This window comes from Pantherophis guttatus, chromosome 1, assembly GCF_059756535.1.
Source record: "Pantherophis guttatus breed Tessera chromosome 1, ASM5975653v1, whole genome shotgun sequence".
Taxonomy (NCBI): domain Eukaryota; kingdom Metazoa; phylum Chordata; class Lepidosauria; order Squamata; family Colubridae; genus Pantherophis; species Pantherophis guttatus.
The window spans coordinates 16,599,720-16,860,441 of NC_142063.1; the positions used below are offsets into that span (position 1 = coordinate 16,599,720).

Here is a 260,722-nt window from a genome sequence, read left to right on the forward strand (position 1 = left end):
TTCTAGTCCCGCCTTAGGAATGAAAGACTTTGGCCAGTCCAATCGACAAGGTTGTTGTGGAGGAAATAGGAAGTGCAGCCTTGATGCGTATAAAAATAAAGGTGGGGTTATAAACGTAATACAGGTAGTCCTTGACTTACGACTACACATTTCCATTGTTAAGCAAAACAGTTGTTAAGTGAGTTTTGTCCCTTTTATGACTTCTCTTGCCGCAGTTGTTAAGTGAATCTGGCTTCCCTATTGACTTTGCTTGTCAGTAGGTCTCAGAAGGTGATCCCGTGACTGCAACCGTCATAAATATGAATCAGTTGCCAAGCTTCTGAATTTTAATCACATGATATGGGGATGCGGCAGTGGGTCATAAGTTTGTAAAACGGTCGCAAGTCACTTTTTTTCAGTGCCATTGCAATTTTGAACGGTCACTAAATGAACTGTTACAAATCGAGGATTGCCTAAATTAAAATAAATAAATAAACATTTTTCAAAGAAAGACCATTTCTCTGTGGGTTTCCTGAAGATGAGCAAGGAGGGAGTTTTTCTTGTGCCTTCCGTCATCCATTGTGGAAGATAGTCCTCGACTTGCAACCATTCATTTAGCAACCATCCAAAGCTACAACAGACAGTCCTCACACATCTGTCTGTTGCAGCGTCCCTGCAGTGACACGACCCACAATCCAGGTGCTTGCCAACCAGCTCGCAATTATGACAGTTGCAGCATTCCATGTTTTTCAACCTTCCCAACTGGCTTTCAACAAACAAACTCAATGGGGGAAGCCAGCAGGGAAGATCACAAGACACAGTCACATGATGTTTCACTTAACGACATCATGGTGGCGATTCGCTTAATGACCACAGCTACAAAGGTTGACAAATCAGGTACCATCACAGGATGCCGCATTTAACGGGTTAACAATGATATTTTCCGATCCTGATTGTGGATATAAATCAAGGAGTACCGTGTTTCCCTGAAAATAAGACCCTATCTTATATTTTTTTGAACCCCAAAATAAGCGCTTGGCCTTATTTTCGGGGAGGTCTTATTATTTTGGGGTGCGTGGAGCAAGACAGGGCTCCTCTTGCCATCTTACCTGATTTCCAGCTCTGTCTCCCTAACCCTAACCACAGGAAATGGCAGGGATCGGCTGCACATGCATTTAAATATTTTCGGGGAGGGCTTATTTTTGGTGGGGGCTTATTTTCAGGTGGAGCTTATTTTAGCGCATGTGCTCAAAAGCCCGATTGGGCTTATTATCAGGGGAGGTCTTATTTTTGGGGAAACAGAGTAGTACATTAACCATTACACCAAATTCTAGGTTTTTCCTAGAATTTACGGGACTAGAACTCACAGCCTCCCAGCTTCTAGCCTTGTGCATTAACCACTGGATCTAACTGGCTGTGTAGTAACTTCTTCCAGCATCGCACACAGTTGTGGAAATCCAGTGGGGAAAAAATTCATTTTAGTTAAATGTCTCCCTAATCCTAATCAGAGGAAATGGCGGAGACCAGCTGCGCGTGCATTTAAATATTTTTGAGGAGGGCTTATTTTCGGGGAAACACAGTACCTGTATTAACACAATTGCACTCGGGTGTTACCTGGTTTGCATACGGTGCTTTCAAACTCTGCACACAAACAGCTAAGCTCAGAGAGCATCAAGGATTCCACATCTTAAGTTTGCCAGAGCTGAGAAACACCGATCTGGATCTTTGCAGTCCATATTGGTAGCCGTGAACCTGGCTCAGCCCTCCCAGTTTTCTCCCTCTGCTCCAAACCACAGTTGGATTACTATCTTTCAGTGTGAGAAAAATAAGAATTATTCCTGTAAAAGCATAACCTGAGTTACACCATTTTAAAATCATGTGAAGGCTTTGTTTTACCTTGTATAACCTGATTATATAATTTAGCTGACATTTAAGAACATGAGAAAGGAAGTGTGTAATTCCTGTGTTTTTGAGAGGATGTTTATCTTGCAGGAAATATGCTCTTGGGTTAACTTGCCCTCATTAATTAAAGGAAGTACGCAATTGATGTTTTTGAGGGGTATTTTTGTTGGGAATTGGGGAATTTCCAGGGTGGATTATGTACTGCATATGTTATATAAGATGTTATGTAAGATCTGAAACTGATTCCCAAGGTACTTTATTGACGTGTATTCTGATGTTCCTGAAGACTATAAAAACTCGTGTAAATTGTTTTATTTCCGTCTTTCTCTATTCCAGAGAGAGAAAGGCCCTTTGCAAAGTAAATAAAAACTCTGTCCCAGGATTATTTTAGTCTCTGTCTCTTTAAAACGGTAATGGGATTTACCTGTCGACCACATTCAGCTAATTTTTTTTTTTTTTGCCACTGTTTGCAAACCCTGAGTGAGGAGTGCCATTTGGGTCTGAAATCCATCCTCATCCCAACATATTGCACATAGGTTTTATTCAGAGCATCAGCTGAGTACAGGATGACTTACAGAGTCAATGCAAGCAAAGCAGACATCGGTATGATGGACGGGACCAAGTCTTTACTGTCCAGTTCCCACAACCACTGGCTGATGGGAGAGTTGGCTCACCCGCGAGATTTCAGCTTTGTGGCTCAAAACAGGACAGGCAGGGAGGGGGTCTTTCCACCAAGAGCCGGTGGTTGCGACATGAGAAAGCAAGACAACGGAAAACTTGGAGGAGAGCAAAGGAGAGAGATCTGGCTTCTCTGCTGTAGTCAATGCCTTCAGGATGAAAACTTACAGATAGATTTAACAGAGTTGGAAGGGACCTTGTAGTCCAGGGCTCTGCAACCTTAAACACTCAAAGAGCCATTTGGACCCATTTCCCACAGAAAAAAAACCACCGGGAGCCACAAAGCCCTTCCTGTGCCTGACTATTTCTTGAGCGCCCACAAAACTAGCATATGTAGTTGAATTAAACGTTCTGTTTTCTTCTGAAACTTTTCTTTTTTTGGATTTATCCATGGTTAGCCTACCGGGAGTTGAAAAGCTCAATAAATCGCGTGCTGGCGGAAGTTGCACATTGGTGGTTGGGATGCATATTTTGAGTGACAGGGAGCCGCAGCAGAGGGGTGAAAAAGCCACCTGCGGCTCCAGAGCCGCAGGTTGCTGACCCCTGATCTTGTCCAACCCCCTGTCTAAATAGACCCTACACCATTTTTGACAGATGGCAGTCCAGTCTCTTCTTGAAAGCTTCCAGTGATGAAGCTTCCATCCTGATGAAGCTCAGGATGAAGTTGCTGGAGAGGAGAAGGGGGTCCTTCTTTTCTGGATTTTTCAACTCACTTTTGGGACACTTTTGGCAGCTCTCCAGATCGTGCAAGAAAACAGAGAATCCTCAGTCTCTTCCAAAGACGTGGCTCAGGGTACGGCAGACGAGTTGCAAAATGCAGCCCTTCGCCAGTCCCCTCTGCTCCAAGGAACCCAGGGTCTCCTCCTCTACCCCACCCATGACAATCCCCCAAAGTAGCATCATCGGCAATGTAGCAGCAAATGCGAAAGGCTAAAGCAGCGCTTTTCTTCTTCTGAGATGCTGAAGAAGATTCAGATGAGCAGGCAAGGATCAGCAGGATCAGCTCCAGCGGGCAGTGATGCAGCACATGCCAAGACCTTCCAAGGTTTCCTAAAATTCTGGACGTTCCAGCTGAATTGCTGGGGAAGAGGACTCCTTCCCTTTCAGTGGAGGACTATGCAACCAAACTGCCACCCCCTCCTTTTTTTTTTGGACACAAATAACAATTCCCCTAAAAGAGGAGATGGAGACAAATCTCCGTGGCTCGAACAACAAATGAAACGGAGGCGGTGAGCTTTTGGCTCCCCTCGTTTCTATTTATACATGGAAAGCTTTCCATCTTCCTGGAGCATCCTTGTCCTTTTTCGGGGGCTTCTCCCCGCCAGCCTCTTTGAAGCAATAGACCCCAAAGAGTTTGTATTTCTTGTCGGGGAAGCCCAGGTTGCGAACGCCGGGTTCCCGGCCCCCACAGCGAGACCTGGGGTTGACGATGGGGTAGCGGACGCTTCCGTCCCCGACCCAGCCGGCCTCGCACTTGTCCAAGAGCTGGATCTTCCAGGCGGCATAGAGTTGGCCCACTTTGGCCACCATAGCTCCGTTTCGCTTGCAGGCCAGAACGGCTTCGGGGAAGCTGAGTTTGCGGTAGGTTTTGAGGAAGAAGACTTTGCCTGGAAGAGATAGAATAGAATAGAATAGAATAACAGAGTTGGAAGGGGCCTTGGAGGTCTTCTAGTCCAGCCCCCTGCTTAGGCAGAAAACCCTACACCACTTCACACAAATGGTTAGCCAGCATCTTCTTAAAAACTTCCAGTGTTGGAGCATTCACAACTTCTGCAGGCAAGTTTTTCCACTGATTAATTGTTCTAATTGTCAGGAAATTTCTCCTTAATTCTAGATTGCTTCTCTCCTTGATTAGCTTCCACCCATTGCTTCTTGTTCTATCCTCAGGTGCTTTGGAGAATAACTTGACTCCCTCTTCTTTGTGGCAGCCCCTGAGATACTGGAACATTGCTATCATGTCTCCCCTAGTCCTTCTTTTCATTAAACTAGCCATGCCCAGTTCCTGCAACCGTTCTACATATGTTTTAGCCTCCAGTCCCCTAATCATCTTTGTTGCTCTTCTCTGCACTCTTTCTAGAGTCTCCACATCTTTTTTACATCGTGGTGACCAAAACTGAATGCATTATTCCAAATGTGGCCTTACCAAGGCATTATAAAATGGTATTAACACTTCACATGATCTTGATTCTATGCCTCTGTTTATGCAGGAGGAGAAGCAGGGTAGAGCATCAGGAAAGGGGCAAACAGTTAGGCTTTTCCTGTCCTATGATCTGCAGCATATATGTGGACCTTTTAAGGCAGTGGTTCTCAACCTGTGGGTCACGACCCCTTTGGGGGGGTCGAACGACCCTTTCACAGGGGTCGCCTAAGACCATCGGAAAACACATATTTTCAATGGTCTTAGGAATAATTTTATGGTTGGGGATCACCACAACATGAGGAACTGTATTAAAGGGTTGCGGCATTAGGAAGGTTGAGAACCACTGTTTTAAGGTAATTCTCGATTTACAACCATTCGTTTACTGTCGAAGTTACGACAGTACTGAAAAAAGTAATTTATGACCGTTTTTCATATTTCTTAGACCGTTACAGCGTCCCATGGTTACATGATCAAAATTTGGACGCTTGTCAACTGGCATATATTTACAATATGATGTTTCCAATGTCTCGGGGTCACGCCAGTGGTGGGTTCCTCCCGGTTCGGTCCGGTTCGGCCGAGCCAGTAGCGGTGACGATATGACGTCACCGAACCGGTTCTCCCCCCCGCCCTCCCACCCCCCCACCCCCTCACATTATTCTTACCTTTTATTTGGTCCCACCCCCAATCTATTGCTGCCTCCTGAGTCCCAGCTGATGACTAGAGGGAAAAAAACTGTTTAAACTCTTGCCGGGCGGCTTCAAAGGGCCGTCCTACAGCTGATCGGTGTTAAAAGCAAACAAATGAGTCGGGTCGTAAGTGTGAGGACTGGTCGTAAGTGTGAGGACCTTCCAGAAATGACTCTGACCAGCTAGCCACGCCCACCTAATCACCTGACCTCCAAGCCACACCCACAAAATAAGCCACGCCCACAGAACCGGTAGTAAAAAAATTTAGAACCCACCCCTGGGTCACGCGATCCCCTTTTGTGACCTTCCGATAAGCAAAGTCAAGCGGGAAGCCAGATTTATTAACCATCTTGCTAACTTAACAACTGCATTGATTCACTTAGCAACTGCGGCGAGAAAGGTCGTAAAATGGGGCAAAACTCACTTAACCATTGTCTCCCTTAGCAGTGAAAATGTTGGGCTCTGTTGTAGTCGTAAATTGAGGGCTACCTGTAATTGGATCCCGAAGTCCCTCCCCCACGTAGGACTCTGGTTGGTAAAACTTCACCCAAATTTCTTTAAGATACCCAACCTCAACAATGACCATAAAGAGTCGGAAATGTCAATCAACCCTTGGTGACTGAGCCCCTGCCGTTCTCCCAGCGTTCATCACCAAGGTTAGCAACCTAGTTATAGGTGATCCTCAACTTATGACTGGTTACTTAGCAAGCACTCAAAGTTCCAATGGCCCCACTAAAAGGTACTTTATTCTGAAGTTCCAATGGCCCCACCCCCCCCATGGTCACATGACTGCATTTTGGGCACTCGTCAACCAGATTTAACAGATTAACAGAGTTGGAAGGGACCTTGTAGGTCATCTAGTCTAGCCCCCCGACCAAGCAGGAGACCCTACACCCGTGACGGCGAACCTATGGCATGGGTTCCACAGGTGGCACGTGGAGCCATATCGGTGGGCACGCGAGCTCAGCTCCGGCACTCATGCGTGTGCTTGCCAGCTGATTTTCGGGCCTTCTGGGCCCACCAGAAGTCAGGAAACACACTGTTTCCAGCCTCCAGAGGGCCTCTGGGCAGGTGGGGAAGGCTGCTTTTGCCCTCCCCAGGCTCCTAGAAAGGCTCTGGAGCTTGGGGAGAGCAAAAAATGGGCCTACTGGGCCCACTGTGCCATCATGTGCCAAAATTGGGGGGAGCATGGGGGGGCGGGGCACATAGAATTATGGATGTGGGCACGCGTGCGTGGGACCCCACTGCGCTCCCACCGCTTTTGGCACACGATGGCAAAAAGGTTAGCCATCCCTGCCCTACACCATTTCTGACAAATGGCAGTCCAATCTCTTCTTGAAAGCCTCCAGTGATGAAGCTCCCACAACTTCGGAAGGCAACTTCTGTTCCATGGGTTGATTGTTCTCACTGTCAGAAAGTTTCTCCTTATTTCCAGGCTGAATCTCTCCTTGATACGATTCCATCCATTATTCCTTGTCTGGCCTTCGGGTGCTTTGGAAAATAGCTTGACCCCTTTCTCTCTGAGGCAGCCCCTCAAGTATTGGAAGACTGCTATCATGTCTCCCCTGGTCCTTCTCTTCACTAGACTAGCCATGCCCAGTTCTTGCAACCGTTCATCGTATGTTTTAGTCTCCAATCCCCTAACATGCATTTACGACCATGTAACCACAATTTATTATTTTTGCCTAAACCCAGAATTTTTTCCTGATTTTTGGCAAAAATGCCGCTAGCGAACAATGGGTTCTTTTTAACAACTGCTTCAAAACAGGTCATAATATCAAGTTGGTCATGTCGGTGACCCATTTTAAGGCCATCATGACTTGCGACCATAACAAGAAGGCTCCATTACAGCCGTAAGTCGAGGACTACCTCTATCCGGAGGACAGTCAAGCGAAGATTCCCAGAAACAAAGAACAGTCCAAGGTGAGAAGCTGTTGAGGGGCAAAGTTATCAGGGGCAGTGACCAAAAACAAACACCTTTGGAGCTGTTCTAATTTTTGTTTTTCGAAGAGAATCTGTCCTATTTGCTTGGAGAAAAGTTTACATTTGTCAAAGCAGCAATAACGAGCGAAAACAACGCAGCAGGCGGAAAGTGAACCTAGCCTGGGCATGCATCCAACGCACAGGGGAAGATCTCAGCCGTTAAGCCTTGCTGGCGTGATCCAAATGGGCAAGTTGCGATATGAGCCTGCAGCACCTCCAGGGATCTAGCGTGAAGCTGTGAGCTGGATCAGGAGTGGCATGAAAGGTGAAAATTGGAATTCCACACCCTTAAAGAGCTGCAGCTGTTTCTCAGAAACCCCCACCCCCCACCCCTATTGCAGTGTTTCTCCTTCCATTCAGTGGTGGGTTGCTTCTGGTTCACACCGGTTTGCAAGAACCGGTAGTAAAAATTTGTAGTAGTCCGGAGAACCGGTAATAACATTGGCTGGCCACGCCCCCGAACTGGTCCCCGGCCCGGTCGCCGCTCGCTTACCCCGCCCACTTCATCAGAGGCTTTTTTTTTTTTTACTTTTAAAAGCATTTTTTCTACAACCTCTTTGGCCAAAAAAATGCTTTTAAAAGTAAAAAAAAAACAGCCTCTGATGATCGCGCAGCTCAGCTGGGATCGTCAGAGGCTCCTGAAACCATTTTTTCTGCAACCTCTTAAGGTGTTTTTAAAAGTAAAAAAAAAAAAGAAAAAGAAAAAGTTGACCACGCCCATCCAGTCACATTACCCCCACCAAGCCACACCCATAAAATAAGCCATGCCCACAGAACCGGTAGTAAAAAATTTTAGAACCCACCCTTGCTTCCATTAGACCAATTAGACCAATTTTCGGCACCAAGTGCCAAAATGGGAATGTGCACGCATGCGCATGGGTGCCAGAAACCGGAAGAGCAGCTTCCCAGCGTGCGTGCGCAGGAGCACCAAAAACCGAAAGCTCAGCTTCCCGGCGCACACATGCATGCCAGCCACCTGGTCTTCCGGTTTCTAACATCCATGCACGTGTGAAGACCAGCTGGCCGGCACGCGCATGCGCACCAGGGAGCTGCTCTTCCAGTTTCGGCACCCCCATCAGTGGTGGGTTGCTACCAGTTCTCCCCGGTTCTTGCGAACCGGTAGTGGAAATTTTGAGTAGTTCGGAGAACCGGTAAATACCACCTCTGACTGGCCCTGCCCCCAATCTATTCACTGCCTCCCGAGTCCCAGCTGATCGGCTAGAAGGAAAATCGGCATTTTCACTTCAAAGGGCCGCCCTACAGCTGATCAGCGGTAAAAGGCAGTGTGGTGGTAGACTGGAATGCTCCAAAAACAAATGGGTAGACCGGTACGGCTCTGCAAGCAGTTAAAAGCCTGGTAGACCAGTACCTCTGCTAAATCCTAAAGAATTGTCACATGACCATCAAACCACGCCCACAAAATAAGCCACACCCACAGAACCGGTAGTACAAAAATTTAGAACCCACCCTTGGCCCCTGTGGGTACGAAGACCAGTTGGTCGGCGTGCATGTGCATGCCAGTGCCCAGAAGAGCAATAGGCGATGGCTGGCGTGCCCAGAGAGATGGCTCTGCGTGCCACTTCCGGCACGCATGCCATAGGTCCGCCATCACGGCATTAGACTATTGTTTCTCAACTTTAGCAACTTTAAGACGGGAGGACTTCAACTCCCAGAATTCCCCAGCCAGCATGGGTGAAGTCCACCCATCTTAAAGTTGCTAAAGTTGAGAAACAATAGTCTAATAATGGAAGGAGCTTGGAAATTATAAAAAATTGTAGGATGCTTTTGTCACCCTCTTGGGCCACTGGTTCCTGAAATATAAAGATGCTGCGCACTGGGGCCATTACAGTCCTCGAATTATGGCTGCAATCAAGCCACACGGTGGTCAAATGACCAAGCCTATTCTATGGCATTTTTGGTGGTGGTCATTAAGTGAATATCCTGGTCATAAAGTGGCTGCCATGGGCATTAAACAAACACTATAGCTGTTAAGTAAACTCATTGTTTGCTGTGGAATGGTTTTGCCAAAACTCAGAAATAAATACCAGTTCTTGGCAAAACCATCATAACACGTGGTCATGTAATTGTGGGATGCTGCAATTGTCCATCCATCCATCCATCTTGCCGAGTGCCTGACGTTCGGTCAGGGGACCATAGAGATGCCCTGGCCACAAGAACTTCAAATCAGAGTCATTAGTAGCCCAAAATATCTTAATTTTGAATGGCCCTTAAGCGACTAGTCGTAAGTCAAGGACAACTTGTATTTTCTTCCCCTGCTAATCTCACACACACATATGCACACATGCACAGACGCACACGCACACACACACAGGGGTGGGATTCAGCCGGTTTGGGCCGGATGTTAACCAGATGTTAATTTTAATCTGGTTTACCAAACCGGTTGTTCCAAGGACTGGCTGATCCCACCCAACCCGTCCCTCCCCTCCTAGGAGTCTCCACGCGGCCCGTTTTGGATGCCAGGTAAGTGCAGGGCATTCATGGAGGCTCTGGGAGGGCGAAAAATGGGCGTACCGGAAGTCCGGAAACAGGCCTGTTTCTGGCCTCTGGAGGGCCTCCGGTGCCTGGGGAGGCTATTTTTGCCCTCCTGGAGGCTCCAGGAAAGCCTCTGGAGCCTGGGGAGGACGAAAACACCTCCCCCCATCATGGTGCAGGAGGCCGAGTAGGCCACGCCCCCATGGCCACGTCCACCCAGCAACCGGGCAGCGAACCGGTTGGTGAAATTTTTCAATCTCACCCCTGCACACACACGCATGCACACACACACACACACACACACACACACACACACACACACAGAGTTTTCTTCACATAATCAAAGCGAACAACAGGAGATTAAATGCCTCCCATGCAAAGATGGATTGAGTTGATGAAAGCAGTTTATTTCAAGGCTGATCTGCTGCTACTTAGCCGGCCTCTGATTACACAAATGAAACCTCCGTTGCCCCCTGCTCAGATCCCCCTAAGAAAAAGTAATTTACACTCTTCGGGACAAATCCCATCAGAGTCTTCCATCATCTTGCCAGCTCCAAGCATAATTATCACCTCTTTTTTTCTTTTTTTGCGTCCCTCCTGGGACACGAAGCCCAAAGGAGCGAGCTCATAAACGGCCAGAAATGGCCCAAGCTTTCTCTTAAATCTGTTGCTATGATTTGTGGGAACTGGCTGTTTCATTTTCTTGCATTGACTAATAAATTAACTTTCCCCTGTGCTGTGTCGTCTGGACCACTAAAAATGGACCATCCGTTAAAAGCTCTGGGAAACATAAACCAGCCAGAATGGTAGAAAACTGTGGTTTTCGGCACATTGATTAATTATCTCCATCAAGTCAATCTTGATTCTTTGAGAACCACAATAGATAGATTCTCTCCGTGATGATCTGTCCCTAAGTGGTCCTTCAGCTGTTCTAAGAGTGGCTGCAGCCATCACTACTGTAACTGAGTCCATCCGCTTTACTGCGGTTGTCCTCGTCTTCTCTTCCCTTCCAACCTTCCCAGTGTTGTGACAGGATTTGGGGTGGGATGAGGTGGCCCAATATTACCATCTGTTAAACACACCTACACACAATGAGATAATAACTTCAGTTTATACTAAGATTCTTTCTGTGCACTTATTAGGGGGCCCGTATGCTTTTGGATATCAGCAAAACACTAACACCAAATCTTGATGCGACAATACACACTGAGCTCTTTTTTTGTTTTTGCATTATTTTTAGTGTATGCTAATTAGTGTGTTATTTTAGTGTTAATTTAGTGTGCTAATTAGCGATCTAGTACAGGTCACAGAAATCTCTCTCTCTCTCTTTCTCTCTCTCCCATCTATTTCTATCTACCACCTCTTTATCTTTCATCTATCATCATTATATCTCTCTATCTACCTCTCTCTCTCTCTCTCTCTTTCTATCTATCTATCTATCTATCTATCTATCTATCTATCTATCCATCCATCTATCATCTATTTATTTATCTATCAATCAATCTATCATCTATCTGTCTATCAATCTATCTAATTATCTATCTATCATTTATCTATCTATCTATCATCTATTTATCTATCAATCTATCTATCTATCTATCATCTATTTATTTATCTATCTATCTATCTATCATCTATCTATCTATTTATTTATCTATCTATCTATCATCTATCTATCTATCATCTTTGTATCTATCATCTATCTATCTATCTATCTATCTATCTATCTATCTATCTATCATCTATCATCTATCATTTATCTATCAATCAATCTATCTATCTATCTATTTATCATCTATCTATTTATCTATCTATCAATCATCTATCTATCTATCATCTATCTATCATCTATCTATCTATCTATCTATCTATCTATCATCTATCTATCTATCTATCTATCTATCTATCTATCTATCATCTATCATCTATCATTTATCTATCAATCAATCAATCTATCTATTTATCATCTATCTATTTATCTATCTATCAATCATCTATCTATCATCTATCTATCATCTATCTATCTATCTATCTATCTATCTATCTATCTATCTATCTATCATCTATCCATTATCTAACTATATCTCATATGATGTGATTTTTTGCCGTTCACATGTGCTATATTTGACTGAAGAATGTTTGTGTTCCTGAACACTGGTAAAACAGGACACCTGAAATAGGCATGACATAATATGTGTAATCACAAGGGAAAAAAGTGCTTCATTGCAGCACTTTACCAGTATAAGAAATTACTACAATGGAACTCTAAAGAGCAAAATCTTCAGTTGGACCTTTGTTCTACCTACTGTACTTCAATCCCTAATCTCTTTGGAAGTCTGCTGGAGAGGATGGCTTTAATAAATTTAATGAAATAAATAAATGGCTGTTTCCCATGTTTTTCAGAGGGTCTTCCACCCTTCACTAGCTCCCAGGTAAGTAGGAGAACATGGCTACAAAAAGATGATGATCCACCTTAGAGCAGTGTTTCTTAAACTTGGCAACTTGAAGATGTCTCTGGGCTTCAACTCCCAGAATTCCCAACCATGCCTATGCCGACTGGGGGATTCTGGGAATTGAAGTCCAGATATTTTCAAGTTGCCACAGTTGAGAAACACTGCCTTAAAGGAACAGAGATACTTTCTCCAAGCACCAAACCATCATTAAAACAGCCCCATCTATTATAGATTATAGGCATACAGAGACCACATCCTGTTTTCTTATGAACTAGTGCAGACAAGCTGTGGCTCGCTGCTTTTCCACGGCTAAGATCAAGAATGCATTCCCTGGCCCTCTTTCCCCCCTCCTCTAATTACGGTTTTTATGGCTCAGACAGCATGATTCATGGCTGCTCAAATACTGCTTGCTCTAAAAATCGGACCGGCCTTATGGTTCCACGGGCGAGAACAGCTGCCCACAAACGATCCAAGATTCCCACAGTACAGTGCAAGGATCAGGGCAGGGAGCAATAAACGTCCAAACCAGAAGGGTGAAAACATTTATCCATGTGGCGAAGTGGTTTTGCTCCGTGGCAGAAGCCAGAGGCATCTCTTCATGATCCATTTGGCAAGTCAAGAGGGGTTTCATGACCTGTATCAATTATGCAAAGGGAGCACAGCATACAATCTTCCCTTGCATAACTTATTTTATTATATATATATAATATATATATATACATATATATTTTATATTTAATATATATATATACACATATATACATATTTATTATATATATATAATATATATATATATATAATATATATATATACATATATACAGTATATATATATATATATATACTGTATATATGTGTGTGTGTGTGTGTGTGTATTTGCAGCTTTTCCTCTTAAAGCCTCTCCTAATTATGTGAGTCACAATCTGCTGAACCTTCAAAGCAGTGGTGAAATGTAAAATTTGTTACTACCGGTTCTGTGGATGTGGCTTGGTGGGTGGCGGGGTAATATGACTGAGTGGGTGTGGCCAACTTTTTTTTTTTTACTTTTAAAACCATTTTTTCTACAACCTCTTCAGCTGGAGAGGTTGCAAACAAAATGTTTTTAAGGCCTCTGATTATCCCAACTGAGCCGTGCAATCATCAGAGGCTTTTTTTTTTACTTTTAAAAGCATTTTTTTGGCCAAAGAGGTTGTAGAAAAAATGCTTTTAAAAATTAAAAAAAAGCCTCTGATGATTGCGCAGCTCAGCTGGGCAATGAGGGGGGCAGGGATTTTTACTACCGGGTCTCCGAACCACCCGCCTCCATCACTACTGGATCGGGCAATCCGGTCCGAACCGGGAGCATTTCATCCCTGCTTCAAAGCCTAAGCTACGTTGGCTGGGAAAATTATCCATCCACATTTGTGTGTGCTTCTTGGTTTCCTTCAAAAACAAAAAATTAACAAGAAGAGGCTTTTGTTAATTCTCCTCAAAGGGAGATTCAACCAGGAAATATAGGTATTTCATTTAGTGACCGTTCTAAGTTACAACAGTACTGGAAAAAGGGACTTATACTGTTTATCACACTTAGAACCCTTGCAGCATCCCCATGGTCACGAGATCAAAATTCAGATGCTAGGCAACCGGCTCGTATTTATGACGGTCACAATGTCCCAGGGACGTGAGATCAACTTTTGCGACCTTCTAACAAGCAAAGTCAACGGAGAAGCCAGAGTCACTTTACAACTATGTTGCTAACTTAACAACTGCACTGATTCACTTAACTACTGTGAGCAAGAAAGGTCATAAAATGGAGCGAAACTCCCTCAACAATGGTCTCATTTAGCGACAGGAATGTTGGGCTGAACTGTGGTCGTAAGTCGAGGACTGCCTGTAAGGAGGAATTTCCTGACAGGGAGAACGATGAATCGGCGGAACAGTTTGCTTCCCAGAGTTGTGGGGACTCTGGGATCTTTTCTTGAAAATCACTGAAGATTTTCAAGAAAAGACTAGATAATCGTTTGTCCAGAATTGTATAAGGACTCCTGCCTTGGACAAGGGGCTGGACTGGAAGACCTCCAAGGTCCCTTCTAGCCCTATGACTCTATGACGGGGTGGGCAACTGTGGCCCTTTTACAACCTGTGGACTTCATCTCCCAGAATTCCTGGAATTCTGGGAGTTGAAGTCCACAGGTTGTAAAAGGGCCACAGTTGCCCACCCCTGCTCTATGATATCCACCAAAATGGCTCTCCAGTGGGAGAGAATGCAACCAAGAAAAGGCATGTTTGCACAAGGCACACACACAGGGCACAAAAGCTGGCCTTACCGTTCAGATTTGAAGTAAAGCAGAAGGCATCGTAACGCTCGCGGTCTTTGTGCCGGTAGCCATAGTTCCTCACTCCAACTGGGGTGTCTTTTCGTCCACATTCATCCCGGGCCTTGGAGATGGGATACTGGACGGAGCCATCTTCCAGCCACCCAGCGTTGCACCAATCCAGTCCATCCAGCCAGGCTTCGTGCAACTGGTCGTAGGAGGCCAGGATGCCGTCCTGCTCTAGGCAGGCCTTCTGCGCTTCATGGAAATTCAGCGAGTAGCGCCCCAAGCGAGGGTGGTAGGGGAAGATCACCCCTAAAAGAGAGGGAGAGGAAGCTCAGGAGTTCAGGTCAAAGGCCAACCTTACCCAGGCTTACCACACGTGATGCCTTCCCAAAGGATTGGATTTCCAAGAGGACAAAATACACTGAAGATGTTACCTAGCTGGGTAATAAGATGTCTGTAAGAGAACAATCAGGTTCAGAGAGCACCAAGGACTTCTCATTTCAACTATGAGCTACAAATATTCTATTGGGACAAAACTAATGCCTTACAGAGGGATGCCCACATGGAAATTGAGGGTTACATCATACTCTGGAAAGTTTGAAAACATGTCAATAGGATCAGACAATCCTAGATTTTAAAGGACCATAAATCCTCAAATCCCAACTGTCATCATTGTTGTCATCTTCTTCATCATCATCATCATCACCACCACCATTACAATTTGTATGCTGCCTGACTCCCAATGCCTCTGGGCACCTCAAAAGTACAACCATTAAAAAAAAAAATACAATAAGGAACAAAATAAAACATAGTAAGATCTCCCAGATGAGGGAAGGAAGAAGGGAGGGAGGGAGGGAGGGAAGGGAGGGAGGAAGGAAGGGAAGGGAAGGGAAGGGAAGGGAGGGAGGGAGGGAGGGAGGGAGGGAGGAAGGAAGGAAGGAAGGAAGGAAGGAAGGAAGGAAGGAAGGAAGGAAGGAAGGAAGGAAGGAAGGAAGGAGAGAGAAACAATCCCATATAGGGAGATAACTTTGAACCAGGCCAGGAGCCATTGAAAGAGGAAAAAAACAATGAGTCTATCCTGGGAAACTGGAGGGTGTGAGAAAAAAATCTCAAAATAACTCTGGCTTGATTCTCCTTGGTATAAAGGTAGGGGTGGGATTCTACCGGTTCGGACCGGTTCAGGCGAACAGGTAGCTCCGACGATCAGCTGGGAGCAAACCGGTTCGCTCTGACGATCAGGTGGGCCCGCATGCTGACCTATATCTTCTCAGCTGATTCACGTGGCAGGGCAGATTGACGTGCCTCAACTGTGTTACTCCCCAGCAGTAACGCAGAAGATAAGTTTTCATAAAACTGCGCAAATACGCATAGCGTGCATCAGGCGTGTGCATGCGCAAAGCGAGCGATCACCGAACCGGTTGTTAAACCGGCAGGATCCCACCACTGTATAAAGGGGATAGAAAGAAACGTTGTTAGGTTTTCAAGATGGTCTTATATTCAGCAGCAAACCCCTTCCTTCCTTCCTTCCTTCCTTCCTTCCTTCCTTCCTTCCTTCCTTCCTTCCTTCCTTCCTTCCTTCCTTCCTTCCTCCCTCCCTTCCTTCCTCCCTCCCTCCCTCCCTCCCTCCCTCCCTCCCTCCCTAGGTATAAATCTAATTTTCACCAAGAAACTTCCCTGTGCAGAATCCCTCCTTGCATACATGATGCATCCTACATAGATATAAATCCATCAAACGAAACAGATGGGCAATGCTACAGTTGTGAGGCTAGGCCGGGCCCACAACTGATGCCGAGAAGCAATGGAAACTCCCTGATGGGGGTCTTGTCTGAATGAATTGAGCAATCCAACTAGGCTCCGGGGAGCCAGATCTCAGAAACACCTGCACCCATGGCAGAAAGCGAGAACTGGAGAGGGGGGACAATTAATTTGAGATTGCAATGCTAAATAGGCACCTTCCTTAGTAGATGTGCTTTCCTTAATTCAGGGGTCTCCAAACCCCCAGGCCGCAGCCCACTATTGGGCCTTGAGCAGGGGTGGGTTCTAAATTTTTTTACTACCGGTTCTGTGGGCGTGGCTTATTTTGTGGGCGTGGTTTGATGGTCATGTGACAATTCTTTAGGATTTAGCAGAGGTACTGGTCTACCCAGAGGCTTTTAACTGCTTGCAGAGCTGTACCGGTCTACCCATTTGTTCTTGGAGGGTTCCAGTCTACCCACTTGTTTTTGGAGGCACCGGTCTACCCATTTGTTTTTCGAGCGCACTGGTCTACCACCACCATGCCTTTTAACACTGATCAGCTGTAGGGCGGTCCTTTGAAGCCCAAGGCAAGAGTTTAAACAGTTTTTTTCCTTCTAGCCGACTCGGGACGCAGAGAATAGATTGGGGGCGGGGCCAAATAAAATGTAAGAATAACACAGGGCTGGCGGGAGGGCCCAGCACCCAAACAAAGAGAACCAGTTCGGTGACATCATGTCGTCACTGCTACCAGCTCGGCTGAACCGGGCCGAACCAGGAGGAACCCACCACTGGCCTTGAGCTATTCAAAACCGGGCCATGGAAGTGGTGGGTGAGCACATGCATGTGTCTCTACATCCATAAGCAGCAGGTAAATGCGGGCAAACACGCATGCCCTAGAGATGGGATTCACTTACCTTCCCTACTGGTTCCTAAATGTGAGTGCGTGTGGGCACGCACACTCGCTTCTCTCCCTCGCGCCACCTCTGCACATGCACATGGCCTTCTGCGCATGTGCAGTAGTCACACATTATGTGTGGACGGGGCTACCGGTTCGCGCAATCTGGAGAGAACCGGCTGAATCCCACCACTGGCGTGCCCGCCACTCGTATGGAATCATCCCCTCTACCCCCCCTGACCAGTCCGTAAAGCTGGAAAGATTGAGGAATTCTGCCTTAGCTGAACTATTTTTTTAAAAGCAAAGTTCGTACTTCCAACAGAATCCTATTTGATTGCATCAAGCCGCTTCTCTTCTCCATCATCATCCCACCCTAACTCAATCTCATCAGACTTCAGCTGAACATATATTTTCAGCGAAATGAGATATTGATTTAATGCAGCAGCAAAAGTCAGAGAAAGTGTTGGCAGGTGAAGGGATTCTCTGAGCCTCTAAGGTTACGTCTGAAACATTTCATAGGTCACTAAAGCTTATGCCTTCTAATAAAATTAGTCAGCAAAGGTGCTGCCAGACTCCGAAGGTTTGGCTGCCATAAAATAATATCTGTAATGACGATGATGACGATGAGGTTATCCATTCAGTCATGTCCGACTCTTGGTGATTCTAGGGGGCCTCTCCACATCTTCCAATCTTGCACTGCTTCTTTGATTTGTTCTATGCTATGGCTGCTGTCAGCTTTGATGGTGTCCAGCCAGGGCAGGGGTGAAATCCAATTTTTTTTTACTACCGGTTCTGTGGGCATGGCTTGGTGGGCATGGCAGGGGAAGGATACTGCAAAATCTCCATTCCCACCCCGCTCCAGGGGAAGGATACTGCAAAATCCCCACTCCTTCCCCACTACTGGGGCCAGCCAGAGGTGGTATTTGCCGGTTCTCCTAACTACTCAAAATTTCCGCTACCGGTTCTCCAGAAACTGTCAGAACCTGCTGGATTTCATCCCTGAGCCAGGGTTCCTGTTTGCTAGCATGTCTTTGGGTGATTTTTGTTCTGCTGGGTATCGAGTTGCCTGAGGTGACTTTTCTGTGCCCACCAGGCCATGCCCACCTAGTGCCCCCTACCCGGCCACACCCACCCAGCCGCCCCAAGTCAGCTGCCGAGAGTCATCCGTGCCGAGCCAGCTGCACCTAATCCTTTGTGTCGACCTGGCCACTCCCACCCACCCATGCCCACCTGGCAGAACTCAGATGTCCACTCCCAGCAAGTCACATTGAAAACAGAAGAAGGCTGTTGGGAATGAATCTGTGTTGTCTGCATCTCCAACTGACGTGCAAATGGTTCTTGTAGTCTGCAATCTTTCTGGAAATCTGTTCGTAGTCCCACACAGGGGTGGGATTCAGCCGGTTTGGACCAGTTCAGGTGAACCGGATGTTAATTTTAATCTGGTTCGCCAAACTGGTAGTTGCAAGGACTGACTGACCCCGCCCACCCTGCTCCTCCCCTCCCAGGAGTCTCCACGTGGCCTGTTTTGAATGCCAGGTAAGTGCAGGGCCTGCACGGAGGCCCTGGGACGGCGAAAAATGGGCCCACTGGAAGTACCGGAAGTCCGGAAACAGGCTCATTTCTGGCCTTCAGAGCCCAGGGGAGGCTGTTTTCGCCCTCCCAAAGCTCGAGGAAAGCCTCTGGAGCCTGGGGATGGCAAAAACGCCCCCCCCCTGTGGTGCAGGAAGCCAACTAGGCCACACCCCCGTGGCCACGCCCACCCAGCAACCGGGCAGAGAACCAGTTGCTAAAATTTTTCAATCCCATCCCTATCCCACGCCATTCAAAGGGTATTTATCTCAAAGTGCATAGCTAAAAGTTTATGGAGAAGCGAAATTCGTCTTCAAAGAAAAATCAAGGAAGTCCAGTTCCCTCCTGAAAAAGCACCTTTGGGACAACCATGACCTGGATGACGGAGAATCTGCATAGACTTATTGGCTGCCACCGTGGCCCATGGGTTTCAAGCAGTGGTGTCCACAGGGAATGGTTAAACAAGGCAAGATGGTGGCCACAACAGTGCGATTGAAGCTCCCCCTGCTTTTTCATGAGCATCACATGGGGGCACCATCAGTACCTCCATCTTGGCTTTTTGGACACACTCTGCAGACACTCCTATAGGTATGTTCCTCAGGCGCAAAGGTAGCATTAAGCAATAGATCCTTGTTTCTCTGTGCTGTTCATTTGCTACGGATATTGCCTTCATTTGGTTTTAGATGAGTTTTAAAAGTCATTTAAATTACGGTGTCCAATCTATTATTACGGGAAATAATGAGCTGGCCCTTTTCTAAATTGGCCATTGATAAATGTTGTAAATTTTTGTTGACACTGATTTAACTTAGACATCGCCGGTTGTTGCTTTTTTATATTTTAAGGCTTGACAGTTTTTGGGTTTAAATATTCTTATTGCTGTCTTCCCAAACTGATCTTTATATATATATATTTCTTTTTCGTAGGCTTTTATGTGCATATTCTTTCTAGCCAGGTTTTACCTACACTTTTTATTTCTAGCTGACAAGCAGCAACTCTGTGTTGCTCTCTGGGAGACTCAGAAATAGCTATCTGAGTCTCCCAGAGAGCAACACAGAGTTGCTGCTTGTCAGCTAGAAATAAAAAGCCCAGAAACTTGTGAATGAGATTTCACAGAACCAGGGCTGTAGAACATCTTAGCTTACGTAGGTAAAACCTGGCTTTACATGAAGACTGTATATCAGGGGTATCAAACTCAAGGCCCACGGGGCAGATCTGACACGTGGGATGCTTAAATCTGGCCCGCGAGGCCGGCCTGGAAATATCAAAGGCCCACGGTGCCTCTACCGGCCAAAACGGGCCACAGGAGGGCCGCATGCCTCCCCCCCCACATGGCCTGTTTTCAGCCTCCACGGCCTCCAGCAGCATTCTGTGCGGAGGCCCGGCGAGGTCCCTGTGTGGCCCATTTTTAGCCGGCAGAGTGCTGCAGAGGCACCCGTCCTGTCTCTCCCCCGCTCCCCCACACCCCGCTGGGCTGCGGAGGAGAACTACAATGCTGATCCGGCCCTCGAAGAAATCCAGTTTGACACCCCTGTTGTATATTGATATTTTCTAATGGATTTCTCTTCCATATGCCTGGATTCATGCTGGAAACTCGCTTTGTACCCTTGCGATGTCTACCAGTCATCCTCACTTAACAACTGGTCATTTAGTGACCGTTTGACATTACAACAGATTCCCCCCAAAGCTACATATGACCTGGTTCCAGAGTTCCGATGGCTTCACACATCCTCATGATCATATGACCGCATTTCTTTTGGGTCAAAAAACAAACAGAGGAATAAATGGATTCGGTTCCTCACTGTGGTATTCACTTAACAACTGTCACAAATAAAAGCAGTATCAGTCGCCTCGGTACACAAACGTCATGATGTACAATGGCAATTCCAGGCTCTATTAATGTTGTAAGATAAGAACTCTCTGTAATGCCTGTTTTTTGGGAAAGAACAATTGCAGCTGCCTCCATTATAATCTCACTCCTGGTGAAGAATTCCTTTCTTTTTAATATCCTGATTTTCTTACGAATTAGTTTCGTTGTGCAACTTCGAGTTTTATCCCTCTCTTCCCCTCCCCTGTTGCACATTCATATTTTCATATGTCTCTGACATATTGATTTAATTCTCACCTCATATCTCTGATTGACTTAAATTTATGTTTTCAATTATCTGGTTCCTGGTGAGCCGAGGACCTTCTGTTTCCAGAGAAAAATAACCAAAGAAACACTGCACACTGTTATATTAACCCAACATCTTCAATTGACTTGGTGCTAAAACCTTTGGCTTCCCAGGCAGAATAGCCAAAAGGAAATGGTTAGAACCACTACATCTGGGCTGCAAAATCCAGATGTCTGCTGGATCTGGTGGCCAAAAGATTTTCTACATCCACTTGCTGCCATCTCGTAGTGATCCAGATATTTGCAGCCAAGATGTGGGAGCTCCAGAGGTTGTGCAGGTAGTCCTCGAGTTACGATCACAATTGAGCCCAAAATTTCTATTGCTAAGTGAGACACTTGTTAAGTGAGCTCTGCCCCATTTTACAACTTTTCTTGCCACAGTTGTTAAGTGAATCTTAAGTTGCTAACTTAGAAACATGGTTGCTAAGAGAATCTGGCTTCCCCATTGACTTTGCTTATCAGAAGGTTGCAAAAGGGGATCACATCAGTGATGGGTCTCAAATTTTTTTACTACCGGTTATTAAAATCTCCATTCCCACCCCACTCCAGGGGAAGGATACTGCAAAATCCCCATTCCCTCCCCACTACTGGGGCCAGCCAGAGGTGGTATTTGCCGGTTCTCCTAACTACTCAAAATTTCCGCTACCGGTTCTCCAGAAACTGTCAGAACTTGCTGGATTTCACCCCTGAGCCAGGGTTCCTGTTTGCTAGCATGTCTTCGGGTGATTTTTGTTCTGCTTGGTACCGAGTTGCCTGAGGTGACTTTTCTGTGCCCACCAGGCCATGCCCACCTAGCGCCCCCTACCTGGCCATACCCACCCAGCCGGCCCAAGTCAGCTGCCGAGAGTCATCCATGCTGAGCCGGCTGCACCTAATCCTTTGCGTCGACCTGGCCACGCCCACTCACCCATGCCCACCTGGCAGAACTCAGATATCCACTCCCAGAAAGTCACATTGAAAACAGATGCAGGCTGGGAGGCAGAGAATAGATGGGGGCGGGGCCAGTCAGAATTTTTACTACCGATTCTCAGAACTACTCAAAATTTCCGCTACCGGTTGTCCAGAACTGGTCAGAACCTGCTGAAACCCACCTCTGGATCACATGATCCCAAGACACTGAAACCATCATAAATACATGGCGGTTGCCAAACATCCAAACTTTGATCACATGACCATGAGGATGCTGCAACAGACGTAAGTGTGAAAAACAGTCATAAATCACTTTTTTCAGTGTCATTGTAACTTTGAATGGTCACTAAACAAATGGTGGTAAACCGAGAACTTCTACCTGTAATCTCAACACAGCTGGACAGCTTCTGTTCAGGAAAGATTGGAATAGTCCATTTAAAAGATTTCAATAAGGCAGAGTAAATAAAATTCACTCACAAATAAAACAATGTCGCCATCTTAGGGGGGAAGTTCCCCATTCCTTTTCATAAGAAATAAAAAGGCATAATCTGCCACACATTCACTTTTGTACTGAAAAATTAAAAAAATAATACCATTTTTTTCCTCAGAAGAAAACTAATAAAGACTTCATCCATTTTAGACATCAATGAAAGTCATCTGCTTTCATTTAAATTAGTCTGAATGTCAATACAGGTAGTCAATTTACAACAGCATGTTTAGTTCGAAGCAGGTGTGAAATGTAAAATTTGTTACTACCGGTTCTGTGGGTGTGGCTTGGTGGTGGGGGGTAATGTGACTGGGTGGGCGTGGCCAACTTTTTTTTTTTTTAATTTTTCAAAGCATTTTTTCTAATGCTTTGAAAAGCCTCTGCCGATCAGGAAACTCAGCTGGGATTGTCAGAGACTTTTCAAAGCATTTTTTTTTACCACCTCTTTGGCCAAGAGGTTGCAGAAAAAAATGCTTTGAAAAGCCTCTGATGATCCCAGCTGAGCCACACGATCATCAGAGGCTTTTATTTTTTTACTTTTAAAAGCATTTTTTCGTCGGAAGAGGTTGTAGAAAAAATGCTTTTAAAAGTTAAAAAAAAAAAAAGCCTCTGATGATCGTGCAGCTCAGCTGGGCATGGTGGGTGGGGTGCAGGGATTTTTGCTACCGGTTCTCTGAACCACCCGCCGCCATTGCTACCGGATCAGTAGCGATCCGGTCCAAATCGGGAGCATTTCACCCCTGGTTCGAAGTTACAATGGCATTGAAAAAGAAACTTATAGTAACATGATCAAAATTCAGATACGTGGCAACTGGTTCATATTTACAGCAATATAGCCATAGTAATAGCACATAGACTTATATACTACTCCGTAGTGCTTCACAGCACTCTCGGTGTACAAGTGTCAGCATATTGCCCCCCAAAAACTGGGTCCTCATTTTACCCACCCCAGACTCAGCCTTCCATCCTTCCAAGGTGGGTCAAATGAGGACCCAGACTGTTGGGGGCAATAGGCTGACTCTATAAAGAGCTTAGGAAGGGCTGTAAAAGCACTGCGAAGCGGTATATGAGTCTAAGTGCTATTGCTATTGCTAACCACTGTGGCAAGAAAGGCTGTAAAATGGGGCAAAACCAGTGGTGAAATCTAAAATTTGTTACTACCGGTTCTGTGGGCGTGGCTTGGTGGGGGGGGGTAATGTGACTGGGTGGGCATGGCCAATTTTTTTTTTTAACTTTTAAAACCATTTTTTCTACAACCTCTTCGGCGAAAAAGTGTAAAAAAATGCTTTCAAAAGGCTCTGACGATCCCAGCTGAGTTGCCTGATCGGCAGAGGCTTTTTTTCTTTTAAATGCCTCTGATGATCCTGCAACTCAGCTTGGATCGTCAGAGGCTTTTAAAAGAAAAAATGTCTCTGATGATCACGCGGCTCAGCTGGGCATGGGGGTGGGGGAGTGGGCAGGAATTTTTGCTACCGGTTCTCAGAACCACCCTCCTCCATCACTACCAGATTGGGCGATCCGGTCCAAACCGGGAGCATTTCACCCCTGGGCAAAACTCATTTAACAACTGTCTTGCTTAGCAACAGAAATGTTGGGCTGAGTTGTGGTCATAAGTTTTGGACTACCTGCAGATCTACTCTTCATTCCCCAGGCCCTCCCCAGGGAGGTGACCTGCCAGATACCCATCACCCTCCACCAACCTTCCAGGTCCAGTTTCACCATTCCAACATCATCTTCTAGCTCGTTGGTCACCTCACACTCGTAGCGCCCATAATCCTGAAGAGTGACATTCCGGATAATGAGGGAGGCGTCACTGGACCCGTCTTCCTGCAGGGTGGTTCGACCCCGGTAGTTTCCAAAGGCTCGGCGCTCCTTCCCCATGGCTACAAAGACGTCCTCAAAGGACATGGGCTCCACCATCTTGGTCCACTTCAAGCGGATCTCATCGGGATCATGGGCCAACACATCGTAGTGGAAGCAGCAAGGCAAGATGATGGTGCCCCCACGGTGGGTGACCACTTTCCCAGGTGCTGTCTGAACCACAACGGCCCCGCTGTCGTCCTCTGCAAAGAAGAACAGAGACCTTGAACATAATTTCAAATCTAGAACGGGGATATCAGATATATATTGATGGTCGTGCTCATTTGGTTCTATGAGGAAGTTATTTGGTCAATACAGCTTCAGGTTCAAAAGGTTGTTTTATTATTTACAAAATATATACATGCGTACAATAATGAACAGGGTGTCCTGTTGCATTTTTCCCCTAACTGTATGACTCAGATGTTGAGAGGAGAGAGAAGTTCATGTGTTGTCTCGCTGAGAGATAGATGAGAGAGAGAGAAAAAAAGGAAGATATCCAAGTGGTTTCTAGGTAAGAGTCCAATAAGAGAGTTCATTGGCTGATATAGTCACATGTGATGTCTGTAAAGACTTAACCCCTTCTAGTCTCTGGTGCATCATATGCAGGCAATATCTGACAGGGGAAATAGCAATAGCACTGATTCTTATATACCACTTCACAGTGCTTTTACAGTCCTCTCTAAGTGGTTTACAGAGTCAGCATATTTGCCCCCAACAATCTCGATCCTTATATCCTGATCCTGATTCCATGTTGGTTTTAACGTTTGATATTGATTTTTTATCATTTATCATTATTGATATATTTTAAATTATGGGCCAAATTTCATTTAATTAGTTTTATTAATTATTTTAACTTTTGCGTACAAATGTTTTTATTTTGGCTGTTCACTGCTCTGAGTCCGAAAGGAGAAGGGCGGTATACAAATTTAATAAATAAATAAACAAATAAACAAACAAACAAATAAATAAATAAATAATTACCGACCTTGGAAGGATGGAAGGCTGAGTCAACCTTGAGCTGATGAGGATCAAACTACTGGCAGTTGGCACAATTAGCCTTGCAATACTGTATTCTAACCACTGCACCACTACAGCTTTTGTCCCCCTAATCCTTTTCTTAGCAATAGCAATAGCACTTAGACTTACATACCGCTTCACAGTGCTTTTACAGCCCTCTCTAAGCGGTTTACAGAGTCAGCCTATTGCCCCCAACAATCTGGGTCCACATTTGACCACACTTTGGAAGGATGGAAGGCTGAGTCAACCTTGAGCCTGCTGAGATTTAAACTGCCAAATTACAGGCAGCCGGCAGTCAGCAGAAGTAGCCGCAGTACTGCACTCTAACCACTGTGCCACCGTGGCTCTCAAAAAGTCTGAGCTCGGGAAGTCAAGTGGTGCAGATGTAGAAGCAGTCCTTGACGTATGGCCACAATTTCTGTTGCTCAATGAGATAGTTGTTAAGTGAGCTTGGCTTCATTTTACGACCTCTCTTCCCACAGTGGTTAAGGGAATCACTGCCTTTGTTAAGTTAGTAACACAGCTGTTAAGGGTATCTGATTTCCTCATTGATTTTGCTTATCAGAAAGCAAAAGGGATCTTGTGACTCCAAGATGCTGCAACTGTCATAAAAACATGACGGTGTAAGTCACTTTTTTTCAGTGCCATTGTAACTTCAAAGTCCAGTGGTGGGATTCAAATTTTTTTACTACCGGTTCTGTGGCCGTGGCTTGGTGGGCATGGCAGGGGAAGGATACTGTAAAATCTCCATTCCCACCCCACTCCAGGGGAAGGTTACTACAAAATCCCCATTTCCTCCCGATCAGCTGGGATTTGGGAGGCAGAGAATAGATGGGGGCGGGGCCAGTCAGAGGTGGTATTTACCGGTTCTCTGAACTACTCAAAATTTCCACTACCGGTTCTCCAGAACTGGTCAGAACCTGCCGAAACCCACCTCTGCAAAACAGCCATTAAATGAAGGGTTGTAATTCAAGGACTACCTGTATCTGGGATTTGACAGATATGAACAGCGATGACCAGATTCAGATCAGATTCCCACCCAGATCAGGCCTCAAGAGATGCCAAAGGGGCTTGTCACGTACCAGACACATGTACCACTTTCTTCCGGTCTTTCTGGGCCAACGCAGACTTGTGGGAAAGCATCAGGAGATGGAAAAGACAAGACAGCAAGCATCGTCCCAGGAGCATCTAGCAGAGACACAAAAAGAGAGTAAATAGAACACCACAGACAGAAAGAGCAGATGGACATAGGACTGTATGTCCATGCCTATGGAAGGTTATATTCTGTATTATGACCAGTTAAAATTGAAGTATCCAATTGCCTTGGGCTTATTAAAAAAAAAAAATCTAAATCGGGTTTATTTTGGTTAGTACTTGAATGAAAGATTACCAGAGCTGTAGGCTAAACAGGGACATTTAAAGAAAAATGTCATAGAAATCAGCAAGCAGCAATTTCAGGAGGGTGAAATCCAGCATGTTCTGAGAGGTTCTGGAGAACCGGTAGCAGAAATTTTGAGTAGTTTGGAGAACTGGTAAATACCATCTCTGGCTGGCCCCAGAGTGAGGTGGGAATGGAGATTTTGTAGTATCCTTCCCCTGGAGTGGGGTGGGAATGGAAATTTTGCAGTATCCTTCCCCTGGAGTGGGGTAGGAATGGAGATTTTGCAATATCCTTCCCCCGGAGTGGGGAGGGAATGGAGATTTTGCAATATCCTTTCCCCGGAGTGGGGTGGGAATGGAGATTTTGCAATATCCTTTCCCTGGAGTGGGGTGGGAATGGAGATTTTGCAATATCCTTCACCCAGAGTGGGTTGGGAATGGAGATTTTGCAATATCCTTTGCCTGGAGTGGGGTGGGAATGGAGATTTTGCAGTATCCTTCCCCCCGGAGTGGGGTGGGAATGGAGATTTTGCAGTATCCTTCCCCTGCCACGCTCACCAAGCCACACCACACTCACCATGCCACGCTCACAGAACCGGTAGTAAAAAAATTTGGATTTTACCATTTGAGCCACTTCCTACTGTTGCTAAGAAAATGGCATGGATGTGCACCACTGAGAATCGGTTCAGGAGTTGGAATAGAGGTTGGCTCCCAATACCATTATATAGGTATAATCTTGAAATCCACATGATTATCCACATGACATTTGAGTCATCAGCAGTGCTGTTTTGGTCAACTCCAACCCACTGCTCAAGTAGGACACCCTATACCAGTGATGGCTAACCTTTTTTGCCATCGTGTGCCAAAAGCGGGGGGGTCGAGCGTGCACATGCCCACACCCATAATTTGCACCCTGTCCTGTACGACCCCGCTTTTGGTACATGATGGCACGGTGGGCCTGGTAGGCCCATTTTTTGCCCTCCCCAGGCTCCTAGAAAGCCTCTGGAGCCTGGGGAGGGCGAAAACAGTCTTCCCCACTTCCCCGGAGGCCCGCTGGAGGCCAGAAACAGCCCGTTTCCAGACTTCCAGTGGGCCCGAAAGGCCCAAAAATCAGCTGGCCAGTGCACACATGCGGGCTGGAGCTGAGCTAGGGCAATGCTCGCTCTGTGTGCCACCTGTGGCACGCATGCCATAGGTTTGCCATCACGGCCCTATACCATTTCAGACAAACAGTTGTCCAATCATGTCTTAAAAGCTTCGATTGATGGAGCACCCACAACTTCTGGAGGAAAGCCGTTCCAGTGATTAATTGGTAAAATTCCTTCCCTATTTCAGTTATGTTTTAAAATAAAGAAGTCCATTCCTTAGAATAAAAGAATTGAATGGACTGGCTATTATTGGAATTTTTGTTTTCAAAAATATCAGAATCCATTTTCAAAATGTTTATTAGTTCATCAGAATACAAAATGCAAAAAGAAGAATAACGGAGTTGGAAGGGACCTTGGAGATCTTCTAGTCCATCCCTCTGCTCAGGCAGGAAACCCTACGCCATTTCAGACAAATAGTTGTTCAATCTGTTCCAGTATTAGAGCAACCGCAACTTCTGGAGGCAAGTCGTTCCACTGATTAATTGTTCCAACTCAAGGAAATTTATCCTTAGTTCTAGGTTGCTTCTCTCCTTGATTAATTTCCAATCATTGCTTCTTGTCCTGCCTTCAGGTGCCTTGGAGAATAGGTTGATTCCCTCTTCTTTGTGGCAGCCCTTTAAATATTGGAACACTGCTGTCATGTCACCCCGTAGTCCAGGAGTTTGCAACCTTAAATACTCAAAGAGCCATTTGGACCCGTTTCCCACAGAAAAGAAAACACCGGGAGCCACAAAACCTGGGTGGGCGTGGCCAATTCAATGTCACTCATTTCCACCAGTCACATGACCCTCCCTTAGCCACACCTACCCAGCCAGTCATTAGGGCAGAGAACCAGTTGCTAAAAAACACCGGGAACCACAAAATCCTTTTGACATATCTCTCTCTCCCCTCCCTCCCTCTCTCCCCCCTTTCTCTCTTTATCTCTCTCTGTCTCTCTCTCTCCCCCTCTCTCTGTATCTGTCTCTGCCCTGGCTGCTTCTCCATCCCCCGCCATCGCCCTTACCGTCTCAGGCCAGGCAAGGAGTGACTGGGAGGGGAGGGCGAGGGGCGGGGCCAGCCAGTGGTGGGATCACCTGATAGGGAGCCACAGCAGAGAGCCCAAAGAGCCACATGCGGCTCCGGAGCCACAGGTTGCTGACCCCTGCCCTAGTCCTTCTTTACATTAAACTAGACATACCCAATTCCATAGTTGCCCATCTCACATAGTGACTCAGCACAGTTTACACAATAATAATAATAATCAAAATATGTAAAAATGACTAAAACAACCCATTTGAATTTAAAAAGAAAAGCAAGATAAAAACAAATTTTAAAAAAACAACACAAAATGGTGGCCAAACCCACAGAGTAATGCTCCCTGGAGTCTCTATGCTTTATTCCTAGCGGTAGCTTTCTCAATCTGGGAGAGTTGAGTATTTATTTATTCATTTATTCGGCTTAGCTCAAAGGTGAGCAACTATTAACCTCTTTTACAACCTGTCAACTTCAATTCCCAGAATGCCTGAGCCAGGAATTCTGGGAGTTGAAGTCCACAGGTCATAAAGGGGCCGTAGTTGCCCATTCCTGTCGTAAATAGTGTCCTCCAATTCTGGCTAGCTCCAAGCATAAACACCAAACAACAAAATGCAATCAAGAGAATAAAATATATAGAACGAGCAAGAAGATGGTGAATTGCAGTAGCAACAAAAGACCCATCACCCTGGCCTGGGAGAAGAGCTTTAAGACTCTGCGGAAGAGAATTGTAGAGATGGTAAAATGCTTGGTAGGCAGGGGGCAGCCCTGGCAGTACCAATGAACGCTGAAGACAAGAGATTGACAACATGGCCATCAGTCAATTGTAAAAGGCAGCTTTACTTGGAACAGCTTACTTCCTGCAATGATACTTTTAATTAACATTTTCACTTATCCTGTTAGCATCTCATTACTTCAGGAGCCACTGTGAATCCCAGGTGCCTTTTTGCTGAGTTTACAGCAGGGCCTGTTAAATCTTTGCTTATTAAAAAATATATAATTGAGGTTGACTTTAAATCACCTCCCCCCAATTTCCCCTCCATTAAGCTATAGGATCTGAAGGGTAGTTTTATGCTGCCCTACTTCCATTCTATTAGAGTAGAAATAGAAATAGAATAACAGAATTGGAAGGGACCTTGGAGGTCTTCTAGTTCAACCCCCTGCCCAGGCAGGAAACCCTACACCGCTTCAGACAAATGGTTATCCAACATCATCTTAAAAACTTCCAGTGTTGGAGCATTCACAACTTCTGGAGGCAAGTTGTTCCACTGATTAATTGTTCTAAATGTCAAGAAATTTCTCCTTCGTTCTAGGTTGCTTCTCTCCTTGATTAGTTTCCATCCGTTGCTTCTTGTTCTGCCCTCAGGTACTTTGGGGAATAGATTGACTCCCTCTTCTTTGTGGCAGCCCCTGAGATATTGGAACACTGCTATCATGTCTCCCCTAATCCTTCTTTTCATTAAACTAGACATAACCAGTTCCTGAAACCGTTCTTTCAGTGGTGGGTTGCTCCTGGTTCTCACCGGTTCGCAAGAACCAGTGGTAAAAATTTGTAGTAGTTCGGAGAACCGGTAATAGCATTGACTGGCCACGCTCCTGAACCGGTCCCCGGCCCGGTCGCCGCTCGCTTACCCTGCCCACCTCATCAGAGGCTTTTTTTAAAAAAAAACTTTTAAAAGCATTTTTTCTACAACCTCTTCAGCCGAAAAAATGCTTTTAAAAGTTAAAAAATAAAAAGCCTCTGATGATGGTGTGGCTCAGCTGGGATCGTCAGAGGCTTTTAAAAGCATTTTTTTCTGCAACCACTCCGGTTGAAGAGGTTCTAGGAAAAAAAATGCCTTTAAAAGCCTCTGGCGATCCCAGCTGAGTTGCCTGATCGTCAGAGGCTTCTAAAAGCATTTTTTTCTGCAACCTCTTAAGGTTGTAGAAAAAATGCTTTTAAAAGTAAAAAAAAAAGTTGGCCACGCCCACCCAGTCACATCCCCCCCCCACCAAGCCACGGCCACAAAATAAGCCACCCCCACAGAACGGGTAGTAAAAAATTTTAGAACCCACCCTGGCGTTCTTCATATGTTTTAGCCTCCAGTCCCCTAATCCAGTAATTAAAACCCTCCCTCTCTCGACTCTATAAATGTAGTCCTCAACTTACAACAGTTCATTTAGTGACCGTTCATGTTACAATGGCACTGAAAAAAAGTGACTTATGTCCATTTTTCATACTTACAACCTTTGCAGCATCCCCATAGTGCACAAATCTGTTGGATTCATGTCCAACTAAAGTGGAGCCAACTCACAGTTTGCAACCTACATTCATCAATTGTCTTCACATCTACGTGGTTGATGGATGGGCTGTTGTCAAAATGATCTAGATGAAAACCACAACTGTGCCATCAAAATCCACCTTTTTTTACATGTATCAGCATGTGTAAAAAAAAAGGGGGTGGTGCTTTGACTGCATTGTCAGGGCTACCAAATTGAAATTTTTCATCAAAACAGTCAAGGTTGTTCAAACCTTAAGGACTAGAAACCTATTTTATTTTATTTATTTGTTGGCGGCAATATGGTGACTGTAAACCGCTTAGAGAGGGCATGGTAAAGCACTGTGAAGCGGTATATAAGTTAGTGCTATTGCTATTGCTATTTATCCTTGAGGGACTCTTCCCACACCACCCTATTCCATAAGATCCTATTATATTATATTATATTATATTATATTATATTATGTTATGTTATGTTATGTTATGTTATGTTATGTTATGTTATGTTATGTTATGTTATGTTATGTTATATTATATTATATTATATTATATTATATTATATTATATTATTATTAGATTATCTTATATCATATATCATATATCATATCTATTTTATTATATGTTATATTACATTATATTACGTTACAATATATATTAATTTTTTATGCTGCCCATCTTCCCTGTAAAGTTTCTGCAAGACTCATATCTAACAGTTTCTGCCATCCCATCTAAACTGCTCTGATTTGGGGATGTTCGCTGATTTGCAAGAAGCAGCGTTTTTATTTCCTTTTGACTTTTTAGTCCTGAGGTCTGCAGATGGAGAAGCATTAATCACAGCCATAACCTTTCTTTTGCAACCAACGAGTTAGGCGGCCACGCTATAATTTGGCAGATTATGCATATCGCATATGTATGTACAACCATGCTGAAGTTCTCAAGGTCAAGCTCCAGCTTTGTATCTCATTCAATTTGGAAGTAAAGAATTTTCTCTGCTGAGGCTCTGAAGCATCCTTGCCTATCCAAGCAGAAGACACCGGCTAAAAACCCCAAACAGTTGAGAAGTACAAAGATTCACTTCCTTTGTCTTTTACCAGATTTAGTTCAGTGGCATGGCACATGCATTAGATTACAGGCTCAAATCTGGGCTATTTCCACTAAAAAAAAAAAGAAGAAGAAGAATCAGCAAGTGATGGGGAAGTCCTCCCCCCCCCACAAAGCCATTATAAATCAGAATATATATCATCAGTGCTAGAGAAACGAATGACTTCAACCAGCCTTTTCTCCAGAATCATGAGGACTAGGATCTTGCTTTATTCTAAGGGGTAGAAACACAGCACCATAACTGAATCTCCCTTTCCCCTCAAAGGAAATAGACGATGGAAAAGAGATTTCTCTGCCTGGTATGGTGGACAATAAGTAATGTGGGGCTAAAATGAATAGGGCATGAATTGAGCTTCCTCTTTACAAGTCAGACAACAGGGAGTTAAAAAAACAAACCCCAAGCATTTCCTTTTGCAAAGAAGAGATTTGCAAAGTTCTCCAGCTCTCTGGAGATTATGGATATCATCTCTCCTCCCCTCCAAAGCCCCCCCCTCAAACAACCGAAAGATAAATGCTCTATCTTTGTCCCCCCACCCCCACCCCCGTTCCTCCTCCCCCACCACATTTTCACAGATTTAACATCTAACCTCAGGGCTGCTGCAGAATTGGGAACTTAGAGGAACGTTGAAATCAGACTCGCTGTCCCATATCCCTCCCCCCCACGTAACATTTCATGCAGAGAATTCAAAATCAATCAAAATCCTTGATAGAACATTTCCCAAGCAGAAAATGCCCCCCCCCCACTTTTTTGGTAAACCCACTGCAACTGAGAGTTGCAAGTGGGTTGCCAGCTGTTTCCCTCCTATTCTGCTTAGCCCAACAAGAAAAGTGGTACCCAAGTTAAGGTGCCAAAGGATGCTCTCGAGACATCCGACTTATTACATCAACTCCGGATCAGCCAACGCTGCATTATCAAGGTGAAACCAAAAACTGTAACTCTGCCTTGCACCAAAGAAGACTCACCATTTCTCCTTGAGGTGGTAGGGGGAACAGGAGATGTCCCGGGCCAAAAATCTCAGCCGGTGACTGAAGTTGAGATGACTGCAGAAGAGGCAATGCTGAAGAAACAGGGCAGAAGTGGAGGAGAGAAGAGAACAGAAGAGAAATCTGTCGGTCTTAGTTTGCTTGGGGAGGGTTTGAAGTCTCCTTTTTCTTCTTTCTTTCTTTTTCTTCCTTCTTTTCTTTCTTCCTTCCTTTCTTTATTTCTCTCTTCTTCTTCTTTTCTTTCTTTCTTTTTTAATTTAGCAGCATGATGCTGACGGCTTCTTTTCAGAGTCTTAGTCAGCAAACTCCAAGAAGTAGGGAGGGAGGGAGGGAGAGAGAGAGAGAGAGAAAGAAAAAGGAAAGGGGGAGAGAGCGAGAGAGAGCACTGCTGCCTGGGAATGAAAAAAAAAAAAAAATGAGCACAAAGTTGTACGAAAATGACCGAGGAGCAATAACTGCATTAGAGCAGCCTGCACAGACCAGCAGAAGGGAGGGTTTGGCAGCAAAAATGTGGGGAGGGTGAAGAGAAAAGGGATGCGAGAAGGAGAACCTGCAAATCCTTTGGCTGAGTTCCTGGACAGCAGTAAAGTAGGTCGGAAGCGAGGCAAAGCCAGGCCCAAAATCCTGGATTTCAATTTTGGAGTTCGGAGCCTCATCATTACAGAAACTGGCATTCGATGTTCTACACAAGGTGGCTGAGTGGGAAAAGCCAGGCGAATTTCATCTTTTCCAGCCACGTTACAGGCAGTCCTCAACTTACAACCACCATTAAGCCCAATGTTTCTGTTGCTAAGTGTGACAGTTGTTAAGGGAATTATGCCACCATTTTACCACCTTTCTTGCCACGGTTGTTAAGTGAGTCGCACGATGCCATTGTTAATAAGACAGTTGTTAGATTAAACTGGCTTCCCCATTGACTTTGCTTGTCAGAAGGTCGCTAAACGTGACCCCGGGACACTGCAACCGTCATAAATATGAGTCAGTTGCCAAGCATCTGAATTTTGATCACGTGACTATGGGGATGCTTGCAAGGGTTGTAAGTATGAAAAATGGTCATAAGTCACTTTTTTTCCAGTGCCATTAAAACTTTGAACAATTACTAAACGAATGGTTGCTAAAATCAAGAACTGCCTGTAGAGATAGACCTCAGTTTATGACCATTTGTTTAATCACCGTTTGAAGTTACGATGGTGCTGAAAAAATGTGACTGACAACTGGTCTTCACACTTGTGACTTCTGCAGCATTCCTGAGGTCGCAACGAACAAAATTTGGGCACATGGCAACCTGCATGTATTTACAAGGGGTTGCAGCGATCAGTGATTGGTGACCTTCCCAGCCAGCTTCCAACGAAGTTGATGGGGGAAAGCCTGATTTTGCTTAACAACCTTGTGATTCATTTAACGACTGTGGTGATTTGCTTAATGGCTATGGCAAAAAATGGTAGTCAGATCAGGTACAACTTAAAGACTGCTTCACTTAGCAAGGTCCCAATTGTGGTCGTAAGTTGAGGATTATCTGTATTAATAAGAAGAGCCCGCATATGTTCTAGGCCAGGTGTCTCTAACCTTGGCAACTTTAAGACTTGTGGACTTCAACTCCCAGAATTCCTCAGCCAGCAAAGTTGGCTGAGGAATTCTGGGAGTTGAAGTCCACAAGTCTTAAAGTTGCCAAGGTTGGAGACCCCTGTTCTGGGCAAAGCTGCTGGATGGGAGAATGCAGGATTGAAGCTTATTCTTGGGTGTGAGTGTGACCAAATAGGGGTGCACAAAAGAGGGCCCTGCCCTCTCCTTTTTCTTTGATTACACAATGGACATCCACTTCCAACACGCACGTTTCTGGTGACCCCTGTGTGACAGCAGCACAATTGGGGTTGAGGTTGTATCAACAAAAACAAAAACAACAAAAAGAGCAAAATACAGGTAGTCAACTTACGACCGCCATTAAGCCCAACATTTCTGATGTTAAGTGAGACATTTAAGTGAGCTTTGCCCCATTTTATGACTTTTCTGGCCACTGTTGTTAAGTGAATCACCGCAGTTCGTAAATTAATAACCTGGTTGTTAAGTGAATCTGGTTTCCCTGTTGACTTTGCTTGTCGCAAAATGGGATCATGTGACCCTGGGACAGCGCAACCATTGTAAATATGAGCCAGTGGCCAAGCGTCTGAATTTTGGTCACATGACAATGGGGTTGTAACTATGAAAGGTTGTTAACTATGAAAAATGGACGTAAGTCACTTTTTTCAGTGCAGTTGTAACTTTGAATGGTCACTAAACGAACTTGTAAATCAAGGACTACCTGTAGGGCAGGTGGGGGTGGGGGTGAATTAATGCAGCACATTAGGCCTTGTTTTATTGAATGATGGTTTGTTGATAAGTAACCAACTCTGATTTTATGTATCAGGCTCAGTCATACATTGGTTTGAAATCCATAGTTGCTGCATACTGTGCCTTGCAGATCTTAACTAACTGTGACCTATTTCCTATGCCAGGAATGTCAGTGGTGAAGGATGCTGGGAAGTATAGTCCCAATTATGATGCATATAAAAAATAATAGTAATAATAATTTATTAAATTTGTACAGTATGCAGTCTGGCTCCCTGACACCCAGCAACTTCAAAAATGGGCAGGGCTTAGATGACCACCATTTTGATTTTTCTGAGCCACTCCAGTGGTGAAATCCAAATTTTTTTACTACCGGTTCTGTGGACGTGGCTTGGTGGGCATGGCAGGGGAAGGATACTGCAAAATCTCCATTCCCTCCTCACTCCTGGGGGAAGGATATTGCAAAATCTTCATTCCCACCTCACTCTAGGGCCAGCCAGAGGTGGTATTTGCCGATTCTCTGAACGACTCATAATTTCCGCTACCAGTTCTCCAGAACCTGTCAGAACCTGCTGGATTTCAGTCAGCACTCTGACCATAGACCATGGTTTACAAAGCAAACTAACTGGGTTCACATAAGCACACTAAACTACACATTAGCAAGTTTTCCTTGCACGTAACGTTAAACCAACATCGGTCTCCCAACAGCCTTTCTATCATGGTCATTTAGCAATAAGAACGGCCAACTTTTCAGGCAGAAAAAGTCATCGGTCTTGTGATGAACCAGGTTATAATCCTCACGTCGTATGACTGTAACAGGAAGGCTTCATTACAGCTGTAAGTCAAGGACCACCTGTACCTTTTCAAACACGTCGGCTGCATCATGGAAAGCAAAATTTTCAGATGAAGTTGATTTTTGGGCTCTGCAGAGGTCTAATATTATTGTTCTAGGAGCAAAAGAACAAAAGAGCCGTGGTGACACTGTGGTTAGAATGCGGTATTGCAGGCTAATTCTGCTGGCTGCCAGCAGTTCGATTCTGACCAGCTCAAGGTTGACTCCATTTTTCCATGGTCGGTAAAATGATGATTCAGATTGTTGGGGGCAAGATGCTGACTCTGTAAAACCGCTTAGAGAGGGCTTAGAGAGGTATATAAGTCTAAGTGCTATTGCTATTGCTAAAAAGAAACCTCCATGTGTAAGGGCAGTTACCCAAATATATGGGATGCAACAAAAGGAGGATTGTTGGTTTCTGCCCAGCTTGGATGCTTCCCAGAACAGGTGCTTGGCTGGCCGCTAGAAGAAACAGGACACTTACTAGATGGTGAATTTGAACGTGCACTGCATTATTAATCCTGTCTGTTGTGGCCCATCAGCGGCCTATGCAGCTAGTAGCTGATTCCGACAGCGAGGAGGCTGGTGTGGTGATGCACCAGCAGCCTGTGCAGCTGGCACTCGAGTCAGACAATGAGGAGGCTGGAGAAGATGTGGTGCCAGAGGCGGGGATTCAGCCCGGGGCCTTCAGAACCTCCAGAAGCTCCCATAAGTGAAGAAGAGGAGGAGGAGCCTCTTCTCGATGCACGGGCGCGGAGCTGCCAAAAGGCAGGAGTGGCTCCTCAAGAGGAGGTCTCCTCGAGAGTAATGCTTGGGGCTAATTGGCCACTCCCTTAGCCTATTTAAGGAAGGATGACGACTGAAGCAATTTGCAGGGAACAACTTCGTTCACTCTTCTTCATGTCTGGATCTTAGTTCTTTTATCAGTTTCCTGCAAATTGCTTCTGGGCTTTCTGCCAACCATAGTAAGATTATGATTATTTATTCTTTAGATTTTTGTAGGCTGTTAAGAAAGTTAATTACCAGCCTCTGTTTGAAAAAGACTGATTTAATTTAGTAAACTAAGGTTTGTACAGACTTTGTGTGTGCTGCGTTCTTTGGGGTCCGTAGCTGGGGCAGAACACTGTCACTGGAACCGACAACATACACTGCTCTGTATTTGATAGCTTTGGTGAAAGTAAAAGCCATTTTTAAAAATTTTACATTCTTTTAACCTGCCTTCATTATTATTTTTTTTTTAAAACAACTCAAACCCCAGTGGTTACATTCCCACAATGCACTAAGCCAAATCAACCAAACTTCCCAGGGTGCTCTTGTGGACACAGCCAGTATGAACCTAGATAACATCAATCAGTTTGGCCAAGCACAGACAAAAGACACAAGAGCCAAGCTCTTTAAAAGTCATATATTAATCTGGGTTTTTTTCCCCCCACATTATAATTCTGTAAACAGTGACTTCATGGCGCTGTCCCAGGTCCCTGTTTCTGCGTTATGAACAGGTTCCTTTTGTTCACCAATCCTCCTTTTCCTGGTGAAAAATAGGAAAACGTATAACAAGATAGCCAGCTTCTTCAAATCGCATCCTCGAAGGCTTTCAAATCTCTCTTGTTCTTCTTCTGTATTCTCACATGATCTCCCAGGAACCTTCCCACCCCAAAATCTCAAGTGTAGTTTTTAAAGACCTAAAACCATCATGCTTTTGGGTTAACTTTGTTCGCCACATCAAAAGGATCTGCTATAGACCAATGAACGTTTTTGATTTCACTGTTTCAAATCAGCTTCAAGTGCATCATACAGACGAGGCAAAGGTCGGCTGTGGCTATACAAGGAATGGTTTAGACCACCTATCCCCCCCAAGTTATTTAAAACACTGTCAGAACTGGGGTTCTCCCAAGGAAGCACCTGTGTGTAACACCATTGGATTTGTGAGCAACAGCGAGCACAAGATTTCCTCTTTTTTTTTTCTTCACTGGTTCTTCTTGTCTTTGGACTGGGAAACGGGGCTACAGAAAAAGGCAGGTCTGTAGAGACAGCGGTAAGCTAAGAGCTGTGGGCCTACCGCATAGGCTACGTTGCATAGGACCACAAACCACCAATCTCTTTCTGGGATGCGGTATGGAAAAGGAGTGCGATGGTGAATGGAGGCAGCTACGTGGGAAAACTGAGCCTGAAAAAATGGAAGAGACAGAAAGCATTTTGAGCAAGGGGGGTTGGACTAGAAGACTTCCAAGATCCCTTCCAACTCTGATTTTATTCTGATTTTAAGTCCCCCGATAAGCGGAAAATATACATTTAGGAATTGTATGGTCTGGTTTTGGGTTTTTTTTTTTGTAAAAGGAAATAAAGTACGTAAAATATTTTGTATAGTGTTCTAATTTTGCATATGCATTTGTGCCTTTTTCTCTTTCATTCATGTTTGGCACAGATAAGCAACAAAATACAGCTTTTTGGTATATTGCAACACAATGATGTTTAGATGCACAAACGTGCCTTAATAAAGCCTCTTCTGAAAAGAATCACAACATCCTTTTATGTATAGCAGTGTTTCACAATCTCAGCAACCTTAAATTGTCTGGACTTCAATTCACAGAATTCTGGGAGTTGAAGTCCACATTTCTTAAGGTTTCAGAGGTTAAGAAACACTGGTGCAGACTCACATCAGAAATTATTCTCTTTATTTCGGGCAGTCTCATTCAGGCAGGTGTGCCAATTGGCAAACACTTCAATAATTCCAGGAATAATTTTGGAAATTCTGCTGGCTAAACTGAAGGTAGAGGAGTGGAACAGAGCACAAATGCAGTAGGGGACGAGAAAGAAATGCCACAGGAGGAAGTGATGCATTTTTCTACATCTTCTCAGTGCCGTACTCAAAATTATTGACCCGAAAAGTACCTCTGCGGTCATCTAACCAACCCCCATGGAAAAGTATATTTCAGCAGTTGGCAAAAACTAAAAACAAAGAGGTTACTGAGATTTCAACAGTCTCAGCCTTTGAATCTTGCCTGAAACACTGAGATTTTGTGAAATCTAATTGCAATGTTACCAGAATCTCTCCAAAGTTTATTGCCTTCCCGAAGTCTCACAAAATGCAGGTAGTTTTCAACTTACAGTAGTGGCCAAAATTGTGGAAACCTTTTGGGAAAAGTTCTAAAACTAGCTAATAACACCACTTTTTTTTGGAGTAGTACCATAAAATTATATATCAATGGAAAGATAATTTAATCAAGAAATGTAATTCAATTAATTTTTATGAAGGATTTGCTATTAGAATAGCAGTTACAGTATAAAGAAGAAAAGTGAAACACAGAAAAACGAGATATATAAAAATTATCACCATAGAAAAAATGAGATATGCAAAAATTATCACGTTAGTTAATACTTAGTTGGGTAACTTGTAGCATGAATTACGGCCTTACGACGTCTTCCCATGGTGAACCAGGTCTTTTACTTCTGCAACTGTTATAATGTGAAACCAAGATTGAATGATTGCTTCTATTACCTGGGTTTTATTGCTGAGTTGCTTCTGACTAACAAGTTTCTTTAGTTGGCTTCATAGATTTTCAATTGGGTTAAGGTCTGGGCTATTCCCAGGCCATTCCAGCAGTGGAATAGGATTATCTTGAAACTCCCCCCCCAAAAGTGGTGTGATTACGGGACATTGCAACTGTCATTCTTAGCAACAGAAATTCTAGTCCCAATTGTGGTCATAAATTGAGGATTACTTGTAATGATTCTTTTCAATAAAGTTTTGCTATATTTATTTATTTATTTATTTATTTATTTATTTATTTATTTATTTATTTATTTATTTATTTATTTATTTATTTATTTATTTCTATACCGCCTTTCTCCTGTAGGACTCAAGGCGGTTGCTAATTAATTATATGACTTTTGTAAAAATTTAAAGTGTCCATACTGCACTATTCTAACCACTGAGCCATGGTGGTGGTGGTGCAGTGGTTAGAATGCAGTATTGCAAGGCTAACTCTGCCCAATGCCAGGAGTTTGATCCTGACAAGCTCAAGGTTGACTCAACCTTCCATCCTTCCGAGGTTGGTAAAATGAGGACCCAGATTGTTGGGGGCAACATGCTGACTCTGCAAAACTGCTTAGAGAGGGCTGTAAAGCATTGTGAGGCGGTATTTAAGTCTAAGTGCTACTGCTATTGCTAACTCATTGTTCACTGCCAGGAGTTCGATCCTGACCGTCTCAAGGTTGACTCAGCCTTCCATCCTTCTGAGGTCAGTAAAATGAGGACCCAGATTGTTGGGGGCAATAGGCTGACTCTGTAAAACCGCTTAGAGAGGGCTGTAAAGAACTGTGAAGCAAAATAAACTGTAAGTCTAAGTGCAGTTGCTATCACTATCCTTTGGTATTGAAAGTCAAAGAATATGAGAGCTGTGACTGTGAGGATATCTCTTGACCTGGAATTGAGCAGTATCCTGCAGGCTCTGCTACATACCTGTCCAATAGCACCAGCAAAAACCAAGGCCCAGTCTCCCATCCATGTGCATCCAGGAACGAGTAATCCATAGATGCAGATGCAGAAATATGGCAGGACATAAAATAGATACACCAACATCTGGAAACAAAACCCCCCACAGAACATTAGATTCCAGCACAGATCAAGAATAGAAGATCTCTTGAATGACAATGTCTATAAAAATTCTCAGTCATCCAGATCAGGGGTCTCCAACCTTGGCAACTTTAAGCCTGGTGGACTTCCAACTCCCAGAATTCCCCAGCCAGCAAAGCTGGCTGGGGAATTCTGGGAGTTGAAGTCCGCCAGGCTTAAAATTTATTTATTTATTTATTTATTTTATTTTAAATTTATATACCGCCCTTCTCCCTGAGGACTCAGGGCGGTGTACAGCCAGAATTAAAAAACATGGAATACAAATATTAAAAACAATTAAAATATATATAAATTTGGCCCAAAATTAAAAATACAAACCAATTAAAACATTTAAAATTTCTTCTTAAAATTGCCAAGGTTGGAGACCCCTGATCCAGATCATGGTTGTCTCAAAGTTGCTTTTCCAGAAGGCAACTGGATTTTTTTTTTCCCCCTTGAAACCGTTTTGCTTCTCATCCAGGAAGGCTTCTTTAGTTCTGAGACCTGAAGAAGCTTCTTAGATGAGAAATGTTTTCAAGCAAAAAAACAAACAAGTAAGTCCAGTTATCTTTTGGAAAAGCACCTTTGTGATTTGAAATGACAACCCTCTTGCAACGAAATCTGGATTCAGAGGCAACCCCCCATCAATCCAGATGTTATGAACGTGCTATGAAAAATACTGCTCTAACGGGTCCTCTCATTATAATGAAAGGAAGAAGAAGCGGTCAAGAGCTGCAGATTAAAAAATCAGAAGGGCATCAGGTTGGGAGAAGTTGGCAAAGATATTCAGCAAGAAATTCTCCTTTCCCAGACAGTTTGGATGCACCTGAATCTTGGGGTAGGCCACTAGATCTCGCAGGTAAGGTTCTTGCAGGTAAATGTAATCAAAGCAGGAATTAGCTGGGCAGTCCAGAACAACCTGTAATTGCATAGAGACACAAACATACACACACTTGTAAATGTATTTCCTTTGCCCCTCCCAAAATCACGACCGACTCTTAATACTCTATTATATTTTTTCCAAAATGGGATGATTACCACTCTTGGCATCCTATTTCACACTGTATGCATCTTTTGTATGACACTTTGCAGAAGACACTTTGCAAAATGCTTCATTCGGTTTTGCTACTTTTTAATGGGCAGAGATTCAAGCAGGAATGAGTAATGGATCAGAGTACAGACAGTCTTCATTTCCTGACTGCCATTTTCTTCATTTAGTGACCATTTGCAATTATAAAAGTGACGAAAAAAATAACTTTATGACTAATCCTCGCATTTATAACTTTTTTAGGTCTGCAAAGCAAAGAAACATTGAGGTAAAATTGTAAGCTCAGTCGTTGCCGGTCCCGCTTGTGGTTGCTAAACGAGGACTACCTACTTAATAACTGTCTAAAGTTACAAAGGATGCCCCAAAAGTTACTTACTACCTATCCTCAAAGGTACAACTGCTGCACCCCCGTCATGTGATAACATTTCAGGCACTTGGCAACCACCTCTCATTTACGATTGGTTGCAGCATCCTGCAGTCACATGACCATGATTCTAGCGAAAAACTCGCCTTCAGGAGAATGGATTCGCTTAACAATTATGTGATTTACTTACTCACCATAGTGATTCACTTTACAACCATTGTAAAACAGTTGTAAAATTGAGTCAAGTTATGTGGTGATTTGCCTAACAACCGCAACAGCCCTAACCCTAACCCTAACCCTAACCCCTGGTCATGAAGTGAGGACTGAATAGCTGAATTGGACATCTAGTTATGAGGCCAATGCCATACCACCCAGTATACATTTTGTAGAGGCAGTCCTTGACTCACAACTGTTCGTTTAATGGCCGTTCAAAGTGACAATGAAACAGAAAAAAATGATTGATGATCGTATTTCACACTTATGACCACTGCAGCATCACTATAGTCATGTGATCAAAATTCAGACGCTTAGCAACTGATTCATATTTATAATAATTGTAGCATCCCAGTGTCATGTGAGCAGCTTTTGAGCCCTTCTGACAAGCAAAATAATGGGGAAGACAGGTTCACTTCACAACTGTGTTAGTAACTTAACAACTGCTGTGATTCACTTAACAGCTGTGGCAAGAAAGGTTGCAAAATGGGGCAAAACTCACTTAACAACTGTCTCACTTAGCAACAGAAAATTTGGGCTCAAGTGGTCGTAAACTGAGGACTAGCTGTATATAATTATGTGGATTGTCCTGTTTACTTCCTTTTGTCAGGTTCTCATCATACACTAAACACAGTAATAATAATGTGAATGTAGGGTTGCTGTGATGTTCATAAGTTCATAATATAAATTTTATTAATAAATAAATAATAATAAATAATAATAAATAATAATAAATAAATAAGTGTGAGGATGAGTTGTAAATTACTTTTATTCTGTGTTGTTGTAACTTCAAATGGTCACTAAATGAATGGTTGTAAGTTGAGGACTACCTTATACAAAACATCTAAGGTTTAAATACTGGTCTAACTGGAAAAAAGTATTCCAGGGCTGTTTTAAGAGCAAGCTGGCCCAACTTAAGGCATCAGGTCTCATTCTATGTGCAGAAAACAGTACCTTCAAAGCAGGGGTGAAATGCTACCGGTTCGCACCAGTTTAGGCAAACCGGTAGCGGCAGCGGCACATGGTTTGGCGAACTGGTAGCGGCGGCAAACAAAGCTCCACCCATCCGCCTGGACATAACCTGTTTTTGACCCTCTGCGCATACACAGAAAGCTTTGCGCATGCGCAGAGGGTCCAAAATCATACGTGATGCATATGAAGTGCACACTTCCGAACCAGTAGGGAAGGTAAAGTAGATTTCACCCCTGCTTGAAAGGAAAAGCAAAGATAGATAGATGGATAGATAGGGGTGACCCTGGGCATCAGCAGGGTTGGCAAGAGCCTCCTGACCATGCAACTCATCAGTCATTTTTCCCCCAGGAGATCGTGACCCCTCCATTAAGGATGCTTACAAAATGCGGATCGGGATTGAAAATGAATCTGCTGATCTCAACATTTTGGACACACTGCAGTCTTGGCAGAATTTATTGCCACAAGAGATCAGTACTTGCAGTCCAGCATTGATGGATTACCTGCTGTTCAATCATGGGTCGAGAAAGTCCCCATTAATTGCATAAGCTGGACCAGGTCATCAACCTCATCTGATGTTATAGTAGGAAATAAAAGTCTGTCTAGATCAGTATTTCTGAACCCTGGACACTTTAAGAGACGTGGACTTCAACTCCCAGAATTCCCCAGCCACCATGGCTGCCTAGGGAATTCTGGGAGTTGAAGTCCACACTTCTTGAAAGTAGCCAAGGTTCAGAAATACTGATCTAGACAGACAGCTAGACAGACAGAGAGACAGTTATCCTTACCAGTCCTCGGAAGAGTGTGTAGACCACAGCCAAAAGGAGAAATCCTATCAACCCCAAATCCATAGGGCGCTGGAGCAGATTCTTGTTTTGCTCTTCTGCAACCTTTCCCAAAGTAGAAAGAAAAGTAGAAGGTAGGATTAAGGAGTCTTGCTTTCAAAAAAGGAATTGGGGGCTGGGGTCAGGGGTCAGGGGTCAGGGGTGGGCTGCTGGGGGTTCGCAGGGGTTCGGGAGAGCCTCTGGCTAAGATTCTGTACAGTTCGGAGAACCCCCAAATCCTACTTCTGGCTGGCCCCACCCACCTCACCCTGCCCCTCCCAGGAGTCCCCACACGGAACATTTTGGATGCAGGTAAGTGCAGGGTGCATGCGGAGGCTCGGGGACGTCGAAAAACGGGCCTACCGGAAGTTCGGGAAACGGGGCCATTTCCAGCCTCCAGAGGGCCGCCGGAGCCTGGGGGGGGCTCTTTTTGCCCTCCCGGAGGCTCGAGGAAAGCCTCTGGAGCCCAGAGAAGGGCAAAAATGTGTCCCCCCCGCTGTGGTGCAGGAGGCCACGCCCACCATGGCCACGCCCACCCAGCAACTGGGCAGAGAACCCTTGTTAAAATTTTTGAAGCCCACCTCTAGTTGGGGTTGATTCAAAACTGGGGCCTGACAAGAGAAGATCATCCGTATCAACTTGTTTTGAAAGTGCAGCAAGATTGTGAGCTGGCAGGAAGTGACAACGCAGCCATACGGTTGCAGCGTTGTGATGTACAACACAGCCTGTGATGTATTGACACCCAACAAGTGACTGACTAGTCCAGTGTTGGCTAACCTTTTTGCCATCGCGTGCCAGGAGCGGGGAGAGCGCGGGAGGGTTGCGCGTGTGTGTTCCCACACCCATAATTCTATGTGCCCCGACCCGCACATGGGCTCGTGACACCACCCCCACCCCCACGCTCCTGGCATGTGATGGCCCGCTGGGCCCGTTTTTCTCTCTCCCCAGGCTCCAGAGCCTTTCTAGGAGTCTGGGGAGGGCAAAAACAGCCTTCCCCACCACCCCGGAGGCTGGAAATGGCCCGTTTGCTAACTTCCGGTAGGACCGGAAGGCCCGAAAATCAGTTGGCTGGCGCATTCATACGCGCCAGAGCTGAGCTCGCGTGCCCACCGATATGGCTACGCGTGCCATCTGTGGCACGCGTGCCATAGGTTCGCCATCACAGGACTAGTCCAACGTTTCTCAATCTTGGCAGCTTTATAGTTTGTGGACTTCAACTCCCAGAATTTACTAGCCATTAAGGGAAACGTTAATTTACTAGTCAAACTGATACAGTTGCTCATTTATCCAAGTCAGTGCTTCTCAACCTTGGCAACTTTAAGATGTGTGGACTTCAATTCCCAGAATTCCCCAGCCAGCTCTGCTGGCTGGGGAATTCTGGGAGTTGAAGTCCACACATCTTAAAGTTGTCAAGGTTGAGAATCCTCTAGTTTGATAAATTGTTTTCTGGATGGTCTGTCAAATATCAATCTGACATTTACTGTCTACTGTATAATTAAGCAGAAACTATACCTCTATCCTTCTTCCACCCCACCAAGACTCTTTCCACAAAGACTTTTATACTTCTGCTTAAAAAAAAAAAGCTGATCCCTCACTTTTTGTGCTGTTTTGGCTACGTAAGCAAGAATACTGGTCTCTGAGCATTGGAAATAGAAGGAATGAATTAAAAACTGCACTGAATGCTCCTGGAGAGGTAGATAGGAAAAGCCAGGGACAAATCAATGGAAAGAATGATGATTTGGGTTTAATAATAAAAAGCACTATTATACAAGTCAACCCAACACAGTAGCCAGATTAAAAATCCAATACCTTAGAGGTCAGAGATATGTGTATGGTAACAGCCATCTTGAGTTATTAAAGGTGGAGATAAAGGTGGAATAAAAAGCCGGTTTGGTCTAGTGATTAAGCACCAGGCTAGAAACTGGAAAGCTGTGAGTTCTAATTCTGCCCTAGGCATGAAAAGCTGGATGGGTGACTTTGGGCCAATCACCAGGAGACTGTGAGTTCTAGTCCTGCCCTAGGCATGAAAAGCCAGAGGGGTGACTTTGGGCCAATCACCAGGAGGCTGTGAGTTCTAGGCCAATCATCAGGAGACTGTGAGCTCTAGTCCCGCCCTAGGCATGAAAAGCCGGATGGGTGACTTTGGGCCAATCACCAGGAGACTGTAAGTTCTAGGCCAATCATCAGGAAACTGTGAGCTCTAGTCCCGCCCTAGCCATGAAAAGCCAGATGGGTGACTTTGGGCCAATCACCAGGAGACTGTGAGTTCTAGGCCAATCATCAGGAGACTGTGAGCTCTAGTCCCGCCCTAGGCATGAAAAGCCAGATGGGTGACTTTGGGCCAGTCACCAGGAGACTGTTAGTTCTAGGCCAATCATCAGGAGACTGTGAGCTCTAGTCCCGCCCTAGGCATGAAAAGCCGGATGGGTGACTTTGGGCCAATCATCAGGAGACTGTGAGCTCTAGTCCCGCCCTAGGCATGAAAAGCCGGATGGGTGACTTTGGGCCAATCATCAGGAGACTGTGAGCTCTAGGCCCGCCCTAGGCATGAAAGTCAGTTGGATGACTTTGGGCCAATCACCAGGAGATTGTGACTTCTGAACCCGCCTTAGGCATGAAAGCCAGCTGGGGGACCTTGGGCCAGTCACTCTCTCTCAGCCCTAGGAATGAGGCAATAACAAACCACTTCCCAAAACCTTGCCAAGAAAACTTGGGGAGTCCCCAAGGAGTCAACACTGACTCAAAGACACCCCCCAGAAAACCACTTTAAAAAGGAAATTTAACCTATTGTATAAAAACCACCACAGTATACAGGGAGTGATAGCTATAGAACTATAGGCACGGTAGTTCTCAACTTACAACCACAATTTCTGTTGCTAAGCAAGATGGTTGTTAAGAGACTTGTTTTTAAGACCTTTTTTTGCCATGGTTGCTGAGCAAATTACTGCAGTCGCTAAATAAATCATGCAGTTGTTAAGTGAATCAGGCTTCCCACATTGACTGGGCTTGTCGGAAGCCAGCTGGGAAGGTCACAATGGTAGTGCTGCAATGCTACAACAGCCTAAATACATACAGGCAGTCCTCGATTTAAAACAATTCATTTAGTAGCTGTTCAAAGATACAACGGCACTGAAAAAAGTGACTTATAATCATTTTTCACACTTATGACCATTACAGCCTCCCCATGGCCACGTGATTTACATCTGGATCAGGGGTAGGTTGCCCCCGGTTCGGGCCGGTTTGCAAGAACCGGTAGTAAAACCGGTGGGAGGCTCCGCCCACCGACCCCGATGTCATCAGGAAGCGAACACACGCATGCAGTCCCATTGCAAACCGATAGTAAAGGTAAGTAGAATCCACCCCTGATCTGGATGCTTCACAACTGACTCCTATTTATGACGGTGGCCGTGACCCAGGGTCATGTGATCATCTTTTGCAGCCTTCTGACAAGCAAAAATAATGGGGAAGCCAGATTCACTTAATATCCATGTTACTAATTTAACAACTTCAGTGATTCACTTAACAAATGGGGCAACAAAAGTTGTCAAATGAGGGAAAACTCACTTAAGAACATAACATTTGGGCTCAATTGTGGTCGTAAATTGAGGATTACTTGTACTGATTGCCAAGTGCCCAAATTCTGATCACATTTCTGTGGGGATACTGCGATGATGTGCAAGGACAAGTTGTCACTTTTTTCAGTGTCACTGTAACTTCCAACGGTCACTAAACAAATAGTTGTAAGTCAAGGCTACCTTTATACATATATTTTTCCTACCTGATCAGCTGTTGGCAGAGGGCAGGTTCTGGGCTGGTCAAAGAGCCTTTTGGCTGCCCAGATGGGTATGATGAGGTAAGGAAGGTTGAGTAGAAAGGCTGGTTTGATCTCAGAGCTGTACTTCCCTATAAGTAGTAAACATCAGGATTTATTGATTTTTGAAATATTTTTAGAGAAAAGTTTAGAGCTTTAAAATGGTGGTTTAAAAAGGTTTTTTCCCTTGAAGCAGAGGTGAAATCCAGCAGGTTCTGACAGGTTCTGGAGAACCGGTAGCAAAAATTTTGAGTAGTTTAGAGAACCGGTAAATATCACCTCTGGCTGGTCCCACCCCCATCTATTCTCTGCCTCCCGAGTCCCAGCTAATTGGGAGGAAATAGGGATTTTGCAGTAACTTTCCCCTGGAGTGGGGTGGGAATGGAGATTTTGCAGTATCCTTCCCCTGCCACGCCCACCAAGCCATGACCACCAAGCCACACCCACCAAGCCACGCCCACAGAACTGGTAGTAAAAAAATTGGATTTCACCACTGCCTTGAAGGTTAAAGAACTTGAAAGAGTATAGTAAATTTTGTTAATATAAATGATAAGTACAAACAGAAATATATATTATTGTCCATAGAAAGAAAAAAAGTAGAGATGTTAAATTGATTGCTTTTTTTAAAGAAAAGCACATATCTAATTTTGTTTTCTTTTGGAAACCACTTCTGGATTTTCAGGTTGTGATGGAAAAATGAAACTTTGACTTTGATTTTGCTGATTAAATAGGTTCATTGTTGTAGAACTGACTAGTACATATTATTGTGTAAAAGTAAAAAGTTGAGACTGTAAAGTTATTATCTTCTATTGTGATAAAAAGAATCAAAAGTCAATGTCCTTTTTTTCTTTTTTCCTCTCTACTCCTTTTCTCCTCTCCTAATTTCCCATTATTTTCATTTTCATTTCATTTTCATTTCCTGACTCAATAGTAGTAACTGCAACACCAGTTACAGTAGTAACTGTAACTCCTAGTGGACAATCACTTAAATATGAGCCAGTAATGTGCTGCAGGTGCCAAAAAAGCCCATACAATCCTCGGCTGCATTAACAGAGGGACAGAATCAGGATCATGTGAAGTGTTACTGTAGTACTGCTTTATAAAGCCTTGATAAGACCATACATGGCATATTGCATCCAGTTTTGGTAGCCACGATGTAAAAAAAGATGTTGAGACTCTAGAAAGTGTGCAGAGAAGAGCAACAAAGATGATTAGGGGACTGGAGGATAAAACATATGAAGAACGGTTGCAGGAACTGGGTATGTCTAGTTTAATGAAAAGAAGGACCTGGGGGGACATGATAGCAGTCTTCCAATATCTCAGGGGCTGCCACAAAGAAGAGGGAGTCAAGCTATTATCCAAAGCACCTGAAGGCAGGACAAGGGGCCTGCATAAGTGTCCCAACATGCCTACCGTCCCTGTCCTACTGTCCCCAATTATTTGTATCCATTTCCTGTATTCATAATCATGTTTATACTTATATCTGTTATGTTATACATGCTTGACAAATTAAATAAATAAATATATTCAACATACACACACAAAAAGAAGACGCAATGGAGGGAAACTAATCAAGGAGAGAAGCAATCTAGAACTAAGGAGAAATTTCCTGATAGTTAGAACAATTAATCAGTAGAAACAACTTCCCTCCAGAAGTTGTGAATGCTCCAACATTGGAAGTTTTTAAGAAGAGATTGGACAACCATTTGTCTGAAATGGTATACAGTTTCCTGCCTGAGCAGGGGTTTGGACTAGAACTAGAAGACCTCCAAGGTCCCTTCCAACTCTGTTATTCTATTATTTGTATTTTGCATTCTGATAAATTAATAAAATTTTTGAAAATGGATTCTGCTATTTTTGAAAACAAAAATTCCAATAATAGCCTATTCCTATCACTCTATTCTTTTAGCACCTTCCCAAAACCTTATATTCTAAGGAGCAGACTTCTTCCTTATTTTAAATCATAACTGAATTGGGGAAGGGATTTTGCCAAGTCCAGGAAAAAAAAAAAAACAGAACTCACCAATCACATTTCCCAGCAGAAAAACCACAAGTGCCATGGTGAAGGATCCTGTCCAATAGAGGCCGACGTTCCGGTAACTCTTTCTAGAAAGCAGAATGTTCTGGTAACTTACTAACTTAACAAGTGCAGTGGTTCATTTTAACGACAGTGGCAAGAAGGGTCATAAAATGGGGCAGACCTCACTTAAGGACCCAGATTGTTGAGGGCAATACACTGACTCTGTAAACCACTCAGAGCCATGATGGTGAACCTATGGCATGCGTGCCACCTGTGGCACGCGGAGCCATATCTGTGGGCACGCAAGCGTTGCCTTAGCTCAGCTCCAGCGCGCATGTGCACACTGGCCAGCTAATTTTCAGGCCTTCCGGGCCCACCGGAAGTCAGGAAACAGGCTGTTTCCGGCCTCTGGAGGGTCTCCAGGGAGGTGGGGAAGGCCGTTTTTTGCCCTCCCCAGGCTCCTAGAAAGCCTCTGGAGCCTGGGGAGGGTGAAAAATGGGCCTACCAGGCCCACCGTGTTATTGTGTGCCAAAAGCGGGGGAGCGCGGCGGGGGTCATGCGGGGATGCGTGGGGGCATGGAATTATGGGTGTGGGCAGCGCGCACGTGACCCCCCCCCACATTCCCCCCGCTTTTGGCACGCGATGGCAAAAAGGTTAGCCATCACTGGCTTAGAAAGTAAAGCACTGTGAAGCGGTTTATAAGTCTAAATGCTATAATGCTATTGCTATTAACAACTGTCTCACTTAGCAGCAGAAATTTTGGGCTCAATTGTGGTCGTAAGCCAAGGACTATCTATACCTCCCCACCCTTTTGTACTTCAGTGGGCATAGGAGGTGTCTGCCTGAGACCCCTCACAACATGTCTTAAAATATGTTTCATCCCCCTTTGCCCAGGTTTTAGTTCTTGCATGTTTTCCTCAAGGTCACCTCCCTTTCTCTCCATAGTTATCATACCCTATAAAAACACAGTAGAGTCCCAAGAGTTTTTGTGGTTACTTTTGACCTGGTCTATCTCAAAAGGCTGAGACTCGGCCTCACCTTTGAACAATGGCTGCAATCATGAAGAGATACATGGCAAAGTTCACTGCAGCATGCCAGTAGGAGATCATAATGCCATGTGCTGTGCCCAGATAAGGCTCACCCTGCAACCCAGAGGAGAAAACAAGGAACATCATCAGAAAAAACAATCATCTTGAGCTTGCTCCTCTCCCAGATGCCTTCAGAACAAGTCAACCAGCATCAAAACAAAACTGAGCTAAATTTTGGAAGAAAGCTCCTGATAGGACAAGCTTCCTTGAGAGTCTCCACTGAACTGAGCTTAACTTTTGACGACTTTATGGATGCATCCATATCATCTGACACTGGTTTTTTTCTGGGATTTAAAAAAAAAATCCCAGTCTGGGATTTCCAGGTGATTCCCCATCCAAAGACTAACTGGCTTTAGCCCTGCTTAGCTTTTTGAGATCAGCTAGTTCAGGGGTCTCCAACCTTGTCAACTTTAGGACTTGTGGACTTCAACTCTTTGCTGGCTGAGGAATTCTGGGAGTTGAAGTCCACAAGTCTTAAAGTTGACAAGGTTGGAGACCCTTGAGCTAGTTGGTGCCAGGTAGAAGGGCAAAGCTGTTGTGGTCCGCCAGCATCCTGTGGAGCTGGCAGCGGAATCTGACAGCAATGAGGCTGAGGAAGAACATGGACCAGTCCTGGAGGCTGGGGAAGGCCCGGATGAGGGCTCTGCGTCGGAGGCAAAGATAGGCCAGGGCCATCGGGGAATGATGTGCGGACTCTGGAGTCTCTAGAGGCTGACAGCAGAGAGACAGAGGAACAGGAGGAGCCTGTTCCTAGTGCACGTATGAGAAGAGCTGCCAGAAGGCAGGAGCAGATAAAGCAGAGAGGACCACTCAGGAGTAGAGCCAAGAGATGATTGGCCCCTCCCATAAGGCTTAAAAGACCAGCAACAGCTCTTGGCCTCTTTGCCAGAAAACAAAGTTGAGAGAATTGCTTCTTGTTTCACTGTATTCATTTCTTGTCGGCGCTTTGTGCTTCTGCCAAGAAAAGCTTTGGCAGTTTGCCTAATTATCCCAAGGTCGATGATAAACTGAGGAATGGTGTTTTAAAGAATTTGCTTTAATTTAGTTTGGACTACGCTGAGAATGAGTTAATTCTCAGCTGTTTGTTTTCGAACTGTTTGTATTTAATACTAACTACTTGGGCCAGGGTCACAACAAACAAGTAACTACTTTAACAAGTAGTTAAAACTAACTACTTGGGCCAGGCTCACACCGGGCCTGGTGGCTCAGCAGACTGATAGCATTGTGATTAACGCCAGCTGTCTGCAATTACTGTAAGTTCAAATCTCAACAGGCTCAAGGTTGACTCAGCCTTCCATCCTTTCTAAGGTAGGTAAATTGAGGACCCAGTTTGTGGGGGCAATAAGCTGACATTGTATAAATATACAAAAGTATGAAGGCTATTGCTTAACGCATTGTAAGCCGCCCTGAGTCTCCAGAGAAGGGCGGCATATAAATCAAATTAAAAATAAAAAAAATAAAAAATAAAAGCAGCTGAACTGCACCACTTTGAATGGCATCCAGAACTAGCCAGTTAGCAGTCAAGGAGCACAAGGGGTCAGCTTAGGATAAGGATATAGATTGCTCTCAATGAGGCTGGGTTTCTTGTCCATTGGCAACAGTGCAGAACCGATCTCAAAAAGTTAACGAGTCAGGAACTAAAGGGGAAAGAGATCCTTAGGAAATTCTAGAACGGTGCCGAAGATTGGAGGATTTAATAAAATATCTGAAAGAAGGCATGGTGGCTGAAATTTAGTCGATTTTTTTGATCATGTTGCCGATCTGGGGAAGATCAAGGAAACTAATTTTCCTACCTCCCCTCCCTATCGATCCTGAGACTGCATCTCCCAAAGGACCAATTATCCCCTAAAAGTGATCGAAAAAACTCAAATAGGCAATGCACAATCAAAGCTTGCCTCTTTTTTTTTTATACAGACATCGTTGCTTCTCGAGGCAGGCCGCAAACACAGCATTTAATGGTGGGTTTCCCCTACTTCCAAGAGCACAGGCTGGGTCCCTGCAGACCAACCTCTCTGATGTAGAAATCCGCAAAGCTGCTGGTGTAGCCGTCTTTCTCCAAAGCGATCACAGCATCCGTTCCAGCAATGAAGCAAAGGACCATGAACACTGGCGGGAACAGAAAAAGTTCCCAGTTAAGTGGGTATGCTCGCATGTGTGTTTTCACAGGCTTTGAACTCATGAGGCAAGACTAATATTTCTTAAACAAATTCATTAATTGGATATTTTATAGTCATCCGCTCCTCTAACTCTATAAGCTTACGGCAGTGAACCTCAACCTTTTGGGCACCAGGGAATCAGTTCCGTGGTTTTTCCGTGGACTGGAGGGGGCGTGGTTTCATGTGCTGCCTTGCATCCCATGGATGGGGCTTCGCTTGTTTGCGCGGCCTGGTTTCTGGCATACCACAGCCCGGTGGCAGTCCACAGACCGGGGATTGGTGACCCGGGCCTTAAGGGAACTAGCAATTCTTTTAATCCACTGAAAATGATCTATAAAAATAGAGTTGTTCATTTAGTCTCCAGATCAGTGTTTCTCAACCTTGGCCATTTTAAGAGGCGTGGACTTCTAGTCCCAGAATTCCCCAGCCAGCTATGCTATGTTGGCTGGGGAATTCTGGGAGTTGAAGTCCACATCTCTTAAAATGGCCACAGTTGAGAAACATTGCTTTAATAGGTGCTGTCCTTATAATTAAAGCAAAAGGATGCAATCAAGAACCAGCCCAAGGAATTCTGGCTGGAGAATTCTGGGAGATGAAGTCCACCCATCTTAAAGTTGTCAAGGTTCAGCAACATTGCTCCAGGCCAGAGCCTCAGATCATATAAGCAGTTTGCCTCAAAATTTCCCACCGGTTCCTAAGCGCCATCTACTGAGAGCAGAGTGAGGTTAGTGGCCAAGATACTATGCCAGAAACCAGGATGTGGTGAGTTCTAGTCCTCCCTTAGAGAGGGGAGCCAGCTGGGTGACTTCGTATGGAATGATCTTTTCCCCCATCATCGAGTTTCTAATAAAAATAATTAGCTCTCTTTTCTTGTTCAACTCTGACCAATATTTCCACAGTGGGTGAATACAGGTAGTCCTTGAGTTATGACTATAACTGAGCTCAACATTTCTGTTTGCTAAGCAAGAAAGTTGTTAAGTGAATTTTTGCCCCATTTTATGACTTTTCTTGCCACAGTTGTTAAGTGAATCACTGCAGTTAATAAGTTAATAATACAGTCGTTAACTGAAATCTGCCTTCCCCAATAACTTTGCTTGTCATAAGATCACAAAAGGGGATCACATGACCCCAGGACACTGCAACGGTTATAAATACAACCAGTGGTGAAATCCAAATTTTTTTACTACCGGTTCTGTGGGCGTGGTTTGGTGGGTGTGGTGGGCATGGCTTGGTGGGTGTGGCAGGGGAAGGATACTGCAAAATCCCCATTCCCTCCCCACTCCTGGGGGAAGGATATTGCAAAATCTCCATTCCCACCCCACTCTGGGGCCAGCCAGAGGTGGCATTTGCCGGTTCTCCGAACTACTCAAAATTTCCACTACTGGTTCTCCAGAACCTGTCAGAACCTTTTGGATTTCACCCCTGAATACAACCCATGTTGCAACGGTCATAAGTGTAAAAAAACAAGCATAAATCACTTTTTCAGTGCCGTTGTAATGGTCACTAAATGAATGGTTTTAAGTCAAGGACTGCCTGTATAGGAATGCAGAAAAAAGCTGTCTCCACAGTTCAGAAATCTCCCTTTTGTTTATCCATCCTGCAATCATCTCCAGATATTTGGCAGATGCATATTTGCTTACCGTAATCGCAATCTGTTCAGCTACCTTCAGGGGCCTTATTTATGCAAAAATCACTGAGCGAAAACTTCCAAATCGATGTGATTTAATGTAAAAAATATTTCACAACCACGCTTTCCTATTGAGTGATCTAATTCAGTGTTTCTCAATCTTGACAGCTTGACGATGTGTGAACTTCAACTCCCAGCATTCCCCAGCTAGCACGGCTTGACTTTGGGGAATTCTGGGAGCTGAAGTCCATACATGGCCAAGCTGCCAAGGTTGAACCAAGGCTGATCCAGTCGAGGTAATCAGGAAGTCAGCAATTAATTTCTATTTGTCCCTCGTGGTCAAAGGATCAACCAAGATGGGTTGGAGACGCGAAGAAAAGTGCCATGCATGACGAACCAGACAGGTAAAATGGAAAATGAACATACCATATAAAAGAGGATCCTCGTAGGAGCGGCTTGGGAGATAAATCAGAACAAACAAAGGCGACAGAATAATAATGCCAAGGACTGCAATCACCAGAGGGCTGTAGGGAGGAAGGAACAAGCACAGAGTTCAAATGCTAAAGTCGTTAATTAAAAAGTCACCACTGGGAACACTATTTGGGGCTCTCCAGATTCTCTACAACATTCAGGCATTCAGGAATTTTAAAGTAAATTTAAAGGGCATGGAATTCCCTAGGAATTGGTGCGGTGGCCTAGAGGTGGAGCTCTCGCCTCACAATAAGGTGGCTGTGAGTTCGATCCTAGGTACGGGCAGATATTTCTCTCTCTGGGCAGGATGAGAATATATCTGCTGAATATAACTCCGCATTGGCGACAGGAAGGGCATCTGGCCAGTAAACTCTCAGTTCCATTCAGTTGCCCAGACTCCACCCCGCAAGGGATTATGGGGGTCATTAAAAGATGATGGTGGAATTGCCTGGGATAGAATACAAGCAGAGATGCTGACAGGGAAGAGGGATCAACAAAATCACGATGGCAATCACCAGGATTTCCATTCCCAGCATGGACCCCCTGTTCCCAGGACTTGGCTTACATTTAGAGGTGTCCATGAGGTGAGGAGGAGGTCAACTAAATCAAGATGGAAACCACCCCATGTGCTCAAAGTCATCCAGCTGGCTTTCTTGCCTAAAGCAGGACTAGAACTCACTGATCTCTAGCCTGGTGCCTTAAACCACCAGACCAAAATAGCTCTCTTAATATTATTGCTTCTGTGTAATTTTTACTGGGGTGGTTTCAGTGGTGGGATTCACAACCAGTTCATTTCATGCACCCTCCGGAGGCCAGAAATGGGCCTGTTTCCAGACTTCCGGTAGGCCCATCTTTTGCCCTCCCCAGGCTCCAGAGGCTTTCCTGGAGCTTCCAGGAGGGCGAAAATGGCCTCCCCCGCCAGGGGTGGGTTCTACTTACCTTTACTACCGGTTTGCATTGCGCCCGCGTGCCCGCGCTTGCTTCACTCACTCGCACATGTGCAGAAGCTTCTGCGCATGTGCAGATCACCTTTGATGACGTCCGGGTCAGTGGGCGGAGCCTCCCGCTGGTTTTACTACGGGGGCAACCCACCACTGCCCCCCCCGGGCACCAGAGGCCCTCCGGAGGTCGGAAATAGGCCTGTTTCCACACTTCCGGTAGGCCTGTTTTTCACCCTCCTAGAGCCTCTGTGCGCCGCCCTGCACTTACCTGGCATCCAAACGGGCTGCATGGAGACTCCTGGGAGGGGAGGGGAGGGGAGGGATGGGCAGGGTCAGCTAGTCCTTGGAACAACCGGTTCACCAAACCAGATTAAAATTAACATCCGGTTTGCCCAAACCAGTCCGAACCGGCTGAACCCTACTCCTGGGTGGTTTAGACTCTCCCTCCAACTGAGGAGGAATGGAAGCTTATAAATAAATGTTTTATTATTACATTTATTAAATTTCTAGGTTATGAACCAAAGCAGCTCTGGGTGGCTTACAGTATAAGTATAATTTTGCTCGTTTGTATTAAGGCATGGAGTAATTCCATTGCCCATAATATAGGTCCTACCACAAGAGAGTGCAGAACGAAGCGCTGATTTTAGCCATATGACAGAACCTTCAAAAAAAAAAAATTCCTTCATCGATGATCAGCTGAACTGCTTTGCAAATGTGGGGGGGGGGGCGGGTTTGCTAAATGCCCACCTATTTATTCTTAATTGACTGGTATAAAGGTTCCACATTTGCCCATTTACAGTACTCCAAAACTGCAGTTTCCAACTAATTCTGATTTGTTTTTTTTTTTAAAGAGTCTAAAAGCAAAGGAAGGTATTTTCTGCTAGGACTTCTTTCTAATTGAAAATGCGAGAGAGTTCGACCTGCCCCCCCCTTTATGCATATATTATAGCACATCTCCCAATACTTCCCCCCTTCCCTATCTTGACTGCCCCAAACCAGAAAGAAATCCCACCCCCCATGCAAACTGCTCAGCTGGTTTATGCCATCAGCAGCCAATGCACCGAGCTCTGAGTGGCGCTGCAGAAAACAGCTGGCGCCTGGTGTCGAACTGCAATGCAGATCCAAGCCTGGGATTCATGCAGTGAGCCCGGCAGCTGAGTGAGGTCAGAAAAGGCCACTTAGCATCTGCAGAGCTGCATGGGGTCTCCAGATCAATAGTTACAGCTGAAGATGCAAAAGAGGACATGAGAGGGGGAACATAAGGCTGCCTCCCATCCCCGTGGTAGTATTTATTTTTTAGACGGACTCAAAGCTCAGCTGCCTTTAAGCAGGCAAATGCTGAGCCAGCCAGCTCAGCATTTAGCTAAGCATAAGCCAGCATTCTCTTTGCCTGTTGAGTTTTTCTGTTCTCTACAAGCATTAGGAGAAAAAAAAGGCATTTTTCACTGCTTTTGAAAAAGGAGCCTCGCAAGTATGTTAAATGTGGCTCAAAGCTTTGCTGGCTGCATTGTTCCCCTTTCTCTTTCTGCAAGGGTCAAATCATTCTTTGAATACAAGCAGTCCCTATGACCATAATTGAGACCAACATTTCCATTGCTAAGCAAGGCAGTAGTTAAATGTCTACTTTCATGAAAAGAAGAACTAGGGGTGACATCATAGCAGTGTTCCAGTATGTCAGGGGCTGCCACAAAGAAGAGGGAGTCAAGCTATTCCCCAAAGCATTTGAGAGTAGGACAAGAAGCAATGGGTGGAAACTAATCAAGGAGAGAAGCAACCTAGAACTAAAGAGAAAATTTCCTGACAGTTAGAACAATTAATCAGTGGAACAACTTGCCTGCAGAAGTTGTGAATGCTCCAACACTGGAAGTTATTAAGAAGATGTTGGATAGCCATTTGTCTGAAGTGGTGTAAGGTCTCCTGCCTAAGCAGGGGGTTGGACTAGAAGACCTCCAAGGTCCCTTCCAACTCTGTTATTCTATTCTATTCTATTCTATTCTATTCTATTTTATTCTATTCTATTCTATTCTATTCTATTCTATTCTATTCTATTCTATTCCATTCCATTCCATTCCATTCTTTCTCTATTCTGTTCTATTCTATTCTATTCCATTCTTTCTCTATTCTATTCTATTCAATTCCATTCTTTCTCTGTTCTATTCCATTCCATTCCATTCTTTCTCTATTTTATTCTATTCTATTCTATTCTATTCTATTCTATTCTATTCTATTCTATTCTATTCTATTCTATTCCATTCCATTCCATTCCATTCCATTCCATTCTTTCTCTATTCTATTCTATTCCATTCCATTCCATTCTTTCTCTATTCTATTCTATTCCATTCCATTCTCTACTCTATCCCATCCCACCCCTATCCCTATCCTATCTGAGTAGTGCCCAATTTTATGATCATTTTGTCACAGTCGTTAAGGAAATCACTGCAGAATCACAAACATGCAGTCGTTAAGCAAATCCAGCTTCCCCCACTGACTTTGGGGGCCGTTGCAACTTTGAACGCTCACAAAATGAACTACTATAAGTCGAGGACTACCTGTAATGGAGTCATACACTGGACTAGATGTTCTCTAAGGGGCCCTTGAAGCCCTTATACTCTACATTTCTGTATCAGAGAAGAGAAGCAGTTTGGTGTAGAGGTTAAGGCATCAGGCTAGAAATCAGGCGACCTTGAGTTCTAGTCCCTCTTTATATCACCAAACCAGTTGGTTGATTTTTCAGCCAGTCCCTCTCTCTCAGCCCTGGGAAGGAGGCAATGGCAAACCATTCCAAGGACCATCTCAGGTAGTCCGCCAGAAGTCAACACTGAGTCAAAGACATTTAAAAATGTTAGGGAAAGACTGTTTTGACCAAATGTTGAAGGCTGAACATTTGAGGAATTTCTCCCTGCAAGGGTCATTTCCACAGACCCTCTCTTGATAACCAGGTTTTAAAAAGTGACAGGTCCCTCCCCCTTCCTGTGTTAGATCCTTGTAGCTTTGGGACACATTTCAAAAACCCTCTGCAAGAAATCGGTCTCCCATTCAACTGCTGAGTCTAATACACAAGAGTGAGCTGCCTTTTAAAAGTCTTTTATGTTCTAAAAATAAGATGACACACTATATTGCTTTATGCGCTCTGCATGTATTGCTCTACGGCTGAAGATATAATGAAAAGCTTAATAAATGCATTAATTTTATAACAGATATTATTTATCCTATGGATGTTTCATCTGTTAATTAACTTTGGGTTATGTTTAGTTCATTTTAATTACTGTAACACACTTTTTTTCCCTTCATTGCATAATTGCTATTTAATGGAGGCATCGTAGGAGGAGAGCTATGCTATTTATGATAGCCAAAATTAAGCAAGAAATCTGATAGCACCTTTACGGATTAATTATTTTTCTTAAAGCCATCAACTTTCACAAGCTGCAGCTCCCAAAAGCTTGTCTTTTAATAAAATATATTGATTGGAAAAGCTGCTACTTGATTCCTCCTGAACAAAGGTAGTCCTTGCTTAACAATTGTCTCATTTAGCAACCATTCTCAGTTACAACAATGATGCTAAAGTGACGTTATGACTAATCATATTTACAACCTTCACAGGTCTGTAAAGCAAAGCTCAAACAAGATCATAACTTGTTAACCTCCTAACCTTTGAATTTTTAACCCTATTTATTTTTTACTTGTAAGTTTTAACTTGTTTTTAACTCTGTTAAAAATCTGTTTAAGCTATGTTTTTATTCTCGTACTAATCTGGTTTTATTGTGCTGTTGTAAACCGCCAAGAGTCACTTAGGTGAGATGGGCAGTGTAGAAATTTAATAAATAAATAAACCGGTGTGGTTTCACTTAGCGACCACTTCACTTAACAAAAAAGTTACCAGTTTCAATTGTGGTCGCTAAATGAGGACTAACTATAGATTTTGGTTGTCCAACTTTTGGTTTGCCTGGGCCACATTGTGTGAAGATGAATCGTCTTGGGTCGCGATTTACGACCACAGCATTTGAGCCCAACATTTACGTTGCTAAGTGAGACATTTGTTCAGTGAGTTTTGTCCCATTTTGCGACCTTTTTTTGCCACAGTTAAGTGAATCACTGCAGCTGTTAAGTTAGTCACGTGGTTGTAAAGTGAATCTGGCTTCTCCATCGAATTTGCTTGCAAAAAGGTCGCAGAAGGTCATCACATGACCCAGGGCCCGTCATAAATATGAACCAGCTGTCAAGCATCCAAATTTTGATCATGTGATCATGGGGATGCTGCAAAGTTTGTAGCTGTGAAAAATGGTCATAAGTCACTTTTTTCAGTGCCGTTGTAACTTTGAACGGTCACTAAATGAACTGTTGTAAGTCGAGGACTACCTGTAATATAAACAGACATTAGGCCTATACCTCTATGTAGGTCATCAGCACCTCCATTCTGAGCTCAGAGAAAACAGTCTCTATAAACTTGCGGGACGCTGTGTCAGCTTGCAAATTGTGTCAGAATTGGATCCAAAGGGCGGTTGAGTCATCAGCTCCAATCAATCTGTGCAATATCCAGCCAAGTTAAGCCCGTCATTCAAAAATTGGCAGTTTGTGGTCACCCAGGCTGCTCGTGTCAGCCCCCAAATATTTAGCTGCCAGAAAACAAACTTTAAGATGGCGTTTCCTCCCCAGTTTGTGTACAGAAGCTGGGATGGGCTGGCAGCTGATCCCTTCCTTGAAGTGGGGGGAGGGATAGTGTTCCTCCCTGAGACAAAAATAAAGACAATAGAAATGCTGATGGATTGCATGATCTTATGGACTAGAAACTTGGAATGTTGGATTTTTGGGCTACCGTGGTCTGCCAAGACTCAACTCTCCCAGAATGTTTCCTTCTATGGAAAATTCAAGGGGAAGTGTGGAATTAAACTTGTTGATGGTGGCTTTTTAAGCATGCTGGCTGGGGAATTCTGGGAGTTGAAGTCCACACATCTTCTTCAAGTGGCAAAGGTTCAATGCATTAATGCATTAATTCAATGCATTAATGCAAGCTCAGGCACCCATCCAGAGTAAGATTTAATGCAAGGGTAGCATTTTAATATGGGCATTTCAAAAGTGCTTTCCCCCCCCTCTTTTGTTTTGTTTTAAAGAAGGGGGAGGATATCATATGTTTTAAGGATTGCAGTGAGTGACTTCATCACCTGCAAAATTTTGGGTCCTAATTTTGCTCCTTAAAGGCTCCAACATTAAACTAACATAAACATAGCAATATTTTGGCCACACCTACTATGGGGCAGCCGAGGGGGGGCAAGAAAGGGTTGCATTTGAGTTGTATGATGTCATAAACTGGTTTTGAAATGAAAGCATGAGCTGTGGTGGCGAAGTGGTTAAAATGCAGTACTGCAGGCTATCTGCCGGCTGCCTGCAGTTTGATTCTCACCGGCTCAAGGTTGATTCAGCCTTCTATCCTTCCAAGGTTAGTAAAATGAGGACCCAGATTGTTGGAGGCAATATGCTGACTCTGTAAACCGCTTAGAGAGGGCTGTAAAGCACTGTGAAGCGGTAAAGGTAAAGGTTCCCCTCGCACATATGCGCTAGTTGTTCCCAACTCTAGGAGGTGGTGCTCATCTCCATTTCAAAGCCGAAGAGCCAGCGCTGTCCGAAGACATCTCCGTGGTCATGTGGCCGGTGTGACGGCAAAAGCGTACAGAACGCTGTTACCTTCCCACCAAAGGTGGTCCCTATTTATCTACTTGCATTTTTTACGTGCTTTTGAACTGCTAGGTTGGCAGAAGCTGGGACAAGTAACGAGAGCTCACCCCGTTACGCGGCACTAGGGATTCGAACCGCTGAACTGCCAACCTTTTGATCGACAAACTCAGCGTCTTAGCCACTGAGCCACCGCGTCCCTCTGTGAAGCGATATATAAGTCTAAATGCTATTGCTATTTTGGGAAGAGAGAGAAATGCTGCAGAAATAGAATAGAATGGAATGGAATGGAATGAGAATGAGAATAGAAGGGACCTTTGAGGTCATGTAGTCCAACCCCCTGCTCAGGCAGGAAACCCTATACCAGTGATGGCGAACCTTTTTTTCCTCGGGTGCCAAAAGCACACATGCGTGCGTGACGGTGTGCGCATGCCTGCTAACGCCCATAATGCAATGCCCCCCGCAGGCCCTGTCCCCCGCGCATGTGAGCGCGACCCTCGTTTTGGTGCTAGCAGGCCTAGGTGTGATGGCGTGCCATAGGTTCGCCATCACGGCCCTATATCATTTCAGACAAATGGTTGTCCAATCTCTTCTTAAAAACTTCCAACATTCACAACTTCTGGAGGCAAGTCGTTCCACTGATTAATTGTTCTGTCAGGAAATTTCTCCTTAGAAATGCCTTCAGTGTCAAGATCTAATTAATACGTATAAAATTGGAGCTATCGCTGCCCTGCGTTCCTTTGGAATTGCTTTACACCAGCAACGGGCAAATTGCCACCGCATAGATTAGCTGGCAGACCCCGGAATGTATTTTTAGGCACAATCATTAATGATTTCCCTATTTCCTGCCAAAGGAGACAGGCCAGGAGCCCTGGCAAGCCTGCTTGGCGAGAAGCAGGGAAACTAAAGATCAGATGGATCATCGTTGTCTACAGTGGCGTTTCGTTAATAACTACATATTGCTCAACCTTCAAGTCAAACCCTGCCACTGAATCCTGGGATTTGATCCCTGGATTTGAATTGGACTCTTGCTCTATGGTCAAGGATGCTCTCTACAACAAGGTCCTCCCTATTCACCAGGGCAATGAGCAACCCATCACCAAATTGAAATCTTTTAGGCCAGCTTGGAAAACAGCTGTTCACTTAACATCTACCCAGTTTAACCCCTAGAATGCCTGGAAAGAGGAACGATCCAAGGTAAGGCTCTCCAATCTTGGCAACTTTAAAACTTGTGGACTTCAACTCCCAGAGTTCCTCAGCCAGCTTTGCTGGAAGTTGAAGTCCACAAGTTTTAAAAAGTTGCCAACGTTGGAGACCCCCGATCTAAGGTACCTTCTTGTGGCCTGACCATTAGCGATCCGTCTGCCAAACCACCTAGTTTTAACCTGCCTCCCTTTGTTTGGTTGAAATTGAACAGAATTGGGTGTGTGAAAGAAGTGCCTCTGCCCTGTATCAGTGGGGAATGGAAAGATCCCTCTTGTCGTGATTGTGGTGCTGATTTGCAAACTATTAAATATTTTGGGCAAGGTTGTCCATGATGGGTGTGCTCCGGTTCCCTAGAACCAGGGGTGAAATGCTCCTGGTTCAGACCGGATCGCCTGATCCGTTAGCGATGGAGGCAGGTGGTTTGGAGAACCAGTAGCAAAAATCCCTGCCCCCCCACCATGCCCAGCTGAGCTGCGCTATCATCAGAGGCTTTTTTTTTTATTTTTAAAAGCATTTTTTCTACAACTCTTCGGCTGAAGCGGTTGTAGAAAAAATGGTTTTAAAAGTTAAAAAAAAAAAAAGGTTGGCCACGCCCACTCAGTCACATTACCGCCTCACCAAACCGTGCCCACAGAACCGGTAGTAACAAATTTTTACATTTCACCACTGCCTAGAACCAACCTGTGGGCTGCGCCCCACTACTGGGCCGCAGCCTATTCACAACCAGGCCTCACTCACACAAGTGTTGAAGGGGCTCCTGTCCACAACCACACGAGTGTTGCGGGGGTCTCACCTGCACCTCCCACAAAACCATCCCCCTTTCCCTCCTCTCCCCCAGTCTGGGCACCCAACCTGGAAAGGTTGGACGCCTCTGCCCTAGAAGATCTTCATGAAGCAAGGCCAGAGGCCCTGATAGCTGAATTGGACATCTGGTTATGAGGCCACTGCGATACCCTCATAGAGGTTCTACTTACAATTACATGGGCTGGGTATAGAGGTAGTCCTCGACTTATGACCACAATTGAGCCCAAAATTTCTGTTGCTAAGTGAGACATTTGCTAAGTGAGTTTTGCCCCCTTTTAGGACCTTTCTTGCCACAGTTGTTAAGTGAATCACTGCACTTGCTAAATTAGTTACACGGTTGTTAAGTGAATGTAGCTTCCCCATTGACTTTCTTGTCAGAAGGATGCAAAAGGGGGTCACCTGACCCCCCCCCGACACTACAGCCATCATAAATATGAGTCGGTTGCCAAACATCTGAATTTTGATCACATGACCATGGAAATGCTGTAATGGTGTATGCAGTGGTGGGTTTCAAAATTTTTTACTTCCGGTTCTGTGGACATGGCTTGGTGGGCGTGGCAGGGGAAGGATACTGTAAAATCTCCATTTCCTACCCAATCCAAGCGAAGGTTACTGCAAAAGAGCCTTGATAGTACAGTGGTCTACGCACCCTGTTATTAACACAGCTGCCTGCAATTACTGCTGGTTCGAATCTCTCCAAGGCTCAAGGTTGACTCAGCCTTCCATCCTTTCTAAGGTAGGTGAAATGAGGACCCAGTTTGTGGGGGCAATAAGCTGACTTTGTATAAATATACAAAAGTATGAAGGCTATTGCTTAACGCATTGTAAGCCGCCCTGAGTCTCCGGAGAAGGGCGGCATATAAATCAAAAAAAAAAAATCCTCATTTCCTCCCAATCAACTGGGACTTGGGAGGCAGAGGATAGATGGGGGCAGGGCCAGTCAGAATTTTTATTACCGGTTCTCCGAACTACTCAAAATTTCCACTACCGGTTCTCCAGAACTGGTCAGAACCTGTTGAAACCCACCTCTGGTTGTATGTGGTCATAAAATGGGGTAACTTTGAACGGTCACTAAATAAACTCTTGTAAATTGAGGATTTACCAGTATTTCTATGCTGCCCAGAGTCCCTTGGGAGTGGGGCGGCATAGAAATGCGACAAAATAAAATAAAAATAAATAAATATTTACTTCTGTCATGTTCTCATCATAGGCTAAATAAATAATAATTCCTGGATTCGAATTGGACTCTTACTCTGAACTCCAGATAGGGATTGTAGCAGAAAATGTGGACCAATCTAACCCTAACCCTAACCAGGCCACCTCATTCTTCTCGCTGAATAGTTTCCTGCTTCTCATTTTAATAACTACCATTTGATTTTCAAGAAGTAAGAGGTCTCGCCTCTTCCCGACCCAACACTTTTTCCCTTTGTGCTGTGACATTTTCATGGGCAAATTGTGAGGCACAAGAAATGACAGGCAGATGCAGTTGGAGAACATTACCAGATTGGGCGAGACACAAACCTGGAGATTTTAATGGAGGCTCAGCTTGCCAAAATTTCAAAATTTAGGGGTTCCCCTTCCCAAGTGATCATTTTAAATAGGATCATCGCAATCACTTATACCTGCCAGAAGGAGAGGAGGCACTGGGGCAAATTGGCAGTTAAAATTGTAGCTATGTCAAGCAGGGCCCTATTATTATGACTGTTGTTGCTACTATCCTTAAGATGTTTATCTTTCCCTAAAAGCATTAAATTTTAAACTATCTCATTTAAACCCCCCTACATTCAACTCCCTGCCATTAAAACAGTCTACATTGCATTACATTTTAAAGCATCGAAATTCACTAAAATAAAACAACCGCTTTAAATCAGGGTAAAATTGGAATTAACAAAGCTATTGAAAAGCTACTAAAAATGATCAAAAGTCAGGAATTTTTTTCCTCAGGCTTATTTAAGGACCACCTGAAAACAGTCCAGCTCTACAGGGAGGGTGTGCCTTTACCGAAAACCTACCCAAACCCAAGAAGCTTCTTCAGAGCTGAAGAAGCTTCTTGGAGGAGAAACGAAAGGTCTTCAAAGAAAAACTAGAAAGTCCAGTTGCCACTTGGAAAAAAAAGTTGCCTCATGGGACAACCTGGCGCTAACGTGGCCATAAATGGGCACTACTGAAGGCACTGATGTTTTCAATTTGACACTGTGGATCAGAAAGGTTGGCAGTTCAGTGGTTCGAATCCCTAGTACAGGTCTCCAACCTGAGCAGGAGGTTGGACTAGATGACCTCGAAAGTCCTTTCCAACTCTGTTACTGTTAACCTTCTGTTAATCTTCTCTCTTGTTCTTTATCCTGTGTGTTCCCTTCCCGCAACTCGAACTGTGACAGGTCACCCCAGACTTTTTAAGCCCTTCTTCCTGGTCCCCATAAGTCGTTGGAAAAAGAAGTTTAAGAGCCTTGGTGGCGCAGCAAACTAAAGTGCTGTTAAATAGCACCAGCTGCCTGCTATTACTGCAAGTTCAAATCTCACCAGGCTCAAGGTTGACTCAGCCTTCCATCCATTCGAGGTAGGTAAAATGAGGACCCGGATTGTGGGGGCAATAAGCTGATTTTGTACAAAAAATAACACCGCTTGGGGGGGCTGAAAGCCCTACTAAGCAGGTATATACAAAAGTATGAAGGCTATTGCTTAACGCATTGTAAGCGGCCCTGAGTCTCTGGAGAAGGGCTGCATATAAATCGAATCAATCAATCAATCAATCAATCAATCAATCAATTTATTAAATAAATAAATAAATATCCTTCCATTCCCCATTATCCAGTCAGAGGTGGAGAAGCTTCTTGGATAAATAAATAAATAAGAGGATCAGGGGAGGAAAAAAACAACAACCCCGGGGCAAACCCGTGTCTTTTGTGCTTCGTTCACACGACACGTACCTGTGCAAGGCCGCGACGGTGTTCGAGAGGTAGAATAACGGGAAGGCGGAAAGGAAAAGGCCGACGGCGGCCAAAAGTGGATGCAGCCGCATGGCAAGAAGGCGCGGAGAGCGGACCTGGAAGAAGAGGGTCGTGGGAACGGGCGACCAGGGACGATCGCTCCAGCAGGAAAGGGTCGATCGGCCAAGCGGCGGGTACAACGGGCGTAACACAAACCTCCTCGCCGCTCATGCGATCCTCTCGCCCAAAAAGAAAAGAAACAAAAAATGAGGACTTTTTTTCCCCTCCTCTATCCAAAGGTCGTGACTGTTGGCAGCTTTCTTGCTCAAGCCATCCCGGGTAAAAGAGCGGCGCACCTCTTAAAAGGGCAAGACGCACCTTTGTTTGGTTCTCTTCCCCCCATCCCTTCCCCCGGCCAGCACCCCTTTGAGGATCGTGGATTTGGCCTCCCTGCAAACCGGACCGGAGAGAAAACAGCGCAGGGAACTCTTTTTTTAAAAAAACGTGAATTTTTCGCGCGTCCTCCAAATCCCGGGTTGACTCAGGTCCCCCGGGGGCGCAGGAGACGCTGAATAAACCAACCGCTGCAAATGGTAATCTTGCCAATAGGGTCAGTAACCGTCAGAAACGGGCTTTGCCAAGTGTGGTTCAGCCTCTAGCTGGCAAGCGGGCTTCCCCCACCACCACCCTAAGATTTGCGCAATTAGCTGCAAAGTCCAAAACAAACGTGCCTTTGCGTTGTAGGAAGTTAGCACCCACCCCTTTCCTAGAGGAATGAAATATTTTGGGAAATATTAAAAAGACAGAATATTATGTTTCCCTGGATGAGAAATGGAGAAGCATGTTTTGGAGATGAAGCAGCTCCCATCTTCCTGCCCCCACCCTTTGTCAATGGGCCAGAGGCAGAAACTCAATCTTTGTCAAGGGACCATCAACTGCAACACAATAGGACCCATCTAGCAACAGAAACTCACACAATAGGACCCATCTAACAACAGAAACTCACACAATAGGACCCATCTAACAACAGAAACTCACCACATGGCACCTGGGAAGATTACATCAGCCAGCAAGGCTAGCTAAAACCCCTCTGGGCCCCAGAAAGTTCAAAGCCAGAGAGGGCATAAAACCCAGGGACTCACTGCGGCTGGTCCCTTTTCTGCCCAGGAACTCAAGCCATGTGATCCTGTCCACCATTAAAGGATCTTTCCAAGCAGTCTCCATGTTTCCAGTGTCTTTTTCCCCACTTGGAGCTGAACCCAGAAGGAGATTTCTTCTAACAGCATCTATGGAGATTCTCAATCATTCAGGTCATGGTTGTCCCAAAGGTGCTTTTTTTCAAGAGGCAACTGGACTTTCTTGGTTTTCTTTGAAGATGTTTCGCTTCTCATCCAAGAAGCTTCTCCAGCTCTGACTGGATAATGGGGAATGGAAGGATATTTATTTATTTATTTGTTTGTTTGTTTGTTTGTTTGTTTGTTTGTTTGTTTGTTTGTTTGTTTTATATGCCGCCTTTTCTCCGGAGACTCAGGGAAGCTTACAATGCGTTAAGCAATAGCCTTCATACTTTTGTATATACCTGCTTAGTAGGGCTTTCGCCCCCCCCCCCAAAGCGGTATTCTTTTTTATACAAAGTCAGCTTATTGCCCCCACAATCCGGGTCCTCATTTTACCTACCTCGGAAGGATGGAAGGCTGAGTCAACCTTGAGCCTGGTGAGATTTGAACTCACAGTAATTGCAGGCAGCTGGCAGCTAAGTGCTACTTAACAGCACTTTAGTCCGCTGCACCACCAAGGCTCTTTTTCCTTGCAGACAACTGGTCCTTTGTTCTTTTTTTTTTTTTTTTTTGCATTCTTTTAAGAACTGGCTAAAAAAAATTGCAAAGGACCAGCTGTCTGCAAGGAGTATAAATCCTTCCATTCCCCATCATCCAGTCAGAGCTGAAGAAGCTTCTTGGGTGAGTCTTCAAAGAAAAACAAGAAAGTCCAGTTGCCTCTTCGGGGGGGGGAAAAAAATCACCTTTGGGAAATGTGCCTGTACCGTTTCATGTTGTCCAAACTGTCTGTCATTGAGACGTTTTGAATTCAGATGTTCAGCAAATCAAGGTTGCAAGTCCCCGCGGCTAGGACCCAAAAAGAGGCATAAAGCTTTAGTGTCAAGACACCCTAGAGCCCTGATGGCGAACCTATGGCACACGTGCCACAGGTGGCACGCTGAGCCATATCTTCGGACACGCGAGCCGTTGCCCTAGCTCAGTTCCAGCGTGCATGCGTGTGCCGGTCACCTGATTTTCCGGCTGTCCGGGCCCACCGGATGTCGGGAAATGGGCTGTTTCTGGCCTCTGGGTGGATGGGGAAGGCTGTTTTTGCCCTCCCCAGGCTCCTAGAAAGGCTCTGGAGCCTGGGGAGGGCAAAAAAACAGTCCTTCCGGCCCCACCATGCCATCTTGTGCCAATAGCGGGGAAAGCGCGGGGGGGTTGCACACACATGCACGGGGGGGGGCACATTGAATTATGGGCATGCACGCACACAACCCCCCTGCACTCCCCCTGCTTTTGGCACGCGATGGCAAACAAGTTAGCCATCACTGCCCTAGAGGTCATGCAGTCCAACCCCCCCTGATCACTGCTGGATTTGCTACAGCACCTCTGATCGAAGAGCATATTTAGGAACAGCCTGTCATCTTTTTCAGGGTCACCAGGTATATATTTTGCTCTGCTGTGCAGCTTACTGGGAGGGATCCTTGATAGGATTGCAGCTGTAAATCAGGCCAGTGTTAAAAATACTTGACTGAAAAGGGAGAGAGCTGCCTATCAAGGCAGAAATATCGCTGGCAGAGCTTTTCCTATTAATCCATCATTTCCAGTGCGAGCTTCCCCTGTTTCAGCTTTGTTGTGTTGGCAGATTGCTGTTAAAAGTCATTGCAATATATATATATATGCCAGGATGGGTTGCAAATCAGTTTTTTAAAAAGGAGAACCTGCATGGTTATAAGCTGGCTAGCTTTTAGTTTATCCTATGATGCTTTCCTGACTCTGAATTTAGAACAGTGATTCTTAAAACTGGGGGGAATTTTTCCTGAGGGAGAAATTTGGGCACATCCTGGGGGAGTAATGGAGCAATTTGTAATTGCTTATTTGTGAGTCGAGGATCCATTTTGGGATTGCTGTGGCTGAAACGTTTGTGTAAAACTAGTCTTTTTGTTTTTTTTAAATGGGCGTAATAGTATTATTCGAGGAAAAGGGATAATTGGCTGCGACAATTTAAGTGCCACTCTTTTAAAATACATTGTAGGGCCTTGCATCTGTTCTCTATTCCCAAATTGGTAATGTTGATTTTCCTCATCAACTGTTTTGTTAATTCTTTTTATGCTGTATGATAATGAGCAGAGTCCTTTTGAATTGGGCAGATTTACAAATCCAGTGCATGGAATTAAAATAATATAAACTGCTTTTGATTTGTGTTTCCAAGTAGTCCTCGACTTGCGACCGCAACTGGGACCAGAATTTCTCGCTAAGCAAGGTGCATCCGATTTTGTGACCCTTTTTTTTGCCACAGTTGTTAAGCGTAGTGCTGTTAAGTGAATCAGGCAGTCGTTAAAAGAAACCTGACTTCCCCCACTGACTTGTCTTGTCATAAACCAGCTGGGAAGGTTGCAAATGGTGATTGCGGGACCCTGGAACCATATAAATACATACTGATTGCCAAGTGCTTGGATTTTGATCACGTGACCACGGGAATGCTATGACGGTTGTAAATGCGAGAACCAGTTATTTTCAGTGCTGTTGTAATTTCAGTCGGTCACTAAATAAATGGTTGTAAATCGAGGATTACTTGTATTTATTTTATCTGGGCCGTTCTTGAGTTCAGAAAGCTATGTTTCGTTTTTCATTCATGGTGCTCTTTTTGTCTTTAAAGAACTTAATGCAGTGTTTTTTAAATCTGGTACGTTGAAGGCATGTGGACGTCAACTCCCAGAATTCCCCAGTCAGCATCATAACAACTCCAGGCGTTGGACTCCAGGTGCCCCAAACCCCCAACTATCTTGCTAGGATTGAGTTGCAGCTGGTTTGTCCCCAATCCAGGAAAGGGGGAGGCACCTGAGCAAGTTATATAGTCATAGCTTCATTTGTTTTATTGACTGATTTTACTGTATTTATAGCCTGCCCCAAACTTGATGGATTCTGAGCAGAGTAGTGCCAAATTCCCTCCCAAAATTCATTAAAAACAGATATACATAATAGAAATCTGTCAAAGGTTTTCGCTGATACAGGATGGTAAAGTAGTGGAGGTGTTGAATTATGAGTGGGGCGACCCAGATTTTAGGCCTTCCTCAGCCATAGCAGTTTATTGGCTGAATTTGGGCTAATCCCGCCCTCCCAGCATAAGAACCAATCGGGGTAGTTGGTGCTGTGCTAGGAGTGGGGATCTCCTAGGAAGCTCATTGGTTGTCTTTCAGCCAGTCCCACCTCTCTCAGCCCAGCCTACTCTGCAGGAATGTTGTTTTGGGGAAAAATAGTGAACTTCCCCAAAGTTAGAATATAACTCTAATAAATAAATATTCAGGTACATCAAAGGTGCCATTTACTTCACTGGAGGTTTAAATATATGATAGAACAATTGCTGCTTTGGTCAGTATTTTCAAAATACCTGAAGGGCCTTCCACAAATTGTGATCATCACACCAAGGCAATCTGTCACTTGGCCAATGATCCTGGTGAGCAACAGGGACCCAGAACAGGCCTTCTTTAAATCACCAAAATGTGATTAATTAAAATGATCCATGAAATCATCATTTTGCCATTGTTCAGTGGATTTTATTCCCCCTCCATTAAAAGACAGACTGCAGTCCAAGTGCAAACAATACTTAATGCAGGTAGTCCTCGATTTAGGACCACAATTGAGCCCAAAAAGAGCCCCACCAAGAGCCTTGGTGGCGCAGCAGACTAAAGCACTGTTAAGTAACACCAGTTGCCTGCAATTACTGCAAGTTCAAATCTCACCAGGCTCAAGGTTGACTCAGCTTTCCATCCTTTCGAGGTAGGTAAAATGAGGACCCGGTTTGTGGGGGCAATAAGCTGACTTTGTATAAAAAAAAGAACACCGCTTAGGGGCCCCCCGAAAGCCCTACTAAGCAGGTATATACAAAAGTATGAAGGCTATTGCTTAATGCATTGTAAGCCACCCTGAGTCTCCGGAAAAGGGCGGCATATAAATCGAACCAATAAATAAATAAATAAATAAATGTTGCTAAGTGAGGCTGTTGTTAAGTGAGTTTTTCTCCAGTTTACTAACTTTGTCACAGTTGTTAAGTGAACCACTGCAGTTGTTAACTTAGTAACAGTTATTAACCAAATCTGGTTTCTCTGATTGACTTTGTTTGTCAGGTAGTTAGAAAAAGGTGTTCATATGACCCCAGGACACTGAAACCGTCATAAATATGAGTCAATTCCCAAACATCTGAATTTTGATCATGTGACCATGGGGATGTTGCAAGGGTTGTGTGAAAAAAATGGTCATAAGTCATTTTTTTCAGTGCTGTTGTAACTTCAAACCGTCACCAAGTAAATGTTGTAAGTCAAGGACTACCCAAATAGAGCTGCTTTCAGATCAGCCATTGGTCCAGCTTAGTTTTTTCTACACCAATGAATATAAAGCATAAATACAATGGTTTTGCTTTTCCCTGCCCCAGAAAACATGAAAACTGCAGCTAAAAATGAGATGAAAATTAAATCCAGTGGGATTCTTATGTGCTTATAAAAAGCTGATTTCCCCACATCTAAAGAATTATTATGAATGTACTGCATACTGTAATCTTTTTTTTTAAAAAAAATTCTTCAACTTGCAAGGGTACAGAAAATTTTCTTCTTGTTAGCAACAGGGACATTTATCAAGAGAAGAATTTTTTTTCAGCTGCCCTGGAGGATTTTGGATAATGTCTATAAAGGATGGCAGTCACAAGGAAGGAAGGAAAATATAATTTGAACGCAAAAGGATGCTTGTATCTTTATAGGCTCATTTTGATAACAGGATCAAGGAACATCAAGTAATCAATGACAAAACAACTGATTTTTTTTTTTTTTAGAGAGAGAGAGATTTAATTATTTTCTTGAGGGAGTAAGTGGAGGGGGGGAGTGAGGGGTTTACGGGTTCTTACATCATGAAATGTAAAAGTTGTAAGCCAGCTGAAGTCACCCCGAGTTGGGCAGCCGTATAGATTCATTTAATAAATACAGGTAGCTGACTTACAACCACAATTGAGCCCAACATTTCTGTGGTGAAGTGAGATGTTTAAGTGAATTTTGCTCCATTTTACAACCTTGTTAGGTGAATCACTGCAGTTGTTAGCTTAAGTCACATTGTTGTTAAGTGAATCTGGCTTCCCCCTTCACTTTTGCTTGTCAGAAGGTGGCAAAAGGGGATTACATGTCCCCGGGACACTGCGACCGTCATAAATATGAATCAGTTGCCAAGCGCCTGAATTTTGTTCACGTAACCATGGGGGGGGGGGATGCTGCGATGGTTTAAGTGTGAAAAAATGGTTGTCTTTTTTTTCCAGTGCTGTTGTAGCTTCCAACGGTCACTAAACAAATGGCTGTAAGTCGAGGACTATCCATACATCAACAGCTGAAGATACTTGTAACGTCCCATGTGTTATTATTAAAAGATGAGATGAGACCAGCAGGACAATGCTTAGGTCCTTATGGCCTTTCTTAGTGGTCAAATACCACTTCTACCGACCAGCTGTTTCCTCCCGGCAACCAAGGAGAAGAAATTATAGAATGACAAAGAGTTGGAAGGGACCTTGGAGGTCTTCTAGTCCAACTCCCTGTTCAGGCAGGAGACCTTACACCACTTCAGACAAATGGCTATCCAACATCTTCTTAATAACTTCCAGTGTTGGAGCATTCACAGCTTCTGGAGGCAAGTTGTTCCACTGATTAATTGTTCTAACTGTCAGGAAATTTCTCTTTAGTTCTAGGTTGCTTCTCTCCTTGATTAGCTTCCATCCATTCTTGACCTGCTTTCAGGTGTTTGGATAAAAACACGTGAAGGCAGGACAAGCTTCTTTGTGGCAGGCCCTTAGATATTGGAACACTGCTATCGTATCATCCCTTAGTCCTTCTTTTCATTAAACTATTTAATTCACCCCAGTTCTTCTTTTCATCAGACTAGGCATACCCAGTTCCAGCAAAGGTTCATGTTTTAGCCTCCAGTCCCCTAATCATCTTTGCTGCTCTTCTCTGCACTCTTTCTAGAGTCTCCACATCCGTTTTACATCGTTTTATAGTCCCACCCGTCTATTTTCCAAGTGACAAAAGCTATGAGGCTGTACAGGCTGTCCTCGACTTATAACCATTCGCTTAATGACTGTTAAAATTTACAACGCCTCTGAAAAAGTGTCTTATGACCCAGAGGTGGGTTTCAGCTGGTTCTGACCAGTTCTGGAGAACCGGTAGCGGAAATTTTGAGTAGTTTGGAGAACCGGTAGTAAAAATTCTGACTGGCCCCGCCACCATCTCTTCTCTGCCTCCCAAAGTCCCAGCTGATTGGGAGGAAATGGGGATTTTGCAATAACCTTCCCCTGGATTGGGGTGGGAATGGAGATTTTACAGTATCCTTCCCCTGCCACACCCACCAAGCCACACCCACCAAGCCATGAACTGGTAGTAAAAAATTTTGAAACCCACCGTTATGACCATACCTCACATGGCAGCATCCCCAGTCACATGGTCAAAATTTAGTTGCTTGGTAACCCACAGGCATTTATGATAGCTGCAGCATCCTGGGATCACATGATCACCATTTGCGGCTTTCCCAGCTGGCTTCTGACAAGCTAAGTCAAGAGGGGAAGCCAGATTTGCTTAGCGGCTGTGAGATTCACTTAACAATCGTAGTTCTACACTTGGCAACCTTGACAAAAAAAAGGTCGTGAAATTGGGCATGACTCACTTAACAACTGTCTTGCTTAGCAATTAAAATTCTGATCATAAGTCGAGGACTAGCTGTGCTTGCACTGAGGGATACTTGGAAGGAGTGGTCCTATCTCTAAGATCCTGGCATGGAGGGTTTCTTGTGTGCATCCACTCCCAACCTTGGCAGGTAAGAAAGTCCATTTTTTCCCAAACATGCAGAGAGAGATGCTGAGAGTGGTGCGGTGGCCTAGAGGTGGAGCTCTCACCTCCCAATCAGGAGGCTGTGAGTTCGATCCTAGGTAGAGGTAGATATTTCCCTCTCTGGGCACACTGAGAATGTATCTGCTGAACTGTTGTGGCCCGCCAGCAGAGCTGGCAGCAGAGTTGGACAGTGAGGAGGTTGGGGAGGAACATGGGCCGGGGCTGGGGAAACCTCGGACAAGTGCTCTGCGTTGGAGGCAAAGAGGGAGGTAGCTAGACAGCAGTGAGGCAGAGGAACAGCTGGAGCCCGTTCCCAGTGTGGGCATGTGCAGAGCTGCCAAAGACAAGAACTCAGAAAGCAGGGTCGACTTGGGAGTAAAGCCACACCTTGGAGATGATTGGCCCCTTCCATAGGAAACAAAAGAGAAGTGAATGGGGAGGGGGCTTTTGCAGGAAACAATTCATTCGTTCCGTGACTCTGAGAGACTCTGTGCCAAGTTTTGCCTTTTGCCTCGTTTGGAAACAAGTTACATGGCAGCTTGCCAAGTGAGGTAAGGTGTGTTGATAACTATTCCTTTGAAAAACTGTTTGGACAAGCCTTGCTGACTGTGAATGAAAGGAATTCAGTCGTGTAAATAAAAGAGGTTTTGCCGGGACCAAGACTTCCTGCTTTTTAAGGCCTAGGTCAGAACATGAACAAAACTCTGCACTGGCGACAGGAAGGGCATCTGGCCATTAAAACATTCTGCTAGCTCCATTCAGTTGCCCAGACTCCACCCCGCAAGGGATTAGGGGGTCATTAAATGAAGACGATGATACATAGAGAGATGCTGCTTCCCCATGTCTTCTCTATCGAGAACCATGTACACCCATCAATCATTCTTGGGAATTTTGGAAAAAAAAACCAAGCTCATCGTCAGGACATTCAAAAGAGAAAAAAAACCCAACCTTCCTCACATTATTTCTCTAGCTTTATTAACATGTTTGGCGAAAGCCCAACGTATCAACTCTACATCATTAAGATTTAATAAAAATGAAAATAAGCATCGTTTCAGAGCCTACCTGAAAGGAACCACAGTTGTTTTAATGTTGGAAGATCATGGAAGAGAAGAGGTTTGCCTTGGTGGACAGGGCATGTATTTGTACCAAGAAAAAGACTTTTTGGTTCTCCCCCCCCCCCCCCCCCACTTCTCTAACCTTTCTCCTTTGGGACAAACCTGAAAGATTATTAAAATCTACTAATGAGAATCTGGCTAAAGATATGTTTGGTTTTGGCCTCTGGCTTGGGTCTAAGAAGCAATTCAAGCTTCCGCGCTCTTTGAAATGACTAAAGAGTGAGAAAAAGGGGAGCCGATTGTCCTCTAAAAAGAGAAGGTTGGCCGATACGCAATGGCTTTGCATGCTTTCACAAGATTACCTCAGAACTGGGATAAAAGTGACACCCCCACAGAGAGGTAATACTCTGGGATAATTTGTGCCCCCTTCCAATTTAAAAACAGTTCCCTTTCCTAAATTACTGCAATCCAAATCCTGCTCTTTCGAACGGAAGCTGGAAAGCCTCTCTACTATGTTTGGCAGCTATGAACGCCTCTCTACCTTCCTTATTTCCACCTGTGCTGCTGCTCGCCTGCTACACCCCATCCTGCGATCCTTCCCTGCAGGCCCCGCCATCAACAAGGGACAGCAACCCAGAATTTCTATGTTCATGAGGAAAGAAGCAGGGCTTCAAAAAAAAAACACCCATGAAACCGAGTAAAATGAAGATCACACATTATTTAACAAATGTTTTTAGGCCAATTCCCCGCTTTCTCACAAATGGTTGGGCTATGTATGACTCGGGAACATTTTTCTGACTGTCTCAGTTCCGACTTGCTCCTTCTCTTTCTTTAATGGGGTCACACTTAAAAAAAAAACAAAAAACAACAAGAGGGGGTGAGCTCTGCAACCACATCAAAAAGGTCCAACATCTGTGGGCGGGTAAACAGATGGGAGGCTAAACCTGAAACAGAGTCCTTCTAAATGAAAGAGAGGGACATTTTTTTTTTTAAAATAAACTTGTCACAGTAAACAATCCATCACTGGAGGACCAGGGAGTAGGTGGGAGGTGAGAAGAAACATACTGCTGCATCAATAATAAGGACGCCGAGGGTTGTTCTGGAGAGAGAGAGAGAGAAAAAAAAAAAGATAAAATTCAAATCATGGTAACAGAAGGTCAGCAGAATCTGAGGCTTTAACCCAACACCGTCCTTTTTGAAGTGATCATCACATTGTTTGACATCACATGGGTTTTTTTTTTGTTCCTGGGTTTTTTAACTGGTTGGATGAAGTGATCACGTTTAATCCTTAAGGCTTGGAATGTTGCATCCATTCTGGTGTATCCAAGAAACGTGTGATGAAAGAAGCTACATCCTGGTGAAACATGTGAATCTGGCTGTTCTTTGAATTCAAGGGAGATGCAAAACCAGAATAGGCCGACGTTCTACAGCCAAGGGAACCTGGGCCCCCCACTTCCCACAAGTAAACCGGCCTTGTCAATTGCAAAACTGCATGGTACCTTCACAAGTGCAGTCGTTTGCGGAGTCAGTGATGCTGCAAATCAGCAGTTGGTGGCCAACCTAACTTGAAAGCAATCCAGGAAGGAGTCCCGGCTGTCTTAAACTCTGCTGGTATCCCTCCCATTACCATTTCTCCTGAAAAGGTCTCCCAAAGACCAAGGACTATCCCAATCTCTCTATCCTACTCCTTTATGGTAGATTGAGCACAGACTGTATGGAATTTCATCTCAAATGTGGACCTCTGGGAAAGTGAGGGCACTAATAGAACAAGAAACATAGAGGTAGTCAGTGGCCTGTGATGATTGTAGCTGATTCCGACAATGAGGAGGTTGGTGTGGTGCTGCGCCAGCAGCCTGTGCAGCTGGCACTCAAGTCAGACAATGAGGAGGCTGGAGAAGATGTGGTGCCAGAGGCAGGGATTCAGCCAGGGCCTTCAGAACCTCCAGAAGCTCCTTTAAGTGAAGAGGAAGAAGAGGAGGAGCCTCTTCTCAATGCACGGGTGCGCAGAGCTGCCAAAAGGCAGGAGTGGCTCCTCAGGAGGAGGTCTCCTCGAGAGTAAGGCTTGGGGCTAATTGGCCACTCCCTTAGCCTATTTAAGGAAGGATGACGACTGAAGCAATTTGCAGGGAACAACTTTGTTCACTCTCCTTCGTGTCTGGATTCTCTGCAAATTGCTTCTGGGCTTTCTGCCAACTCTAGTAAGACTGTGATTACCTTATCTCAGAATTCTGGTAGGCTGTTAAGACAGTTTATTAACAGCCTTTGATTGATAAAGACTAAGTTATTTGAGTAAAATAAGGTTTGTATAGAGTTTGTGTGTGCTGCATTCTTTGGGGTCCGTAGCTGGGGCAGAACAGGTAATCAGTAACAGTAACAGAGTTGGAAGGGACCTTGGAGGTATCTAGTCCAACCCCCTGCTCACGCAGGAGATCTGTACTAGGGATTTGAACCACCAAACTGCCGACCTTTCTGATCAACAAGTTCAGTGTGTTAGCCATTGAGCCACCTAGTCAGGCTAGTTAGTCCTTGACTTACAACTATTTGTTTAGTGACTGAAGTTACAACAGAACTGGGAAAAGTGACTTATGACCAGTCCTTGCACTTACAACCACTGCAACATCCCCAGTCACACGATCAAAATTCAGGCACTTGGCAACTGGCATGTATTTATGCATTCCAAGGTCACGTGATCACCATTTGTGACTGCCCCAGCTGGCTTCCGACAGGCAGTCAATGGGGAAAGATGGACTTGCTTAATGAGCATGTAATTCACTTAGTGATTTGTTTAGTAATTATAGCAAAAAAAAAAAAAAAAAAAGTTATAAAATTGGGCACAATTTTCTCACTTAACGCCTGTCTTGCTTAGCAATGGAAATTCCCAGTTGTGGTCGTAAGTTGAGAATGTCAGCTTTCTCCTCGTCCTACGGTTAGGTGAGTTTTGCTACGATTCTACGACTTCTTGCTGTAGCTGTGGAATGAATCACTTCCTTTGTTAAGTTACTCACACGGTTGTTAAAGTGAATCTGGCTTCCCCATTAACTCTGTCAGGTCACAAATGTGATCACATGATCCTGGGACATTGCACCCGTCATAAATAGGAGCCAGTCGCCAAGTGTCCGAATTTTGATCATGTGACTGTGGGGATGTTGCAGTAGTTGTAAGTGCAAGGACTGGTCATAAGTCACTTTTCCCAGTTCTGTTGTAACTTCAGTCACTAAACAAATAGTTGTAAATTAAGGACTGCCTCTATGTTTCTTGTCCTATGCAGCATCCCCATGGCTTTGTGACTGTGGGGATGCTGCAACCATTTTAAGGGTGAAGAATGGCCATAAGCCTCTTTTTTCAGTGCCATTGTAACACTGGTCATTAAACAAATGGTTGTAAATTGAGGATTACCTGGACTCAAGCTTCATTCCAAGAATGAAGAACAGCAGCTGTTCCACAACCTGCTGTTTTTGGTGTTACATTTATAACTGTTGTTTGCATGTTCTATAATACTTTTCTCAACTGCTGCTATTTTTACTGTTCCCACAGTTAACATGGACTCAATGCAGCGTTATGTATGCAAGATTAAATAAAAGCTGAGCTATAGAGAGAGAAAACTGCTCCATGTATTTTTGAAGATTTACGTTTGAAGGATTTTCTCGAATGAGATTTAAATAGGCTAGCAACACCTTGTGCGAGAACAGAATGGAGTTTCTGGAAAAAGAAAAGTTGGGCTAGCTGGTTGGCATCATAAGGGGAAGCCATCTTCCCCCACAACAGATCAATATACTGTATTTTTCGGAGTATAAGACGCACCTTTCCCCCCCCTAAAAGGAGGTGAAAATTTAGGTGCGTCTTATACACCGAATGTAGCCTCACCTACCCACTGCCCCCACCCTTTGGCCTCTGCCCCCCAGCAATTTACTTCCTTGCGGCAAGCATCAAGATGAAACAGCCCTTTGCTGCCTGGGAGCCGATTTTTTCTTGTGCTAATCAAGCTATGCTGAAAACGAAAAAAGCAGGCTATTTGCTGCTTGCTGCAACGAGGCAAAATTGCAGGGAGGCAGAGGCAGATTTCTTTTTCTTGCTTTCCTCACCAAAAAAGGTAGGCGCGTCTTATAGTCCGGAGCGGCTTATACTCTGAAAAATACGGTAGATCCCACTAGCAGGATCTCCTTCCTAAATATTCTTACATGAATTCTTTTTGCAGAGTAAATGGATACAGCATTTTAAGTGATTAACCTTATTTTGACGTTTGGTAAAATAATCCTTACCATAAAGTGCTGCAAAATGTTTTGAATAGAATATAGAATAAAATAGAATATATAGTCAATCAGTGTGTATCAATATAGTCAATAGAATATAGTCAATCCGTTACAGTGAAGCAAACAACCCGTTCAAATAGTTCCTTCAATATTTTTTTTTGCAGTCAAAGGCAACTCAGATCAGGACATCCCAATGAAAACAGTCCGTCCTGGCACTTTCAGGGTAAAATGTCAAGAAATTTTGACATTTTGACGAAATCTTTCGTCAACTCAACTGATCCATTTAAGGGTACACTGTCATAATTTTAAACTGTTTTTAATAGGGTTGCTGATTTTAATTTTATTTCATTGTGATTTGTATTGGAATTTGTCATTTTGTAAGCCGCCTTGAGTCCCCAGGGAGAAAGGCGGCTTATAAATCGCAATAATAAATAAATAAAAATAAAGGAGCCTTGGTAGTACAGTGGTTTAATGCACCCTGTTATTAACACAGCTGCCTGCAATTTACTGCTGGTTCGAATCTCACCAGGCTCAAGGTTGACTCAGCCTTCCATCCTTTCTAAGGTAGGTAAATTGAGGACCCAGTTTGTGGGGGCAATAAGCTGACTTTGTATAAATATACAAAAGTATGAAGGCTATTGCTTAACGCATTGTAAGCCGCCCTGAGTCTCCGGAGAAGGGCGGCATATAAATCAAATTAAAATAAATAAATAAATAAATTAAAAGTTCATGCCTGCCCTGGTAGTGCAGTGGTTAGAATGCAGTAGTGCAGGCTAACTTTGCCAACAGCCTGGAGTTTGATCCTGACCAGTAGTCAAACCTGACTCAGCTCCCTAGTTGCCTGTACCTGCTTTCATCCGCAGCTCTGCCAATCAGTGACGGGAGGAGGGTGGTGAATTCCTAGGTGGGGGAGGGAGGCTATGGAATGCAAGTGATCCGTCTCTTGCTGGAGAGACACCTTATCTAACAAGGCCAAGTGATGAATCTTTTGACCGAAGCAGACAGCTTTTCCCAAAGCAAAAGAACTGAACTCAATTGGTGAACTATGAACTGTGGGTGGCCCGGAGGGGAAAAGGGGAGTTATATATGTGGATTTTCATGGGAAAAACCAGCACTGACTTTGCTTTTGCCGTGGCTAGATGGATTTTTCAATAAAGCTATTCTCTTGATTAATCTAAAGAGCTGGGAGTTTCTTTTGTTGAATGCGCCAAATGGGACGGTTGACATTGGCTCAAGGTTGACTCAGCCTTCCAAGGTCGGTAAAATGAGGACCCAGATTGTTGGGGGCAGTAGGCTGACTTTGTAAACTGCTTAGACAGGGCTGTAAAAGCACTGTGAAGCGGTATATAAGTCTAAGTGCTAGGTTATTTTAAAAAGACTGTTCAAATGTATCCCTAACCTACTTTGGATATAAATCAATTGTATAAGCATAATTTCTGACATGGGAAAAAGGATCCCCGAGGGGTGGGGCTTCTCTCACCAGTGGGTTGGGCCGGAATCTGTAGGCCAACATCATCCTCTTCCGAAAGGCTTCGTACTCGTCATCATCCTTGGACAAATCAGCAGGACGGTCGATTCCAAACCCTGCTCCATCCACGGCCGTCACCCCCCTGGTTAGGAAAGAGCTGCGTTTACTTCTTGTGCATGGATATGAGGAAGCTGCCATAGACCAGACCTTTTAGAACAGGGCGGATTAAAACCACAGAGTCATAGGACAACGGAGGCCTTCTAGTCCAACCCCTTTCCAAGGTAGGGGTCCTTATATCTTATTACAGGTAGTCCTTGATTTACAACCACAGCAGAGCCCAACATTTCCATTGCTAAGCGAGACGCTTGTTAAGGGACTTTTGTTCCGTTTTACAACCTTTCTTGCCTCAGTTGTTAAGTGAATCACCGCAGCTGTTAAGTGAGTAACACAGTTGTTAAGTGAACCTGGCTTCCCCACTGACTTTGCCCTGTCATGTGACCCTGGGATCCTGCAACCGTCATAAATATGAGTCAGTTGCCAAGAGTTTGAATTCTGATTGTGTGACCATGGGGATACCGCTATGGTATCAAAATTCAAACTTTTGGCAACTGACTCATATTTATGACGGTTGCAGGATCCTTGGGTCACATGACCCTCTTTTGCAACCTGACAAGGCAAAGTCAGTGGTACTAAAATTGGGTTCCTATGTGTGGTGACCCACTTAATGACAGGCAATTTGTTGACCATTATTCTGGGCTCAATTACAGTCATAAATCAAGGACTACCTGCAAATATATTTAATTTTTTTCCCCTACACTGGGACACCTTGCTACCAAACCAAAACTTATGACTGCCAGATCCATCCCAATCATGATCCAGTCTTCCCTCACCCTTTAAAAAGAAAAAAAAGAGAGCATTCATAGCGACTCTGGTATGAGAAGGGATTAGCAGGTCATCAGCAGGTTAGCAGGTGGTGACCCTTTGAGAGCTATATGCAACATAATTTCATTTTAATGTATGTTGATTAGTGTACATTTAAAGTGACAATGAAGTTATCATCTAATTCATTCTATTCTATTCTATTCTATTCTATTCTATTCTATTCTATTCTATTCTATTCTATTCTATTCTATTCTATTCTATTCTATTCTTTTTGGTGCCTTGGTGGCGCAGTAGACTAAAAGCGCTGTTAAGTAACACCAGCTGCCTGCAATTACTGCAAGTTCAAATCTCACCAGGCTCAAGGTTGACTCAGCCTTCCATCCTTTCGAGGTAGATAAAATGAGGACCCGGTTTGTGGGGGCAATAAGCTGACTTTGTATAAAAAAAAGAACACCGCTTAGGGGCCCCCCAAAAGCCCTATTAAGCAGGTATATACAAAAGTATGAAGGCTATTGCTTAATGCATTGTAAGCTGCCCTGAGTCTCCGGAGAAGGACGGCATATAAATCGAACCAATAAATAAATATTCTATTCTATTCTATTCTATTCTATTCTATTCTATTCTATTCTATTCTATTCTATTCTATTCTATTTATTTCTATTCTATTCTATTTATTTCTATTCTAATTCATTCTCCCCTCCTCTATTCTATTCTCCCCTATTCTATTCTATTCTATTCTATTCTATTCTTTCTATTCTAATTCATTCTCCCCTCTATTCTATTCTATTCTATTCTATTCTATTCTATTCTATTCTATTCTATTCTATTTATTTCTATTCTAATTCATTCTCCCCTCCTCTATTCTATTCTATTCTATTCTATTCTATTCTATTCTATTCTATTCTATTCTATTCTAATTAAATTCTAAATTCTAAATTCTAAATTCTAAATTCTAAATTCTAAATTCTAAATTCTAAATTCTAAATTCTAAATTCTAAATTCTAATTCCATTCCACTCCTTCCAAGCAGATTATCTAGAACAGGGGTGTCAAACTTACCTCGTCACAGCGGTGTCACGTGACGTATTGACACTTTCCCCACCCCTTTGCAAAACTGGGCATGGGCGTGGCCAGCACGTGACGCATCCGGCCCGCGGGCCAGGAATTTGACAGCCCTGATCTAGAATGACCACTGATAGGCAGACTCATGGCAGTGCACACGGCCTCTGACTCCTTCCTGTCTGTTCACAGAAGGAAGCCAACATTCCTCCCTGTGACAATGTCATTGAGTCTGGCCACATGAATACAGGGATGAAAAAAAAAAGAAGAGATGCTTGTTTTGGTCTTCCCTCTGCAGCTTCTCCTCTCTAATATCTGCTGAAACATCCCTGATTCTCATCTGTCTGTAACCAAACATCTGAAAAGCAAATTATTCTAAACAATGTGGACTTCAAACTGCTAAGCCAGTATGTCATATCAGAAAGAACATACTGGTGATGTTATATAAAAGGTAGACTTTATTCTATCAATTTTATAACTATCTTCTTTCTACACTGATGTTCTAAATATTTTGGGTTTAGTTTTCTAACTTGTTCGCTGCTCTGTGAGTTTTTCAGCAGAGGAAAATGGAAGGAATCCCCCCCCCCCAAAAATCAAGAAATAACAAAAGAAGGATCAGACACCTACTTGTTAACAGGAGCTTTGATACCCTGACCGTCAGATCCCAGACCATCACCTTCCTTCCAGCCCATTTTCATCAGCATCTGGTAACCTATGTTTTCCACAGTCAGTTTAAATTCTTTGTATTCGGAGTAGTCAGGCTCACGGCCTTCCTGTGGAGGAAGAAAATAGTAAGTTTAAAAAGAAATCATGCATGAGAATCTGCTTCAGAACAATGTTTCTCAACTGTGACAATTTAGAGAGGTGGACTTCAATTCCTAGAATCCTCCAAGCCAGCAAAGAATTCTGGGAGTTGAAGTCCGCACCTCTTCTAGTTGTCAAGATTGAGAAACACTGTTCCAGGCTGTCACTGTGGCTGACAAGTGATGTATCCTCCACAACCTTTTTCAGTCCCCTTTCAAATGCCCATGCCACCTGTCTGGAGGCAGTGACCCTTTAGTGCAGTGGTTCCCAACGTGGGACCTACGCCCCACAGGGGGGCAATTTGATTTTTAATGGGGGCAATTTGGAACCTTATTTAAACCAAGTTAATGGCCTTTTAGGCTTCCTCCACGTGAGTAGGAGTTCACTTTTTGAGTAGTAAGAATTATATGTTGGGGAGGGGGGCATCAGGATTTTAGAGATGCTTAGATGAGGCACTGGCCAAAAAAAAGTTGGAAACCACTGCTTTAGTGGGTCTTCTAGATCTTGGGGTTTTTTGGACAATCCTTCAGTTCAATTACTACTAGAGCAGGAATATAAAAGAGTGTTCTCCAGGGAATACTTTTATATAATAATTAATTCCAGACTGCAAAGCTCTGAACGGTTTAGGATTTCTCTAGAGAGGTGGTGCCTCAGTAAATCTCTGATTACTTTTGGGTTGTTGTTGTTTTTTTGCTTTAATTTATATGCCGCCCTTCTCCGGAAACTCAGGGCGGCTTACAATGCGTTAAGCAATAGCCTTCATACTTTTCTATATTTATACAAAGTCAGCTTATTGCCCCCACAATCTGGGTCCTCATTTCACCTACCTTTGAAAGGATGGAAGGCTGAGTCAACCTTGAGCCTGGTGAGATTGGAACTTGCAGTCATTGCAAACAGCAGTTGTTAATAACAGTGTTTTAGTCCACTGTACTACAGGCTCTTGCCTGTAGTAGTAGGATATCCTTCTTTGCTCCTTTCCCAGTTTTGTGGCCATGCTTTGTGGGTGTGAATACGCACAACCATGAGGTAGAAAACATTCTGAATCTGAAACACCTCTAAGTTTGAAGGGACCTCTTTGAGGCTTAAATGCTGTTCCAATTGCCCTGCCAATATTTTCAGTTGCAACTGGTATTCTTTTGATTTGAATGTCAATCCATTTCTAATACATATGCATATCTAATACATATCTAATGTATTGCATATATATCTAATATATTGGTGCTGGAGAAGATCCTGCCCTTGGACTTCAAGGCGATCAAACCGGTCAGTCCTAGAGGAGATCAACCCTGACTGCTCTTTAGAAGGCCAGATCCTGAAGATGAAACTCAAATACTTTAGCCACCTAATGAGAAGGAAGGACTCACTGGAGAAGAACCTAATGCTGGGAAAGATGGAGGGAAAAAGAAGAAGGGGACGACAGAGAACGAGGTGGCTGAATGGAGTCACTGAAGCAGTAGGCGTGAGCTTAAATGGACTCCAGAGGATGGTAGAGGACAGGAAGGCCTGGAGGAACGTTGTCCATGGGGTCGCGATGGGTCGGACACAATTTCACAACAACAATGTATTGCCCAATTTTTTTCAAACAGGAACACAGATCCTCTTCCTTCTCCTCCCCTCTCCTCTTCCTCCTCCAGAAACATTCAACCACTCTACATATGTATAATCTGTCCTAAAGAGAAGGACACTAAACATTTTACCTTCAGAGCTTTGAAGGTTTCCATAAACTTCTCAAGTTCATCAGGTGGCAGAAAGTCTCCGATGAAATGTTTTCCGCGGCCCATTTGAGTCAGCTGCTCCGCCCATTCTGAAAAAAAGACCAGGCGGAACAGAATTACTTGTCAGCAAGATATTGTTTGAAGAACATCCTTGACTTACAGCCATTTCTTCAGTGACCGTTCGAAGTTACAACGGCACTGAAAAAAGTGATTTTTATGACTGTTCTTCACTCTTACAACCGTTGCGGCATCCCCATGGTCACATGATCAAAATTCAGGTGCTTGGCAACTGGCTCATATTTACGACGTTTGCACTGTCCCGGGATCATGTGATCCCCTTCTGTGATCTTTCGACAAGCATAATCAATGGGGAAGCCAGATTCACTTAGCAACTGTGTTACTAACTTAACAACTGCAATGCAACTGTGGCAAGAAAGGTCGCAAATTTGGGCAACTGTCTCAGCAACAGAAATTTGTGGATGAACTGTGCTTGTAAATTGTGGGGCTACCTGTACAGAGTTAATACATGTAGTCCTCAATTTACAACAGTTCATTTAGAGACCAAAGTTTAAAAAATGCTGGAAAAAAGTGACTTATGGCAATTTTTCACACTTATGACCATTGCAGCATCCTTATGGTCTTGTGATAAAAATTCAGAGTCTTGGCAACTGACTCTCATTTATGACCTGAGGTGTCCTGGAGTCATGTGATCCACTTTTGCAACCTCTGAACAAGCGAAGTCAACGGGGAAACCAGATTTACTTAACAGTAACGTTACTAATTTAAGAACTGCAGTGATTCAATTAACATATGTGGAGAGAAAAGTTGTAAAATGGGGCAAAACTCACTTAACAAATCTTAGCAACATAAATTTTGGGCTCCATTGTGGTTGTAAGTTGAGAACCACATTTACACACTAAGTCCATGTATTTGCTGGGATCAGCAACTTTATGTTGGACCCTTTGTAACATCCATAACTCCAGGCACCTGGCTTATAATTAAGGATGGGCAGGAAGCATGTTCTAAAAAACTTCTAAAATTTGAAGAAAGGTGAAATCCAACTCCCAGAATTCCCCAGCCAGCATGGAGGAGGGGAAAGTCAAAACTGGTGAATTAAGCTTTAATCCCCTTTCACTAGATTACTATAGACCAGTGATCCCCAACCTTTTTGGCCCAGGGACGGGTTTTGTGGAACACAATTTTTCCACGGACCGTGGAAGAGGAGTGCACAATCTAGATCCTGCACATGTGCAGTTTATCTCGCCTGCTGCTCACCTCCAGCTGTGCAATCCAGTTCCTAACAGGCCAGGCCTGGGGCTTGAGGGGACCTCTGCTAAAGAGATAGAAGCTTTACAGGAAGCTTTGTTAACAGTAATAAAGAGTTTAAGCCTTGGGAAAATTCATAAAATGTAAGGGTTGAAAATGATTATGAGGCTCATCTACCGTATTTTTCGGAGTATAAGACGCACTTTTCCACCCCCTAAAAGAGGCTGAATATTTGGGTGTCTTATACTCCGAATCTAGCTTTTTCGAAGCTTTTTTTCAGCCCTAATGAGGCGCTAGCGAGTGAAGCGATCTTCCGCGCTTCACCTGCTTTTCTCATTGCTTCTCTCGCCAACAATTAGCTGTGCTTTAGAACCTTTTTTATATCCCCAACCAGGGGATAAAAAACAGTGCGCGCTCAAAACCAGCAAACTAATGTGCTGTAGCTGACCAGACTAAGGACGCTAGCCAGATGAATACCTGGTATCCCCATCTATTGAAGACAATGGATTCGCTTAACAACTGCCACAAAACAAGTCGTAATGTAAGGCACGGTCACATAGTGACCCAAACAGCAACTAGCACGACTAATGTCCGTACTTCCAGGCTCAATTCTGGTTGTAAATCAAGGACTACCTGTATTGTCCAGATCAAGGTGGATACGAAGTCTTCCCCGTCTCCCCCCTCTAAGTACTAACCACGTGTCTTGTCCATCTCCATGCGCCTCAGCTGGTGCTCCCACGTGCCCAGCTCATTGTCGATTTCCTCATCGCTGTCGTAGCCGGACTGGTGATCTTTGATCGTCTTCTCCCACATGATCTGCATCTCCTGCATGGCCTGTTTGTGCTTCATGATCATGTCGTACATTTGCTGCATCTGTAGGGTAGAGTAGAATTCTTTATTGGCCAAGTGTAATTGGACACACAAGGAATTTGTTTCTGGTGCATAAGCTCTCGGTGTACATACAAACAACGAAGTGATAGATAACATAGATCGTAAGGAGAATATTTGTAAGGGGGGGGCTTTCTGAGGCATTTTGATAAACCACTTCCTTGATCTGGGCTCAAACCTAGTTTATTTGATTGATGCTTTGGTAATGGATTCTCTTCCTGTCCTCCAAAGGTCATCCTCTAGTCTATACTATCTCTATCTCTTTATCTCTATCTCTATCTGTATCGATATCTATCTGTCTGTCTGTCTGTCTGTCTGTCTCTATTTATCTCTCTCTCTCCCTCTCTCTCTCATCTCTCTCTATCTTAATCCCACTTTTATTATTTTTCCTATAACTGAAGGCAGTGAATATATCCAACACACCTTCCGCTTCTTACTTTCCCCACAGCAACCCTGTGAGGCGAGTTGGGCTGAGAGAGAGTGACTGGCCCAAAGTCACCCGGCTGACTTTTATGGCTAAGGTGGCACCAGCTTCGAGTCTGTGTCCTCACCACTAGACCAATACACAGAAAACTGGATGGCGGCAGCAGAGACACAAAAGCTAAAGAATGCAGTGGCCCCAACAAGCACACACAAGAACAATGTGACCTTAATTTACCTCTTGCTGCTCCTTCAGCTGCTTCTTCTGCGCATCTGACAGCTCTGTCACACCCACCAATCCAACTGGCTTCCCCTTCTCGTAGCCAAGTCCCTTGAGGTCCTGGACTGGAGAAGAAACGAGGATTAGAAGAATTAACTTGCTCCTCGACTGGACCCCTCTCCCCAACTATTGTTGCTTAAAACCACCCTATCCTCTAGGGCAGGGGTCTCCAACCTTGGCAACTTTATGACTTGTGGACTTCAACTCCCAGAATTCCTCAGCCAGCTTTGCTTTGCTGGCTGAGGAATTCTGGGAGTTGAAGTCCATAAATCTTAAAGTTGCCAAGGTTGGAGACCCCTGCTCTAAGGTAGGCTAGTATCTCTGATCCAGGTGCATCAAGCAGCATTTTAGCCTCGAGATTCTTGAAAAACAGTTCTATTCCTTCTTTGATTGTTCTTGAATGTGGCACATAGCCGCCACTGACAAGGTGTGTTCATGAGAATCAAGTTAAGTTCTCCTGTTTTCCCTAAAGAGGCAATTGGCATAGCTTTCTGGAAGAATAAAACATTGGACATGCCCAACTCAAAGCAAGTTCTACTGAACCCACTGAGTGACCTATTTCTAGGAAGATATGTATGTGGTTTTGTTTGTGAAAGATACGTTTGCATATAGAACAACGTACCATTTTTCCCCAGCCAAGTGGCATATTTAGTCTCAGAATGCCTTGGCAAGGTTAACCCTCTCCATAGAGAGAATTAAACTCAATAGCTCTGAGGCTAAGGCTCGTAACAGCATGGGGCATGGCTATGGTGGGGCTTAAAAAAGCATCACTGGAGCAGATGCGAAGATCCCATTGCAGGCAGTCCTCAACTTATGACTATAACGAGGACTCAGATTGTTGGGGACATTATGCTGACTCTGTAAACCGCGTAGAGAGGGCTGTAAAGCACTGAGAAGCAGTATATAAGTCTAAGTGCTATTGTTCTAATAGAGCCTCCCCATAATGGCCATAAGTCATGAGGTTGTAAAAACAGGTCAGTTGAATAGAATAGAATAACAGAGTCTAGTCCAACCCCCTGCTTAGGCAGGAAACCCTACACCACTTCAGACAAATGGTTGTCCAATGTTTTCTTAAAAACTTCCAGTGTTGGAGCATTCACAACTTCTGCAGGCAAGTTGCTCCACTGATTAATTGTTCTAACTGTCAGGAAATTTCTCCTTAGTTCTAAGTTGCTTCTCTCCTTGATTAGTTTCCGTCCATTGCTTCTTGTCCTGCCCTCAGGTGCTTTGGAGAATAGCTTGACTCCCTCTTCTTTGTGGAAGCCCCTGAGATATTGGAAGACTGCTATCATGTCCCCCCAGGTCCTTCTTTTCATTCAACTAGACATACCCAGTTCCTGCAACCGTTCTTCATATGTTTTAGCCTCCAATCCCCTAATCATCTTTGTTGCTCTTCTCTGCACCCTTTCTAGAGTCTCAACATCTTTCATTCACGTAATCTTTCTTTGCAATGGATGCTATGGTTTGCTATGGGCATGATTTCACTGAAAAGTGGAAGTGCCCATTTTTGGGGCAAAATATGCCTACAGGATTCTGCAAATGGCCGTAAATGAGCTCACGCTGCCCAGTACTCAAAGTTTGGTGGTGAGGGGGGGTTAGGGAGGAGGGGGGGTAAAAAGGGAGAAAAAAATTTGTAATTGAAAACTTTTTCAATTAAAAAAAAAAAAGTTTGGTCACATGACCATGGGGGTGCCCCCGCCAACCATCAGAACTTCAGATCTGGGTTGTAAGTTGCCTCAAGGTACAGGCAGTCCTCGACTTACAACAGTTCATTTAGCGACCATTCAATGTTACAATGCCACTGAAAAAAAGGACTTACGATCATTTTTCACACTTGTGACCACTACAGCATCCCCATGGTCATGGCGTTTGTGCGTGCGTGTGTGTCATGATCAAAATTCAGATGCCTGGCAACTGACTCACATTTATGACGATTGCTGTGACCCGGCATCATGTGATCCCTTTTGGCAACCTTTTGACAAGCAAAGTCAATTGGGGTGGTGGGGGAGGAGGCAGATTCACTTAATAATCGTGTTATTAACGTAACAACTGCTGTCATTCACTTAACAACTGTGGCAAGGAAGGTGATAAAATGGGGCAAAAATCATTTCCCGACTGTCTCACTTGGTGACAGAAATTTCGAACTCAGTTTGTAAGTCGTAAGTCACACATGGCCTGTAGGCCTTTCGTAACTCTGAATGGTCAGTAAGTGACCGGTCGTAAAGGGGCCGGTGAAATGAACCTGCTTCTCTAGCACTACCCTCTGCTTGAAACAAAACTGGCTGGGTGGGTGAGAAAACTCACAACCCAACAGCCCCCCCACAAAGCCCCAGCTCTGCATTGGCTTTAAAACACAACAAGAGCTAACCAGACAATGGTGTTGGCGACGGTTCCTGCGTCTGCTGAGAGAGCTCTGGAGGAGGCAAATCCACCTTCTCCTCCTCTGGGCCCCACCGGCTTTTCCGCTTTTTCTTCGCACTGGATGCGGCTGCCTGCTTCGGCAGAGAAACCGTGGGTGCTGCTGTTGAGGAGGAGGAGGAAGACGAGGAGGAGGAGAGGGAGGAGGAGGAAGAGGAGGAAGAAGAAATGGAAGAGGAAGAGGAAGGTCCCCCCTCAGAAGAGGCCTTGCGCTTCAGGCTGGCTTCTGATATTGGCGGCATGCCCTCGATGTTACTGTTTGCTTTCCGGAATTCCTCCAGCTTCTGCTGGTAATACTTGTATCCTGAGCTGTTGGGCTCGTACAAAAATCTGCAAGCGTACACAAAACAAACAAAGAGTGTCAGCTGCCACCTCATGCTTGCACTTTGCTACCATTCAGTATCAGTTGCCATGAACCTTGGGGCGGCGGGGGTTGGGGGGGCGGTTTGGATGGGATGGGGGATGCTTCAAGGGAAACTAAAGTTTACTGTATCTCCCAGAGATGAGCTTCAAAATTAACAGGACACAGCTGCATAACAAACCTACGCCTGAAATGCCTGTTCTAAAAACATCGTTTGAATTTTAGTGGACATGGGGGGGGGCAGTAATGGGAGGCAACTAAGGGAGGGGAGAATTAGACTTGAGGGTTTTGGATTTTGGATTTTCAGTTCTGGCTATGCACTACTGTAATTCACTTGACTTATAGTAAACTATACCTTTCGCAGCAGATGGAGTTAAGGGTCGTTCTTATTTAGAGGATCAAGCTGCATACCAAACCTATGCTTGAAGTGCCTGTTCTAAAAACATCTTTTTTGAATTTGACTGGACATGGGGGGCCGGTAATGGGAGGCAACTAAGGAAGGGGAAAGTTAAGACTTGGGGATTTTGGTGCACAATTTTCAGTTCTGGCTTTGCCTTACTGTAATTCACTTGACTTCTAGTAAACTATACCTTTCTCAACAAATGGAGTTAAGGACCGTTCTTACTTAGAGGATCAAGCTGAGGCAGGTCTGACACAGAGACAATAAATCCAGCAAGCTGTCATTTACAGAGAAAATAAACCCAACAGCTTATCAGCTATTTTCAGGAGGGCATGACTATCTCTCTCCCTTGATGAAAAGGGCTGCTAGCTTTTGTGGACCCAGAGGTGTATTTCTATTTCCATAACAGGAATTGCCAATACATACATACAGCCCCACCTCCACACTCTTTCCGAATTCAAATCTGAAACGTCTTAGAAGATAAACACAACTGCAATAGGAGTATGCGTTTCCCACAGAAAACAGGTTTATGGCTTGACTTTGTTTTCAGTAACTCGCATATTCTCCACAGAAAGTTGATCAAATCATTATCGCCTCAGATTTAAACTAAGATGACACACCGGGATACAAAATCAAGCTCAGGCTTGAAATCCAAGTTTAAATCATTTACCCATCTAAGAACACATAAAAACAGAGAAAGATGGGTTTGGATGTTCCAGTTTGAATCAAACCAAGATTTCCTTGGTCAAATGGGTGGGAGGGACAGGAACTGATTCTTTTTTTTGCGCCACATACCCTGAAACCAGCGAAGAAGAAAGCTCCAGTCCTGAGACAGATCATCAAAAAAATTCTGTGAGATTTTCAGCATTTAAAAATCATTTGGGAATCTGAAAAGCTGGCATCACTGCCAGGGTCTCCCTTCTCACCAGCACCCTTTACCTGAATGACTGATTCTCTCGGTGGTTTTTCAGGGCAACCATTTCCACCACAGGGCCCCCGTCGGCCACAAACCGAGCCAGCTTCTCAGCACAGTCCTTGGTCTCCTCATCCTCTGGGGGTGAAACTTTAAGCAGGCTGTCAGTACGGTGTCCCCAACTCACACACCCAACAGTCACAAGATTAATCTGGCTTTAAGGATCCCAAAGGGTTGGAATAAGTGGGAAGAGGATGGTTGAAATGTTTGCTTTGTTCCCTCTTTTTTTTTATTTTTATAAATGCAAGTTAGAAAAAAAAATGAACTAGCCTATGACATTGCTCTAAAAAAGACTGGGAGAAGGCTAGCCTGGAAGTGTGGCAGTGATCTGGAGGTTTTCCTTTACATTGCTAAACCAAGGAAATGCTTCTCAAGCAGGTCCTTAAATAGCCACAAAGGCTAAGAATGATACTCTAGTACATTATTTCTCAATCTTGGCATCTTTAACCAGCGTGGCTGGCTGAGAAATTCTGGGAGTTGAAGTCCACGTATCTTAATGGTGCCAAGATTGAGAACACTGCTCTAATGAAACCTCAGTGCAAAGGATTAATCTATCCTGATGAATGGCATCAGGGTTACAGAAACAGCACAAATCGTTATGACAAGATACTCTCCAATTTAATGGTCATTCAAAAATTATCAACACCTCCCCCCTGAATTAATTTGATAAAACAACAGCTTTCAACATTTTGAAGGTGCAATGCTTGGAAAGATATTACTTCATTCAATCTAGATCAGGGGTCTGCAACCCGCGGCTCTGGAGCCGCCTGTGGCTCTTTCATCCCTCTGCTGCGGCTCCCTGTTGCTCAAAATGAGTCACAACCGCCAATGTGCAACACCTGCCAGCACACGATTTATTGAGCTTTTCGACCCAACTTTTTTTTTCGGAGTTCAAAATGTTTTTGTTGCACGGAGAAATAAAAATTTGTTTTCTCTGTAGCAGTTCACTGATTTCACAAATGCAACACACTATTGTTTTTTTATACATAGCATAAAGGTAAAAAACGATATATGCAGTGTTATCTTCATTTTAGATGTCAAAAGGGTTTTGTGGCTCCCGGTGTTTTCTTTTCTGTGGGTAACGGGTCCAAATGGCTCTTTGAGTGTTTAAGGTTGCCGACCCCTGCTCTAGATCCTCATTTTCCCTTGCAATGACTACTCCTTTAATGGTCTGAATTGTGCACAGGACATATTAAGGGATGCACCAGGGTGGTAATGTAATAAGTTAAAAGTCTGTGCACTTTAAGCATAAAACATAGATTTCCATTTTTCTAACTGTAGTAATAAATCTACCAGGAAAAGCAAAATATGAATGTTGCATAACAGAATTCTTCTTTAGCTAACAATAAGAAAACTTTAAAATACAACTGGTATAATTTAAGTATAGGTAGTCCTCAACTTACGACTGTAATTGAACCCAGAATTATACTGGAAAGTTATGCTTAATTGGGGAACCAATTAAAATGCATCCAATCTCGTTAACTCTATCACATTCATTTTAACTACCTAATCTAAGCTGACTAGCTGATCACAACACTGTAAGCCAGGGTTTCTCAACTTTGGCAAATTTAAGACATGTGGACTTCAACTGCCAGAACTCCTCAGATAGCGATGCTGGCTGGGGAATTCTGGAAGTTGAAGTCTACACCTCCTTAAGTTGCCAAGATTGGGAAACCCTGCTGTAAAGTGAAGCTAACGACCTAAGAAGCTGTGAAACTTAGTCTCACCTTTCTGAGAAGGGGTGGTCTCCTCTACATCTTGGCCCTTCTTCCACATCTCGGCCAGTTTCTTTCTGTAGTAGAGAAATTCTGGGCTGTTCTTATCATGTAGGAACCTAAAAGCAAGCAAGAAAGGATGTGTTTAAGGCTGCTTTTAGGATGGGAACAGGGGGATGCGGATCAATATATCTCCAGCTCCCCGAAGTAGTAAGGGGCCCTGGATATGCCCTGGGTGGAGAAGGAAGGTCCCCTGGATGGAACCACTGAGAGGGAAAAACACCAGAAGCTTAGAGCTTTCGGTGATGAATATGGACCCGATCCCTATCAAGGGAACTCTGCACGTGGAGAAACAGGAAACAACATACGCAAATACTGGGTTATCCTTGCAGTCTTCCAGCGCGACCTTCTCCATTTCTGGGCCCCCTTCGGCCACCACCCTGGCCAGCTTCTCAACGATTCGGCGGGTCCGGATGTCCTCTGGGGGGCAAACTTTAAGCAGGCTGTCAGTACAGGGGGCTCTCTACTCACACACCCAACAGGCACATTACCTCTAAGAGCCATGAGTTGGCAGGGAGAAGGCAGGGTGGGGAATGAGAAGAGGAGGAAATGATGGAGACATGGTGGACAGCAACGTAAGCCTGGCGCTTTTAATCCAGGAGGGGAGAAAGGAAGGTGCGTAGGAAAGACACGTGATAGGGCTGAGGTTCATACATCTTCAGGTTTGGAGTAATAGCTACTAGATTCACCCGAGGCAGCTTCTGCAACAACAGAACCCAATACCAAATCAGATCTTTGATCTGAGCTTGAGAAAGGACTGGACCTTAGAACCCAGGGCCCCAAAACCTGCAGGAAAGAAAGGCTGAAAATTATCACCCTTGAAGGGTCCTTGGAGCTCTCTGAGCTTGGTTGTTTTCCTGCAAATGTTTCATTAACCAAACCAGGGAACATCAGTGCTTAGCAGTGATTAGCACTAATTGATGTTACCTAGTTTGGGTACTGAAATGTCTGCACAAAAACAACCAAGCTCAGGGAGCACCAAGGAGCCCTCATTTCAACCCTGAGCTACAAATATTGTCCTTTATTGGTATCATCATCCTTGAACATCTGTGAGAATTATACAAGGAGTTTAATTTCTCAGGTGTCCCAAAGATAAGGCTACCAAAGAGAAGCTTTGCTATCTGCATTAAGGGAAGGTTGAAGAAATCTGCAACTCCAGTTATTGCTAAATAATTAACTTATAGCATCCCCAAAACAGAACAGGCTGGCTGAGGCTACTGGAATTCAGCCACAGCTTCCCTTCTACCTTCTGATTTCAGGCAATGGCTCTTGGGATTATACAGTCCTGTTCTGAAATCCAAGAACGGCTGTCAGATTAAGTAAAGAATCCAATCTTTCCTTGATTCTAGTCAAGTGAACAAAAGTCAAATGGGGAAGTCTTGTTTCTCCCCTGGATAGTGCCTAAACTGGCCCACATTTTCTGGCAGAAGTCCAGCTAGAGCTGGCCTTCAGTCCCACCTGTCTGCCTGGTTGTGGAAGAATGGGATTAAAAGAAATTAGTGCCTGCTTTTAAGTACTGAGGTTTCCTGTGCCATCTGAATCAGGATTTATGACTGATGGAAACTAAGATTAGTTTAAATATATCAGCTTCAAAATTAGACAAAGCTTGTTTAAAAGTAACACCGATTAATCAGAATGACCTGATAAATAGGGGTCAGTTCAAATCTCCTGGTTGTATGGAAAGGAGATGAGATTTATGATCAGAAGGAGCCTAACTGTACCTTAATGTAACACCTGAATGCTGTCTGCTGTACTCCTATTCTGTCTCTCTCTCATAGTTGGCTGTTCAAAAAAACTCATCTGGAAAATTTTATAATTGTCTTGGACAGGAGAGAAGGCTGCTAGACATCCGAATTGTAATCAAAGCAGATCAGTGGTCAGGGGCAAACTTCATCAAAGCTACACAATCATAGCTGTGAATGTAACCTTGTCTGCCACAAGATACACTATTCCCTTGCACCGTGATGTCAGATTGTTCTGTTAAGCTTTACAAAGGGAAAAATTGAAAAGTAGTTTTATTAGTTTTTGGTATGATCCGAATAAACCAAAAAAGACTGGATTAGTACCTTATAAAAATAAACTCCTTAGTTGCCCTAGAGTAGACCTAGGAACTGTGGTAGCACAGTGGTTAGAATGCAGTATTGCAGGTTGACTCTGCCCACAGCCATGACTTCACTCCTGACTGGCTCGAGGTTGACTCAGCCTTCCATCCTTCTGAAGTCAGTAACATGAGGACTCAGATTGTTGGGGGCGATATGGTGATATTTGTAAATCGCTCAGAGGATTGTAAAGCAACATGGAACATATATAGGTCTAAGTGCTACTGGTATTGCTAGACACTCAGTAACCAAGTGGATATCATTTGTTCTTAGTAATGATATGGAAGAGGTTTGTTACTGCTGTCACTTTTTTAAAAAATCAGAGTATCCACAAGCTAGTCAATTTAGCATGTGGCAAAGGCCAAGCACACCTAGCTGATTTAGCTAAGTGTAAACCATAGTTGAATTTACCTTGAGTAACTGTGCTAGCAAACACAGCTTATATGTTGCCATAATGTACAATTCCTGTCAATGGCCTGATTTGTATGCCATACTAACCATGATGAGGTTGAGCCTAGGGTGATATCTCAATCTGGGATATGGATTTAAGTGATACTTAAGGAGGAGCACCCTCATCATGATTTGAAAATATGTTCTGAAATAGATTTATCCACCTAACACATAATTTAGATTAGTGTTTCTCAAACTTGGCTGGATTTCAATTCCCCAAAATGGCTGAATTTTAATTCCCAAAAGGCATATTGGCTGGGGAATTCTGGGAGTTGGAAGTCCACCCATCTTAAAATGCCCAAGGGTGAGAAACATTGATCTAGATTCCAGAGCATTACTGAAATCTAAACAAGATCTGTTCTGCCCTTTATATAGACAGAAGACAGGAGCTGCCCCCAAATGATAAACCAAGATGTGTATCTGTGTGAGAATTTTTTTAAATATATCAAATCCTTTTGGATGTATATCGTTTAATATTGAAACAACTTTATAAAAAACGAACAGGAATTTTTAGCTGAACAGCCTCTGATAGGATATTGGCTGACATGGTAGTTAATAAAGAGCCCGCAACTGACCCTGATTTGTCATTTCGTCCTGCACCAATTCAGTGGCTTAATATGTTGCGTAAATGTATTCAGTGATTGACTATAGGACCTTTTAGCCTGAAGCTGTCTTTCGGCTTGGCTCCTGAATCACAGTGAAAACATTCCACTTTCTTATTTCCTCCCCTTTTCTCCCTGCTATCCTTCCCAAAGAACTGCCCCAGTGTTGTGACTCCGACCCCCGAGCCCGTCTTATCGGAGGGAGAAGACTCCGAAAGCGAAGGAGAGGAGTTGGCAAGGCCTCCCTCTCCACGACCCTCCTCTCTGGCAATGCCTCAGGTGTCTTCCGAAGGAGAAGAGATAGGCCAGGAGCCAGGCACTTCCGAGCAGCCGCAGTTAGACAGCGACGGAGATAAGTCTTGGCTGGATCCCCGACAGCGTCAGAAAGAAAAGCGTGCGCAGCAGAGAAGGAGGCGTGCCAGAGATTAAGCTGAGTCACTGGACCACACCCCACAGGGATATAAGGGGGTGTGGTGGCCATTCAGGCTTTGTGACGGACAAAACTGAAAAGCTAGCAAGTCATACTGTGTTTCTGGAACTTCGTTATATGCCTTCCTTGGATTTATTATGGACTGGACTTGACAATTCTTTGGCTTTGTGAACTTATTTTGGTTTATCCGACGGAGGAGGAAAACCTCCCTTTGTGAGTAAAGTTTTTGGCAAGCAGCTACTGGGTTGCTGCCAATGCTGTTATCTCAAAGAAATTCCTGACTGCTGGTTTTATTAACTCCTGGCTGACTGTTTGTGTGCGTGTGTGAGACGAGGACAGAACACCCAGCAGGATGCGAATGCTACATCTCACTCGGCATTTGTTTTTAGCTCGCAAACAAAACCAGCGTCTTTTTTTTTTTTAGGCATTCAAGCACTTTCAGTATCTTCTCTTCCATCTCTCTCTCTTTTTTTTTTTAAATAAGAAAGTGCTAAAGTACCACAGGGCAGAAGCCTCGCATTTTTAAAGGTTCCTTGGTCACAGATGGCACTACAGAGAAATGGATGACATCCCCACCAGGAAACTTACTTTTGATTTCCAGCCACTGCTCATAATCCTCTTCTTCCTCGTCATCTGGCGACTGGAAAACACTCAGGCGATTCGTTACCGGGGTCTGCTTGGAATGGGTGTAGTTTTTGACTTGATTCAACATGCTGGTCACGCTAAGATTGGGGCGCTTCCCAGTCAAGGTGGGTTTCTTCACCGTACTTGCAGGGGGAGGATGGGATGTCTGTGGGGAACTGGAAGAAGCACCTGTACAGTTGAAGGGTTGTTGGGGGTGTGGGGGGGGAGAAGAGATGGAAAGACTGATGTGATATAGGAGTAGGAGCATAATCTACTTCAGATCCCTGCTCAGATTTCTCAAGGATGCCTTAGCCAAGTAATTTTATTCACCTTCCATCCCACACATTTACAACATGAAAAGATTGGGGCATTTCTTAGAGAACAAGATGGCCCTGCTGGATCAGGCAAAAAAAAAAAAAACCTCAACCCATCAAGCTCAAAATCTGGAGCCATGTAGTACTCAGCAAACTGTATTCCTAAAATTTACCAATGTGGACAAGAGGACAATTAAGTTTTATTTTAGGTATATCGGAAATACTAATTTCTCATTTATAAGAGCCTTGGTGGTGCAGTGGACTAAGTGCTGTTAAAGTAGCTCTTAGTTGCCAGTTGCCTGCAATTACTGCAAGTTCAAATCTCACCAGGCTCAAGGTTGACTCAGCCTTCCATCCTTTTGAGATAGGTAAAATGAGGACCTAGATTGTGGGGGCAATAAGCTGATTTTGTATAAAAAGAACACCGCTTGGTGGGGGGGAAAGCCTTACGAAGCAGGTATATACAAAAGTATGAAGGCTATTGCTTAATGCATTGTAAGCCGTCCTGAGTCTCCGGAGAAGGGCGGCATATAAATCGAAGTAATAAATTTACAAGAAACAAGTTTACTTTCTCAAATGAAAGTAAATATTCGTGTTCCAGGATAATGTTGCTGGATCCGATCTGGGTTGTTCATCAGGACCAAAGGTTTTGTGTTGCGAGCTTTCGGACTCGTGCTGAAGCTTGTCTTCCGCAGTTTATTTTTTGTTTACTTGCCCATCCTAAGTGCTTGCCTCTTAAATCAGGGCAATTTTAAACAGGTTCTGTGGTGTGAAAAACCTCTACTGAAACTACGATTCTAGATCAACGAGTGTTAATGTGGCAAAACAAAAGTAAACCCCTTGCCACTACCTTGTTTTTCCTTCTGTAGCTTCAGGAACTGCTGGAGGAAGCTGCCATCGTTAGCAAATTTGTTTGAAACACCACTTTCCCCATCACCACTGTCGTCACTTGAAGGGAAAGAGAGAAAGGATATTAAAAGTTGCAACAGTGACAGTACTGGGATTTATTTACCATATTTTTCGGAGTATAAGACGCACCTACCTTTTTTGATGAGGAAAAGAAGATAAATGAAATCTTCCTCTGCCTGTGAGCAATTTTGCCTCTTTGGAGCAAACAGCAGCCTGCTTTACTTTCATTTTCGTTTTCAGCATAGCTTGATTAGCACAAGGGGAAAAAAATCTGCTCCAGCAATTTACCTCTTTGCAGCCAGCAGCAGAGCTCTGCGCAAACGAGCTGAGAGCAAATCAGCTGAGAGTCGGGAGGCCGATCCAATCAACTTGTGCTAATTAGGCTGTGCTGAAGCTGAAAGGAGCTGTTTTTTCTTGCTGTTTGCTTGCAAGGATGTAACTGCTGGAAGGCAGAGGCAAAAAGGGTGGGGGCCAGTGGGTGAGCGGGACTACATTCGGTGTATAAGACGCACCTAAAATTTCACCCCCTTTTAGGGGGGAAAAAGGTGCGTCTTATACTCTGAAAAATATGGTATGTTTCTCTATAAGTCCATCCTTTCCATCTTTCAATATTGGGAAGGTGTTTGAGGTGTTGGTTATGACCTTTAAAGCCCTACATGGCATGGGACCAGGTTACCTATGGAACTCTTTGCGCCATTACTTCAGCCTGTCCTACCTGGATAGGCATTGAAGGTACATTGCAGACCCCATCAGCTAAAGAATTTTGACTGGTGGGGTTTTTCTCTGCCGTTCCTCGACGCTATGGAACATTCTCTCCCCAGAGGTGAGGTGGACACCCACTCCCCTGGCCTTTTGGAAAGGTTCAAACATCTGACTCTGCAGCCTTGCTTGGGGAATCACATAGGGGGAAGCAGCCATGGGGCTGGTTACTGCCCTGAAGGCTCTCTCCACACCTTTTAATTAACTTTTTCAGTATGATCTAAAACATTTTAATATTTTAATACTTTAATTATCTTTCTACCTGCTCGATAACTTGTAAGCTGCCCAGAGTCACCTTATAGGGGAGATGGATGGCTGTTCTGATCTAGGCTTCCTTAGAAATTAAACAGCACAAACTTAGTCCCGGCAAACCTCTTTAATTCATACGGCTGTAAATTACTTTCATTTACAGTCTGCAAGGCTTGATAAACAGTCTTTCAGAGGAACGTTGTCAACACCGACCTATCTCACGTGGAACGCTGCCAAAGAGCTAACTTCCAGACTCAGGGTAAGGCCAAACTTGGCAGAGTCACAAACAGAATTTTCAAATCTTGAATCAGCCAGATGAACTAATTGCTTCCTGCAAAAGCTCATGTCCTGTTCGCTTCTCTTTTATGTCTTATGGGAGGAGCCAATCATCTCCAAGCCTTACTCCCAAGTTGACCCTATTTCCTTAATAGTTCCTGTTTCCTGGCAGCTCTGCGCATGCGCACACTGGGAACAGGTTCACACTGTTCTTCTGCCTTGCTGATATCAGACTCTGGAGGCAGCAAAGAACTACCAGATGGCCTTGGCCCCCTCTCTGCCTCTGACTTAGAGCCATCATCTGAGCCTTCCCCAGACTCCAGGACTGGCCCATGTTCCTCCTCAACCTCCTCACTGTCCGAATCTGCTGCCAGCTCTGCTGGCCACTGGCGGGCCACAACAGTGGCATAAAAATGTAATAAATTAAACTTTTTAGTGCTATTTATATAACCATCTTTGCCACACTGCTCAGAGTTCCTTTAGGAGATGAGCAGCTCATTGGATGGATGGATGTGGGGGGGAGGGGTGGACAGAGATAGAGAGGTAGGTAGGTAGGTAGGTAGGTAGGTAGGTAGGTAGGTAGATAGGGAAAGATATCCTTTTTTCTCAGCTAGTAGTTCAGTCACTCTCATCTGGAGAAAGGGCTGACTTGCTAGTTACTGGGTTAGCATAACATGCTAAGCCAAAATGTGGCTAATTGGTTTATGTCTATTGCAATTGGGTTAAATCAATAAACCACCATTTGGCATGTTGTGCAAACTCAGCCTATGGGAATCAGGAGAGTCTCTATACAATCTGAGGGCTCATCCACATAGTCTAGTTATTGATTTGACTGGGAAAAGTTCTCCAAAGTTATAGCAAAAACTCTTTCTCACCATCTTATCCTCTCAATCTTTTTTTTTTTTACTAATCATACCAGGGTTAAGCAATTATCAATACACAACTCTTCCATCACCAATTCATATTCTTTTCTGCTGCTGCCCTCACCATCGCCTTTTTGTTACAGTTATATCACAATGATAAATAAGAATTAATTCTACATACTCGCTCCCCTGTGAAGCCTGCTGGGTTGGCAAGTGGTTCCGTTTGGCTTGCCGTTCCAACTTGGCTTCAATTTCCCGCTTTTTCTGAGCAATCAGCTTCTCCTGATGGAGGATGTTCACGTTGGTCTTCACTGATTTGGGCATCGCGACTCCAAACCACCGGCTGGCTTTCCCTGGTTAGCAAGAAGAGGGGGCACAGAATCACTTTGCAAGACAAGGCTGGCAGCTGAGGATTTGCTCAGATATAATTATTATATAATAAGTGGTGTAGGGTTTCCTGCCTAAGCAGGGGGTTGGAGTAGAAGACCTCCAAGATCCCTTCCAATTCTGTTATTCTATTCTATTCTAATTGCAAAGGAAGAGAGATCCAAAAATCTCTCTTTTCAAAACTTTTTCCAAAAAAAAAAAAAATGTTTTATTTCCAAAACTCTGCTAAACAAATAATTCCCTCAACACTGTCAAAATATTGACTAAGTCTGAATTATTATTAATCTTCTCATCATTCCCACCACCCATCTCCTACCACTTATGACTGTATGACTGTAACTTTGTTGCTTGTATCCTTACGATTTATATTGATATTGTTTCCTGATTGCTTATTTGTACCCTATGACTATCATTAAGTTGTATCTTATGATTCTTGACGAATGTATCTTGTCTTTTTATTGTACATTGAGAGCATATGGACCGAAGACAAATTCCTTGTGTGTCCAATCACACTTGGCCAATGAAGAATTCTATTCTATTCTATTCTATTCTATTCTATTCTATTCTATTCTATTCTATGGACAAGTTTTCTTTGTGCTAGAATGTGAATGTAGCACCTCCCTGCTTTAAATTGTTGCATCTGTCAATAATGTATTAATTTTTATGTGCTTTTTACTGGATTATGTTATTCTTGTGCAGCAATTAACTTTAGCATTTTAATCTTACTGCATCCAATCTTATATACAGACTATTGTAAATTGCTATAAAAAAACCTAACCTGAAAGTCAATGTAAAATCCATTAGGTAAACCAAGAATAACTGGACTTCAAGCTAATGGCTAATAAAATATATTTTATGTCTTTTAAAAAAATCTAAGAAACTGAGATCTGATCACGGTATTTTGCCAAAATTTGCATCAGAAATGAACAAGTTTCCTATTTTTAATTGGGGGGGGGAAGAAGTGTTCCTGGTTATTGCATACCTTACCGTAGCAATATAATTAAATGTAGGCAGAGCATGACAGAGATACCATGTTACTCTTACAATTGTAGAAAAATGGACATTCATTTGACTTGTCCCAAAACATCTAAAGACCTTCTATCAACTAAAGATATAACACATTCTAGTCTATGTTAACATGCACTGTGCTGCAGCAACTTTACGAACAGTTATTTAGCAAATGGCTTGTCCCACTAACACCCACTTTCAGCAATCAATAAGCTGAAAATCTTTGGCATTACCATACTTATATTAAAAAATTTTCCCAGAACAAAAACATTAAAAATTAAAAGAAGACAATTCTCCAGCACAGTGAAAATCAATTTCCTAGCCACTGACAATTGAGGAAAACAGTACTAATAGCAACAATTACCTAATTTATTTATTTATTTATTTATTGGTTCGATTTATATGCCGCCCTTCTCCGGAGACTCAGGCCGGCTTACAATTCGTTAAGCAATAGCCTTCATACTTTTGTATATACCTGCTTAGTAGGGCTTTCGGCCCCCCCAAGAGGTGTTCTTTTTTATACAAAGTCAGCTTATTGCTCCCCACAATCCGGGTCCTCATTTTACCTACCTCGAAAGGATGGAAGGCTGCGTCAACCTTGAGCCTGGTGAGATTTGAACTTGCAGTAACTGCAGGCAGCGGGTGCTACTTAATAGCACCAATAGATACTTAATAGCCTACCATAGAAGTATATGATCCCTTTTACAACACCTCTGTAAAGTAGATTAAGCTGTGAGTGCATAAGTGGCCTGAAGTCACCCAGTGAATTTATAGAGCTGAGAATAAATTTGAGTCTGCATCTCTGCAATTTCTTGCAACCTATTTTGTTACTTCTGAGCAGTGCCAATATTTTCTCTGGTGCTTGTCAATATGACTTTTCAGGTTACTTAGAATCCATTGAACTAGCACAGAAATTGCAGTAAACAAAGAAAGATTAAATAAAACAAGACTACACAAAGATTTATAATCTATTAAATCAAGAAATACTTGAATAACAGAATAACAGAGTTGGAAGGGACCTTGGAGGTCTTCTAGTCCAACTCCCTGCTCAGGCAGGAAACTCTATACCATTTCAGACAAATGACTATCCAATCTCTTCTTAAAAACTTCTAGTGTTGGAGCATTCACAACTTCTGGAGGCAAGTTGTTCCACTGGTTAATTGTTCTCACTGTCCGGAAATTTCCCCTTAGTTCTAAGTTGCTTCTCTCCTTGATTAGTTTCCACCCATTGCTTCTTGTCCTGCCCTCAGGTGCTTTGGAGAATAGCTTGACTCCCTCTTCTTTGTGGCAGTCCCTGAGATATGTTACCCCTAGTCCTTCTTTTCATTAGACATACCTAATTCCAGCAACCATTCTTTATATGTTTTAGCCTCCAGTCCCCTAATCATCATTTATACTTATATCTTATCTAAAACATGCTTGACAAAATAATAAATAAATAAATAACGTGCATAAGAGCAGCAGCATGCCTACCATCCCTGTCCTAATGCCCCCTTTTATTCGTATCCATTTCATGTATTCATAATCATGTTTATACTTATAAGTTATCTAAAACATGCTTGACAAAATAATAAATAAATAATGTGCATAAGAGCACCAGCGTGCCTACTGTCCCTGTCCTAATGCCCCCCTTTTATTCATATCCATTTTATGTATTGATAATCATGTTTATACTTGTATCTGTTAACTAATACGTGCTTGACAAAAATAAATAACAAATAAGATAACAAACAAATAAATAAGAGCACCAGCGTCCCTACCGTCCCTGTCCTAATGTCCTTTTATTCATATCCATTTCATGTGTTCATAATCTTGTTTAAGTATAAGTTTAAGTATAAGATATAAGTATAAACCTATATCTGTTATCTAATACATGCTTGAGAAAATAAATAATAAATAAATAAGGCGCATAAGAGCACCAGCGTCCCTACCGTCCCTGTCCTAATGTCCCCCTTTTGTTCGTAATCCATTTCATGTATTCATAATCATGTTTATACTTATATCTGTTATCTAATACGTACTTGACAATAAATAAATAAATAAATAACAATTAAGATAACAAACAAATAAATAAGAGCACCAGCCTGCCTACCGTCCCTGTCCTAATGTCCCCTTTATTCGTAATCCATTTCATGCATTCATAATCATGTTTATACTTATATCTGTTATCTAATACGTACTTGACAATAAATAAATAAATAAATAACAAATAAGATTAACAAATAAATAAATAAGAGCACCAGCCTGCCTACCGTCCCTGTCCTAATGTTTCCTTTTTACCTCTTAACTCTTTTCATGTATTCATAATCATGTTTATACTTATATCTGTTATCTAATACGTACTTGACAATAAATAAATAAATAAATAAATAAATAACAAATAAGATTAACAAATAAATAAATAAGAGCACCAGCCTGCCTACCGTCCCTGTCCTAATGTCCCCTTTATTCGTAATCCATTTCATGTATTCATAATCATGTTTATACTTATATCTGTTATCTAATACGTACTTGACAATAAATAAATAAATAAATAACAAATAAGATTAACAAATAAATAAATAAGAGCACCAGCCTGCCTACCGTCCCTGTCCTAATGTTTCCTTTTTACCTCTTAACTCTTTTCATGTATTCATAATCATGTTTATACTTCTTACCTGTTATCTTATATATGCTTGACAAAAATAAATAAATAAAATAAAATCAATTAAAAAAATATGATATCCTTGGGAGGGAGGGGGGGGAGCGAATTAGTCAACACACACACAAAAAACCTGGCAGGGCATTAAAAAAAAAAAAAAACACCGCACAGAAATCAAAGAGGCCGAGGAAGACGAGAGGCGCGCCTGCCCCTTGTCCCCTGGATGGGAACTGTAGTCCGGCGCTCCATGGAAAGCCTTCGGGAGGGGATGATGGTCCCTGGCCACCGTTCGCAAGCAGGCCGAAGGCCTACAAAGCAACCACCGCCGGACAAAGGGCGTCGTCACGGGGCATTGTTTAAAAAGAGCGAGGCGGGAACCCTTCCCAGGGGAGGAGGATGAGGAGAGGTGGGGGGGGAGAAGAGCGGGAAAGGGACGCTTCACCTGAGGACCGAGGCTCACCTGGCGCATCCTTGCTGTTCTCCATGGCTGCAGGTTACCCCCCCACCCCTCCCTCCACTACACACACACACACACACACACACACAGACAGACACACTATCGCCTCTCCCACAATGCACTGCGGGCGGGTACTCACCCGGATGGGCCGGGGAGGCAGAGCGGCGCGCGATGCATTGTGGGGAGAGAGGAGGGAGCAAGACGTCGCGGCCACTCGAAGAAAAGGATGCCGGGCACTGTAGTTTAACAGGTTTGTTAACGGGAGACTTGTGTTCGTTTGATCAATGTAGTAGTTCTTATTTGTATTATATATGGGTTTGAACGATACTCAGACACCACGCTGTCCATGCAACGATACTGATGATATTGTTTAAAAATAAAAATAAAAACTTTATTTAAAAAAAATAGAGCCTTGGTAGCACGGTCTGAAGCACCCTGTTATTAAGACCAGCTGCCTGCAATTACTGCAGGTTCGAATCTCGGCAGGCTCAAGGTTGACTCAGCCTTACATCCTTTCTAAGGTAGGTAAATTGAGGACCCAGTTTGTGGGGGCAGTAAGCTGACTTTGTATAAATATACAAAAGGATGAAGGCTATTGCTTAGCGCATTGTGAGCGCATTGTAAACCGCCCTGAGTCTCTGGAGAAGGGCAGCATATAAATCAAATTTAAAAAAAAAAAAAGAGAGAAGTCCCAAAGGTGCTTTTTCAAGGAGGCAACCAGTGGTGGGATTCAGCCAGTTCGCACCACTTCGAGAGAACCGGTTGTTAACTTTCTGAGCAGTTTGGCGAACTGGTTGTTGGAGGAAATCATTAGGGCAGAGAACCGGTTGTTAAATTACTTGAACCCCACCACTGGAGGCAACTGGACTTTTTTGGGTTTTTTTCTTTCCTTTTGAAGACGTTTCGCTTCTCATCCAAGAAGCTTCTTCAAAAGAAAAGCAAAAACAAAAACAAGAAAGTCCGGTTGCCTCCTGAAAAGGCACCTTTGGGACACCCATGTCCTGGAAGACTGAGAATCTCTACAGACTTTTAGAAAGAGTTGGAAGGGACCTTGAAGGTCATCTAGTCCAGCGGTCACCAACCTCTCGGACCTCAGGGATCACTAAATTCATAATTTTAAATCCTGCCGACCACTAGTACGAATTTTTAAAAAAGATAAATAGTATTTAGTGCAATATAAAAAATGCAAATAATTTTTCTGCGGACCACCAAAATTTTCTCACGGACCACTAGTTGGTGATTACTGATCTAGTCCAACCCCACTGCCCCGCCCAAGTCCATAGACCTGCAGAGGCTGGAAAACAAATTCTCCGGGAAAGTTTTACAAGTCTGGGAGACTGTAATGCTACTGTTACATTTAAATTTCAAGTTATTTTTTGTCCACTGGGACAAAAAAGTATTATCCTGCACCAGAGGGCAGGACAAGAAACAATGGATGGAAACTAATCAACGAAAGAAGCAACCTGGAATTGAAGCAAAAGTTCCTAACGGTGAGGACAATTAACCAGTGGAACAGCTTGCCTTCAGACCTTGTGAGTGCTCCATCATTGGAGGCTTTCAAAAAGCGACTGGAGAACCATTTAGAATAGAATAAAATGGATGAGCAGGAAGGGACCTTGGAGGTCTTCTAGTCCAGCCCCCTGCTCAATCAGGAGAACCTATACCATTTCAGATAAGTGATTGTCTACTCTAGATTCTTCTTAAAAACTTCCAGTGATGGAGCATCCACAACCTTTGGAGGCAAGCTGGTTGTTTGTCCTCACTGTTAGGAAGTTTCTCCTTAATTCCAGGTTGCTTCTCTCTTTGATTGGTTTCCAACCATTGTTTCTTGTCCTGCCCTCCGGTGCTTTGGATAATAATTTGTCTGGATAATAATATGTCTGGAATGGTAAAGGGTCTCCTGCTTGAGCAGACAGTCGGACTAGAAGACCTCCAAGGTCACTTCCAGCTCTATTCTGAAACACTCCCCTCAGGCGCTCTGTGACAACAGAGAAGGAAAAAAAATAGCGGTTCTCACTAGACTTGGTTACCTGCTGCAAAACTTCCTCTGAGTTATTCTGATCTTGACTACGGGGAACTATATTTCCCATGATGCAAAAGGAGTTAAAGGCCACTATTATTAAAGGATGTCACATTTTTGTTTTGAAATGTGTCCGTTCCCCTCCCCCACACTTTCAGGAGACTGCTTTCGAAATGACTCCTATGATGAAAAACATCACTTCAATCCAAGATCCAAATGCAAGTAGATTAAACCATATCACAAAATATTTCTGTGGTTAAAAACAGTTCTACTCATCAAATCCCAAGGTTACATTTTCATTTCTTTCAGTTTCTCTGCTTAAATCCGAAATTTGTTTCCAAACCACAATTTCAGAATTCCTGACACCTAAAGGTTAGACCAGAGGTCTTCAAACTTGGCAGCTTTAAAAAAAAAAAAAAACTTTTAATAAAATGCAGGCAATTATAAAGCGAATAAGCGACTGATCTCTTCATTCTTTGCTAACGTTCTAAAAATAAGCTACGTGCTTTTTTAAAAAAAAAATTAATTAATCCGCAAACACAACTTTTGGGAAATAAGGACTGGTGGATGGAGGTGGACACGCATCCAGGGGTGGGATTCAAGTAATTTAACAACCGGTTCTCTGCCCTGATGATTTCTTCCAACAACCAGTTTGCCAAACTGCTCAGAAAGTTAACAACCGGTTCTCCTGAAGTGGTGCGAACTGGCTGAATCCCACCACTGCACGCATCCCAAGGCGGTGCAAAGTGTAAGTTTTGTTTTGCTGTATTATTGCACATTATTTTTTGCACATTATTTTTTTCAGCGGAAGATCTAGAAAGCGGTGGGGATGAGATTAAACCTCTCGTAACAGGAAGGACCTGTTTCCTGACCCGAAAGGGAGAAGTGGGGGGATTAGATTTAGAGAGAAGAATTCTTTGTCTCCCAACTCAGTTTCTCCACGCGGGATGGATGGATGGATGAATGGGAGGGATGCTATAAGCCACCGCCGTTTCCAAGGACTCGCTTTCCCATCAAGCGTTGCGTCTCCCGCGCCTGCGCAATGAGTCTCTCAAGTCCGCCGCGCAGCGACCTCCCGGTCCTTACGGAGGCCAAGCCAAGATGGCCGCCGTCGGGGCGTCGGGCGGCTCGACGGAGACGGCGGGCAACGGGGGCGGAGCGCAGGCTTCCTCCTCCTCCACCGCTGCCACCACCACGACGGCTCCGGCCTCTTCCTCCACCCCTTCGTCGTCCTCCGTAGCCGGGGGAGCAGCAGCGGCGGCGGCGGCGGCGGCAGCTTCAGCCGCCTCGTCCGTAGCAGGACCGCCTCAGCCCGCGGTGGGAGGGAGCGCCGGGCCCGGCTCGGGGGCGGCGGTCTCCGGCGGGGTTGAGGCCACGGCAGCAGCAGGAGGAGGAGGAGGAGGAGGAGGCTCCGCCGGTTCCTCGTCGTCGGCGTCCTCCGCGTCCGGGGCCGGCGGCGCTCCGGTGTCTTCGGGGGCCTCCGAGTCGTGGTACGTGGCGCTGCTGGGCTTGGCCGAGCACTTCCGCACCTCTAGCCCGCCCAAGGTGCGGCTCTGCGTCCACTGCCTCCAGGCCGTCTTGCCCCGCAAGCCCCCCGCTCGGGTCGAAGCCCGCACCCACCTCCAGCTCGGCTCCGTCCTCTACCACCACACGCGCAACGGAGAGCAGGCCCGCGGGCACCTCGAGAAAGCGGTGCGTCCCCGGGGGTGACGTGGAAGGGATTGCGGGGTGACCCCCTCAGATTGGCCCAGGGAGGGAGGGAGGGAAGGAAGGAAGGAGGACCTCCCTGCTTGTGTACACGTGGTGCCTTGGATATGTGTGGCCCCAGACAGGGAAAAACTTTCTAAAACATATGAAGAACGGTTGCAGGAACTGGGTAAGTCTAGTTTAATGAAAAGAAGGACTAGGGGAGACATGATAGCAGTCTTCCAATATCTCAGGGGCTGCCGCAAAGAAGAGGGAGTCAAGCTATTCTCCAAAGCACCTGAGGGGAGGAGAAGAAGCAATGGGTGGAAACTAATCAAGGAGAGAAGCAACTTAGATGTAAGGAGAAATTTCCTGACAGTTAGAACAATTAATCAGTGGAACAATTTGCCTCCAGAAGTTGTGAATGCTCCAACACTGGAAGTTTTTAAGATGATGTTGGCTAACCATTTGTCTGAAGTGGTGTAAGGTTTCCTACCTGGGCAGGGGGTTGGACTAGAAGACCTCCAAGGTCCCTTCCAACTCTGTTATTCTATAAACATTCTATAAACACAGGTATTTTACAAGTGGCGCCTCCCCCCAAATTTCGGTTGCTAAGCAAGATGTGTGTTAAGTGAGTTTTATCAACCCTTCTTGCCACGTTTTGTTAAGTGAACCACTTCATTTGTCAATTTAATAAACAGGAGGGGTGTTGTTGTTGTTAAGTGAATCTGGCTTCCCCCATTGACTTTGCTCACCGGAAGGTCGCAAAAGTTGGATCATGCAAGGGTCATCAATATGAGTCGGTGGCCCAAGCGCCTGAACTTTGATCGCATGTCCATGGAGATGCTGCAGTGGTCATAAGGGTGAATAATGGCCATAAGTCACAGAAGCACCTCACGGTCGAAGATTGTACCTTTGAATGTTGTAACTTCGAACAGTGTTGTTAAGTCGAGGACTTCTTTGTATACCCAGGTAGACAGACTTGTGCCAGTTTCCTGACAGAACTACTAATCGGTGGAATGACTTGCCTTCAGACATTGTGGGTGGTCCATCAATGGAGGTTTTTAAGAAGAGACTGGACATCCACTTAAATGTCTTAAAATAATATAGGGTCTCCTGCCTGAGTAGGGATTGGACTAGAAGACCTCCAAGGCCCGTTCTAACTGTACAAGCCATTCTTAGAGTCGAAACTGCTGCTGTCCAGACGTGCTGGGCCTTCTCAGTGGTGGGCCCGCAGTCTGCAGTAGTTTCTCCTGAAGCTCATTGGGTGCCCATTGTAGCATTTTTTATCCTCTTCATCTGGGTCTTCCAGCCTGCAGATGAAAATACTAGCTCCATTCGTGTTTTGATTCTGTTTTGCTTTTCATCCCTGCCCCCGACTTTAAAAATATTTCTTTTCTCATTAGATTTTTATCTTGCCTTTTGATCAGGAGTGCAAGGTTGTATATTTAGCACTCCTTTCTCCTCCTTGTCCATAGAAGGACAACTATGTTACTGTTGTAGATGTTACTCCTAAACTTTTCCTGGTGCTGCGTTTGAGCTATTAAGAGGCTTTGAGAATTCAAGTAACAAAAGTGACATATTTTAATTGGGAGTGATGTTGACTGTAAACCAGCACATCTGGAAGATATCAGGTTGGGCAAGATAGTTCAAAAGGAATCTGGCTTAGTGTTTCCTGCTTTTGCACATAAACTTGCAGAAGCCTAAGCACGAATGTACAGTTCTCTCTATTGTGTCACATACTGCTACATTGTTATAAATGAATGAGTTTGAGGTACATCATTTTTTTTTTTCGTTTTTTTCTCTACATAACTGGATAGATTTTTAAGGCAGTTGTACAATAAACAAAAAAAGAGTTTATAGCTAAAATAAATTATTTCTAGGTATTAGCAAAGAAGGGAGGAGCTTCTCCAAAAAGTCTGGTGGAGGAGAATGCACAGCTCTTAAATCCTGACATTTGAAATAAGAGAAGAATGGAGTTGAACAGAAAAAGAAAACATCTTTTCTAGGAATAAAAGAGGGAAAATAAGTAGGAACACAGGAACTTTGTTTATACAGGTAGTCCTCGACTTACAACAGTTCATTTAGTGACCATTCAAAGTTACAATGGCATTGAAAAAAGTGACTAGTGACCATTTTTCACATGACTTTTGTAGCATCCCCCATGTCAGCTTGTCGGCTTGGCAACTGACACATACTTATGACTGTTGCTGTGTCTCAAGATGATTTTGCGACCTCTTGACAAGGAAAATCAATGGGGAAACCAGATTCACTTAACCATGTTACCAACTTATCAACTGATTCACTTAACAACTATAGCAAGAAAGGTCGTAAAATGGGACAAAACTCACTTAACAAATGTCTCACTTAACAGAAATGTTGGGCTCAATTGTGGTCATAAGTCGAGGACTGCCTGCAATGAAATCAGACCTTCGTCTTGCATTGTAAACTAACATTGGAAAGGGATCCCTTTGGGATGCCTTTCCTTGTGGATAATCACCCAAGGTGGCATGTGCCAGCAGTAGGCAGAATCAGTGTTCACAGTCTCAGAAATATCAGTGAAAGCTGATAGCCTCTCCTCCAAGAGCAGTTTGTAGCAATATTCCCACCTTCCAGTCTCTTAGTTGTTTCCCAGCAATCAGGTGGAAAAGAGAAAACAAGGCGAAAATCCAGATGAATACATGTGTATCTGCCTGCCAGCTAATTTCCCATTCATAGTTTACACTGATTAGCAATGATCTTTCTCAGTCAAGCCTGTCCATCCAACTTGGGAGCTTCCAGAATTTGAATATTGGGGCTTCCACTGAGCTTATGGCCCCTTAAACAGATACAACATTTTAAGAGTGAACTTCAGGAGGTACAGGAAAACTGAAAAGTGACTATTTAAAGGAATAAAAGAATAAGCATTTCAAGAGGATTGTGAGGGTAAAGTCTGGATAAACAAAAATGGTCTTTTCTAAGTTTTGAGTCTACAGGAAGAGTTCAGTTTGGCAAGAAGGGCAAGGACAGTGCAGTGCTGACACTTCACTGTGTCTTGATTGGCTATAAACCATAATAGAAATTATTTGTTCATTTGCTGCGTTTCAGAAATGCATCATTAACTGTTCCCTTTAGAGATTGCTATAAATTCCACAGGGAGGGGATTTCAGGAATTGCTAATTTTTTCTCTCTCTTCTTTTTACAGTGGCTGATATCACAACAAGTATCCTTTTTTCTGATCTCATGAAAACTGGAATTATCAATTCTCAATTAAATTTCTGTAGGTTGTTTTGAAAGTTAACACCAAACTTGGCCTGATTTCCCACCACTCGTGCAAGTGGAGATGCGCACAGACGTGTTCGCCCATCGCTTCCGCAGCCTGGTTCTGAAGGGCTCAAGGCCTGTAGTGGGCTGAGGCCCAGGGGTTGGGGACCCCTGATTTAAAAATATTGGGGCCTAACTTTGCTGAAATTATTCAAGCAGGCTGGAAAGGGGGTGGTCAATTAAATACATTACAGACGGGAGCACTGAGAAGTTATAGAGAGTATAGTTTCAGTGCTTGCCATATCCTACATTAAACAGCATTGGATCTTTTCCAACTAAAAATATCTATTGTTAGTATTATTAGCTTAACTTGGACACTACCAGATTCCGCAGTTTGAGGATGTCAAATTTGAAGCTGCCAGCCTCCTGTCAGAGTTGTACTGTCAAGAGGTAAGAAGAGTATCTTTCCTCTGCAGTTCTTTAAATGCTAATATTTAATGGGTTTGATACACAAAAGATATATGACTTTCTTCCATACAACATAGAAAAGAGCTAAGACACTATTCATCTTTGTTACCTGACTTATTTGCATGTCAATAGCACTTCCATTAAAAGGAACTGAGCGTTTGTTCAGTTTGATTATGTTTTATTATTTTGATATTTAAGATGATGCAATCAATAGCAACAGCAATTTATATACCATCCTTATAGTGCTTTTACAGCACTCTCTGGGTGGTTTACAATGTCAGCATATTGCCCACAACAATCAAAGTCCTCATTTTACCAACCTCAGAAGGATGGAAGGCTTGAGCACATCAGGATCAAACTCCTGACTGTGGGCAGAGTTACCCTGCAATACTGCATTCTAACCACTGTCCCACCAGGCTCCTAACTCCTAACAAGTAGAGTTAGCATCTTGGTGCCCCTTTTGGGGAGCTTCTGGGTGTTAGGTCATAGAAGCAGATGTCATTTTGGGTGAATGCAGAATATCTGTTGTGGCCTGCCGGTGGATCTGGCAGCAGATTCGGACAGTGAGGAGGTTGGTGAGGAATATGGGTCAGTCCTGGAGTCTGGGGAAGCTCTGACGAGGGCTCTGCATCAGAGGAAGAGAGGGGGCCGGGGCCGTATGCCAGTTAACGGCTGCCTTCGGAGTCAGACAGTGAGGCAGGCGAACAGCTGGAGCCTGTTCCCAGTGTGTGCATGCACAGAGTTGCCAGATGAAGGGAACAACTAAAGAACAAGGGTCAACTTGGGAGTAAGGCCACAGGTGGATGATGAATGGCCCCTCCCAGAGGGAATAAAAGAGGAGCGAAAGGGGAGTGGAGTTTGCAGGAGACAATTAGTTCATTACTGCATTCTTGCCAAGTATTGCGGCGTCTGAATGATATCGGTCTGGCCACTGTCCAAGCCTGATAAAGGTCGGTAATTGTGAACTATCTTGAAAGACTGGGGTTTATCAGGACAAGGACTCAGCTTTGTGCTGCTGGGGAAGCCTAGGTGAGAACAATATCTCTCATAGCGTTTCCAGTCATCTATTTTGACTGTCCTTCTCTAGAAAGGTCTGAGGTCTGCCCAGTGGATCTGTCTGGAATGCATTTAACCGTAGTTACCATGGACCGAATCCCTTTGCTGGCTTTGCTCCTGATCTTTGGACCTCTTCACACAGCTTTTTCACAAATATATTTCCTAAAATGTGTTTTTGGAAAAAGTGATGTGTCATTTCTGCAAAATTGTGCACGCTCCAATTAATAGAATGGTATTCCATTTGCTTTACGAAGCGTGACTTTTTCCCAATTGATTTTGTGTTTGAGCCCTCCTCCTCCATCTCTGTATGATAATTTGATTTTTATTGTCTGTACTTTTCAGAATTCTGTTGACACAGCAAAGCCACTGCTGCGTAAAGCCATCCAGATTTCACAACAGACTCCTTACTGGCACTGTCGCCTTCTTTTTCAGCTTGCGGTAAGCTCAGTTTCACTATTCTCAAATGGTTTAAATTATAGTTAGACCTCACTTAACAAATCTACTTGGAACTTGAATTTCCATCACTAAATGAAGTGGTTATTAGGTGAAACATCGTGCGATTCCACTATTTAGCGACAGCAGTTAATGGTAGTCCTGGGTTGCAGTCTTTAGGTGAGGACTTCGCACTTCTGCCCTGCTGTGCTGGCCCCTGCTTCAACTCCCCTCACCCACTTATCTTTCCCCATCACTGCTTTTTTGGCCATCCTGCTGTCCATTGCCACACACATATACACACACCTGTTGTCCCCCACTGCTGACCTTCATTACCTTCTTTTTCCTGTGGGTGATGAGATGCACCCTGCCACGGGAACCGCTAGTTCATTCTGTGGTTGAAAATCTGGACAGATTTGCCAGTCATCCAAATTTTGATGATCGGACCGTGCAGACGCTGCAGTGGCTGTAACTTTGAGGACTGGATGTAACTACCATTTGTTCAATCCTGTTGTAACTTCGAATGGTCGCTGAACCAATAGTCCTGTTAAGCGAGGACTACCTGTATGAAAGAAAGCATAGAGTTTGGGGAGATTCTACAGAACCTACATCTGAGAGGGAAACACATAAGAGAGAATTCTGCTGCATTAAAAGCTGCAGGGTTGAAGTTATCACTGAGTCTGAGTTTCCTTGCGGAAGAGACAAAACAACCCCGAGTATCTGCCCATTGAACAGCAGGAGATAAAGCAAGCAGGACTGCGCTCAGCTGTGTAAATTACTAGTGCTTTTATTTCTGTAGCATTCCTCCTTCCAGGGGAGCCCAAAGTTGTTTGTAATAAAGTAATAAAGCCTTCAAGAAAGGCGCAAAAAATCCAGCACTGTTTAAAAATAATAAATACAAAAAGTGAAAAAAGATTCAGTGGCAGGATTATGAATAGAATGGAGGGGGGGGGAGCAGCAAAAGAGAATTTAAAAAAGAGTTTGCTCCACAAATGCCTAGCCACATCTTCTTTTAACTTCGGAAAGAAGATAACACGGAGACCTGAATTTATCCTTAGGAAAGAGTTTTGTAACTGGGGTACTTGTCCTTTGGTACAAAGTTTTATAAGTGAGCGGATGTGTGGTTCATAAGCTCAGTTCTAAGTATTGAAGCAGTAATGGCACTCTCACAGTGGGACAAAAGAAACAAAGTCATGGTTGCAGCATTGCAACCAAACCCCCAACCTGTTTGTCCATGTACGTCGTGTCAGCACACAGACAAAAGGGGAGGAAGTTTTATTACAGCGCTGCCTGTCTTAACATCCGCCCACCTTACAGACTTTGTTCTATGAGAAAAATGTAAGTGGGGCATTCTTGAAGAGGTCAGTTACATTAGTGACTTTTTACTATGTGGTACCAATGCTTAATGGAAAATAAATGGGTTTGTGGCATCAGCATCACCTTAGATGTTTGCAGAACCTTAAAAAATTTTGAGCTTGGAAAGTCTTGTTTGAAAATTGAAAATAAAGGCAGTGAACATATCCAGTACACCTTCCTTCTCCTATTTTCCTCACAACAACAATCCTATGGAGTGTCCCAAAAGTGTTTTTTTCCAAAAAGCAACTGGACTTTCTTTGTTTTTCCTTGAAGACATTTCTCTTCTCATCTAAGAAGCTTCTTCATTTCTTGGACGAAAAGCAAAATGTCTCCAAGGAAAAACAAAGGAAGTCCAGTTGCTTTTTGAAAAAAGCCCCTTTGGGACAATCATGACCTGGATGACCGAGAATCACCATAGACAATCCTATGGGGTGGTGAGTTGGATTGAGAGAGAGTGACTGGGCCAAGGTCACGCAGCTGGCTTTTAATGCATCGTCTCCTAGTTTCTAATCTGGTGTCGTAATCAGTAGCCCAGCTGATTCTCAGAATCAAAATAAATGGATGGCTGGACTGTTTCAGAGCTGTTTCAAGCTTACGTGTGTTTCTCTGTGTATTCCTCATTAGCAACTTCATACGCTTGAAAAAGATTTGGTCTCCGCCTGCGACCTTTTGGGAGTTGGAGCAGAATATGCTCGAGTGGTAGGATCAGAATATACAAGGTGGGTGACTTTTTTGATTCACAGGGAGAAAGTGAACAGACAGAGTTATGAAATATATTCTGTACTTTTTTGCAGATTGCAATATTTTTAAAAGATTTTATTGAATGTAAAAATACACATGAAAGTAAAGACAATACAAAAAAGGGGGAAAAGATGTGAAGGAAAGGGAAAAGAAGAAAAGCAGTGACCTCCACCTTTTTTTTGGTGCAGTAGTTACAAAGTACAGTTACAGTCTCAACTTTTTAGTTTCATATAATCAGAAACTTAGCCATTTCTATAATAACAACAAACTAATCACGAAAAGTTACAGTTTCATTTTTTTCTGAAATATTTTTGATGCAGTTTTAGGGTTAGGGTGAGAATACATTGTATTTCTGGGATATCTCTACAGTGTTGGAATCTTAATAACTTTCCTTTCTTTTTCAGAGCACTGTTTCTATTAAGCAAAGGCATGGTAAGTTTACTGGGGCTTAGACAATATAATATTTTACTTATATATTACTTTAAAATCTACAGTCTCGGTTTGTTTTTCTTATTCAGATATAGAAGCAATGAATAATAAATAGATTTTGGTCTTGTAGAGCAGTGTTTCTCAAACTTGACAACTTTAAGATTTGTGGATTTGTCAACTCCCAGAATCCTCTAGTTGGTTTGCTGGCTGTGGAATTCTGGAAGTTGATATCTACATATTTTAAAGTTGCTGAAGTTGAGAAACACTGGTCTAGACCAAGGGTCTCCAACCTTGGCAACTTTAAGCCTGGAAGACTTCAACTCCCAGAATCCCCCAGCCAGCAAAGCAAAGCTGGCTGGGGAATTCTAGGAGTTGAAATCCTCCAGGCTTAAAGTTGCCAAGGTTGGAGACCCCTGGTCTAGACTATTGATAGACATCTGTTGAAACGAGCAATAGCATTTTGCTAACTCACACATCATTTCAAATGTGTGACTACCCCACCTATGTTTTAATGTTTGGTGTAATTCAAAATCCATGTGGAAACTTCTTGAAAACTTTTAAAATGCTATAGAGAGACTTAAGAGAGGCAACCATAAAAAAGTAAATTTGTCTTTTGGATTGGAATAATTAAAATTCCATGAAATTAGGATTTAGGAAGGTGATAATTACACTTCTGCTTGTTGCTGCCATTTTTACCAGTAGTGCTGAACTAAGCCGATCTCAGATTAATTTAGCAAATTATATATTGTGTGGATTAATTAGGCTTGCATCTCTTAAACAAAGGGTGGGCAGTTTTGGGGTGACTAGAGGCTGCATTTAATTGCTTTAGAGAACCAGTGACTATGGTGTAATGGGATAAAATGTGTGGGACTCCATCTTGCCTATAATTTTGAAAATATTTTTTCTTGGTTTTTTTTTTTACATTTTTTTGGGGGGGTGGTTGGGTCATCTTTAAAATTTTCTAGACTACCTGAAGACTTAAGTTATGGTTTATATACATTTTGCTCCAGAATGATGGGAAATCACACTGCTGGTTTAGAGCAACTGTGCTGTGTGTTTTTAACAGCGCAATCAGAGACATTGCCAGAAGCCACAACAATGTGTAAATTGTCTTCTCATATCTTAAACGATCCTGAGAATAAGAGAGATAGTCCCCAAGGACCGAATCGGTGTTAGAAAGTGTCATTTAAAGATCTGAAATGTGTATAATACCTAGTATTGTGTGCATAAATCAGTTCCAAGCGATTGGCATGGAAGGTATAAATTGTAATGTAAATTGGTGTCGCACATACAGGAGAACCACTGAGAGAAAAAACCTTCTTTGAATTTGTAGTTGAATTTTTACTTATTCCTGTTCTAATTGGGCTACCTTAATTTTATTTTTGATGTCTTCATTTTTTGTATGTTCTTTGGGATTATCTTGAAATGATGAGAAGCAAAGTTAATCACAAAACTGAGGATTTAGAAATAACTCTCCTTCCCACGTTTAGTACAGGTAGTCCTCAACTTACAGCCATTTGTTTAGTGAGCATTCAGAGTTACAACGGCACTGAAAAAAGTGATTAATGACCATTCCTCACACTGGCAACTGTTGCAGCATCTCCATGGTCACATGATCAAAATTCGGGAGCTTGGCAACTAATTCACATTTATGACAGTTGCAATGTCCCAGAGTCCTGGGATCAACTTTTGTGACCTTCTGACGAGCAAAGTCAGTGGGGAAGCCAGATTCACTTAAAAAAAAAAAAAAGATTTATATGGAAGGTATAAATTGTAATGTAAATTGGTGTCGCACATACAGGAGAACCACTGAGAGAAAAAACCTTCTTTGAACTTGTAGTTGAATTTTTACTTATTCCTGTTCTAATTGGGCTTCTCCGGAGACTCAGGGCGGCTTACAATGCATTAAGCAATAGCCTTCATACTTTTGTATATTTATACAAAGTCAGCTTATTGCCCCCACAAACTGGGTCCTCAATTTACCTACCTTAAAAAGGATGGAAGGCTGAGTCAACCTTGAGCCTGGTGAGATTCAAATTTACAGTAATTGCAGACAGCTGGTGTTAATCACAATGCTATCAGTCTGCTGAGCCACCAGGCACTTAACAACCACGTTACTAACTTAACAACTGTAATGATTCACTTCACAAGTATGTGGCAAGAAAGGTTGTAAAACAGAGCAAAACTCACTTAGTAACAGAAATTTTGGGCTCAGCTGTGGTCCTAAATCGAGGATTACCGTACTACTTTTTTTTGTTTTCCTTCTTTATTTGAGGAGATCAATCCAAGACTAAGGAAGCCTGAACCTGGAACAGAGGCACTTATCGTGTGTTCTGAAACTTCTGTCGTTTCTTTTCTTCTTCCTTCCTTCCTTCTACACAGCTGCTCCTCATGGAGAGGAAACTGCAGGAGGTGCACCCGTTGCTGACGCTTTGTGGGCAGATCGTTGAGAACTGGCAAGGGAATCCCATCCAGAAAGAGTCATTGCGGGTCTTCTTCTTGGTACTGCAGGTGACGCATTACCTGGACGCTGGTCAGGTGAGTTGAAAAGCAGCTCAGGTGATCTCGCATGACAAAATGTTGTTGCTCACAACATAAGACCAGGTGCTCCATTACGACTGAACAGCCTCTCCTTTACAGTCCTAAGTCGCTGATGGGTGTAAAGCGGATTCCCCCCCCCCCCATGCGATCGATCCAACTTTAGGATCCTTTTTTGTGGTGGTTGTAATGTGACCACTGTAGTCATGAAGGAAATGAGTCACAATCATTATTGGGCCTGGAAGTCTGATTGTCACTCGTTACAATTTGTAAATCGAGGCACCAGTGTGACTGGACCTTTTTTTATTTTTGACCTTTTTCACAGCAGTCACTAAACAAATGAAAGATACGGTTGTTAAGTGAACCCATTATTCCTGGTGGGTGTTTTTTGCTGGAAACCAGCAAAAAAAAAAAGGTCGCAAATCAGTGTCATGTGACCGCAGGATGCTGCAACCGATCATAAAGGTAAGCAGGTTGCCAAGCACTCAAAATGCGATCACTTGATTGCTACGGGGACACCTTTTATAAGGGCTGGAAGTACTTTATGGGCCATAAAGCACCTGTTACGAGGCTGTCATAACTCTGAACAGTTGTAAAACGACAAGTCATACATCAAGGACTACCCTAGAATAGAATGGCAGAGCAAACATATGAAGGAACAATAGCAATAGCACTTAGACTTATACACCGCTTTATAGTGCTTTTACAGCCCTCTCTAACTGGTTTACAGAGTCAGCCTATTGTCCGCAACAATCTGGGTCCTCATTTTACCCACCTTGGGAGGATGGAAGGCTGAGTCAACCTTGAGCCGGTGAGATGTGAACTGCCGAACTGCAGCTAGCAGTCAGCTGAAGCAGCTTGCAGTACTGCACTCTTAACCACTGTGCCACCTCCTCTCTTAAAGAAGAAGATTAAAAAAATGGATGTAAGCTTGACAGGAACCTTCAGAGGTCTTTAATGTTCTATCTTTACAGAAGATGAACTGAGAAGAGGACAACAGCCATCAAGATAATGTGTGGTTGACCTTGGATGTAGGGTGCCTTTGATTTGGGTCTCATGTTTGGTTTGATTTTGTTGAGGCAGCTTCTCCTTTCCTCAGGTGAAGAGTGTCAAGCCATGTCTAAAGCAGCTGCAGCAGTGCATCCAGACCATCTCAACCCTTCATGACGATGAGATCCTTCCCAGCAACCCTGCAGACCTCTTCCATTGGCTGCCCAAGGAGCACATGTGTGTGCTGGTTTACCTGGTGAGATGCTGCATCCCATGTTGCCAAAATAAGTTGTACAAACTTGGCTTCAGGGATCCTTCCAACAGGGGCTTTCTAGGATCAGGGGCCCAGGAAGTAGTCTTTTGCACATAAAGAAGGTGCTCTCTATTTCTCCTTTAACGTCATCATGGCAATATCCTTTTTGGGTTGAAAGGATGAGTCGGTGATATTACAGTTGCCCAGGAAACACCCACTTAGGGGGCTTCATTCATGTCCCCAGCAGGAGCTGGAGCAAAGGACGGGAACTCACCCTGCCCCACAGCAGCACTTGGGTCTCAAACACCAGGCCTGCTAGCTTCCAATCCAGTGTCCTAACCGTGTGAGCCACAGTGCTCCTAGTATCCCAATTTATAATTGCAGTAGCTAGCAGGTTGGGGATGCATTACTGGCTTTCCTTTAAATTGCCTCTGGGTGATTTTTGTTTTTGTTTACAATATATTCCAAAGAACCGATGCCTTGTTTAATTACCAACATTTCTAGGCAGCAGGTGGTAAGAAAGACCTCCATATGTGGCTTTGGAAAGCCACCATTCATGTTAATAGACAATACTGAGCTGAATGGGCTCAGAAGATGGCAAGGTTTCCCGACAGCATCATAGCTCATTGATGGAGTCCTTTCTTTGCTTGCAGAAATGTCCCAGTTTTGTCCCTGGACTTTCAGCTAGCAGAATGTCTAGTAGCAGAGGGGTTTCTGGAGACTTTGGGGTGTTGTTATAATCAGGTATTGTCAGCATTGGCTTGATTGGGGGTGTCCAACTGTGGCAACTTTAAAACTTGAGGACTGCAAATCCCAGAATTCCCCAGCCAGCCAGTATTCTGGAAGTTGAAGTTCATAAGTCTTAAAGTTGCCAAGATTGGACACCCCTGGGTTAGATGATCTAATGGTTTAACCCAGAGGTCTTCAAACTTAGCAGCTTTAAGACTTGTGGACTTCAACTCCCAGAATTCTCCAGCCAGCTTTGCAGAATTTGCAGAATTCTCCAGCAAAGCTGGCTGGAGAATTCTGGGAGTTGAAGTCTACAAGTCTTAAAGCTGCCAAGTTTGAAGACCTCTGGTCTAACCTTTAGATGTCAGGAATTCTGAAATAATGGTTTGAAAACAAATTTCAGATTTAAGCAGAGAAACTGAAAGAAACTGAAAGAAAAGAAAATATAACCTTGGGATTTGATGAGTAGAACTGTTTTTAACCACAGAAATATTTTGTGATGTGGTTTAATCTACTTGTATTTTATGCTTGTATCTGTATTAGAGAGTTGGAAATAATTTTTGGTTTTCTCTCTGCACCATCCAATTCTGTGTTTTTCCTGCTTTCCTCTTTTTTTTCCTTTTTAAACCATTTAAACCATCTCTTCCTCCTCCTATTGTTCTTTTGAAATTCGATAAAAGTTTTGTTTAGTTTTCTTAACAAAAGGCATCCTGCAATATTAGAAACTAAAGGCATAGACTTTCTGTATTTTTTTTTTTTTGTGTGTGTGTACATTAATTGCATCATTGGCGGGAAGGCTTTCTCAACGAGGGCAATTTGGCAGTGCCGCGTGCCCTGTTGTGAGGGAGATGAACGTGCCTGTTTTAATTGCACAGGTGGCGTGTCAGCATGGGCGTTCACAGTGTTGCTACCTGCATGTTTTCTCATTTAGAACTGTGTCCTGTCTTTGTATTTCATGTAAAACGAGTCATGTTAATTTGCAGCAGGGAGAACATTGAAGCAATTTGTTTCAGGGTTGCGAAATGATCTGCCAAACAAATGCGGTATGGTTTCTTTCTTTCTTTTTTTGCCAGGTGACTGTGATGCATTCGATGCAGGCTGGATATTTGGAGAAGGCCCAGAAATACACCGACAAAGCCCTGATGCAGCTGGAGAAACTCAAAAGTGAGCAGAGTAAACTTCTTTGGTGTGTGTCTTCACACGGATTCTGTTCTTGAATGCCCAATTTGCATGCTCCATTTCTCTCTGTTCTCCCTTTTTTCATTTATTGTTGCCTTTTTGGGGCACCAGTGTCCTTTTTCAGGGCCAGTGATAGGTCCCTTCCTCAGCACCAGAAAACCCTGTTTTGGCTCATTCAGAGTTGCATAGTCAGCCAAGATCTTTTCTGAACTTAAGGAAAGGAACCAATATCACTTTGCATTTCAATTTAGCAGTACCGGAAAGAATCGCCCGATTCTTATGATGGGAATTTTTTGGCATATTTCTTTTCTCTGCACTGAGGAAAGAATAGGATAGAGGGTGTTTTTGCCAGCCTGAGTTTTAACAAAATGCCACATGTCTCCCAAGATTTTTGAGCAGTTGCTTTTATAACCTAAAATATTACTCCCTGCTTCAGAAAAACAATTAAAGGTAGTTCTTGACTTAATAACCGTAATGGAGACTGCCCATTATGGTTGTAAGTCACAACAGTCATTAAGCGGGTCATCACATTCACCGACCTGATTTTACAACCCTTTTTGTGGTGCTTCTTAAGCAAACACCAGAAGTAAAAGGGCTGTTTTTTTGGTTTTAAAAAAGTCATAAATAGCGGTCAAGCGACCACGGGACACAGCAAATGGCCACAAATTTAGGCCAGTTGCCAAGTACCCAAAAATGGTCACATAATTATGTGTGTGTGAGAGAAGGGGAAGATTGGATGTCAGAACTTCAGAACCAGGTTGTAAGTACTTTTTGAGGGGGGTCCATCATAACTTGGAACAGTCGTTAAGCAACTGGTCTTAAGTCGAGGACATTCAGCATGGCCATTCCACCAAATGAAGAGCTGTTCCTTTTCTCTTTTTTCCCTAAACTGCATCATTTCTTTCCTTCCAGTGCTTGATTGCAGCCCTATCTTATCATCTTTCCAAGTCATCTTGTTGGAACATATCATCATGTGCCGGCTAGTCACAGGACACAAAGCTACAGCCCTGCAAGAGGTAAAGAAAATGGCTTTAGGGGCGGGGTTTCTCAACCTTGGCCATTTTAAGGCCTGTGGACTTCAACTCCCAGAATTCCCCAGCCAGCCATGGTTGAGAAGCACTGCTTTAGGGCAGAGGTCATCAACCTTTCGGACCTCAGGGACCACTAAATTCATAATTTTAAATCCCACAGACCACTAATATGATCTGCCTAATGACTGGCTTTGTGGGTGTGGCTAGGTGGTCATGTGACTAGGTGGGCATGGCCAACTTGATGTCACTCACATCAAGGCTCAGCAGAAGCACCTCACTGAGGACTACAAGCATAGACTTTCCAAGCAGAGGAAAGACCTGCAGGAGTGCAAGGCCAGGTACAGGCACCTGGAGGCTCAGTGGGCTGAGATGGTCAGCCAGTTCCAGGCCATGATGCAGTCCCACTAGAACGAGGTCCTCCGGCTCTTCGCCACCAGTGACGCTTCCCTCCAGCTTTTGGCCAAAGCCCCGCACCAGGCTGCTGAAACAGACCCCAAGTTGGAATTTCTGCCCCCCTCTGCCCCACACAAAAAGACCCCAAAGGGGGAGACTCTACAGCAACACACATTGCACGTATATGTCCCAGGGGCCATAGCTTGAGGACCCCTGATTTAATGCAATATAAAAAGTGCAAATAATTTTTCTGCAGACCACCAAAATTTTCTCACGGACCACCAGTTGGTGACCGCTGCTTTAGGGCATTCGGTGTCCTTTGGAACTGTGGGTGGTGGTGATGGTGGTGGGAACAGATGTATGGAGGTTCAACTGAGCTCACCACTCTTTGTGGTTGTTGAAAAGAAGATAGTCTTGGAAGATCTTGGAATGTCATTGCCACAATTGTTCTAACTCTCAGGAAATTTCTCCTTAGTTCCAGATTGCTTCTCTCCTTGATTACTTTCCATCTGTTATTTCTTATCCTGCCTTCAGGTGCTTTGGAGAATAGGTTGACCCCCCTCTTCTTTGTGGCAGCCCCTCAAATATTGGAAGGCTGCTATCAGGACTAGAGGGAGTCAAGCTATTCTCCAAAGCACCTGAAGGTAGGACAAGAAGCAATGGATCGAAACTAATCAAGGAGAGAAGCAACCTAGAACTAAGGAGGAATTTCCTGACAGTGAGAACAATTAACTAGTGGACCGACTTGCCTCCAGAAGTTGTGAATGCTCCAATACTGGAAGTTATTAAAAAGAGATTGGACAGCCATTTGCCTGAAATGGTATAGGATTTCCTGCCTGAGCAGAGGGTTGGATCTTCAAGGTCCCTTCCAACTCTTGTTATTCTGAGGGCAGCCAAGAGTCATGCATTTCCAGCATCGCAGATTATTTGAAAAGCATGGTGAAATGAAATGAAAGCCGGCCAAAGTCTCCCAGTGAAGCTTTATCTGCTATTTTTTATACTAGAGAAGGAGGGTGTTACAGCAACAGAAAAATGATTTTACAAAATAATTAAGCAATCCCAAAAGTGCAACTGGAATCAGCGGTTGTGTCAGAAAAGAGGAAGGCAAAGAAAGGAAGTGAACCCGTCTAGGCTGGGTTAGTCAGAAGAATCGTCGTGAATCACCTAAGTCATGTTCTCTCTTCTGTTTACACCAAGATTTCACAGGTATGCCAGCTCTGTCAGCAGTCTCCCAGGCTCTTTTCTAATCATGCTGCCCAGCTACATGCTCTTCTGGTGAGTATAACTTCCCAGTTCCCGATGCATGTAAATCTAGGTTTTTATTCAGTATTTTATTCAGTGTAGGAAACTTGAGTTCCATTCATTGAAAAGCTGCCAGTTTTCAAATAAATGGAGCCCTACAAGGCTTTAGTAACAAGTACAGGTAGTCCTTGACATACAGTCACAACTGGGACCAGAATTTCCATTGCTAAGCAAGGCAACTGTTAAGTGAGTCGCACCCCATTTTACAGCCTTTTTTTTTTTTGGCCATGGTCTTTAAGCAAATCCCTGCAGTTAAGTGAATCATGCCATCGTTAAGCAAATGCAGCTTCCCTCATTGGCTTTGCTCGTCAAAAGAATCCCAAATGGCAATCACATGATCCCAGAATGTTGCAGCGTTGTAAATACATGTCAATTGCCAAGTGCCTGAATTTTGACCATGTGACCACGGGATGCTGTGACGGTCGTATGTGTGATGATAGTATCAGGGTTCCAACCGATGCCCTAATTAAATCATGAGCCTCAAGCCAAGCTTCAAAAGAAATCTAGTTATTTATTAGGAGCTTCATGTCAGCAAGTGAAACCAACTCTGACCTCACTTAATTCTCGCCTTGGCTCTGACCCTGTTTCCCTCTTCCCCCAAGGTGTGTCATCAGTCACATTCCCCAAAGAAGCAATTTTGCGGGTTGTAGGAGTCACTCCCTCTGGTCACTGTGGGTCTCCCTGGAGATGACCTTGACGTTGCCGGCTGGAATGTGCTTTGTTTTGACTGAAATGCAAGTTCCTCGATGCAACTGCGAGGCTCGATTCCCCATCCCCCTGCCTATGGCAACTTGAGAGCAGGTCAGGAATGCTTTGCGAGTTGACAGATAGGTTGTAAGTCACTTTGTTCAGTGCCATTGTAACTTTGAACAGTCACTAAACAAATGCTTGTAAGTCAAAGGCTACCTGTATAATTCAGTTGCCCCTGCACAAACAGAGGAGGAAGAGCTGTCTAACTTGGCTATTCCTCCCATTTTCTAAGGGCTTGGCCTTGCTGTGAGTTTGTTGAAATTCTTTCAGTTCCTATAGATCGGGATGGGGAACCATGGCCCTTTTATGACTGGTGGACTTCAACTCCCAGAATTCCTGAGTCAGTTGGCTCAGGAATTCTGGGAGTTGAAGTCCACCAGTCATAAAAGGGCCATGGTTCCCCACCCCTGATCTATAGATGACTGTGGCCTTGAATAAATCCTCCTTAATCCTCATCAGCAGGGATTGATGTTTCCCCCAGTTATCTGTGCCGTGTATAAACACAAAAGCAACATTTCTATTGCTAAAATGCTTGAGTTTTCCCTCAAGACAAGTAGATAACCTTGAGATCAAGTTGAGGATACGTTTAAAAGGCCAGGAATAGGAAAATTTGGATCTAATATCAGGAATGTTCATTGAAGCTAATGGAAAGAAGCAGAAGCAGAATATGAATTGCTGCGATTGACTCTATTGGGGAGCAAGACTGACAACAGAAGGATTTAAATTAATTATTTGTGTGGGGGAAAAAAACCCAGGGCAAAATCATTCCAAAGCTTCATGCCATGTTACAAAGAGAAGGAATATGTTTACAGGTAGTCCTCTACTTATGACTACAATTAAGCCCAACATTTCTGTTGCTAAGTGAGACATTCGTTAAGTGAGTTTTGCCTCATTTTACAACTTTTCCTGACACAATTGTTAAGTGAATCGCTTCCGGTTCTTACGCGGTTAAGTGAATCTGACTTTCCCCATCGACTTTGCTTGTCAGGAGGCCACAAAAGGTGATCACACTGCACACGGGACACTGCGACCTGAGTCAGTTGCTAAGTGTCTGAATTTTGATCAGATGACCATGTGGATACTAATACAGTTGTGTGAAAAACGGTCTCAAGTCTCTTTCTTCAGTGCTGTTGTAACTTCGAACAGTCGCTAAACGAACTGTTGTAAATCAAGGGCTCCCTGTATTTGTCTTCTGGAATTCCTGCTGCATTCTCAGGTGGGAAGAGAAGTTAGATTCATAGCTATTAAAGCAAATCGAACGTGAACATAGATCTACACTGGGAACATAGATCTACACTGGGAACATAGATCTACACTACATGCACTGTTCTACAACTTACTCCTCCGAGTCTTCATTCCTAAAAACCAAAGTACCTTTCCTTGAACTTTCCCTGCTGTTTTCCTTTGAAGGGGCTGTATTGCATTTCTGTGAACTGCATGGACAACGCAGAAGCACAGTTTACCACAGCACTTCGGGTAAGATGGCGCTCAGTATGGGGTTTCTTCTTTTGGTTTGTCCTTGTGGGTGTAACGCTCCTCTTCAAATAATTTAATTAATTAAATAACTCGGAAGGCTCATACGGCAGTCTTTGGCTTAAGACCATAACGGGGACTGGAATTTTGGTTGTAAGTCATTGCGGTTGTTGAGCGGTCGTGGCGCAGTGGTTAGAATACAGTACTGTGCAGGCTAATTCTGCTGCCTGCCAGCTGCCTGCAATTTGCCAGTTCAAGTCTCACCAGGCTCAAGGTTGACTAATCCATCCTTCTGAGGTGGGTAAAATGAGGACCCAGATTATTGGGGGCAATACGCTGGCTCGGTAAACCACTTACAGAGGGCTGTAAAAGCCCTTGGAAGCGGTATATAAGTCTAAGTGCTATTCCTATTATTAAGACATCCTTGTGACCGGGCCTGATTTCTGAACTGTTTTTATGACATTCATTAAGCGAATCACATGGTTGTAAGTTGAATCCTGCAGCTGTAAAGCAAATACATTCTGACTGGGCATTGTTTGCCAGAAACCGGGGGGGGGGGGGGGGGGATGGGGGACGGACTATATAGCAAATCTCAGTCACGTGAACCTGGGAAGCTGCAACCGGTCATAAATGCAAGCTGGTTGCCAAGTCCTTAAAATGTGCTTGTGAAACCATTAGGGGGCAGCACAATGTTTTTACAATGGCCGGAAGTGTTTTTACAGGCTATAAAACACCCTTTCCAAGGATGTTGTCACTTCAAATGGTTTTTAAACAACTAGACGTAAGTCGAGGACTTCCTGTAAGAAGGGGAAAGTGCTTTAACCTTTTTTTTTGGTTGTTTGTGTCTTTTCTGTACTGTAGCTCACCACCCATCAGGAATTGTGGGCTTTTATCGTGACAAACTTGGCAAGCGTCTATATCAGGGAAGGAAACCGGCATCAAGAGGTAAATGTCTTAGCTGTAGTACTGGGGTTTAAATGAAATGTGAACGGTTGGCTGCATCATATAGAGCACAACAGAGGGAAAGCAAGTGTTCATTTTATCCATGTTTTTAAAAAGTCATTTCAAGGTGTTCTGTAAACAGCATCTTTTTTTTTACGTCGTCTTCTAAAACTTTTGTTGTCTTCTAAACTACAACTCATAGAACAATTCCAAATTTGCATTAGTGCTGCTCAGAATTTAGTACACTTAGAATTTAGTTGTGAATAGAATGTTTTTATTTTATTTGCATAAAATAGGAATCATGTGAAATCATTAGAAGTTCAGGTAGGCCTGTTTGTAAATGAGGAAATCCTTTCACTTGATAAAAAAATATTCTGAGCTGTATCTGAAAGAGAATTTTGGGCTTCCTCAAACAACCTCTAAGCCCAGGAAGCCTTGGAGAATATTCACATGATAAACTCAAACTGGGTCAAACTGCCTTTGTCCTGTATAACTCTAAACATGATTTAAAAACTAACTAACTTCCTCATATCTTCTTCCTCTCCAGCTTTATAGCTTGTTGGAAAGGATAAACCCAGACCACAATTTTCCGGTGAGGTAGGTAAATCAGTAATTCCCATTACAATATAATATTATATAAGCCATATAAAGCCATTATATTAGTTGGCTTGTAAAATGATTCTTTGGCACCAGCAGTGCTTTTAACTGTTGTAGGACTCTGGTGAACACTCTGTTTCATGACAACATTTTTATATGCCAGGAATTTAGATAGGCAATTTGATCAACAACACTAAGAGTAGTCCCAGTGGACATTTAAAACAGTTTAGTATGCCTTGTCAGTCTGCACTTCGATCCCTGTCCCTTCTTTTTAATTTAGTTATCAATTACATTTACACCCTGCTTTTCAAAGAACAGAAGTGATGTGCACATTCTGGTATGAAGGCATAATAAGGAAAGAATAAAATTGAAACCTGAATAACCTGAAATAATAAAACTGAATAATGGAGTGCATAGTCTGAAAGGTTGTGTTTAAATGTGGTGCTTCATAGTCCACTTAAAATCGAGAGATTTTTGCCAATAGTTCTTCCAGGTGGAAGACTTTCTGAATAGGCCTTTGAAACTGAGGGCTTGGTAGCTTCAGATTTTTAAAGCACACTAAAGCAAAAGAGAGATGAGTAATTTGTCAGGAAGGTTGTGTGACAATTGTCATTCATTATTCTACTCTGAGCCGAGGTGGCGCAGTGGTTAGAGTGCAGTACTGCAGGCTACTTCTGCTGACTGCTGGCTGCCTGCAATTTGGCAGTTCGAATCCCACCAGACTCAAGGTTGACTCAGCCTTCCATCCTTCCGAGGTGGGTAAAATGACCCAGATTGTTGGGGGAAGAGGCTGACACTGTACACCTCTTTACCTCTAAATTGTAAACAATTTAGAGAGGGGCTGTAAAGCACTGTAAAGCGGTATATAAGTCTTAAGTGCTATTGCTACTCTCTCTACAAATCCTCTTCTCTATAAAGAGAGAAGTCATAGAGGCTGTCTGTGTTAAACGGTACATCATAATCAGGCTGCAGACCTTGAAACCCATCCATACTTACAGTGGGGCAAAAAAGTATTTAGTCAGCCACCAATTGTGCAAGTTCTCCCACTTAAAAAGATGAGAGAGGCCTGTAATTGTCATCATAGGTAGACCTCAACTATGAGAGACAAAATGAGAAAACAAATCCAGACAATCACATTGTCTGATTTGGAAAGAATTTATTTGCAAATTATGGTGGAAAATAAGTATTTGGTCAATATCAAAAGTTCATCTCAATACTTTGTTATATATCCTTTGTTGGCAATGACAGAGGTCAAACGTTTTCTGTAAGTCTTCACAAGGTTGGCACACACTGTTGCTGATATGTTGGCCCATTCCTCCATGCAGATCTCCTCTAGAGCAGTGATGTTTTGGGGCTGTTGCTGGGCAACACGGACTTTCAACTCCCTCCAAAGGTTTTCTATGGGGTTGAGATCTGGAGACTGGCTAGGCCACTCCAGGACCTTGAAATGCTTCTTACGAAGCCACTCCTTCGTTGCCTGGGCAGTGTGTTTGGGATCATTGTCATGCTGAAAGACCTAGCCGCGTTTCATCTTCAATGCCCTTGTTGATGGAAGGAGGTTTGCACTCATAATCTCATGATACATGGCCCCATTCATTCTTTCCTGTACACGGATCAGTCGTCCTGGTCCCTTTGCAGAGAAACAGCCCCAAAGCATGATGTTGCCACCCCCATGTTTCACAGTAGGTATGGTGTTCTTTGGATGCAACTCAGCATTCTCTCTCCTCCAAACATGACGAGTTGTATTTCTACCAAACAGTTCTACTTTGGTTTCATCTGACCATATGACATTCTCCCAATCCTCTTCTGGATCATCCAGATGCTCTCTAGCAAACTTCAGACGGGCCCAAACATGTACTGGCTTAAGCAGGGGGACACGTCTGGCACTGCAGGATCTGAGTCCCTGGCGGCGTAGTGTGTTACTGATGGTAGCCTTTATTTATTTATTTATTTATTCAATTTGTATACCACCCTTCTCCTAATGGACTCAGGACGGTGCACAGCTAGAACTAAAACACATACCAATACAAAATTTAAAATTATTAAAAGAATTACATAACTTTGGCCCAAATTTAAAACAATTCAAATTAGAACCCATTGACAATTTAAAAGCTAAAAAACTAAAAAAGACTAAAGAAACGGGGGTTCACGCCAGCCCTGCTTGATGGAAAAGGAAGGTTTTTAGGACATGGCGAAAGACCTGGAGATCCGATATCCTTCGTATCTCCGGGGGCAAATCGTTCCAGAGGGCAGGAGCTGCCACAGAGAAGGCCCTCCCCCTGGGGGTCACCAGCCGACATTGCCTGGCTGACGGCACCCTGAGGAGTCCCTCTCTGTGGGAGCGTACTGGTCGGTGGGAGGCTATCGGCGGCAGAAGACGGTCCCGTAAGTACCCTTTGTTACGTTGGTCCCAGCTCTCTGCAGGTCATTCACTAGGTCCCCCCGTGTGGTTCTGGGATTTTTGCTCACCATTCTTGTGATCATTTTGACCCCACGGGGTGAGATCTTGCGTGGAGCCCCAGATCAAGGGAGATTATCAGTGGTCTTGTATGTCTTCCATTTTTTATTTATTTTTATTTATTTATTTATTTTATTATATTTCTGTACTGCCCTTCTCCTGCGGGACTCAGGGCGGTGTACAGCCAGGATAAAACATAGCATATAAAATTTAAAAACATTTTAAAAAACAATTAAATAATTTTGGCCCGAATTTAAAACAACCCAATTAAAACCGAAATTCAATTAAAAACTAAGAGGGTGGGATCAAGCCAGCCCAGCTAGATGGAACAAGTGTGTCTTCAGGGCCCGACAAAAAGTCCGGAGGTCTGATATCGTGCATATCTCAGGGGGCAGGTCATTCCAGAGGGCAGGCGCTGCCACAGAGAAGGCTCTCCCCCTGGGGGTCGCCAGCCGGCACTGCCTGGTCGACGGCACCCTGAGGAGGCCCTCTCTGTGTGAGCGAACCGGTCGGTGGGAGGCTTAATTATTGCTCCCACAATTGATTTCTTCACACCAAGCTGCTTGCCTATTGCAGATTCAGTCTTCCCAGCCTGGTGCAGGTCTGCAATTTTGTTTCTGGTGTCCTTTGACAGCTCTTTGGTCTTCACTATAGTGGAGTTTGGAGTGTGACTGTTTGAGGTTGTGGATAGGTGTCTTTTATACTGATAACAAGTTCAAACAGGTGCCATTAATACAGGTAGTGAGTGGAGGACAGAGGAGCCTCTTAAAGAAGAAGTTACAGGTCTGTGAGAGCCAGAAATCTTGCTTGCTTGTAGGTGACCAAATACTTATTTTCCACCATAATTTGCAAATAAATTCTTTCCAAATCAGACAATGTGATTGTCTGGATTTGTTTTCTCATTTTGTCTCTCATAGTTGAGGTCTACCTATGATGACAATGACAGGCCTCTCTCATCTTTTTAAATGGGAGAACTTGCACAATTGGTGGCTGACTAAATACTTTTTTGCCCCACTGTACATGGCCGTCCATAAAAAGTGACTCTGGGAGGCATTCAGCAAAATGATAAAATGGTAAACTGTTCCCGTTCAGCTTGAGAAAAGCAATGCCAGTGGCAAAAGGTGCAAAGAAGCAGTGGAAATAAGGAAGAGGAATAGATGAACAGGAACAAGAGTGGGCCAGATGCCTCTTTTAGAAATGGGCTGTGAGGCTAAGGGATACTCTGGAGACATTTCCTTTAGTCCCATCAGCTGCTCATGGGCAGCAGCTGCCTTGTTTAGGCCAGAATGGGACTTTGCCTGGGGGGGGGGGTTCCTCTAGTTTTTCTCCTTGGCTGACACTCCCCCACTGATTTGCCATGGCCATCCCACATGCTTCGGCACGGCCCATTTGACGCCACACCATTCGTCCTGGGCTGGCTAGTTGCCAATGCTGGCCGCCAGAAGCCTGGGGGCTTCTCTCTCTCTCTCTCTCTCTCTCTCTCTCTCTCCCTCCCTCTCTCCCTCTCTCTCTCTCCCTTCCCTTCCCTTCCTCCCTCTCTTTTTTAAGGCTAGGATACCCACCCGAAACAAATTACTATCCGCTCCCCCACCCCTGCTCTTCCCTTCCCATTCGTTATCAGGGAGGCACGATCAGGTGCAGGGGGAGCTTCCACCCCTCCCTTTCCTTCTCTTAACAAGCAGCAACTCCCCCAACCCCCACCCCTGCGATTGCACTGTGGCTTCTGGCTGCCAGAATTGGCAACTAGCCGATTGGCTGGCGGCTAACCGTCCCGGGAGGCTAAAAGCCCGGGATGAACAGTGTGGCGTTGAATGGGCCGCACGAAGCATGTGGGACGGAGAGACCGTGGCCCACTGGCCAGGGCAAATGGGCAGGGGTGTATCAGCCAAGGAGAAAAGCTAGAGGAGAATCCCCCGAGGCAGAAGCCTGGGGTAGAAGCAGGCGTGGCCAAGGGTAAGGGTAGGAAGCTAAATGTCCTAAACCCGTCTAGGCTGCTGCTGTGTGAAGACTCAGCCAGCTTAGTTGCCATGAAGGATTTGATGTAATGTTGACAGCTGCAGGTTGTGGTGGGCAATTTATGTGTTGATAAGAGAGATTCAGTAAAGATGCTCATTGAACCAACAAATACATAGTTGTTTGGCTAATTTTTGTCCGGCCTTCTCTTTACATGTATCAATTCAATAGGAATCCATATTCCTAAATCCAGTTCTTTATAGATATTTTGTAGAACGATACACCACCTTTGTGGACAAGTCTGACAATAACGTTCGAAAGCAAGCCTAAATGTTTTGAATAGCGTATCGGTTGATAGGGGTTCCTTGGTAACATAGAATTGGCCAGTTGAAATCCGTGATTTTCCCCCTTGGGCCGTTAATGCTTGCTTACTTGCCTGTGTGTCTGCTCTGTCTCCTCCAGCTCTCACTGTCTTCGAGCTGCCGCTTTCTACATCCGAGGGCTGTTCTCCTTCTTTCAAGGAAGGTACAATGAAGCCAAGTGAGTCACAAAGCATTTCTACTTTTTAGTGAAAAGACAGGTCAGAATTGGGATTCTGCTCAGTTGCCCTGCTGTTTGATAACAGCTAAATACTCTGTTAAGACTCTGCTTTACCTAAGCAGGAAACTGCTCTCCCAGGATCAAGTTAAATGTATGGATGCCAGCAAGTCCCTCTTTCTGTACTCTTATCATCTTGAGAGCTTACTTGGTCCTCCCCGGTTTCAGCACACACAGGTAGTCCTCGATTTATGACCACAACTGAGCCTAAAATTCCTGTTGCTAAGCCAGACAGTTCTTAAGTCTGTTTTGTCCCATTTTATGACCTTCCTGGCCACAGTGGTTAAGTGAATCATTGCCGTTGTTTAGTTAGTAACACAGTTGTTAAGTGAATCTGGCTTCCCCATTGATTTTGCTCATCGGAAGATTGCAAAAGCTGATCACATGAGCCCAGGACACCGTAAGCGTCATAAATATGAATCAGTTTCCAAGTGTCTGAATTTTGACCACACGACCATGAGGATGCTGCAACGGTCATAAGCGTGAAAAATGGTCAAAAATCATTTGTTTCAGTGCCCTTGTAACTTCAAATGGTCACTAAACGGTTGTAAGTCGAGGACTACCTGTAATCTGTGTGGTTGGCAGACATCTCACTTAATTGCAATTGAATAAGTATAAAAATTAAACGTTAGTAAAACTGTCTGAATTCTATTGAGATATCCAAGTCCATTATTGCAGGGACAAAATGCCTCCAGGCCACTACTTCACTATTAGTGCCGAATTTGAAGACGTGTAATAAAATTACAGTAATTCAGATACTTAAAAGCTTTTTTAAAAAGCAGAGGGGGGTTTTTTTTGGATTTTTTTTTTTATTTAAAACAAAACAAAACATAAAACTACCATCATTCAATACAATCACAGAAAGTGTGTTGATCAGTTAAAATTCTTTTGTGTATAATCCCATATCCAAAATTACCAATTATTAGATAATAAAGCATGGAGATGAAGTATGAAATATGAAATTAATGTAATGATAAAATATATGAAGTGTTTTCTTATGGGAGTTAAGCCTTTGTTAAATAATTGCTAAATGAGAATAATAATATAAAGGGATATATAAAACTGTTAAATAAGAGAAATTAAATAATTGGTAATTTTGGATATGGGATTATGCACAAAAGAATTTTAACTGATCGACACACTTTCTGTGATTGTATTGAATGATGGTGGTTTTATGTTTGGTTTTGTTTTAAATAAAAAAAAATTCAATTTTTTTTTTTTAAAAAAGCAGAGTTATAGATACTACGGGAATGTCTAGATTGTGCAAATGAGGTGCTGAAGTAGTTGCTGGAAGAGGCCAGTTTTTGGTTAAAACCTCTTACATTGCCCAAAATGTTTTCTTTCTTTTAATCTTTTGTTTTGGTAGACGTTTTTTACGAGAGACACTAAAAATGTCAAATGCAGAAGATCTAAACCGATTAACAGCATGCTCTCTTGTTCTTCTGGGTCACATCTTCTATGTGTTAGGGAATCACAGGGTAAGTCATAAATCCTTTTCAGTGGCGTTGTTTGATACTTTCCCTTTTTCTCTTGCCAATGAAATAAAGAGTGTGAAATTAATCTTAATGCAAAGTTTTGCCAATGTGCGTATCAATGGGCTGACGGGAGTCATATGGTGTGCTGGAAAATTTGGGGCATCTTTAGCAGAGGTGGTATTCAGCAAGTTCTGACCAGTTCTGGAGAACCGGTAGCGGAAATTTTGAGTAGTTTGGAGAACTGGTAAATACCACTTCTGACTGGCCCCGTCCCCATCTATTCTCTGCCTCCTGAGTCCCAGCTGAAATGGGGATTTTGCAGTAACCTTCCCCTGCCATGCCCACCAAGCCATGCCACACCTACCAAGCCACACCCACAGAACTGGTAGTAAAAAAATTTGAAACCCCTCACTGATCTTTAGTAATTGAATCTTCAAATTGTGGTTTATTTACGGTATTCGTTACAGTGTGGGGCAATCACATACATATAGATATCAAAAAATAAACTCCAAATGTTTTCTGAAAAATACTTGTAACTATAAATCTTCCCATCTTTTTTCCTCCTTATGAAATGCGAAAGATTGATAATTACTATATTTCTTTGCTATGCACTAAATTATTCCACAAACACTGCCATTTATCTGCTTATTGCAAATAGTCAAATTGGTGCCCTGAACTTGTAAACTTGCAGTGAGAAATTAATTACAAATAATCATTTAACAGCCACAATTGAGACCAGCAACTCCATTACTATTTCACTAAGGGAAATATCCCGTAATCGCACCAAATTTACATCAGTTCCACTGTGGTCATTAAGCAAATCCAATCAGGGGCTCTAGCACGAATCCCAAAGCTCGGAAGACTAAACCTCTGGTCCCAATGACTGACCCAGATTGTATCCTGGGACACATATATTTGCCTTTATTCATTAAGCAAATCACCCATGGTTGTTAAGTGGGACATTGCATGATTTTGCGATGCTACTGCCAGCTCCTTCATTTACTTTGCTTGTTGGATGTAAGCTGTGAAGCTAATGAATGGCAATTACATAACTGCAGGGGCGCTGCAGCTATTGTAAGTTTGACAGCAGTTGTGAAGTTACTTTTTCAGCACTGTTGTAACTTCAAATGGTCACTAAACAGGGCAGTTGTTAAGCAAGTATGTACAATGAGATTATTTAAGTCGTGTTGCAGTTATCCCCGTGCATGGCCTGCAGGACTCGGGATGTTAGCCTTGCCTCTAATGATTTTTTCTGCACCTTTGAATGTTATGTGGTGACAAAGAAATAACAGAATCATAGCTGAACACTCAATAAGAGATTATCCATCATGTCCTGTCTTATTTCTTTCAGATTTTCTATCAGACAGACAGTAGAGAAATGTCTGAAACAGACTCGATTGATTCACATCAGACAAACCTTTCTGAAAGAGGCTGTTTCTTACTCATTTACATATTTAGATTAAACTTTATTGAAAGGAAAAATGCATTATTGTTTTGCTGGGGAGGGGGAGGGAGGGAAATGAAGGCAGCTGTCTGAATAGGACATTTTATTTTATTTTTTAAAAAACGTTTATATAGTCACCCAACATATAAACAACTCTTGGCTTCTCCCAGTCAAAAGTTAAAACAACATATAAACATTAAAGCTAAACATATTAAAACGTTAAAAGCAACAGAAATCTGGTGCCAAGACAAACTTCTAATGTGCAGGAATCTAACACTATCCCAGGACTTTTGGGGGGGGGGCGGGGGAACCTGATCTTCAAAGCTTTATGGAAGGCTAGGCAGGAAGGGGCCTGCTGAGCTTCAGGGGTCTAAGTGTTTCATAGGGCAGGGGCTGCTATAGAAAAAGCATGCTTCCTACCTCCCATCAGATTATTATTTTTATTTATTAAATTCGTTTGCCACCAGTCTGGCTGCAAGGTGACTCTGCCATGGCAATATTTAGGGGAAGGGACTTGGAGCGTGCCCAGCATGGCTAACCTGGCTGGCTGGGTAGATGGCCTTAGGGAAAGGTGGCCCCATAGATAAGCTGGCCCAGTGCTATGTAGGGCTTTCAAGGTAATACTCTGCACCTTGAAAGAAATTGGAAGCCAGTGCAGCTCATGCGGTAAAGATGTTACATGGGCCTTACATTCAGTGAGAGATGTGTTAAGTATAATGTCCCCCAAGGTGCTTTTTTCAAGAGGCAACTGGACTTTCTGGTTATTCTTTGAAGACTTTTCGCTTCTCATCTGAGAAGGCTATTGCTTAGCGCATTGTAAACCGCCCTGAGTCTCCAGAGAAGGGCGGCATATAAATAAAAAAAAAAAAAAAAAAAGCTTCTTGGATGACAAGCAAAACGTCTTCAAGGAAAAACAAAGGAAGTCCAGTTGCCTCTTGAAAAAAGGACCTTTGGGACAACCATGACCTGGATGACTTGAGAATCTCCATAGATATTTATAATATATTTATAAAAGAGGTTTGTGTTGATTGGTGACAGACGGTGCCCTGCAAACTCGTGTTTGTATTTGTATGTGGTGGTCGCAGTCAGTAAATTCAAGGAAAAATAACCAAGTCCAGTTTGCCATCTTTGTTTGATCAAGACCCCTTTTATCTCTAGGAGAGTAACAACATGGTAGTCCCAGCCATGCAGCTGGCCAGCAAGATCCCCGACATGTCCGTGCAGCTGTGGTCATCGGCCCTCCTGAGAGGTCAGTTAACACACTGGATCATCATTCAATGCATTTGTACACTGTGATAAACTACGGTTTCTTTAATGATTGGGGAGTTGGGTTGAACAACATGCTAAGACATGAACCACCGTTTGCAAACCACATTGGCCAAGTTATCTTAATTAAGACAGTTCATTGATTTTGCTTGTCAGAAGCAGGCAGTGAAGGTTGCAAATGGTGACCACGGAGTGCTGTGACATCACAATTGTGAGCCAGTTGCCAAGTCCCCAGATCATGATTACAGGACTGCGGGAACACAGAAGACCACTTGTGAATACCATTCGTTCAGCACCACCATAAAGTTGAATAGTCGCTGAATGAGTGGTCTTTAAGCAAGGAGCACCCGCAGTCTTTTTTCCCTTAAATATCATTTTTGTTTCATGCAACTTACTCAGCACTCTTACACCTGTGTCAACTTGGCTATTCAGAATAGTTTAATCATAACTTACACTGCCATCTTAATGTAACCCAGGAGATAATAGCTTAGTATAAAAGTCTTTATTATGATGCTTGCTCTTCCTTTTTATTATGTACGTTTTAGAAAGTCATGAATTCTTTTTGAAGAAATTGAAAGTATAGATCATTAAATAAAAATGGATTTAGATTCTAGAGTACTACTGGTACTACTTTTTAAAAAAGTTATATATCGACTTTTCTAATTCTTGATGCTTTTAATAATATTTACTTATTATTAGAGCCAGTTTGGTGTAGTGGTGTTATATACCTGGCCTAGAAACCAGTAATGAGGTCTTAAGTTTTCCTTACGTATTGTATGAAAGCAGACTGGGTGACTTTGGGTCAGTCCTTCTCTCTCAACCCAGCCAAACTCACAGGGTTATTGTGGGTGGAGAAAACAGCAGGTGGGAGCATTAGGTATGCTTGAGTTGACCCAGTAGCTTTTTAAAAGGTATGATAACAATATACAGGTAGTCCTCAGCTTACGACCACAATTGAGCCCAAAATATATGTTGCTAAGTGAGAAATTTATTAAGTGAGTCGTGCCCCATCTTATGACTTTTCTTGCCACATTTGTTAAGTGATTCAGCTGTAGTTGTTCAATTAGTAACATGGTCGTTGAGTGAATCTGATTTCCCCATCGACTTTGCTTGTCAGGAGGGCACAAAAGAGGATCCCATGACCCTGGGACCTTGCAACCGTCATAAATGTGAGTCAGTCATCAAGCGTCTGGATAGAAATCACATGACTCTGGGGAGGCTGCAATGGTCGTAAGTGTGAAAAATGGTCACGAGTCACTATTTTCAGTGCCATTGTAACACTGAACGGTCTGTTGTAAGTCAAGAACTACCTGTAGTAATATTTATCATTAACTTAATATTATTTAATGCAGAGTGGGTCATTTGTTTGGATAATGTGCTCCATAGAGGGGGGAGGATGGGTTCCTGCCTGAAAGGATTTGCAATCTAATGTCTCTGTTTCTCTCTCCCTCCTTTCCATTGAAGACCTAAACAAAGCATGTGGGAATGCCATCGATGCCCATGAAGCAGCGCAAATGCATCAGAACTTTTCCCAGCAGCTGCTCCAGGATCACATCGAGGCCTGTAGCCTCCCAGAGCACAACCTTATCACCGTATGTTGGCCACATCTTTTTTTTCTTTCTGGCCCTTGCTTTCTGTATGTCAGGAGAGGGGGAACGATGGCGCCCTTTTATGACTCGTGGACTTCAACTCCCAGAATTCCTGAGCCAGCCATGCTGCCTCAAGAATTCTGGGAGTTGAAGTCCATGAGTCATAAAGGGGGGGCCATCATTTCCCACCCCTGCTGTATGCTAACCTGAGTGGGGGCTATGGGGTAGGGGGTAGGAAAAACAGAAGATCCTAGGAGAAAGATCCTCTGTTCCCTAGCTGCTCAAATTTAATATGGCAGGAAGTCCTCGACTTATGACCGGTCACTTAGCAATTGTTCAGAGTCATGACAAACTTCTCTGAGGGTACTTATTGCCCGTTTCTGAAGTTCCAGTGGCTGCCCTCCACCCACAGTTAAGTGATTGCACTTCGGCCACTCAAGTCAAGTTTCATTTACATCGGTTTGCAGCATCTCTCATGTGACCATGTTTTATAGCGTTTTTGCTGAAATCTAGCATTTATTTCTGATTTTCGACAAAATTGGCTTATAGCAAAACCATTATGTCACTTAACAACTAACAACTGCTGTGAAAAAGGTCATAAAATTGGGTTTGTCACGTGGATGGGCCCCTCTGATGATTGTCGCAACTTATGACCATGACCAGGCTCCATTACAGTCATAACTCGAGGATTACCTGTATTGAAACCTGTAGAATAAGGTGGGACATTGTGGGCATTCTTTTCCCGATTTTTCCACTGGCCTCCTCGTTTTAGGACAATAATAGGCTTAGGGAGTACAGAAAGTGGTGGGTGGGCAGTTTGTAAAACAGCATATTTTTGTTCTTTTGATAGAAATCACAATGTCTCTTGGGAATTTTGTTTTCTTTTGTTAAGAAAACAAGCCAAGGCTGTTGATCTAATCTCTAGATCTTATGTTCTCTTCTGGGTATTAAAACCATCCTATTCTTTTCTTCATTTAGTGTAATTAATCGAAAGGTCTTGACCACAGGCTTGTTTAACAATATTTATCTGCAAATAAATAAATAAATAAATTTTATATATATATATGTGTGTGTGTGTGTGTGTGTGTGTGTGTGTATGTGTATATATATATATGTATATATATATATATAAATAAAGAGTAGCTACTACAGTGAAATCCAGCATTATAATAATTGTAACAGACACAATTTAATATATAGCTCACAAAGAGCAAAACGTTGCAAAGCTCTAAAATTCATAAAATGTGAATGATTTTAGGAGTACTTGGGGAAAGGCTTGAAAATCACAGAATTTATTTATTACTTTGGAATTCTGGTTCATATTTTTTTGAGGGAAATCTCTTGCCTATAGTTGAAAAGTAGTACACTAATTGAGTAAGTAAGAGACCTCAGTCTCCTTTGGGTTTAGTAAGCAGCTGAGAAGGGTAGGGTAGCAGCAGAACAAAGTAAGGTCTGGCAGCATGGTCACCTAGGTATCTATGATGTTTGTAAGTTGCCCAGAGTAGCTTGTTAGTGAGATGGGTGGCATATAAATGTAGTAAGTAAGTAAGTCTAACCTTGTTCAGTAAAAGATAATACCGTATTTCCCCAAAAATAAGACTGGGTGTTAAATAAGACCGGGTCCACCAAAAAAGGAACCAGATCTTATTTTGGGGGAGGAGGGGAAAGTCATCCACTGACTCACCTCACTTGTACACATCGCCCCCTGGCCTCCTTTTTGCTGTCAGAGGCCTTCAAGAACTTCTGCAGCCGGGAAGGCTTTCCTGAAGGCCTCTGCAGCCGATAACAGATTTGTGGATCAATTCGGAGCTCTGTTGTCGGCTGCAGAGGCCTTCAGGAAAGCCTTCCCGGCTGCAGAAGAAATGGGCCAGCAAGGGTGTGCAAGGCCTGGCTGCAACTGTCCAAAGGTAAGTAGCAGGGCAGCTCCACCCACCCACCCCCATTCCCACCCTAGCTTAATTTTTACTAGTGTACCCTGGAATGGGCGGGATCTTAATTAGGGCTGATTTTGTGGGGGGGGGAGGCAGGTGTAAAAATCAAGTTAGGACTTACTTTCAGGGTAGGTTGTATTGTAGCTCAGGATTGAACTGTGGGATTTTTTGTGCTTGCTGAACATGGTTGTTTGCCTGTAGACATTTTGTTATCCAACTAGGAGACATCATCAGTGTGAGGTGAGAGTGAGGTTTGCTCTCTGTTTTATATACAAGTTCCTTGCCCTTTCAGTGCAGGTGGGAGTCTTCCTGATGGTTTCTTGATTGGGGTATTGTTTCTTGTTTGATGGTTGGTCTGGTATTAATCTGGGTGTTAATCTCTGTTTAGGTTTAGGTTTACGTTTATTAAATTTGTATACCGCCCTTTTCCCGAAGGACTCAGGGCGGTGAACAGCCAAAATTAAAATACATACAGTATAAAAATTAAAATAAATTAAAACAGAATTAAATTAGTTTGGCTTCCCCAAATTTTAAAACCCCTTACCAATAAAATAGCCCATTAAAATTTTAAGCTAGCCCGGCTTGCTGAAATAAGAAGGTCTTCGACGCTCGGCGGAAAGTACAGAGGTCCGGGATCAGTCGTATTCCTGGGGATAGCTTGTTCCAGAGGGTGGGTGCCCCCACAGAGAAGGCTCTCCCCCTGGGGGTCGTCAGTCGACATTGCTTGACCGACGGCACCCTGAGGAGACCCTCTCTGTGGGAGCGGATTGGCCGGTGGGAGGTTATCGGTGGCAGAAGGTGGTCTCGTTTATCTGGTCAGTGCTAGCCAGCACAGCAATAACAAGGAATCATGGAAATTGCAGTAATTTGCATGTTGCCCATTGCTGTTTCAAAGCTTTGCGCACATATTTCTGTAATAGAGATTATTTAAATCTTGATGTTTGTTTTAAAAGTATCATTACGTTATCAGATGAATCGCCACGCACCAGTCAATAAACATCATCTACTTCTTTGTTTTTTTCTGCCTGCAGTGGACAGATGGGCCCCCACCAGTACAGTTTCAGGCACAAAATGGACCTACCACCAGCCTGGCCAGTCTATTGTGAACCTACTGTCTTCACTTGGGAAGAAGATGGAAATCATTTTGTACACTCGGCTTTTTTTTTTTTTTTTTACAACAACAACAACAAAAAAGGATGGGCAGCGAACACTTCTCCAAGCCCTCTAGGAGGATGGCGTGGAGGTGACCTTTCCTAGACCCACAATTTGGCATGGCCATTCTGAGCTCTTTTTAAAGATGTGTGTGTGAGTGTGTGCGTGTGTGAGTGTGTGTGTGGATCATCTAGGTTGCAGGGATGTCGAATGTAAGTAAACACACAGGGTTGTATGAGACAGCCCTTCCTATTTCTCAGAACTTGGTTTTACGTGACGTGGATAAAACAAGGGCCCCTTCAAATGAGATTTATTTAAAAGAGAAAGAAATCAGCCCATATAATGAAGGTATAGGGAGGTTGGGATGGAATAGAGAAAGCCATGCCTGCTTCCTTGCTAATTAAAACTGCCCCTGAAAATGCCATGTGCCTATATTTTTATGAAGGCTCTATTGCCCTTTGTATTATCCAGGCTGCTAGATTTGCTTCTTGAACACACTTGCTCTGTAGCAATACGTGTAGTTGGGGCATCTAAATAGCATAGGCCCCATTCTCTGGCAGGAAATGCTCTATCTCTGTTTTAGTGTGTTTCAACCTTAGCGAGTCCCAAGATATGTGGGCTTCACATATGGAAGTCCAGACATCCTAAAATTATTAAGATTGACCAAACACTGCTCCATTTGCTTACCTTATCATAGAAAGAACTCAGCAAATTGGTTAAGTAATGTGGGAGGTGTTTCCTTCCTTACATCACTTTAGGGCACTTGGGGCTCTGCATTCTTCAGAATAATTCTTCAGATAATTCATATTGGAGCAAAGCTTATGGTAATCAGCCTCTGTCTGTGTTTCAAGTGCCTGTTTGGTTCCTTAAAAGGTGCATGTTTTTTCTCCGAGGTAATCCTTTGTTTTTTTTCCTCAAGACACATTACCCATCTGGGTAAAAAAATCATGATTGTTTTCATTTTTTCTTTCGGGAACATGACTTCACCTCTCTTTTCAACTCTTGGGTCGGAAATAAGGACAAATGGCGGCTTGGAAAAACAAGCTGGCCTGATCTGAATTTGTGTGATTTGTTTGAGATTAGGCTACAGTTGGGTCTTCCAAGACTCTTAATTAGAATGTAGAAAGTTAATGAGAAAGCTTTTAGCCCCTAATAGCTGCAAAGATACCGTTTGAAAGGATATGGGAGATAACTTCCCACATCCCAGACTCAACATGGGAAGCTTAAACAAGTTTTCCAATGATTGGGGTAGGAATTCTGTGCCCTTAGCCTTCCCGTGGTTAGCAAAATGATCCTATATTATGCAAAGTACCTAATTTGGAATGATTATGCAAAACAATTATGCAAGTGACTGCATAAATCATGTTACACTAGAATCCAGCTTTTCTAACTATTTTTTAAAAAATTATCTTACTTTTAAGGCAGGGACACAACCCTGCTTCTAGTGTGGTGTGTGGTGTATCAATTTCAAAAGGAGATAGTTTATCTTGTTACTATGGTAGTTCAGTGAGTTCTTAATTATGGATTTTTTAGCACTATCATCCAAAAGCTATAGCCAGTATCCCCTAATCATGCGCTCTTGATACTTTCAGGAATAATGCAATCCAGTTCCTTTCCGAAGTAGGTTGATCTGTAAAAAAGAAAAGTTGTTTGTAATATACCGGGAGAGAAATAGGGGGAGGAAAGTACAGGATAAGTAGTATCTAAAAATACTAAAAGAGGAAGAGCTGGTATTCTGAAACTTTAATTTTGTCTATTAATGTAGGTCTGTTTATAACATTCCTTAATAGATCCTGGCAAAAGGCAGTCGTTCCCCCCCCTTTGTTTTGTTTTTTCTTTTCCTTCAGAGAATAACAACAAATGCTTGTTATTTCATGTCAGTATAGACTGAACATTTACTTACTCCTGAAGAAATACATTGTGTGTGATTTGCTCCATGTTTTGGATCTTTAAAAAAAACCCTGCAAGGGCCCCCCTCACATCTATTTAGGATTTAAAAAAAAAAACCTCTGGAGTGCCAAAAATATAGGCTTGGGTTGGTAGGGAAGGTGTTGAGAAGCAATTGGATCTGTACAATGATTTTACCCTTTTGAACGAGCTGATTCTCCCAATTTTCCCACTGCATCTTTAAACTAGATGTAAATAAATAAATTGGAAGGCTAGAAACTTTTTTTTTTCTTTTTACACAAATCTTGGGTGAAAATGGATTTATTCTTCCAGTCCGTAATTCAGGGATGTCTGTTATCCATATTCCTAGGCTCTCTTCTCCATGTATAATTGAGGGACAGAAGCTATATATTTTCCAATTAACAGATTGTTTTTTCCCCTCTTCCTAAGCAGTGTTCAGCCTCCGTAACAGAATTACTAATGCATTCGCAATCAAGATTCGTATTTAGAAAAGACTTCCTTTCCTATATAAAACCAAAAAGTAAAAAATATTTCTTATCGTAAAGACGCTAGGCGCGCATCCTTACTAACAAACCTGGGCAGACCTAAGAGGCCTGATCTGAAAAAGCCCCGATAGATTGAATCTAGCTTTCAGGATACCAAGCAGGCTGTCTTTGTTAAAATACACATACCTCATTTCCTTCTCAGCCCCCTTCCCAAAGAATATACCCCTTGATATACACTGTCCCATCTTCCTAGAAATCTGCATTTTAACTCATAGAGGGTGGGCGATTAGATCACTGAACTTGTGATTTTGCACAGTTGAAATGTGGAGTCTGCCAACGCGTGTGTGAGTTCTTGCTGTTCACACTTCTGAGACACCTGCAGCTGTTCATTAACACTCTTTATGAAACAGTTCTTTTTATGTACTTAAAATGTGTTTTAGTAAATTTGTACAGTTTTGTCTTTTAGCCTTTTTTCCAAAAAGTGTTTAATCTTTCTTAACAATAATGTGTAAACATAAAAAAAAAATGTACAGGGGGAAGTAGAGTTTTTGTCTTGTTTTCAGGCTCAATTTTCTTCCTAATTCCGGGTGAGAAAATATCTGTGGGAAGCATATCTTTAATTCCACCCAGAGTTGTATATAGGCCACTAAAGGCAAGAGCTATGTAGAACTTCATCTTTAAAATATTTTTACAATCTAGTTGTACAGGTATGCAAAAGAAGAGGAGAAAGAAAGAAAAATGTACCCCTAATTAAAATAGATCTAAAATGTTAACCTTGTGCCCATAGTTAGCTTTTGGTTTTTTCCCCCTATCACTTGGCCTGATCAAGACTTACATACATACTTTTTGTGATATTTTAGTGGTTGAAAAAAATAGTATTCCCAAATTATGCAGGGGAGAGAAAAATAAAATAGTCTCAGGATGCTATCATTACTTCTTCGCATTTAATGATATAAACTTGACAGCAGTTAAAAAAAAAGATGTGAAGCAAGTACAGGTAGTCCTTGACTTACGGCCACAATTGGGCCCAAAATTTCTGTTGGTAAGTGAAACATGTATTAAGTGAATTTTGCCCTTTTGACCACCTTTTTTGCCAGAGTGGTTAAGTGAATCACTGCAGTTGTTAAAGTTAGTAGCACAGTTGTTAAGTGAATCCGGCTTTCCCACTGACTTTGCTCGTCAGAAGGTCGCAAAAGGTAATCACATGACCCCGGGACACTGCAACCGTCATAAATATGAATCAGTTGCCAAGCATCTGAATTTTGATCACGTGGCCGTGGGGATGTGGCAAAAGTTGTAAGTGTGAAAAATGGTCATAATCGCTTTTTTCACTGCTATTGTAATTTTGAATGGTCACTAAGTGAATTGCTGTAAGTCGAGGACTACCTGTCCCATCATTGGAAAAAGATCTAGTTTGGTGCTTAAGACTTGTGGACTGGCTGGGGAATTCTTGAAGTCCATAGGTCTTAAAATTGCCAAGGTTGGACACCCCTGATCTAAATCGTAATAAGTCTGAAAAAATACTGCTTGTTTGGGTAGTCTATATTGTTGGGGGCAAGTTGCTAACTCTGTAAACCACTTAGAGAGGGCTGTAAAGGACTGTGAAGTGGTACATAAGTCTTAAGTGCTGTTGCTATACTGTATCATGTAAGAGGTTGCAGTGGGAGATGATTTTGATTGGGCTTATCTAATTTTGTACTTCCAGATGTGCAACTCCCATTATCTCATGCCAGCACATGACCAAGTGGAGCCAATCCAGTCCCCCCCCCCCCGCTAAATTATTAATATGATGAGTTTCATTACATGGGTACAGGTAGACCTCAACTTACAACCATAAATCAGCCTGCAATTACAGTTGCAACTCTTGCTGGTCAACTTTACAATAGTTTTGCTGTAGTTGTTAAGGGAACACTACAGTCATTAAGGGAATGCCACAGACATTAAACAAATCCATTGTTTGCAATGGGTATTTTTTTTGCTGAAAACAGGTGGCAAACACAGGATTCGAGGAAAAACAACCCATAATTTGCAGTCATGTGACTTTGACATGCTGCAAGCGGCTGTAAATGTGGACTAGTTACCAAATGCGCAAAACGCAATCATGTAACAGGAGGGGAGAAGCCAGAAATTCAAATCTGGGTCACATGTACCTTTTTTGGGGTCCGTCATAACTTCAAACAGTTATAAGACACCAGTCATTAAGTGAGGCCCACCTGTAGTAGATACTATGTTATAAAAGGACTAGTTTTTCTTCCTCAAATAATTTCCCTTTATGGGTCAATTTAAATTTCCTGAGAATACAGTAATAGGGCTGGGTTTTTTTTTTGCTTTTGTTATCCAATCTTTTATGGGGAACAGTGTCAGCTTTTTAGGAGAGTAAGTTTATCTTTTCCTTAAAATCTTATTCACGCTTTCAGTAGGGAACTTAAAAGAATGCAAGATGCACGAGGAACTTGTGGCTTCCGGCTTATCTCTCCATCCTTGTTGCTGCTTTGTCTCCATAAGTATTCACCCACCACTGCAGTGATGATAAACTCAGATTCTTTTGTAGAATGATGGCCAGCTGCCTGCTCATTTTATTATTATTTATTTATTAAATTTTTATACCGCCCTTCTCCCGAAGGACTTTCTAGAAATGCATGGAGGAGTTTGGTACTTTCAACCTGGAGAGTAATTTTGTAGTAACCATGGCACAAAGCTATGGTGGTTTGATCCCTTTTTATGACCAAACATCTGTCACTCACCACAATTCAGCAGGAATTCCATTTCTCAAATTCTCATCAGATTCTTTGGATTTTGAGAGAATACAGGTAGTCCTCAACTTAGCAACAAATTGTGGCTCAATTGTGGTCATAAGTGAGAAATTTGTTGAGTTTTGCCTCATTTTATGACTTTTCTCACCTTTGTTAAGGGAATCACTGCAATTCTTAAATTAGTAACAGTTGTTAAACGAATCTGGCTTCCCCATTGACTTTGCTTGTCAGAAGGTTGCAAAAGAGGATCATATGACTCCAGGACACTGCAACCGTCATAAATGTGAGTTAGTTGACAAGCATCCAAAGGTAAATCACATGAGCAACTGACATAGTGTGAAAAATGGGCATAAGTCACTTTTTTTGGCGCTGTTGTAACTGGTAACTGAACTGTTGTAAATTGAAGACTACCTGTATAGGAAGATAATTTTAGTAAGGATGGAACTAGCGCACTGCTAGTATTGCATGTTTCCTGGTGAGCTAGCTACCAGCACCAGGAGATTTCTTTTTACAGTCACAATCCCAGCAGTATGAAATGAGTTTAGAACCCTTCCAATATGTCACTTTTAACACTTCAAATTAAGCGAGTATTATACTGCAGGGAGTTATATTTTCCCTTTCCCATTTGAAAAGTTCATTTGGAGTTCTTTTTATAGTTTTAAGGTCGATGATAATTTGGGACCATCTACAGTAGTTTCCTTTTAGTGGAAATGAATGACAGGGCAAAGTGGGGAGGGGGAGGTAAAATGAAATAAGGTGTGAATTCTGATTATAGCAATTCCGGTGAGGCTCTGATGGTTGATGTCCCGCCCGTTACCCTTCATTGGCTCCCCGTCACCGTTCGGAACTTTTCATTGGTGGAATAACTTTGGTCGTCAACCAAGTTGGCGAATCAAAGTGAAGGCGAGCCAAGCGGGCGTTGCTTTGTACCAGGCTCAAGAAGATGGAGGCGCTCGGTTGCGGAGGCGGCGCTCGGGAGAGGATGGGCGTGGCCCAGGAAAGGACGAACTCTGAGACAGAGGGCGTGGCTTGATCGGTGGAAGGCTGACGTAGAAGGAGCGTTTTAGGAGGAAGGAGGCGTTTTGACGGACGGAGCGCCCTCAAGAGACGTGAGGGGAGGCGTCTCCGCACCAGCACAGCGGAGGAAGGGGCGTGCCCCCCCCAAGTGGGCAAGCGAACCTCTGAAGAGGCGTGGCTTCAAAATGGGAGCGCGGAAGACGACGAAGAGGAGGAAGAAGAGGAGGAAGAAAAAGAAAGAGGTGCCGGCGGCCCGCTGCTTCCGCGCGTGCGCAGACGCTGCGGCAGCTGACGAAGGGAAGCGCCTGAGGAGATAGCTGAAGGGGGAGGGGGCGGGGCGTCGCTCGGCGCGAGACTAAAAGTTGCTCGCCCGCCTTTTTTTTTTTCCCCTCCGTCTTGTACGCTCCCCCTCTTCTTCGCGGCTCGTCCTCGCGCGTGCGTACTCCACTCGTGACCCCTCCCCTCCACGGCATCCCCTGTAGTCGTCCGCGTCCTCCTCCTCCTCCTCCTCCTGTCAGTGGCCACCTGAGGGAGCCGCTCTCTCCTCCCCCACCCACCCACCCCAGCCAGGCCCGGCCCGGCCCTGTGAGTTGGAGAAGAAGGAGGTGGCGGCGGTCGACGACTTGAGGTAGTGCGGGAGAAAGGGGAGCGCCGAATTGGGCTGAGGTGAGGGGGGGGGGAGAGGAATGGGTTTGTTTTTCTTATTACCGTCGTCAAAGCGAGGTGGGTGGGTGGGAAGAGTTTCCCCTCGGGTGCGTAGAGACCGAAGGCGCGCGCGGGTGGCTCAGTGGCTAAAAGACGCTGAGCTTGTCGATCAAGAAAGGTCGGCGATTCGGCGGTTCGAATCCCCAGTATAGGTCTCCTGCGTGAGCAAGGGGTTGGACTAGATGACCTCCAAGGTCCCTTTCCATCTCGGTTATACTGTTATCAGATTTCCCCCCCCCATTCCTCTTCCCGTCCCGCGTATGGGAAAGAAAGCCGTGTGATTGACAGGGTTGGGGTGGCTGGGAGGATGAGGCTTGAAGTTGTTTTTTGGGGTGGGGGGAAGACGACACACATTTTGGGACGGTGGGGGACAGTGGAAAACATTTCGATCACGGTAATAATTAAAAGCGTGGCGCGTATCGGCCCCTCGGCCGACACAGAAAAGTGAGTTGACTTAATTAGCGCTTGGATGGGCGACCATCAGGAAATGCTCGGGCTGTCGGCTGGCCTGGAAAATTGAGGGGAAAAAAAAACACCCCGTCGTGGAAGAAGGCGGTGCCAACCAAACTACTTCCATATTGTTGACAAGAAACTACATGGACTCTCAGTGAAGTCGACCGGAGGGTCAAGCTCAACTGGGGGGGGGGGGACTTTTCCTTAAATACCTATCAAATAGGTGCCTGTGACTCCACCACTGGTGGCTGGGGGAGAATGACAGTTAAGATGCCAGAAATTTCTTGAGTGGCTGCTTGTTTGATGGTTCCTTGGTCAGTCCTTATTTAATTTTTTTAAGGATTTTCTGTTGGAAGGTTTTAGCTGCGCAAAGATGCGCAACTAAACTTTCTGACCTCTTCGAAGAGGGAAGAAGATGTACTGTATTGTTCCCTCTTCCAGTCAGTAATTGATAGGTTGAGAAATAACTCTTCTGCTTGATGTTTAAAAAGTGTGTTGTGAAAGAAAAATGTACATTGGCGGAATTTTTATTTATGCAATCCCCACCTCAATCTGGAGGGACTTGAGGCAAGTTTTAATAATTACAGTACTACTTGTTAATACTTGTTTTCTTGACAGCTTGTAAAAAGCATTTTAAAGAAATATCTGATTATGTCTAACAACTGCTTCTTTTGTAGTAGTCTGCTATTTTTAAGTTAAGAACATATTACCAAAAAGAGAATAGAATACTGTAGCTCTGAAATTTAAAGTTGATGGGGTGTGTGGCTTAAAACTTAAACATGGACACCTATTGTTTTAGATATTCATACAGAATGAATGAAGAGAATTTACAGGACTATGCTCAAATTGGGGAAATACAGATTAAAGGATTCTTGATAACTGTTGATTCCATTGTGTTGCATGTTAATACTAGATTCCAGTTGAAGAAAAAAGTTATATTTCTGAGTCAGTGAGAGGGTTAATAAATAGTAGGATCAAAAAATAATTTGATCCAGTCAGCTAATCCATAAATAGTTAAGCTAGAATCAGACCTAATAATACACTGCATAATTTCATCTAGTCAAGACACCTAAAACCAATCAGTTGACCTGCTTTGCATAATCAGTCCTCCAAGAAAAAGAGCTGGGGAGAAAGAGTGAGAGGGGAGAAAAAAATAGAGGCTGCTTTGTTACAGAACTCAGGTGCTAAATCCTGGCAGTACAAGACACACTGATTGGCTGTGATGGTGAATCATCTTTTTCCAACCTGACCAATGGAGAAGGGGCTAGTGATGGGCTGGACTCTGGAGAATTGCCAGTATTGTCTTAGTTCAAGGGATACTAAACATTTCTTGAGGAAGATGAATGAAAATGTTGTATATGCTAATTTTTGATTGAGCTGGTAATTGTATGTTGGGACAACCACTATTAAGGAAATCTGATTGGATTAAATATATTGCAGAAATAAGGACTGCTAAATAATGAAAAATTGAGAGATTTTTTAATCCTTACACCTACTGTAGCAGAAGCTGTGGATAAGACCACAGAGAAATATGCACAGTAGTCTGTGAAGAAATTAATGTTTGAAGGTTGACTTTGGCATAATTTGAGGAGAAAAGGAAGCTGATTGATCTCAATCAAAATTTAATTTCTAGCAGAGGGAATAGTTAGAAACTTATTACAGCAGGTTGTTTCTTTTGTGTAAAAATATACAAGGTTTAGGGGAACTGTGTAAATGAGCATCAGAGTGTATTTTTGCAAGGTAAAATTGTATTTAATCTTCTGGCTTATTCCTGTTAACTCCCTTGAGAGCTAGTTTAAGAACCTCATGGGAATAGTTGGAAGAGATGCCATTAAATGCAAAGTGCCTTTTGGGAGGTAATTGCCTGTGCTTTCATGGTGAATGTGTTCCAAGTGCAACAAAGTTTGTAAGGATTAAGGCTATTTAGGTGTATTTCATGCATTTAGAACGAAAAATGGAATGGAGTATATCTGCCTGGAAGAAAAGACAGGTAGCAAAATGACATTCAGGAACATGAATGGAAATGCTAGGAGCACTAATAACTATGCAGGGGGGGAAAGATAACTACTCCATATGCACACTGTAATTGTTGAGCAAAATTGGGTGTACACACCATGAAGTATAGAAATTGTGGCTGGGCATTTTGGACACTAAGACACAAGGAATTGGGCAGAGTTGACTTAACTGAAAAATGCTTTGGCAAATAAAAAGGGAGCCTACATACAAGGAATTTGTTGTAGAACTGTAAAATCCAAGGCCTGTCTATGGAATGGTTAACATCCGCACCCATCGATTTGTTTCTAAAATAGCTCTGGAAGTGAGACATTTCCTTCCTTTTAAATACAATGACAGGGATGGGTTTTCAGGTGACGAGAATGCCCTATTTTTCAGGTTATTCAGCTGGGACATTCTGGGGGCTCCAAATTAGGAAATTATTCTCTCATTTTCATACCCACTACCTTAAAGGAATGTTCTTATGAGAAAAAGGTTTTCTGAATGAGATCCAAGACTTCTTAAAGGATGCTAGAGATATACCATTTCATGATTTTAGAAATTGTTTTTATGTAACTTTATTAAAAGTTTAAAATGAAAAATGACTAATATTAGAATAAAGAAACAAAAGAAAAAACAAAAGTGCAGAAAAAAGAAATATAAAGAAATGACATCTGATTTTCTTTTGCAGCAGTTATAAATACATCCTCTTACTCTATAGGAAAAAGTAATTACAGGTAGTTCTCGACTTACAACAGTTCATTCAAAGTTACAACAGCTCTAAAAAAAGTGACTTACCATTTTTCACATTTACAACTCTTATAGTATCCCCATGGCCACGTGATCAAAATTCAGATGCTTGGCAACTGACTCATATTTATGACGTTTGCAGTGCCTTGGGGTCATGTGATCAGCTTCTGCAACCTTCTGACAAGCAAAAGTCAGTGGAGAAACCAGATTCACTTAACCATTTTACTAACTTAACTGTGGCAACAAACTTCGTAAAATGGGGTAAACTTCACTTAACAATTGTTTCACTTAGCAACAGAAATTTTGGGCTGTAATGTGATCATAGGTGGAGGACTACCTGTAATGTAACCATAATCTTTTTTTTTTCTAATCATCAAAACAAAATATAATTTCAGATTTTTAGGTTCGCACAAAGTCAATAGGGTTTCCAATTAATATTAAACTTGCCTTGTCTCTAATTAAAGCTACCAGTTTGGCCATTTTAACAACCTCCATCATCCTCACTTCCATTCCTCCATTGTTGAGTAGTCAAATATTTCCACCTTTAATAGTCTTGCCGCATTTGTCATAAAACCAAGTTCTAAGAGGTTTTTCCTTCTCAGCTGCTTATCCATCAGTCCCAAAAGAAAAGTTTCTGGTTTCAGTTACATATTAATCTTTAAATTTTTAGGTATATGTACTTGAGTCTTTTTAAAAAAATAAATTGTACACTTCACCGTATTGGATTTTTGTCTGTCTAGATCTCTAATATCAACTGAAAAAAGTCAGAATGGTTATAAAAATATTTTACAACCATACTCCTCTTCCTTATTCTTTCTCTTGAACAATTTAAATTGTGGGTAAGGATATGGGAGGGAACAAAGGAAACTAATTGTTTGTACAAAGATTAACATATTTTATGGTATGCGCCTTTTTACTGTCTTTACATCTGCTTCCTTTAAAACAAGATACATTTTATGTACTCAGAAGTTTGAAAAATGCAATCTTTAATCAGATAGAGCTGGAAGGTACCTTGGAGGTCTCCTAGTTCAAACAAACCTCTGCTCAAGCAGGAGACCTTATACCCTTTCAGACAAGTGACTGCCCAGTCTCTTCATAAAAATCTCCAGTGATAAAGCATTGATGGCAAGCTGTTCCACTGGTTAATTGTCCTCACTGTTAGGAAGTTTCTCCTTAATTCCGGGTTGCTTCTCCAATGATTAGTTTCCATCCATTGTTTCTGCTCCTGCCTAGAGGTGCTTTGGTAAATAACCCCCTCCTCTTTGTGGCAACCTCTCTAATACTGGAATATAGCTATCATGTCACCTCTAGTCCTTCTTTTCTCTAGATTAGACAAAGTGTGCAACTGTTCTTCATGTTTTAGACTCCAGGCCTTTAATCATCTTAGTTGCTCTTTAATCATCTTTTTCCAAAGTCTCAACATCGTTTTTGTAATGTGGTGACCAAAACTTTAACAGTATTCTAGGTATGACCTTACTAAGGCTTTATAAAGCGGTGCTAATACTTCACATAATTCTGATTCTATGCTTCTGTTTATACAACCAAGGATTGTATTAGTGTTTTGGCTGCTGCTGCACACTGCTGACTCATATTTAAATGATCGTCCACTAGGACTCCAAGGTCCCTCTCAGAGTTACTGGTTTTGAGCCAGGTTTCACCTAATCTGTACTTGTACCTTGGTTTTTCCTGCCTAAGTGTAAAAACTTGCTTTTCTCCACATTAAATTTCAGGTTGTTCAATAGGGCTCATTGTTCAAGTCTGTCAAGATCTTTTGGGATCCTGAGCTTGTCTTCTGAGGTGTTGGCTATTCCTGCCAGTTTAGTGTCATCTGCAAATGCAATGTGTTCCCCTTCTATTCCCTCATCTAAGTCATTTATGAAGATATTGAGTACTGGGCCTAAGACAGAACCCTGTGGCACCCCACTGCTTACTTCCCTCCATGTAGATATAGTTTGTATATGTACGTGTAGTTTGGCTATAAACTTTCAGTTATGCCTAGTGCTCAGGTTTTCCTAGTGCTTAGGTTAACAGTAATATACAACAGTGGTTTCAGTAATTGAATACTTCTTTTTAGATAAGTTTCACGCATACACACACAATGCTACAAATTTTTGAAGGTACAGGACAAAATATTTGATAGAATTATTCTTTCTAACATGTCATTTATTTATTTATTTATTTATTTTTTGAATTTGTATACCGCCCTTCTCCCTGAGGACTCAGGGCGGTGAACAGCCAAGTAAAAACATCAAATACAAATGTCATGGTACAAGTAGTCTCTTAATGACCACTATTGAATCTGGATTTCCATCATAAGTCTTTATGGTTATTAAGCAGGTCACTATGTGACCTGACTCAATGTTATTTTATGTGGGTTGTAAAGCAAGTCACCACAATTAAGGGAACCACATGAGCATTAAGTGACTCAATTCTTAATGGTTTTTTTGTGCTGGAATTTGTCAAAAACAGTAGAAAGACAAATATGTTTCAAATTGTGATCACATGACCACAAAGTGCTGCAACTGGTTGTAAATGTGAACCAATTGCTAAGTTCCCAAAATGCAATCGTGTAACTGTAAAAGGTGGTCATAACTTAAGAGGACTGGTTGTAAGTACCTTTATGCAGTGTGGCTGTAGTATTATTATTTATCCTTATTATTTTCTTTACTTCCTCCCTTTTATTGGTATTATAATTATTATTCTGCTGCTTTGCATGTACACTAAATTATTCTGTACTGTAGAAAAATTCTTTGTGTGTCTAATCACACTTGGCCAAAAAAAGTTTAATTCAATTCAATTTTGGGATCTGATGTAACTTCAAATGATTGTTAAGCAACTGGCCATTAAGTGACAGCTACTGGTACTTAACATAATTATATGAACAACAGCAATGGTAAGGACTGTCTTAAGAAACTTACAATTTAAAAGTTTAAAAGTTAACAGAAGGAAGTTGGAGGAATGGTGAATATTTAATACTTTAGGCTGCCCAGAGTAATTTTGAAGCAAAATGGGTGGCAAAATAAATTTTATTGATTAATGGCTGGCTTGAGTTAAATTTTAAACTGATTTTAAATTGGAATTTTTTAATTATGGCCAAAATATTTAATTATTTTAAACAGTTTTTTTAGATTTTGTATGTCTTGTTTTTACTTTGGCTGTTCACCGCCCTGAGTCCTATATTGGAGAAGGGCGGTATAGAAATTTAAACAAATAAATAAATAAATATTTGGAAGATAAATTGGCATGAACCATTAGAGTTACATACATTTTAGATGAAGAATGCATAACGTTATTATGAATATGTATATATGATGTAAATTATGCTGTGTTTTATGAATTTAAAGTATAGTCCTGAATACCCTGTTTCCCTGAAATAAGACATCCCATGATAATAAGCCCAATTGGGCTTTTGAGTGCACACGCTAAAATAAGCCTCCCTCCGAAAATAAGCCCTTCCCAAAAATATTTAAACGCAGAGCTGGAAATCAGGTAAGACGGCAAGAGGAGCCCCATCTTGCTCCACACGCCCCAAAATAATAAGACCTCCCCCGAAAATAAGGCTTATTTCGGGGTTCAAAAAAATATAAGACTGGCTTATTTTTGGGGAATCATGGTATGTTAAATTTGATTGGATCTTTCTAGCAAAAGTGTACATATTAAGCTGTTTCCAAACATGCTCAGCCACAATTTTATTCTCAAATAGTACCAGATCTCTTTCCCACCTAAGAATCCCAAACGTGCTCTTTTGGAGTTAAAGCATATTCCTTACAACTAAACCACAAAATAATCTTGAATTACAGAATAGGAAGGGCCAGTTGAGTCCAACCCCCTGCTAAATACAATCCAACTGAAAAACATTGTTGATATTCAATTTCCCAGTATCTGCTTGAACATATCCAGTAAAGGGTGCCTACATTTATTTATTTTATTTATTATTTATTTTATTTATTAGAATTTGTCAAACAAAAATGAGAACAAGAATAAAAAAAATACGACAGGGATGATAGGCACGATTGTGCACTTATGCACGCCCCCTCTCCTGACCACTTAAGTATGAAGTAAGGTCCATGGAAGTCAATTTGTAACTGAAACTATGAATATTTGTAGCTGAGATAACTGGATCAAGTAGAGCATTCCAGACTTTGACAACTCTATTACAGAAATCATATTTTTAGAATATTATTGTATTATTGCAATTGAAATAAAAAAAGGCATTTACAGGTAAAGCATTCTTTTGAATGTCAATTTTAGTTAAGAATGTTAATAACTAAGCAGATAATTTTTCAAATTTGAAATGTTTGGATTTCTAAAAATAATTAAAGATTCCATGTATCAGTTCTTTCCTTTTACTGTATTAGAAAGATCAAAGATGTATTAAATTAACATTACTGTAAATAGTAAGTCATACAATTGTCCATGTAATCTAGATTACAATTCCTAGATTAGAGTATTCTAGTATGTTACAATGATTCTGAAAGGCTTATTTTCATGCATCTCAGTACAGGTGGTCTGCAATTTATTACAATTGGGCCTAAATGTTGTTAACTGAGTCAAGTGAATTTTGCCCCATTTTATGACCTATCTTGCCAAATTTGTTAAGTGAATCACTGTGGATGTTAAGTTAGTAACATGGTTGTTAAGTGAATCTGCCTTCCCCATTAACTTTGCTTGTCAGAAGATTGCAAAAAGCAATCACATGATCCTGGGGCATTGCAACTGTCATAAATACGAACCATTTGCCAAACATTTAAATTTTGATCATGTGACCATGGGGATGCTGCAATGGTCATAAGTCACTTTTTCAGTGGTGATGTAACTTTGAACGGTCACTAAATGAACTATTGTAAATTGAGGACTACCTGTATCATGATTTCTTATAAATATTAACAGTTGGTAGAGAATAGATCTTGAGCTGCTAGGGAGATTGCTGATTAAACATCAAAATAGAATCTTTGGAGAGGAAGTCAAAAAGGAAGTAAAATACCCAGGTTGATTTGTGCACGACGCCTCCCAAGATTTGAGGGATATTGAAAGTCAGGAGGAAAAAATGGAACAGTATTGGGCAGGGAGGGAAGTTTTATATTTGGCAGCTGGATACCTGTGGCAATTATCAGCTTCCTGAAAAAGGGCATAGTTAGCTCCCTCACTGTTATAAGGTGAAGATCACCACATTTTATTCTAGGTTTCTATGTTTTTAATACAGCATTTAGGGTATGACCTGATGCATATTTGGGTCCCTAGCCTTAAGTATGATGTTGCTACCTTTATTTTAACACACCAGAGGTGGTGAAATAGTCAAGTATACAATATCTGTTCTATTTTCTGAGTATTCTGATGTGTAAGGGAGGCTAGTCTTACCACTGTGAACAAAACAAATAGATGTACTTGTATTATTTCTTGGCTGCCAAAAATTAATGTACAATTTCTGACCACAGCATAGGGTTTGTCTAGAGAACTCATTACTTCTGCATGTGTGTTCTGGACACATTAATTTTCAGGAAAGCAGGTGATGTAATCCTTGCTATTTCTGTCCTTAAACATAACCTAAAGGGAAAATCCACTCTGGGGTTTTTTGTTAGCGTTCCACTAAGGTACCCCACTTGGCATGCTGTTTCTTTCAAAGCTTTTGAAGTATGAATAGTAAAAATTGATTTCCCCCCCCCTGAAAATGCATGCTCATAATTTGTGATTATGGCCACCATTATGTCATATGTAGAATTTGCATAACATATTAGTCTGCTTCAAGTCACTCTGCTTCAAGTTAATCTGGTAGTTGAAGAAGATACTCAGTTTGTACAAACATGTAGTTCTCGACTTATGACCATTCTTTCTGTTTGACTGTTTGAAGATACGACAGCACTGGAAAAAGTGACTTGACATTCCCTGAAGTAGCAAGTAACGTGATCAAACGAAGGTGCTTTGTCCACAGTTAAGACAACAGGGGTGCTTCAACTCCCCTCACCTGCCTATCTCCTCCCCATCTATGCCCTTTTGGCAGTACTCCTTGGAGGCAGTAGTGGGGCTGGGGCTGAAGAAGAGGCCCAGGGCTTCAGTGGTTGCCCCTGGGGGCCTCTGCTCTTTACCCTGCCACACCCAGCTGACTTTCACCATCTTTCCCCCACTGCTAGTGAGGTGCACCCAGCCTGGCCTGTGTGAAACAGCTGCTGACCATGCCAGACCTTCTTCCCGAGGCTGTTTGCGCCATTCTCCAAATCGTGTGCCTGTTCTCGTGAGACCTGGGAAAGACGGCCTCTTGTGGCCAGCAGCCAGGACAGGCACAGCAGGAACATGATGGCAAAGGTCAGCTGGGATGGTGGACTGCTGGGCGGCAAGGATGCAGGGTGGCTGGGATTTCCTGGAGCACTTTTTTTATGCAGCAGCAGCAGCAGCTCTCATTGCACTGCTGGAGATTCCTGGGTGGCTCTTTTGCACCCTGCTGCTTCACTGCAGCTCAGGGGCTTCTGGTGGTGCCAGAGCTGGAGCACACCAAGAAAACTCCTGAGCCACAAATTGCTCTTTTCCTGGATCTTTTCCCGTTGCATTGCAGCCCCCTCCCCAACTTGTTCAGAGTCTGTGCTGCACCCCCCCAGCAGCCCCCCATACTCTTTACTTGGGACTCTCCTCTTCCCACTTAAGGAACTGCATGTCTGGAGTTATGACAACAATAAGGATTGCCTGGATTACCATTGCTAAGCGATGTGATCACGTGACATCACACTTTACAACCACATCACTTAGCAATGGAAATTTCTGTCCCAATTATGGTTGTAAATTGGGACTACCTGTATTCCTGTCAGCTCATAGAGCTGGCCTAATGTGCTATGCAAACTCAATTATGTGCCATCACATCAGTGTCAGCCCTTAGAACTCGAATCTGAATAGCTTTTCTCCACACAAATCTCTCCCTAATCTGGTTCTTCAGCTCTTAGCCCATGCCAATCTTTATGGCTCAGGAGCTCTCTGAAACCAGAACTGGGTTTTGGGAAACCCATGCCTCAATTAACCCTGAGTAATTGTGTTGTCTGGGTAGTTTTAAATCATTCTACTGTGAGATGGGTAGCAAATAAATTGAATAAGATGAAAAATACCCTCTTCTGGGATCAAGACTGAATATTAGAACTGACATAAAATCTTGGTGCATCTTCGCAAGTTTTGTTTTTTAGAAGTATTTCTTAGCTTTTATGTGAGCTTGACCCTCATTTTTTTACCCTGAGCAAGGTAGCTCCAGAAAATTGTGGTGGCTTTTCAAGACAATTGCTTCTCTCAGGAGATTTTTTAAGTTAAAGGGAAGGTGGTTTTGTACTACTGCAGAAGGAATTTTTATAGTATTTTGTTTCTGTAGCAAATGAAAGGAGGCGGCAGTAATTAGGTTCACACAAAATGTTAAAATGTGGTTTGCTTGTTTGTGACTTAGATTGCTGCATGGATCAACTATATTAAGTCAATAAACCCTGATTAATCAAACCCTGATCTAATGTGTTCTCTGAATACATTCATTGATGTGGGAAAAGGTAAAAGGAATAAATTTTGAGATAAAATTAAATCTACTTCAGGTACTCCTAGTAATCAACTGTTCTCAAATTCAGCAAAAGGACTGCAGATCTGTATGTACTATGAGCAATAAAACTTTTTCAAAAACCTTGACAAAGCTTCTGCAGATAATTTGCTTTAAAATAAGTATCTGAAAGAGAGGCTTTTGTTGTGTGCCCTGAGAATTGGGGTTACAGCCACATGCCTGTCTTGATTCATGATGGATTGGGGAATGTCGTAAGTACTTGGTTGTATGTATAAATTAACTGGCTATGAGCCGTGTTAGCACAGTGGTTAGAGTTCAGTACTGCAGGCTACTTCTGCTGACTGCCTGCAATTTGGCAGATTGAATCTCACCAGGCTCAAGAGGTTGACTCAGCCTTCCATCCTTCCCAGGTGGGTAAAATGAGAACCCAGATTTTGGGGGGCAACATGCTGACTCTGTAAACCGCTTAGTACTGTAAAGCACCATGAAGTGGTATATAAGTCTGCTATTGCTATGCATAAGGCACAAACTAGCTTGCTATCTTATCTTAGTGTGTATATGCAGTGGCTGTAGCAGATATTGATCACCCATGTTGATGTCCTTTCATTTCAAATAAAGGTTACAATCAGTTGCCAATCAAATATCCTATATTTTAACTCTCTCTCTGCAATAGGCAATAAAAGTCTCATTTCTATAACCTTCAATGAGGCAAAATGGTGCCCCATAAAGCAAAGCATTTTGAACCAAGGTACCTCAAATGGGCTGATGTACAGATTCCGTCAAAAACCCAGGACTCTTGGAAGGAATGAATTCTAGGGAAGCTGTAGCTGCTTCAAGCTGCTGCTATGGTCACATGATCCTCATCTTGAACAAGAGAGTTTCTCAGCTACTGTCACAATCCCTCACGCACTGCCTGCTGGAAAGTGAAGAGGGAAGGAAGGAAAGAATGGGGAAAGGGAAAGAGGAAAAGAGAAGGAACCCCCTGTGCATCCTTCCTGGCACACTACCCTGTGAGCCCTCCCCAACCCATATGGCACCTCATGCACATCCCCATGCACTCTTCCTCATCTGCACACCCCAGCAAGCTATCAATGAGTCACACCACTCTCACACACACTCCCAAGCACCACCAGGCACTCTTATCTGTTCCTTCCCTGCCCCTGACCCTCAGCCCACTTGCACACTCAAAACAGCCATGCAGCTTTCTTAAACCACACTGCCCCCTTCACACCCTACACAACTATGCAGCACTTCTCGGGCATGTTCTTCCCAACCCTCACCACCTTGCTTTCTCCCGCTACCCAGCAGCAGCCACTTACCTGCTTGTTGGCCTTGGAGTTGCAGACTTTTTCTCTGCAAGCTTCCCACAAGCGAAGTAAATGGGGAAGCCACCAGGGAGGGAACAATCAAGAAGGGGGGGAAGACAAAGGGAGGAACGATTTCTGATGCTCCCTGTCAGCTACCCACAGGGAAACTCAATGGGGAAGCAGGCAAGAAATTTGGAAAGCACTACCGCTCTCAACTGTTTTTTTGCCCACTTGTCATTCTGTTTTTGTCTAGGTAAGGAAATACATATGAAATGGCCCAGCTGGGCATGAGTTGTCCAGTTGTTTCATGAAATTCAGGAACAGCAAAAATTATGGCATGAGATTCATTCCCTGCTCCACCTGAGTTTCAAGGGTTTCAGATTTGAAATATGCACTGCACCAAATGAGTAGACTGGAAAATGTCTACGATACATTTATCCATCTATTGAATTTAACCTTCAAGGAATTGGTGTAGTTGCTGCGCTAAAGGACAAAACAAATCCATCTCTGTTCATTTTCCCTAGGTGAAAATAGAAGAGAGAGCCTTTCCCCTCTGGAACTGTCTCGCTACTGCTGATCCACAAGGGAGTGTGATTAACAGAACCCAGCTGATGCCCTCCTGTATCTCCAAATATGATGTCATGTTAGGGATATGCCCTAGGATTTGACACTTCAGGGACCTTGGAATGCTGGCAGACATTTCAAGGCTTAGGAACAACTAACTTATATTTCTTTAATGATTTTGGATCTTATTTAGTATATTCATTAAAAGGTAGTCATATCACATGTCTTTTTAGTATTGTACTGTTCTTTCTTCGAATGCTAGAAAGGAAATCATTTAACAATCAAGATAGTGGGGATGAGGAGGGAATAAGTTATTAATAGCTTTTTAAATAAATAATTGAAAAATATATAATAAAGAAAGCTCAGGTTATCAATGGAAAACCTGAAAAGGGTCAGCATTCAGTTTTGGCTTCACATTCAAGAAGTTTCAATGCTATCCCCAGCATCTTAAAAGAAGTCCTGGCAACAAAGATGGTGGGAAAAAAGCTCTTGTAGCTGAAAGACAAGAGGCAGAGCAACTCAATGTAGAAAATATTGGACAAAGAGACTGCCGTGATAACTAAACATTTGAAGTAGTAATTATAGAGAATATTTGTTATACCTCTGTATAATTAAGTGTTCAAGACTCATTTCCTTTTGATTAATTTATGCAAGGACCTTGTCTTAGCATTAAACTGATCCTCAACATTCACTCATTCCTAAAGCAGAAATCACTGGCACCCAGAAGTTGTCATTTGCTTCTTTGCTTGAGTCAGTGCTCTGTGTTTGAGCCTTTGATTACAAAGCACGATCAGGCCGTCAAGACAGGAACACCATGGATTCTTCTGAGAGCAAGGAATTTCTAAATTTCTATTATTTTAAAAAGCGTAAGATTTTCTGAGTGAGATTTGAACAGCAAAAGTTGACATGTACCAAATTTGAATTTCAGAAGGCGTTTTAATAAGTTGGACCACTATGGGATTTAGTCTTTGAGGGCACTGTCACAATTATGTAATTTTTTTTTTTATTTGAACCCTCAGGTCCATTAATCAGATCCAGACAGAAAATACTGTCTTGAAAGGACAGAACTGTCAACAAAGTGCTTTTGAACACATACTTTACTTAGAAATTTCTTTTCAATTCCAGAACTTAAGCCTTTTGTGTATAGTTCTATAGGTGATATTTCCCATCCATTCTTAAAAACTCAATTGATATTTTCAGAAAGGAAAAGTAATTGTGAGCCAGAACCAGTGCTGAAACACTACACATCACCAATAGACAGATCCTGATTCATTCTCTTCCAACAGGGGTCTCTTGTTAAATTTGACTTTCAATAATCAATTTTCATTAATCAGAATCACCAAGTTGGGATCATTTAGACCAGGGGGTGGAGAACTATGACTCTTTTATGACTTGTGGACTTCAACTCCCAGAATTCCCCGCCTCTGATTTAGATTATCCATTCCCACCCTCTGCTCAGCACAGGAATCCAAATTAAACCATCCACAACAGGAAGATATGGAGCCTCCACTGAATAACATTTTGCTGGGTTATTGGTTCCACTACAGAATTGCTGTTGCTGTTAGAAAGTTCTTTCTAAATTTCAGTTAGAATCTACTTTCCTGATTTGCATGACAGAAATCCCCAAGAATATCCATTCGTCAGTGGATATTCCTGAATAAGGTACCCCTCTTCCACCAATCAGTTCATTAAAATGGGATTTCACTCTGACTTCTACTCAGTACTGCGCATGTTCCTATTAAATTTCATTCTGATGCCAGCTAGTTCAAGGTTTTGAATTCTATTTCTGCCTTCAATAGTAGTAGCTATCCCATCCAAACTTGTTTATATTTCAAACTTCTTAACCACCCATCTCCTTCAGAGGTATATACTTGTCATATATATATTTCATAAACATTTTCTTCACACCTTTCATTCAAATCAATACAAATGGCAAAATCCAGGACTGATGCTTGTGGTATTTACTTAATACCCTTCTCCAACTTGATGAGGCTCCATTAATTGAGCACTATTTAAATACAATTTTCAAGCAGCTCTGTATCTGCTTAAACTGTCTTGCTGTATTCAAGCTATTAGGACTGAAATTGCCATTACTGATTCAGTCATAAAATGCAGCATCATGTGACCACGCCACTTGCAGCTCCAGCAATCCCAGTTTGCCATCATTAAGCAAAGACCTCACATGACTGCAACTTCCTGCCAGCTTCCCCATTGATTTTGCTCATGGGAAACTGGCAGGGGACCCCAGGAATCACAATCATGTAATAGCACCTCACAACTGCAAACTGGGCACTATGCACTCAGATCACCATCATATGATTACAGGGACATTGCAACAGTTGGAACTGTGAGGACTGGTCATAAGTACCACTTTTTCGGCGCACTGTTGCAATTCAAGCAATAGCTGAACAAATGGATGTAAGCCAAGGACTACCTGTGCTTAATTAGTTTGTTAATCAAGATAGCATGGGATATTTTTGTCAAAGACTTTGTTGAAATCAAGCTATATCTAGTCCCACAATCAAGAAAATTACTCAATCAAAAATAAGGTAAAATTTAATCTGGGAGTCTTACTTTTGAAGGCTGGGATACTAGTTATCCTCCAATTGCCTGATATGTCACTTTAAAGACATTCTATAGTGATTAAAACTGATGCAATTCTGATCCCAGATAATTACATTCATTAAGGTAAACAAGTATTTTCTGATCATGTTTCTGTCAGTTGCAAACTTCAGTTCTGGCTTTTTTTGTTTATCACAATTTTATGATGAAACACTTTTTGGTTGAAGACTGATTAGCCTTTGTCATTTCTAACCTGTTAAAACATTTTGCTTTCATTGAGGAGTTGGTATAGCAATTTTATTTTAGTCTGAACATATCTAAGGAAGCCCTTTGTTATTTTTAGCATCCTTTACTAACACCAGCACATTCTGATAATTTTTTACTGTATTTACATGAGCTCTGCAGTTCTATATTACCTGACTGTAATTGTGACTTGGCATTCTTGCATTTTCTGACATGTCCTAAAAAAAAATCTTCAAAGTCTACTACCAGTACCAACCACCCATTTTACTTTTTGCAACTCATAAAATCTCCATTAGAAATTTTCATCTGCCTTCAGCTTCCTTTCCTATTACTTGATTGATGTGGAATCTAATAAATACTTGGGAGTGGCTACAAATCCAGGTCTTAACATTCCAAGATATGTGCTTAGTTTTGGATTCTTTTGGAATCAAGAACTCCAGCATTAACATTGTGACTCTTCGATAATGTTCCTGCTCCTTCCAATGTCCTCTTAGCACTAAATCCAGTATAGCTGATCCAATTGTGCCTTACTCTAACATCTTTCAAAGGAGAAAACTGTCAGCAAGGCATGGCAAATTCTTCCCGGAAGGACCATGTTTTGCACAATTTCTCTCAAGAGATTTAAGGGTACAGTTTCCTATCACTGGGGGCTTCATTCTGCTTGGAAAAATCTAGTTTACTTTTGAAACGCATTGTGTTTATTTTCTGATTGGCTGGATGGAGAATAGTATCTTACAATGGCAGAAAATGTCACAAATGACATTGTTCTAAAAAAATATGATGGAAAGCAGGTCAGGATGCTTGCATGGGAACCACGGGGGGGGGGGGAGATCTCATTTTAATAACGTTTCATTTTCTTGAAGGAATCTTTACTTGAAATTTACTTAGGAAACACTAATGTTCTACACTATTTGCCATTCTAATGCAGAAGCACCGCTTAAAAATACATGGATCAAATGAAGGTGTAGGAGACAACACTGCTACTTATGGTCACAATAAAAGCTTATGCAATATTTTTAACCCTAAGGGTTAAAAAAAAAAGATGTGCCGTACAAACATACAGTTCTATCCCCACTGGAATACTGCCCAAGGGATTTGGGGGCACTTAGTAAAATGTGAATGCAGATTACGGGGCAGCATTCGCTGTCGCGAACCCGAAGAGAGCCGGGTAGCATTCATAGCCTTCCAATTATGAGAATCCGTCTTCAGACTTAACGATTCAATGTGTGAAATGCATGCACCGATGGAGTTAAAATAAGCCATCGAAGTCCACGTCGGTTGCCGTCCTCACTATTCCTAGAATAAAAAACGCCAGTGTCTTGAAGAAAATTAAAATAACACACAACTGGGGGAAACCCCCCCTTCTTCTCCCACCATGCATAATAATAATAATAACACAGCAAAAATCCCAACCCGAGAAGAGCACTGAAGAGCGATCTAGCCTGGCGAAGAATTTGCAAAGCTCGTTCGCGATTTTGCAAGCTTGTCGGTGGGTCGTTCCGGAGAGGCTGCCGCCGTTTTCAGTTTTTGCAGCCGATGAGATCCGATGAACGCGGACGGAGGCCAAGAAATCCCCCCCCTTTTTTTTTCCCCCTCCCCGAGCACGCGTTGCCCAAAGTCCTGTTAAAAAGGAAACGCTCGGAGAAGCGACACCATTCTCGGTATGGCTCATAGGCTCGACTAGGCCCGCCCGGGACCCGAGCCCTGGTTCGCTTTTCCCTCGACGAGGCCATCCAGGACAATCGGAGCGCCCTCGGAAGCACCGCCCTGCCCGGGCTTGACGGCGGCCGCTCCTCCTCCTCCTCCTCCTCCTCGACCGCCTTTCAGGAGGCTCAGCAGGGCCGGATGTCTCAGCCGCCGCTACCTCTTCTCTCCTCGGTGGGAGCTGCGCGCCCCAACACGTGGAAGGAAGCGGTCCCCCCCCCCCTCCTTCCCCAATCTCTCCGGCCACACACAAGCGGGCTTCGTTGGTTGCGTGAGCCCTATTAGCCCGGCCTCTCCACGTGGCCCCGAACTGCCGCGTAAAGAAAGAAGGGATAGGGGGGGGGGGTGGCTTTGCTGCATCATCAGCTCCCCGTTCTCCAATCTCCGGCCCGGCCTTCCGACGCCGATTCCTTTAACCCTCGCCTAGTTCCAGGTCCAACTCTACCAACTGTTACCTCTCTCTCTCTCTCTCTTTTCTCTCCGCCCCCAACTCTTCCATTTTACGCCAAATAAAAGGGAGGAGGGGAGGCGGTGGTAGAGGAGGAGGAGGAGGAGGAGGATTTTTGCCAATGCAATCTAATTAATAGCTTGACCGGGAGGAGGAGGAGGAGGAGGAGGAGGGAAGAACCCCAGTGAATTAGGCACCGTGTGCGCGCATGCTCTTCCGACCGACTGCACGTGTAAGAAGCGCATTTGGTAAAGGAGGGGGGGGGGGGCGACGGAGCGGCAGGATCAGAAGGAAGGAGGAATCTACCCGGCTGGTTTAAAAAAGAGGAGGCTTCTTTTATAGCATTTTCCCCCCCTTTCCCCACGATTGTGGAGGACGAGGTGGGGGGGGGAGGGAGAGAAAGAAAGGAAGCGGATTGTAGAGGACGGGATCTTTTTCTTTTTTTTTTCTTCCTCTGGATCGCGAGCCAGCAAGTCTTGTAAGTGCATCCTTTTCAAAGTTTTTTTTTTCCCCTTTTCTTTTAATGAAACCGAGGAGGGGAGGGGGGGGGTACGTGGAACCTGCGTCAGAAAGCCTCGGCTTTTAAGGCCTCTCTCCCAAGTTCGCTTTGCAGTTAGTTGGGCGACCCTAAAAGCTCCCCCCCCCCCGACAAGTTGAAGAAGTGGGGTGAAATGTGGCGGTGGGGGCTTCTGCGGACGTCTACGCAGTCGCCGAGGTTTTAAAGCCGCCGCCTCCTCCTTCCCCCCCCCCCCAAGAGCTCGAAATAAAACACTTTCTTGTACTCCTACGGCTTTCGATCTTGTTTAAAAAAAAACCAAAAACCCAAAACTCCAAGGAAGTTGATTCTGGCTGACTTAATGGAGGATAGGACGGGGGGGGAGCAGAAGCGATGATCTGGAGGTGGTTTGTCCTCTCTTCCTCCCTCGCTCTTCTCAATAATGTTTTTCATTTTAAAAACAAAAACTTTTTTTTTCTTCATTCCAAAACAAAGCGCCCTCCGATCTGATCCAAAAAGACTGACCGCCGGCCTTTTGCTGGTTTTGGTGGGGCGCTGGTGCTGGTGGGGAGAAGAGAGAAACAATATTTGTTTCGGAAAGTTGCAATAGCTCCCTTCCCCCTTTTGCTGCCCGGGTTTGCTTCCTCTTCCACCATCATGCACGCTTGGGAAGCGAATTGTAGAGTTAAGATTGGGGGGGGGAGGAAGAGGAAGGAGAGGGGAGATCCTCCCCTCCCCCCTTTTTTTTTTCTTTATAAAGTCGCGGTTTTAGAAAGGAGCCCTCGTGGGACCGTCCGCTCTTTTGTTGCCCAAAAACCCGAGGTGTGAGTTTTGGGGCCGCTTGGTTTGGAGGAGGAAGGCCGGGGAAAGGGCTTGAAAACGGGGCTCCAGTGTGGACAATGGGGTTCTGTGTGTTCCAGAGATGATGGCCCTGGAAGGAGAAGAGATCGCGGAGGCAGCTCTCGGGGACTTTGGGGGGAGGGAGGGAGGGGGGGGGGGAGAAAGCAGCCTTAAGAGCGGGGGGGGGAGGGAGGGGCAGGAACCTTAAGGGGACACATCGGTGTTTTTCTTCTGGCCCTTAATCTGGTTTGCAGCCGGAAAGAATCTGCTGTCAAAGTAAAAGTCCTTTCCCCCGTCCCGGTCCTGCTCACGTATTATTTTTTTGCCTTCGCTTGAAACATGCGTAAAAAAAAAAAAAAGTGGGGAGGGGGGGTATTGCAAGCTTTCCCCCACCCCACCCCCAGGAGTCTGGTCGACCTTGTAGTTCCCCCTTTCTTGCCCCACCCCTTCCTGGATGCTTGTCCCCTCCCTTCCTTCCAGGACGGTTGTGGGTGTTCCTCTCCTAAAACCCCCTTGCATTTTTTAAAATGTTCCACTGAAGTGAATAGAATTGCAACTAAGAGATGGCACTCTGGCAAAACTTTCCTCTGGTTCTGGGGGAAATACTCCCATTCCCAGCCATGCCTAACATCTTTTTCAAAGTCATGAGGGAGGCCCTCTCCCCACCCCCCACCCCTTATTTAAGTTTCTAAAATTATAAATGCAACATGCTCTGTTTCCTGTATTAAAATATAAATGGTCACTGAGGAAGGAATTGGCACCACGGTTGTTATCGCAGGACACAGTAAAACAGCGGGCCCCAATTCAGATGACATGGGGATAAAATCAGGAGAATGTTGACAGCCAACTAAAGAATATCCACATATAGTAGCAGCATATCTGTGAATATTTCATTGGAATTAAGCCTGAGTGCACTCATTTTTATTCCCTAGCACCATCGATTCATTGTTCTGAATCCGTTTAGAAGCCTCTAACCATCGTTTGCAGGATTTGTTCCCCAATTAACCCAAGTTTAGATTCCACCAGGAGATTTCTCTTAATGCTAAAAAGGTCTAATACAGATGGTTGCTAAGCCAACCCTCAAATGTAAAATGAATGAACAAAGTGTGTATGAAATTTGTTTGGGGGGGAGGAGGGTTGATAACTTGGAATTATGGCGGGGAGACCTAGTAATCTTCCAATGGCACATACGGAATCTTGATGGCACTTGACAGTGAGATGGGCTGCATGTAAATTTAATAAATAAATGGCACAGGGTATCCCATACCTCCTGAACTTCACAGATTTCCTATGGGTGGGCTGAGATGACAGGCAAACTAGTTTGTAGGTAATGTAAGTACTTGGATTTCTTTAAAAACGATGAAGTATATATGTTGTGTGTTGTAACATTGAAGGGCAGTCTGCCTATTAATTAGCCACGGAAGCTGAAGACCATGGTTTTCTTTAGCCATAATACAATATATTATTAGAGCAATCGCTGTGAGCAAAGCGGTGCCTTCTTGTCCTGTTTGTATACTTTGCAGGAGCATCAGACTGGCCAGAGTTTCTGAGGTCAGTGAAATTTTGCTCTGATCCAGCAAGTCTTTTACAGTATGATTGGAAAAGTCAGGGGCCACTTGCAGAGTCCAGCAGTAAGTAAATTAAGTCACTTATTAGCCACAATACATTTCTGTGTTCAGAAGCGGGTCTATCTTTGAACACCAGGGGCTGAGAATACAGAAAAGGGAGAAGTCTTGCTGTAGGCTTTTCTACAGCAAGACTATTTCTATTGAATTGATCACTTTGCAGACTTTTTTGGTCTGAGTTCGATGTCAGAGATGCAGCTGGACAGCCTATTTGGTTTTAGAATTCAGCCTTGACTGCATTTTCTTCAGTATAAGAAAACTCTGGGTTCTGATGAAGTTTAACTTGTGAAATGCGCAGGCCTAGAGATTGGGGATTGAAGTTAGCTCGCATGCAACATGCTTGTATTGGTTTTGCTTTTGGTTCTGAGTTTCTGGACTTCCGCTTGCTTTTCATCTGTGAATTTTACATGCGTGGTTAATTTAAACTTGAACTATTTTGTTTAGCTGTTGTATGAAGCCATATTGCTTGATAGAGATAACCAAAGAAGAGTCAAAATAAATACCTTCTTCCAGAATTGTTCGCAGAGAGACAAAGGAGGAAGGTCAAACCCAAAGATTTGGAAGAATGTACCTAACCTCCAAAGAGATTAGCTTAAAAGGGAAAATTGATGATCTCAGTTAACATTACTTCCTGGGGGGGAGGAAATGTCCTCTCTAGCTTATAACATGAGGGTAATATCTGCAACTCTTACCGATTGGTTGCGAGACTGGTGGGAAGAGAATGCCTTGAAAGAACTCAAATGATTGAAGCACTGCCATTCACAGGTAGTCTTCAACTTATAAGCACAGTTGGGACCAGAATATCCATTGCTAAGCAAAACAGTTGTTAAATGAGTTGTGCCTGATTTTATGACCTTTTTGCCACAGTGATTAAGCAGATCACTGAATTCGTTAAATGAATCATTCGGTCGTTAAGTGAATTAAACTTCCCCTTTGCCGTTGCTTGTCAGAAGCTATCGGAGAAGATTGCAAATGGCGATCGCCGTAGCCCAGGATTCTGCAGCCGTTGTAAATATAGGCTGGTTGACAAGGGGCCAGATTTTGATCATGCTACTGTGGGCTGCTTCAATGGCCATAAGTGTAAGGACCAGTCCTAAGTCATTTTTTTTTTTCAGTGCCATTGTAATTTTGAATGGGCATCGCACGAATGGTGGTTATGTTAGGACTATCTTCATTCATTGTGTCCTCATTTGTTATATGTGGAGAGGTATTTTGCATAAGGTCTTTGATGTTGGTCTTTGGCAGCAAAAACAGCAGCTAACTTTATGGTACCCTAAAGACCCAAACATTTATTACTTCACTTTATTATTTTACTTCAGCCACGTGGAATAGATTGTGCCCTCTTGGATGAGAAAAAAGTGCAGGCAGTCCTCAATTTACAACAGTTCATTTACTACCGTTCAGAGTTACAACATTACTGGAAAAAAAAGTGACTTGTGATCATTTTTCACACTTTATGACTGTTGCAGCATCCCCATGGTCACGTGATCCAAAATTCAGCTGGTGTCAGGCTTCGAGTAATGCACCCATCACAAATCGAACTCCCAAGGCAATTGCTTCTCCTCAAATAACAAATTTATTTAGATACATCATGGCAACTGACTCACATTTATGACGGTTGAAGGGTCCCAGGGTTATGTGTTGCAACCTTCCGACAAGCAATGTCAATGGGCAGACCAGGTTCACTTAACAAACATGTAACTAACTTTTAACAACTGTGGCAAGAAAGGTGGTAAAACGGGGCAAAACTCACTTAACAAATGCCTTGCTTAGCAACATAAATGTTGCGCTCAGTTGTAAGTTGGGAACTACCTGTACTTGTAGAATTGAAATTTGTAGTATCTTCCTTCCGATAATAATGAGCTTGCTAAAATGGTGTCTTCCCTTAGGCCAGAGGTCTTCAAACTTGGCAGCTTTAAGACTTGTGGACTTCAACTCCCAGAATTCTCCAGCCAGCTGTGCTGGCTGGAGAATTCTGGGAGTTGAAATCCACAAGTCTTAAAGCTGCCAAGTTTGAAGACCTCTGCCTTAGGCATTTGCTGGGACAAGCGCTTGTCTTTTTTGTTACCCATTTTTGCATCTCAGGTGGAGGAATGGTCAAAGAAGAAAGGGAAGACGTTACACAGTAAAGCTGTGTTGTTGCATCAGCATCTGCTTGTGCTTGGCACGCTTCCCAAACCTGGAGAGCTCACCTAGTACTTTTCCCAACTCTTTGCTTACTTTAACATCTGGATCTTAAAGAAGTCAGTGGGGAATGAGCTGGCACAAATGCCGCAGTGTAAAGAAAGAGACAGATTCTTAGCGTACAGTAGATTTAGTGTTCAGGGCTACGTCATTCCTACCAGTTGTCCGGGGAGCTTCACCAATCTATGGCATTCTCCAGCATATCCCATTTCATTATTCTTAGTCATCTGATGGCCGCTTTTCAGTGACGGGCTTACAGAGAGGCTTACACTTGGAAACGGCGGTTCATATAATGTCGTGGGCTACGTTTCATGTCCGGTGAAAAGATTTCCACTTGCAAGGACAGGAGTTTTCTCTTCTAAACCCTAATCCATCCAGTCCCTCAACTTTTTGGAGCAGATAAAGGAGGGAGCATTCAGTCCCCCAGATGACTTAGTTCTTAAAATCTGTAAAAGACAAATTGTAGAGGGTGAAATTAAAAACCTTAAAGTGCAAAGCAAGAACTAAAAAACAAAAACAAAAACCTGTTAGGAGGAGGTTTTTATGCGTGTGAGTGAGAGAAAGCAAATTTTCACCTGAAACTGAAAATAAAATAAAGATGCCATCAGATGACTCAGGAAGAGAAATACCAAAGAAAACATGCCACAATTAAAGAATTAGGAGCAAGTAGCCCTAAAAGCACATTAGTCCTGACCATGAAAAGCTATCTGCTGAGATTGGAGTTTTAGGGCTGGGTGAGTATGTTGTTATGTTGAGTTGACCATAAAATAATGTGGTCATTGGTCACAACTTTAATTGTGGTGTAATATTCTCTCTATAGCCCATCCCGGTTAATAATGGCAGTGCTGTATTTGTCATTAACTGTAGTTTCTAAGCACCCTTCAAAGGCAACTCCAGATAGAAAGCATTGCAAAAGTTTCTTACACAGGTAGTCCTCAACTTACAACTGTTCATTTAGTGATTGTTTGAAGTTACAACGGCACTGGAAAAAGTCTTACGGCCGTTTTTTAACATATATGATTGTTGCAGCATCTCCACGATCACATGATCAAAATTCGGATACTTGGCAACTGACTCGTATTTATGACGGTTGCCGTGTCCCAGGGTCATGTCATCGACCTTTTGCGACCTTCTGACAAGCAAAGTCAATGGGGCAGGCAGATCCACTTAACAACTGTTGTTACTAACGTAACAGCTGCAGTGATTCACTTAACAACTGCCTTGTTTAGCAACAGAAATGTTGGGCTCAATTGTAAGTTGAGGACTACCTGTACTGCATTCTCCTTTATTGTCTGACTGGATTCCAGAACACTTCTGGCCGGCTGAAAAGGTGTTTGTAAATGATCTTTTTTTTTCTCTTGATCCTACAGCTTTTGCCTGCTGTCTGTCATAAAAAAAAATGCTTAAAATTTGTCGAATATCTAGAAAAATAACTAGCAGTTCAGGAGCCTGCTAATAATATAGTAAGTTGCCCAGAGTAACCCCATGGCGAAATGGGCAGCAAATAAATTTAACAAATAAATAAATGAAAAGATTACTAACCATTCTCTTTAAGTTTTGGTTTTTGACTCAAAACAGAAGTTTGATTGATTTGTTTGATTCTGGCAAGGAGTGCACCTCATCCATTATCACAATCATCCTGTAAATATTCACCCGATTTATTTTCTTCCTCCTGAGTTTTTGTGAGGCCTCTTGTTTCTTTGATTTTGGTTGCCGCTGCTTCCCATCCTGATTTAATCATGGACAGTAAATAATGTCATTGGGTAATTTACCTGGAATCAGTCAATCCTGAAGGGTATCAACTCTGGCTGTTCTTTGGAAGGACAGATACTGAAGCTGAAGCTCAAATACTTTGGCCACCAAATGAGGAGAGAGGATTTATTGGAAAAGATCCTGATGTTGGGAAAGACGGAAGACGAAAGGAGAGGAGGAGATGGCTAAGTAATGTCTATTACTATGATCCATTGGGTTGTGAAGAATCCAATACAACATAGCAACTGAACAACAACAAAATTTACCTCCACTGAAAATAACCTTGAGGGAATTGGATTTTTTTTCCTCTGGGAATTAACGAACAAATACCTATCAGAGGCTGCCAATTTCTTTTTAACAGTGCTGGAAATGTTTATCTGAAAAATAGTTGGTTCAGCTTGGGCCATAGCTTCTTTGTCCCATCACATCAACCTGTCCAACCCAATCAGGCAGGGAAGGAATATTGTGGACCTCATCAGTTAAAGAATTTTGACTTCTCTGCCGTTGCCCCTGCCCTCTGGAACATTCTCCCCCCCTACTCTCACTGTACACAGTTTTAATGTTTTATGTTTTAATATTTTATTTGTATACCACCTAGTGTTCCTTTTTGAGGAAGATGGGTGGTTTCGAAATGTAATCAATCAGATAGATCCACTTCAGTGGTGGGTTCCGCCCGGTTCCGCCGAGCCGGTAGCGGTGACGATATGACGTCACTGAACTGGTTCTGCCCCCCCCCCCGCCCCCACCTGCATTATTCTTACCTTTTATTTGGCCCCACCCCCAATCTATTGCTGCCTCCTGAGTCCCAGCTGATCGGCTAGAGGGGAAAAAAACTGTTTAAACTCTTGCCACGGGGCTTCAAAGGGCTGCCCTCCAGCTGATCAGTGTTAAAAGAAAACAAATGAGTAGACCAGTGCCTGCAAAAATAAATGGGTAGACCAGTGCCTGCAAAAAGAAATGAGTAGACCGGTGCCTCCAAAAACAAATGAGTAGACTGATGCCTCCAAAAACAAATGAGTAGACCAGTACAGCTCTGCAAGCAGTTAAAAGCCTGGTAGACCAGTACCTCTGCTAAATCCTAAAGAATTGTCACATGACCATCAAGCCACGCCCACAAAATAAGCCACGCCCACAGAACTGGTAGTAAAAAAATTTAGAACCCACCCCTGATCCACTTAATTAGTTTGAAGTGCTATCTTGAATACCACTTGTATTCAAGACCATTGAATTACCACATTCAAGATCATTGTGATATAATCTTGAACATTATCTTGAGATATGTAACTGTATTAACTAGGAATTCTGGCTGCTTTTTCCTTTAGAGTGGACAAACCAAGTGCTCTCTGGCATCTTGATAAACTTCAAAGAGGATCTGAGAATTGCCCCGTGTCCTTGTCCTTTCTTGGTATTACAGTAGCCTGATAATTTTTGCCCATAAATGTTAAATTTCCAAATGGAAGCACAATTTAAGAAAACTATCCAAAAGGTTTCCCACCTGGAATTTGATTTAAAAACTTCCATTCCCATGTCCATACCCAACAAAACCAGTACAGGTAGTCCTTCAATTTACATCCACAATTGGGACCAGAATTTCTGTCACTTACCAAGGTGGATGTTAAATGAGTTGTGCCCAATTTTACAACCTTTTTTTTTTTTTTTTGCTGTAGTTTTAAGCGAATCACTGTTGTTAAATGAATCATGTCATGAACTGAATCTGGCTTCCCCCATTGAGTTTGCTTGTTAAGAAGGCAGCTGGGAAGGTCGCAACTCCTCGGGATGCTACAACTGTTGCAGGGGTGGGTTCTAAAATTTTTTACTGCCAGTTCTGTGGGCGTGGCTTATTTTGTGGGTGTGGCTTGATGGTCATGTGACAGTTCTTTAGGATTTAGCAGAGGTACTGGTCTACCAGGCTTTTAACTGCTTGCAGAGTTGTACCGGTCTACCCATTTGTTTTTGGAGGCACTGGTCTACCCATTTATTTTTGGAGGCACCGGTCTACTCATTTATTTTTGGAGGCACTGGTCTACCCATTTATTTTTGGAGGCACCCGTCTACCCATTTATTTTTGGAGGCACCGGTCTACTCATTTGTTTTTGGAGGCACTGGTCTACCAATTTATTTTGCAGGCATCGGTCTACTCATTTGTTTTTGGAGGCACCGGTCTACCACCACACTGCCTTTTAACACTGATCAGCTGTAGGGCGGCCCTTTGAAGCCCTGCGGCAAGAGTTTAAACAGTTTTTTCCTTCTAGTCGATCAGCTGGGACTCAGGAGGCAGCAATAGATTGGGGGCTGGGCCAAAAAAAAGGTAAGAATAACACGGGGTGGGTGGGGGGGCAGAACCGTTTCAGTGATGTCATATCATCATCGCTACCAGCTCGGGGGAACCGGGCGGAACCCACCACTGAACTGTTGTTGATATATGCCAGTTGCCAAGTTTTCCGAATTTTTATCATATAATTATGAGGATGCTGTGATGTTCATAAGCAGGGGACTCCAACCTTGGCAACTTGTAAGACTTGTGGACTTCAACTCCCAGAGAACTCTGGGAGTTGAAGGCCACAAGTCTTAAAGTTGCCAAGGTTGGAGACCCCTGTTCGTAAGTGTGAGGACCAGTCATAGGTCACTTTCTTCAGTGCCATTGTAACTTTGAACAGTGGCTAAATGAATGGTTGGGAGTTGAGAACTGCCTGTATCACGTGGCTGTGGTGGACTTGCCAGCATATGGTCAGCCGCTTTCTGTGGTAGTTATGGTTTCAAAAGATGAGCAGTTTCGAAATGCAAAAATGGAGATGGGCCGTTCCAAAAATGGAATAAATAAAATAAGTGGTTTTCAAATAGGCTTCTGAGACCGCTCCATTTTGCAGCCATCCAGTCCGGAGGCCGTAAAGACACGTGTCACCATTGCCAAAGTGAAGAGGCTTGTGGAGAGAGCCTTGAAGAAGGAATGCACAGGCAGATACATAAACACCATCTTAGCCTTGAGAGAGAGAGAGAGAGGAGAGATAATAAAGAAATTCAGGATTACTCCTTGATTTCTCTTGGATATAAGACTGGAGGAGGGAGGGAGGGCAATGGCAACCATGAATCCAAAGGAATGCCTACATTGAAGACCTTGAAGAAGTAATTATAGTATTCTCCTTCAGAAGAATCCTATAACACATCCAGAACCAGCATAGGAGCTGACAGGGATGCAGGCAGATTTTGGACAAACAATAACTCTTTATCTTGCCAGAGTCCCGTTTACATTATCCCCACCCCAATTCTGTCCCTCCAGACACCAGACCCTGAGTCAAGACTTCTGCATCTCCAGTTTGGTCCATGATTGACATCCAGTATCATCAGCAGACAAATGATATCTCACTCTAAACTGGTGGATTAGGTGTAGATGGTTTTTGAAAAACAGGGGAGCTGAACCTCAATGGCATATTCCAAAAGAGAGATCAGTTGTCTGATCACCTTTTCTCAGGACCGTTGATAGGAACAGCCCACTTGGGGGAGAGGGGAGAGTGGGACCCCTGTAAGCTAGTTCAACCTTCTTCCAGTCCCTGTAGATGGTCCAGAGCAGGGGTCTCCAACCTTGGCAACTTTAAGACTTGTGGATTTCAAAACAAAGCTGGCTGAGGAAGTCCACAGGTCTTAAAAGTTGCCAAGGTTGGAGACCTCTGGTCCAGAGGGCTATCAGTCAATAGTATTGAATGCCATTGTGAGGTTCAGTAGGCCAAAATCTTTCATAAAAAGGGGGAAATGGAGAGTGGTTGAAGTTGTCTAATATAATTAGATCAAGGCATGGCTCTTCAGAAGTGGGTTCATCATCACTTCCTTTTAAGGTAGTTGGTACTTTCCATGTACCACTTCCCAAATTGAACGTATGTCATCTGGCAGCCCAAAGGAGCAAGTAAGACATTGGCCCAGTCCATTGATGACAGACCTCTTGCTGTAACAAATTATTCACTCCCACAGGGAACACATGGTCAAATTAAGCCCATGTAACTTTGCTCCAGTCACATCTAGACCTACTCAGATGTGGGTAGGTCCAGATGTGACTGAATTTCACTATGTCGAAATTTACCTCTACAGCTTGCTCTGATCTCTCGTTTAGATAAGTCACAGGCAGTATGGCAAATTCAATGGTCAGAAGAGCGCCTTGTGGTCAGTTCAAGTGGGATTTAACAGGTCCCAACCATTGTTTTAGAACACGGGTGTCAAACTCGATAGCGTCACATGATGTATCATAACCTATTATGATGATAAGTGGGTATGGCCTGCACATGACGCATCCGGCCTGCGGGCCGCCAGTTTGACACCCCTGCTTTAGAAAAATTGCAGAAATCTGTAACACACTTTTTTGTTGTTGTTGAAAGCCATCACAAAAATATAGTAAGTATAGAAGCAATGCAGAGGATGGGGTGGAGAATAATACAAAATCTTGCGGAGGGATTATATAGCAGTGTATCTTATTTTTATTTGGGATGCAAAATAGAGTATGGGAATGCAGTAGGCATAATAGATCTTGATTTTAGGGAACTAATTGATGGACTGCCCTCCTATTTATCTATCTACTACACTGCTGAATCGTAATGGCAGTTCACAATAGCAAAATAGAACAGTCTAAAATAAATATATGATTAGGTTTAAAACAAAAAAAAAAGTGAGAAAAATATATTTAAATACATAGTAGGTGTCATAAACATAGCTAGCCTTGAATACCTATTTCCCTACAGAATAATTTGGTTTTTACTGTTTTGTAGAATAGTGTTAAACTCTGTGTCAGTCTATCCTCAAGAGGGATACTATTCTGATTAGTAGGTGTGGGCTGGATGGCATGACAACAGGTGGATACACAACTGGCTTGGAAATTGTATTCAAAGAGTACTCATTAGTAGTTCTGGTATTGAAAGGTATCAATGGGGCACTGCAAGGTTTGGTCCAGTCGTTCTCAACATTTTTATTAGTGACCAATTGTGGAGAGTAGTTTTGAAAGTTGCTAATTGTGCAAAACTGGGTTGAACAGTTAATACTTGAGGGGAGAAATGCAAAATGTTTTTTATTGATTAGAGTAGTGGATCGAACAACATAAACTAAGGAACCAAATGCAAAGTTACTTGCTTAGGAGAAAGAAATCTAGTGGACTGGTAGAAAATGGGAGACGTCTATCTTGACAATGGAACTTGCAAAAATTTGGAATTGTAGTTAATCAGAACTTCAATATGAGTTCAAAAGAAGACAAGTATGAATTGGCTGCCTCAATAGTGCTGCAGGTACTCCTCAATTTACAACCATTTATTTAGTGACTGAAGTTGCAGTGACACTGGAAAAAAATAATTTACAAACAGTCCTCAAACTTACAACCATTGCAGCATCTTCATGGTTACATGATCAAAATTTAGGCACTTGGCAACAGACATATATTTATATTTATGGCATCATAGGTTCACCATTTGTGACCTTCCCAATTGACATTCAATAAGTAAAAATGGGGGAAGCCAGATTCGTTTAATATCCGTGGCATAAAAGGCAATAAAATTGGGTGTGACTCACTTAACAGCCGCCTTGTTTAGCAATGGAAATTCTTATCCCAATTGTGGTCATAAGTCAAGGACTACATGTATTGTGTCCAAATCACAGGAGGTTAATCATTCCATTTTGTTCTATGTTGCTTAGTTACTGACTGTCTTGAGTGTTGTGTCCAGTTTTGGGCACCACCATACTCGGAGTAAGAATTCAGGCAAACAGGTTGCAGAACAGAACATCAAGGCAGATTGGGCTCCTTCCAGTTCAAAAATATGACCGTTAATTTGGGTAGCACGGTTTTGACTTAACCACCTTCTAAGTGCAGTTTATTTGGCAGCCTAAGCCTATAATGCCAGCAACAGATGAAACAGTATATTGTCTATGCTTTGTATTCTGTGACGCATACAACAAAGCACCATAAAACAACAAATAGGTCTTCCTCACTGCTTTGAGAATTAGCATGTCAGCAAGTAAGGCCCAGTTGTGTTGATTCAAGAAGCAGCTAGACTAAACAAATGGACTGCTGTAACATAGGAGATATCTGTCCTGGCAATGGAAGTTGTATATTATTTATTTGTTGCATTTATATCCCACCATTGAGGATTGAATTGATTGCAGCAGTACACAGAAATTTAATAAATGTCTGCTTTGGAATCTACATGATGGGAAATGGGTGGAACACTTGCAGTTTACAGTTGCTAAATTCTCATCATAGAGACCCATTTTTTAATTACAGCAATTGGATTCATATAATACATGAGCCAGATCCAAGTGTGCCTCATTATTATTGTTTCATGCACATCCATTTGCTTTATTTACACCTGATTTATCCTAAGAGTAGACATTCTAGGAAAGCCATGCTAGTCTGTTGGTGCAAATATATATATATATATATATATCAGGAATCTGGTACACATAGTCCTCGGCTTTCGACCATAATTAAGCCTAAAATATCTGTTGCTAAGTAAGACAGGTATTAAGTGAGTTTTGCCCCCATTTTACGACCTACCTTGCCACAGTTGGTAAGTGAATCAGTGCAGTTCCTAAATTAGTAACACGGTGGTTAAGTGAATCTGGCTTCCCCGTTGACTTGGCGTGTCAAAAAGTCGCAAAAGGTAATCAAATGACTTTGTGTGTCAGAAAGTCCCAAAATGGACACTGCAACCATCATAAATATGAACAAAAATATGCCAAACATCCACATTTTAATGACGTGACCATGGAGATGCTGCAACGGTTGTAAGTAAGTCACTTTTTTCAGTACCGTTATAACTTTATAAACAGTCACTAAACGAATGGTTGTAAGTCAAGGACTACCTGCAATACCAGTTTTCTTTATAAAGTGTCAGCTCTTGTGAGATCCGTGTTACCACATCAGATGCATCCAGTAGCCACTATGCGTCGGAGGAAATGAACTGCAGTTCATATAAGCTTATGCCTTTTAATAATTCTTGTTTCTCAGAGTAATACTGCCAGGGGCTAGTAACTTGAACTGAGCTTGGAATCTCACTACCATTTGGTAGAAGGATGACCAAGGGGTCCCCTTGACAAAAACCAACAACGAGAGGGGTATTGGTTTTGCCATTTCCTGTGTGATTCCTCTTGTCCTAAAATTGGGGCAAATTAGTGGGCTAGCAGGAAGGCCTTTCATTAGGGTAATTATGCTGCCCCTTTTGTCTGTCACCACTATCAACCCGTGTGGGCAAATTAAGAATGTCACTTTAGTGATAATGACCCCCCTTTCAATGTTTTCTGCCTTTTTTTTCTCTCCCTCTGCAAAACTGGGCCTCTAGCAAACTTTGCAAAGATTTGCCTCTTTATAGGTGAGCTCATGTAAGGATTATGAGGGGCCTAATAGGCCTCTTAAAATGGTGTCCATGGTGCAAGGTCCCCAAGGCGGTTGCTAAGCAACCGGAGGAGTTCTCTGGCTACTTCCTCCCGAGAAATTTAGAAGTAGTGGGAAGACAGAGATAATCCTGAAGAAAGCCAGGTCAGAAGATCCCAGCTGGTATTCTCTGAGACAGTGGATCCTCTCTTAAAAACGAACAAAGACAACTTGTGGGAGTCCCCTAGGGGGGATGCATTTCTAAAATGCCAATGGGGTGGGGACAATTGTTCGTCTACTTTTGTTTGTGGATACAAAAAATGGTAATTGCATTAATACTGGGAAGGATTTTATTATGCAAGTAGTCCTCAATTTACAACAGTTCATTTAGTGACCAGAGTTACAACAGCACTGAAAAATGTGACTTACGACCGTTTTTCACACTTACGACCATTGCAGCATCCCCGTGGTCACATGAACAAAATTCAGATGCTTGGCAACGGGTTCATATTTATGACGGTTGCCGTGTCCTGCAATCATGTGATCATCTTTCGCAACCTTAACAAGCAAAGTCAAGGAGGAATCCAGATTCACTTAACAATCCTGTTACTAACTTAACAAATGCAATGATTCACTTAACAACTGTGGGAAGAAAAGCCATAAAATGGGGCAAAACTCACTTAAGAAATGTTTCACTTACCAACATAAATTTTGGGCTCAATTGTGGCCGTAACTCGAGGACTACCTGTATTTGCACCGATGATAGAATATGTCTTGTTTTAATTAGCTATCTGATTACTACCTCTAAAGTAGTACTTTGCTGCTCCATGTAATGATGCACTTGAGTTATTTTCTCTCAGAAGAATCACTTACACAAGCTTGGAGTTGTTCCGGTTCCTTTCCTCAGTTCCCCTCCTCCTAACACACACACACACACACACACACACACACACACACACACGGGAGTGACAACAAAGGTTCTTGTTTCCATGAGAACATGATGTGGGTGAAGTGAAGACAAAGGCTCATGGGAGGTTCCAGTCCAGCCCTCTGAAGACTTTAGGAGAAACATAAAAATAACCAGGGAGGTGTTGGCCTGACTCATTGCCGTCCTTTTCAATAGAATTACAGGGCTGGACGGGACCTTAGAGGTCCTCTAGTTCAACCCCCTGCCCAAGACAGGAGTCTTATGCCATCCTGACAAATGGTTGTCTAGTCTTTTCTGGAAAACCTCCAGCAGTGGAGCACTCAGAACTCCAGAAGGCAAGCTGTTCCATTGTTGAATCGTTCTGACTGTCAGAAAATTTCTCTTTATTTCCAGGTTGGATCTCCTTCTGGCACACATCCGCCCATTGCTTCTTGTCCTGTCCTCTGGTGCTTTGGAGAATAAATCAACACCCTCTTCCCTGTGATAGCCTTTCAAGTATTGGAAGGCCTCTCCCCACCAAGCCTTCTCTTTGTTAGGCTAAACATATTTAGTTCTCTTAGCAGTTCATCATACAGTTTAGCCTCCAGACCCCTTATCATCTTTGTCCTTCTCTGCACTCTTTCTAGGATCTCAGAATCTTTTTTTATATTGTGATGACTGGATGCAGTATTCCTAGTGTGGCCTCGCTAGTGCAGTATAGAGTGTTCCTATCACTTCTTGTGGACTTTTTTTTTTTTTTAATTTGATTTATATGCCGCCCTTCTCCGGAGACTCAGGGCGGCTTACAATGTGCTAAGCAATAGCCTTCATCCTTTTTGTATATTTATACAAAGTCAGCTTATTGCCCCCACAACTGGGTCCTCAATTTACCTACCTTAGAAAGGATGGAAGGCTGAGTCAACCTTGAGCCTGGCGAGATTCGAACCTGCAGTAATTGCAGGCAACTGGTCTTAATAACAGGGTGCTTTAGACCACTGTACTACCAAGGCTCTGATACTATACCTCTGTTGATGCAGCCTTTAGGACTGCATTGGCCTTTTTGGCAGCTACAGCACACTGATGGGACATGGAGCGTTGCAATGGGATGGATGAAAACATCAGGAGGATTCACTATGGCAGCCTTAAGCAAGTGGATATAACTGCCTATTTTTATACAGGAAATTTGTGGATCCAGGTCATTTAAATTTTTTCCTGGTTGCTATGTAAATTATTAATCACATATTTTATCCCCACAGTTACCATGTGAGGTACGCAGGAGGCAAGGAAGTAAATTTATGGCCAGGCATAAATAATATGAAGCTGGATCTCTTTGGATTGCATTCAACACTGTAAATGCTATTATAGCTTCCTTTTTTGTGTGTGTGTGTAAAAGATTGTTAGAGTTCTCTGGCTGGCTGTGTCTTCGTTAGCCTCCATTTATTTATTTAAATCGTTTATATACCGCTTCCCTTGAAAGGCATTTTAAGAGTGAAATTTAAAAGCAGTATAATCAAATGACAGTAAATTCAAGTGAGCCACCTCTCATAGTCCCACTGTTGACCTGTCTGTATGGTTCACATGTTTTGTCCTAACATCTGGCTCAAATTGACTTCCGTGTCCTGTATTGGGGGATGAGAGAGAATGGATTGTAGGTGAGATTTAACAACTACTTGAAGAGGGCTATCACATACTTTTCCAGGCTAAGCAAACCTAATTTATTATATATCTCCTCATAGACTTTAGTTGCCAGAATGCAAGACAGTATGCTGCATCTTTGATAGCCTTGGCGGGATCTCACTGCCCCCTTCTCACTTCTTCGGCTTGCTAGCACCTTTTTGGGGAAGTTATTCTTTCCAGACTGATATGAAATCTCTAATCCTCTTCTCCACAAGAAGGAAGAATTATAAGGAACCAGCATGGCTGGCTCAGGAATTCTGGGGATTGAAGTCCACAGGTCATAAATTTGCCATAATTGTCCACGCCTGCCTTACCTCTTTAGAAGAAAGAAACTTCTACCTTAATTACCAGATAGATACCTAATCCATGGAAGTTCACTGGCTGAACTCCAGACCAATTTTGTTCTCTCAACCCAACCTATTTAACAGGTTTTTGTTTGTTTTTTGTGAGGGGGGGGGAAAACAGAAATTGCCATAGTAAACAGTCTTGAGCTCCTTAAAAAAAAAACACAGGGTGTAAAATCAGTATAGAGGGATGGACTTGGCTTGTTGTATAAGCCCCACTTATCCACATTTTTAAAAGCATCTTCTCCTTTTAAGTTAAGCTTACTTCATTATCTGCAGGCAGGAAACAAACAGCTGGAGCCTTTGTAGCAGCAGCTGCAGCAGCAGATATTCTTACAATCCAGGATTTTGCATTTAATAAGGCAGAACAAATATATTATAAATATTAACCTCTGAAATTTTGGGGCAGCTGACTTAGGCCTCAGTTTATACATACTCTAAATTTGCCACCAGGTCCCCATTAAGGATTTTTGTGAAAAAAATTTAAATGGGGACTCCTTGCTGCTGTCACTAGATAAACTAGGAAAGCAATCAAAGAAATATATACAAGTATGTTCAATTTATGACCATAATTGAGCCCAACATTTCTGTTGTTTAATGAGACAGTTGTTAACGTAGTTTTCCCCATTTTACGACCTTTCTTGCCACAGTTGTTCGTTTATAAAGTTTATTGACTGCCCATCTTACCACAACGTGAATCACTGCAGTTGTTAAATTAGTAATACAGTTGTTGGGTGAATCTGGCTTCCCCACGGACTTTAGAATAGAATAGAATGAATGAGGTGGAAGGGACCTTGGAGGTCTTCTAGTCTAGCCCTCTGCTCAAATAGGAGATCCTGTATCATTTCAGATAAGTGACTGTCTAGACTCTTCTTAAAAACATCCAATGATGGAACGCCCATGATTTCTGGAGACAACCTGTTTCCCTGGTTAATTATCCTCACTGTTAGGAAGTTTCTCCTTAATTCCAGGTTGCTTCTCTCCTTGATTAGTTTCCATCCCTTGTTTCGTGTTCTGCCTAGAGGTGGTTTGGAGAATAATTTGACCCCCTCTTCTTTGTGTATCATGTCATCCCCAATTCTTTTTTTTCTCTAGACTAATCAAACCCAAATCCTGCAGCTTTTCTTCATATGTTTTAGTCACTTTGCTTGTCCAAAGATTGCAAAAGTTGATCACATGACCCTAGGACACTGCAACCATCATTAATGAGTCAGTTGCCAAGCTTCTGAATTTTGATCACATGACCCAGAGATGCTGCAGGGGTTCTAAGTGTGAAAAATGGTCGTAACTTTTTCAGTGGCGTAACTTCAAATAGTCACTAAACAAATGTTGTAAGTGGAGGACTACTTACCTGTATTCTGCGGACCTCCAGAAATTTTTTTTACATTGAATTAGCATTAGTTAAATGCATGGGGTATATGTGTCTGTTTTGTTGTTCCATTGATAATCTCGATATGTATAGACAGCACTATCACTTACAATAGACAACTTGTGCATTGTAGCCAGACAATAGGTACTTGCTTGGGAGTGATAGTTCAGCAATCAAATTGGTTAAAATCCAGTAGAATGAAAACTGTAGTTATTACTTTTCATTCACAAGAAATTTGCTCATGTATGTGTCCATTGATTTGTTTATTTCAGCGCTTGGAGAAATTCCCCCAAATGGATATTTCCTGTCAAGCAGCTTTTTACTGCCATATGATTTAATTAAATATTTTCTTTCCCCCTTCCTTCCTTTTCAATTTTTTATTATTATTTTTTTTGCAGTGAGTCAAGTGACTTCTTCCTGTGTCATCTGTTTATAGGATATGGTGAGAGAAGGGGGAGATCTGGCATTTTTAGAATGAAAGTCTCTGTATTTGGCAAGTTGGTGATGGTGTTAATGGCCGTGAGGAAACTTTTGTATTAAAAGAAAGGAGTGCGGCTTGGTTGACACTGTAGGCCTGAAGCAGCGGGTGTGGCTTTTGCTATATTAAGTCCTGGGCTGGTGCCAGCATAACTCTTGCAATGTCCATTTAAAGGCCTTGTCTCACGTAATGGATCCAGGCTGGCTTACTGTAAAACCTTGGAATTTTATTATAATTTATCCATATAAAATTTGAGTGGCATCATTCTAGTTTTTCTATACTTCTCAGGGATTGGATAATAAGTATTAAATAATCCCTACGAAATAAGACAAGAAAGCAGTTAGGGGGGAAAGGTGTATTAAAAGCAAGCAGTTACAGTACCTAAAATCAAATTTGCCATCCCTGCAGAAGAAGAAATTCATTACAAGAGAGAAAGTCTTAACCAATCCGTGGAAGAACTTCCGGAGCCATGGATTTGTACAATTTAGATCAGGGCTCTCCAACCTTGGCAACTTTAAAACTTGTGGACTTCAACTCTCAGAGTTGGAGACCACTGGTTTAGATGAGATTATCAAGGATCTACTGTAGGTCTTGTCCCTCTGCCACAGTTGGATCCCAGATAGCTTTTCTGTCAGATGTCACGGGGTCAAGCAGGGTGTTAAGGAAGTGATCCCCCAAAAATTATGCTAAGCCTTTTAGAGTTTCTAAATGAACCACTGAAACTTTCAGAGAGTCACGAAGTGATCACTAGGTTACAGGATTGGTGCAGATGACGGAATCTCCTGCCAATAATGTTGACTACCATTTGAGTGATATTAGACAAAACATCCAACTAGGCTAGGAAAAAAAGGCAGGTTGAAATTCATCCTCTCAGTGTCACTAGGTGATGTTAGGTCAGGGGTTTGTTTCTTGGATTAACCTACCTCCCCAGGTCAGAGAAGAGTCTTTCTATACGTTGCAATAGTCACATACTTCGGAATATAATGTCCTTATTAATGGTCAGGAATGTTGGGTCTTGCATATTCAAAATATAAGAAATGCCTTGTACGGATAATCCTTGACCCCAAAGGTGCTTTTTCAAGAAGCAACTGGACTTTCTGGTTTTTGTCTGAAGACGTTTTGCTTTTCATCCAAGAAGCTTCTTAGCTCTGAGCTCTGGGCTGAAAAAGCTTCTGGGATGAGAAGCGAAATGTCTTCAGAGAAAAACCAGAAAGTCCAGTTGCCTCTTCAAAAAGTACCTTTGGGATAACCATGACCTGGATGACTGAGAATCTCCATAGACAGATAATCCTTGACTTACAACCATTTGCTTAGCAACCATTTGAAGGCAAAATGGCACTGAAAAAAAATGACTTATGACCGGTCCTCACACTAATGACTGTTGCAGCATCCCTACAGTCATGTGATCAAAATTCAGGTGCTTTGGCAACCGGCATGTATTTTCGATGCTGGTAGTGTCCTAGGGTCATCTGATCACCATTTGTGACTTTCCCAGCTGGTTTCCAATAAGCAAAGTCAATGAGGAGAGCCGGATTTGTTGAAGAACCTCACGATTGATTCAACCATTGCAGCGATCCGCTTAACGGTGGCAAAAAAGGACACAAAATTGGGTGCGACTCATTTAACTGCTTTGCTTAACAATGGAAATTCTGGTCCTAATTGTGACTGTATGTTGAGGACTACCTATAGCAGTGTGGGCGAACCTTTTCGGCACCAAGTGCCGAAATGGGAACACGCGCACACGCATGTCGAAAAGTGGAAGACCAGCCATTTGGTGCGCGTGTCGGGAAGATGATCTTTGCATGCACGCCAGAAACCGGAAGACCAGGTAGCCGGTGTGCATGCGTGTGCCAGAAACCAGAAAACCATTTTCCCAGTGCATGCATGCACACCGGGCAGCTGCTCTTCTGGTTTCCAGCACTCCCGCGTGAGTGAAATCCAGCTGGCTGGCGCGCTGGAACCCAGAAGAACGGGCAACGGCTCACATGCCCGGAGAGATGGCTCTATGTGCCACTTCCAGCACGCGTGCCATGGGTTCGCCATCACAGACCTATAGTGTTGAGGCACAGATTTCATATCCCTACCTCAGCTATAAAGCTCAGTGGCTTAATTTAGATCAGTTATTTCTCAACCTTAGCAAATTTAAGGTGTGTAGACTGCAACTTCCAAAATCCCCAAGCCAGCATTTTTTTCCTGTTATTTGTTACATACTGTTGTTATTTGAACATGATGTCCTGAGTTGCATGTCAGATGGACAACTGTATACATTGAATGAACAAATGAATGAATGAAACAATCCTTTCAGGAATGTGATGGTGGTGATAATGGGTGCTTTGCTTTATTCTTCTTCCTAAGGAAGCTCAGAATGGTTTTTTTTAAAAAAAGTAATAAAGTAGTCTGCACTATTATCTCAATCTAGTTAGGCTCCTGTTAGAATATTATCAGAGTATGCTTAGTTTTACTTTATGAATGGTGAATTTTGTAGCACGTGCTGCATTTGGCTATCTGGGAATATTTCCTTCAGTGTTTTTTAAAGCTGCTAGTCTCAAAAACATACTTGAAAATTATCCTTGTGTTTTCTGTGACAGCTTAGTGAATTTATAAAACTTCTTTCTGAAGATTAACGATGCAAAGCATTAGCAGGAAAAGCCATATTCTGGTAACACAGCCCTCTGTTTTCATATTGCCCTAAGGCGGTTGTTGTCCACGTAAGAGCTTCACCACGTTTTGTCTTTAGTTCCTTGTGCTAGTAGCAAAAGATAAATAGTGCTGTAGCATCGAATTCATATTTAGTTCATTTAGTCATCATTCAAAGTTACAACGGCACTGAAAAAATTGACCTATGACCCTTTTTCACCCTTGCGACTTGCAGCATCCCCATGGTCACCTGATCAAAAATCTGATACTTGGCAACTGACTCATATTTATGACGGTTGCAGTGTCCTGAGATCATGTGATCCCTTTTGCCACCTTCTGACAAGCAAAGTCAATGGGGAAGCCAGATTCACTTTACAACCATTTTAATAATTTAACTGCAGTGATTCACTTAAAAACCGTGGCAAGGAAAATCACAAAACGGGGCAAAATTCACTTAACTGTTTTGCTGAGCAACAGAAATTTTGGGCTCAATTGTGGTCATAAGTCAAGGACTACCTGTACATTAAAATCAATTCGCAGATCACAAAGGACTAGTGATGTAAATGAATGCCCCTTAACAGTCAAAGTCCTGCTTCTACTCGTTAATTTCAGTGGTCGGTGGTTTATTGAGGTTAATAAATGAATAATTACATTAAAGAAATACTCAAAGTGCTTCCTGTTTTTGTTGAAATTACAAGAGCCTTAGAAAGTGAGCAGGTACTACTACCCCTAGTGCTGGAGATGAAATGGGATTTTGCAGTATCCTTCCCCTGGAGTGGGGAAGGAATGGAGATATTGCAGTATCCTTCCCCTGGAATAGAGGGAATGGGGCTTTTGCAGTATCCTTCCCCTGGAGTGGGGTGGGAATGGAGAGTTTGCAGTATCCTTCCCCTGGCATGCCTACCGAGCCACGCCCACAGAACCGGTAGTAAAAAAAATTGAATTTCACCACATCATATACCTGTTTTATTCCATGAAAATTAGCCCACTCAGTCAGTGGGTCTTACTGCTAAATAGATTTTATCCACACACATACTTTATCCATACTTCAACCCAATATAGTCTAAAGCTTTCCATGAAAGTTCATGAGAAAAATGTACTAGTTTTTAAGAAGCCACAAAGCTGTTGCTGCTATTGTTTTTAGAATCATTTTCTTAGTCCAACATCCACTTTAAATACTTTAGCTTGTTCAGAGATACGTATATAGCAAGTGGCATTAAACCCTGCATCTAATTTCATTCATTCAATACAGCAGAAGAAAATCAACAATAGTTGAAACGCTTCATTCAGATAATTAAAAAACATGAATTTATGACTGTACACTATATGAAGAAATGGATATAAAGTTCTTTAAAGCAGAAAGCTGGTCATATAGTGCTAAGAGATAGTGTTTTGCCCCATATGACGTAAACCCCCATTCCCTTCCCACTCCAGGGGAAGGATATTGCAAAATCCCCATTCCCTCCCCAATCCAGGGAAAGGATACTGCAAAATCTCCGTTCCCACCCCACCCCACTCCAGGGGAAGGATGCTGCAAAATCCCCATTCCCACCTCACTCTGGGGCCAGCCAGAGGTGGTACTTGCCAGTTCTCCGAACTACTCAAAATTTCCGCTACCGGTTCTCCAGAACCTGCTGAATTTCACCTCTTGGTATATGTTTTCATTTTTAAAGTGAGTTAAGCTACTTTGTTAAAACAGATTCCAAGCTTACTGTGACACTTTTATCTGAAAATGTGCTCTGCAATTATTTTTGGAACTTCCCAGTCCAAGTGATAATATATCTGGTTCTTGTGTTGCCTGCAAAATAGCTTGCAAAAATAACAGCTTTAAAATGAGCAAAAACAAAACAAATTACAGAACATTTGCAGCAAAATGTATTTTTTTGTAGGACTGCCTGTCCTGCCCCTTCCAACAACTTTCAGTGGGTATCATTGAAATAGGAGTCCTATATAAAGACTGCCAGCACACCGCATCATACATTTTATAGACTGAACTGTTTAGGTGCAATGTCCTTATCATATCTTTGTCAAAGAAAAGGCTTCCACCTAGCTAAGGCCTTGATATCTGGGGTACAAAAATAAGGATAACCACTAGATGGCAATCAGTGTTGCCTTTTCTGGTTTTTTTGCTGCCATCTTGTGGTGGTCACAGTTTATGTATCCCTAACATACTAGTACAGTGTTTCTCAACCTTGGAAGCTTGGAAGCAGCGCTGGCTGGGGGATTCTAGGAGTTGAAGTCCACCCATCTTCAAGCTACCAAGGTTGAGAAACACTGCACTAGTGACTGAGGATGTCTGAATCATTTTGAAACAGATTGCAGGTAGTCCTCGTTACAACTATTTGTTTGGTCAAAGTTACGATGGCTCTGAAAAAAGGACTTATGACCATTTTTCACACTGATGGTTGTTGGAGCATCACCCCATGGTCACGTGATCAAGTTTCAGATACTTGGCAACTGGCATGTATTTATGACCGTTGCAGTGTCCTGGAGTCATGTGACTATCTTTTGCAACCTTCTGACGAGCAAAGTCCATGGGGAAGCCGGATTCACTTGACCGTGTTATTTACTTAACAAACTGTGGTGATTCACTTAACAACTGTGGCAAGGAAGGTTACAAAATGGGGCAAAACTCAGTTAGCAACTGTCTTTCTTAGCAACAGAAATTTTAGGTTCGGTTGCGATTGTAAATCAAGGACTAACCTATACAGGTAGTCCTCGACCTACAACAGTTCATTTAGTGACTGTTCAAAGTTACAGCAGCCCTAAAAAAGGTGATTTATGACCGTTTTTCACACTTATAATCATTGCAGCATCCCAATGCTCACATGATCAAAAATTAAGATGCTTGGCAAGTGGTTCATATTTATGATGGTTACAGTGTCCTGGAGTCATGTGATCCACTTTTGTGACCTTGGGACAAGCAAAGTCAATGGGGAAGCCAAATTTGCTTAACAACCAGGTTACTAACTTATTCACTTAATAACGGTGGCAAGGCAAGCCGTAAAATGGGGCAAGCTCACTTAACAAGGGTTTCACTTAGCAACACAAATTTTGACCTCCATTGTGGTCTTAACTTAAAGGCCACCTGTACTAGCAACCAAACTGAAGAAAAACATGAGTTAGCAATAATCCAGCAATTGGCGTTCCACTCACTAAAGGGCACAAGGAAAGAGCTGGCTGAAGTTAACACCCAGGTATCTATCAAGATTCTGAATCATCCAGGTCATGGTTGTCCCAAAGGTGTTTTTTTTTCTAAAAGGCAACTGGACTTCCTTGGGGTTTTTTTTTCTTTGAAAACATTTCACTTCTCATTCAGTTCTCATCAGAACTATAAAAGCTGCTTGGATAAGATGCGAAACATTTTCAAAGAAAAACAAAACTAAGAAAGTCCAGATGCATTTTGGAAAAAAAACACCTTTGGGATTAAGACAGGGGTGAAATGCTCCCGGTTCGGACCGGATCACCCGATCCGGTAGCAATGGAGACGGGTGGTTCGGAGAACCGGTAGCAAAAATCCCTGCCCCCCCCCCCAATTGCCTAGCTAAGCCACGCAATCATCAGAGGCTTTTTTATTATTATTATTTTTAAAAGCATTTTTCTACAACCTCTTTGGCTGAAAAAATGCTTTTAAAAGTAAAAAAAAGTCTCTGATGATCGCGCAGCTCAGCTGGGATCGTCAGAGGCTTTAAAAACATTATTTTTACAACCTCTTCAGCCGAAGAGGTTGTAGAAAAAATGGTTTTAAAAGTAAAAGTAAAAAAAAAAAAAGTTGGCCACGCCCACTCAGTCATATTACCCACCCCACCCCACCCCCAAGCCATGCCCACAGAACCGGTAGTAACAAATTTTACATTTCACCACTGGATTAAGACCCAGGTTTTTATATGACAAATCTGTCCTGAGTCCAAAGCAGCGGTCTAAACCAGGTAAATATTTTCATTATTGGCTTGCTTTGCGTTTGCAACCTTTATTCCAGAAGGTCTTCACCTTCACTTTCCACACAGTTGGTCTACCTCTGAAGTATCCACCATGCAATCATATCAGCTGCCTAATGTCTTTTCCTACAGTAACATAGGTTTGTGTGATTTTCAGCCTGTAGAAGATTCTGGGATCTTCCTGATCAAAATCCAGGGCCTTGAGGTTCTGTACAAACAGGAACCAACTCCTCCTCCCAGCAATGCTGGGCCTGTATAATTAAAATAATCTTTTAAAAAACATGGAAAGGGTGGGCCTGGGCCCAAGCTGCCCCCTTGCAACAAAGTACTGGAAAGGGTTGCAGACAGAGCAGGCAAGAAACTTTTAATATGGAAGTTCGTGGTAAAACTACTAGCTGAGCTCAAATGAAAAACAGGTCCTTAACTTCCTTAATCAGAAAGTCCTTGAAAACACCTCCAACTTTCTTCTACTGGTGTGTTTCACAAAGAAATTGCAACCTATCATTAAATCCGGATCGAGTCTTTCAAAACAAACAGGGAATAAAAATGATCTGTGTTCATTGCGGCTGTTTACATCACAAGAAATATTTCCTCAAAGTTATGAGTAATTTCCAAATTTTGTTTTCCCTGCTAAACCTCCCTCCCTCATTCTGCCACTAGGAACCGTCTGATAGGTATAAAAACAGCTATGTGTGAACAGCAGTTTTCTGAAAACTTAAAGACAGCAGATGTTCCATATTTGGTTGCATAATCAGAACGGCATTTAGTTCCAGGATCTCCAAGATGGATATTGCTCTCATGTCTTGCTTCTTGGCTCCCCAAAGACATCAACTGGTCACTGCAAGGAATTGAATACAGGTAGTCCTCGACCACAATTGAGCCCAAAATTTATGTTGCTAAGTGAGACATTTGTTAAGTGAGTTTTGCCCCATTTTACGACCTTTCTTGCCACAGTTGTTAAGCGAATCTCTTCAGTTGTTGAAGTTAGTAGCACGGTTGTTAAGCGAAACTGGCTTCCCCGTTGACTTTGCTTGTCAGGAGGCTACAAAAGGTAATCACATGACTCCAGGACCATCATAAAGATGAGTCAGTTGCAAAGCGTCTGAATGTTGATCACATGACCATGGGGATCCTGCAATGGTTGTAAGTGTGAAAAACGGTCATGAGTCACTTTCTGTCAATGCCGTTGTAACTTCGAACATGAACTGTTGTAATTCGAGTACTGCTTTTATTACAGTATACTATTACATGCTTAAAGGGGACAAGGTGGCTCAGTGGCTAAGACGCTGAGCTTGTTGATGGAAAGGTCGGCAGTTCAGCGGTTCGAATCCCTAGTGCCGCGTAACAGGGTGAGCTCCCGTTACTTGTCCCAGCTTCTGCCAACCTAGCAGTTCGAAAGCACGTAAAAAATGCAAGTAGAAAAATAGGGACCATCTTTGGTGGGAAGGTAACAGCGTTCCATGCGCCTTTGGCCTTGAGTCATGCCGGCCACATGACCACAGAGACGTCTTCGGACAGCGCTGGCTCTTCGGCTTTGAAACGGAGATGAGCACCACCCCCTAGAGTCGGGAACGACTAGCACATACGTGCGAGGGGAACCTTTGCCTTTACCTTATTATATGCTTAACTTAGTTTTAGTGGGTTGATGTGTTAGCATAGTTCGGAAATAGCCATTGTTTTACCGTAGTCTGTCTCTATCAAATCACAGAGAGGGCTGGTCCCTGTCACAACCTGTTTGTAAGACTTTCTGAGTCATCTGGTTGTTTACTGTGGGGGATGTAGGGTGTGGGTTTCAGTCTGATAGAGCAGGAGTGGTCTTTTATCAGTTCTTGCGCAAGGAGGCATCCTCGTGAAACCTCCATGTTCAGAAGGAGTCTCCTTAAGAATATCAGCTGCCCCAGAACAAACGGCGGGCAGAATGGGAGAAATCCTTGTGATTTATCATGGTTTAGTGTCGTCTTTTGTCTAGCTATAGTTGGAAGCGGTATACTGGATGAAACAGACCAAGTTGTGTTAGCAGGCAAGGGGACTTCTAAGGGCACTGGAAGATCCCTTCGTTGATTGCGTTTCCCATCTTTACGATGTATGGAGTTCAACTCTCAAAATTCCCCAGCCCGGCATACTGGCTGGGGAATTCTGGGAGTTGGAGTCCACACGCTTGAAACAAAGTTTAAGATCAAGAAACATTGAAGAAGAAGAAGGCCCCAAACCTGTTCACTGACACTGTCTGTTACTGAAGACACATCTTGGTGGCTTTGTAAAGACAAATGAGTTCCAGAGGATGAGCCCCAAGTTATCTTTCATTCAGCATTCAGATCTCGCATCTTCCAGATCTCTTGTTTCGACATTTCTGCGGATGATGCTCCCAAAATTCAGCAACTTGCCGGATGTAGGTTTACTTCCCCTTTTTTTTCCCCCCAAAACACCACAAATTTGCTTAACATCTTTAAAAAGCCTCCGAAAGGCATAGACACGTGCCTGAAAAACCCAACTTTGCCTATCTGCAGAACCCTCTACATTTCGAGGCAATGGTCCTGGATGACTTTTTAAAAGAACGCCTCCCCAAGTTTTAAAACTGACAAGAAGAAGGGGGAAAAAATGCAAGCGCGGTCCCAAAACATTAGAGGGCCTGATCTTGTTTTCCAACGTGCGTAAGTTTGTCTCTTAACACATCATCCCTTGGCACTATTTTTCTTCCTTCAAGGAGAAGAAGTTGTAATCTTTGGTTCCAAATGATCGTTTCAGTAGAGTTCTGTAGCCTGGTCAGTTATCATTTTAAAAGTGACCCTTCATTGTTCGATGCTGCCTGCTAAATCTTCCAGTTCACCTTTTCTTCCTGCCTTGTCTGTACAACTCTTCAAGGCCTTGGCTTCTTTGTAAATCCAGCTTCTTTAACACAATTACTTCTCTCTCTCTCTCTCTCTTTCTCTTACCGTCTTTCTCTCTCTCTCTCTTTCTCTCTCTCTTTCTCTCTTTCTCTCTCTCTCTCTCTGGAGTCCTAAGGTCATTCCTGCAACTGCTCCGGAAGCGTAAACCAGCTTAGAGGGGCAAGAGCCGGCCTCGTTTATTGGCTCCCTTAGAGGAGGAAGCTTCTTCCCGGAGTCTCTCCCTGACTTTTTTCGGAACGCCTACTGGAAACAGCTTCCAGTCTCTGATGTGACACTTGAACGCATAGATAACCTCCTCGTTCCACGCTGGGGTATCCTTTTTTTTTTTTTCCTTCCACAATCACTTGGCCCCCTCAAGTGGGGAAGGGGCTCTGTTCTGAAAGCCACCGAGCGCTTTTGAGCCCTCTTCTTTTCCTTGGCCGCTAAAGCTTTTGGAGGAACGCAGCGAGCGGCTCTTTGCGTGAGAAGTTGACTCGGAGTTCGCCAGGCTTCCCTGCCGGGAAGAGGAGGAGGAGGAGGGGAAGCTACGAAGTGGGGCAGGGCCCTGAGCCTCCACTCAGCTGGTAATTTCCTCTTCTTCGTAAGCAGCAGCAGGAGCAGCGTGTGGGTCAGACGAAGGCAGGGAGCTGGGGAAGCGAAATGTGGACCGTTGTGGGAGACACCTCTTTGTCATCCTGAATTCCTCGGGGTGGTGGTTTTTTTTTTTTTTTCCTGAAGAAACAGAATTAGGATTCCCAACTCACTCGTAGCTTCGTATTCTGTTGGGGCATTGTTTTCTCTACATGTCTTTGCGTTTGGCTCTCTTTGCTCTTGGGTGGGAGGAAGGAGCTTGGTGGTTCAACTTTTGTTTCAAAATCTTTTCCGCTTTCTCTCTCTCGCTCTTTCTGTGTGTGTGTAAGTAATACTGTAAAGCCGGGTCTTAAAAGACACTGATTTTGGATTTAACAGGGGAAATGAGATCTTGGGTATTAATAAAAAGTAAACAATCACTTAGATTTTTTTTTTTTTTTTTGCCAATTTCTATGGGGCCGTTTCCTCCATTTCAATTTATTTACTGAAATTTGTCATGAGGCCGGTGGGGCAGCAGAAAAAAAGGTTTGCCAAAGCGAGTGAAAACCCTGCCCCACCCCAGGCTTCCCGAGATCGCAGCATGCATTTTATTCCTACCGAGGGTTTTTCGAGCTTGCCAACGGAACCTCGAAAAGCAGGTATTTGGATTCCTGTTAAAAACCAAGAAGGAAAATTTCACAGCCTATTGAATTCAGCAGCCCATGCTAACTTCTGGGATGCATCTTTTAAAAATGGGCAAGGAGCATGATTTAATTAGGAAGTCCCCATCATTTTTAGATAAAAGTTTACGTGGCATGGATATATATATATATATATATCTTTCTTTCCAGGTTTTTTTTTTTTATTTTTAGTATGTTTTAGTATGTTTTTTTTTATTTTTTTATTTTTAGTATGTGTTGGGGAGAGTAACTAAGGCAGCTGTCCTCAACCCCCTATATGAAGGGAGGGGGGTTTCATAGAAAGTTTGACTCTAATTTTTGAATTGCTTTGATGGCTCCTTTTTTTTTTTTCATCCAAGGCAAGCAAATTATAATAAAAGTTTAAAGCCTAGGAGTGGGGGTTTTTTCCCCCCAGCATTTTGAGTTCTGCTGAATTAAATAGACAAAGGAAAACAGAAGAGGAATGCGCATGTTACATTAAAAAGGGCAAGGAAAAAGGGTGTAGACTTTTTCATATGAAAGTTGTAATTTAAACAACTGATTGATTAGTCATAAGGTCTGCTCTAGCATTCCACAACTGAATGCCCTCCAGAGGTCTTGGGACCACAATTCCCAGAATCCTAAACCGGAATGGACCCCAAAATGGCACCTTCCCTTTCCAGCCAGAATAGTAGTGTTTGAAAATTCTGGCAATTGATATTTGCATATATGGATTATACCAAGAAGGCATTTTTAGAATTTGGGGGCCTTTTCCATCTTTTTCTCCCCCACAAGATACCAGGGGTTGAATTTGGAGTTTTTAGCTTGCAAAGCCTCTATTCTGCCATTGAACCATAATATAGCACAGAGACAGTCCACCCTGCGTGACATCAACCTTAAAGAATTCCCTGTGATACATATTGAAAGGGATTATATAATGCAAATTAGGTTAGGTGATGTTCTTGTGTACTCAGGAGAAATGGAATTTTTCTGCGAAACTCGTAGTAAGACCGGTGCTGGGATGCTGAGTCCATTTTAAATGTGTAGGAATGTTTTGATTACCAAGACGACCCTCTGAATAGCTTCACCAGGTGTGCCATGCATAATTCTCAGATTGTCAACCCAGAGTGTCTATGACTGAAAGAACTGCTAGCTTTTGACTACTTTTAGGGTTTCAAACCCTGAGCCTTCCCAGCTCAGCCTCTTACCTGCTTTTCAGGAGCTGCATGTTTGAGATTTCCTTTGGACATGGTACTAAGCCTGTGTTAAAAAGAACCCCCGATTCTCAATAGAACTACCAAAAAACTCCTTATCTTTCCTTGACAAGTTTCAAACTGAAAGAAAAGAGGTCGTCCTTGACATATGACCATAATTGAGCCCAAAATTTCTGTTGCTAAGTGAGACATCTGTGAAGTGAGTTTTGCCCCGTTTTATGATTTTTTTCTTGCCACCGTTGTTAAGTGGATCACTGCGGTTAACCTAGTAACACGGTTGTTAAGTGGATCTGGCTTCCCCATGGACTTTGCTTGTCAAATTTCTCAAAGAGGAATCACATGACCCCAGGACACTGCAACCGTCATAAATATGAGTCAGTTGCCAAGCGTCTTAATTTTGATCGGATGACCACGGGGATGCTGCAACAGTCGTAAGTGTGAAAAACAGTCGTATGTCACTTTTTTCAGTGCCGTTGTAACTTTGAACGGTCACTAAATGAACTGTTATAAGTTGAGGACTACATGTATGGTCGGGCCTCGCTTGATTCTGTATTCCCAGAATCTAGTGAGCCACTGTCAAACAAAGAAGGTAACTCTGAGCATTATTCATTTGAACAAAAATTCACAGCCGATTCTCTTCTAATCATAGTTCTGGGACAAAATGGTACATTTAGAACATAGTAGGCTCAATTCCAAGGGACGCGGTGGCTCAGTGGCTAAGACGCTTGTCAGGGTGGCAATTAATCCCATTCTGCTTTTGGGTAATTGCACCTTGATTTAGAGAATGGATTGTGACCTTTCCTTGAAGTATATGTTAAGAAAAATAAACCCGAAGATATATTTTCTAAGAAAAACTCATTTATTTGTTATAAAGAAAATAAAACATCTTACTAGCTAATTAATTACATCTTGGAAAAGCTTTCCCGGCCACCTCTCCTGGCCGGAGAACAAAGAAAGATAGAAGAAAGTGAAAGAATGTGGACATGCGCAGTTAGCTTACTGATAAGAACTTGGCAAGCTATGGTAAGTCTGAAAGTTCAAAAATAAGAGCTCATTTGGTAAATACAAAAACGCAGTGACAACGCTGAGCTTGTCAATCGAAAGGTCGGCAGTTCAGCGGTTTGAATCCCTAGTGCCGTGTAACGGGGTGAGCTCCCGTTACTTGTCCCAACTTCTGCCAACCTAGCAGCTCGAAAGCACGTAAAAAATGCAAGTAGAAAAATAGGAACCACCTTTGGTGGGAAGGGAACAGCGTTCCGTGCGCCTTTGGCCTTGAGTCATGCCGGCCACATGACTACAGAGACATCTTCGGACAGCGCTGACTCTTCGGCTTTGAAACGGAGATGAGCATCGCCCCCTAGAGTCGGGAACAACTAGCATATATGTGTGAGGGGAACCTTTACCTTTACCTTTTAGGTTCAATTCCAGGTCCTGCATGTCAGACAGCCACAAAGGACTGCTGGCAGATGAAATGCAGTACAGTTAGTCTTTGAGTGAACAAGCGTTGGTTTAGCACCCCATTTGAAATTACAACCGTCCTGAAAAAAGTATATTGCAACCGGTCCTCATTCTTACGACTGTTGCTGCATCCCCACGGTCACGTGATTACAATTTGGTCACTTGGCAATCGACATGTAGTTACAATGACTGTAGCATCCCAGGATCCTGCAATCACCCATTTGTGACCTATCCAGCCAGCTTCCCCCTCCCCCAACAATGTCACTAGGGAAAGCCAAGATTTGCTTAACAACCGTGTGATTCGTTTAACAACCATGGCAAAAAAAAAAAGGTCAGAAAAATCAGGCTTGACTTACCTTAACAACTTCCTTGCTTAGCAGTGTTTAAATCCTGGTCTTAATACCGGTTGTAAGTCGATGCCTACTTGTAAATGCTTGACTATCTAACTAAGCATCATAAAGCGCAATAGAAAACTTCCTGCAATTTGAAATGAGGTTGTGTAGGGCTTCTGTTTTGGGAAGAGGAATCCCAATTCCTTTAAAGAGTTAAAACTGTTTACTTTGGGATCTCAGCTATGAATCAAGAGGAGATAGCTTTTTTTCAGCCATTGGATTTTAAGTAGGCAATCCAGGGGGGGGGTGAGGGCAGGGGGGGGACATTAAAAAAATCTATTGTTGATCTCAGGAGCTTGAAACTATGCAGTAAAAAATGATATTCCAGTCTGCAGGGAGCTAGTTTCAAATCAGGTAGCTTGTACTTTATTTCTGCTTTTGCACCATCACTCTATAGCCACTTCCTAGTGTGAGGGGACCAGGATATCCAAAATTCACATAACTTCAACACCTTCTTTGTCTTCTTGGTAGGTTCCTTGACTTTCGATCAGCCTGCCAAAAGAATTATACGGTTCTTCCTTCAGAACTCATGAACATCCGGAGCAGGTAGGTACACCTATATATACTCTGTGTGTATGTGTGTGTGTGTTAGCACCTGTTGGAGTATATGCAGCTGTTGCGTTAATGGCAGTTAAACTGGGATCTCCCACCTTCAAAGATAATCTAATGTTCATTGCCACCAGTTGCCGGGAGTAAACTAAAATGAAAAGGTATTTTTGTCACAATTTGCTTTGTGTCCTCATAAGAAATATTTGCCCCTCTGTAGCAGGCAGCAGAATACTGGCCTTAAAACGGCCCTGTCTGTTACTCAGGCTACCCTTATGCTAAATTAGCAGCTCACCTTGCAGCATTCAAAATTCATAGGAAGATAGTTCCTGCATTTCAAAGAATCCCCAGTACCGCATTTGATTTCCCAGGTCCCATACCCCTTGCTTCTGTACAGCCCCCTTTTCCTGCGTGATGAAATGCGTTGCTAAGTGAAACCGTGCTAAAACTTAAAGTTGTTGATAGTGATTTGACCTGTGCTAGAAATTAGCAGTCTACTAGGGAAGGCCCAGATTCTCTCATTGCTAAAACGTAACTGACCCCCACCTCCATCCCATCTGTATACTGGTTCTTAAAATATCTTATTTAACATGTGCAGTTCTGCTTTTATGATGTAAGCTGGCTGCCCACAGTCACCTAACCGTGAGGTGGGCAGCATATAAATGTAATCAATAAATACATTTAATAAATAAAATAACTGATGCTGGGGTTATACAATTAATTATATGGTTTATCATCCCACACATTGATATACCAGCACAACTGGGGTTGAAACTTCCCTTGTTGGATACTGCCTTAATTCCAAAGTGGTTTTTTTATATGCAAACATGGTTTAAGAGTACTGGTTGAGCCTGTGGAGTTAAGGGCAGTGTAGTGCCTATCTTGGTCTCTCCCAACCTCGACATATGCATGTGCTTCAGAGTATCCCCAAATCTTCACATTTCTGGGTACTATTTAATTTTGTTTAGCATTGCATCCTGGAGGCATGGAACAGGTTACTTAGAAGTGACATAGCAACTCTAATTTAATGCAGCCTTCTATAATTTACCATGCTCTTCTTTCATCATGGCTGAGGTCTGGCAGTGGAAATGTTTTCAGGTGGGGTTTAAACATGGAAATTTATAAGAATATAAACCAATTTGCTAATGGTATGATTAGCTACCAGTAGTAAGCTTTCTTTCTTTGCTGTTTGAAGCCTGGTGCATAGATACCCTTAACCAGTTTGTAAATCTTTTCAGACTTTGTTTATGAGCTCGGGGTCTCCAGTTTCTCCAAGGGCAGGGAAATTTGCTAAGGCTTTAAGTTCAAAGATGTTTGGAAACCGAACCGAATTTCACAAACCGTTTTCGAGATTCAGTGCAACAGGACTAACCTTCTTTCCATGTGAAACTACGGAAGAAGAGAACAGGAGATGCGCCCGTGGAAAGATTGCAGAATTTTAGAAGGGCTTGGACCACACACGCTTAACCCTTCAAATGTCATGGCTTAAGATGAGAGAGATACGGGGCAGGTTGATCTGGAGTGCCTTTTTGTTGTGGTTGAGTAGGTCAGTCCCACCCAATTTGCACATTTCTACTGTTTAACCGTACCCAAAAGGATTGTTGTTGCAAACAATAAAACGGAATAATTCTAATTTCAACTCGGTAACAGAAGGCCAAAGTGAAACCCATAGATAACATTTCAGAGACAGTCTAGGACCGCAATGGCGAACCTATGGCACGCGTGCCAGAATTGGCACGCAGAGCCATCGCCCGTTGCTCTTCTGGGTTCCAGCGCAGTGGCCAGTTGGTCTTCACGTGCGCGAGAGCATCGGAAACCGGAAGAGCAGCCACCCGGTGCGCATGCGCGCTCCGGGAAGCTGCTCTTCTGGTTTCCGGCATGCGAATGCACGCCGGCCAATTGGTCTTCACGCGCACATGCGTTCCAGAAACTGGAAGACCAGGTGGCTGGTGCGCGCATGCGCACACTCCCATTTTGGCACTCTGTGCTGAAAAGGTTCGCCAACACTGGTCTAGGAGCTTCTTCAGCATTGACTAGGTTGACAACCATTGACTGAGAGTCCGGGGTGCTTGGCTAATGCACCCGTGATCAAAATTACTGGTGTTTTGTTGGTGTGGCTAGGAGACCAATGCAATGTAGCCTAAATCAACTGGTTGGATGTGGCAATGGCGTGTCCCTTTGTGAGTGCAGAATTGTTCTAATTGCTTGGATGTTCCTGCTTTGGTCTGTGGATTTCCCTGCTATCTTGGCTCGTAGGGAGATGATCTGCAGAGCAGGATGTCCACCACCAGTCTTGACCGTCTCTGGGGGTGTGGATCATAATAGCTGGAGTAAAATTAGGTGGTTTAATTAGATTGGAGCAGAACTAAACAGAAGGATGCACTGTATTATTTGCTGAGCTGGAAGAAATTGAATTTTTAGTATATTGTCATGGTCCTTTTCCTCTCTGGAAAGCATAACATAATTGCTCAGGGGGATGCAGTTGAAAGTCAGGAATAGCCAAGGCTCAGGAAGTCTTTAAGCTGCCATAGAGTACAGGTAGTCCTTGATTTATGACCACAATGGAGCCCCAAATTTCTGTTGCTAAGTCTTGAGACGGTTGTTCGGTGAATTTTGTCCCATTTTACGATCTTTCATGCCTCTAAAACTTCTGAAACTCCGTTTCAGAAAAAACTTTTTTTTTCTGCCTCTGAAAGCCTCTGAAACAGAGCTTCAGAAAAAAAGCCTCTGAAACTCTGTTTCTGAGGCTTTTTTTCTGAAGCTCTGTTTGGAGGCTTTTTTTCTGAAGCTTCGTTTCTGATGCTTTTTTCAGCCTCTGAAACCTCCCTTTGAGAAGCTGTGCGGGGCTACATTCGGAGTATAAGATGCACCCAGATTTTCATCCTCTTTTTTTGGGGGGGGGGAGTGTGTCTTGTACTCCGAAAAATATGGTAATTTTATCCACCTTTACATTTTTATTCCTGTGAGTAGTTGTCGTAGGAGCCCCAGTACACTGCTTTGCCCGGGGACCATAATGCTGTTAAGACGGCCCTGCGTCAACCAGGAAACGTTGGGGGACTCTGCTATAGAGAAACCGGTGCAAGAGAAGAGTTATTCCACTGACATTACCCCTTGGGGGACTAAATACAGCCTCCATGCTACCAAGCATTGTATACCATCGTTGTCATTAGCTGCTGGAGAACAGCAGAAGGAGAGAAAGCTGTTAATTTCATAGACTGCTTATGTGTTTCTTATTAAAAAACCCACTTTAGGAATCAGGCTGCTGATCTAGAGAATCCCCCTGAGCTAGGCTAAAACAGTAACTGTAGCTCAAGTTGTGGGATCCCTCAAAAGCAGAGCCTGACAATCAGACCATTGGAGAAAGCTGTACAGGTAGTCCTCGACTTACAACCACAATTAAGCGCAGAATTTTTGGTGTGAGTCCTTATGGTTGCTAAGCGGGCTACTATGTGACCTGAATTTATTTTACTATTGTTTTTACAATGGTCGTTAAGTCATTGGTCATTTACATGATTACTAAGTAAATGCCAGCATAACCAGTGGGCAGTTTTTGCCATTTTCTGCCAGGGAAACCAGCAAAAAAATGTGACAAATTGTGGCCTTGTGACTGGTTGCAACCTAGCTGCCAAGTGCCCCAAATGCTACCATGTGACTGCTGCGTGTACAGCAGTCATAACTTTGAGGATGGCTCATAAATAGCATTTTTTAAGTCTGTCATAGCTTCAAACAATGACTAAGTGACTGGTTATTAAAGTGAGGGCTGCTTGTTCTGTGATTTATTTACTTAAGCGTGGTGTAGACCATGAATGCAGAATGGGATTCCTTGTTACACTTTAATTTAATTTAATTAATTTAATTAATTCAATTTATATGCTGCCCCTCTCCGAAGACTCAGTAACTTTAAGTCTTGATTACTTGAATTTCAGTAGCAATTGATGCTAGCTAGCTGATACTAGCAAGTTACTTTACAACGGAGTAGGTAGGACATAGGCATAGAAGAGGTCTGCGCGTTATATTTTCAGGTGATTTCAACACTTTGCCCCATTTTTCTCTTTTGATGATGAAGCCAAGGGCACAATTGCAATGCTGTTGTGTCCATAATTACTGCATCTCTCAGTAGGATTGACTCATAATCACATGTGGGGAGAGATGGGGCTAGGAAGGTACCCAGCTGTGGCTGAGAACAAACTTAACAGGAAGAAGTAGAAAATGTGAGGTTGGCAATACAGATAGTCCTTGACTTACGACCACAATTGAACCCAAAATTTGTTGCCAAGTGAGAAATTTGTTAAGCGAACCTAGCCCCCTTTCACAACTTTTCGTACCAAATTTGTTAAGCGAATCACTGCCATTGTTAAATTAGTAACACAAATTAATTGAATCTGGCTTCCCCGTTGACTTGGTTTGTCAGAAGGTGACAAAAGGGGATTGCAACCGTCATAAATGTGAATCCGCCGTCAAGCATCTGAACGTAAATCACAGGGCCGTGGGAATTTTGCAACACTCATAAGTGTGAAAAATGATCATAAGTCATTTTTTCCCAGTGCCGTTGTAACTTTAAATGGTCACTAAATGAACTGTTGTAAGTCAAGGACTACCTGTAGTACATTTAAGAGGATTCTCTGGATGTCCTCATCCATCACAAATTAAATGCGAGCCAGCAGCGTGATGCAACTGCAAAAAAGGCAAATATTGTTGGGGTGCATCAGCAAAAATACAGAGTTCAAATCATGGAAATAATTGCTTCCATTCTGCTCTGTCCTGGTCAGACCTGGCTTGGAGATGTGTATTCATTTCTGGGCACCACCATTCAAAAAGGGACAGTGAAAAAATAGAAGAGGACTACCAAGATCTTTATCTTTATCTTTTATTAGATTTGTATACCGCCCTTCTCCTTTTGGACTCAGGGCGGTGAACAGCCAAAATAAAAACATTTGTACACAAAAGTTAAAATAATTTTTTAAAAATAATTAAATGAAATTTGGCCTATAATTTAAAACATTTCAATTAAAAATAAGTATCAAACGTTAAAACGAACATGGAATCAGGCCAGCCCGGCTAACTGAAAAAAGTAAGATTTTAGGGCCCGACGAAAAGTCCGGAGGTCTGGGATCACTCGTATCTCTGGGGGTAGATCGTTCCAGAGGGTAGGTGCTACCACAGAGAAGGTTCTCCCCCCGAGGGTCGCCAGCTGACATTGTCTGGTTGACGGCACCCTGAGGAGGCCCTCTCTGTGGGAGCGAACCGGCCGGTGGGAGGCAATTGGTGGCAGAAGGCGGTCCCGTAAATACCCCGGCCCTAAGCCATGGAGCGCTTTAAAGGTGGTCACCAACACCTTGAAGCGCACCCGGAAGTCTACCGGCAAAATGGCAAAAAGCTGGAGATATGTAGCCCAATGAGGAATAGTTAAAGGGTCGGAGTATTTGCCTACAGAAAAGACAAATGGGAAATACAATATTAGCCTTTGGTTATCTGAAAGGGTCTCACCCAGAAGAGGGAGGGGATATTCTCTGTTGCTCCAGTGGGCAGGATAGTATAGTATAGCCCAGGGATCTGCAACCTTAGGCACTCAAAGAGCCATTTGGATCCGTTTCCCAAAGAAAAGGAAACACAGGGAGCCACAAAACCTGAATGGGCGTGGCCAACTTGATGTCACTCACTTCCACCAGTCACATGACACCCTCCCCATCACCACGCTTACCCAGCCAGTCATTAGGGCAGAGAACCAGTTGTTTAAAAACACTGGGAACCACAAAACCCTTTTGACATTTCTCTCTCTCTCCTCCCTCCCCCCTTTCTCTCCCTCTCTCTCTGTATCACTTTATGTCTCTCTCTCTCCCCCTCTCTCTGTATCTCTCTCTCTCTGTCCTGGCCATTTCTCCATCCCCTGCCGTCGCCCTTACCTTCTCAGGCCAGGCGAGGAGTGACTGGTAGGGGAGGGCAAGGGGCGGGGCCAGCCAGTGGTGGGATCACCAGACAGGGAGCCACAGCAGAGGGCCCAAAGAGCCACATGTGGCTCCGGAGCCACAGGTTGCTGACCCCTGGTATAGCCTTAATTGTCATTGCACATCATGTGTACAACAAAATTGGTTAAATTTAGGACTGAAACTGGTGGACTAAAATTAAGAGGAAGGAACTTTTGGCTAGATGGCTAGAGGTACTTCCTGTACAAGCTGTCAGCCAGGGGAACAGCCTGCCACATGACATCGTGAACTCAGCTTTGCTAGAGGTCTTCTTCAAATAGAAGCTGGATAGTCACATGTCAGAGATGCTGTGGACCCCTGCACTGGTTGGGGGGGGGGTTATCAACTGACCCATGTTCCATCATCCCCAGATGAGGCTGGTGATGGTTTTAATCCTGCCTTCCCTTAGCAAGGTTCTGCTGTTAGAAGAATGATGGCAGTTGCAGTTCGGCTGTAGATAAGGCCTACAACAGCTTCTTTAAAGTATTTGGGCTTTTAATCTTTAAAATGTATGGGACTTCAACTCCCAGAATTCCCCAGCCAGCATGCTAAGATTGAGAAATGCTGCTCTAGAGACCTTCACGTTATAACCCAGAAATGGAAGTGGGAGGGGAGCAGATTGCAACAGGCTTAGCTTTCAGTGCTTAAAGCTGCTGAGGAAGGGGTAAACTGTACCTTTTAGGGGTGTGGGGGGGGAGGGAATCTGGAAATCTGTAAATATGGGGTAATTTTGGTAGTTCTAAATCTCTGCTCAACATACCTGACACAAACCTAATGCATTTCCATGTTCATAGAATCAGTTTGGTTCCCCTGCTAAGAAAAGCTGGGTTTGTTAGGATTAAAATTTCTACCTTTTTTTTTAAAGTTAAAATATAAAATTGAAGTCAGGATGTTTTTTCCTTATACTTCTTTTTTCAATTGGTTGTTGTTCATTAAGTTTAAGCTTTAAAGCCTTATTTTTTAAATAAAAAAAAAAACTTCTAAAAAGCTTTTAACTCTTGCTCTGACCATTTCCCCCCTACTTTCTTGCAAGCAAATTACAATATCTCATAAACCCATTCAGCCTTGGGAGTTTTTCTTTAGGTGCTTTTGATTCAGCCTGGCTGAAGTGTGTGACTGACAGTGAAAGGAAGTGTGGCAAGGAAAGGGTTAAGGTCTGCCATTTTGTTATGTAACACCCTTAATGGACATATCAGTGAATGGCATGAAGATGGCAGGACTTAACCCTTTACATGCTGCAGCCAAGGCCTTTCAGTCAGCCAAGCCTAGGAGTTGTTGGGCAACTGAGGCTATTTTTTTAATTTTCAAGAAAAAAAAAACTTGGATTTTTTTTTTCTTTTCAAAGACTGCACATCTTTATCTCCACCCCTTTTTCATCTATTATAATTATTATTAAATTTTGTTTCGGTAAATGAAAGTAAATTTTATTTTAAAATTAGAATGGTAGTAACAGGCATCCATAAATCACTGGAAACCATTTTTAATAAAGGTTTTGGAAGGGAGCAGTAATTTAAATTGACTAACGCCAGAATCACAATGTTTAGAAAAGCAATATAAATGAGTTGAAGGAAGGAAAAAAAAAAAACCCAAGCCTTTAAGTACTACAGTACTTCTGCACTTTACTAGCAGTTTGAGATATGGAAGATTGCTTAGGATTTAGTAAACTGAGGGTTTTCTGACTAAAATTATTGGCAACCCAAGGTTTTATTTTACTGATTGCCCTTATAGCAAAGCAGGTTTTAAATTGTATTCCCTTAGTACTTCCTGCTTGTTTGTATTCCATCCTGAGGTGTTAAAAATATTAGTCTCTTTCAGCTGTCAAGCCTTTTTTTTTTTTTTTTTAATTTGATATATATGCCGCCCTTCTCCGGAGACTCAGGGCGGCTTACAATGCGTTAAGCAATAGCCTTCATCCTTTTGTATATTTATACAAAGTCAGCTTATTGCCCCCACAATCTGGGTCCTCAATTTACCTACCTTAGAAAGGATGGAAGGCTGAGTCAACCTTGAGCCTGGCGGGATTCGATCTTACTTTAATTGCAGACAGCTGGTGTTAAATTACAGAGCTCTATCTGTTGAGCTATCCAGCCTTTAGCTCATTTGAGAAATATTTATTTATTTATTTATTTATTTATTAGTTCGATTTATATGCCACCCTTCTCCGGAGACTCAGGGCAGCTTACAATGCATTAAGCAATAGCCTTCATACTTTTGTATATACCTGCTTAGTAGGGCTTGCCCCCCCCCCCAGCGGTGTTCTTTTTTATACAAAGTCATCGTATTGCCCCCACAATCCGGGTCCTCATTTTACCTACCTCGGAAGAATGGAAGGCTGAGTCAACCTTGAGCCTGGTGAGATTTGATCTTGCAGGGGGCTGGACTAGAACAGGGGTGTCACTTTGAGAGGCTGGGTGGGCGTGGCTGGGAGCCAATGGGTGGTCATGGCCAGCTCAATGTTGCTCACATCAAGGGGGGCGCTTGTGGTGCGCCGGGTGGGGCTGGGGGATCCATTGTCTCCAGCATGCACCCAGGGGGTGGCGGAGTCCCCTCACTGATTCCACAGCAGCCCTGCGGATGTAAGGCTGGCTGCGTTCCAGCCCAGATGGCCGCCACCAAGTTTTATATCAGTGCCTGGCCGACCTGGGCTGGGGCTGAGGCACCAGGGGCCGGTCCTTCACTATTTCCAGGGCAGCCTTGCGGGCCAGATCTAACCACAACGCGGGCCGGATATGGCCCCCGGGCCTTGAATTTGAGACCCCCAGACTAGAAGACCTCCAAGGTCCTTTGCAACCCTGTGATTCTGTACCGACTTTTTGTGGCAGTACAAAAGAGGATATATTTTCCTTTTTAAGTTTAAAAAAAAACTAATTACACACACACACACACACACACACACACACACACACACACACGAGTATCTGTGCATGTAGGTAGGTGGGTAGTCTTTGACTTACGACTACAATTGGGACCAGGAATATCCATTGCTAAGCAAGGTGGTTCTTAAGTCAGTCATGTCTGATATGACTTTGTTGCCTTGTTGTTAAACAAATCGCTGCGGTTGCTAAGTGAATCATGCAGTCGTTAAGCAAATGCATTGTCCCCATTGTTTGTCGGACGCCAGCTGGGAAGGTCACAAGTGATGATCCTGGGACGTTGCAATTATCATAAGCATATGCCAGTCGCCAAGCGCCCAAATTTTGTTCATGTGACTGGGGGGATGCCGCAACAGACATGAGGGCAGGGACTGGATATCATATAAGTCACTTTTTTCAGTGCCATTGTAACTTCAAATGATCTCTAAACGAGTGGCTGAAAGTCAAAGGCTATATTATTATTTATCTGATCTTTTCTCTTCAAGAAACCTTCATCTCTGGTCCCGTGTGTGCAATATATAAGGACCAAAGCCCAGTGGGAACAGAGCACAAGCTTTGAAAGCGGAAACCCCAGGTGCATTCACCAGCATCTCCAGTGAAACGGGTTTCTGGTAGCCCATTGTAGGCAACTCTCATCTTTATCCAGGCCCCTGTAGAACATTTTCCTCTCAGTAGTTAAGAGTACAGATCTTTTCACAATGTAGGGCAGTGGAGAAGATGCTAGACTTGGAACAAAGACAGAGATCTCCAATCTTGGCAACTTTACAACTTGTGGACTTCAACTCCCAGAATTCCTCAGCCCCAGAAGCTCATTGGCTGATTTTCAGCCAATTCCTCCCTCTCAGTCGAAGAACCAATCAGGTAGTGGGCAAGATGACTGGACTAAGGGCAGAGAGACCCCCAGTCCTAGTCCCCCTCTGCCACAGAATCAGCTAACCTTTAGTAGAATAGAATAACAGAGTTGGAAGGGACCTTGGAGGTCCTCTAGCCCAACTCCCTGCTCAGGCAGGAAACCCTATACCAGTAATGGCGAACCTTTTTGCCATCACGTGCCAAAAGCGGGGGAGTGCGGGGGGATGGTGTCACGCCCATATGCCCACACTTATATTTCTATGCGCCCTGACCCCCGTGCATGCCCCCGTGCTCCCCCCGCTTTTGGCATGCAATGGCACGGTAGGTCCGTTTTTCGCCCTCCAGAGACTTTATTCCCCAGTCCCCCACCCCCTGGAGGCCCCCCGGAGGCCAGAAACAGCCCGTTTGCCAACTTCCGGTGGGACCGGAAGGCCATTTTTCACTCTCTCCAGGCTCCAGAACTTTTCTAGGTCCCACCGGATGTCGGCAAATGGGTCGTTTCCGGCCTCCGAGAGGGTGGGGAAGGCCATTTTCGCCCTCCCCAGGCTCCTAGAAAGACTCTGGAGCCTGGGGAGAGCGAAAAACAGGCCTTCCCCACCCCTCCAGAGGCCCTCCGGAGGCCGGAAACACACGCCAGAGCTGAACTAGGGCAACGCACGCATGCCATAGGTTCGCCATCACGGCCCTATACCATTTCAAACAAATGGTTGTCCAATAACCAAATAGGCTGGGTTCATACAAGATCAAAGATGGAGGTCTGGCATCTCTCTGTGAGTGATTAGGGTATTTCAAAAGATGGACGGACAGACAGATAGAAGCAAGCCCTCTGAGGGTATTTAGGCCAGTGTCTGTCTTTCAGCCCATCCTATCGCACGGGCTAGGAAAAACAGGGGAAAACATTACTGAGCTGCTACATAAAAAGTGGAATATAAATCTATAAGTAAACAGTATGCTGTATGGCCACATCCTGAGGAGAACATTTGTCTTAACATTTGGTGGGTATTTTCCACACCTGTGTAGCCTTCAGATATGTGGGACTGTACTTCCCAATAAACCCAGCTAGATGCATTTCCACAAGTACAAAAATGGGATAAAACTGATTATTTAAAAACATAAGAGCAAAACAAATACAGTACTGAAAAAGAATATCTTTGCACATGGTCATTGTTGAAAGCTCACATTGTTTGGATGTAAAAGCTGTTGCTTACTTGTTCCCAGGGTGGTACCAGAGATGGCCTAGTTCACTTCTTGGCAATTTCATCTGAAAAAAAAAAAAAAATCAGGATAGCAGGGGATTGTGAGGGGAGGGGTACCTATTGGGAGAAAAATGAAATTTCTGAGTCCCGTGGATGAAGAATGGTGAGATGGCACATAGCACAATATTTTATAAAAACAAATGATACCTTCTCCTATATCAATTTCAAGCAATTTCTTTGTTTCTTGAATGCAGACAATAGATGAAAATCTGTGGGATAAATGAAGATTTGAGAGTTCCTTGGTGCTCTCTGAGCTTGGTTGTTTTCTTGCAGAAGTTTCAATACCCAACTAGGTAACATCATCAAGGCAGAGAGCACCAAGGACTCCTCATTTCAACCCTGAACTACAAATATTCTCCTTTAAATGAAGTTTTCTTTAACTAACCTTTCTTTTGACACTGTGATGTAGTCTGGGAAACACTGTGATGTACTCTGGGAAACTTGGGGGGTATGCCTGATTCTTCTTCTTGTATCTTAAAATGGAACTCATTTCTACTTTTATGTTTTCTTCCTATAACTTTCCCTACAGTGGCGAAAGAAAGCAGTAATTGCCCAACAAGGTCCCTTTTCTCTGCCTGTCTTCAAGCAGGAGGTGGTTCAGTCAATATGTGATAAAATTCTGTCACAGACACCCATGTTGGAAAAGACACTGCCTGAATTATCCCAGGTTGGTCTTCTTTTCTTTAAGGGAGAGGGATGGTCCTAAACACATTTGGGGGCTGCCAATGCAAATACAGCTTTCCAGTGTTGGAGCACAGAGAATAACTGGTCTTTGATAGGTTGTTTCTATGCATAAATTTATCAGGCAAGAAAATAGTAAAACTAGTTAAAAATAGTGTTGAAAAAAAAATGTCTAAATCTCAGTCTGGTTACCTGTTGGTGAATTGAGATTTTTCTCCCAGTAACTTGGTGAAATAAGCTGTATTATTATTATTAATATAATTATCAAAGCTGTAGATTTCTCCATACAAAAATAACTAGAATATGTAAGTGGCCTACTTTGAACTAATGATATTTTAAGATGGACAAATCAAACAAAAATGGGTATTTATGTATTTATTGTTTATTTATTTATTGGTTCGATTTATATGCTGCCCTTCTCCGGAGACTCAGGGCGGCTTACAATGCGTTAAGCAATAGCCTTCATACTTTTGTATATACCTGCTTAGTAGGGCTTTCACCCCACCCAAAGCGTTTTTTTAAAAAAAAAATTATTTATACAAAGTCAGTTTATTGCTCCCACAAATCGGGTCCTCATTTTACCTCCCTCGAAAGGATGGAAGGCTGAGTCAACCTTGAGCCTGGTGAGATTTGAATTTGCAGTAATTGCAGGCAGCTGGTGCTACTTAATAGCACTTTAGTCTGCTGCGCCACCAAGACTTGGAGTACTACCTATCTTGTCAAGTCAAACAGACATTTGATGTCCTCTGTATTTGGGCTGAGAGACAGAATAACAGAGTTGGAAGCAACCTAAGAGTTCATCTAGTCCAGGGGTGTCAAACCCGCAGCCCATGGGCCAGTTGCGTCACCTGCTGGCCTGCCCCTACCTTTTAGCGAAGGGGGGGAAAGTCCTGATACATCACGTGACGATGCCATGACAACACGGGTTTGACACCCCTGATCTAGTCCAACCCCCTGCTCAAGCAGAATTTCCTAGGCTGACTAGAAATTACGTGCGGATATCCAAGCAAAAACTGAACAATTTCCCAGTATCACAAAGGTGTGTGCGATGTGCACATATGTTTGTGTTGCAAGTGGGCTACTAACTTCCGTAAAGTTATATACAATATGAGTCACAAACTGTGCATTCACCACAGTCCAGTCTTTTGCAATGGATGATATCAACAAACGGTAATGAGTTAAAAAAAGTTGTAGCAGGAAGCTTTCTGGCTCTGTTGACATATATTCTGACCCACGTAGAGCAGTCTTCCCCAAGCTGGGCTTCAGTACAGGTTACAATGGAACTGAAAAAAAGTGATTTACGACCATTTTTCATACTTATGACTGCTGCAGCATCCCAATAGTCCTGTGATATTTATGATGGTTGCAGTGTCCTGAGGTCATGTGATCACCTCTTGCAACCTTATGGCAAGCAAAGTCAATGGGAAAGTCAGATTCACTTAACCATCGTGTTAACTAACTTAACAACTGCAGTAATTCACTTAACAACTGTGTCAAAGAAGACTGTAAAATTCAGCAAGGCTCACTTGACCATTGTCTTGCTTAGCAGCAGAAATTTTGGGCTGAATTGTGGTCAGAAGTGAAGGACTATCTGTAATCGATAGCCAGCTATGCCTAAAGATTCTGGGAGTTGGAGTAGACTATATTGAAAGCATCAAGTTGTGGGTTGCTAACATATAAAGGAGGTGTCCACTGGCTTATGGCCCCCAGGGAAAGGTGAAGCATTTGCAGGTGGTATACAAATTACTGTAATAAGGAAATAAAGAATTCTGCTAAGCAGCAGGTATCTAAAATGAGGGTTATAGCCTGCTGGTTTCATTGTGTCTCAAGGGTATTATTCCTATATGAAAACTCTCTTTGCCCCAAGATGGATGTGGACTAAGACTGGGTACACAGCATTATATTAGGATGAAGCTTTGTTTTTGTCTCTAGTGTAATGGGAGCTGGGAGCTGAGATGTACAAGGTGAAAACTTAGATAGGACATCATTGCTACCTAGAGGTTTAAGACAGGGAGATCTCCAACCTTGGCAACCCTAAGACTTTTGGACTTCAACTCCCAGAATTCCTCAGCCAGCAAAGCTTATGATTGGTCCTCACACTTACCAACATGGGTGTCCAACTTTTGGCAACTTTGAGACTTGTGGACTTCAACTCCCAGAACTCTTCAACTCTGAACTCTGGGAGTTGAAGTCTACAAGTCTTAAAGCTGCCAAAGTTGGAGACCCCTGATTTAAAAGGATTCTTTACTAGGGTAGACAGTGGTTAGGAGCTCTTTGTAGCAGTCTCTTGCTTGTTATTGGTAAAAAGCTGTTTATTTGATACTCTGGGCAAAATATGCCCCAATTAAAAACAAATTGATTTGCTAGCTAGGAGTTCAGGAAGAATTGGATCCTTGTTGAACCATCTTTATCTTTGTTCTGAATTTAATTTGTTGGTCCCACGCCCTCTCTTATCTTCAACTTGCATGCCTCTAACTTCCATTGGGGTCTTGAGTTTTTTCTATCGTTCTCTCATTACATCCAAGCATTTCCCAGTCATCCTTAAACAGCAAATGTATTCATGCAAAATGAGAACGAGGCACCATAACATGGGAGGTAAAGGTCTGACACTCAGTTTTGGCTGTCTCTTAAGTAGGACTGGGAGAGATTCTGGACAGGGCAGTCAGATAATGACTGGGTGGTTCAATTATGCTTAATTACCCTATGGAGTTTGTTTTGCCTTTTGTTCCGTGTCTGCGATCTCAGCCACTGTGGCTTATTTAATAAATCATGGTTGAAACAAGTTGTTGGTTAGCATAAGGGCCCCTCTGCTCTTTTGCGGTAATGGGCACATCTGGAGGTGAACATTGTGGGCAATCTCGCAAAATCATTAGGTAGCGACAATCAGAGAACCTAAATTACCCAAAAGTAAATAAAACATTTGGTTGTGTCTGCCCACCAGGATATTTTTTAATAAATACCACCAGAGTCCACATGGGTCCAGAAGCATTACTGGAAATAATCAACTATGCTTGAAGCTGTTGATGTGCCTTATATCAGGGATCCCCCAACTTCCGGTCCGCAGACCAGTACCGGTCCGTGGTCCGTTGGGAATTGGGTTGCGCAAGCGGCAGGGGAACATGTGCGGGATTAGGTTCCGGGTGCTAAACCATCCCGCTCCCCCTCCCGCTATTAGTCCACAACAGCCAGAAAGTTTGCTGCTTTATAGTATTTTTTTTTAAAAAAATCAAGATAATCTTAGAAATACAATCAAGGCAGAGCATTGAGGGAGTATGAAGAAATAGACCCTGTGCTCAGGCACTCGTGCTCTGGTCATCTCTTGTTTGGATTACTGCAGTGCCCTCTACCCTTGGAAAGTATTTGGAAGCTACAATTGGTACAGAATATAGTGACGCACGCAGACCCCTAGAGTGGCATATCAACAATGCTGTTGCGCAAGCTGCAAGGCCCTCCGACTCCTTGCCACCAGAGGCACTTCCCTCCAGCCTTCGCCCAAAACCCTGCACCAGGAGGCTGAAGCAGACCCCAAGTCAGAATTTCTGCCCCCCCTCTGACCTACACAAAAAACCCCCAAAGGGGGAGATTCTCTGCAGCAACACAAACGTTCATTGCACGTATCCAGCCCAGGGGCCGTAGTTTGAAGACCCCTGATTTTGTGCAATATGAAAAATGCAAATAATTTTTCTGCGGACCACCAGTTGGTGACCGCTGGTCTAAGGGAAAGACTTTTCTGCCATAGTACCTGCGCTCTGGGACATCTTGCCACTGTGACATCAGCCATTACCCTTTTGGCCTTCCCGAAAGGCCTTAAAGCTTGTCTCTGTTGTATCTTCATTTCACATTGGGGATTCAAGAATATTGTAGTGCAGGTGTGTCCAACCTTGGCGACTTTAAACTTCCAGAATTCCCCAGCCAGCTCTGGCAATTGAAGCCCACAGGTCTTAAAGTTGCCAAGGTTGGACACCCCTGTTGTAGTGTATGAACCCAACCAGTATAATAATATAATATCGAAAGCAGTGGACCAAGGAGGCAGCTTCCATTGATCCCCAGTACATTTGTTCTTCAAAATGAAGAGGTCATTATAACAACATAAAATAGCAGCTGCCAGTTATTTAAGCTGGTGTTGACCTTCATTCGCCTAAAATTCTTTCTAAGAACCTGGAATATCAAAATATATCAGCCAGTATAGATCCAAGCAGTGTAGCCTTTTGTAATTGACAGATGGAAATTTTGTCAATACACAAATTATTAGTAGTATTATTTGGGTTTTGGCTTCCCACAATCTTGCTTTAGTCTTTTACCGTTTCTGGAAACATTTGGGAAAGAACCCCTCCTGTCTGAAACCAGATGCCAGTCAGTTTTGACTAGATTGGGTTCTGCAGACAAATGGCCAGAGAGGAGGGCAGGTGGGAAGCAACTGGGACCAATTCCTAATAGACTTATTTATCTGAACTGCTGCCACACGTGTCACACATGATCTGAGAGGCTATGGGACCTGTGTAGCAGTTGCAAACTAAAAAAGCAGTACAATATTTCTTCGGGTGAAGCAGGTCGACGCTAACCCAAGACTCTTGTGGCCGTATGATGGTTTATGTGCCTTGTGCCCTGTGAAATAGCATATGCCGTAATTGGAGAATTAAATTAAAGAAATGTTGGTTTTCCTCACATATTTTGCCTCAGAAAGTCCAATCGTCAACGGGCAGAGACTTTCTGTATTTCCAGGGTGTCATGGTCTGAAACCTTCAAAAGCCCTCAAAATACGTTCACTCCAAACTGAGATTTCCCTCAGGATGCTTTTGCTGAATTGTTACAGATCAGAAAAGAAATCATGATTTTGTTTCGGCAGGTTGTTGGGATCTTATGGTGAGGTTTTTTTGGGGGGAGGGGGAGATACGGAGAATTTGAAGAGAACAAGGACTATCATGGAGTCAAAACTCAAATGTCTTGAAAGTAAAAGCCATTGACCTTCTTCGCTTTGGAATGTTTTCTCCTGAAATACGTCCTCTTTTACTTTCCAAGGCTTTTTCTCCCCTCTTCTCCCTCTCTTATGCCTGTCTCTAGTTTTTCTGTAGTTGCATTGAGAAAGTTGCACTGCCTTTGCCAACTATTCCCCCCTTCCTCTTTCCTCTGCCCCCTTCTCTCCTTCTAATTCTGAATTGGATCTTCTTTTTGACTTACTTTTTAAAAAAAAATTTTTTTTTTTTTAAAAAAAAAAGATTATTCCCCACCCCCACCCCCCAAAGTGGCTTTCCCTGGCGAAGTGATGGTGTCCGGGCAGCCATTGCTGCTGCGCTGGTGTCAAGCGCGCTGCCCCTTTAAGAGGAGCAGAGGGGATGGTCCCCGGGACTTCTGTTGTGGAATGCCAGCTGCAGCAGATGCCGCAGCCGCACGCCAGCACTGCAAGATGGTGTCTCCGCTAGGGTTAACGACACTTAGCTTGTTGTCTGGAACCAGTTCAGACCGGTTTTCTGGAAAGTGCTTTGTGTCTCCGACTGAATCCTGGGAAAGGGTCATGTGTAGATCCAGTGATGTCATGGGATCACAAACTGACTCAGCTCTCCTCCCCCCACCCCCATCAGATATGTGTGTTTCTTGCAGGTAGGGTTGGAGAGGCTTGGTCAGAAGCAGGCCTCTCTCCAGTGCATGTTCCCTCTTCCAAACAAAACTTTTTTAAAGCCCTTTCCCTTCAAAACCTCCCCGATTCCCACCTGATTCCTTAGGATCCGGAGCACTTTCAGAACAGACTTAAAATTGTTGGGATGGGAAGAGTTACCCAGGTCCTGGTTTTTTTAAAGGACGTCGCCGAATCAGGTGCCTTATTTTCAGCATCAGCTTAAAGTTTCTCCTTTCTAGCCAGGAAGAGTTGCTGGGGCAGCAGTGGGAAAAGGAGCATCCCACCCCCCACATCCCTCCGATCCTCTTAAATAGGAGGGATTTTTTCACAGAACTCTGGAGCACTTCACAAGAAATAAAACTTTAAAGAAAATGGGGTATCTAGAATGATAAGAAAAAGAAGCTGCGTGGTCGGAAGGAAATGCTCCGGATTTCCTATGGGAAGTTAGGCATACTTGCACCTGTTTCCCCCCTCCTCCCCAAAACAGTCTTGGCTTTTGATTTATTTGATTTCCACTCAAGGATGTGATGGGGGAAAGGGAGCGTGAGTATAGGATCGGAGCTGAACAACTTGATTTGCCATATATGTGGTAATATATGGCACCTGGTTGGAGTACTATTAACACATTCTCATTCTGATCTATCTCTCTCCTTCTCTCTCTTTCTCTTTCTCTCTCTCCCTCCCCCCACTTCCCCCCCCTCCCACCTCTTTGTGCTACTTTTCCAGAGCACCATAATGACGGAGGAAGCTTGCAGGACACGAAGTCAGAAGCGAGCACTTGAACGGGAAATCACCCAAAACGACGTGGACTGTAAAAAAATGAAAATGGACAAAGGGCTTTTGGGGGGGCCCGAGGCCAACTCCGAAGGGGGGGACCTTAAGCTAAAGACTGACTCTGGATCTAGTAAAGTCCAAGGATTATTAAAAGGAGGGGAGATGAAAGCAACCATCAGAGTGGAAGTTCAGACGGGAGATGAGCCGGTGGATATGAGCACCTCAAAAAGGTAAGCAATCGTAAATGAGTTTTAGGAAGCGAGCGGCCGTGCCTCTCATTCGCTTGTCCAGGCATTTGGGGAGATGAGGGTGGGGGACAGAAAATGTGACGGCATATAATAGAAACCAAAAGACAGGAAACTGAAGGAAGCATATGGTTCATCATGGTATCGGTGGAACTCCCTGCCACATCATTTTTTAAACTAGATTGGTTTAATATTTGCTCCGCTATTGGGTTTTAATAATCCTGGTTCTTTAGGGTTGTTTTTCCCAACAGCATTTCTTCTATAACTGCTGTTGATTCAACTGCTTTTGCTTATGCAGTTAACCAAGCACATAGAATCCTGTCTCACAGGCATATATTGGGAAACATTGGGGAGAAATGAATGAGGACTGAGGTGTATCTGAAGCAACAAAAGACTGAAGTGGCATGCCAGGCCGAGTTGGAAGGGGAACCGAAGGAGCGTTCTGGAGGAGGGGAGGATTGGTTGAAACAGAGGACAGGAGTAGGGGAGGTATTTGCTTACTGGTTCACAAATGTGAGCGCGCGCATGCATAGAGGATAAAAAACAGGACGTGATAGTGGGCGGAGCCTCCCGCCACCGGTGCTACCGGATTGCGCGATCCAGATAGAACCGGCTGAATTTCACCACTGGACAGGAGGGCTTCTGATGGCTATTTGCTGATCCCAATTGCCGCACAGTGGAACTTCGGGCCCGGTTTGCTTTGGCATTTCAGAAGCTGAGGGGCAAACAGGATTGGATATTGTTCTTGTACTCAAGGGGTGGGATACTATGGGCCCTTTATGACTTGTGGACTACAGTTCCCAGAATTCGTTGAAGTCCACAAGTCATAAAGGGCCCATAGTTCCCCATCTCTGTTGTACCTGGAAAGTTTCCTAGGAGTTTCTGACTGGTTGTTCTGACCAAAGTGCTGGCCTTGGTCTCCCAAATATCTAATTAAAAATTGGTCTGCAAGGCCAATAGCCAATGAGATTGTTTCAACCTAAGATTCTCTGATAAAATAGAAAAAAAAATACTAATAGCATTAGTAAATTATTCAAATTCAAGTAGTAAATAGTAAACAATTCAAGCAATGAGGAAATATTATTTGTATTAATTACCCTGAATAGTTGCCGTTGCAAATCTCTTCCTTGCCTCTCCCCCATCCCCCAAAATTAATTTGTGCATTAACTGGATTCCATTGCATGGTAAGCCTGCTCATTTTAGGACTCACAGGTAGTCCTCAGCTTACTATCACAGCTTAGACCAGCATTCTGTTACTAAGCAAGAGGGTTGTTAATCAAATCGCACCCAATTTAAAAATCTTATTTGCCATGGTTTTTAAGCGAAAACACTGCCGTTAAGTGAATCAATGGTTATTAAGCAAATCTGGCTTCCCCTCCATTGACTTGTCAGAGGTCAGCTGGGAAAGAGCTCAAATTGCAATCATGTTACCTCAGCTCACTGCAACCATCATAAATATATACCAGTTACCAAGGGCCCAAACTTTGACCACAAAACCGTGGGGTTGCTGCTACAGTCATAAGTGCGAGGACCAGACATAAATAACTTTTTTCAGTGTTTTTTCACAAATTCAGACGCTTGGCTACTGGTTCATAGTTATGATGGTTGCAGTGTCCTGGAGTCACCTTTTGCCACCTTCTGACAAGCAAAGTCAATGGGGAAGCCACATTCACTTAACAACCGTGTTACTAATTTCAGAACTGCAGTGATTCACTTAATTGTGGCAAGAAAAGTCGTAAAATGGGGCAAAGCTCACTTAACAACTGACTAGCTTAGCAGAAATTTTGAGCTCAGTTGTGGTCATACGTCAAGGACTACCTGTATATTGCTCAGAGCTGAGAGAGATACATAATACTGTTTAGTTATTTAATCAATCAATCAATTAATCCTGTCTTTATTATTTTTATCGTTACTTCAAGGTGGCAGCTAATCACTCTTCCTCATGTTTTCCCCACAACAACAATCTTGTGAGGTGAATTAGGCTGAGAGAGAATCACAGCCTTCATGCCTAAGCCGGACTAGAATTCACAGTTTCCTACTTTCCAGACTGTTGCTTTAACCACTAGGCCAAAGTGGTTCTCTATATAGCATCTCTGTGGATTGGAAATTTACAATTTGGTGTAAAATAACAAAAAGTTTTATAAGATGGAGTTACCTGGAGAGCCAAGTAACACTTGATTCCAACTCACATGAGTGATTTGGACCCTAAACTCTCTGGCAGAAATTTTGAAGACAAACTGACTATGACTGTTTAGAAGGGAATGGTGTCTTGAACTCCTTGGCAAAACAATGGAATTTAAATGAAGATTAATGAATGAATTAATTGACACTGACATACTCAGTGAGAAATTCCACTCAATGCACTGAGCAGAAAATAAAACAATACAGGTAGTCCTCGATTTATGACCACAATTGAACCCAAAATTTCTGTGACTAAATGAGACATTTGGTAAAGTGAGTTTTGCCTCACTTTACGACCTTTCTTGCCACAGTTGTTAAGAGAATCACTGCAGTTGTTACATTATTAACACGGTTGTTGAGTGAAACTGGGTTGAATTTGCTTGTTAAAAAGTTGCAAATGGTAAATCACATGACCCCGGGACACTGCAACCGTCATAAATATGAGTCAGTTGCCAAGCATATGAATTTTGATCACGTGACTGAGGGGATGTTGCAATGGTCATAAGTATGAAAAACGGTCATAAGTCACTCTTTTCAATGCCGTTGTAATTTTGAACAGTCATTAAATGAATTGTTGTAAATTGAGGACTACCTGTACCCCCCAAAATAAGACATCCCCTGATAATAAGCCCAATTGGGCTTTTGAGTGCATGGCAATAAGGCCAAGGGCTTATTTCAAGGTTCAAAAAAATATAAGACAGGGTTTTATTTTGGGGGAAACACAGTATTTTGAGGAGGGGTGAGAGAGTTTCAATTGGACGTGTGTGATACATAGAGAGTGAGCACTTTTGGCCATTCAGAAACAAAAACATCTATTTCTAAAGTAATATTGAGTATTGGGAGATGCCTGTATTGTTTGGACAGTTGTTGGTGAGCGATTTTTCATCAGGCAAAGTAAAGGAATGCCAAAGATATTTTTTATTTGGCTAGGGGTAAAAAAAATAGCAATTCATGCTAACTCTGAAAGTCTGCGAAGAGTGTTAATAACTTGAGGTAGGCCACTGTCCTCTATGGCAGTGATGGCTAACCTTTTCCGGACCGAGTGCCCAAAGCGTGCATGCCCGAATGTGCCCCCCCAAACCCACCAAATGCAATGCTCATGTGCCCCATGCGCATGCAACTCCCCGCACCCACGCATGCACGCATGTGTCCCCCTGCGTGTGCCCCACACATGTGCAGCAGAGACCCAACGAACCACTGGCTGGCGGGATGCACATGCGCAGCAGAGCTGAACTGGGGTGACGGCTTGCGTGCCCACAGAGGTGCCACCTGTGGCATGCAAGCCATAAATTCATCATCATGGCTCTATGGTTTCTGTTAGGCTTTACCATATCACAAAGGCCCACGGTGGCCCCCATATGGTAAGGCATTTGATAGTGTGCCCACTGGGCCTTAAATTTTACCTGTCCCCTCCCCCTTCATGCCAGCACCTGCTGACACTTCAGTTTCTAGCAGGGGTGTTGCATGTTGCAACCACCAACCTTTCTATAACACTTTTGATGGACTTCCCTTGTGGCTGTGTTTCGCGGCAATCTAATGAGCAAGGAGCCATTCTGGCTGGGAACTGAACGAACTGCAGTCCCAGCACATTTAAAGTGGGGAAGGCGATGCTGGGGATTCGGTTGGAAATTTCCGAGACACAAAAGGTGCATTCCCTTGAGCAGTGCTGAGGCCTGTAGGCCTCTGCCAAGTAATCTATTCACATGTAATGTTGCCCAAAGAGTGGGAACTTTTCAGGGGCCATACTGCCCAATTATAAAATAATGATCAAGGATATAGATAATCCTCGACTTATGACCACAGTTGGGTTCATAATTTCCTGTGGGAAATGACCAGACTAAGTCCAAGGGAAGGGCCAAACGCGTCATAAGTCACGGAGTCCCTTTGCACCCGCAACAGATCTAAGTCCAGCCCACCTTGAATGACTTGTCTTATCTTTCCCCCATTTCTCTTAACGGTCAGTTGGCCAGATTCTCTCTCTTTTAAAAAAATCATATTTTATTAATTTTTAAACCAACAAAAAACACAAATACAAAAATGAAAATTTTTGTGCAGAACTGTGACCTTTTACACGACATATCGCTACTAAGTTCTTATACTCTGTGCACTTCATTTCATCAAATTCTATTATATCTGAATCTATTTTATTTTTCTGTTTTCAATCCATTTGTACCATTTCTCCCATGAAATATAATACTCCCAAGTCTGTCATTCCTTTCAATTCCAATGTTAGTTTGTCCATTTCAGCGCAATCAAAGATTTTTTTTAATTATTAGGTCATCGGAGGGCGTCTTTGCATTCTTCCAACATTGCGCAAAGGCCAATCTTGCTGCGGTTGGTTGGCCAGATTCTTATAAAGAGCTTAAGCTTGCAATAAATCTTTATATATTCATTTGAACTGCCTTAATCTCCTGATTTCCCAAGCGTTTGACATTTCCATTGCTTAAGCAAAGTGGTGGTTAAGTGAGTTGCACCCAATTTTACCACCTTTTGGCCATGGTCATTAAGCTCTATAACTCTAGTTGTTAAGTGAATCACACATTCTTTAAATGAATCTGGCTTTCCTCTTTTGTCAGAAGCCAGCTGGGAAGGGTGCAAACGGCAATGATAATGAACCTGGGACATTGCAACCGTCATAAATACATACTGAGTTTTGATCACATGACTGTGAGGAATGCTGCAATGGTTGTAAGTGTGAGGACCAGGATATAAGTCACTTTTTCAATGCCATAAACTTTGAACGGTGACTAAATAAATGGGTATATGTGTCAAGGGCTACCTGTATAGCTGCCTTTCTTTCAACATTTAACCTCGGAATAAAAGTGTCGATACAGATTTTGTACTGATGGGAGGGGGTGGAGGACAATGAGCTCTGATTGGGGCATTGGTTTTATGAATCGTACATGAGTTCATGCCACTTTAGGTCCTGTTACCCTAAAACGGCCTTCTAAAATATCTCACACTAGCCAGTCCGTGTTTGACAGTCAGAATTTTAAATAATTCCATTGGAATTAAAAATGGGGATAGTTGGTCAACCTGCTTTTCTGGGTAGGCAGGTTATGCTGATGAAGCACATATATATATATATAGTGTGTGTGTGTGCTTGTGTGTGTGTGTATGTGTTTGTATCATCCCACCCCACCCTCCAGCTACTTTTCATTATGCACAATTTTATCTTGTGCTGGATATGCCTGATTTTTGAAGGAAGGGAAACACGGCAGAGTGGCGTTTTCTTTTTTTTTTTTCTTTTTTTTTCTTTTTCTTTTTTTTCTTTTTCTTTTTTTTCTTTTTCTTTTGCTTCCTGTTTGCAAATAAGTTATCTTCTTCCTCTTTTTGTTTATTTGAAAGGGAGGTGTTCAGATTTTTCCTCAGATGTTCTGGTGGGTGCACAGAAAGTTTTCGCAAGTTTTCCAAGTGACCCACATTTTCCAGGGGTCTTTTACATTGTAAATACGTAAGGAGCCTGTGTACTATTGGTATATGGTGAGGAACCCCCCAGATTTGGAGACCAAGTAGCTCTGAATACCAGTTTGTGGGAATTTGTTGCCTTCAGTCCTACTTCTTTTCTTTTTCTGAGACATCTGGGTAGCCAGGGTGGAAAGCAGGAAGTGTTGCAAAATGGACCTGCACTCTTATCGGAAAGAACGGCTGCTTAGACTTTTAAGGTGATGCTGAACATACAATTCAGTTTCCTGATAACCTTTTCTTTGAGAAAGTTGCCAAGATATATTTGAAACTGTGTGGGCACCATTTGATGAAATTTCTGAGGCAAAATGCTGTTTGTATTACTGGTTCAACAACTTGAGTCTTTTTCTCTTCCCCCCACCCCACCCCGCCTCACTTATTTCTCTTGTTTCTCTTAAGATTCCAGTCAAGGGAAGGAAAATCCATAGTTCTAAAAGTAGCTAAACTACAGTTCCCAACAACCTTAGCTTCCATGGCCAGAGATGAGGTATAACTCAGCAATATCCATTTTTTTTTTTTTTTTTTGTAGTCATGTTTGGCTTGAAAGGGTTGCTAATGTACGTAGACCTTACATAGCAACCACATTTGGGACCAGCAACTCCGTCTTTCTACCTGCCAGAGTCACGAAGTGGAAAGTCATGGGAGCATGACAGATTTATGACCTTGCTTCCGCTTTGGTCATTAACCAAAACGATCTGGTCACTAAGTGGAAAATCAAATAACTACAACTTCTTGATTCTGCCTTCCGTGATTAACTTTGCTTGTCGCAAGCTGGGTGTGAAGCAGGGGTGAAATCCAGAAGGTTTTGACAAGTTCTGGAGAACCGGTAGCAGAAATTTTGAGTAGTTCAGAGAACTGGCAAATACCACCTCCGGTTGGCCCCAGAGTGGATCGGGAATGGAGATTTTGCAATATCCTTCCCCCTAGAGTGGGGAGGGAATGGGGATTTTGCAGTATCCTTCCCCCAGGAGTGGGGAGGGAGTGGGGATTTTGCAGTATCCTTCCCCTGGATTGTGGTGGGAACGGAGATTTTGCAATATCCTTCCCCCAGGAGTGGGGAGGGAATGGGGATTTTGCAGTATCCTTCCCCTGCCATCCCCACCAAGCCACGCCCACAGAACCAGTAGTAAAAAAATTTGATTTCCACCACTGGTGTGAAGTATGCATATGATGATAATGTGATTGTCACAAAATTGTTTTTATAGCACCAACGTAGCTTCAAACTGTGACTGCACAAGGCAGTTAGTAAGCAAGGACTACTTGCATTGGTACTCCTTGAGTTATCCCCACAACTGAGCCCAAAATTTCTGTTGCTGAGTAAAACATTTGTTTAAGTGAGTTTGCCCCATTTTGCAACTTTTCTTGCCACGGTTGTTAAGTGAATCAATGTATTGGTTAAGCTAGTAATACGGTGGTTAAGTGAATCTGGATTCCCCGTTGACTTTGATCACGTGACACTGCGACTGTCATAAATATGAACCACTTGCTGAGCATCTGAATTTTGATCACGTAACCATGGGGATGCTGCAATGGCCGTAAGTGTGAAAAACGGCCACAAGTCCCTTTTTTCAGTGTCGTCGTTACTTTGAACGGTCACTAACTGAACTGTTGCACGTGGAGGACTGCCTGCACTCAAATGTTAGCAATCTCTGAGGACGAAGATAAAAAGTTTTCTAGTGATTGGTAATAAGCAGCTCTGCAGAGGCTCCTCCCCAGGAGAAAAAAAAAAAAAAACCACCAGCATAAATTATGCAATATAGCTGATTATCATGCTAAGTTAGCATGAAATATTGGTTGCAACATCCAGCTGGGTGCAAGATTTTAATTCACTCCGTATCTACATATCCTAACTGACTGGCTTGCATGTGCCAGGATATGGGGCTAGTTTTACCACTTCTTATGCCCCGAAGTCACTATCATTCCAAAGTGGCAAGGCAGGGCTTCGTTGCGACTCTTTGTTCTGGCGAGTTGAGTCAGGCAAATTAAAATAACAGCAAGGAGGAGGAGCGTCACTTCAGCTGCTCCCTGAATCAGAGTGGACATCTTGCTGAGACCTGGCCCCAGACAATGCAGACCCACCCTTCAAGCTAAGCATTCATTGATGATTCTTCTAGTGTTCCAGCAGACAAAAGTCAGATGATCCCCAGGTTTTTTTTTTATTTATTTATTATTTATTTATTAATTTTATTTCTATACCGCCCTTCTCCCGAAGGACTCAGGGCGGTGTACAGCCTGTTTAAAAGCACAAAGACAGACAAAATTTAAAAATAATTAAAATTATTAAATAATTGGCTCAATTATAAAACCCCCAAATTTAAAATCCCATATTTAAAACCAATTAAAATCTTTACGTTAATAGCCATGGATAGCCATTTTTAAGGAATAGGCCATGGATTCTGTAGCCTTCCCCCTTGTTTTATTCGGCTTCTCTCTATATGTATGTGGGGGGGTCCATTTAACTGTTTGGTTAGAGCACAAGTTCAGCTTCACAAACAACTTCCTAGAATTATCAGATCGTCTTCTGACTGTGGTTAAGGAATCGGCTGAGGATGCAGAGAATGGGGAATCACATGCACCCTAATTTTCTCCTGGGTCAAAGGCAAGAGATCTATGAGGCCTCTTCATTTTGTTTTTGTGGTTTTTGTTTGGTTTTTTAGTTTGAAAGGCTCTTAAAAATCAACCATAGCAAATAGCTTGGAAGGATATTATAACTATTCTTAAAAGTAATCCCCTGTTTCCCCGAAAATAAGACATCCCCTGATAATAAGCCCAATCGGGCTTTTGAGCATATGCGTTAAAATAAGCCTTCCCCCGAACATAAGCCCTCCCCGAAAATATTTCAACTCAGAGCTGGAAATCAGGTAAGACGGCAAGAGGAACCCCATCTTGCTCCACGCGCCCCAAAATAATCAGACCTCGCCGAAAATAAGGCCAAGCGCTTATTTCGAGGTTCAAAAAAAATATAAGACAGGGTATTATTTTCGGGAAAACGCGATAATAGATGCAAAGAGCTGAAACATTCTTGCTTTGTTGTTATATCTATTCTTTTTTGTGTGTGTACAACTCAAATATACATGGTGTTTCTGCCTCCTTCTCCCTCTCCCCCCCCCCCCAAATTGGTGTTTTGTTTTCTTTACTAAAAAAAAGTGAGCAAACCTGTGACAAAAAGGTTGATAAGATATCTTTGGAAAATACAGCGATATTTTTCTTTGAGAATGCATCATCAAGTCCATATCCATTCTTAACGATTACATAGGTAGATTTTATCCATGACGATCTGTCCCTAACTGAGGTGTCCCCATCACCACTGGGGGGTCCATCACCCTTGCTGAGGGTTGTCCTTTTTCCTTCACCTTTTCCAGTAGATTCTTGTCCAGAGAGTTAGATTTTTGCATACAGGTAGTCCTCAATGTAAGGCCATAATCAAACCCAAATATTTGGTTGCTAAGCAACGCACTTAAAGTGACGGCCACCTTTTACGACTTTTTCTCCACTGTTAAATAATAACAACTTTACTGTCATTGTATGTGTATACACAGTATACCCATACAACGAAATTCACTTAACACCCAAAGACCTAGTCCAACACACATAACAATCCCCAAACACACTCCCACCAGTGGTGGGTTTCAAAAAATTTTACTACTGTTTCCATTGGTGTGGCTTGGTGGGCGTGGCTTGGTGGGCGTGGCAGAGGAAGGATACTGCAAAATCCCCATTTCCTCCCGATCAACTGGGACTTGGGAGGCAGAGAATAGATGGGGGCGGGGCCAGTCAGAATTTTTACTACTGGTTCTCAGAACTACTCAAAATTTCCGCTACCGGTTCTTCAGAACCGGCCGAAACCCACCTCTGACTCCCATCCACCACAATTCCCCACCCCAAACATCCAAAGTGAATCACTGTAGTGATTAAGTGACTCCTGTGGTCATTAGGTGAATATAGCTTCCCTCAATGCCTTTGCTTGTTAGAAGTTGGCTGGGAAGGTTACGATTAGTGATCCCATGACCCGGGAACAGTGCAGTGGTCATAAATACATGCCAGTGGCCAAGGGCTTGGATTTTGGACACGTTGATCATAGGGATGCTGCAACAGTCATGTGAAAAATGGTCATAAGTCACTCTTTCTGTGGAGTTATAACTTCAAACAATCACTAAACAAATGGTTGTAAGGCGAGGGCTGGCTGTGCAGGTAGTCTTCAACTTACGACCACAGTTGACCTCAAAATTTATGTTGTTAAGTGAGTTTTGCCCCATTTTTACGACTTTTCCCGCCACCTTTGTTAAGTGAATCACTGCCGCTCTTAAATTAGTAACAGGGTTCTGAAGGGAATCTGGCTTCCCCCTTGACTTTGCTTATCAGAAGGCTGCAAAAGACAGTTCTGCCCCAGCTACGGACCCCAAAGAACGCAGCACACACAAAGTCTGTACAAACCTTAGTTTACTAAATTAAATCAGTCTTTTTCAAACAAAGGCTGTTAATTAACTTTCTTAACAGCCTACAAGAATCCAAAGAATAAATAATCGTAATCTTACTAGGATTGGCAGAAAGCCCAGAAGCAATTTGCAGGAAACTGATAAGAGAACTAAGATCAGGACGCAAAGGAGAGTGAACGAAGTTGTTCCCTGCAAATTGCCTCAGTCGTCGTCCTTCCTTAAATAGGCTAACGGAGTGGCCAATTAGCCCCAAGCCTTACTCTCGAGGAGACCTTCTCCTGAGGAGCCACTCCTGCCTTTTGGCAGCTCTGCGTGCCCGTGCATCGAGAAGAGGCTCCTCCTCTTCTTCCTCTTCAGTTATTGGAGGTTCTGAAGGCCCTGGCTGAATCCCCACCTCTGGCACCACTTCTTCTCCAGCCTCCTCATTGTCCGATTCGAGTGCCAGCTGCACAGGCTGCTGGCGCAGCACCACACCAGCCTCCTCGCTGTCGGAATCAGCTACCAGCTGCACAGGATGTGTACAGCCCACAACAAAGGCCATCACATGACCAAGGGACACTGCAACCGTCATAAATGTGAGCCAGTCGTCAACCATCCCAATGTAAATCACATGACCATGGGGATGCTGCAGTGGTCATAAGTCATTTTTTCCCAGTGGTTTTGTAACTTCGAGCGGTCACTAAGTGAACTGTTTTAAGTTGAGGACTGCCTGTAATGTGTCCAAAACAGTATATTTTGAGCCTAGAGTTACCTAAGTGACAATTTCAGGTTGATCTCTCTGGTAATCCATTTGTTTATATTTGGGGGGCTGCCTACGGGGATTCCCAAGAATCTTCTCCCAACACCAAAGCTCAGAAGCATGAATACTCTTTACTGTTCTACTTCTTCAGAGTCCAACTTTGGCTTCCGTAGAGGGTTACGGGGAATACCACAGCTCTGCAATATTCTGATCTTCGTAGGTACAGGGAGTCCTTGACTTACGACCACAATGGAGCCCAACATTTCCATGGCTAAGTGAGACCGTTGTTAAGTGATTTCCCTTCCCTCCCCCCATTTTACAACCTTGTCATAGCTGTTAAGTGAATCACTGCCATTGTTAACAACAGTCGTAAAGTGAATCTCGCCTCCCCATTGGTTTTGCTAGTCGGAAGTTTGCCAAAGGTGATCACATGACCCCAGGACTCTGCAGTCCTCATAAATACGAGCCAGTTGCCAAGCATCTGAATTTTTATCATGAGACCATGGGGATGCTGCAACAATCAGCCATAAGGGTGAAAAATGGTCATAAGGCAGGAGTGGGCAACTGTGGCCCTTTTACAACCTGTGGACTTCAACTCCCAGAATTCCTGAGCCAGCTTGGCTGTCTCAGGAATTCTGGGAATTGAAGTCCACAGGTTGTAAAAGGGCCACAGTTGCCCACCCCTGTCATAAGGCACAAGCCACTCTTTTCAGCGCCATTGTAACTTGCGGTCACTAAACAAAAGATTGTAAATTGAGGGCTGCCGGTATAGGCACATCATAAGGATAATAATTTTTCAAGGTCCATGGTCCGCATGATTGCATTTCACAGGGAGAGGGTATCTTTTGATTAGGTTGCAGAGCTGGGCAACTATGGCCCCCTTTATTTTATTTTATTTTTTTATTTTTTAAAAAAATTTGATTTATATGCCTCCCTTCTCCGGAGACTTAGGGCAACTTACAATGCGTTAAGCAATAGCCTTCATACTTTTGTATATTTATACAAAGTCAGCTTATTGCCCCCACAAACTGGGTCCTCAATTTACCTACCTTAGAAAGGATGGAAGGCTGAGTCAACCTTGAGCCTGGCGAGATTCGAACTAGCAGTAATTGCAGGCAGCTGAATGATAATAACAGGCTATTAGTCTGCTGCGCCACCAGGCTCTTTATGACTTGTGGACTTCAACTCCCAGAATTCCTGAGCCAGCATGGTTTGAAGTCCACAAGGCATAAAAGGCCCATAGTTCCCCATCCCTGGATTAGGGAAACAATTTACAATTTTTCCTCAAGGCACTGAAGGCCACATACTCTTCTAACAGTCTAAACCAGAGGTCTTCAACCTTGGCAGCTTTAAGACTTGTGGAGACCCCTGGTCTAAACTCAGCCAACAGGATTAGCCATATTCTCTCTCTCAGCATCTCCATTACAGACACATTTGTTTGCCATTATAAATGGTCACCCAACTCACAGACAGGTGACACTCAGGCAGCTTACAAACATTAAAAAGTCACAAGCTTAAAAACAAAACAAAAAAGCGCAAAAGCTTACCTTCACCAGGCCCACTGACAAAACTACCATCTTCTGGGCCTTTCAGAAAAATAACAAAGTGAGGGCCTATTTGTGTAATATTGCCAACCGAGAGAAAAGCTTTCCCCCGCTATTTTTCTTCTTGGAAGGAGATTGTTGAAATTTATTTTGAAGAGGGAAGGTTGCTTCTGCCTCTTGATTCAAGTCATGCAGTCTCTTTTGCTGCAAAGAAAATCCAGTCCTCAATCTGGATAGCCCTATTAGTAAATAAATACAACACAGAGAGAGGAGGGGAGGGAGAAATCAAGGGTGGGTGACTTAAGGTTATTGCGTTTGATGGTTATCAGACATGTATCACAGCAGGTGATATCACTTAAGTGACTTAGGTGATCTTACCAATGTTAAATTGGGTCAGATCTGATAAGTATCTGGAAGGGAGGCCACTAGGAAATCCCAGGGCTGCTGGCTGGACTGAGAATAGAAACAAAATGTCCTCTGAGCATTTTTCTGATGTTTCAGGTGTTGCCATTTTGCCATTGCATTGATATTTTATTGTATTAGACATCCAGAGTTGTTTTAGATGAGATGGGCAACCATATAACTCTAATAATTTTTTTTAAAAAAACAAACATTGAATCAGAACATATCCTGAGAAAAGATAATGGCAAACTCCTTTCATGTGCCCAAGATGGTACTTGAGCTACTTAAGATTTTATTTATTAAAATTCTATGCTGCTCACTGTCCAGTGACTCAGGATAGCCAAGGAAGCTACCTAGAATTATCCAGATAGTCCCTAAGAGTCAAATTGGACTCAGTGAGACCTTTACCTGTATTTCCTTAACTGGGGTGTAATACAGAAAACATTCTGGGTCCGAGCATTTGTTCTGGGTCTCTAAAAGTGAAGTGAAGTGAAGTTCATAATCCCTCCCCCCCCTCCATCAAAAATCAAAAACCTCCCCTCAAGCTTTCTTCATTTCATCAGTGTTATTCGCAATAGTCTCTTTCTCCTTGGTACCTTTTAGTGTCGGGACTGTAGCTAATAACCTTTGGCCATTTCTAGAATCCACATTCTCTGGACATTGCTGAATGCCAGGTTGCAGATTGATTTATGGTGGGATGGCCATTTCCCTCCCTCACCCTTTTTTTTTGGTGAGCTTTGTTTTGCTACAGATCTGAGAAAAGTGTTGTCTCCTAAAAGACGTCTAGCTCCTTGAAAGTGTGTGTGTGTGGTTTCTCCCCCTTCCTTCCATTTTCTTACCGTACCTGTCTTAATCATCCCCCCCCCGCCTCACCATTCCACAAAATGAAAGCGATGTGTCACAAAACCAGTTCCAACCGGTTTGTTACCATAGCTTTTCCACTACGTGGGAAGGAACGGTTAAAAGGGTCACGTGAGTGGCAAAGCATGTCCCAATCAGTCACATGGCGTGTTGGATGCTTGTTAGAATAGAGGAAACAAGCTTTTTGTGATGATAGTGGATCAAGAGGTGGCTCAGGTGACCCATCCCCACCCCCCACCCCGGCCATGTTGTGTTCCTGATGAAAAACTTCTTGCAAATACAGGAAACTTTCTACTTTTTAAATTTATATTAAAAGGTTTTACATCTATAATGAGGAGTACATTCAAAGCAAAAGGTACAGTAAATGTGAAAGTGAAATAAGAAAGGGAGAAAAGAGAGAAATAGAAGAAAATGAAAAGAAACCATAGAATAGAAAACAGAGTCCCTCTTTGAGAGAGATGGGAGTAGAGAAAAGCGGAAAAAATAAACAAAAACATGAAAAGAAATATAAGATGGTTTCCGATTTTTCTTTTAGCCATTATACAAACAATTCAATTCAAACCTCTCTCTCTTAATTACATCATTGTTTCCTTCTTTCTATAATCAATTGATTCTAATCCTCAAAACCGTACAGAATCATTTTCTTTTTTTATGCAAAAAGCCCATAAAGGGTTTCCGGTCCTCGATCAGGAAACTTAATTCTGTCACATCTGGACTATGAAGAGGACCAGCAACTTCTCTGTTGAAAGCAGAGACCAGGTTTCCGACTTGAAATCCCCCTTACAAACCTCTCCCGAACGTGATTATTTCAGGATCTGTTCAATCTCTCTTAAATGTCAGGCAAAAGGCAAATCCTCTGGTTGGCAAATGAAAAGTCTTGTTGTCTAGGGAAATTACATCTGCAAGTTTTATGAGAGGTTTGACATCTGGCACAAGTACAATTAGTCCTCAATTTACGACCACAATTGAGCCTAAAATTTATGTTGCTAATTGAAACATTAGTTAAGTGAGTTTTGCTTCATTTTACGACCTTTCTTGCCTTTGTTGTTAAGTGAATCACTGCAATTGTTAAAGGTAGCAACAGGTTTGTTAAGTGAATCCGGCTTCCCCATTGGCTTTGCTTGACAGAAAGTCGTAAAAGGTGATCCCATGACTCTGGGACACTGCAACTCTCATGAGTGAAAATTGGTCATAATTTATTTATTTATTATTTTAATTATTTTATTATTCATATTTCTATGCCGCCCACTCTCCAAGGACTCTGGGCGGCTTACACCAAAGACAGTATACTAAATAGCATATTGCCCCCAACAATCTGGGTCCTCATTTTACCCACCTCGGAAGGATGGAAGGCTGAGTCAACCTTGAGCCGGTGAGATTTGATCCGCTGATCTGCTGAACTAGCAGTCAGCTGAAGTAGCTGCAGTAAGTAAAAGTAAAAAAATTTACTTTTTCCAGTGCCGTTGTAACTTTGGACAGTCACTAACAAACTGTTGTAAGTCAAGGACTACCTGTAACCAGGAACAGGAGTTGAGTTCAAAGTTTATTACATTCTCCCTATAGACAATCTATAATTTGGTCAAGCCAAATTAGTGCTAGATAAGGGTCAACGGAATTCAGGGGATGGGGGGCTGAATTTGGTTCTCCTGTGGGAGCGCAGTGACTCCATACTGATAATATGCTTGGCCCCACTCTCAACCCAGTTCATCTCCCTACAATTGATGCCACACATACTGACAAAAAAGTTTTCCTAGGAGTTGCCCTTTTTTCAAAGGAATTAGCTTTCATTGCATCAGTTACTTCTAAGAGATCTTACAATGTTGCACTGCTGCTTTGAAATTAATCCTGGTTATTGAAGCCTTTGAACTCTGGTGCTGGAGAAGACTCCTGCAAGTCCTTTGGACTGCAAGGCAATCAAACCGGTTAGTCCTAGAGGAGATCAACCCTGACTGCTCTTTAGAAGGCCAGATCCTGAAGATGAAACTCAAATACTGTGGCCGCCTAATGAGAAGGAAGGACTCACTCAGTGCTGGGATTCAGCCGGTTTGCACCACCTCGGGAGAACCGGTTGTTAACTTTCTGAGCAGTTTGGCAAACTGGTTGTTGGAAGAAATCATTAGGGCAGAGAACCGGTTGTTAAATTACTTGAATCCCATCACTGGAGAAGAGCCTAATGCTGGGAAAGATGGAGGGCAAAAGAAGAAGGGGACGGCAGAGAACGAGGTGGCTGGATGGAGTCACTGAAGCAGTCGGCATGAGCTTAAATGGACTCCAGATAACGGTAGAGGACAGGAAGGCCTGGAGGAACGTTGTCCATGGGGTCACGATGGGTTGGACACGACTTCACAACTAACAACAATTCCTTTCCAAACTTCTCACTCATAACAACCTAGTCCCCTTCATCCTCCCCACCCCCCTTACAATAAAATTGAATGTTCAGAGGAAGCTTCAGTATTCTCAATGTCTATGGAGATTCTCAGTCATCCAGTCATGGTTGTCCCAAAGGTGCTTTTTCAAAAGGTAACTAGACTTCTTTTGTTTTTTCCTTGAAGATGTTTCGCTTCTCATCCAAGAAGCTTCTTCAGTTCTTAAGAAGGCTGAAGGAAGCTTCTTGTATCAGAAGCGAAACATCTTCAAGGAAAAAAAAACAAAAGTCCAGTTGCTTTTTGAAAAACACCTTTGGGAGTTTAGTATTCTCAAGACCTTTTCCTTCTGGTAAGGTGATAATTTGAAAATGATTTTTCAAATTATCCTGAATGCGCGTCCTCCTGGATGCACGGCTGTCTTTAGAAGAGCATATGACGGCCGTGGCCAGGGGGGCTTTTTATCAGGTTCGCCTGATTCGCCAGTTGCGTCCCTTTCTGGATCGGGACTCCTTACGCACAGTCACTCAGGCACTCATCACTTCCCGCTTGGACTACTGCAATGCTCTCTACATGGGGCTCCCCTTGAGGAGCACCTGGAGGCTCTAACTGGTGCAGAATGCGGCCGCGTGAGGGATGATGGGAGCGAGGGGGCACTCCCATGTGACACCTCTCCTGCGTGAGCTGCATTGGCTTCCAGTGGTCTTCCGGGTGCGCTTCAAGGTGTTGGTTATCACCTTTAAAGCGCTCCATGGCATAGGACCTGGGTATTTGTGGGACCGCCTTCTGCCGCCGATAGCCTCCCACCGACCAGTACGCTCCCACAGAGAGGGACTCCTCAGGGTGCCGTCAGCCAGGCAATGTCGGCTGGCGACCCCCAGGGGGAGGGCCTTCTCTGTGGCAGCTCCTGCCCTCTGGAACGATTTGCCCCCGGAGATACGAAGGATATCGGATGTCCAGGCCTTTCGCCGTGCCCTAAAAACTTTTCTTTTCCATCAAGCAGGGCTGGCGTGAACCCCCCCCCCCTTTTTTTTTTTTTTTTTTAGCTTTTAAAATTGTCAAGGGGTTTTAGTTTGAATGTTTTAAATTTTGGGCCAAAGTCATGTAATTCTTTTAAAAATTTTAGATTTTGTATTGGTATGTGTTTTAGTTCTGGCTGTGCACCGTCCTGAGTCCACCAGGAGAAGGGCGGGATACGAATTGAATAAAATAAATAAATAAATAAATAAATTTGGGCAAACTTTGGGAGACGGTAGAGGATGAGGGAGGGGGGAAACCTGGCATGTTATGGTCCATGGGGCCACAAAGAGTCAGACATGATTTAGCAACTGAACAACAACAAAAAGGTGATAATTGGGGCTGGCAAGGGATTGGCAACAATTTCAGATTCCATATCAAGTATGCAATCAATCATATACGTCCATTCCATCAAAATAAAATTATCTAGAATTTCAAAAAATTAGAGCAATTAGAATTTTTCGCAGGAAAGTTAGGAGAAAAGAGACATATGACCAGTTACATATCAAATCAAACCTTTAATACGATCAAACAACAGTATAACCAGTTACGTTATAACACGGGGTGGAAGGAAAATATAGCATTCTCAGAGCATTTAGGGTTGGTTTTCTCCACAAACACGGTCTCTCAAAGTCTAATTTTGCAGAATTCTATACTTAGAGGTTCCTTGGATCTTCATAATTTAAAAGAAATGAAATGTTTAAATGTTGCCTTGGGCTGAAGCCCATTCATTGTTTGAAAACATACAAATGGTATGTAGTTCAGATGTAACATGTGCAAGATAGAAATGTCCTCTTGTAATATTAATTTGAATCCTGTGCGCCGTGCCTTTTCCAAATTCAATTGTTCGTGAGTCTGGTGTAAGAACTAGGGGAAAGACTCCCCCTCCCCTTTTGATTCTGGATTTCAACTTTTAAGGCTCAAGAGTGAAATATTGCTTTATGAGGGTGCCCTCTAGGGGAATTTGTATGTACTGCCATTTTCACCTGAGATGCTTTAGATCAGCTATTAACAATCCTCTTCTTGGGATGGAAGTTTCACTTCCACAAAAACTTCTTGGTATATTTCCTTGTTAAGCACCTGGTGATGCCCCCTCAGACCATTCCACTGCAGAAGTGTGGGGGAGGGAAAGTCAGTTGAATCCATCTGGGGATAAGTACTACTATATTGACTTGTTCAAACTCAGAAACAAGCCTTTAATTAAGTAACTTTCTGCAGTTGCCTTCAGGAACTTTTTAGATGGTAGTTTGAAGGCTATCTTAGTGGCAATTGGCTATCTTGAAGCTCTGAGAAAATCTGTATGTTTCTTACTCTTGCAGAAAATCAAGTGAAGGTGAACCAGTTTCTTCTTCCTATGAAGAAGAAGAAAGATTTTTCTTTGCTAGTTTTCAAAATGTGAAATATTGACAAAACATGAAAAAAAAACACTTTAACAATACGATGAAATGTAATCGTTCTTAAGCTTAAAGAACAGATAATGAAAAGCAAAAAATGATAAAGAACAAAGAAAAGAAAAATCTACCTTATCTATTAAACCTCAATAATCACTGATTTAATAATAAATATTATTATAAAATCAATAGAAAATATTATTGTAAAATTTCACAAACTCTGTGCCAAAGCAGTATATATTGCTTCATTATTTGAATGGCAGAAAAATACTACTTTTTCCAGAATGGGTAAATCTCACATTTCCAAATGACATTCCATTCTTTAACATCTGGAATATTTCCTTTCCAATTTCTCAGTATAATTCTTTTAGTCACCCCGCCATGCTTGATCAACCCTAATTCTTGATAAACAGGTTCCAAAGCTTTATACATCATTTGATATCACATCAACATCTTTAACACTTAAGAGATTTCTCATAAATCTACTTCTTTGCATTAAAACACACCTCAAAAAAGATACCAGAGAATCACATGACCATACCATATGCCATTTCAAGTTCTCTGTGTTCAAAAGGCAGTTTATTTGACTGCTTCATAAATTGCAAATGCACTTTATATAATTCATTTATTCTGGTTTTCTCTTAGCCTTGGAAAGTCAAGGAATCATCATAAGAGGCCCTGGTTCTCTTATGGCAGAGGTCTACAAACTTGGCAGCTTTAAGACTTGTGGACTTCAACTCCCAGAATTCTCCAGCCAGCTATGCTAAGGTAAGCTATGCTGGCTGGAGAATTCTGGGAGTTGAAGTCCACAAGTCTTAAAGCTGCCAAGTTTGGGGACCCCTGTCTTATGGAATCCCTAGTTTGCTTTCTGAATCTCTCTCTCACCCTCTTGCAGCCACATTAAGTAGAATCTGGAAGGCGGAAGTGTCATTTTGTTTTCCCCCTAAATAGACCTAAATACACATTGTGGAGTGGGGAGAGGATGGGGAGGAGGGGTGTCTTAGGATATATTCATCCTTTTCCTTAAAAATATCCCTGTTCATGTACCTTCTTTTTTTTTTTTTAGTGAGGTAAAGCGAGAGAGGAGAGTCCCTTCTCCTGATGTAATAGTACTATCGGACAACGAGCCGTCAAGCCCAAGAATGAATGGATTAACCAAAATAGCATTAAAAGAGACCAGCGCAGAAGTGCTAATGGTAAGTCTGACCCAGCAGTCATAAAACAGAGCAAACTGACTGTTCCTGTCCCCGTCCCGTCCCGTCCCGTCCCTTGATAAGTTCAGATCTTCTGGCCTGGTAAATCACAGGTTTGTCTTGGGGGACTCCTCCCATCTGCATCCTATCATTTCTTCAGCACAAGCAGTACATAATATTGACTTTTCTCTTTCCATTGGCAAAAACTAATTGTGTCCTCTGCTTTGATGCTAGGAGGGTTTTCTCCACTGTGATTCCTCTGCTGGCTTCCTATCTCCCTGGCTCTGCTCTCCCTCTTCATCCAACTTCCTGCTTCATTCTATTCCTTCAATTGAAGTGCATGAATTTCTCATCCATTTCAGGTGTACCAGCTGCTCAAAATTCTCCCACTACTCCCATACCATGACTCTGCTTTTTCTGTTCTTTATGCCTGGGCCACTTACATGAACCATCCGCCTGTCCCTTTTTGGCCCTCATGCCTGGAATTTCTCCTGCAGCACTAAAGTCGTCCTTCCCCTGCCTTATTCCCTCTTGGGATGATGTCAATCCTGTCACTGCTGACTGGGAACTTTGACAGTTGTCCTTTAACATATCTGTAGGACACTGGGTTAGAGGAGGCTGGCCAAAGTCACATTGGTTCTTGTACTCTTCTCTTTCTCTCTGTCCCTCTCCCTCCCTCCCTCCCTCCCTCCCTCTCTCTCTCTCTCTCTCTCTCTCTCTCTCTCCATCTCTTTCTCTCTCTCTCTCCCTCTCCCCCCCCTCCTGGTCTGTCCCTCTCCGTCCTCCCCCTTCCTCTCTCTCTCATCTTCAAATCACTCTTTTAAAGTCAGCCCTTCTGTCATCCTCTCTAATTTGACTCTCCCCCTCCCTCCCTCCCTCAACGAAATTCAAACTTTTTCTTCCAATTCTTCCTTGTAGAAAAGCAGCCCAGAGGAACGGGAACGAATGATTAAACAGCTGAAGGAAGAACTGCGGTTAGAAGAAGCCAAACTTGTCTTACTGAAAAAATTACGACAAAGTCAGATACAAAAGGAAACAACAGCCCAAAAGGTGAGCAGATTCTGCCTTATTTTTTTCTTTCTTCTTCTTCTCTATTTGGAGTTTATATATGGTCTTTCTCACCTGTCTACCACTCAGGCATTGATTACCTCGGGGACCATTTCCGGCCTTCAAACTTCCTCTCCCTTCCTATTTAAGCACAACTTTTAAGATTTATTTATAGAACTCCTGGTCACTGGAATTTGAGCTATAAAAGGGCCTGGTGGCTCAGCAGACTGATAGCATTGTGATTAACACCAGCTGTCTGCAATTACTGTAAGTTCGAATCTCACCAGGCTCAAGGTTGACTCAGCCTTCCATCCTTTCTAAGGTAGGTAAATTGAGGACCCAGTTTGTACAGGCAATAAGCTGACTTTGTATAAATATACAAAAGTATGAAGGCATTATAAGGCACTTAACGCATTGTAAGCCGCCCTGAGTCTCCAGAGAAGGGCAGCATATAAATAAAATTTTAAAAAAATAAAAAAAATGATGCTCTAAGGCTGGGCAGAGAGAAAGGAGAAGTAAAGATGTAAAGAGAAAAGATATGCTAATTATTATAATGGAGGCTACTAGCATTTTTTTTTAAACTGTCCATCCCTGACAGCTGGATATGGGGATCTGCAAGAAGCCATTCAGTAATAGGGTGACATTCCGAGAGTGGCACAGTGTGTTCCTTGTTTTTTTTTTTTTTTTCAAGGATGTAAATCAGTGTAAGCTGGCTGGGGAATTCTGGGAGTTGAAGTCCACAGGTCTTAAAGTTAGTGGAACACCCCTGATGTAAATGAAAGCAGCACTCTTCCAGGAAGCAAATTGCCATCTTTCCTTCTTTCACTTCTCCCCTCTGCTCTTTGAAAACTGGGCTAAAGTTGTGCAACCAAAAAATACAGGCATTTTGGCACCACATTTTGGCAGTGAAAACTCACTGCCCATAAACGGAGAACCAAAAGGGAGCATTCAGAATAGTCTGCTTCTATTCTAATATCTCTGTGTTTGTCTGTTTCATAGCCTGCTGGTTCTTCAGGAAATGCCGTAGCAACACCTCCCCCATTAGTGCGGGGAACACAGAACATTGCATCCGGCAAGTCAGCCCTTCTACAGGTGAGGGCGTAAGAAAGGTCTTTGTTAATTAATTCAGTCTTGTAGGCTGCTTCAGTACAGGTAATCCTCAATTTACACCTGTGATGGATCTCCTGATTATGGTCATAAGTTTTGACAGTTGTAAAGCAAGTCACCCATGTGGCTGATCTGATTTTATGACCTTTTTTTTTTTTTTTTTTTTGCATCAGTCATAAAGCAAACACTGTTAAGCAGACTCATGGTTTGCTATGGGGCATTTTTGCTGAAAATGGAAATAAACACCGGTTTTCAGCAAAAATGTCATAAATCACGGTCATGTAGCCTCAGGATGCTACAAACAGCCATAAATGCAGGCTGGTTGTCAAACACCCAAAATGGAGTCATGTGACTGTGGGAACCAGGTGATAGGTATCTTTTGAAGGCTCCATTGGGACACTAATGAACCACTAAGCAACTGGTTGCAAGTCAAGGACCACCTGTAATGTCTGTGCTCCTACAGTAGTTCTGAGCGGATAAAGAAACTGGAAACGAAGCTGTACATGTATTAATTTTAATACTGCCTTCAAATCAGGGTTGACTCCTGATGACTGCGGGAATAAGTCCCTGCAGTTTTGCTGGGACGATTTCAGAAGTGGTTTGCCATTGCCTCTTTTAGAACTTAGAATAACTTTATTGTCACTTTTAATGTACACCAATCGGCATACATTAAAATGAAATTTCGTTGCATACAACTCTCTCTCTTTTTTTTAAAATAAATTTTTATTAAACATATTTCAACGTTTACATCACATTTCTACTCTTTACAGCTTTCCAATATCGGTATTACTCATAATTACATAGTTTCCAATTTTATAGATTACTCTTCTATATATTATATAATTATTTAATTATATAAATTTAATTATATTACCCTGTTTCCCCCAAAATAAGACATCCCCTGATAATAAGCCCAATCAGACATTTGAGCACATCGCAATAAGGCCAAGCGCTTATTTCAGGGTTCAAAAAAAATATAAGACAGAGTCTTATTTTCAGGGAAACACAGTATAATTATTTATTTATGTACATACATGCCTTTTACCTTTAAATTGTAGCAATATTTACAAATATATACAACTCTCAAAGGGTCACCACCTCCAACATACACTACATAAAAAAGACTAGATAGATTAGATAGTTAAATAGATAAATAGACAAATAAATACAAAATTATGCATATTCCCACATATAGTATATGAGACAGAGAAACAACACAATCTAATTTGGATGTATACATGTACATAGCAAGAAAAACGAATCTTGCGAGTTTACCAGACTTTTGCCTTCAATATTTAATTCAATATTCAATTCAATATTGAAGGATATTGCCTTGAAATCAGGGTTGACTCCTGGTGACTGCTGGGATAAGTCCCTGAAGTTTTGTTGGGAAGACTTCAGAAGTGGTTTGCCAGTGCCTCTTTTCCTTGGGCTGACAGTGACTGGTCCAAGATCACCCAGCTGGCTTTGTGCCTGAGGAACTAGTAAAATTAATCATAATTACTACATTCAATCAACTTATATATTTCTAATAATAATAAACATATTAAGTTACAATCTATCATTATTCAATTATTCCATATTTTTTCTTGTTATTGCTTTTATTATATAAAAGTGTATACGCTAATATTCCCCCTCTCTTATTTCTATCTTTTATTCCAACTTTTAATCATATCATCCTTTATTTAAAAACTTTCTATCCTACCTAACTTCTAGTCATGTCACCTACCTAAAAAAAGAAAAGAAAAAGAGAGAGAGAGAGAGAAAGAAAAGCAAATCAGAACAACAAAACAGAGAAATCATTGATCCATCGTCTGTTGCCCGCTTCAATACTTTAATTGCTATGCTTTTTTTGACTTGCCTCCCATATTCCTCTCTTGGATCTTTATCTCTGTCTGTATCTACTTCTTGGTTGTTCAATCTAGATATTTCTTTGACCCTTGATGGATCTTTGACCGTCTGCAGTTACAAAGCAAAACCATTTTTTTCTCTCTACTCCCTGTCTTCCTCAACCCACCCCCTCCCTTCCAAAACAGAACGCTTCTTCACGTATTCCTGGGACTGTTATTCCTCCTCCTTTGATCCGGGGTGGGCAGCAGACATCTTCAAAGCTGGGCTCTCAACAGAACACGCAAATAGTCATGCCACCTCTAGTCCGAGGAGCACAGGTAAGCTATTGTTGTACCTTTTATTCTTTCTTTTTTTCCTTCCCGCACACATCACCTTTCCTCTCCCAAGATCCTGATTATCTCTGCTTCGCTGGGAAAGATCCCTTTCTGACTGAAACCCCAGAGAGTTGCTGCTGGCTGGGTTATACTGGGCACGGGAGGCTGAGTCGGGTCAAATAACTGGTTGTGTTTAGTGTTGGAATCCTAAATCCTTGGCAAATTAAAAGATGCATGGACTTCAACTCCCAGAATTCTCCAGCTAGTCTTGCTGCCTAGGTAATTTTGGGTGTTGAAGTCCATGCATCTTAAGCTTATCAAGGTTGAAAAACAAGAATATTGCATAGAAGACAGAGTTTGGGTGCCCCTTCAATGGATTGGCATACCTCCAGAAGCAGTGGGTGCTCCATCATTAAGAGTTTTTTAAGAAGAGACTGGACAGCCATTTGTCTGAAATGAGGCAAGTTCTCCTGCTTGAGCAGGGGGTTGGACTAGAAGACCTCCAAGGTCCCTTCCAATTCTTTTATCCTTGATAGTTCCCCCGCACAGGTAGTCTTTGTTTAGTTATTGCCTTGTTTAGTGACCGTTCACAGTTGCGACGGTGATGAAGAAGTAACTCTGGGGCCAATTCTTGGATATATCGCCTTCACAGACCTGTAAACCAAGGGAAAGCCGAAGAAAGATCATAAGCACAGTCACAGTTTCACTTAACAACTGTTTTGTGTAACAACTGAATTGCCAGTCGCAAATTGTCGCTAAACAAGGATTACTTGTGTAAAGCAAATGCATTGCTGGCCCATGCCCACTTCTCAGAAAATGCCATGTAAGCAAAATGTAGTTCATGTAATGAATTCATGTAATGAATTCATGAGTTCATGTAATTCAGTTAAAAACGCTTCATATGAATTGATTCGTTTATATACGCCGTGCTTTTCTTCTGGGAGACAAATCTATGATGGTCTCAGCTTCATTTGATGCTCCATAACAACGACCCTATGAGTGAGTCTCAAGTAATTTTGTGGCCAAGGGGACACTAGAACTTGGATCTGTTGTTTATTATTTATTAATTTGAGTTATCCCCTATCCTCTCTCTTCTGGACAAACTTAAGGCAGCTGACATGCATGCATACATACATGATGTTATTGCTTTTGGAATATCCCCTCAAGCACAGAGAAATAAGGCAGAAGAAATGAAATGACTTAAAAATTAGCAAGATGAAGCAATTAAAGTTGTAAGAGAAGAAAAAGAAAACTAGTTAAAAGTATTTTGCACATTCACGGTACCGCTCCGTGGCGTTCTGTTCTGGCAAACCACTCCTCCTGCTGCTGTATCATTCAGGCGCCATCCATCACTTCTTCCTTTGCCTTTTGTTCACTAAACTTCTCACCTCTCTCGTTTTTTCAAGAGCTCATCAACTCCATCAAACTGCAACTTTCTCAGTCCTTCTCTCTCTCAACACATTTTCCTCTTCCATATATTTGTTCTATACTTATGAGTATCATATATTGTCATGATTATGCCCACCGATCACTTGTTTTTGTACTCCCTCCATGTTTCTTCAAAATCCTTTCATTCTTGACCCTTTCTCTCCTACGTAACACTTCTTAAGTACCCTGTTTCCATTGCTTTTCATTTAGATACATTTAATAAATCACGACCGTGTCTCTTGACATACTCAATCTCTACTCTGTATAATAAAGGAGGCAAAATTGGTTGTATGTGTATCCATTTTTGCATCTTTTAACCAAGAGAATACCATATACTACTCACCAGCTTTCTACCAGTACATTTTAAAATTCATCTTTTCTAATTTTCTGTCATTTATCTACTCTACACTTTACCATCCCTGTCAAACACAACTGCCTTGGATTTCGACACATTAATTATCAGATCCACAACACTCTGTCTAATATGTACTGCAAATAATTTGTGTTTTCAGTCAACCCCATGGTATTGCCTGGCTGCAAATGTACATACATTCATATTCCCAACAACACATACGTAACATTACACATTCTTGCCTTGCCCCATGCCACCTTTGTCGAGCCATTTGTTGAGTTGGTCTCACGCCTGCTTTGCTTCCATTATCCACTGCTCTTAAATTCCCGCAGCCTTTCTGCCATTCAGGCCTATTCATTACAGGCAGTCCTCAGCTAACGAACATTCATTTAGCGACCATGTGGAGTGCTGAAAAAAGGGGGTGCAAATCGAAGCGCCTTTATAAAGCTTATTTTGCCAGGCTTATATTAAATTATTTGATTATCTGAGCAAAACAAAACAAAGCACTTCCTGTTAGAATCTGATGCATCCTGAAAATCTTCCAACCGTTCTGAAAATAAAGCCACACACTGTTGGCTTTGGGCTTATTCCTTTTTCTTGATTAAAAAAATAAATAATAAACTAATAGTTTTTCCTTCTTACTTTCCTTCTTCCCCCCCCCTTTTCGCATTGCTCCCACGGCATCTTGTTGTTACCATCCCACCCTTCCTCTTCCCCCTTGCTTGGCCTTCCTTCTCCCCCTCCCTTTTTCCCGCCCTCCACCCATCTTGTCCTCCCACGTATCCATCCGTATCAGTCCATCTCTGTGTCTCCCCAGCAAATCCACAACATCCGCCCGCACTCCAGCTCGGGGCCTCCTCCGCTGCTCCTAGCTCCACGGGCTTCCGTTCCCAGCGTGCAGATCCAGGGCCAGCGGATCATACAGCAGGGTCTCATCCGCGTTGCCAATGTCCCGAATGCGAGCCTTTTGGTCAACATCCCGCAGGTAAGCAGGCAGCAATGTTGCCCTTAAGCCTTTCTTCCTCCCGACGTCATTCAGGAAGGTCCAATCAGAAGCACGCATGCCTTCCTTGCCTCTCTACAGGTAGTCCCATTCGTTTAATGACCATTCAAAGTTGCAACAGTTCTGCCAGTTCTCAATTTATGACCATTGAAGAATCCCGACACTCATGTGATCAAACTTAAAGTGCTTGGCAACGGGCATGTATTCACGATGGTTGCAGCATTCCAAAGTCCTGGGATTGTCACCTGCAACCTTCCTAGGCAGCTTCTGACAAGCAAAGTCAACGGGGAAAGCCAGATTCACCATGGCAAAAAGGTCATAAAGCAAGGCATGGTGACTCACTTAACAATTGTCTGGCTTAGCAGTGGAAATGTTGGGCTCAGTTGTGGTCGTATGTCAAGGACTACTGTAGGAGGATGCTTGTTTTCATAACTCAGTGGTATAGTTTTATCTCCTTCCTATTTTCTATAGCTACAGAGTGAGTTGATAGAGCTGATTCTGTTGTGAATAGGAGGGATATTCCCTCCCCTAAAACCAGTGGTGAAATCTGAACCGGTTTACTACCAGTTCGCTGGCTGCGCATACGCACCATGCACTAAATATGAGGTGCCTGCACGCATGTGCATGCCAAGGGGAGGCATGGGGTAAGTAGAACAGCGCAGGGGGGGAGTGTGATCAGCTGCGGTGCACGATCTTCGGAGCCTTTTTTTAACCTTGTAAAAGCATTTCTTACTTACTTTACTTTACTTTTATTTGATTTATATACCACCCTACTCCCGAAGGACTCAGGGCGGTGAACAGCCAACAATAAAATACATACATACAAAATTTAAAAAGCAGAAATAAAATCGAATTAAATAGTTTGGCCCACACAGATTAAAAAACCCCAATCAATTTAAAACAAATTAAACTTTGAATATTAAAAATATTTAAAAATATTTAAAAATTATTTAAAAAGAGGGAGAAAGTTAGGCCAGGCCCGCCTGGTGGAATAAAAAGGTCTTAAGAATGTGGTGGAAGGTGCGCAGATCCGGGATCCTCCGTATCTCCGGGGGGAGCTCGTTCCAGATAGTAGGTGCCCCCACAGAGAAGGCTGTCCCCCTGGGGGCCGCCAGTCGACATTGTTTGGCCGACGGCACCCAGAGGAGCCCCTCTCTATGAGAGCGTACCGGCCGGTGGGGGGCTATTGGTGGTAGTAGGCGGTCCCGCAAGTACCCAGGTCCTAAGCCATGGAGCGCTTTAAAGGTGGTGACCAAAACCTTGAAGCGCACCTGGAAGACCACCGGGAGCCAGTGCAGCTTGCGCAGGAGGGGTGTTACATGGGAACGCCATGTTGCTCCCATTACCACCCACGCGGCCGCACTCTGCACCAGTTGGAGCCTCCGGGTGCTCCTCAAGGGGAGCCCCATGTAGAGAGCGTTACAATAGTCCAGGCGGGAGGTGGCGAGGGCATGAGTGACCGTGTGTAAGGAATCCCGATCCAGAAAGGGACGCAACTGGCGGATCAGGCGAACCTGATGAAAAATCCTCCCGGCCACGGCTGTCAAGTACTCTTCTAAAGACAGCCATGAATCCAGGAGGACGCCCAACCTATTCGGCCAAGTAAATTGTAAAAAAATGCTTTTAAAAGTAAAAAGAAAGGCTCTGACAATAGCACGCGACAGCTGTGATCTTCGGAGCCTTTTTTTTACCTTTTAAAAGCATTTTTTTAACAACCTATTCGGCCAGATAGGTTGTAAAAAAAATGCTTTTAAAAGGTAAAACAAAGGCTGTGACGATTGCGTGCCACAGCTGTGATTGTCGGAGCCTTTTTTTTTACTTTTTAAAAGCATTTTTATTACTGGTTCCGGAGAATTGGTAGTAAAAAAATGCTAATAAAGTAAAAAGTAAAAAAAAAAAAAAAGTTCCGATGATCGCACGTCGCTCACCTGGTTGTTGGAACTTTCTTTTTGGTCCGGTTCGGGCGAACTGGACCAAACCAGGAGCATTTCACCCCTGCCTAAAACTCTCTTTTTATGCCCCTGTAATCCCTTAATTCGGGGTAGAGACTGGGCAACTGAATGGAGCTGAGCGTTTACTGGCCGGATGCCCTTCCTGATGCCTATGACGCAGATATTTTTTCTCTGCACCCTAGGAGAGAAGCATCTGCTACCTAGGAATTCTCAACCTTCCAAGTGGGAGGTGAGCATCTTAACCACTTGGCCACCACACCCCTCAGATATTCCTTCCCCCATTCATAGAAATACGGGTAGTCCTCGACTTACAACCACAATTGAGCCCAACATTTCTCTTCTTGAGTGAAACAGTTGTTAAGCGAGTTTTGCCCCATTTTACAACTTTTCTTGCCACAGTTGTTAAGTGGGTCACTGAAATTGTTAAGTTAGTAACACGGTTGTTAAGTGAATCTGGCTTCCCCATTGACTTTTGCTTGTCCAAAAGACACAAAAGGTGACCACGTGACGCCAGGGCACTACAGTGGTCATAAATATGAACCAGTTGCCAAGCGCCTGAATTTTGATCACTTAATCACAGGGATGCTGCAATGGTCATAAGTGGGGGAAAATGGTCATAAGTCAATTTTTTAAAATCCTGTTGTAACTTCAAACGGTCACTAAATGAACTGTTGTAAGTCGAGGACTACCTACAATTTTGAAAGAACCAGATTTTCCATTTACGATTTAGGTCTCTGCTTGTACCCAGGAAGTCTCAGATTCCTTTTCCTCCACTGAGAAGATTCCACCTTATGCATAGATCTCTGCTTTCTTTTGAGTAGCGCGTGGTGGAATTGGATGGTTATAAGAAAGACTTTTCTTCCCCCCGTTTCGTTTCCCAGGCTTCCCCAACTTCATTGAAAGGTGCAGCTGGGACGTCCGCCCAGGTGAACGCTTCGACCGCCACCAGCGTTGCTTCCATCGTCAACTCGAACGACTCTCCTGCCAGTCGGCAAGCAGCTGCTAAGTTGGCATTGCGGAAACAGCTGGAGAAAACCCTGCTGGAAATTCCTCCACCCAAACCTCCTGCTCCTGAAATGAGCTTCCTGCCCAGTGCAGCTAACAATGAGTTCATCTACCTGGTTGGGTTGGAGGAAGTTGTGCAGAACCTACTAGAAGCTCAAGGTGAGGAGGAGGAGAAGCTGTGAAGGGGCCAAACGTTGAAGCCTTCAAACTTAGAACACTGGGAACTGTAGTCCTAGCACTATTGGAGGCCACCTAGAGAGAAACAAAGTTGAGATTTACCGTATTTTTTCCAAGTATAAGACGCACCTTAGTTTTTGGGGAGGAAAATAAGAAAAAAACTGATTGGCAGGTGGATTGGCCTCCCAGAATACCCCCAATCAGCTGTTCCCAGAGGTGAATTTTAGCAACAGGTTCCTTGGTTGTGAGCTCTGTGCCTTGCTTTTTTTTGCTTTTTTTTCCTGCCTCTGAAACTTCTGAAACTCCATTTCAGAAAAAAACCTTTTCCTGCCTCTGAAAGCCTCCGAAACAGAGCTTCAGAAAAAAAGCCTCTGAAGCTTTGTTTCGGAGGCTTTTTTTCTGAAGCTCTGTTTGGGGGCTTCTTTTCTGAAGCTTCATTTCTGATGCTTTTTTCAGCCCCTGAAACCTCCGTTTGAGAAGCTGGGCGGAGCTACATTCGGAGTGTAAGATGCACCCAGATTTTCACCCTCTTTTTATTTTTCGTCTTATAGTCCAAAAAATACAGTACATTGCTTAGAGTTGTGAGTTGTTGCTGGACTTCAGTTCCTATCATGCTTGCTTTTTAGTCATGTTGAGTAGAGGCTGATAGAACTTTAGACCAACAGCTTCTCTGGGGGATTCTAGGATGGGAAAAGCAATTTTAGGAGTACCTTAACTGTCTGCTCTCAATAAAGCTGAGATTTTCACCTCCATTGCTTAATGCAAACTGGGTGATACACATATGTAACAAGCAGTGGTGGGTTTCTAATTATGTTACTATTGGTTCGCCGCACACGCTTGCTTGCTTCGTGCGTGTGTGGGCCCAGTTCGCCCGCACGCCTGCCTTCCGCACATGTGCCCGGCCTCAAAAACATGCCTAAATACAATGGCATAGAGCTGGGGCAAGTGTGCGGGCCCACCCATGATTTCCACTACCGGTTCAGGCGAACCGATCCGAACCGGCTGGATACCACCTCTGATAACAGGGAGAAGATGGGTTGGCATTGTTTTATTATTGGCTGTTTTTTTATTTAATAGATTTTTATCCGGCCTTTATTACTTTATAAATAACCCAAGGTGGTGAATATACCTAATACTCTTCCTCTCCTATTTTCCCCACAACAACACTTGTGAGATGGGTTGGGCTGAGAGAGAAATCTCTGGGCTTCATGCCAAAGGGACTAGAACTCACAGTCTCCCGGTTTCTAGGTCAGCACCTTAACCACTACACCAAACTGGCTCTCAGGTTGTATGTTGTCTTTTATTTATTTATTAGTTTGATTTATATACCGCCCTTCTCTGGAGACTCAGGGCGGCTTACAATGCTTTTAAGCAATAGCCTTCATACTTTTGTATATACCTGCTTAGGAGGGTTTTTGGCGCCCCCCTAAGTGGTGTTCTATTTTATACAAAGTCAGCTTATTGCCCCCACAATCCGGGTCCTCATTTTACCTACCTTGGAAGGATGGAAGGCTGAGTCAACCTTGAGCCTGGTGAGAATTGAACTCACAGTAATTGCAGGCAGCTGGCAGTTAAATACTACTTTAACAGTAGTTTAGTCCACTGCGCCACCAGGCTCTTTTATGTCCCCACCAGTCCTACAAAGAGTTTAGGGCAGTATACATAATAGAACCTTTTCCGATTATATCCCCATAACAACCCTATGAATTAGGTTGGGCTGACAGATAATGACCAATTCAAAGTAACTCTCTGAATGAAGAATACTAAGAATGGGCTTGAATCAAGATCACCTTAATCTGAGTCCACTGCCCTAACCGCTACACCACACTATTGACACAAGGCATGGGGAATTCTGGGAGTTGAAGTCCACCAGGCTTAAATTTGCCAAGGTTGGAGACCCCTGCTGTAGAGATCAACTCTGCTTTCTGTTTTAGAACTTTTTTTGGTAAATCTCTGTTTCTTGCCTTCCCGGCTGTCTCCCAGTCTTCTAAAACTTAACTCCCATCCATTGCACTGTTCAATTGGCTCGAGGAGTAGAGACGCCCTACTCTTATTCTTCCCACTTCTTGCTATAGCTTTTTCCTGGCCATCTTTTCCCAGCCAGAGGTCAGAAGCCCTTGGTTGATCCTTTCCGTCTCCTCTTGCGCAGGTAAAGTCTCCGTCAGCCCCTCCTCGCAGGAGCCCTACACCTGCGTCCAGTGCAAGACGGACTTCACCTGCCGCTGGAGGGAAGAGAAGAGCGGCTCCATCATGTGTGAGACGTGCATGTCCTCCAATCAGAAGAAGGCGCTGAAGGCCGAGCACACGAGCCGGCTGAAGGCCGCCTTCGTGAAGGCCTTGCAACAGGAGCAGGAGATCGAGCAGCGGATATTGCAACAGGCCGCCTCCCCGATTCAGAGCAAGCCAGAACAGATAGCTCAGCAGCATCACTCGCTCAAACAGGTAGGCATCTTCTGGCTTGCTTTCTCAAGCTTTACAGGCTGGAGAAGAAGTCCTCACAGCCAGTGGTGAAATATAAAATTGGTTACTACCGGTTCTGTGGGCGTGGCTTGGTGGTGGTGGTGGGGTAATGTGACGGTAGGCGTGGCCAACTTTTTCTTTTTAACTTTTAAAAGCATTTTTTCTACAATCTTAAGAGGTTTCAGAAAAAAAAGGCTTTTAAAAGCCTCTGACGATCAGGCAACTCAGCTGGGATCGTCAGAGGCTTTTAAAAGCATTTTTTTCTACAACCTCATCAGCCGAAGAGGTTTCAGAAAAAATGCTTTTAAAAGCCTCTGATGACCCCAGCTGAGCCGCACGATCATTAGAAGCTTTTTTGTTTTACTTTTAAAAGCATTTTTTTTTTTTTTGGCCAAAGAGGTTGTAGAAAAAATGCTTTTAAAAGTAAAAAAAAAACAGCCTCTGATGATCGCGCGGCTCAGCTGGGCATGGGGGGGCCCACCATCGCTACCGGATCAGGTGATGTGGTCCGAACCGGGAGCATTTCACCCCTGCTCAGCAGCGCTGTCTGGGGGATTCTGGGAGTTGAAGTCCACCCATCTTCAAGCTACCAAGGTTGAGAAACACTGGCTTAGAGAAAGATGTAAAGCATTACATTAGTCTTATTGCTATTGCTACAACAGTTCGTTTAATGACCGTTCAGTTATAACGGCACTGAAAATAGGGACTTATGACTATTTTTCACAGTTAATGACCTTTCCAGCATCCCCCATGATCATGTGATCAAAATTCAGATGATTGGCAACTGGTTCCTATTTATGACCGTTGCTGTCATCCGGTCCAAACCGGGAGCATTTCACCCCTGCTTTGAATGTTTCCTAAACCAATAGTTGTAAGTCAAAGACTACCTGTATGGGAAAGAAGTGAGGGGGGGACGGGGGGGGACAACGACCCTGTGGATTCTGGGACATACATTTTATTTACATATTTCTATATATTTCATGGATGTGTGGATGAGCACATCCACAATAAAGATGCACAACTGAACCTCTTAATACTTTTCCAAAAGTTGGCACAAAAACAATTTAGAATGTAATACAAAAGAGGTAATCAAAAACACAAATGCTTATTTCTATACTTATTTAATGTGATTTTTGTTGTACAACTCCCCACCATGTTATTCTAAAAGCAAGTTCAGTCCTCCCTCCCTCCCCAGTTGCATGTGAACAGCCTAGAAACCCATAAGTTCCCCTGTGGCATAAACTAGAATCTACCATAAACTGCCAGTTCACATTATCAAAAGCTTTCTTTGCATCCAGGAACATCAAGGCCATTTGTTTTTCTGGGTGAGTCTCATAATATTCCAACATATCAGGACTGGGCACATGAAAAGAACACTTAACACAACTAATTCACTTTCTCCTGTTTGGCCATGGGAGCTAAAGAACACACAACTAAGATGATTAGGGGACTGAAGGCTAAAACATATGAAGAACGGTTGCAGGAACTGGGTATGTCTAGTTTGAGGAAGAGAAGGACTAGGGGAGACATGATAGCAGTCTTCCAATATCTCAGGGGCTGCCACAAAGAAGAGGGAGTCAAGCTATTCTCTAATAATGCACCTGAAGGCAGGAGAAGAAGCAGTGGATGAAAACTAATCAAGGAGAGAAGCAACCAGAAGTTAAGGAGAAAATTCTTAACAGTGAGAACAATTAACCAGTAGAACTATTTGCCTCCAGAAGTTGTGTTTGCGTCAACACTGGAAGTTTTTAAGGAGAGATTGGACAACTATTTATCTAAAATGGTATAGGGCCATGATGGCAAACCTATGGCACTTGTGTGCCACAGGTGGCACGCGGAGCCATATCTGCAGGCACGCGTGTCGTTGCCCTAGGTTAGCTCCAGCGCGCATGCTTGCGCTGGCCAGCTGATTTTCAGCTGGCCCTGCCCACCCCTCCCCTCCCTTCCCCTCCCAGGAGTCTCCACGCAGCCCGTTTTGGATGCCAGGTAAGTACAGGGCTCCCGCGGAGGCTCTGGGAGAGTGAAAAACGGGCCTACCGGAAGTCCAGAAACGGGCCATTTCCGGCCTCCAGAGGTTTCAGAGAGGCCTCCTGGGGTGTGTGGGGAGGGGTCGTGCACGCATGTGTGGGGGGCGGGGCAGCGCGGGGAGGGTCACGCACACATGCGCAGGGGGTGCATTGCATTGTAGGTGTGGGCACACGTGTGTGCTTTCAGCACCTGAGGAAAAAATAGGTTAGCCATCCTTGGTATAGGGTCTCCTGCTTGATCAGGGGTTGGACTAGACGACCTCCAAGGTCCCTTCCAACTCTATTCTGATCAGACCAGTGTTTTCCAAGCTTAGGAACTTTGAGATGTGTGGACTTCAACTGCCAGAATTTCCCAGCCAGTATAGCTTCAACTCTGGGAGTTGATGTCTCCATACCTTAAAAGTTCCCAAGCTCGGGAAACACTGCTCTCTATATGATTCCAAGAATGTGATTCTACTCTGGCCTCCTTTCCAGCCCTTGAATTTCATGGTTTATTTTCTCTTCCTTGTCTTGATCATTGCTCAGGCCTCCAGCCAGCTGCCCCGAAGTGCCAGCACCCCTCGCGGAGTCTTGCATGCATTTAGCCAGTCGCCCAAGTTGCAGAACGCCTCCGGTGTGGCCGTACTTGGTGGCAGGCAAGGTAAGCGTGCTCAGAGACCCATCGGCAAAGGAGGTGCTTACACTTGGAAGAAGACACCCGTCAACGCAGGTAGATGACTCGCTCTCGAGACTTCTTGTCTTTACCGCCGCTGGCCGCGCTCCCTTGTCCGGCCAGCATTCTTTCTGAAAGGAAAACAATCTCTGGGTGAAAAGGGTGTTTCTATTTTATTTCTCTTCCTTTCTTTTTGCTGCATTCACTCTTTCAAAGCAATATTAAGTATGCTAAGGCCTCCCTCCTCTATTGTGAAATATTAAAGGTAGTCCTCAACTTACAACCACAATCGAGCCCCCCAGATTTCTCTTGCTAAGCGAGACATTTGTTTGAAGTGAGTTTTGCCTCGCTTTACGACCTTCCTTGCCACAGCTGTTAAGTAAAAATCATTGCAGTTGTTAAAAGTTAGTAACCCACGGTTGTTAAAGTGAATCTGGCTTCCCCGTTGACTTTGCTGGGTCAAAAAGTCGCAAAAGCTGATCACGTCACCCCAGGACACTGCAACCGTCATAAATACGAGTCGGCTGCCAAGCGTCTGAATTTTAATCATGTGACTGTGGGGATGCTGCAACGGTCACGGGGGTGAAAAAAAATGATCCTAAATCCCTTTTTTCAGTGATGTTGTAACGCTGAACAATCACTAAATGAACCGTTATAAGTCGAGGACTACCTGTGTATGGATTCTGAGCAACCCCATGACTCCCTTGAAAAGGGATACTGGGAAATATCAGTGTCCTTTTGGTGACTCTCTTAGAGCTACAAATTATAAAATCTTGATCTATTTAATTTATATTGCTTATTGTTAAAAGCCAAAAAGCCCAGAAGTGGTATATTTTTCTAGGTTCTTCTGACGACAACGAAACCCACTCTGGGGTCATGTGATGAATTCCCCTCTCTTATTTTGAGGTGGGGAGAGGGCAGCGGTGGGTTTCTCATTATGTTACTACTGGTTTGCCACACATGCGCCATGCCTAAATAGGATGGCATAGAGCCAGGACGAGTGGGGGGGCCCCCACACATGACTTCTGCTACTGGTTCGGGCGAACCGGTTCGAACCAGCTGAATATCTCCTCTGAGAGAGGGCAATTGAACAAACTATTGTAGCGATGGAGGCGGGTGGTTCGGAGAATCGGTAGCAAACATCCCTGCCCCCCCCCCTCCCCAATGCCCAGCTGAGCCGCACAATCATCAAAGGCTTTTTTTTTTTTACTTTTAAAACCATTTTTTCTACAATCTCTTCAGCGGAAAAAATGTTTTTAAAAGTAAAAAAAAAAAAGTTGCCTGATCTGCAGAGACTTTTTTTCTTTTAAATGCCTCTGATGATCAGGCAACTCAGCTTGGATTGTCAGAGCCTTTTGAAAGCATTCTTTTACAATCTCTTCCCCGAAGAGATTGTAGAAAAAATGGTTTTAAAAGTTAAAAAAAAAAATTGACCATGCCCACCAAGTCACATTACCCACCACCACCAAGCCACGCCCACAGAACCGGTAGTAACAAATTTTAGATTTCACCACTGGTTTCAGTGTTACAGCTAGTCCTCGACTTAAAACCACAATTGGGACCAGAATGAAATAGTGGCTAAATTATTATTATTATTATTATTATTATTATTATTATTATTATTATTATTATTAACTAGAACATGACAGAAGAGAAGTAAACATATATCACACAGTCCACATAATTATAAGTAAAACTTCTATGGGGCTTTCACAGTGGCCTTATAACGGATTGTCCAATTCACCCATCCAGGAAATCGCCTCTGGCGTTGCTTCGTGCAGGTTTTCTAGGGAGCCAGGGAACGCATGACACGGGCAATCTTGCACAATACAGGTAGTCCTCGAGTTACGACCGCAATTGAACCCAAAACTTATGTTGCTAAGTGGAACATTTGTTAAGTGAAGTGAGTTTGCCCCATTTTATGACACAATTGTTAAACGAATCGTTGCATTTGTTAAGTTGGTAACCTGGTTGTTAAGTGAATCTGGCTTCCTCTTTGACTTTGCTTGTCAGAAGGTCGCAAAAGGCGATCCCGTGACCCATAAGACGCTGCAGCCGTCATAAATATGAACCAGTTGCCGAGCGTCTGAATTCTAGCCAAGTGACCATGGGGCTGCTGCATCATTCTTATGTGTGAAAAATGGTCATAAGCCACTTTTTTCAGTGCCATTGTAACTCTATAAACGGTCACTAAATGAACTGTTGTAAGTCGAGTACCACCTGTATGTTTAATACTTTGCATATCAGCACAATTGCAACAAGGGGGATCTTTCCATCCGCATTGGGCTAAGTGATGGCAGACATTAAACAAGTCATCATGTGACTAGGCCTAATTTGATTTACTATTCTTACGGTGGTCATTCAGCGAACCCTGCAGTTGTTAAGTGAATCGCGCACGTATTAAATGAATTGGGCTTTCCCAATTAACTTCGATTCTCAGAAGCCAGCCGGGATGGTTACCAATTGCAATTAAGTCACCGCAAGTTCCTGCGAACGGTCATAAATGCGAGCCGAATTGCGATCGTGTGACCACCAGGCTGGTGCAACAGTTGTAACTTTGAAGACGGGGTGTGTGTCATAAGTCATTTTTTCCGGGGCTGTCGTGACATTAAAACAAAATGGTCGTAAGTCAAAGACTACATGCATCTAATGGCAGAAGGTATTCGGTGCTCATGGGTTTTTTTTTCGGGCTTTTCTTTACCTGTGTCTGTCTCTTGTCTATAGTTTGATTAATTGTATTTTGCAAACTTTTTTTTTTTTTTAAGATTTCCCCATATCTCTCACCCTTATTCTATGCTGGCTTTGTCCCCAGGTGGGATGCCTTTTCCCAATCTGGTTGCTTCTCAATATTACTGAGAATGAGCAGTTCCTCATGGGAATGTTAAGACATGCCCACCTTGATACATCTGAGGAAGCCAGAAAAAGGGGAGAGAGTGCCTAGATCAACGTACCTTAATCTTGGCAGCTTGAAGATGTGTGGACTTCAACTCCCAGAATTCCCCAGCCAGCCATTGCTGGATGGCTGGGGAATTCTGGGAGTTGAAATCCACATATCTTCAAGCTGCTAAAGTTGAGAAAAACTGCTCTAGACACTATTAGAAGGGGAAAGCTGTCTCTCCCTTTTAAGAGTTCATTTCAACGCACCCTTTGTGTTCCTTTTCTCCAGGAGGGACGTTGAACTTCGTTAACCCTAGTCTCACCGTGCACAAAACCACCTCCTCAGCCGTAGATCGCCAGCGCGAATATCTCTTGGATATGATTCCTCCACGGTCCATCCCTCAATCGGCCACATGGAAATAACGCAGGAACCTCCGCCCCGAGTGGAAGACTTCAAAAAACAAAAAAAAAAAATTTTTTTTTGTCTATTACATCTTCTTGGGTTTTTTTTTTCTTCTCCTCCTTTTTGATTCTGCCATTTTTTCCTCCGAAATCTCTCCACACAGTGGAAAAGCCGCTTTCAAGTCTAACTGGATCTGCCCGCGGGGTTTGCCGGAAAGTATTTTTTACATATACGTAGCTTCCTGCTGGATAGAAATGGACGCTCGAAAGGGTGGTAATGAACATTTCGGCTACCGAGTTCTTGCAAACTCTTTTTTTTTTTGTTGGCTGATGGTTGAGACCATCCCCGAGGAGAATCTCAATTTAATATTATTGTTTTCTCTGTGTATTTTGTCTCTTTAGTTTGGGGGTTATTATTATTTTCTCTCTCTCTTTTTTTTTTTTTTTTGATCAGCACTAGAATGGAACAAGGACTCATGCAAGAGATTTGATGGCTCAGTGGCTTCCGGTCTCAGTCCCTTCCCTTCTTACATACCATCTCTCTCTCTCTTTTTTTTTTTAAAGTTACGTTAAGCTGAATTTTACTTTGGTTGATCATACAGTGGCCCTTCGTGACCAAGGATGTACTTCTTCACTCGTTCATAGAAAGCAGAAGCGGGACCTGGCAACATTGGGGGAGGGGGAAAAAACCCAGAAAGCTGGACCGGTTTCCTCACGGCTTTGTTTTCTCTAAACCCCACTATTTCCTGAGGAGGCTCTATTCCAAAGGCTAACAGCAGGAGTTTGGTGTTTGAGTTTGGAGGTTTCGTTTTGTTTTCTTTTTAACCCAGTAATAACTTATACTACGAGCAAATGCAGACAGACTTGCCACCGCCAGAAGAAATGGAGCAACCGAACACGGAGGATGTGCATCTTCTTGTTTTCGGGGTTTTTTTTTTTTTTTTTTAATAAATAGAATCTTGTTTCCGACAGATGTTCTGCTCTGGACCTTTGCTGGTTTAAAGAATTACTGGACAGTTTATATAAAAACAGCTCTATTGAACCTCCTCAGTCTGAAACGAATGAACAGGTTGTTCTTTTTTTGTTGTTGTTTTTGTTTTTTTTTTTTAAAAAAAAGAAAAATATGAAAAAAAATAAGTCTGACGCTCCCAAAGAGAAAAGTGAGCCGTGTGGAGATGGATATTTTTTTTTCCTACAAAAAAATGAAACAAAAACCCAACATCTGATTGAATCTCCCTTCCCCTTTTCATTTTTTTTTCTAGAAAGGTTTTTAACTTGGCTGTCTTAAGAACAGTGTGCAATTTAGTCACATGGAGCAGAAGGGACCAGAGGAGTACATTTTTTTGTGTTTAAAAAAAAAAAGAAATAAATAAAAACAACACCACGAGACAAAAAGTCCACATCTCTCTTGCTACCAATTGTTATGGGGGAAAAGAAAACAGCCTTGCCATAGGTAAATCGTTATATTACTGCTGCCCTCCATACGTGTTGGACTAAGCTCCCATAATTCCCAGCCAGGGGCACAAGTAGAGGGTGCCTAGTGTAGGAAAAAAACAAAACACAACACAGGGTCTCCGGCTTTATAAAGCACAACATGGGTGCAAACAGCTGTTGTCTCTAGTATGTTCAATCCCATCCTTAGAAATGTAACCGATTTTTACTACTAGCATCTTGACTAATGTTGGCTTTAAACCGCACTTCCTCTTCCCATGCTCCCTGCCAAATTCAGTGAAATACGGGAAAAAAATGTCATAGTCTTATTTTTCCCCTTCGATGCCATTTTTTTTTTATAGTAGAGGCA

At 43.0% G+C, this 260,722-nt stretch overlaps 5 protein-coding genes across 56 annotated transcripts; 2 read left to right on the plus strand and 3 right to left on the minus strand.

The window, feature by feature from the left end:
• Window positions 1–2,405: 2,405 nt before the first annotated feature.
• On the minus strand, window positions 2,406–33,537 carry HAPLN4 (hyaluronan and proteoglycan link protein 4). The gene is made up of 5 exons (XM_060694708.2): window positions 33,119–33,537; window positions 26,340–26,445; window positions 24,081–24,443; window positions 14,620–14,922; window positions 2,406–4,166 (listed from the first exon to the last, which is right to left on the minus strand). The coding sequence occupies exons 1-5, from the start codon at window positions 33,119–33,121 to the stop codon at window positions 3,817–3,819; spliced, it is 1,125 nt and encodes a 374-aa protein (XP_060550691.2). The 5' UTR covers window positions 33,122–33,537; the 3' UTR covers window positions 2,406–3,816.
• Window positions 33,538–37,689: 4,152 nt separating this feature from the next.
• On the minus strand, window positions 37,690–67,405 carry TM6SF2 (transmembrane 6 superfamily member 2). The gene is made up of 10 exons (XM_034442554.3): window positions 67,049–67,405; window positions 55,459–55,556; window positions 53,258–53,355; window positions 51,200–51,303; window positions 50,164–50,246; window positions 48,108–48,232; window positions 44,294–44,395; window positions 41,738–41,830; window positions 40,759–40,878; window positions 37,690–38,463 (listed from the first exon to the last, which is right to left on the minus strand). Exons 1-10 carry the CDS (start codon window positions 67,138–67,140, stop codon window positions 38,263–38,265), a joined length of 1,116 nt encoding a protein of 371 aa, XP_034298445.1. The 5' UTR covers window positions 67,141–67,405; the 3' UTR covers window positions 37,690–38,262.
• Window positions 67,406–76,117: 8,712 nt separating this feature from the next.
• SUGP1 (SURP and G-patch domain containing 1) lies at window positions 76,118–107,457 on the minus strand. Of its 3 annotated transcripts, none has more exons than XM_087893874.1 (14): window positions 107,249–107,457; window positions 102,934–103,105; window positions 100,547–100,644; window positions 99,347–99,571; window positions 95,486–95,609; window positions 95,130–95,236; window positions 93,369–93,492; window positions 91,619–91,998; window positions 89,209–89,315; window positions 88,358–88,535; window positions 86,379–86,485; window positions 84,505–84,650; window positions 81,950–82,079; window positions 76,118–77,318 (listed from the first exon to the last, which is right to left on the minus strand). In XM_087893874.1, exons 1-14 carry the CDS (start codon window positions 107,271–107,273, stop codon window positions 77,292–77,294), a joined length of 1,950 nt encoding a protein of 649 aa, XP_087750000.1. In that variant the 5' UTR covers window positions 107,274–107,457; the 3' UTR covers window positions 76,118–77,291. The 3 variants fall into 3 exon arrangements, with proteins under 3 accessions (XP_087750000.1, XP_087749999.1, XP_087750005.1); XM_087893873.1 differs by having other exon boundaries at window positions 107,231–107,378; XM_087893879.1 differs by lacking the exon at window positions 107,249–107,457 and adding an exon at window positions 106,805–107,168.
• A 2,883-nt stretch (window positions 107,458–110,340) lies between these two features.
• Window positions 110,341–147,576, plus strand: MAU2 (MAU2 sister chromatid cohesion factor). Its single transcript, XM_034442540.3, has 19 exons — window positions 110,341–110,957; window positions 114,136–114,153; window positions 114,579–114,644; window positions 116,061–116,156; window positions 118,131–118,225; window positions 118,652–118,679; window positions 121,059–121,214; window positions 122,314–122,460; window positions 124,260–124,350; window positions 125,278–125,381; window positions 126,987–127,064; window positions 129,252–129,317; window positions 130,176–130,259; window positions 130,804–130,853; window positions 135,727–135,804; window positions 137,228–137,339; window positions 139,939–140,029; window positions 141,511–141,638; window positions 144,598–147,576. Exons 1-19 carry the CDS (start codon window positions 110,367–110,369, stop codon window positions 144,670–144,672), a joined length of 2,154 nt encoding a protein of 717 aa, XP_034298431.2. The 5' UTR covers window positions 110,341–110,366; the 3' UTR covers window positions 144,673–147,576.
• A 3,323-nt stretch (window positions 147,577–150,899) lies between these two features.
• GATAD2A (GATA zinc finger domain containing 2A) lies at window positions 150,900–260,316 on the plus strand. Of its 50 annotated transcripts, XM_087878540.1 has the most exons (14): window positions 169,080–169,603; window positions 171,985–172,092; window positions 202,343–202,417; window positions 213,891–214,028; window positions 220,383–220,660; window positions 240,141–240,270; window positions 241,186–241,317; window positions 242,314–242,406; window positions 244,458–244,589; window positions 247,184–247,351; window positions 250,203–250,485; window positions 252,653–252,945; window positions 255,516–255,699; window positions 258,809–260,316. In XM_087878540.1, exons 4-14 carry the CDS (start codon window positions 213,996–213,998, stop codon window positions 258,940–258,942), a joined length of 1,860 nt encoding a protein of 619 aa, XP_087734666.1. In that variant the 5' UTR covers window positions 169,080–169,603; window positions 171,985–172,092; window positions 202,343–202,417; window positions 213,891–213,995; the 3' UTR covers window positions 258,943–260,316. The 50 variants fall into 50 exon arrangements, with proteins under 50 accessions (XP_087735556.1, XP_087736436.1, XP_087734729.1 ...); XM_087879430.1 differs by lacking the exons at window positions 169,080–169,603; window positions 171,985–172,092 and adding an exon at window positions 150,900–151,123 and having other exon boundaries at window positions 255,516–255,630; XM_087878603.1 differs by lacking the exons at window positions 169,080–169,603; window positions 171,985–172,092 and adding an exon at window positions 150,931–151,123.
• The last annotated feature ends 406 nt before the right edge of the window (window positions 260,317–260,722 follow it).

What these genes read in the sequence shown, in the direction of transcription:
- HAPLN4 (XM_060694708.2), bottom strand. An exon ending in GGTGAAACTGGACCTGGAAG is followed by an intron (nt 14,923 to 24,080) that starts GTTGGTGGAGGG and finishes CCTCTCTTTTAG; the next exon opens with GGGTGATCTTCCCCTACCAC. An exon ending in CTTTACTTCAAATCTGAACG is followed by an intron (nt 4,167 to 14,619) that starts GTAAGGCCAGCT and finishes TATCTCTTCCAG; the next exon opens with GCAAAGTCTTCTTCCTCAAA.
- TM6SF2 (XM_034442554.3), bottom strand. Translation starts at nt 67,140, where the DNA reads ATGCGGCTGCATCCACTTTTGGCCGCCGTCGGCCTTTTCCTTTCCGCC. An exon ending in TCTGCTGGGAAATGTGATTG is followed by an intron (nt 48,233 to 50,163) that starts GTGAGTTCTGTT and finishes TACTACTTATAG; the next exon opens with GGAAGTACAGCTCTGAGATC. An exon ending in TTGCTGGTGCTATTGGACAG is followed by an intron (nt 38,464 to 40,758) that starts GTATGTAGCAGA and finishes CCATTTTTTCAG; the next exon opens with GCTCAGTTTTCCCACGTAGC.
- SUGP1 (XM_087893873.1), bottom strand. Translation starts at nt 107,273, where the DNA reads ATGGAGAACAGCAAGGATGCGCCAGGTGAGCCTCGGTCCTCAG. An exon ending in ATCAAAGCTCCTGTTAACAA is followed by an intron (nt 82,080 to 84,504) that starts GTAGGTGTCTGA and finishes TTTCCTAACCAG; the next exon opens with GGGGGTGACGGCCGTGGATG. An exon ending in GATTCCGGCCCAACCCACTG is followed by an intron (nt 77,319 to 81,949) that starts GTGAGAGAAGCC and finishes CTCTCTCTCCAG; the next exon opens with AACAACCCTCGGCGTCCTTA.
- MAU2 (XM_034442540.3), top strand. Translation starts at nt 110,367, where the DNA reads ATGGCCGCCGTCGGGGCGTCGGGCGGCTCGACGGAGACGGCGGGCAAC. An exon ending in GCAGCTGGAGAAACTCAAAA is followed by an intron (nt 124,351 to 125,277) that starts GTGAGCAGAGTA and finishes CTTTCCTTCCAG; the next exon opens with TGCTTGATTGCAGCCCTATC. An exon ending in GTCATCGGCCCTCCTGAGAG is followed by an intron (nt 140,030 to 141,510) that starts GTCAGTTAACAC and finishes TTTCCATTGAAG; the next exon opens with ACCTAAACAAAGCATGTGGG.
- GATAD2A (XM_087878437.1), top strand. Translation starts at nt 213,996, where the DNA reads ATGTTGGAAAAGACACTGCCTGAATTATCCCAG. An exon ending in CCAGCGCAGAAGTGCTAATG is followed by an intron (nt 240,271 to 241,185) that starts GTAAGTCTGACC and finishes TCTTCCTTGTAG; the next exon opens with AAAAGCAGCCCAGAGGAACG. An exon ending in GAACCTACTAGAAGCTCAAG is followed by an intron (nt 250,486 to 252,652) that starts GTGAGGAGGAGG and finishes CCTCTTGCGCAG; the next exon opens with GTAAAGTCTCCGTCAGCCCC.